Source organism: Amblyomma mixtum, chromosome 3, assembly GCF_055824585.1.
Source record: "Amblyomma mixtum isolate Tamu chromosome 3, ASM5582458v1, whole genome shotgun sequence".
NCBI classification, from domain to species: domain Eukaryota; kingdom Metazoa; phylum Arthropoda; class Arachnida; order Ixodida; family Ixodidae; genus Amblyomma; species Amblyomma mixtum.
In genome coordinates, this window is record NC_143014.1 from 416,711,064 (window position 1) to 416,999,421 (window position 288,358).

The window sequence follows — 288,358 nt, forward strand, 5'->3', positions numbered from 1 at the left end:
CAGCCTTAGGCGTGAAAGTTTTGCTTATCTATAAATGCATGCAATATCCCGTACATTATTATACCATAGACACCATATGGCGCGAAGTTTGTTCCAAAAAATAGCGAGGTGGCTCTTTAAGAAAGGTCACTGTCAAGATACAAGCCGAGGTACTAATTGCCGCAGATAAATACTGTAGTGGTTTACAACAACCAGTCTTACAATCTTCGCAATGCAAAATCAGTAGGAGAGTCAATTTTAACCTTCTTCAAACGATCATGAATGCAGGATCGTCCGCGGCTGCCGTGGATGGACGGCGGGGGGGGGGGGGGGGGGGTGATGTATGTGTCGGGAATCGGAGTGACGCGTCCCCAACTGCTGAAGGGAACGCTTTCGTGTGCAGGTTCGAAGAAGAAAACGAATCAAACAAAACAAAACGAAGCTGTGTTTATACTTTAAAGGAAAGGAACAAATAAAAGAAACGAAAACACCAAGGAAAACACACTCTAGACACGCGTACAACACTACGGATAAAAAGGAGAAAGTTCACCGGTGGAGCGTGGAGCGGGAATGCCTTGCAGGCAGCATGGACGCTGGTTGGCGACTTGCGATGCATCGCTAGCGTTGCGTCCAGGGAAGCGGTGGTAGAGAGCCAGGAGGTGAGGAACGGAGATGGACATGGGAGACGCTGACGAACTCCTGTCAGCCGCCCCCAAGAACTGGGCAGCGGCAGCAGAAAAACCGTAGCCAGGTCCTGTCGACGGCGTTCCAAAACACCGTAGGCTTGTGCAGCCTATCCAAGGAAGCCTTGGCAGCAAGAACCCTCAATCCATCTGCTGCCTCTTCCGACCTCGAAAGGGACGCAGTAGGCCTGCGTCCTTGAGTCAAGGGAAGTCCACGGCAGTACAGACCCGAAGTCTGCCGGCTTCCACCTCCACGCTTGAATGGGACTCAATGGTCTTGCGTCGATAATTCAAGGGAAGTCATCTGCAGCACGGACCCAAAGTCCGACAGCTGCCACTTTCACTCTTGAATGACCAGACTTGTGCTGCGGTGTCTACCTCTACACCTCGGTTTGCTGACACGTCAGACCTCCACTCCTCGTGCCTGCCTCGCGCACACCATTCGCACGCGCACACGCGCAACGCAGGGCTGGCGCGCACGGCGCTCCGCTGTCCGAAGAACCACTGCCGACACGCCACGTTGAAAAATCCCTCGACAGTGTCGTGTGCACATCACAGTACGTCTCTCGTGTCTGCTCACCTATGACCCCATCGAGCGCGGTTGTTGTTTTGCAGGTCCGGTCATGATTTGAAATTTTCTCTTTCATATCATGGCGACCGCCCTGAACCACTCCTTTAGTTTTTTGGCTTCTCGTCTTCTATGTTGCGTCGATAGTAGTCTGGCAGCTTCTCGCTCTGTTGCTTTCAGTGTTTCAGTGTCTCACGAGTGTCAGATGGATGACTGTTGTGAACGCTCTGCCTTCACTACGGCGAACGCCAAGCGCATGCTCCTCACGCTTTCCCTCGTCCCTTCCTCCCCTCACCCTCGCCCGGTCACCTATATAAGCTGGCTGCTGGGGTTGAATAAACGCTCTTTCTATCCCGAGCGTCCGTTTGTGTTCCATGGAAAGACGGCACGTGCAATGCGCGAACTAGCTTTGTAACAGTGGCGACGAGCTCAAAGCGAATCCACGACGAGAGCCAACCTGAAATGACCCTCAAGGCGGAGTCGTTGGACACAACCATTTCGGCCATGGAAGATTTACCAGCTTCCCGAGTATGACGAACGCTGTGACAAATCGAGAGCCAATCTGACGAAAGTTGAAGCCTACTTCGAAGCAAATGGCATCGAAGATTCAATGAAGAAGAGGGCGTTGCTCATTTCTGCACTGAGCACACAAACAGTACAAGTACTTTCAGGGAAAGTATCACCGAAGAAGGCTAATGTGCTGAAGTACGAAGAAGTAATTGGAGTCCTAACTGCGTATTCTGACTGAAAACGCCACGAAATAACGGAGAGCTTCCGCTTTTTCAACCGGCGTCAGCGCGGAAGTTGAGTGTGTTCATACATTCATTGTTGAAATTCGCCAAATAGCGGATGGCTGCAAGTTCGGAAGCATGCTCGATAGAATGCTGCGCGACAAGATAGTATACGGCGTCAGGTCTAGTGGCCTGCAAAAACAGTTGCTGGCGAAAATAGACCTCACCCTGAAGCAAGCCGAAGCGATAGCGCTTAGCTCTGAGGCAGCAGAAAAGGACGCTAACGCGTTTTCTTCGGACTTGACGGCCGTAATGAAGATAAACGCGCGGCGACGGACCTGCGAGGAGCCGGTATTAGAGTGTGGACGGTGCGGAAGCACAAAACACAATGGAAACGCGTGTAGCTGGTTGAAAGCTCGATGCTGCGTCATATTCAGCCACCTTGCGAAAAAGTACCTTTGCGACGTCAACAAGGAACGCCAGAAAAGCCATGCTCGAGGCAGGTCAAGCCAAACATTAACTGTAACAGAGGAAACATTGGATGATTCGGCCGACAGCATTCACATCTGGACTTTGGTTGCGTCTCGGAAATCTCAGTTGGAACCTCCGATTAGCCGAACGTTCACGTGGTGTGACAGCGATACACCGATGAATGTTGACACTGGTTAACCTGTGTTGTGCCTAGGCAACTTTTTGAGGATCACAAGAAACAGTGGCCACCATTGTCACCGTGCAACATAAAACTTTCCTGTTACCTAGGGATCTTGCCAGTTCCGGGGCTGTTGGATATGCCTGTCTCGTACAACGGGACTGTCGTCGATGGCTCATTAATTGTTATCGATTGCCCAGGACCGAGCCTCTGCGGACGGGACTTGATATCCAAACTCAGCAACGCACGGTCCTCAGTTCTCAACATCGGGGCAAAGCTGAGGGCGAAGCTCAGAGCGCTCCTCGGGAAGAACTGTGCATCAACCGTGGAAGACGTGATCTCGGACTTCCAAGACGTCTTCAGCACAGAATTCAGCACGGATTGGCAATGACGCTAACCAGGACCCTGTTCTGCGTTCTGCAGGGCATTATTCAGATCGGTGCACCTACGGCAAGGAGCGGCTACACATGCGGGTTAAGAAGCGATATCGTCGGCGTTGATCAACTTCATCCGGATTGCAATGTTGGACAGATGACAGCATATTTATTTCCTGGCGACCTGGTTCTGCTAGCGACACCACCTGGTAGTCGCAGTGTGACGTCACCCTGGAACACCACTACAAAAGCAGCACCTCACCAGTTCGTCTTTTGTGGGCACGGCGGACACGGATTGGCAATGACGCTAACCAGGACCCTGTTCTGCGTTCTGCAGGTTAGTCCCCACAGTAGTTGTTTACGGACTGATTGTCGTGGAATTATTGTCCTGCCGTGCCCACAGAAGTGTCTTGACCTTGCCTATGAATGTCTTCCTGTGTGCAAGTTGCTTCTCAGCGGGGACATTGAAACGAACCCAGGTCCCACGCAGAAGGAAATGTTTGAAGAGTTGCTTGAGGGTCAAGCTGTTATCCGTAACGATATTTCAGAAATGAAAGTCCAAATATCTAACATCGAAACATTAATAAACAGCCTTCAACAGACGTACACTCAACTTGACAAAAGGTTATCTGAATCTCGTGCGACCGAAGGGGATCAGGTTCAAACTACTCTAAAGTCTTTAGAAAACGTTATTGGCTTCCAGTCAAAGAAACTAACTGATCCCGAAGACAGAAATAGGCGGTCAAACGTAATTATTCATGACATTTCTGAATGCGACGATGAAACGGAAGCGGCCCTCAAGGAAAAAGTTATCGCCGAGGTAATGAGGGATAAGCTGCAGGTACAGTGCGAATAAATCGGCCGCATTCATAGGCTCGGCCGACAAGGAAACAAACGACCGGTAATCATCTATCTGCAAGCTTTTAACGAAAAGAAACTTATATTTTAAAACTGCAGCAAGCTTAAAGATTCGGGCATGTCTGTACAAAACGATTACTCGCAAGCAACGCTAAAGAAACGGAAGCTCCTATGGAAAAGTGCGAAAGATAAACTGCAGGGTAAAAAGTACACCTACTTCATGATAAACTTGAGGTCGATAAAGATTTGTTCTTTTGGGATGAGACAAAAAACATGCGCGTCAAGATTAACAATCAACGCTCTGAGCAGCCCGAGCCTTGACGCCTTTCCAAAGAATAAGACAAGCACTTGCGTATAATCAACTTAAATGCCCGTAGGGTAGTAAACAAAGCAGAATCTCTCGAGGTTTCTTTACTAGAAAATGACCCACACATTGCAGTCATAACGTTGACGTGGCTGCGGACTGAAACAGCCGACGAGGATGTCTTCCCTAATTGATACCAAGTTTTTCGTAGGGATCGGCTTTTCAGGGGAGGTGGCGTTGCAGTCCTAATTAAATGCCACATACAGGCTGTTCTCTTGGAGGAGATTCCCGGCCTTGAATGTTTGTGCTTAAATATCTCATGCTGGGGCTATAACTTCATTCTGATTGCCATTTATAGACCTCCTGATGCCTCAGCTGATTATCTGTTCAAACTGGAAGGGCACATGTCTCGGTTCCAAAGAAGCAAATTGCTACTTATTGGTGACCTAAACCTAGCACGCGTTATTTGGGAGCGTTTTGAATCTCTTCCTCAAAACAGCAATAACTTAAACAGTGTACTTAACATGATGTTAGCGCATGACCTAATTCAAATAGTCCAGGAACCGACACGTGTGCAAGGAACTAGCAAATCTGTATTAGATTTGGTATTTTTGCCTAGAGGGATACCTGAATACATTGTTGAAGTTGTGGAAGGCATCTTCGACCACCCGCTTGTCAGTGTTCGCTTGCTCATTGTCGCTTGTACTCAATCTAATAACCCTGTGAAACGGTCTGTCAAAGACTACTCACGTGCAGATGATGCTTTCATTATAGAACATTTGGAAACATGCCTCATGAATTTTAATGATACTGATTTGAATGCACTTTGGCGCCGCTTTTACTCAACAATTACACAACTAGTGACAGTTATACGAGGGGGTACCCAAAAGAAACCGGACTAAATTTTTTGGTCGGCAAAGCTTCTGTGGTACCGTATTTTGCCACTAGGAGCGCAGAGAACGAACATTCCAGAGTCAGTAAGCCGAGTGCCGTCGTTGAAGGAGGTCAGACTAGTTTAGGCAGAGTTTTAGATTGAGGACTGTTTTGTGTGAATGTCGTTTTTGCAATGGCTGATTTTCGTGAACAGCGTGCGCCGGTGAAATTCTGATTTTTCTCGAAAAAAGTTGAATGTAAACTCTTGAAATATTAAGAAAGACGTACAAGGGCGATGCTATGGGGACAACTCAAGTGTTCCTGAATCGAATCTTGAATCAAAGCAACAATCATGCCAATGGAAAACTTCAAATTCACCTCACCTCAAGAAATCTCGTCAGGTGAAACCAAACCTCAAAACAATGCTGATTTGTTTTTTCGACGTGAGAGGAGTCGCCCATTGAGAATTTGTTCCGCAGGGTCAGACAGTTAGCCAGGCTTTCTACTTGGATGTTTCGAAAAGATTGGGCAACAGTGTGCGGTGGAAGCGCCCAGATTTGTGGCGGTCGGGTGACTGGTTTTTCCATCATGGCAATGCCCCTGCTCACACAGCCCTGTCTCTACGACAATTTTGGACCAAAATAGGCATTACCCCTATTCCTCAACCCTCATACTCTCCAGACCTTGCCCCGTTCTACTTTCTTTGTTTCCTAGAATGAAAAAATAGGTGAATGGAAAGCGTTTCGCTGATGTTGCTGAGGTGAAGAAAAAAACGACGGAGGCACTGTCAAGCATCACAAAAGATGAATTTAAACAATTTTTTGAAAAATGGAATGAAAGATTCTACAAGCGTATCATTGCAAGTGGGGAATACTTTGAAGGAGATTGAAGGTCTGTGCTTAAAATGTGAACAAATAAGTTCAAACAAAAATAAGTCCGGTTTCTTTTGGGTACCCCCTCGTACATTCACTCGCTTCATGTCTTGATAAGAAAGCCCAGATTGATGCAATATTTCTTGACTTCAGCAAAGCTTTCGATAGAGTTCCCCATGACAAACTGATATTGAAACTCAGGCGCATTGGCCTCCTGGAAATTTCGATCATATGGATATCAAATTATTTAACCAATCGCTACCAATTTGTCGCAGTTAATGAGCAACAATCAGGTTGCCTTCCAGTCGGCTCTGGCGTGCCCCAAGAAAGTGTGCTGGGGTCATTATTATTTTTATTGCATATTAATGACATTACCAGTGAACTTGATCCGAATGTGCAAATCAGGTTGTTTGCGGATGATTGTGTGCTCTTTCATGAAATAACTTCAATTGACGACCAAATCTATCTTAACTCCTCTCTAGCTAAGATTTTTGAATGGTGTGAAACGTGGGACATGAAACTTAACACTGATAAGACCGTCTTTCTTCGCTTCTCTCGCAAAAAAGCTCCGCTTTCTTTTAACTACAGGCTAGGTTCGTCGCCTTTGCTGGAAGAGACTAAATATAAGTATTTGGGTGTCACACTTACTAATACTTTTCCATGGAATTTACATATAGATAACATCTGCTCTTCTGCACTCCGCAAACCATACTTCTTAAGACATGAGCTTAAAACTTCTCCCCCTAGCGTAAAATTACTTGCTTACAATTCACTAATTAGACCGAAACTCGAATACGCATGCGTTGTCTGGGACCCGTTTACTAAACACAATATCACCCGCCTTGAAAAGGTACAGAGAAAAGCTGTAAGGTATATTTACTCTAAATTTTCCCCGTATGACTCACTCTCTGAAATAATGCAGGTTAATGGTATTCAATGTCTTGCACAACGAAGAAAAAATTTACGTTTCGAATTTCTTTACTTGCTTTGGAAACAAGAATTATCTATTAACCCTGCCCCATATCTGTCGCTTTCAACGTGGAGGTATACACGCCACCATCATCCTAATTCTTTGACGCCGTATTTTGCGCGAACAGATTTATTCATGTTTTCATTTTTTTCCTCGCACAGTAACGGACTGGAATGATTATTTATTGCATTTCGCCACACTTTGATGTTTACTAACTTTGTTATTATTGTTTTGTTTGTCATTTTACCCACCCTGCTTGGACCTCTATAAGGTTTGCAGTATTGAATAAAGAAAGAAAGAAAGAAAGAAAGAGAGAAAGAAAGAAAGAAAGAAAGAAAGAAGGAAAGAAGGAAAGCAGGAAAGAAGGAAAGAAAGAAAGAAGGAAAAAAGGAAAGAAAGAAGAAATGGGCCTGATTGACGGACCGCCAGCGCATCTTCCACTGAAAGAAGGAGCCACACTAAAATTATTCAAGGCCCGTTCTCTTCCATTTGCTTGGCGCGACAAGGTATCCAAAGAGATTGAAAGGCTTGTAACCATCGGAGTGTTGTCCCCTGTAACACACGCAGAGTGGGCTACACCAATTTTTCCGGTACTAAAAAATGGATGGCCCCGTTCGAATCTGCGCAGATTTCAAAGTAACCCTAAACCCTGCATATGAGCTGGAGCAATAGCCGCTACCTGTCATTGATGACATTTTTGCGTCTTTGAATGGCGGCGAGCAATTCAGCACGCTCGACCTGCGTGACGCCTGTAATCAGATCTCTCTCGATGACCAGTCCAAGAAAATGTGCGTTATTAATACGCACCGGGGGGTTTTCTGCTACAACCGCATGCCTTTCGGTATAGCTTCCGCACCTGCAATTTTTCAACTGAAAATCGACACTCTTTTGCAAGGCATATCAGGTGTCCAGGCTTACCTCGACGATATACAGATATCGGAAAAACACGGTGGCACCGAAACATTAAGGTTGGTGCTCCAGCGTTTCCAGGAGCACGAGGTTAAGCTTAGACTGGACAAATGTAAATTTCGCGAGGCGTCTGTTTCCTACTTAGGTCACCGAATTGACCGCGAAGGTTTACATCCTACAGAGCAGCATATCGAAGCAATCATGCAAGCTCATTGTCCACAAAATGTGCAGGAGCGGCGTGCATTTTTGGGCATGATTACTTTTTACGCAAAGTTCATGCCGAATTTATCATCCGTCATTTCAACCTTGTACGAGCTGCTAGAGAAGAACACTCGATGAATTTGGGGAACCGAGCAAGAGGCAGCATTTATGCAAGCCAAGGCCTTCGTGAGGAAGAGGTACTTGCCATTTAAATCCGGCTGCAGACCGGAAGCTGGAGTGTGACATGTCGCAACATAGGGTTGGCGCCGTGCTATTCCACGCTTATGGCAAGTTGAACAAGCCTATAAATTTGCGTTCGCGAACTTAACAAAGGCTGAAAGGAATTACCCTCAACTCGAACACGAACCCCTTGCCCTTGTTTTTGGCGTAACAAGTTCCGAGATTTTCTCGTAGGTCGAGAGCTCACACTTTTTATCGACCACCAGCCTCTCCTGGGATTGCTGAGGGTAGATCGACCGACCTCATCGCTGGCAGTCGCTCGCATACAACGTTGGTCTCTGTTTCTTGCAGGTTTCCGTTACAAGCTCCAGTACTTGACAGGTAAGCAGCTTCTACAGGCCGACGCCCCGAGTCGACTGCCACTCCCTACGACAGAGTTGCAATCAGACCATCCCTCTGATTACATTCTTGCTCTGGAAGAATTCGAGGACGGAACAGTGTCAGTTGATGGACTGAAGCAATCAACTGCTATTGACCCGCAACTGAAAAGGGTTGCGCTGTTGACAAAGCATGGCTGGCCATCGACCGCAAGAGGTATATAAGATGGAAGTATTATTTCATTTTTCGATAAAAGGCTAGGTCTCCCTTTGGCCCAGGGGCTGGTTTATTGGGGTCACCGAGTAATAGTGACGAAAGAAGCACGACGTCGTGTTTGGCACCTACTGCATGAAACACAGCAGGTGTCGTCAGCTATGAAAGCAGTTGCCAGATCATGATTTTGGTGGCCAGGATTGGACCGCGACATAGAACGACTAGCAGCAACTTGTCAGAATTATATCCAAAACTTGCCCATGCCAGCCGCAGCACCGCCAAAGAGCCCACCGACTGCTCGAGAACCGTGGTCAAGGATGCATGTCGATTTCGCAGGGCCATTTGTGGGAAGCATGATTCTCGTTGTAGTGGATGCGCACAGCAAGTGGATTGAGGCAGTTCCTATAAGGGAAGCTACTACTACAGCTACAGTGAATTGCTTGCTCGATATATTCAGCAGGTTTGGCATTCCAAGGACTGTAGTCTCTGAGAACGGAACTCAATTCCCCAGTGATGAATTCGCTACCTTCATGAAAAAGAATAATATTCGAACGTCAGTGTATCACCCACAGTCGAATGGGTTGGCTGAAAGAGCAGTCAGAACGATAAAGGGTGGCCTCTAAAAAAAGATGAAGGGGGGGGGGGGAGTTTAGATAAACAAATTTCCAGATTGCTTTTTAATTACAGAAGGATACCTAACACCTCGCGCAAGTCTCCTTCAAATGCGCTTCTTGGCTATTGCCTCCGGTCTCGTCTGGACACATGCTTCCCTCCCATCGTTAAAGATTGTCTCGGAGCCAGATGAATGGACACCACTTCTACCTGGAGCTGCAGTGTATGCACGTAACTTTGGCGCAGGTGAAAAATGGCTCCCTGGAACAGTCACGTCTACAGGAGGGTCACGAATGGTCACCGTACAGACACCAGGCGGACCGGTCAGGTGTCATGCCGACCAGGTGCGTGTCCGACACAGAACTCCCCCACGTGCGCAAGATCATCACCCAGCGGAAGGCAATGCTTTGCGAGCGAAGACGCCATCGCCGGTCTCGCAAGACAAAGAAGTCGAGCGCGCGGTCCCTCTTGCAGATACCCCACGTCCAGTGGCTACATCACCGGCGGATTCGTCAGCAGCACAGAAGAAAAAGGCTCTCGCCAGCGGCAGGAAGAAACTGCATCGGCACAGCCACCATGCATGCCGCCGCCACAGCGACGTTCCACGCACGGAACACGTGGCGTCTCTTTTGCGCTCTCATCGATGCAATACAAACACGCACGGAAACCCAACGCCCATGCCCATGGTGGAGCTGGACAAGCCGTTCCAGCTCCACCACCTCCGGGCGGCTTTAAGCAAGATGAAGCGGGTCACTGCACCCGGACGCGACAAGGTTACGGTCAAGCTCTTTGCCAACCTTCCTGACGCAGCCTACGCCGCGCTCCTCAAATACACTAATAGCATTTGTGTCGGAGAGACTCCTCTCTCTCTCGGTTGGAAATCGGCTCTCGTGAGCTTCATTCCGAAGGTCGGAAAACCTGTTTATGTGGAGAACCTTCGCCCCATCTCCCTCGCGTCTTGTGTCGGCAAGGTCATGGAGACCATGGTGCGCGACAGACTCTCCGATTTTCTCGAAACACAGCACACTTTCGCGGACACAATGTTCGGTTTTCGCCCTCACAAGTCAGCCCAGGATATACTTCTGCAGCTCCACCACGACATCATAGATCCTGTCGAATGTCCTCACAACGACAAGGTGATCCTGGCCTTTGACTTTAAAGGCACATTCGACTACGTCAAACACGAAGTAATCCTGGACCACCTCAGTAACACCAACTGTGGCCACAAAATATTCCACTCCATAAGACAATTTCTTACAGACAATCAAGCCTACATACGCATACAAGATGCGGAACATGGGCCATACACTATCGGCTCGAGGTGCACACCTCAAGGCGCGGTCCTGTCTCCCATGCTCTTCAATTTGGCAATGCTTCATCTTCCCTCCAAATTCTCTTCTTTGCCCGGGATACATCACGGTCTTTATGCGGATTACATTACAATCTGGGCCACGCAAGGTAAACGGGGCCACATGGAATCCTGCCTGCAAGCAGCGGCGACCCTAGTCGACGACTACGTGACCTACTGCGGACTCCAGTGCGCCCCATCTAAGTCAGAATTTTGTGCACATACGTGCCTCCCCTCGGGACACAGCCCCGCTTCGAATCAGTCTCCCCTCGGGACCGATCCGGGAGTCCAAGGAAATCCGCGTCCTTGGCCTCTTCATACACCATCAACGCAGGGTGGACACTACCCTAGCCAAACTTCGCACGGTGAGAGACCAGGTGGGCCGCATGGTCCGCCGGGTCTCCAAAAAGCGGGGCAGATTACGAAGCAAGGATGCACTGCGGCTTGCCCATGTTTTCGTAATGAGTAGAATCCTCTACTCAACCCCCTACTTGCACCTGTGCAAACCCGCTGGTGAGCAACTGGAGGTCATCCACCGGAAAGTCATCAAGCCGGCTCTTGACCTCCCGGTCGCCACGTCCAACCAGCGACTTCTGGCCTTAGGCGTGGTAAACACATTCAGGGAGCTTCGAGAAGCCCACTTAGCCAACCAATACACGCGGCTTGCACAGATCACCTCCGGTCGCCGGCTCTTGGACCGGCTACACATCAAACATGACTACCATATTGAGGAAAGGGAGAGAGTGCCAGAACCCTGGAGACGCGCCCTCTGGGTCCGACCCTTTCCCCGCAACATGTCCAGAGAAGACCATAGCGGTAGTCGCCAGGCGCGCGCGGAAGCTTTGGCGCGATACTATGGTAACCAACAACAAGTGTATTACGTGGACGTTGCCGGCCCACACCACGGGGGTGGTACACGGCCGCTGTCGTACACAGCACAAACACAGTTAACGGGCTCACTATCAAAGCCTAGAGCGCAACACACGCGGAGGAGATTGCCATTGCTCTGGCTCTCACTAATCGCAAGTCGAAACACATCATCACCGACTCGCGAGGGGCCTATCGGAACTATGAGTTGGGCTGGGCTCCCACGCTTGTCTGGCGCATTCTGGAATATAGCTGCCGTTGCGAAGATCCCACTCCGCGTAACCTGATTTGGGCCCCCGGTCACCAGGGACTCCAAGGAAACCAGGCCGATCAGGCCGCCCGCGCACTCTCTCCCCGGGCTATCTCCTTGCCCTTGGAAGCCTACTCCCATTCAGACAATCTGGCCCTTATATTCAAACACATCACCGATTACTACAAGCAGGTGCACCGGCGCTACCCGGCCCCTTGTAAGGGGCTTGGTCGCGCTGACGAGCGCCTCCTCATCAAAATTCTCACTAACATTGTACTGTGCCCGGCGGTGCTGAAACACTTCAACATATCATTTGATGGCGCGTGCCAGTTCTGTGGGGACTGGGAGAGAGCACTGGGAGGCAGCCCTCCTCGGCTGTCAGGTGCTAAAGACCCAAAAGGCCTTGGTTCACCGGACGCGGGCGGCGTTGCTTGCCAATGGGGCCCCGGAATAGGGGCTCCACCTAGTATTGTAAACGGAAAGGGCCAATAGGGCCCACCGCAATCATCTCTCTGTAAAAATTTAATACCCGATAAATGTTTTTCACCATCACCACCAAAAGAAGCCAGTAGAGCGACTTTTTTTATTAAGGGAAGAGAAATATTGGGAACACTCTCCCTCCACTATGGCGAACGCTCTGCGTTCACTATGGCGAACGATATGCCTTCACTACGGCGAACGCCAAGCGCATGCTCCTCCCGCTTTCCCTCGTCCCGTCCTCCCCTTACCCTCGCCCGGTCACCTATATAAGCTGGCTGATCTATGTGAATAAACGCTCTTTCTATCCTAAGCGTCGCTTTGTGTTCCATGGAAGCACGGCACGCGCAATGCGCGTACTAGCTTTGTAACAATGACGCAATCCCCGTGCAACATGTACGCCGAAAGGAAGGCACGAACGTCGTTCTGGAATCCGGTGTGACTAATGACACAAAATTTGAGCTTCGCGAAGTGGTTACGAATTTGGCGAAAATAGTGCTTTCAAAACTTTTCGATCGTTAATCATCCTCGTACACTTTCGACCTTTCTAGGGCCTGCCGATCCTAAAGATCTGTGCACAACCCAGGTAGCATATGAACAAATAAGAACAGTGGTTGCTAACGATAGTTTCACCGTTGCAGTTGTTGGTCACCTGAAGGCCTCTTCTCGCTTCGGCGCCGTGGCATTTATCTGAAGTGCTTTCGTATATGCGTAGGTGGAAGAATCAACGGCAGGGATGAAATGCTGCTGGTGTCCAATTGGGGCGACCGAAAAAAATTCGCACTCTCCATTTAGAGGCACAGAGGCTCTCCCTTCCATGAAGCGAGGTGCCCGAACGCGGACGGGAAGCCATCTTTTTCGTCATCAGAAAGGAATGCGCAGACTCGCCGTTTCCTTGCGGCCTCGAACGGTAGCGCAAAACACACATTCAAGGAAAGATGTCCAACAACGAAACGACGCAGCGCGAATGACAAAAGGAAGGAAATCAAGAAAAAACAGCGCACCTAGGCAAAAAACACTGCCACAATTTTGAGCGCTTTTCTCTCCCTAATCGGCGACGGCAGAGACGTGAGGGAATGTCCAAAGTGCCTTTCTTCGATTGCACCGCACAGCCACGAGAGGTATGGGGTGATATATGCCATACGTGGGGCTTCGATATTCTATTCACTTGACACCAGTAACACCTATCCCGTCATTAAGCAATTCTCATGTGCCATGAAAACACCTTATCATTAGTTTGTAAACTATTTTAATGAAATCTCATAGCCCTAATAGTCATACAGCGCGGCGAGGACTTGTCTCGCTTAGTTCGCTTCACAGCTTTCCCTGCGGTGTCGTTTCTAGTTGCCTTAACTAGCAAGGGTGGCCGCCGCCGTCGCAGCGCCACGGGCGCCACGGACGGCGTTATTGCTGCGCGCGCGGAAACTCGATGCCCGCTGAGGTTCGGGAACGCGCGCCGCTCTCAGCTAGCGAGGCGAGGCCTAGTGCGGACACTTTCCCTCTACCTCGTCCCGTCCTGCCTTGTATGTTCTCCCCTGCCCTATCATGCGCGAATGATAGATCGCAACCGTGCTTTCGAGTCGGACGACCTCGATTCCTTAGCGTATTTTTTGTTAGCTGGCGTAATATGTTTTCCGCAATAAACGTCTTGTTTGTGTCATCAGGTGTCGTCGCTTCTTTGTTCCCCCTCAGAGCAAGACTCGCCGTGGTCGGCGGGTCTCGGAAGCCTGCGGCCAATCTACAAGCTAATCTAGCGCGTAGGCACTAACGCGTAGGCGTAGGGGAGAAAATAAAAGCTCAGTGTCTTGAGGAACGTTGACCGATTATGATTACTCACAGACACGATGCTTCGGGACGATCTAAGGACGATGTTTTCATTTTTGTAACACGAGTTATCGCAAAGCAATGAGACATCATCACCCATAGACCGATGGATTCATATAAGGCGAACACAACCAACACCGAGATTGATGCAGCATAAAAAGCTTACCAACCGCTTGTGTCGGATGCCAATTTACAAAGCACGAAGAGGAAGCACGCGAACTCGCTCATGTCAATATCGGGCGGTTACAGCTAAATATAATATGCGCTGCGACATGAACTTCTACGCTCGCCGGCCGGTACGGAACGCGGCTTCGATGTTTGAGTGCGGGCTCGTCTGCCGAAGAGACAAGTCGAAAACAATTTGGCGGCGCTGTTTAACAATATTTTATCCCGCACTCCGCAAAATGGCGTGATAAACGAGAGAAACCAAAAAAAGAACTTGTTGAAAAAGAAAGGTCAGAGCAGGTTCTGGCTGCGGTCTTAATCCAGTAAAGCTCAACTGAACTTTATGCGGCAGCTCCTCGCCAAAACAGAACGCTTATGCGGTGCGGTTTTCAAATACCACAAAAAACTGCCGAGTACCGCGTTTTTTCAGGATTTGACTAATAGTGTACTACATGCTGTAAAGTCAGGCACACGTTTTTTAGATGTGCAGTGATTTTTGTTTTCATTGGAAGGACTTCTTTGCGCGGTAACTTGTGGCCAGCATGTCCATTTGATTATTTTGCCCTATTTAGATCCGGTAGATTAAATGAATTCGTATTTCTGACAACAAAACCGTGCTGTTGTATTACCTGTACAGATAAAAATTACTGCAGCTTACTACGATCGCTGGCCCAATTTCTGTCAACTTTTTTCGGGAGATTCCTAAATCAATGTCACCCGGAGGAGCGATGAGATCCCCCTGAAACAAGTTCCTGGCTCTGGGAGCGCCAGAGGCAAAGCCGTCCGAAGCAGAGACAATCCGAAAGCACCACAGGACTGGACTCTAAAAAACGTGTGAACAGCAGCAAAGGTTGAAAAACTTAAGCATTGCGTGTGCTGTTAAAATCAACCCGGTAAGTTACCTGTAAAATTTGAAAGAAATTACCAATGAAGACTTCAAATACTCCCAGCTTAAACTGCATCGTCTTCTAGTGCAGTTTTTCCTGTTTGCCCGAAAAACTTCCTCTGCATGTTGTCGTAAATATACGGTAAAAAGAACGACTTCATACCAGGAAAGACGGTGTGTGTTAGGATGGTAATCACACGCATACGCTGAAAATGACGCTGCAGGACTTTTTTATCTGCAGGTGTAAAACTTCGCACATAGCGCCTGGCTGTGACGCTCCTGGCCGCTGTCGTCAGCGCGCAGTGGCCTGCCTACGAGGCGGCCGCGTACAAGAGCACTGCTTGCGAATGCACACCGGCGATCCACAATCCTGTTCCGCTTCGGTGCTTCAGTGCGCATATCTGTGAACAGGAAAAGAAACGGAGTGAAAGGGAATAAAAGAAGACATTTTAAAAGCGAGTATTTCGACAAATGAGGGAACAGTCATGAATCTGAGCCGGCAGAGCTTCCATATATTTTTTTTTTTGAATTTCTGATATCATTATTATTAGTTCTATTCAGACTCCAATACGGCACAACTGTTTGAGACCCTCATCAAAATTATAAAAGTACAGATAGCACACTACTAAATTCCAGTCTATATTCTGCATACTATAGCTTCTCTCCTTAAATATCGCGTCTTTCTCTTGTTCATAATATATTTCATCACTCAAATTCACGCTTTGAACTTATACACCTTTGAAAGCATGATTTTACGTGTATTTATCAGAGTTTGAAGGACGGTATACCATACCGCAGAACCAGAGCTTTTTTACCGTCGTTTCTGCCACCTATACCCTTTACCAGAGGAAAACGGGCACCAGGTTTTTCCTTCTCAACCGCATGAGGGGGCTGTAGAGAACCTCTCAAGACCGAAAGGAGTCAAAACGTGGGGGCAAGTGTTCAGTTTTCTTTACACAGATTCAGAGCTTAGGCGCAGCCGTAAGTGCTTCGCCATGCGGCTCAGAAACAAACCACCGTTGCCAGTTACTTTTAGAAAACACGGTATGTGAACAGAGTGGAATCGTCTTTCCGCACCTACGATAGCCATTCAAGGTAAGGACTTGTTCAAATATGCCTTAACTAATAGTGCACAATAAATCAACCTTTGTAACAATTGTGTTATTGTTTGTCCCATTATTTTCTTTTCTATTCCTTTTCTATTCCTTTTCTGTACCCGGTCAGAATTGAATTTACTATAAATAATTATATTTATCATGATAAATCAAAAATTAATCACAAAGGCAACTTCCGTTCTGGTGTTCCACGAGACAGATGTCATAGATATTTAAATAGGTTTTGCATTAACTTTTTGCATCAGACTTAAATTATAATATGCCTGATAAGTTTTGTTATTACCTTTTATGATGGAAAATGTTGCACCACAACTAATGATGTATGAAGAACACACAGCAGCATCTTTTTCAAGCACTTCCAGAGTCATTTCTTTTCTATTGCATATCCAGTAATCATCCACATAAACTGAGAGAAATTTAAACTTAAACGTCTTGGCTTTTACCTGCTATATATTGCATCCGCATCACCAAAATTATTAGCGAAAAACTGTGCCTATTATAGACAGCCGACAACACCTCTTAGGTGGTCTTTTATTGCCAGTATATGAGCTTGAGCCCGCCGTATAAAACGCTCTAGTTAGGTGAATGTAGGTTATCGACGGGGGCAGTTTGCTCTAATCATTGCCGTGACTTGCTCTGAACTGTTCCACTTTTAAGGCAACATCGCACATATATCTTTTTTTTCTAGATATTTACAGTCTGCTTAAGGGGCCGTTAACATAGAAATTTTATGTGATGTTGAAAAGACGTTAGAAAGAAAATGGCATTCTGGATGTTTCATTTTGAATGCATCACGAAACATACAGAAATGCACCTTAACCTTGTCAGCACAAATTAGTGAGAATCTCTTGAAGGACAAAAAAAAATATAATCCGCAACATGCTAACCAATTTATTCACCTGTGCATAGAAAACTCCACTCAGAAGTCATCAGAAATGCCTGTGAGTGTGATGCCTAAATCATTATAATTGAAATCAAAAGCTAACCAAACATTTCTATAAGAGATCTCTTAGGTGTCATAACCGTCGACCACACCAGTGACCATTGAGACACTTCGGCAAACGCACACGTCTCATATATGACAACACGCTAATCGAAAGGAACTAAAAACATAAGGTACATATGCATCTCAAGACGACATGTGAGTGTTAATACACTGCGCAGACTCTTACAGGCACAAGCAAGATTATAGACTTAAGTCTTGCTCTCTGTTTGTGCTGGTATTAACCGCCGACATTGCTAGTTTCTTGAACACCTAAAACACGCTCTATACGATGAACGCGGGAGCCGCGCATCGTATCATTAGAATCTGGCGAGGTGCTGTGGGCGCCTACTGCACATGTTAACAAAGAGCCAGCAAGGCCGCCGTAGCGACGACGGCGAATCAACTCGTTTACCGCGGCGAAGCGATGCTAACTAACGTCGATGCGGCATCGCTTGTCCACCGCTGCGTCGTCGTGCTCTATAAAAGACGCCAGGTGGGCATTGAAGACAAGTGCGCCCTCCCGCGGGATGTTTGACGGATAGCCAATCTCGCCCAGGCTTCCTCGGGCGACGCCACTCCGTGCCACAACTCGCCCCGGAGCCCGCTGTTGTTCGAATGGTGCAGGCCTTGCCGTGCCAGGTGGTGCTCCAGGCTGCGCGCACGCGGACGTGGTCAAAGCTACTGATTTATAATTGAAAAGGAACCCCTGATAAAAATTTGGGATTTGTATAGATTCTTTCTACAAAGGGCAATTACGAAAGATACAGTTTCCGAATTGGTTGGGCAACGAAGGAATACGTGGCGCAATCGGGGTTCTGTGTAACATGCATGGCAGCGGCCCTTGCATCTTCAAGCATCGACACCTGTGTAATGATCGTAAAATGAGCACTGGCACGAGTTGTGATATACTAACCTCGACACACGTCTTGCCTCACAACGTCGCTGGGATGTGACACTATAAACTCCGTCCATAGCGTCTTCACGGTGCAACTAATAGAAATTTGAAGCCATGGTATTTGCCTGTGTGTATTTTTGACACAATATGTACTCAAACACATCTGTTATGTTTGCTTGTACAAATTATGATAGAAGCGTAAGTTTCCTTTTACATATACATTCCACCATTCGTGTGTAGTCTCCGCTCATGAAAATTAAGCACTGAGTAGGTATTGATTGTTGTAGTTGTCTTTATCTTCACGCATATGTTGTATGTGAATACTGTATAAGCATTTGTTAAGGATTGGGTTTCATGCGAGTGCTGTAGGGTGCCGTATTCACGTCAGGGCTTTCTTGGGCTTTTGTTATACCTCCAGAAAGACTGCGCAAAAACGCCTGAAAAAATTTAGAAAGAAATATACCGAGCGTCAGTATAGACCTGTGCCATGGTTTTATAGTGGTCTTCAAGCGAATTCTGCGTGTCCTCCTAATGCGTGTTTTATAAAGCAGAACCTGTCTTGTCGTTGTTCACTTTACAAAACGAAAGATAGCTGACAAGCAATAGCATGGCGTTGAGAACGTTATTCTCGTCTTCGTCATCACCACTGGCGCCATTGTTGGACTGCGTGCAATGAAAAGAAATAAGTTTTTTTGTAAGGTCTGTAAACAACAGCCCTGAAGACGTGATCTGAGAAGCTTAGACTTTTTTAGTATTTCTAGCTCTCTGTTCTGGCTATTTTTTCAGTGCCGCCAACGCCGGTAGTGCTCTACGTACGCATGGTATGAAAACAGCTAGATGTTTTTCCTTTTAGCACTGGTCGTACCGCCGCTGTGAGTGCTCGTGAGAATTCATCGGATGCCGCCGAACGCGAAAAGGATAGCAATTGCCTGTCGTGTAGCTGCCGCTGTAAGAACAGGTTAAACAGCTTTCTACGACCGCATCACTGTGAAAGGCGTTTTGTGGTGTGTTTTCTGTGAGTCGTCATCTCTATCTTGTGCGCTGGGGATCGTTCGATATGCGTAACCAACTTGCCGGCCAGTTCTTCCTGAGCACATCCTTGTGACTAAACAGGACCGCTCGATAAGCAACTCGACGTCTGGTCGCGGGGAATGCTGCTGGAGTCGCACACGCGATGCTTGTGATAAGGAGGTCGCCTGGAAGGGGAAATCACTGCCATCTGCCGCGGCTTCGAACTTATAACTTCCCCAGCCTGCAGTAATGACGCATTTATTGCAGAGCTGCACGCGATGCATGAAAGTGATTGTGCCGGCGCCATCGGCACTGTCCCTCCGTTGCGCGTAATGAATCCCTCGGCGACAGATGTTTGTTGCGGATTCCCGTGTCTAAGCGCATATATTATCCGCGGGTACTGCAAACCGCTGGCCTATCAAATATACGTCAAATCAGAATATTATGATGGAAATCCTCATACAAGTGCACACTGTACTATCAGTGGCAAAAGCAAATAAACCACTCAATTTGATTACAAAATTTTATACCGTGTAACATGGCACGCCAAAAAGTTCATTCTGTCCCTGCATGGTTACTTTACGTGAGATGAATACTACAGAGAAAAACCTTTTGCACAAATTCGCAGTATTTGTTGTTAATTCAACATTAAATTTGTGTATGATATTTCGATATTGTATGCGAAAAAAGAAGTTATAAAAGTGAAACAACTGCGCTGGATCACTAAAATCAAGTAAGTATCAATAAATGATTCGCTACACTTGTTTCCCTCCCTTATTGATCACGTCTTTAGACTTGGTGGAATAGCAAACACTCCATATAAAGCCATGCAAGTATATGCAAGTTCACCAGAAAAAAAACCTGGTGAACTAGTTGACGAAGAATAAATCCTAATCTGTGTAACAGGATAGCTCAACATCATCACATGATAATAACGTGATAATTGTAGCGGAACGTAACAAAGAAATGAGTCAGTTTGTCAACTGTAATGAAAATTTTCTCGCCCGAAATCTTCCCATTGTTACTCAGTATGGTGGGCAGGATCGGTTATGGAAGCCTTGATTGATGCAAAGGCCCGCCTCAAAACACAGATGGAAAATGATCTTTTATTCGGTGAAGGTCTTATCGCGGGCATCCCGTCTTGCACCGATGCGTAGCCGCCACATAAAACTTTTTGGAATGGACTATTCAATGGGCCCATGCTCGCACCGCTGGATGTAAGCGCTGCTATTTCAGCTTGGCGGCGCTCTTCTTGTTCGCAGAATTACCGACCAGAAATTAGTCGAAAGACAGCAGCTTCCACCGCTACACGCTCGAAAAGATGGCCGCCGGAAGACTCGCCAGCACACCAGTCGAGCACCCGCGCTCCAATCAACCTCCATGCACCCTCTCTTCCGCAGAACCTTAGAGGTGTGCAGGTATTCGCAGCCTCAGCAGCGCACCGATGTACTCGCGGCTGTGATTTAGAAGAAGCCCGCAGTGAGCGCTGCCGGTAGACGCAGGAGCAGGAGCAGCAGGGGACACATCAAGAAGTGTGGTACGTTTTTCGTCGTGGCCGCCACCATGACCCTTCCCGCAGGAGAACCCGTCCCCGTACAAGGGACAACCCTCGTATATCGCGCACGAAGAAGCGATTGACCAACAACCTCGGCTTACCTCACTTGGCTGGGCCCTTGGGACTGCCTGGTGCAGCAGCAGCAGTCCCACTGTAGCCGAATAGTCCGACACGCGAATCGGGCTCGCAATGGGCTGTGCTTTGGGCGCACGAACTCTCGGGCGACTTTCACCCCGCCTTTCGCCCCGCTGCTCTGTTTCCCGTTGACAGCCGCCTTCGAAGCAGAGGGAAGTGGCCAGTCGTCTTCCCCGACAGCGTGGATGGTGCAGAAAGCTAGTCCCAGCACGGCGGCACCAACGTCCCTGAAGCAGGCCGCCTGAGTCTGGGTTCATTTGAACGCCGGAGACCTGACTAGCCGCCCCACCCAGGTCGCTGGTGTACCGCACTGGCGCCTTATGTATTCCAACGATAAATAGGCCCTGCGCAATAACGGCACGGCATTAATCAGGTCTTCGAAGGAGCGCTCAGGCGGCTGTCGTTATGTGAAGAAGGCTCACGCTTGAAACGGCGACCAATTAATTGCAGTGTCATTTTCGGACCGACCTCTTTGGAATGCTTGATGTCGAAACGTACGCTTTGAGCCAGGCAAGACAGATACGAAAAGCTTCCTGGTCATTCATGAAGTCTCCGGCGATACGGTCGGCTCGCTGGCACAAGACCGAGCTAATTCGAGAGGTATGAGGGATAAATTTCCAGTGCAGTGGGCCTGGTAAGGCTGATGATGATGATGATGATGATGATGATAGGCAGCCTTAAATTGTACAAAGGAATTTCAAGGAAAGTTCCGCGGAAGGAGGCGAAAGAAAAGAATGCAATTATTCATCGTCTCACGCCGCTGCCGGGCACCACGCATGTCAAAGCCGTTTCCTAAGCAGATGACGCCACCCTGCTGCAACGCGATACAGACAGCCTCGTGTGGTTCTCGCGCGAGTATGCTGAGTACACCCTCCTCTCTGGCGGTAAGTTGAACTGTAGTAAAAGCCAGGCGCTGTGTTTGGGACGCTCTGTTGACTCATTACCGGGGGGCCTTGCTCTCACCGCGCAAGTCACCATTCTTGGCGTGACATTCTGGGCTGGCGGCGTTTCTCCGCGCACGTGGCAGCGGATTGTGAGCACCGTGCATCACCAAGTGGCCGCGGTATCTGAGTCTTCCTTGCCGCTGGCGGCGAGGGCGTACTTTGTGTAGAATGTCCTGTGCTCTAAACTCTGGTTTGTGGCACTTGTGGCACTCCCTCCCATTCATGTCGTGCGAGAGGTTAATACCTTGCTTTTCAGCTGGTTTTAAGAAGGCGGCACAAAGCTCGTCGCGCGTACACACCTTCGTTTCGCCCACGAGAGCGGGGTGGAGTATGCTGTGTTTAGTTACCATTTGCCGGGTTCTGTGCGTCAAATGGACAGCACAACTTGTGGCGAGTAAGACTATGTGGGGCGGCTCTTACTGCTATACTGGCTCAGAAGTAAGCGGCGTGTCTTGGTACCGCGCGGTCTCGGGAACAACGCACCAACGGCGCTAACCCCTATTGCGTTCTACGCCGCCTCGGCCCGCATGTATACGCAGTTGAGAGAGATGTTTCCAGATGAGCCATGGCGCGACCTGACTGCATCCAGGCTTTGTGAGGCCCTTTGTTTCTCCGAGTTACCGCTGGACATTCGTCACTCGTGCGCGCCTCATCCGAAGTGGGTGGACGTTCATTCTAGCAATCTACCGCACGTGGTGAGGGATTTCCGGTGGCGCGTCGAGACAGGCTCCACTCCTGGGTACATGTGTGCTAGTCTCGACGGGCTAAAGAAGCAAACAATGCGGCGAGATAGCCGGATATGACCACATTTTATGGAGCTGCAAAAAGGCGCCGCCACCGGCGGACCTACTACCAGTCCCTTCTCTAGAGCGGTGGGAGGCTATACTGGCCAGCTCAGACCCGTTGACGCAAGTCCGGGCCACTGAGTGGGCTCACGAGGTCGCCAAGAGCCATGGGCTCGAAGCCACCTAGTATAATGCCCACTATGGCTCAGTGCTGACAATAAACGTTTTCCAATCCAATCCAAATCCACTCCTGGGGTGTGGTTCGTGACTGGCGCTACGTAAACTGTGGCCAGGTTGAGTCAAAAACGCATGTGTTTGATGAGTGTGTTGAGGTTAGGACATTCGGCCGTTTGGCTTCACGCGCTTTTTCCATCCCTCGGTCGCACGAAGGGAAACTACGCGGGGCGTTCGAGTGACTCTTGACGCAATCCATCGGCCTGATCCTTTGGCAGAATAGGAACGCAGCCGAACACTCGCGACAACCCCGTCGGTTATTGTTCCCGATGCTAGCACGTCTGTCGGTGCTTTTGTAGGGCTACCTAGATAGTCAACTCTTAACCCTTGGTGATAAAGGATCCTCCGCAGGTGGTCGACCCGCCACATCCAACTCAGAAAGGGTACCGTGGCACTTCTGACAGCATACTAACCTATTCCTTTGCAACACATCAAGAGACTTTTCAGCTGCCCACCCGCAGTGTGTGTTGGAAATTTGGGCCTGTATTGCTAATTTTGTTTTCCTTGTGAAGCCGCAGGCCCACGTCTCTCCTTGTACATGTGAGCCCAAAGGACCACTGACTGCAGAGTATTAAACATGCTGTGTGGCCGGAGCTCCCGCAGGAGTTTATTTCATTTCGTTTGCCTGCTTTTCTTTTTGTATCAATGAACTCCATAAAATGCTATCGCATATATTTGGAATTTTTAATTTCTAGACTTTTCCCATTGTATCACCCTCCCTCAGCACGGCCCGTGCCCTCAGTTGCCTCGACTCATATGTGAGCCTTTGTAAGCTACGTATTTCTTGTTTTTCAATAAATTTTGTTCTCAGCCTCGTGTGCATTACTGTTCCATGCTTTCTTTCTGATGGATGTATAAGGCGAGAGCGTATGCGCGCGCGCGCGCGCGCGCGCACACACACACACACACACACACACACACACACACACACACACACACACACACACACACACACACACACACACACACACACACACACACACACACACACACACACACACACACACACACACACACACACACACACACACACACACACACACACACACACACACACACACACACACACACACACACACACACACACACACACACACACACACACACACACACACACACACACACACACACACACACACACACACACACACACACACACACACACACACACACACACACACACACACACACACACACACACACACACACACACACACACACACACACACACACACACACACACACACACACACACACACACACACACACACACACACACACACACACACACACACACACACACACACACACACACACACACACACACACACACACACACACACACACACACACACACACACACACACACACACACACACACACACACACACACACACACACACACACACACACACACACACACACACACACACACACACACACACACACACACACACACACACACACACACACACACACACACACACACACACACACACACACACACACACACACACACACACACACACACACACACACACACACACACACACACACACACACACACACACACACACACACACACACACACACACACACACACACACACACACACACACACACACACACACACACACACACACACACACACACACACACACACACACACACACACACACACACACACACACACACACACACACACACACACACACACACACACACACACACACACACACACACACACACACACACACACACACACACACACACACACACACACACACACACACACACACACACACACACACACACACACACACACACACACACACACACACACACACACACACACACACACACACACACACACACACACACACACACACACACACACACACACACACACACACACACACACACACACACACACACACACACACACACACACACACACACACACACACACACACACACACACACACACACACACACACACACACACACACACACACACACACACACACACACACACACACACACACACACACACACACACACACACACACACACACACACACACACACACACACACACACACACACACACACACACACACACACACACACACACACACACACACACACACACACACACACACACACACACACACACACACACACACACACACACACACACACACACACACACACACACACACACACACACACACACACACACACACACACACACACACACACACACACACACACACACACACACACACACACACACACACACACACACACACACACACACACACACACACACACACACACACACACACACACACACACACACACACACACACACACACACACACACACACACACACACACACACACACACACACACACACACACACACACACACACACACACACACACACACACACACACACACACACACACACACACACACACACACACACACACACACACACACACACACGTGTTTGTATGCGTGGAGCACTACACGACTGCGGATGTCAGAATCACGTTAACCAGAAATTGCAGCAATACATGTGAATCTACCGCCAACAATTTCATCGGTAGTCGGTCCATCTGGCGCAATTCGAATGTATTCCAAGGTTTGTTTTTTACCACAGCCGAGATTCAACATGATGTGTTGATTCATCCCAGAAATTTCAACATCAATTCAACATGAAATCAATGCAGAAAGTTTATTGAGAATGCTCATCTCTAGCATGGTGGCCACTTTTCCAATCAGTTTCAACTGAGCCTCAATAATTCACAAACACTAGGCCATTCTGGCACCAACTCGAATTCAACATTGCATGTTGAGTGTGCTCATGAGAACTTCAACCCTCTCATGAAGCATTTTGCAAGGGTGCGCTGTCTCCGAAGACCAGCATGTAAAATTGAATAGCGTGACCTTTTTCAAGCTGAACGAATAAGTAAGTTCGTATTTTTGAGCATAAAACCGTGCTGTTTTATGCCCTTAACAGAGAAAAATTGTTCCTGCCTTCTACGTTCACTGCCCTAGGTTCTGTCAAAGTATGTGGGGAGATTCCTAAACAATGTCACCCAAAAGAGGCAGTGAGTCCCCATCGAAACATGTCCCAGGCAGTGGTAGCGCGGGATGCGAAACTGTCCGAAGCGGAGACAAAACACTATGGGACTGGCCTCTAGAAAATCCGTGAACATTAGCAAACATTGAAAAACCAAGGCATTGCATCAGCTGTTAAAATCAGCGAGGTAAGTTGCGTGTGAAACTAGAAAGAAAGTACCTATGAAGACTTCAGAATCTCTCAGTTTGAACTGCATCGTCTTCTAGCGGAGTTTATGCTGTTCGCCAGAAAAAAATTCCTGCGCATGTTGCCGTAAATATGCCGTAAAAAGCACGACTTGATACTGAGAACGACGGTGTATGTTAGGTACGAAATCACATCCAGACGCTGAAAATGACACTGCAGGACTTCTTTATCGGCAGGCTTTAAAATTCGCACATAGCGCTTGGTTATGACGCTCCTGGTCGCTGTCGTCAGCGCGCAGTGGGCTCGGTGCCTACGAGGCCTCCACGTACAAGCGCACTGCTGACGAATGCACACTGGCGACCACAAATCCAGTTCCCGCTTCGGTGCTTCATGCAGTGCGCACATCTGTGAACAGGAAAAGGAGCGGAGCGCACAGCGATAGCAGACTGTTAGCCTCGGAAACGCACAGACATTGGAAAAGCGAGAAATTCGAGAAATGTGGGAGCACTCATGATTTGGGCTCGGCACAGCTTCCTCAAAATTACGTGTGGAATTTCTGATATCATTATTGTTATTTCGTTTCAAACACTAATACGGCACATATCTTTGGGACCCTAATCAGTATTACCTCATCCAGTCATTAAAATAGGGCGAAAAAATTAAGTATGTTTCATTCTAATCATAACAGAAAAGGCAGCACACTCATAATGATGTCCAGTCTATATTCTGTCCATCTCGCTGCTTTGTGTTTTTCATACCATATTTTATCGTCCAAATTCACGCCTTCAACATATGCACCTTCAGAATCATAACTTTGCGTGTATTTATCATAGCCTGATGGACGGCACACCATACTGCAGACGAAATGTTTTTTTTTGTCATTTCGGCCACGCATACAATCTACCAAAGGAAACGAGCAGAAGGTTTTTGGATTAAGGGAGGCTTTACGGCACCTCTAAAGACCTAAAGGTATCACAACGCGAAGACAAGGATTCACCTTCCTTTACAAAGATTCAGAGCTTAAGCACTGCGGTAAGGGCTTCGCCATGGGGCTACGAAACAAACCACCGTTGCCCAGTTACATTAAGCAAACACGGTACGTGAAGGAATCGAATCGCCTTTCCGCATAGACTATAGCCTTAACTGTTACTACACAATCAATCAACCTTTGTAATTATTTTATTATTGTTTGGCCGAATATATTCTTTGAATCCGTTTTTTACCTTGTCACCCTTGAAGTTACTATAAATAAATTGATTTATCGTGAGTAATCGGAAATTAATCACAATGGCAACTTCTGTTGAGGTACAGCATGAGACAGGTGGCATGGAATTTGAAGGAGGTTTTGCATTAACTTTTTCCATCAGACTGTCATCCTAAAATTTTCAGTACTTGCGGCATTAATTTTCTCATTGAAAATTCTCACTGCAACTTATGATGCAGGAAGACAACAGAGCAGTATCTGTTGGAAGCGCTGCGAATTTTTTTTCATTTTTCATGCAGCAATGATCCACACAAACTAAAAGAACTTCGCAGTTAAACCTCCTGGCTTATACCTGCTATTTATTGCATACGTATGACCCAATGTATTTGAGAAAACTGTGCAAATTAGCAACTCACGACTAACACCTGTTGTTTTTCTTTTATTACCATTATATGAGCTACAGACGGCGGTTTAGGCACCGTGCTCCCGCGAGGCGCCTCCACCAGCGGAGCTGCGTGCCGCGCCACCAACGGCCAGTTTGGCGTCCCGAGTGAGATGGCTCAGCGCCGTAGCAGGCGATTTTCCGTGACTACATGACAACACTTGTGCGCTGCTTCGTCTGCCTTTGGGTTGAGAAGCTTGTTTTTTTTTTTTTCGAGGAAACAACTTGGCTAACGGCATCAAGCTTTTTGAATCCTTTCACGTACCTGACGTGAAAGAAATTTTGTCGAAAGACAGGCGTGAAGTGCTGGCCCAGTACATCGCGCATGTCTGCGCGATGCACCCTCAAGACAAAAGGAAAACACTGATGGTTCCGAGATACTTTTGTGTGGGCTATATATTTTATGTTTGTTCTTTTTGGGGACTGCAAAGCTGCTGAAGGTAGAATATATGCTCAACAACTTTGTAGGCATTAAATACGGGCTGAATCACCTCTTGCGAGCCGAGGGACTGGGAGAACGCGAAGACCTTCCTACTAGAGAAAACAATCAAGAAGGCACAATTGAAGTGCTCGAATGGGACAAGCGAGTGGCCCGAATTCCCCAGCTAAGGGACAGTTCCGAACGGCGCGACTTTGATACAGAAAAAACGGCATTTCCCCGCAAGATTTGGTGCTTTGAGTTTCTAGGAGGAATTTGTATTCAAACGCTGATATGCATGAAAATATATCTGGTGAATATGTCTAAGTCCCTGAGATGCAGGAGCAGAAATATATGAAAAACATGTCATAGTAGCCGAGCTCTCTATAAGCACCCAGAAGAACCAAGTTCATTCAAAAGAACAAAGGATTCGACGCATAACTGGAACTAAGGTAGGTAGTCGTAAAATTTGACAGTGGTTACTGCTGCATGACGTTTAATGATGACGAGCAGCATGTCGCCCGACACATAGAAAATGTTGCGCCCACCTTAAGCTTTTATCTCAAAGCTGATAATTTGGAGTGAATTTAAGAAGGTATACGCTGCTGGGAAGAAAAAACGCAAGAAGAGAAATTATTTCTTTTTCAGCAGCCGCACGGCAAGGGGCGCATATTGTGCTCTGAAGAAGCGATAGGATATAATTCATTACCGAGTGCAGTAAACAATGTCTGTCTTGTCTTTTTCATACACACAGCGTGCTTTCCTCCCGACCTCAAAATTGAGAAGACAGTACTAGACCTGTTATCTTCGCGAGATATTTCACACGGTCAGCTGTGCTATACGGAATCGCAATGAAAGTAAAAGGTCGACGAGTTCCAGAGTGAAAAGGACGTTACCGTGTCAATTTTCGGTCGGTAAGTTGCGCGTGAGACTTGGTCCTAGGCAAATTCCGGTAAATTCCCAGGCAGCATACAACAGAACAATTTGTTATTCTCCTTACGAAGTTCAATGGCGTCTGCAATAACATCACAAGCGTACCAAAAAATTCTGCTTAGCTCACTGCCGCTCCGGCGAGTGAGCGTCGCCATCTCACTGAACGCGCGCCGCCTTCTCACTATGTAAGCGCGTGCCACCGCTAGTGGCGCTCGTGACGCTCTGGAGTTAGATGAGCACGGTGCCTAAAAACAGCTCGAATTTGGCCAATGCGTCGTAGTGGCATATATCTTCATTTTATAACAGTGCCCAAAATTTTCTCGATCTTCTTGTTAAATGCTAGCTTGAGATTATAGAGGGGCGCAGTTTGCTCAAATAATTGATGCGACTTGCTCTGAACTCTTCCATGTTTCAACCAAATTATTACATATCTTTTTTTCCCCCGGGTACTTACAGCCTGTTTAAGAGACCATTAACGCAGAAATTTTATGTAGTGCTGAAAAGGCATTACAAAGAAAACGGCATTCCTGATGTTTCATTTTCTTTAGAGCGCTTCCCTTTGGCGCCCGTTCCAGCGTTTCGCGGCGTCACCGTTGCCCCCTGTAACCAGTTCCGGAGCCGGGGCAGCGTGCTGCTCTAGCTGCGCGGGCTCTTGGCGCCATCTCCCGCACGCTCAAGCCGAAACGCGGAGCCGCAGCCGTTCGCCATGGCGTGCTCTACACAGTTCCACGTTTCAACCAAAATATAACATTTATCTCTTTTTTTTTCTGAATAGTAACACCCTGTTGAAGGGTCCATTCTATGTGGTGTTGAAAAGACGTTGGAAAGAAGGTGGCTGTCTGGATGTTTAATTTTTCTTTTTCCCAAAACACTGCTTCGCAGTTTGAATGTATTATGAAACATATACAAAGGCACTTTAAGCTTGCAACCACAAATTAGTAAGTCTTTTCAAGCACAAAAAAACATATATTAGCGGAAACACAGCACAGCAGCCAATTTCTTCAGCTGTGCATCGCAAGCTCCAATCAGAAATGAGTGCGATGCCTGAAATCATTACACTTGAAATGAAAAAATCAACATGAATTTCTGTAAGAGTTCTGTGCGGTGTAGTAACCGTGGACCACGCCAGTGATCATTGAGACACTTTGCGGAACGCACACGTCTCATATATGACTGCGCGCTAAACGAAAGCAACGAAAAACAAAGTACATATGCACCTAAAGACAGCATGTGAGTGTGAATTCACTGGACAGACGCTCACCAGCACACGGAAGAATATAGGCTTAAGTCTCGCTTTCTGTTTGTACCGGTCTTAACCTCCGGCATTGAGTGTTTCTTGAGCAAATACATCGCGCTCTATGCGCTGAGGGCGCGAGCCGCGCTTCGCGTCAGCATTTGGCGAGGAGCCGTGTAGTGCACACACTAACAAAGCGAATGCAAGGCCAACTTAGCGAGGACGGCGACTCAGCTCGCTTACCGCGGCGGTGCGATGCTAACGAACGTCGGTGAAGTGTGGCTTGTCCACCGCTGCGTCGGTGTCCTCTCTCTCAACGACGCCAGGTGGCTATCGAAGAGTGGCCTCCGGCGGGATGCTTGTCGGGGAGCCAATCTCGCCCACGGCTTCATCGGGTGACGCCACTCCGTGCCACAACTGGCCCCGGAGCCCGCTGTTCCTCGAATGGTCCAGGCCTCGTAGCGCCAGGTGCTCAAGGCTGCATGCCCAGGGACATAGTCAAAGCTTCTGGTTTGTAAAGGAAAAGGAACCCCTACTGAAAATTTGGGGTTTGTATAGATACCTCCTTAAAAAATGTGAAACTACGGAAGTTCCACTTTCCAAATTGGGTAGGGGACCAAGCAATATAAGGCGCACTCACGCTTCTGCGTAACGTGAATGGCAGCGGCTCTTGCATGTTCAGCCATCGACAGCTATGAAATGGCCGTAAAATGAGCGTTGGCCGTGGTGGTGACACACCATTGTCGACACATTTCATGCCTCACATCTTCGTTGAGATATGATACTGAAACTCAGTCCAAAGCGTCTTCTCGGTGCCACTGATGGAAATTTGAAACAATGGTATTTGCCTTTGTGCGACTCAGCACAATTTGTACTCAAGCACAACTGTAATGTTTGACTATAGAAGCGTAACAGTTTTCTTTCATTTCTATAATCCACCGCTGATTTCTAGTATCCGCTCATGAAGATTAGACACTGTGAATACGTATTGATTGTTGTAGCTGCCTTGATCTCAATGCATGTATTGTGTGCGAATCCTGTAAAACCATTTGTTTGGCATGCGTTTCTTGCGAGCGCTGTAGGGTGGCATAGTCACGTCAGGGTCTTCTCGGGCGAAACTGCGCACAAACGTTTCAAATAAAGATAGAAACAAATACACCTAGCATCACCAAAAACGTGTGCCGTGATTTTATTGCGAATGCAATAATGCGCTCATGAACGGCGTTTCGCGTAGCGGCGGCCGGTAGCCACTTTTGATCTTTAGAATGACCTCTGACGTCATACCAGGGTGAGATATGGGCTACCAAGTGGAGTCGACGCGGAGCGGCGGCCGTTAGCCACGCGTGACAATTAGAATGACCTATGACGTCATGCCACGCCTACTGACGTCATAGCGTGACACCAAACAAGGGTGAGAGATGGGCTACCAAGTCGAGTCGTCGCGCAGCGGCGGCCGGTAGCCACGCGTGATCTGTAGACGCGGCGCACTGCCTTCCTTATTTAGACGCGGCGTGCCGCGTCCTTTCGTTAGAGGCGCTGCGCTCGCTTTCGCAACCTACCAGGCTTAAGCAAAGCTAAGCCCCCACCAATCTTTTTAGTTGACTACAAATTAATTGTGCGGGTCATCTTTGCGTGTTTTGTAAAGCAGAGCTGATGTTCGCGTTGTTCAGCAGAGAAAACGACAGCCACCTGAAAAACAACTAGTATGACTTCGAGAACGTTGTTCTCGTCTTCGTAATCACCACTCACGCCATGATAGGGCTGCGTGCAATACGAAGAAATCAAAGTTTTTGTTTTTTTGTACGATCTGTAAAGACCGCCCTGACGACGTAATCGGCGAAGATTAGGTATTTTTGATATTTCTCAGCGTTCACAGTAATTTGTCATGGAATTCAACGTCAGGAGTGCTCTGCATACGGATGACACACAAACACCTAGATGGTTGTTCTTTTCGCGCTGTTTGTAGCGCGGCTGTGAGTGGTCGGTAGAATTCATCGGATTGCGCCGAATCCCAAAAGTCTCGCAACTGTCTTTCGAGTAGCTGCTGCCGTAAGAAGAGGTTCAACAGCTTTCGACGTTCGCGTCACTGCGACTGGCGCTTTGTGGTGCGTTTTCAGTCAGTGTTCGCCTCTTTCTTGCGCGGCGACATTCATTCGGTATGTGTGACCAACTAGCCCACCAGTTCGTCCTGAGCACATCACTGCGACTAAACAGGACAGCTCGATAAGCAATTCAACGTCCGGTCACGGGGAATCCTGTAGGAGTCGCCCACGCCATGCTTGTGAAAAGGCGCCTGGAGGCGGAAATCTCTACTCTTTTACCGCGGCCTAGAAAGTACAACAGTCATATCCTGCAGTAAGAACGCATTTAAAATCCAAACCCAAAGCTGCACTCAGTGCATGAAAGCGATTGTGCCAGTGCTATCAGCACTGTCCCGTTATTGCGCTAATGGATCACTCGGCTACAGATCTTACTTGCGGGTTCCCGTATATAAGCACAAATAATATGCGCAGGTGCTTCAAACAATTTGCGTCGCTTGTTTGTCGAATGTAGGGGCGATAAGAATATTATGACGCAACGAATCCGTTACTTCCAAGGAGAAGACGCCTCCCCTGAGTAACACTAAGTCGACCTATATAAAATAAATGCCTCTACCCCCTTACAAGCCCACCGCGTACTAACAGTGACAAAATAAAATGAACCACTGAAACTGATTTAAAAATACTTATGCCGTGGATCATGGCACCCCCAAACGTTCATTCTGTCCGTAGATGATAATCATCACAGACCCCGCTTTGTGTGCTTAATGCTTTGAACTACGGTCTTCAGCTCTCCTGCAGTAGACCCTATGGGTGACCTGCGTGGTCACTGTACGTGAGGTGAATGTGAGAGCGACAAAGGTTTTGGACAAATTCGCAATATTTCTGGTAACTTTAACAACTGGGCTGGTCCACTTAATCAAGCAGATGTCTATGAATAAATCCCCAGACTTATTTTTCTCTCATATTGAGCAGGACTATACATTTGGTCATATTGTATACACTTCATATAAAGCTGCGCAGGTGAGTAGCTGCAGACGAGAGGTTAGAAAAGAACATGGTGGACTAGTTGACAAACTATAAATCCTAGACAGCGTATAACAGGATAGCGCAACATCATCACAACACGATACCGTGATCATTGTAGCGTAACATAAAAAAATCAGTTAGTACCCTACTCTAAAAAAAAAAAATTGGCGGTGGCTTAGCTCTGCTATGCCAGCATATACGTAGCTTGAACAGTGACATCACGTGGCTCTGCTCTGGCGAGAGCAGCGTCAGCGGCGAGCGCGCGCGGCGAGGCGCGCCAGCTGTGCGCAGTGACGTCAGTCGCTCCCCGCGCATGCGCAGTATGGTGGACGCAAGGACCAGGCGATGCGGCGAGACCGGTCACTGTAGGTCACGCCGCAAAATGTCCTGGATAGAAACCTCCAAATCATATCTCAATTTGCTGGGCAGTTTGGTACTCGAAGCCTTCATTGGCGCAAAGGCTTGCCAGGATAACGCAACATAAGTACAGCGCACCAACATCACAACATGATAATAACGTTATAAATGTAGCGTAAGATCATGAAAAAATCAGTTATGCCCCATCTATAAACGAAATTTTCTTGCTAACAAATCTCCCATCGTTGCTGAATTTGCTCTGTAGATCGCTTCTCGAAGACTTGATCGGTGAAAAGGCCCTCCTGAAAGCATTTCGATGGAAAATGACCTTTTATTCGGAAAAAGTGGCGTCGCGGGCATCCCGCTTTTGTAGCGACGCGTCACCGCCACCTGAAACGTTTTGGAATGGAGGGTGCAATGTGTCCAGGCTCGCACCGCTGGATGCAAGCTCCGCCATTTCAGCTTTGGGGTGTTCTTCTTGGTCGCAGAATTACCGACCGGAAGTGGGTGGAAAGAGGGCCGCTCCTACGCTACACTCTCGACAAGATGTCCGCCGGGAGACTTATTAGCACACCAGTCGAGCCACCTGCGCTGCAATTCCCCTCTGCCAAATGTCTCTTCCGCAGAACATTCGAGGTGTCCAGGTCTCCCCGCTCACAGTAGCGCCGCTATACAAGTACTCCCGGCTACGATTTAGAAGAAGCTCGCAGAGAGCGCTGCCGGTAGAAACAGGAGCAGCAGCAGAAAGCGGCAACAGCAAGAAGTGTGGTGCGTTTTCCCTCGCGGCCGCCCCCGCCATGAGCCCTCCCCCCGGAGAATTCCTCCATACCAGGGAGAACCCTCTTATATCGAGCAGTAAGAAGCGATCGACCAGCCACCTCCAATTACCCCTTGTGAATACCTGGTGCCGCAGCAGCAAATCCGCAGTCGCCGACTAGTGCAACACGCGGACGGGGTCCGCCTTGGGCTGCTGTCTTTGAGCGCAGGAACTCTCGGGCGGTTTTCGCCCCGCCTTTCACCCCGCTGCTCCGTTCCCCGTTGACAGCAGCCTTCGAAGCAGAGGGCAGTGACCAGTCGGTTTCCTCGCCAAGGTGGCTGAAGCAGCAAGCTAGGCCCAGCACGGCTGCACCAACGACGCTGAAGTAGGGTGCTTGAGTCTGGTCCGAGTTCAGTGCCGGAGGCCTGATCATGCGAATGACCCAGCTCGCTGGCGTACTCAAGTGGCACGCTTTGGAGTCCAACCCTAAGGAGGCCCTGCGCATTAGTGGCATGGCTTTAAACAGGTCATCGACGGAGAGCTCAGGTGGTTGTTGTTATTTAAACAGCGCTCGCAAGACTATAAAGCGACCCGTTCATTTCAGTGTCATTTCAGGTCTGAGCTCTTGCGAACGCGTGGCGGCCAGACGTACGCTGTAAGCCGAGCATGAGAGATACGAAGCGCTTTCTCTTTATCCATAGTGCCAGCGATTCTGTGGCCGTGCGGACTACTTTGTCGATAATTCAGGTCAAGGCCGACACCTTTAGTACAAACAGCACCGCAAAACACCACACTTGTGTGTACAGCATGAAAAGGTCCGTTACGATGGCGTCGTATTTAACATACCCTCGTCCTCTGAAGGACAATACAGCCGTCCAGCAGGACACCGCAGTGACCGGGGGCCACAAGAAGCTCATTCTGTTCGCTTCTGCCGAACATCCGCGGAAGGAGCTGCGTGACGCTTCACCATGCATCACTGGTTCCCTTCCTTACGTTAACAATCAGCCACCCAATCCTATTAACTAGTTTTCTGCACAGGATTACTTTCTGCTAGTTATAAAGTTTCATAAGACGGCAGTTAGCACAGCCTCGTGGTTGTGTTAAGATCCGTTTCGCAAGGGATGGTTTTAGAAGTCCACAAATGGGTCCAGAGATGGTGGCATTGCGTCCAGTGATTGCATATATTGCGGGGACGTTCAACGTGCGGAGCTTGTTAATAAGAAGGGCCTTTCAATTTGTCTGCAAGCGCACTCACCCTAAACGCTCGGGCTGGTGCCGTGGCGATGCCGTGCCCAACGGTTGGTTCCCGTCCTCGACCGCGAAGGCGTAGTGCTGGGAGATGACCATGGCGTGCTCCGATGCCAGTGCGTCGACCAGAATGACCTGAGCAAGAGGCAAGTATGGAACAGAGCATCCCTTTCTAGATATTGAAACGCCAGAGGAGGAAGAAGAAGCTGGTGCATGTTTTTTGTTTCTTTTGCGCGAAGTCGTATCCGAGACATAAAAGCACTGGGTGCATCGGCGCTTTTCTTTGCTACGAGAAATGAGAAAAGCATTAAAGAAAAGAGCAGAATTTCCTATCATCCACCTCCAAGGGGAAGTTAGTCGCAATTGTCACTGAATAGAGAAAGTGGGTTTGTAAACACAACAAGGCTGCCATTGAAGCAACTGGCGAACCTCGGTGTCATGGTCATATCGGCATTTTTGTGAACTGTCCTCGCGTTGGCAATTTCTGCCGAGAGGTTCTGTCGAGAATGACATGAGCACACAACACAGGATGGGCAGCAAGGAACGATTTCCTTCTCCAAATAAGCTAATAGTGCTGTGTGTGTAGCAAGAGGCTGTACCTGTACCTAGTGGTACGCTCTCGCGTTTCTGGTGTCACCACGATTATGCCCAGCATGAAAGCACCGTTAAGTAGATTCACACAACGAAGCATTTGCTCGTGGAGCAGGCATCACGTGACGTGTCCCTACGTCTTCTTGGGATTCACGTCTATGCTGCCACGTTGGTTAATGCAGCGCGGCGAAAGAACGCGCGCGTGGCTAAACCGCCTATCTCCACCTGCAAAGGTTAAGGTCTGAGACAAATAAGACAAATGAATGGGCCTGAACACAACCGTATCCCCAGACAGCCTTTCTTACCCCGAAGCTCGCGGGTCAAATCGTATTTAGCGCATCTATTTCTGCTCTGGCGGACAGCCCAACTTACGGAAAGCTGTCCGGGGCATTATCAAGCGCCAGTAAACGTTGCGATGATCGTAGTATTGCGCTAGTTGCAGAATGCAAAGAACGCCGGTGTAGTGAATGGGGCTCCGAGCGAGAAACCTTTCGAGAATGCCGGCGCATATTGCGAAGCGCGTGAGGTCCACTCAACCTCTAGCGGAATTCGGCGCTTCTGAAATTTAGGGGGCCCGTGGCTTACCGGACCAATTGCATGAACTGGGCGAGCGCGAAATTTGAGCTCCTGCTTCCCGGACTTTGGAGGGGTGCTGGCTTTCCAGACTTGAGGGCTCGCGGGCATGGCCGCAGCACATGTTCGGTGCTTCAGACTGCATAAGAGTGTCTGCCTGCGCCCGAAAAGGAAACAGAAGAAAAGCTTTGCGGCACTGCGTCTGGTGGCACCTTCAAAGGCCGTCACTGTGGACGCGATGACGGCTGCAAGGATACTTACGTGAACTCTGGGTGGAAATGCCTTGCTAGCTGAGGTTGCACAGTAGCCCTGAATAGAGACGAAGAGGCGACGATGGGCAGCACCTAGAGAAGACTCGGCTCTGAAATGGAACCGGGTCAGAACGATTGCACGCGCACGGGGAATGTGCCAGCCTCGCGAGGTCGCGATTTTAAGCCTCTTCATCGTTTCAGTGACATGATGATTGTAGTGGTTCGCAGAAATTCTGTTATGTCCAACGTTCGAGCAACACCGCAGGCTTTCGCCATCTGCGAATTATGTGCAGAAAACAGACACGAAACAAGCAGTAATAATATCTCTGCCTGCACATCTCAATTCCCTACTCGCGGTATTGCCTAATGAAATCCGACCCACATACTCCCTAATGCCGGCGTATTATGATTTAAACGGTGCTGCTTGCGCTGCTGGCTGACCTCGGATAAAAATATGACAGAAGCCAACAGCCACAGAAACCAAGGGGCACAGGGGATTTTTTTATTATTTTTTTTTAAATTAATTTATTTATTTTGTGGTGTTGATCAATTTAGAATATGTCATCGCTTCAAGCTAATTGACTAGAAAAGCAGAAGAAAAAACAACCACATGCCGCCGGTGGGATCCGAACCCACGACCTCCGGATTACGCGTCCGGTGCTCTACCTCTGAGCTACGGCGACGGCGGTCAAACCTTCTGCTTTCGGGGTTATTTCTGTTTACAAGTAACCTAACCTTGAGAGTGTTCATCAGCGCCACCCACGTTCATAAGCGGCGGACGTAGAACGTCCTGAGTTACCGCAGGTGTGACGTAGAACGTCATCGAACGGAGAGGGTGGAAGCTGTGTGAGAACCCTCTTATGCTTCCTATGGCATCAAGGCTGCCAGAATCGAGGCCCTCGCTAAGCAATTAAGCAAACAAGGAAGGGGTATGAGGGGCTCGTTGTAAATATGACAGAAGCCAACAGCCACAGAAACCAAGGGGCACAGGGGATTTTTTTATTATTTTTTTAATTAATTTATTTATTTTGTGGTGTTGATCAGTTTAGAATATGTCATCGCTTCAAGCTAATTGACTAGAAAAGCAGAAGAAAAAACAACCACATGCCGCCGGTGGGATTCGAGCCCACGACCTCCGAATTACGCGTCCGGTGCTCTACCTCTGAGCTACGGCGACGGCTGTCAAACCTTCTGCTTTCGGGGGTATTTCTGTTTACAAGTAACCTAACCTTGAGAGTGTTCATCAGCGCCACCCACGTTCATAAGCGGCGGACGTAGAACGTCCTGAGTTACCGCAGGTGTGACGTAGAACGTCATCGAACGGAGAGGGTGGAAGCTGTGTGAGAACCCTCTTATGCTTCCTATGGCATCAAGGCTGCCAGAATCGAGGCCCTCGCCAAGCAATTAAGCAAACAAGGAAGGGGAATGAGGGGCTCGTTGTAAATATGACAGAAGCCAACAGCCACAGAAACCAAAGGGCACAGGGGATTTTTTTATTATTTTTTTTTTAAATTTATTTATTTATTTTGTGGTGTTGATCAATTTAGAATATGTCATCGCTTCAAGCTAATTGACTAGAAAAGCAGAAGAAAAAACAACCACATGCCGCCGGTGGGATCCGAACCCATGACCTCCGAATTACGCGTCCGGTGCTCTACCTCTGAGCACGGCGACGGCTGTCAAACGTTCTGCTTGCGGGAGTATTTATGTTTACAAGTAACCTAACCTTGAGAGTGTTCATCAGCGCCACCCACGTTCATAAGCGGCGAACGTAGAACGTCCTGAGTTATCGCAGGTGTGACGTAAACGTCATCGAACGGAGAGGGTGGAAGATGTGAGAACCCTCTGATGCTTGCTATGGCATCAAGGCTGCCAGAATCGAGGCCCTCGCTAAGCAATTAAGCAAATAACAAATAACAAAGAAAACAGCATTCAAGAAAGCTAAATAAGATATCAAGTCAGTGACTTGGATGGCTGCGTAAAACTTCTGGAGGAACGATATATAGTGGATACTCAAAGCGTAATATTTTGTGGCAGGAGAGAAAACTTAAGTATTTATTTGTGCGTAAGTGCTCAGGAAGAGTGGTATAGGACCACTTAGCGCAATACCTGTCGTACAGTATAGCTGCTCCTGATGCTGCAAATTGTGAAGAAAAGACTGGCGTTGGAAGTAATTCATTCTATCTGGACTCAGGTAAATAAGCCCACCTACCCTGCCAGCCATCTCCTCGGGCCTATATCCCTCGCAGAATTGTTGGTGATGGTTAAGGCGATCAGAAAGTTATGTCCTGAGGAATGCGATGTCATTTCTCCAGCTGATGAAGATGAATTTTTAAAGGCCTAAAATAATCAAACCGGATATATGTGCGTCTTTTGTTGTTTCCCTGCCTTATTCTTATGAATGAGAGGGCTGATTTTTAGACCGAAATCTCTACTGCTTCTTTTCTTCAAGTTAATATCGGTATGCTAACCGACCTTTGGAGGCAGCCGACAGCAAAATAAAAATGACAAAATAGAAAATGAAAACAATGTAAGAGGGTGTTGTGGTTCAGCAGTACCTTGGTCGTCTTCCAACGTCCAGCAAAGCTCCAGGCGAAGGTTCTGGCTGCGAGCGAGCTTCACGCTCTGAATCGTCGTAATCTTTCACCCACACAGTTCCCCACAGTGAGAGAGCGCGGCTGCTACACTACGATTACCTCCAGGCGAAAAAGGAGGCATCCTGCCGACTTTGGGAGCACACACGGTAGGCGGATCGTAGTAAGGCTCGAGGCGGTCGACGTGCACTGTTTCACGGCCGCGACGGCGCGCACCTTGGGGCGGCGAAAGCGGTTCAGAGGTCTGGCAGACGACACGGTACGGGCCTTGGTACTTTGAAATCAGTTTCGTGGGGAGACCGGGACTCGTTGAAGGAACCCAAAGCCACAGGAGCGAGTCTAGGGTATAAGATGGAAGCGGACTGGTAGGGGCGCGAAGGTGTTTCTGGCGATTCTGATCCTGCGTTGTAAGAAAGCGTGCAAGCTGGCGGTATTCTTCATGATCTGCTTGAGAAAGGGTAAGAGACTCGGAGACATCGGGGCGATACGGAAGCACGGTATCCATGGTACAGGTAGGCTCGCCGCCGTAAAGAAGAACGAAGGGAGAGAAGCCAGTTGTGCTCTGTTTGGCAGTGTTGTAAGCATATATCACAAATGGGAGAATGCGGTTCCAATTTGAGTGGTCAGAGGCAACATATATGGCGATCATGTCGCTCAATGTGCGATTGAACCGTTCAGTAATGCCATTCGTTTGAGGGTGGTAGGCCGTTGCAGAGCGGTGAACAATGCGGCGTTGGCAAAGGAGGCCTTCGGCTGCTACACTACAGCAATAATAGAATGAAATAATAAATCGAACATAAAAAAATTATAAGCCATAAAATAATAACAACATATATATAAATATATAAACTAAAGAAAACGAAAAAATAAAAATAAAATTGAATTACACATAAGTGAGAATAAAAACACAAAAATAAAAACAAAATTTAAAAAGTGAGAAAGAATTCAAGGAAGAAATGTGTAAACAATTGAAGCAAGAAGTGCAGAAAGAAATGTGTCAAGAATTGCAGATGGAATTGCACAAAAGCACGTTTCGCTCTGGGTTAAGGTTCTGCAGAACTGCAACGAACTTTCGTCAGTTTTGTTTGGCATAGCTTGCCTTGAGGGCCCTCTTCTGCACTTCCTTGTTTTTCTTTGTGGGCGACTGCCCGTTTTAAGCAAGCTGTTTTTACTGTTGATGCAATCCTAGGCATCATGCGTGGAAGATACAAATCATATGTGTCATTTCCACTATGAACCTGAGACGCTGAATAATCTCCTCCTATTCTTTCTCCTCCTTCAGCATATCTTTCCTGGAAATTCCTTTGCAGAGCTTGATGCTGCCTATCATCATCATCAGCCTTACTTGGTCCACTGCAGCGCAAGTGCCTGACTCACAACTCTCGAGTTAGCCTGTTCTTGTGCCAGCGGGGCGACCGTATCGCCGAAAACTTCCTAATTTCCTAATTTCACCCACCCAGCTATATTTCTACCGCCCCTGCTGCGCTTGCCTTCTCGTGAAATTCCTTACCCTTTGCAACGATCGGTTATCTTGTCTTCGTATTACATGCCATACCACTGTTCATTCCATCTTCTTGATTTTCAACTGGGGTGTAATTACCTCTGGTTTTTTTTTTAAACACTGTGCTCTCTTCCTGTCTCTTACTGCTACTTGCCACATTTTCCTTCCAATGGATCGCAGCGTCGACCTCAGTTTAAGTTCAACCCTATTGGTTACCTTCCACGTTTTTGCTTCACAGGTGAGTACCAGTAAGCTACAGCTGTTTCGTACTTATAAGATACCGCCACATGTGTCAGTACCCTGTTTACGGCCATTTGAGGCTATACAGCTGGGATATAGCCACGGGGGCAGGTCTCTACGTCGTCTACAAGTTATTGTTTTCTTCAGCAAGGCTTCCCAGCTGGGCGGCCGGATCACGCCCTGTTCGTGTTTATTCTTATTTTACTCTTCTGCACCAGTCCTTTTCTACGCCATTCTAAGGTCGGGATAAGATCATTTTCTTTTTTTTTACGTCGAAAGCCGTTATTCGAATACGGGCATAACCTAAAATGGGTTTCCAACACAAGTCCGTAGTTTTGTAGATTTATAAATCCACAAGCCGTGGCAAGCCAAACCAGGAGCCAATACAAGCCGAGGTAGAACAGAAGATACAAAAAGAAGAAAGAAATAGAAGAGGGCAGAATTGAAGAGAGAGAATCGAAGAAATAAGAAAGAGGTCAACATGACGAAAGAAGAAGAGAAGAACACAAAGAAAAAATGAAGCCAAGAATTAGATGAGAAGGGTCAGTAAGAAGACAAGAAAGAAGGGAAGGAATAAGTAGAGGAAAGAAAACAGGCGACCAAAAAATGAATATGCAAATGAGCGAAAGAGAAGATAATGAAGAAGGTGAGAATAACGCTGAAAGAAAGGAATACAAGACCAAACAAGAGAAGAAGTATGAAGCCAAAGCGACATGAAGCACACCAATAAAGAAGAAGAAGAAAAGAAATAACAAAATACAGTAAAGAAGCGCAAGGCGAAGAGGACGAAGAAAGCGGGATAATGTAGGGACATCAGCGCGTTTGTATCAGTTATGCACCCAGGCCAATCCGCCGCCGTGGGTATATGCCATTAAGCCTGAGGACATCATCATCATCCCGACTGTCGCTGAAACTCGTTACTAAGCCGCTGCCTGAACTGGCCAGATTTTTAAATTATTTTTGGCAATCAAATCGCTGCTCATTTTGTGATTTTTATTTTTCGCTCTGCCTAAGTTTTGTGCTCTATTATCAGGCTTTGATTCTTTTCTTGCCTGCCCAAAAGTTGTCGTGGGTATGTACGATGCTCTGAGGGCGCAACAACAACAATAACAATAAAACCATTCGGCAATAAATAGCGTTGGTGAGTGACGCAGTCACATTTTTGAAGCTTAACGCGTTAAGGGCCCCTAAACACGTTAGGCCGGCAAAAAAAGTCTCTCCAGCAATAAATTCAACCGATTAAGTGCTTTTCAAGCTGGAATGGGCGCCCGAGACGAAAGTCTGCCCTGTCTCCATTTTCATCACGAAACGCCAACCGGCAAAGAAGCAATCGCCGAATAAGCGTCCAATACATAAATAGCTTTTTTTGCGGTTTGTTTTCACCCGAAATCCTGAAGCGGACATACGGGGAGTTGTTGGCTTACAGGCGCGAGTGAAGAGCTTCTGTATTTCTAGAAATTTCCAGATAATGAAGGGAAATGGTAATGACAATGTCTTACCGTACCTGTTAAACTAAGATCACAGAAAGAATTAGACCGAACATATCGTAATATGCTGTTTTGTGCGCGGATAGAAGTCTTACGAAATTCTTTGCCTATCTGACGAGATTACAGCGCCACCCCTAGCAGCCTAAATAATGAGCTATCCAGCAAGCCTAGGCGACGTGGGCGCATCAAGGAGGCTCGCGCGATGAACTCCGTCGTTTGTTTTGGTTATAGTTTTGGTAGCGTTAATCTCCAGTGGGGACAGCCCAGACAAATCAATGGAGTATTACGTCTACGTGAAATTCTTGGAAGACAGTGTAAAGAAAATCGCGAAATCTCGTCATGTAAAAGGGTTCCGCCCGGCCGATGTGCACGATTTTAGGAGCGGGGGAACTTACAGCGTATACTGAGGAGGCGACGAAAAAACCAGTGGAGGGATTTACGACGCCAAAACACTCCACATGTCAGGTAAGCAGAACTGTCCTGAAGACCCTGATGACAGTTTTTTAATATCCCTGTGCCGTGAACTATTGCTGCAAAACATGTCGGCAGGCATATGCCGCCTGTCTGCTCACATGGGTTTGCTCGGGGCACACGATTCAAAACAAAGGGCGCCCCTTCATGTCCTGAGTCAACGCTGTTTTCTCTTTCATGTTGTCGAATCTGCACCGACTAGCCCAACAACACGTTGTGGGCGTTCTTTCTCGAACGTTTTTCGCCATATTTCACTTTCTTTTACCCCTTTAGCGCTCCAAGTGTACTGCATGTTTGATGTTCGATGTACCGAAATCCCGTGCCCATTAATTTGCCGTGGTTTCGGGAAGACGGGAGAATGGTTAGACATGTTTTAATTTTAATTCTGTGTGTTTACATACACTGTAAAGCTTTGCAGTATTTGCCTATCTGGTGTTGTAGTATTATGAAATACACTGTACAGTAATGTCAGCTATTTATATGCTGCATCCATGCACTCATGTTGTCTTCTCATCTTTTCCGTGCTTTTAAAAATGTTACCTCATCAGCGCCAACAGGCTGTACATTAATTATGTGGACACTTGAGAAAAACACTGCAGCATGAGAGTGTAATTATGTGGACACTGGACACTTCGGGAAAACACAAGCATACGAGTGCGAGCACTGAGATGTAGATGCATCAGTGTTGTGTGCCCTGGTCGTTACTACGAGAAACAAGTGTTTCTTCAAATTTATTTCAACAAATTTATTTCAGAGTCCAAAGAAGAAATGATCATGTTCACAGCAGATAAGGCACAGCGTGCAAAGCTGAAGCGGCAGGGGCCACCAGAAAATGTGCGTGTTGGAAATTGCATGTTCCGTTCAGGAATTGTAATGTTGGTAGTATGTATACATGTGTTTTATGCGATGTCATGGGCGCCACAATATAGAGTCTAAGGGAGAGCTTCTGCAATGCAGATTGAGGCAGGTAATGAAAAATTGTTTAGAAAAATTTGCATGTTTCTGGCGTGCATCTAATCTTAAACATGGCGGCAGCCATGACTTCGGTGCAACCCAGGTATATGCAATTTCCACTGATGCCACTGCTGGGCCCTTTGCTATCTCCCTGGTCATTCTGAATATGTTTACTGTTTCTATATTTTTATGGAAATGTTGGCCAGTGTTCAATTATTGAAACATGTGCTAGTCTTAGAGCAAGCAGCATGTTGCCATGCGGGCGCATGTATATTCACAGCCATGGTAAACAGAGTGTGCAGTTGTAGGAAAAGCTTATATGAGTGATGTAGTGCATTTTTCTGGTATTTGTTTAGTTCATGCATCTAAACATGGAAATGCATATGCAAAGAATTGTATGATATAGCTGTTTGCTCTGATGGACCATTTAAGTTGCTGTTGTAAAGACTGACCAAGTAAGAAGCAGCTTTAGCTCAGAGTAGTGAAGGACTTGACAGTCACACAGTTACATCGAAGCACTGCTGAATCTTTTCAAGGAGACCTCCGTACAGGAACTTGCTGCCATTTGTAGACCTGCAGATTGTTAGCCTGAATGCAGTCATATATACAGTCATATGCACTTTTTCTGGCATTGCTATTATTCCTAGCATGTATCAGGAGCATGAACTGTCAAGCACAAAATTTTGCAGGATCTGCGAAACTGCATTGCTGTGCCATCTGCCACCACAGAGCGTGGTGTTGGGGTTCACATGAGCCTGGATACTATGTTCATATCTCTTATGGCAGATCGTGCAGCAATACAGTTTTGCTTCGCCCCGCCATGTATCGCAGATCCTGCAAACTTTTGCGGCCAACAGTACCGTGTTATGGATGAGCAAACGCCTAATGTACTTGTGGCAAGTGGGTGATACTCCTTGCAGTGTGCAAACAAATGCGAGTATGCTGATTATATACGAAGTGTAATTACTTGTACATGATACACATTTGCTGCATTTATATTGGTTATGCCTATGCTTCAATTCTAGTCAACAAGAAAGGTGAAAGATTTGAGGAAGGCTGCCAAAAGAAGTGCCAATAAGGACATTGTGGCACACAGAGAAAGCAATGCGCTCAAAGAGGAGCTGGAAGCCCTCAAGAAAGAAAATTCCAAGCTGCGGCAGTTAAACATGAAGCTGCCGGAGCAGCTTCTGAAATGCCTCTGAGCTCCAGGTTAGTTCTTTATGGAAGTATGCCTACTTCTTAATCTAGATACCACTTTCTACAGCCTGTAAGTTGTTACTTTTTTCTCGTAAGGTCCAGTGTCTTAAAAATACGTAGGTGCATTATAAAAGAGACTTCTTTTTGGGAAAGCAATTGTTAAAAATTTTGCATCTTTATTACATTCCTCATTGTTTGTATAAATGCAGTTTTACACTAACTCCATGTCTTTAATGGTCCTAACGTCTGCATCACAATGTAAATGTGAACTTTAGCTACATATGTTCATGTTCTTAGTGGAGCTTAGATAAATTACCTAAAAAGACCAAAAACAAAAAGATGAGAAAGTATGATGAAACAAGAAAAAATGAACTTGCTAAACGGGAAGTCTAAAACCGCAAATGTTTTTGTCAACAGCTGCTGAAGTGAGCAATGTGGCTAGCATTGCACTCGTTGAGAACGCCGCTGAAGACATCCCTCCAAGGGCGGTAACACCTGTACCAACAGTGCCATCTCACCCTGTCACTGGAAGGGTCCACGCTGCACTCATCTGAAGTACACAATGCGTGCTCATCAGCTGAGGAAGATATGGAAAGTCATCAGCAGCACTCCGGAATCATGCCTACTTCTGTACCCTGCCGCGGTGGCTCAGTGCTTACGGCGCTCGGCCGCTGACCCGAAAGATGCGGGTTCGATCCCGGCCGCAGCGGCCAAATTTCGATGGAGGCGAAATTCGAGAGGCCCGTGTTCTGTGCGATGTCAGTGCACTTTAAAGAGCTCCAGGTGGTCTAAATTTCCAGAGCCCTTCACTACAGCGTCCCTCATAGTCTGAGTTGCCTTGGGCCCCAGTAAACCCCAGTAAACCAATAAACCATGTCCACTATCTATAATTGTCAGTGACATTGTTGCGGAGTCCTTAACCTACCACCGTGCACATTTTCAGTTCGCAGGAAGTTTATAGCCCGTTTTTCAAGCTGCAAAGATAACCTAATGACGGAAAGAACAGGGAAGGGTATAGAAATGAGGAGCTCGTTACAACATAAATAGGAAGGTAGCCAACAGTCATTGAAACCAAACAAAGCATACGGGAATGTTGTTCTTAAATCATTATTTATGATGTTAATGGGAAATTTGCAGGCAGCAGCCATGTTGACAAGGCTTGAAATTTACCTAAGGACAGCGCAGTGCGTGTAACGTTACGAGACAGAGAGTAGTGCGAGTCAGGGGAAAAACACGACTGTGATGTTCTGGTTTAAATCATGAAGAAATGAGCAATACTTATGGTGCGGAGGACACGTGATGAATGGTCCATGACTACTTCTGAAATATATTCCAAAAAAAGGTAAACATTGCAGACGAGATTATGAAATCTGGGTTATAGGATGGCTGTAGCTGGCCCAGTACTAAACTGGGGGTCAGTGGGTAGTGCTTTTAACCTGGTTTGGGCATAGGCAGGATGAGGAACTTGACCGCCAGAAATAACTGCATTTTGTTTATCTTTGTTGCACATTAAACGCAAGCACTAAGTGGTAGCTAGCTATATTGCCATAAATATGGGCAAAATTGATTCCATATTTCATGTCTGCATAACAAAAGAATAATCTAATTATTTATTTGATATGCTTCGAGGCTGAGGGTATTAATTTCAGCATAAATTGTGTGAAATGTTGCTCCTACTGCACTAGTCTGAATTGTGTTTTAATCTCTACTAGGTTAATATCAAGCTTGTGTTTTGCCGTCATTGCGTGCATTTATGCCGGCTTTGCAAGGAGAGGAGACGTCTGTGATGTTATCTGCAGGCGGTACAGCAGTGCCTGCTGGACCGCCTGCAGCAGAACCCTGACCAGTCTAGGGTGTTTGTACGCTGACATACAGTGGAAAGATGAAAGCACCTAAATTTTCTGTCTTATGAAATCTGAAATGCGGGGTAGCATGCACATATATTGATTCACCAGTGTAGAATGTTTAGCAAGTTGATACTTCTGTATACTAACTACAGCAGCCCCAATAAGATGTGGCACCAGCATCTACTTGCATCTGTAAATTTTTATTCAAGAAAGGAAAACAAGAAACATTAAAAAAGGTCACCATCTAAATCGAGCAACATTTGTCCTGCTGCGGAAATTCACTGGACGCTCATGAAACGAATTTCATGTCTACATGTAATTGCTTAACTAGTGCTTTTAAAATTCAGTAAGCTATAGGCATTTTATGTTGGTGGTTTAATGACAGGCATATGGAACTAGTTGTGGTCAGGCTTGAACAGTCAGATGTTTATTTCTTGCGGCTCATGCAGTTACTTTACAGGTTCAGTTTGGTCCACAAAGGTAGCCCATATAGTATTAATGATCACTAAAATTATTTCATATGAAGTTGAATCATGCTTAGTGCTGCTTTTAAAAAGAGCAGTGGCAGCTAAGACATCAGTGAGATGTTAGGTGTCAGTGCAGGCTGAGAAGTAGAAGAGCCTGTATTGTAGCCATGTGCCCCACAATGACAGTAAAAGGGGAGGGATGAGCGTGAAGCATGAGAGGCCAGCTCAGTGTTAGAAGGGTAACTTGTCTTTGAGGGTGGTCTTTCGCATTGCTTAGTCATCATGACATATCTTGAGAAGGGCATCTGGTTGCTGTAGAAATTTTGTGACCATTCCACTCTTACAAGGTGCACCATATCATCCCACCGTAAAACAGCGCGCTTACACGGGACGAAGAAAGAAGACACGCGCACACACAGCGCTGAACTTACAACTGCATGGTTTATTGCATTGCTCGCAATAAATACCAGAAAGGAATACAAAAAAAAAACAAAAAACAAAAACCAAAGGAAGGCGAGGAAGATATCCTCCTGTCGTATCGTGTTGTCAATGGTTATTCAAGATATTGAATCTTTTTTTTTGTCAGTGCCATCGATGGAGTGCTAACGCATGACGCACCTTTCCTATCTATGATGAATGCTTCATATAATTCACGTTTGGGCTGATGATTATACCACCTCAAAATCTGGCTTCGTCCAAGGTTAGGTGTGCAATGACAGGCAGGTACGTGTTTTTCCAGCGTGCTGCCGTACCCCGTGCGGATGTTAATGGCGTGCTCTCGTAGACGGTCGTTTATGCAGCGTCCACTTTGGCCCACATAAGAAGCGCCGCATGACAGCGGTATCTCGTAGATTACCTCCGTGTCACAGGTGGTGAACATTTTTATTTTCAATGTTCTTACTGCACCGCGCTGGTTTAGGGGCATCTTCGTGCACCATTCTGCAAAGCGTAATGAGCTTTCTGGGTGCGGTTAGGATCAAATTCACTCCAGCACGCCCTACTATCTTCTTCAACGAGTGGCTGATCCCGTGCATATAAGGCATAACAGCCATCTTCTCTCTTTCTTTGGGTGGCCTCATCGGGAGGCTAGATAGGCGGAGATCTTTCAGGAGCTTGAAGCCGATCCCTAAAATGAAGGCATCCGGGAAACCCGCTTCGCGAAGACGTTTCAGCTGAGATTCCATTCTAGCTTGCTGTCGGTGATGGCGCGATCTTTTGAGGGCATTGTTCAAGGCGCCCAAAGCTATTGCTCGTTTGAGAAGCTTCGTATGCGCGGAAGAGTAAGGCAGAAGGCATTTCTTAGACCTCTTACTAACTTACTTAGTTAGACCTCTTAAAGACATTCAGCCAGTCTATCCACAAATGGAGGCCGCCGCGGTGGCTCAGTGGCTATGGTGCTCGGCTGCTGGCCCGAAAGACGCGGGTTAGATCCCGGCCGCGGCGGTTGAATTTCTTTGGAGGAGAAATTCGAGGCCCGTGTACTGTGCGATGTCAGTGCACGTTAAAGAACCCCAGGTGGTCGAAATTTCCGGAGCCCTTCACTACGACGTCTCTCATAGCCTCAGTCGCTTTGGGACGTTAAACCCCATAAACCAACCAACCAACTAATGAATGAAAACTTAATGACCGTGAGAGGATTTCGAGCCCGCGGCGGCGCGAGATGATTAGCTTCACTGGCCAGTGCATTAGACTTCTGCATCACCGCCGCAGCCGAACGTCCCGCGTGTTTAACTGCCAGTCTCTCGCGCTGTGCTTGGGGTGTCTTCATAAATTTGCATCCGTTGCATCTTAAGGTATGTAATTATGCGGCCCCATAGTTTGTTTTTTTTCCCCTGAAAGACTCTAAATTCTCCTGAAACAAATAAGTCACTGCTAGGTGCAACACTCTATCAGAAGAAAGCCGCAAGTTATCCCCTTAACGGGAATAAGGTGTCCGGCAACATTGGAGAGCATTTAACCCGCATTTAGTTTCGGTAGAGTATCGCAAGTTCAATAAATAGCTCATTATGACCTTTCTTAGCGCCAGCTATGGCATTATTAAAGTCGGCTGTCGTTTCAGGCTAAAGAAACAAAACCATTCGGGTAGAGCCAGTCGCTCTTTTTGTACCTTACCTCAGTTCTTGCCTTTCTTAGCTTAAATCCGAAGCTATGGCTGCGAAGAGCGCTCCATACGTTGGCTACTCAATGCAAGCAAATATGACGACGAATGCTTGCATAAGTGTTGATTTCCTGTCTCAGATACCCATTCCTGGATTGCAGTTCAGTGTGCTGGCTTATAGTGCCGATGCATATAACTCATGCGCATTCGTGGTCCCTCAGGTGACTGCCGCCGACGAATGCAATCCACAAATAAGCTACTGGTACAGTAACCGCGGTCCTGGTTGAAACCAACAACCACTTTCTCCTTCGTGAAAGCTGTTAAGATACGGCGGTGTCCGACGTTCTTCCTCACGCACTCAGTATGGAGCTCCTTACCAGAGCTGGTACAGTGCTGGTCTCGTATAGCATGCGTGGCCGACGATCCAGTCGGCGTCCCGGTAGAGCGAAACTGATGCTGGCAACAAAATACGGATGAGAGCCAGGTCTTGTAGGCTGCTGGTTTCGTATAGCATGCATGAACCAGGGACGGGTCAGCGTCCCCGTGAGGAGTCAGAGCACAAGCGGCTTAGTTGGCCAGCTAGGGAAGACTGTGCACATGAAATGTCTAAAAAGAATAAACTTCTAAACCTGGCTTAGGAAAAGTAATCGCGCTCTTATTTACCGACCATAGGGCTTTGGACGCGACTGCAGATTAAGTAATGTGGGCATCATTATGTCCGGGAAGAATGGCCACCACCCTGTCTTCTTCGAGATTTTTCAGCGCCTGCCAGCTGCCTAGACGCTATACCATTTAAGCGCGGTTCAGGTGTGGCGTTTTTGCTCACTTTATTTCTGTTGGCAGATGTGGCCGCGGAAGCATCGTAAAAGATCCGCTGCTTCAACGCCAGCGAGTGTTCGTGCGCTGCTATACGCCGCGGCCTCCCGAGCAACGCTTTGGACTACGAAAGCAGAGCAGCAGTGTTGGCTCAACCGGCGCTCCTCTTTGCCGTCAGGTTCTTAAGTGCAATACAATACTACTGAAGATGAGGTTCTGTTGCGAAGTCTGTTTCACTGTGTCGGTCTGGCTATTACACGCACGCGCGGTACGTTAGTACTGTCTTCAGTACAACCAATATTGTGGTTTGCTCTCCTTTATAATTTTTGTTAAAACTGCGCAGTGCGCTCACGGTATTAGACATATGTGGTCAGACACAGGCTGACGAACAATGCTTGGAGCAAGCAAGCATGTCATATGACACGAAGTATAGCCCTTTGTGTACAACTACTGCTCACGTCTAGCAATTCATTGTTCCTTTTCAGAAATTAGTAACGACGTAACGACTTCTTTAGGTTCTTCCGTGCAGTCAGTTATGCTTGACCTTGAGCAAGAGTAGAGACAAGAATAGCCGGATTGAGAAGATCACGTATGAAAACACGACACATGTGCAGAAACGAACCGCTTTAAGTTGCTTAAATCAGTACAAAATCCCATCATGCTCTATCGTGCAATAATGCTTACACGCTGATCTCTCAGCGGATGCAGCTGAAGGCAATGCATTCCGGACTCGTGAAGTTGAGGCCGGGCAAGACACTGACGATGGCTCGCTGAGCAGCAGGAGAGTACAACTTGATCTGTCTCAGACGGGTGTCGAAGCCATCCATGTGGTTCTCCAAGACCGCAATCTGCACATGGAAGGCGCGGACAGGGTGGCCAGCCAAGTCTTGCATAGCAATGTGCACCCATCCCGTTGGCTCATTCAGGTGAACAGTTTTGACCACCCGCAGGTCGTGGAAAGTGCTTCCCACTTTCACGGCAATCCTGGAAACATAGGACAGACCAAATGTTGACACTGTATAGCATGCGGGCAATTTCATTCAGCGGGCAACAGCAATCAGCAATGTGGGGCGCAAACTGAAATTCACCGGCGTTAGCTCATTAGGACCGCCTATTTAGCCTAGAAGATGCGTTCGTGGTACGAATGTGGAGCATTCCGCGCAGTTGCGGATGAATGTCGAGAGCAGAGGGGTAGGAAAGGAGTGGCCAGACTGTGGAGATCACGCAGAGGCCACCTGATCCACACTGCACTCTTGGGCATAACAGCGGCGCAGGAGTGCGACAGGGTGAACACAAGAATGACATAGTAAGAAATGTGTGTGAAATTGCAGGTATTTTTGCGGAAATTTTCTGTTGTCATAATTACGCCTTTAACAGAAACGCGTTAACGAAAAAAAAAGTAATTTTCTGTTTTTGGAGCCGCAACACCCCCATCTCACCGAACTTTGGTCACGTGAGCACCACCATTGCACAAAAAAGTGATCCGAAAAACCATTGCCACCTTTCTTCAGTTCCGTCACATATTTTGAGCGTCAAAAATTTCTAAGCGCAATATTAGCGCGCAGAATGAGAAGCAGTGCACATTCTGCAGTCCTATTTGCTGCGGTCCTGCATTCATCCATTGGCGGCATTGACGTGATGAGCGGAAAGCTAGAATAATACCGGCGTGCTGCGTCCGGGACATTCACCGTTCAGACCGTTCGCACACAAGGTAAGTGGCGCACATTTTGAAGCGAAAAGCTTCACTACGCTAGTCAGCACTGCGCTTCGCGTGAGCCGGCGTATGTCGGAGTATGACTGACGTCACTCACGGCGCAGGCTACTGCGCATGTGCGCCTCCGCTTCTCCTCCTCGCCATCGTTTGACCTTTAGCTCCTGCCGTGCGCAGTGCGCATTTGGAAGGAGGGGTATATAAGGTGCGCTTGCCCATCAGAACAGGCGCACGCTGCCGTGCGCTATGCGTCATCGTTTGACGTTCGCCTCAAGCGCGTGTTTATGGCGGAGGCCGGCTATATAACCGCTTGCCAGAGAATAGGCGTGCGCATTCAAGGTGCCCAACAATGATGGATAAAGAAGTTTAATAATCCTGCATAACTTATGGTATATATCATTCATAAGCAATTTTCATAACTACACAAGGCAGACGTATAGCATAACTATAAGCTAACCGAAGAATAACCATAAGTTAAGCCGTAAACATAACCATAGGCTAAATAATAAGCATAACCGGAAGTTAAACCATAAGCATATCCATAAGTTAACCGTAAGCATATCCATAGGCTAAATCAAAAAGCATAACCAGAAGCTAACCCCGCTGTGGTGGCTCAGTGGTCACGGCGCTTGGCTGCTGACCCGAAAGACGCGGATTCGACCCCGGCCGCAGCGGCTGAATTTCGATGGAGGCGAAATTTTAGAGGCCCGTGTTCTGTGCGATGTCAGTGCACGTTAAAGAACCCGAGGTGGTCGAAATTTCCGGAGCCCTACACTACGGCATCTCTCACAGCCTGACTTGCTTTGGGACGCTAAACTCCAATAACCAATAACCAACCGTAACCATAAGCTAAACTATAAGCATTACCGCAGCTTTTCGCTTCGAGATATCCAGGCTTAACCTTAGCTAAGCCCCTGCCAATTTTTTACCGGAATCAATGATACGCTTTTTATTGTCTTTTGGAAGTGTTGTTGCAGGCTTGTACCCCTGTTGAAAAGGGCAGTGAAGATAAATCGCCGGGGCACTTGGAAAATCTTAAGTGGACGGGCAGCTTTAGTTACCACTACAGATCTCAAGACTAGCAGTCTCCATAACTTGTTTTGAGCGTCCTAATTCACTTGCAAAGAATCAAGAGCACGCTTGCGTATGAGTGGAGAGCGAATTCTATTCTTTCGAAATAGCGTGCCCACCACAGCCGCTTTACCACCGATGCGTCACTGCGGCTTCACTATGTCTCACAAAAGGTGCACAGCGCGCGGAAGAGAGAGGAACACAAGCGAGAAACAGGGAAGAGTGCTATAGTTTGCGGGAAAGTGAAGTGGGCACAAATTTTGCTTTGTCTGCTGATATGCACACCTAAAAACCGAGTAAGCGCGGGAAATTTTAGGCCAGGGAAGTACGCGATTGGTTAGCGGAGGAGCACGACAAAGAGCACGGGCTTTTCAATTTCGTTTCTCGTCCAAGAAAGGATCACAAGTGTACGTTGTATCTTTTTATTTTTATCGTCGTTTATTCACGCAGGTGCAAGTAATGCAGTAATTGCGTTTATTTTGTAAGGTTTAACATTGTGATTTTAGTTTTCAGCCGAAAGTTTCTACACGGGCGTTCCAAATGCCGAACTTGCACTGCCACAGGGAAGTTTTCTAACAGCACTGATGTCATTCGAGTGGACATTCCAGATTTTTGAGCCCCTTCGACATGCGAGCTCACTCCGGATCCTCCAATGGCAATCGCCATCGCTTCGGCCAGCCCTTGGAAGAGGTCAAGGCAGGAGTAACTTTATGAAAGATGGCCAAATTACACAGATTAAATTACAAACAAATTGAAAAAGGGATGGTGGTGGAATCCTAGGCTAGGAGGCGCAAGCCACCGCCCGATACGAAGGGTTACGCCTCTACCATCCATCCATACACCCCGACCACAACCGTGCCGCGTGCGTCTGCTCGGGCTCTGTGGTTGTTGAATACGATATCTGCTGCATGCGTTTTTCTGGTGCTTCTTTAGCAAATAGTTCTTGTACTCGTTAAATGGGGGCCTCGAGATAACTGTACACCATTCAGCATGCACTACGCGAGCGCGAACTTTCCGCAGCAAAGCGCCGATCACGGCGACTGCGCACCTTAGTACCTCGCACTATGCTACTTAAAACATCCATTTACAAACATTTTGCTCGCTGGCTTAGATAAAACTCAAGCTGCGCTCTACTTATGTTAAATAATCCCCTGTGACCTAGTAGTGTGACATTTGAGGGGGTTGGCAGGTGCAAGGTTATTCACTACCGGTCAGCCGGATTAACTGCAGTGCTAGGACAGTCCCTTGACACCACTCGATGGAGCGCCTCTTTTTATGGGAAGCATATTACTAGAGCTACACTACAGCCCGTCGAGCGCGGCGGTGGAGCTACCATTGACCTTTAGCGTGACCACGTGACACCACGTGGCAATATGACGTCACAGCAGAGGAGAAATGGGCTGCCGGCTCGAGCGGTCGGCCGCGGCGGTGGAGGCTCCACATCAGAGGCGCGGCGGCTGACCACGTGACAACATGACGTCACAGCAGAGGAGAGATGGGCTGCCGGCTTGCGCGGTCGGCCGCGGCGGTGGAGGCTCCACATCAGAGGCGCTGCAGCTGACCACGTGACGCTACAGCAGCGGTATAAAGCTGAGCTTGCCTCGCTCTCCGGCCACTTACGAGGCGGCCAGGTGTTGGGATGCCGCCTAGAAGCAGGGCTGATTTGAACGAGAAGCGAAAGCTTCAGCGTGCCACAGAGACCGATGAAGAGCGGGATGAACGTCAACCAAGGAAAGCCATGCATTACCAAAACTAGCCATCAATATGCTTCGCATCTGACTAGGCTTAACCTTAGCTTAGCCTCAGCCATTTTTTGCTCTTATTTATACTTATGCTCTGCTATATGCTTATTTCTAACTGGTTTAAAGTTGCAGCTTTCACATGGTGCTACTTTAGTAGACAATTCTTATATGCATTTAACTCCCTCTTATGCCAGGAATCTGCCAGTGATGAGGACATCGGGGACATGCCATGTTCTCCTTTCATCATTGCAAAAGGAGCAGCCGCCGCGGTGGCTCAGTCGTTATGGCGCTCGGCTGCTGACCCAAAAGACGCGGGCTCGATCCCGGCCGCAGCGGTTGAATTTCTTTGGAGGAGCAATTCTAGAGGCCCGTGTACTGTGCGATGCCAGTGCACGTTAAAGAACCCCAGGTGGTCGAAATTTCCGGAGCCCTCCACTACGGCGTCTCTCATAGCCTTAGTCGCTTTGGGACGTTAAACCGCATAAATCAATCAATCAGTCATCATTGCAAAAGGTGTAATTCCGTGTGGTACCGCACTCGGGCGAGCATTCCTGATTTAAAACTTGTTTTGTGCAGGAGGCGGTTTCCTTACTGCAAAGAGCTTCCCCCTATGCCTTGACACCCTGGCAGTGATGCACGGAACCAACCCATGCCAAGCTTTGAAGCTCATGTTTTTCGTACACTTTGCTTCCAATGTTGTGCACTGCAAGTAAACAAGCCCCTGCTTGTTGTTACACAGCGGTAAGTAGTGACCTCACTTGTTAACTGAGTTGTGATAACCTTCCTTGTTTTGGTTTTGGCACTTCTCACATATCCAGTGATGATCGAAGTTATAGGTATATACCACTTTATCATAGGACCCTTTTATGAAAATGCTGGCAAAGTGCAAAAGCAATCTTTAAAAAGTAAGAAAATGTTTGATGAACCCAGACAAGTAATCAACTATGGAATGAAATTTTGCTTTTCTGCTGATTGGTTAATGCAGCTGGTAAAATAGCGCTCTAAAGAAATCTGTACAAAGGAAAGACAGATAAAACTATTTTTTTTTGGAGTTGATCTGAAACCACTTCTTTACAGATTACGGCTACCTGCCTGCATGGTGCCCAGTCACTAATATAAAAGAGTTGGAGAGGGTGGTACTATATTGCTTCTGCGATTGTGTAGCAGTGTATGGCTGTTCTGGTGGAAGTTATACACATTGCATGCTCATAGCGGTCATATATATTTGGCCACGGCATCACAGGACCTGGGGGCGAGGTTTTGCTGAAGAGTGCATATGTGCATGCAATGTAACCCTTTAGTGGCCATATAAGGATCCATTGTTTATATATAGATTTGAATGTGTCGCCATGCAGATTTGATGGATTTGACGTCATAGATGGTACTTCGCAGAAATTGTCAGCATTCTTTCACTATTATTAAGTATGAGGACTTGTGTTCATGTAACTGTGCGATGAACGTTGTGGTGGTTTGATCGCATTTCCACTACTGCTGCTGGGGCTTCTTTGATCTTGAGCTCTGGCAGCGTATGTGGTTCCGGCTTTATTTGGAGGGTATACTATAGCTACGATTCGGACTATCTGGCTTATATATATATATATATATATATATATATATATATATATATATATATATATATTTTTTTGTAGCAGGATTTCCGGGGAAAGGAACTTAGCGACAGATAGCCAAAATGCCGGTCCGAGAGCTTCGGTCATCCAGCCAGCGATCTCGCGCCACGCGCTAGCGGAGCGGCGGCCGCCGCTGCTCATCTTCCTCTTTACAATCACCCCCGGGCTGAAGGCGAAGCCATCCTGGCGAGTCAGGGAGATGACAACACACACGGGTCATAGTACGGCTTCAGGAGTGACACATGAACAGTCTCGCGGCTGCGTCGGCGTTGATCTGTGGAGGGTGTCACCGGGTCGACAATGTAGTTGACCGGGGAAGTGCGCTCTACGATGCGGTAAGGTCCGTGGTACTTGGGGAGAAGTTTGGACGAAAGGCCAGGTGAGGTAGACGGCACGTGAAGCCAGACGAGAGAGCCGGGTAGAAAACTGTCATCAGTGTGGCTTGTGTCGAAACGGAATTTTTGACGCCCCTGCTCGCCGGATGTTAACGACCGAGCGAGCTGACGGCACTCCTCGGCATGCTTGGACGCCTCCGAAAGAGGGGTGCACTCGGACACCCCTCCACCAAATTGTAGCAGGATTTCCGGGGAAAGGAACTTAGCGACAGATAGCCAAAATGCCGGTCCGAGAGCTTCGGTCATCCAGCCAGCGATCTCGCGCCACGCGCTAGCGGAGCGGCGGCCGCCGCTGCTGATCTAAGTGGCTAAATTTGAAACGATGCAGTTTCCGAGTTAATAGGTGTACTTTCCTATAATGAAAGATTTAAAGGCCCTACTTGCTTTGCATATTCTTTTAACACAATGACTTATATGGCTCGAGGCATATTATTGCACGTGCTTTTAGGACCAATTTGTTTCATGGTTTCATGGCTTTTAACATCCTAAAGCAACTCAGGCAATGGGAGATGTAGTGAAGGGCTTTGGAAATTTTGACCACGTGTGGTTCCTTAATGAGCACTGACATCGTACACTACACGGGCGCCTTGCATTTCCCTTCCATCGAAACACGGTCGCCGTGGCCGGGATCGAACCTGAGTCTTTCGGGTCAGCAGCCGAGTGCCGTAACAATTGGGCGACAACGGTGGGGTTAATTTGTGTTTATTTGGATTTTACTTAAGAATTCAATGTGCCGGTCGCTACTCTAAAGAAGCCTTTATTGAGCTACCTCCGCTGTAGAAAAGAGCCGCGCTAGGCAGCTGCTTCGAAGCTACATAATGCCTTGCGAGATCCCAAATTTTATAGCACCAGGCGTCCTTTCAAGAATGTTCCCGATTGCTGACAGTGCTGCCATGTATCCTCACTGTGCTAGATGTGCAGGTCATCATTCCTCAGGCAACGAGGTGTGCTATTCAAAAAGCGAAGCTGGTGTATGAAAAAGACGTATGGTCCACGGAGGAGAGATTCACAAGATGTAAGCAAAAGCATGGTGACATCAACGTGGTTTTAGAATATTACATTATGGATACACTCCATCGCTCCAGACAAATTCTTAAAATTAAATATGTCGTAAAAATGGAGAAGGAAGATGAAAAGGAATCGTTACCTAAACACTTCATGATCCGGTCTATGCGAGAAGCTTACCGCCTTTACAAGTTAGCTCACCCTGCCTGCCATGTTCGCCTTATAAAATTTGCTATCCTTGTGCCCTAAGTGGCTGAAACGCTAGCTGCAGTGGCATGTGCTGGGTTGTTGCGTTCATGTTGTAGCCCAGGCTGCTGCTCTTCCACGGCTTTGCACATAATCTTCTGTTTCTCAGCAATGCACTGCACTCTGCCTCTGTTAAGTTGGTCACATTTGTGAGGTTAACTGAGATATCCCCCCAGTGAGGAAATTTTTCATCTAGCTGGATTAGCCTCTAGCTAGAAATGTGCCTTTTCTGTGTCGGAACATGCATAAAATATTGTACAGCCTACCATACTTCATGGTAACATTTAGCAGTTCCCTTATGAAAGCGTTAAGTCAAACCATCATAACTTTTTTCCCTGAACAAATTTGTACCTCGGATGAATTGTGCCAATAATACATGATTTCTGGTCCCTATTTTGTGGTGCTTAATCGGTGCAAGAATAGGATAAATGATGAGGGTTTAAATATTTGTCCAATGTCTGGTTCTTTTCATTGCTCTATTTGGTGGAAACACAATTGTCTTGTAATTTAAGCCAGTTTTTGAAACTATGCGCTTTAAAACTAGAATTTCAAATATCAACACACTTAGTGGAAACAACGTTTGCTCAGAAGAATAAAGGCTGTTAACCAGCAGTGTTAGAGAAATGGAACATAAAAAGCAAAGATAGCTTCATAAGTCGCATTGAAGCTGGACTTTCTTCAAGAAGAAATCAGCTGCCTCAAATAAGAGCAAATTTGATTTGATTGCAGCGTTTGAAGTTTGGGTATGTAGTTTTTTGCTGTCAACAGATCAGGTATACTGTCCATTATCATTGGCCGCCGTGTTTTCCGGCCTCTTCAGTGGTCAGAGGATTTTGACTCAGATAGTGAGGGAATCCATAGAAAAATCAGGGAACTGGAAGAAAGTACCTTGCTTGACACTCTGGCTTAGTGGCGTATCAAGCATGGTGTTTGTTCTTATCGTGTCAGTCAGCATGACTGGAATCATGGTGTGAGTACACAAGCCTTTGCAACCAAAGTGCTTCACTTTTGCAGCCAAATTTTTTAGCACACTAAGTCAATGAGGCGTTCTTGTTCACGTTAGCACCCATTTTGTGAGTTCTGTCAAAAAACAATGTTCTTTAGCTCCAACATGTTTTGGCATTGCATGCATCTGCTAAGTATTTTGTCTATGCAACTCACAATGGTGTTATTAAATAGAGCAGTGAAATTTTTGTATGGTTTGCTTTCGCTACTGACTGCGAGAAAAGGCTGTTGCTAAAGGTACGTCGGATGGGCCCGGTGCATCCCCCCCCCCGTTCTCTCAGTACGTCGGATGGACCAGGAGCATTTTTTTTCCAAATACACCGGGCAAATCTGACAGTGTTTTTCAAAGTCCGGCAATTTGATTCTTGCCCGGTGGTCTGCTCGATTTACTCTCATCGTGCTCCTTTGAATTTGACCAGGAGTAGTCATACCTTTGGCACAAGAATGTCTACTCTCTGCCCGGAATGGGTCAACTGGTGTTTGGCACACGTACTCCGAGAGCGCCATGCAATGAACTGCTTGTTCACATGACAAACACCCTGTTCTCCGGTTGCACCGTTCGCTACACATCGTTTTGTTAGAGTGTGTGAACTGAAAAATTAATTCCGACTATTTCCATGCAACGTGGTGCACATGTGTGCTTTTCTGTCGTGCGCCGAACTCCGCTTCATGAACTTGAAGGCTTGTTTACTTGCGACAATCGGCTGCCCTTAGTTGAAGCTGAGTGTGCGTGCGGGATCGGTGCTCCAAATACACGTGTGGTGTGTGGCACTGGCTGAGAGGGACCCATTGGCTCACGCTAAGCTCGAATCACTCAATATGTGAAAACTTCTACCTGAAAGATCAAGCAGCGAGCTAGGCAATTTCCTCGTATTCCCCTCAGAAATGTCAATGTTAGCCCGGAAATGGTCTGCACAGTCTTTGTCAAAAGTTCAGAGCCCAGGGGGTTCACTTCCAAGCTTTATATTGGGACTCCAGGAGCATTCATGGAAGTCCTACCTATTGCAGGAGGCAGTTACAGGCATCTTCATATGTCCAGGAAATTTGTAGCGCGAGAGATCCATAAAGAACGACACAGTGTGGCTCAAAAGAAAACCCCTTGGACTCCAAACTTTAGACAAAGGCTATACATGCTTCCTGCTATGCGGTTGCTTGTCCACAATAATTTTCTGTATTGTGGTGGAGTATGTCCTTGCATCACCTAGGTCACCGCTGTATATAAATATAAATATATAAATATCTAAATATAAATATATAAATCTAAATATATTATAATATAAATATTTATAAATATCAAAATATAAATATAATATAATTTGCTGTATATAAATTCGCCATAGTATTGCTTTTGCCATGGCTGTGAGGCATAATATAAATATTTTAAAGATGATTATTATATCTGGTGGTAAAAAAGAGCTAGCATTGTATTTTTTATGTAGTACGGACAGATGCATCTAGGGATATGCGTGCTGTGCACAGCATAGGCGCTCGATCTAGCAAGCATTCTGCTGTGCTTCACTGCTGGTGATAACTTGCTTAAATTATGAGCAGAACGAGGCGACAGATTATAATACTGGAGCGAAAGCACCAAGATGCTGGTGTACGCCGCGTCGCTTGCTGCTAACATATGTGAGCTGGTGCGAGTGATTGTAGTGCTACATGCACACACAACCGGGTGTGAAGATATATATGTGAGATTTTTTGGGAGAGCTGGGCTTGTCTTACTTCATCTGAATGACAGGCGATGATATAAGAATGGGAAAACTTCCCCTTGCAGCTCCTCGAAAGTCGTGATATGTGGAATGGAAGTTGCAAATGCTTCGCAGAGAAGAGTGTTGCAAGTAGCAATAGTGCACTGGATGGCAGCATCCACGACCATGTTGGACGTCACTTTAGCCATGGGCCGGCAGCTACAGGCGTCGTACGCTCAGTGAGAATGAACACTCTGTAGGGCGTAGCTGTAGACACCTCAGCGAAAGAAAAGTGGAAATTTGAAAAGCGGAGAGTTTAGCTAGGCTTGTGTTGGATACATTGCACTGTGGGAAGAACGAAAGACGAAAAAGATGGAAAACTTTCTTTTTACACTATATGATATATGCACATACCTCCAGAGATGCAGGGAAGAGGGAAGTATGCTAGGTATGCGTCGAATATCTCATAAACAACGGCCGAGGGCAAATCTCTGAATTACATGCAACTTTTCATTTCCAGCAGTTTGTAGCTTTCATGTCAAGGTCCTTGCATGGAGTGAAGGACCCCATATTTAACTAAGTGCCCCGCCGCGGTGGCTCAGTGGTTACTGCACTCGGCTGCTGACCCGAAAAACGCGGGTTCGATCCCGGCCGCAGCGGCTGAATTTCTTGAAGGCGAAATTCTAAAGGTCCGTATGCTGTGTGATGTCAGTGCACGTTAAAGAACCACAGGTGGTCAAAATATCCGGAGCCCTTCACTACGGCGTCTCTCATAGCCTCAGTCGCTTTGGGACGTTAAACCCCAATAAACCAAACCAAACCATATTTAACTAAGTAATGAGTGATGACAGTTACCAAACAACGCTTTGCCGGTAGCTTCCCAGTCTGTGTGCAGAGGTGTATACGGTAGCAGAACAATCCTTGAAAACACAGTGATTCACCAGTACCACCTTCAGACTTGGCCCAGCATCCGTACTTTGTTAATTTTCTCCTTTCAGTAAGTGTAACCCCTGCAACATTTCAACATTGCCAGCTAATTTTGGCAGTATCGCGTTGCCTCAGGGACGACCTTACCGTACCTGGTGTTAGCCTTGGCTAAGGTCCATACTTGCAAAGCCTCACATCATTTCCTTTTGTTTAAATTACCTATTTTGCATTGCATTTTTTTTTCAGTATATTTCAGAGGGAAGCCCCATTGTAAAACAAAATTATGCTTGACAGTACATTACCGCATGCTGTGCCCTTAGATGGCTGTAGGCTGAAGGGACACTGCAAACCAATAGCGGCAACCGGAAGTCGCCACTACAATGCCACCGAAGGTCACGGACCACCAATTTTACAAGCAGATAGTACAGCCTAAAATATATAAAAGCAAACAGGCCTGCCACTGAAAGATGACTTTATTTACATGAATGAAAATGCTGATACCTTCAGGTATTCTTCTAAAAGTGCATGCATGAGCAAACATAGATATATGTCTGATTAAAATTTCTTTAAGAAACCAACCAGTGCTAGGGGCATAAGTAGAATGGGTATCAAAGCGACGCAAGTAGTACAGTTACTCAAAGAGAAGTGCAGCAACAAGATCCTAGTAATGAAGGGACCGATATAGTGCTTATTTGGTGAGAAACAGTCGCATAGAGTGAGCGCCGGAGTTTTCCAAGAGAGTCAGTTGTTGCTGTTGCAGTGCCCCAAAAGGTCTTGCACTTGCGTTACGGAAAAAAAAAAACATTAGATGGCGCAGCATGATGCACTTTTCACCCAGGTATCTTTTCCATCGTAGCACACATCTCTTTTCCAGTACTCATGAAATTGCTATCCAAGAAAGGAGGCATCAGAGGCACAAAAGCACTCACTGCAGTCATTTCATTTTCTGTGAAATGCTTGATCACATTCTTCACCATCACGTCAAAGATTTTATTCTAATTCGTTTTGCTGCAGTAGTGATCTGCCACATTTGGCACACACGTAAATCCTCTTTCATGACGCGGAAGCACCGCAGCACCAATGGCCTTACGCTGGTCTCAGTTATTTGTGCTGTTTCTCGGTGCCTTCTTGGGCCCCTGCCGGTATGGCCCTTCATCGGCTCCGGCCTGCGGGAGCCTCGTCGCAGACTTGTCCTTGGATCTGTTTCCCAACGGTCCTGACGCGCTAGCCTTCAACTCGTCGTTACCAAGTTGCGTCCTCTGCTTGAATGAAGTGGTGGCGCTGGGAGACTTCGCTGCAAACAAGGCATCCGGAGGAACATCGACAACAACGGGTGCGGCGCTGACGTCGGCAACAAAACCGAGCATCTCGAGCACCGTTGTCAGTGGGCGTGGAAGCACCGCAGCAGCAATGGCCTCACGCTGGTGACGCCATTGCTGTGCAGCTGTGTAGGTCAGTGAACTTCCTTATGAATGTTTTAAATTTGATGACCGGTGTTTAGTTTTGCATCCACGCCCAGAAGCAGTGCTGCAACCCTTCAGTGTTCTTCTTTTGTTGATATGGGGTGATATAGAGAGTAACCCTGGTCCAGGGAATGCGTCGCTCCCTGAAATTTCGAAAATCCTGGATGACATACGTCAAAGGTCCATTGGCATGGAAGCAGCCCAGGCTACGATGTGTGACGACTTATCCGAGTTGAAGCGAGACCAACAGGCGGCAACACGAGATATTGCCGATATTAGAAAGCGTCTCGAAGCTGTAGAAAACGTAGCGACTGGCTTGTGGTAGAGCATCCGCCTCGCATTCGGGAGGTGCTGGGTTCGATCCCCAGTGCCGCCGGGTACCCACCGGTTTCTTTAATGGGTGCAAGATTTACCCTGGCCTGGTGCTCGGCTCTTCTAGGGTGAAATGCTTGGGAAAAGGGTCTTAGACCAAACAGTTGCCTTGACGGATGAGTGATAAGTTCCCCCGACAAGCAACCATAAGTCCGCCTCGTGCGGCATAAGCCCAATTTGAGCTTCGGTATCAGAGATTACAGCAAGGCTGACTTCCAGGCTATTAATAACAATCTGTCTTTATTTTTAGATGAATTTTTGAGTGCTTATCTCGACCGTAGTGTTCATCGTAACTGGGAGATCTTCAAATCTAGAGTTTCTGACCTCGTAAATGAATACATACCCATCAAAAAAGCATATAGCAACAGTGCTGCCCCCTGGTACAACAGGTATCTTAATAAGCTTTCCAATTAGAAAAAAAATTGTTTTCAGGACAGCTCGCTTCACGCACTCTGCAGTCAGGTGGTCCGCGTATAAAGCCGCTGCAGTCGCTCATTCAAAGGCATTAAAGTCAACCAAATTTACCTTCTTTAGTCAGACTCTTCCAGCTATGCTAAGTAATGACCCGAAACAGCTTTGGAACACAGTGAAAAGAAAACAAAATACCACCATACAACTATTTACCCTGGAAGGGGTTCCAGTTCCTGACCAATTGCGCGCATCGCTTCTCAATAGCACTTTTATCAAAGCCTTCTCTAGCTCCACCGACACTTCCGTCTTACCTTCGCTCATAAAATATCACTTTTTACCAATGGATCCCATCGTCATCTCCTCAGAAGGAATTCGTGGCAATATTAACTAACTTAAAATGTCATCCTATTGTGGTATCGATGGCCTCAGTACTAAAATCTTGAAAAGTATCGTAGGATATTCTTCCATTATACTACAGTGTATCTTTTCGCAGTCTTTAAACCATCACACCCTTCCGAACGACTGGCTCACTGGCAAAATAATCCCACTGCACAAATCAGGGGATACGCGAGATCCACATAATTACCGTCCCATCTCACTTACTCCCGTCCCATGTAAAGTTCTAGAGCACATCCTATTTAGTCATCTTGTTAATTTCCTAAAATCAAAGCAGTTTTTTACTCCGAAACAGCATGGTTTTCGCAAATTCTTCTCATGTAAAACGCAGTTAATGATTTTCACTAACGACTTGCATGTTTGTTTAGACTCTGGACTCATTACTGATTGCTTATTCTTAGATTTTTCAAAAGCCTTCGATAAAATCAGTCATTCTCTTTTACTTTTAAAGCTGAGCTCACATAACATTGACCCTAATGTACTCAATTTGATTCGTGCCTTTCTTAGTAACCGTACTCAGTGTTCACCAATAACCACGACTCATCACCAGCGCCAGTACGTTCAGGTGTGCCCCAGGGGTCGGTCCTTGGCCCGTTATTATTTCTAATATACATGAATGACTTACGTTGAAAGATTTCATGTAACATGTGCTTGTTTGCTGACGACTGCGTAATTTACAGAGTTATTAATAACACTGATGATATTGTTCAGCTACACACAGACTTAAATTAAACTTATGACTGGTGCCAATTGTTGAAAATGGAAATAAACATAGCTAAATGCAAATGCACGCGCTTAACCCGTAAGCAGCAGACAAGCCCAGATTATTTTATTAACGACGCTCAGCTGAATCCAGTCTCGTCTTACAAGTATCTTGGCGTTAATGTTTGTTATTACCTTTCTTCGAATGCTCATATCAGGTTCATTACTTCAAAGGCTAACCGCATGCTAGGGTACGTCCGCAGAAATTTTTCATCCTCTCCACCTTCACTGAAAATGCTACTATATACTACTCTCATTCGTCTGCAACTAGAGTACGCATGTTCGATTTGGGATCCTGACGCCATCACATTAACAAAAAAACTAGAGGCCGTACAGAATCGAAGCGTCCGTTTCATCGTTGGAAACTACCATCCCACTGCCAGTGTAACCGAAATGAAATCTAATCTTAAACTCTCCTTACTCTCCACTTGCCGTAAGCTTTCACGCATTTGCCTCTTCTATAAAATTCACTGCCACAATCCTTGCCTGAAAGCCATCTGTGTAAACGCACCATCTTTCATCTCGCCTCGCATAGACCACAATCATAAAGTAGCTGTTCCACACTGCGGCACAGTGACCTGTTCTAATTCCTTCCTCCCTAAAACATGTCATGACTGGAATAATCTTTCACCCACTGCCACCTGTGTTAGCGACGCTGCGCGTTTTAAAAGCAAATTACTCACACTGTTAGAATCAGATCAATTGTGATATGTTGTCTACCCATATATAGACTATATAAGGTTTTCTTTTTAATCCTTGTATTTTTTAGCTTCTGTACTTTTGTTCTCAATGTTTTGTCCTCTGTTTTTAGCATCTTTCAACATTGTTCTATATATGGCGCTCTCTTTGATCTATGTATTGTTTTTTTCACTGTCCCACCCCCTCTGTAGTGCGAAAGCCCTGAGGGTAAAATAAATGAATGAATGAATGAATGAATGAATGAATGAATGAATGAATGAATGAATCAAGAAGCTCAGCTAATCTCAGAAAGTTTTCATTGTTTACAGTGAAAAGCTAGAGCAACACTTTCTGTCGGGCAAAGAACTACACAGAAGGCTGCAAAGTGGACAGAAGCGCTGCACTGGCAACTTTCATTTCAGAAGAAACGGGGACAGCTATTTGTACACCTTCCTAGCTGTCAGGATACAAGACGAAAAAAGCTAGGCAAGGTCCATTTCATATGAAAGCTTATATCACGGGATACCAATATAACACAAAAACAGTGTGACAAGTAGATTTTTTTTTAGGCGGAAAAGGTAGGGGATGGGCCAGCAAGAATTTGCGCAGCTGTATCTATGACGCATCAAAAAACCAAAGGTTGCGAAGAATGGCCAGAAAGAAACGCTTAAAAGCACGATGAAAACAAGTGAAAAAATAAGACATGCTCTTTAAGGTGACAAGTGATAGAAGAGATAAAGAGCTCAGAGGGCAGCAAGTAGTAGGCCAAAAAGCGTAAAAGTTAAAAGTGATAAAAGTTGACTGTGAGGTAAAAGAAGAAGTGTAAAACAAGGAGCAAGTGGTGAAGGTAGAAAATAAAAATACTGCTGAAAGCCCAGGATACACATGATAAGACAAGTGTTGTGTAACTAAAACCAGGCATTGCGTGCAGATAGGCTAGTTCTTTTTGTGATATTGTGTAATGCTGCCATCTTGCAATTCACTGTGAGAACTGTAAAATTTTGGAAACAGGATGTTAATCCGAATTTGAAAGAATGCAAGTAATAGCGAAGAACAAAAACACACTGGCTTGTGAAATCGTCGAAGCAGGCAAGATACTGGCAATGAAAGACCAGTGCATAAGCAAACCTTCAGTTTCATTATTTGAAAATGTACCAGCCTATTTGTCACGCAGTATCAGATCTTAGAAAAGCGACATTTGTCTCACCTTCAACACTGTTCCCACTTCGAGTTATTGATCAATGCGCTCTGGCCCTACCATAAGCTTGCCGTCCCGGTTAGCTCAATTGGTAGAGCGACTGCTCCGGTGTAGCGGTGGTCTCGGGTTTGAACCCCGGACCAGGACGAATTTTTCTCTAACTACGAAGTTTCTGTGAAAGCTGTATAGCTTTCCTTTGTGGCCGTATGGCTGCGCTCTGGTGGACGTTAATGAGTAATTACTCTCTTATTACAATGCTTCATATTGTGACTATAGCTGGATACAACTGAAGAATGCAGCGGCAAATGCCCCTATGGTGTCGAATGATTCTGATGACTTCATGGCTAATTCCTATGCATTTGCTAATCTATCAGACCAGCTGGCAAAGGGAAAGGATTAACCACAAATTAACCAAAATAACCACAACATCGTAACGGTTGGTTGGTGCCAATCGACAAAGAATTCCTTTTAGCGGTATTTTAGCCTACACTCTTGAGTTGTATACTATGCAAGATAACCCATGCATCCAGCATTGCATATTGTGGTGGCACACCCCTCGTTATGTGCTGCCTCAATAAACTGGCTCCTCAGTCAATTACGTGAGGATTGCTGATGAGATATGCAGCATTGTTATTGCTGCATTTGATATGAAGCTTTTTTGATGGGTGCGCTGTAAGCCGCACATAGTTCTTCCAAGGTGCATCTGTAGGGGGGAGTATATATGTCGAAGAAGCGAGGAGCCCAGGATGTTGTACAGACACGCTCAGCTGTGTTGACTAGCCTCGAGGACAGCTAAGCATGGTAGTGAAAGTACCTTTTCCTTGCAGCCCAGTTCAAACTGAGCATAAGCCAGGACACTGAAAAAGGCTGTTAATACTTGCATTATTGAGGCCTGCATGTGAGCCGCACTAGCGGTGTCTGGAGAAAATGCTGCAGCATTGAAAATGTGCGACTATAAATGCTCAACCAAAAGTTTTGTTAGAAGCTGTTGCTTAATTACGTTTTGAGTCTGCCTACACAGAACATTTTGTGTGCATTCTGCATGAACCTTTCGCTGGGTTATTGCTTGAGGTTGTGGTCAGAAAGGTTTTTCGCTCAGGGCAGCAGGCACTTTGTACTATTCTGGGACAAAATTAGGGTGAGCGAGTAAAAAAGGAATGAAAAATATTAGCGCCCGACCCGCGCCCCGTAGAGCACAACGGGCTTACTATTCTGGGACAGTGGAAGCTATGTGCAGATGTTAGAGGGTAACGTCACTTTCACGTAACAGCTTCCTCTGCAGCACTAGACATCATTTTAGACTCGCGTATCACTAGTGGGGTATTAGTAATACAAACAAGGGTCTGCTCAGTTCTCTTAATTTCATCTGCGCTAAAATGTGCATATCCCTGGTCATGCATCTAGATCTTTGTAAAGACAAGGCACGTAAATATGTGCTGCAAACTTATTACCTGTCAAAAAAGATTTTTGCTCACGGCTGTACTTTCGGGTAACACAAAATAGGCATGCTGCAGATTCGGCCTGTGTATTCACAGACATTACTACCCTGGTGTCAAATAGTACTTTGAAGGAGCATTGAATGCTAACTGAAGTTGGCCTTTGTCGACAGGTTACTGGGGTCTGATTGCAAAGAAACTGAAATGGTGCTTTTATAAGCTACATAAAAGGAAGAAACAAAGTACAGGCGGTGTCATGATTGCCTCATTTTCTAAGCAGACTGCAGTCTATTGACACGTCAGATTTCTGGGTGCGGATCACAAGACCATAAGCCGCCCCGCAACTAGCTTCAAAATGTCGTCGTGAGAGTCCTTTTCGGCGTATACGTCAGAATTTGAATTGAGTGACCGGCAAATTTTTCAATTTAGTTTTCTCAGCAATAAATGCATTTTTTGCTGCCACACAGACATCAACAAATTTCAAAAGTGCAGACAAAATGGATTTTTCTTAAGAACAACAGGTTGCATGGAGTCGTTTTGCATCCCTTTAAAACCTAGTGATGGAGTTCAGTGAGGAGCTTTCACGCAAGTAACAAAGTACTGTGGTCGTTAAAAACCTTACTAAAGTGAACAATTTGGAAAGGTACATTCTGGCTTGGAGAGTGGTTTTTGTACTGAATACTAAATATTACTGAAGATATTCACTAGTACACACAATGAAACTGAAATGTGGGCTTCAAAGGAATTAATTTTTTAAGGGGGGGGGCAGGAGGGCCGCAGTCATCATGCAATGTCTATTACTTGTTTGAAGACATTCTCACTGTCCGAGGAGTAGGAACGCTCTGTCCTTGCTTCAGGGCCATTGCAGCTGTGAATCCTGTCCGGGCAGGCAACGAACGCAGAGCGCTCAAAGAAGCAACTCTCCCTGTCTCCAAAAGTTGCTAGCATCATCACATCACTGCAAGACTTTGATTTTTTACTGTTCTGAAATGTGACTTTTTAAATCACTTTTTAATGCGTACGCTGTGACAAAGCAAACAGCCTGTGGCAAGCCTTATCATGCAGCAGTCACAAGAGCGGATGTGCTATGTATAGGGAATTAATGTTTTATGGTTACACTGATAATTCAAACAACTTGTGGCATACCTTACGTCCTGTTGCTTGTATCTCCCTGCTTCATGCCGTACAAGTGTCAGGTAAGACACAATTTGCATAAGATGCCTTATTTTGCGTATACTTGCTGTTACACTTTAGTGGCTGGGCCGCCGCGGTGGCTCAGTGGTTATGGTGCTCGGCTGCTGACCCGAAAGACGCGGGTTCGATCCCGGCCGCGGCGGCTAGAATTTCTTTGGAGGAGAAATTCTAGAGGCCCGTGTACTGTGCGATGTCAGTGCTTGTTAAAGAACCCCAGGTGGTCGAACTTTCCGGAGCCCTCCACTACGGCGTCTCTCATAGCCTTAGTCGCTTTGGGACGTTAAACCCTATAAAACAAAACCAAACTTTAGTGGCTGGTTTTATGAATTGTAGCACTGCTTTCTATTTTGTATGTGTTACTATTTTCATTTTAATGTTATTGTAGTCTCAAGATAAGACATACTAACTAGAGTGAAAAAATGTTTTGCAGTTACGCTGTGATAAGGCAAACCGCCCGTGGCATGCCTTATGTCCTGTTGATTGCATCTTGATGCTCAATGCAGCACTACCCTATTGAAAAAACTCTGCGTGAGTTTGCACGAGAACAGTGATTTTTGTACGATCACGTTCATTTTGCACACGATTGCGCAGAAATTGTGCGTTACCTGTACGCATTCTGTGCGTCCTGTGTGTACATGATCGCGTACTGTGAGCTGAAAGACGTACACGCACACTCTTTGTGTGTAAAAAATCGTGGACTCTCGTGGACAACTCTCTGTGCGTGGACATCTGCGTGCTGAGAGGGGGCTTGCCGAAGCTGTGCGTGCTTATGTGTGGCCATGTGTGCGTTTGCTTGCTTAGTAGCAACTTGTCGAGACTGTAAAGGCCCATTTAGGGTGAAAGCAAACAAAGTTCGAGCATTCAGTTAATGATTACTTCTCAATAATGAGCAATAAGCTCACGTTTTGCTGTTTTATAATTTTCGTCTTGGCGTAAGTACCCATTAATCATTTTCAACTTCAGCAAACAAATAACCAAAAAATTATCTTTTAGTGCAAAATGGTTCCCTTCGATACTGCAGGGACCTGTACATGACAACATGCACACTGAGCAAGAACTTGTCAACATTCCAAGTTCATTGTAAAATAATGTAAAAAACAAGCTTCTAATGACTCTTACAGCATCCTTCAGTTCTTCCTTTAACCAATTCTGAAAGTTACAGATATCTTATAGATGCATGATGAAAGCCATCCAGAGCATTTATGTTGTCGCCCGTCATGCAGACAGCCATATTTCGAAATCAGAAGCAACACAACCATTTGTTGCTTGCACTCGAAAGGAGTCAATCAATGGAATAACTCTGAAAGGGCAACAGTGTTTGTTAGGTGCAACAAACAAGCTTGGGGATATAATCAGGTTCAATCAAACATGACGTGCAGAAAGCGAATTGTGAGCTGTAACAGGAATGTTACGAGGCAATTTCTAAAACCATTGCCAAAGCAATTTCCAAAGTCATTAGCATAAATTTACATACACGTAATAAAGCCATGTAAGCCTACATGAAAAGACAGTTTTGAATTCACAGTTGGTGTCAAAAGTTCAGAAATTAGTGCCCTCTCTCAATTTCAGTGACAAATCACAGATCGATTAATTAATTCCCAGTATGGCTCCAGAACAAATCCAATGAATCTCAAATGTGCGAAGTATATATACCACACATGTTGCCTGATTAGCACCAGCATTGCATGATGCATGACGAAGTATCACACTCTTCATTCTTCTTCAATCTGTTTTGAAATTTGCACTACCACAAAGACCATCTGGATGGACTATGATTCCATCATATTGCTGAGAGTCACATTTGGAGACCAAGAGCAACACAACAGTGTGCTGCACATGAGTGGATATAATGCACTGGGACAACTGTGCACAGTAAGGAACGCTTGTAAGGCGTCAGGTATTTGCTTGGGGAATGTAATCAAGTTCAGTCATGTTTCATGTGTAGAAAGGAAGATAAAAGTTGTAGCAGAACTATGAAATCCAACATCCAATACTGAACTTCCCCAGGTGATCTACACACACATAAAAAGCACGAAAGGATAAGCTCAGCGGTACTGTTAAGTTTGATGCCCTTTGAGGTTTGACTTGCGCGTCTGTATGCAACCATCAGATACCATCTTGAAGTTACCAGAATGCCCAAAACAACTTTGTTGAACTGTTCAACTCTAAACTGAAATACTTTTCCTTAAAACAATTTTTTTTGCAACATGCTGTGTAGCTAATTATAAAATAAAGAAAAGAAGCTGATAAAATTTTCTCATCTCAAGCGTACTGATAAGTACACAAATCTGAGTGCTTTCAAGAGAGGTGACGCACCCGGTATTCAGTGTCCAGAAGCATACATAATGCTGCAGAATCCTATAGCAAGAAAATTTCTTTTAGTTGACAGATGGCTATGTCTGGTCCCAAAGTCAATACCAAGTAAGGCGCATATCCTAACCTGCAATTACATGAAGCTGCACGTGCTTCATAGGCTGTAACTCCGCCAATAACTGCTACATATTTCCCACCTCTAGCACGAGGGCGGAATCAATATACAGCATGGAAACAGCAGTTTTGTTGCTTTAGCTTCTTTACTATGCTGTTTAGGCAAGAGACGAGTTGAAATATTTGCATGGGCAGTTCTCGATTGAAGTAACGTAAAAAACATCCGCACTCCTTTCTGCTGAAGCGACTGGTGGACCACTTTTGCATGTCGCATATCGTATGACTTGCTAAGGGTCCAGACTGACACACGCACTTCGTCAAACCTTCACAGAAAACACTCTTCGCTTTTGCTATAAGCTCCGGCCACAGGCAGTAAGTGTCCCGTCACCGTTCACATCGCAAAAGAAGGCAGCGCTCGCAGGCGGTCAGTTTGAGCTGACAGCGACAGGCGTTGCAGGCACACCGCCGACTAAGTTTCCAAGGAAGCCACACTGTAGAAGGGCGCCGTCTTGTAATCGAAACACACCACAGAAACAATGGCCACTGTCGCTGCTTATGAGCCAGGCATTTTTGCAACGAAGTTAGCAGAGCAATAGGCCGAAAGGTTCGACTCATCAAACGACGGCACCGCACTGCTGACCTCATTATCGTTGTCGACCAGACATCCATAACACATATGCCCCGACGGATCGCTTAATTGGGAGCTGCTACTACTCTTGGATGAGAGCGCGCCCACCGGCAGCACACACCGGTAATCCTTCTTCTTTTGCGATTCCAGCACAGTAACAGCGGCGCACAAGACCGCCCAGCAGCAGCACGAGAAAACAAGCGAAGCTCACGGCGGTGATCTCAGAAACCATGCAGCATGTCGGATAGGCTTTGGATTTGACGCGCTAGACCATGCCCACTCACGCACGCACGCACGCACGCATGTACCGACACGCATATTCATGCGTCCACGCGTCACAAATATCTCAAGTTTTTAATGCTAATATGTGCACAAGAACTTAATTATTTTTGTAACGAAAGTTTCATTTGGTTTTAATCCTTTGCTATCGCACTGCCCAAAAGCATAGAGCCCGAAAGAGACGACCTGGAGGAATGCCTGGAGGCGATGCCTTTCTAAACGGGCCGAAGGAAGCCGGAACTGGCCGAAGCGCTAGCCAACGAACGCAGCGTCTGGGAAGGGACAGCATGGCGGACAGCGTTGCTACGTTTGTCGTGGTTAGAACACTATATCGTAGTCCTCCTTTGTGGTGCCGAGGGCGTGAACCATCGCTGGCATGAGCATTTGTCACTCTTCCGATATGTGATGTGCCGACAGCAGTGAAATTCGCTGGTGCGATGTACGAAAACGTGGTAAGGTGCTGAGTAAACCTGTGTTTATAGCGTGCGTCAGCGGGCTCGACGGATAGCGCGTCGTCCTTTGCGCGCCTTCACTGGAAACGCTATGCTGACGGCGGGGCTCATTTCCTCCATGGCGGAGCAGCTGGTGGGAGACCACTACCCGGGTGACATCTCGCATCTTGGGGGTAAGTTAATTTTCTTCGAACCTGTTCATTATTTCAAAGCCTTTGCGCACAACTGGCCACGTCAACACAGCTAGTACAGAGACGCGAAGACGCAGTGCCTATCGCGGCAGCACGCAGCGCTGAAAGGTTGTTTGCTGGCGGCACACGGGCATGAATGCGCGTGTAGTGTCAGTGGTCACACGGTCATGGTCAGTATGCCATGCAAATATGCACAGCTGATCCGATCGCGGGGTGCACGATATCGGCGCCGTACTGCCGCCGTACTGCCATTCATCTCTCGCCGAGAATGGAATATGTGCCCGCGAATAGATCTTCGGCCCGGGCTTTACATTCTCGCCGCATGTTACGCTGTAATTGAAGTAACAGCGCTCGAGCAGTATAACTACGTAGACTGCGATTCAGCTGTATGCGTTAGGATTGAGCTTCCTCCTCTTTCACTTGTATTTCACTTGTACTTTTATAAATTGTGTATTTAAGGTACGAAGCTCCGTATGATCCAGCTGCGTTCGTACTTATAGCCGAGCCAGTGTAGTCGAGCCTTGAATAGCAGAACGGTGAGATAAAAACAAATTGCTCTGAAGTTTTTCGCCTCTATTTTGGCATTCGCTTTTTCATACTTTGGCTCGGAGCTGAAATGGTACAAACAACTGCAAAATGCACACAGGTGCCCTAGCTCCATTTGGCCTAAATCCCGAAGTTGCAGTGAAATTTAAGGGTAATTGAGCCTTTAATATGTACGAAGAATAAACTTAATTGTTTCATGATTATAACCAATGGCGCAAATAAATCTGACTTTGACTTAAATATGCTGAGGTACCTCTCCAATACCTTATTTGATGTTAAAGGAAAAAGTGTGGTTTTTCTGCAATTGGCACTATTAATTCATCATACCTGTGAGAATGTGAAATCAGTGCTAATCATGCCAGATTTCAAATTGAGGGACGCATGCAGAATTTGAAGCAAACCAGCCTTCTACTGAAAATATCGTTCTGCTGTGGTCTGTTCTTTTGAATGGTGGCATGTATTGTAGAAACGATGCTGGATATCGATATGCAAGTGATGTCTCGTATGACTGCCTTGGTTATGAATTTCTTGTTGCCTGGCCCACTTCGAAATGTGGTTAAACAGTCGTGTTCCATTCTGCGACCGGCTCCTTTTTGTGCCTTGCATTTTGCCTTACATGCTTGATTCTAGTCCATTTTTTGCACTGTGCTGCTGTTAAATGTGTCTTTTTACCTTGCAGCAATCTCCACATAGCTTTACCAGCAATGCCTCTTCCAAGCTCTCCAGTATAGCTGTGCCAGCCTTTCACTTGGTGCTAGGATGCTCAGCAAGCAAGCAGGCTTTTGAGGTAAGCACTGAAGACATCTTCCGACACAAGTAGCTTTTATTTTCCTAGTCCACTGCTACTTGTGTGACCCCTCGTTATGTTGATTTTTGCAAGTTAGGTTGCCTATTAAGGGCTCTCTTTTGTTTTTCACCTGGTGCTGTGGCCTGCTGCATTGGTGTTCGGCTACTGAGCCCAAAGACGCGGGATTGAATTGTGGTGGCTTCGTTTCGACAAGGCGAAATGCATATTTGCTCGTGTGTTATGCAATGTCAGTGCATGTTAAGGAATCTTTGGTGGTCGAAATTTATGCACAGCCCTCCTCTATGAATGGAGCTATTGTTCAACTTTGAGGCGTTAAAGGGACACTGATGGCAAGCTGAAGTTGACCTGTGATGATGAAGTTCCGCATCCTAACCACAAAGACGACACTTTTTCTGAAAGTGGAGCTTTATAAGCCAGAGAAAGCAAAACATACAATTGTCATCAGCACCGGCTGATATCGGAAATAAATTGCGATGCACTGACTCCGTTTTTTTTTGGCACAGATTCCAGAGGCTAGGCTGAACTGCCATTCACCTCAGAACGGTTATCATGGAGTCCTTTGTGTAGACTTCATGAGTTCAAATCGAGTGTCGGGAAAATTTTTAAATGTAATTTTTGCGCCAATCATTGTGTTGATGGCCTTTGCGCTGCTGTTAAAACCCGGGATAGCAGTATGGTATCCCATAAAACTAGGTTCAGGACTTGCAGGAAGTGGTTTATCACATTCCGCTAGCTTGTGCAAGAAACTACTTCAGGGATATGTGCAGGTGTCTTTAATGTGTTCCTGAGTGAGCACTAACTCGTTAGGGGGAAGGCAGCTTCTAATCTGGCACTACAGTGCCAATGTCGTGAGTGTAAATCATAAGATGACCCATCAGTGTGTACGCCTGATTTCTGTGACACTTCAGTGGTGTATAGAAGTGGTAAACAAATCTGTAAGGTATTTGATGCATATCTCCAAGGCAACGGCTGTATGAGTAGCGAAGCCATTAGTCAATCTTCAACGGAAAGAATTTTCTCTTTTAGATGACGTGCTTGTATATCAGTGACAGTTATTTGTTGTCCTGCCTTTCGCTGGTGTGGGTCATGTGTGTGCGCATCTTCATGCGAGCCTTCTTTTCCTTCACAAAAAATTCAATTGATAGTCCAACCTGTTTTCTTCTCTTTTCCTGTGTTGCATCTTTTGGCTGGTTTTAAATCTGTAACTGAGCTCAGACCGTGATAATAACAGCCGGAAAACAGGGCTACTGAATGTGAGCTTGGCATACATGCGTACTGTATGTGTGAAAGTGCAGTTTACAATATTCAGAAATGCTTGATAGCCTTACAAGAATCTAAAATTTTGTTGGAATTCCTATTTGTTCTCTGTTCAAGTGTCGAGAGTTTTTCTGCTTCATCGTGTGATTAGAGCCACTTTGGTACTTAAGTTGAAATCTTTTCTTTAGCCTGCATGTTTCTCACTTTTGGGACACAAATGTGGAGGCTAATTAAAAGAGTTCAGCTTAAAAGAGTATAGACACCTAATCTTGGTGGCATGTTTTCTTCTCTATAATGCTGCGGAAGACACTACTATGCATGAATCACCATCTGGTATTCGCGTGAGACTGCTAAATAATTTATAATCAACTTTTTCTGCCATCCTGTTTCGGTGAACAATTTGACTATGGCTATGACATCAAAGAGAGGTTATAGGTCACGTGAGGCGTGGAAAAACTGCACTTATAATCGCTGCTTCATCATTTTAATTCGCTACAGCGCTGACACCAGCATTCCTTAAGAGCCAGAAGTACCAATTGTATTGCAGTTTTTCATGCCTCACATGACCAATAACCTCGCTTTGACGTCACAGCCATCATTCAGCTGTCGAAACCGAAACAAATACAGCAGGAGAAAGAAATTTGATTATAAATTATTTAGTGGTCATAGGAGGATGCCATGTGGTAATTCATGTATAATACTTTATGCCTTATTACAAAGAAAAAAACACGTGCCAAACGATAAGGACAGCAAAGTGAGCTATGGAAAGAAAAATGATAAGTCTAACATTAAGAGACCAAAAGGGGGCGGAGTGGGTGAGGGAGCAAACGCGGGTTAATGACATGCTACTTGAAATTAAGAGGAAGAAATGGGCCTGGGCGGGACTTGTAATGGGAAGACAACATAACCGCTGGTCCTTAAGGGTAATGGAGTGGATTCCAAAAGAATGCAAGCATAGCAGGGGGCGGCAGAAACTTAGATGGGCGGATGAGGTTAAGAAGTGTACGGGGATATGGTGGCCACACCTAGCAAAGGACAGGGTTAATGTGGAGACATGGGTGAGTCCTTTGCCCTGCAGTGGGCCTAGTCAGGCTGATGATGATGGTATGTGTCGCACCTGCTGCTTCGTGCTATCAGCTGGCCCATGCTTGGCCGACCAGACTAGCCAAATTTGTGATGTGGGTTCTCTATTGCACTTGCATTTGTGTACACAGAGGACTTGGATGGTAGCAGGCGATCCTGTGCATGTGTTCACGCCACAGCACACATGACCCACACTGAAAGCTTCTCTGCCTTTAGTAAGACAGCTGCATCAGTCTGGGGCATAACGTATCCCATTGCTAGAGTATGAGTAAATTGCTCTCGAATTTTAATCTGGTATCAGGTAGCATAGCGCAAAAGAAGGCTAGCACGGCTGCCTAATATTCTCTTGGGCAGCTGTGTTGGATTTTCAGTGCCTGTTAGTGTAATCTGTGAAAGTTCACTGTAAACCATTCGTTTCGATGTAAATTAGGAAGTCCTTAGAGCCCTGTACTTTTTAATGATAATAACAAGGTAATGCAGTAATTCAATTGTACCTGTTCTCTTTCAACACAGTAAAGTGCTGCTGGGTCGAGTTCACAGTTTTACTTTGTAGGTGTGCTCAGGCTGTCATCATCTGCAGCAGCAGCAGCCTGACTACACGCACTGCAGGGCAAAACCTCTCCCATGTCTCTCCAATTAACCCTGTCCTCTGCCAATTGTGGCCACCGTATCCCCGCAAACTTCTTAATCTCATCCGCCCACCTAATTTTCTGCCGCCCCCTGCTACATTTACCTTCTCATGGAATCCACTCTGTTACCCTCAAGGACCAGCGGTTGTCTTGCTTTTGCCTTACATTCCCTGCCCGAGCCCATTTCTTCCTTTTGATTTCAAATAGGATTTCATTAACCCGCATTTTTTCCCTCACCCACTCCGCCCGCTTCCGGTCTCTTAACGTTACACCTATCATTTTTCTTTCCATAGCTCGCTGCGTTGTCCTTGAATTAAGCCGAACCCTCATTGTTAGCCTCCACATTTCTGCCCCATAGGTGAGTACCAGTAAGATACAGCTGTGTTAGACTTTTCTCTTGGGGGATATTGGCAACTGGCTTTCACGATCTGAGAGAACCTGCCATATGCGCTCCACCCCGTTCTTATTCTTCTAGTTATTTCCCTCTCATGATCCGGATCAGCGGTCACTACCTGCACTAAGTATACATATCCTCTTACTACTTCTAGCACCTCGCTACCAATTGTGAACTGCTGTTCCCTTGCTAGACTGTTGAGCATTACTTTGGTTTTCTGCGTGTTCATTTCTAGCCCCACAATTCTGCTCTGCCTGTCTAACTCATTCATCATGCTTTGCAGTTCATATCCTGAGTGGCTTAGCCAGGCAATGCCATCAGGGAATCTCAAATTACTTAGGTATTCTCCAGTAACTCTTCTCCCCAACTGTTCCCATTTCAGGCCCCGGAATACCTCCTGTAAACAGGCAGTGAATAGCATTGGTGAAATCGTGTCTCCCTGCCTGACACCTTGCCTTATTGGAATTTTATTGCTGACCTTATGCAGAACTATGGTAGCTGTGCAGTCGTTATAAATATCTTCCAATATTTTCACATAACACTCTTCTACACCCTGATTCCACAATGCCTGCATGACAGCTGTGGTTACACCGAGTCAATTGCTGTCTGGTAGTCAATGAAGGCTATATATTGGGGTTGGTTGTATTCTGCCCATTTCTCTATCACCTGATTGATTGCATGAATGTGGTCTCTTGTTGAGTAACCTTGTAGACAATGGATAGTAAGCTGATCGGTCTGTAAATCTTCAAGTCCTTGACATCTTCTTTCTTATGAATTAAAATAATGTTCGCATTCTTTCAAGCTCCTGATACGCTCGTGGTCACGAGTCAAGCGTATGCAGGGTGGCTAGTTTCTCTAGCATAATCTCTCCTCCATCCTTCAACAAATCTGCTGTTACCTGATCCTCACCAGCTGCTTTCCCCCTTTGCATTGCTCCTGAGGCTTTCTTTACTTCCTCCCTCGTTACTGGCGGGTGTCCCATTGCTGTGCTCTACTGCCTCTCTCTGTAACGTTCTGATACTGTAGAGATTTGTGTAGAACTCTTCGGCTACTTTAACTATCTTATCCATATTGCTTATGACATTGCCCTCTTTGTCTTTTAGCGCATACATCTGGTTTTTACCAGTGATTAGTTTTCTCTTCACTGATTTTAGGCTACCTCCATGCTTTAGAGCATGCTAGGTTTTCTCCATGTTAAACTTTCTTATGTTGGCTACCTTGCACTTATAATTAACTTCGATAGCTCTCCTAGTCCTATTCTATCTCTGAAGTTAGACGTCCTCATGCTTTGGCGTTTCTTCATCAGATCTTTCGTCTCCTGAGATAGCTTGCAGGTATCCTCTCGAATGATCTGACCACATACTTCTGCAGCACGCTGCAATGAATTTAAATATGTATTTAAAGATAACAGTTAAGGTGGGAGATTGAGCTTTGAGATTTGCACTTCAACTCGGGAGTTATGCCGCTGCTACACAGAATACTTGATCGCCGTAGAGATATTTCATCATCTCGCACCAAACTGCCGTGGAGCCACTGTCACAGTTGATAATTTTGCTGGGAAGCTGTTGTAGCACTCACGCAGTTTTGAAAAGGTGGTATTCATTGTTTTTGTGCTATTGGCAACAGTGATAATACGCTTGCTGCAGTGTTTTGTGGCCAGCCTTATTAAATTGCTTTGATTTTATTCCTTAGTGTAAGTTGCGAGTGCTCCATGTCTGAGTGCAAATTTCAAAATCTTGATAGATGTCCACACTGTTCTAGGGACTCTGTGGCTATTGGAAATGCCCATTTAGCTGCATTCAAGTGTCACTGAGTTGATGGCCATTTGAAAGCCTTCAAAATGCCTGTGTGACACGGTTATTAGATTTTGTGCAGGTTTGATGCTGAGCAGCCTGCGTGCTTGAGTCGGGTTTTCCAATGTCTGTATTTCAAACCTGATACTTTTCGAAATCATCATTAGTTCAGTAATGGAACTACTTGTGCCCTTTTCTGGAATTTCCAGAAAACAAATTAGTAACTGAATTTTTTTGCATATACTGCTACCTTTTTGCAGGTGCTGCATAGTGAGAACCTGGATCAAGACGCCAACCTGCTGGACTTGGAGAAGCTGAAGAAATTGTTTAGCCACTGTGTGGCACCCGTCATGAGGGATGTGGCATTAATAAAGCCAGTTAAGGTGACCTTATCTATGTCCTTTTGCAAGCATGCTACACACATGAGAGCCATCCCACGAAGCACCATTGCTGCAAAGCTTGTTATCTCACAACATGCATGCTGAATGAGGCAGTGACAGACAGGTGAGGAGGCCTTTAGGTAGGGCATTGGCGTGACGTGTTGAGCAGTGATGTAGGAGCCTTGCAGCCATGCAAGGTATTATCGGTATCATGATGGTAACTCCATTTGACACTGTCTAGTGCTCTGTGAGCCAGACAAGGCTCTTGAACATTCTGGGACTCACCCTTGGCTCTCGGACATTCTGGAAGCCCCACCCGGCTTGCGCATATCACGCGAGGATGTCTCCTGCTGTACGAGCCTTACGCGGCTTGCGCACTTTATGTGACAGATGTCTCGCATTTGCGAGCTTACTCGGCTTGCGCAAATTGTGTGAAATATGTCTCGTGTTCTGCGACCTCGCTCAATCGTCACAATGTGCGTGGCAATAAACACGCAAAGATAGGCACGCAGAATCCACGTTCAGTATTTTCAATAGGGTAGTCATAAGCAAAGCATATTTTTCCAATACACTCTCCTTTTGCGCATGCTTGGCATTTGTGCTGTGTCTGGTTGTGTTCATTGTTCAGCTATTATTACTTTATGTCGTATTCATCGTATTCTATTGCCGCCGCGGTGGCTCAGTGGTTATGGTGCTCGGCTGCTGACCCGAAAGACGCGGGTTCGATCCCGGCCGCGGCGGTTGATTTTCTTTGGAGGGGAAATTCTAGAGGCCCGTGTACTGTGCGATGTCAGTGCACGTTAAAGAACCCCAGGTGGTCGAAATTTCCGGAGCCCTACACTACGGCGTCTTTCATAGCCTTAGTCGTTTTGGGACGTTAAACCACATAAACCAACGAACCATTGTATTGTATTACTATTTTAGAGCGAATCATGCCGTTCTGTATGACAGAAAGGCACAGGCTTCGTTTCTATTTTGCTTGTCATTACTGCATATTTCGCATGCTTTTACTGTAAGGCTGTAGTGCAGGCAGGACAATTTAATTTTCGTTTTTTCTTCGGCCACTCACCTACCGTTTATCTCAATTCAGCGATTCTGAAATACATTACTGTATAGTAAAATACCAGCCATGATGGCATTGTTTAACACTGCATATTTTCGAATATTCTTGAATGCTAACTTGTCATTGCTTGTGATTGTTTGAAAGCGGTGAAATATTTTATTCTGTGGAAATGTGGCAGCAGTCCTAATGTTCTGTATCGGCTTTTATGTCGATCAATAAAAGATGATGTGAAAAAAATAGTGTGTGAAATGACAGAATATGGAGTTTCACAGAAAATTTCTGTGAGTCATGAAAAAAAAGCTGTTAAATGACATAAAACATGGTAACAGAAAATAGAACATCACAGAATTTTCCTGTTAGCAGCAAACCGAAAAAACCCGGTGAAATGACAGAAAAAGTAAAAACAAAAACATACGGCAACAGAAAATTTCTGTCATCTTAACAGAAATTATTTTGTTAGTCGAAAACAGAAGATTTGTAAAATGACAGAAAAAGTAAAAAACCGATAACTTATCATAACAGGAAATTTCTAGCAGGTCAGCTGCCAGAAATGTTTTTTTTTTAAATAAATATTTGTTACAGCGCCGCACTAACATGAGCAGCTGAGACAACGCAGGCGTAAGCAGACCGGACCAGATTCCGCGGCGTTGGAGAAAACTTTTAGCGACGAGGTGCATTGTCTAGTGTTGTCTAGTGTGCATTGTCTAGTGCTCTGTGTCTAGTGTTCATGTTCAGAACCGAGAATAAAGTGCGTAGTGAGGTGCGGATGAAAAAAAACGAGCAGTTCCACCTTAGTGCGCCCTGTCTGAACAACATCAACGGCTGTACACTGTAAACAAGAATCAACCCAAATGGAAGTTTAAATGTTTGGCGTCACCGTTTAAACTCCATATGCGGAAGCATTTACTCGGTCAATATGAAGTAAAAATGTGCTAAATGACCTATTTTACTCCCTACACTTAATAATGAGGCATAAAGAACGATTCTCCTCCTCATAACTCTCATTTTGAAATGGAGTTTCTTAGTCTCAGTTTCTCAGTCCCTAAGTCCCCAATGGAGTAAAAAAACTATTTTACGCCATCCGCTCCGCCACCTAGCGCCTCGTCTGCTTCTGGTCAGTCGCCTCATAATGATGGTCAGTGATGACCCCTTGGCCACCGTCGTAGAAAGATCTCTGCTAACTTCTGCTCTCTCACGGGCGCTTTGCGCGGTGCAAGATATCGGCTTGTTGCCCTTTTCCGCTAAGCTACATAACTGAACTGCTTCAGTGAAGCCTGCAGTGCTCTAACTATACCTGGTATTCTTTTGTTAGTGTCGCCACCCATTTACAGACCCTGATTAGGCCTAATTCTCACAGCTTTTTTCAGTGTGGTACTCGTGGTGTGTTGCAGCAGATTATAGTGCGTTGCATGAAGAAGGAATGGTGGAAGAACACAGCTTCAACGTTGAGCTCTTGATTGAGCTGATGAGACTACACTTTTCTCAGTCATATTGAAAAACCAAGCCTTAAAGAAGTCAATATAAATGCAAGCACTGTCATACCAAACTACCTTCAAGGATGTATTCATTATAAACTTATTGGAAAATTTTAATATTGTTTTTTTAGGAAAGGAATTCACGCAGTAGCTGCAAAACCTACCTCGGTGGACACCCGAACCGCGCCCTAAGGGAACGGGTAAAGGAAGGAGTGAAAGAAGAAATGAAGAGATGCCGTAGTGGAGGCCTCCGGAATAATTTGGACTGGGGACCTTTAACGTGCACTGGCATCGCATAGCACACGGGCGCCTAATTAATGGCAAGCTTAAACAGCACGCAGTTATGTTTAACGCCATCGCCTAACCACTATGACCCTGCAGCATGCGAGGGCAACTGGGAGCTGCAGTGTGTTGACGATGGACGGTGTCCGAACAAGAGCGCCACCAAGTACGGGAAGCTGCAGAGGCTGCGCCCCGAAGCGATCCCGAAGGCGCGTCCGTGACGCAATGAGTGTAACAGTCAGGAGGCGGCTTATAAGCAAAGCTGGTAATGCCGACTATTTGTAACCGATGGGTTTAATCATGTGTGCGACGTGTGTGACAGACAATTCGGCTTCAGCGCGACATTGTGACAGTCACGTTGAACCGAGTATCGTGGCACCGTAGACCGTGTGGTATATCAACACCTTATGACGGCATGCGCAGCAGAAGCAACGAGAATAGGCGCGTGCGCCGCGAGCACACGGCAGCACTAACGTCGTCCGCTAATCTTTCCCGAAATGCACGCACAAAGCCTGTCGCTGTTGGCTCCCGTCTCTGCTAAGCAACGATACAGGCAACACGTGGCAGATACAATTTACTTTCAGTACGTGAAGAATATGTGAATATGCTTTTGTTCTTTATGTGAACCGTGAGATAATAGGGAACCTACGTAGGCACAGGTTGAGCAGAGGGTGCTCAAGTCAGACTAAGCGTTTTTTTTAAAGAAATACAAAGAGCACTGCAGAAAAGTTAATTTTGTACATTTGATACGCGGTCAGGCGGGCGCAAACTGTGGGAATAATTGTCATGGTTATATGAGTAATTAACTAAATGAAATAATAGAATTTTTATTCAGTGCAGTTAGCATGCATGCTTTTATTGAAAACTTCGAGATAGTAGCATGGAATTACTATTCCAAATAATAAAATTTTAGTAACGCGCCCCTGTTCTGAGATACGCGTGTCTGGAATTTCAGCCCAGTCCGTGTGATTACGCACCACTAGGCATGAAGCTTCTTCCTGGTGTAACGCAGCTGTGGAGCGACAGGCGACGGGGATTACTTGTCCAGCAGTGCGGCATCGCTGCGCTTGACTGCATGTGTAGTGTAAAGCAACACCACGTCTTATCCCCCACTTTAATAGCAATCGCTTATAGGGGCCCAGAAACACATTTTCAGTGCATTGGTTTGCCTGTTGGCTGCATAGAATGAGTTATAGTGATGCTATAAGCATCAACCTTACCACGTATATTCTGCGTTTTAGTCTTCGAAGTATCTCGCAAAAACAAATTGCTGGCGCGGTCTGTGTCACCACAGAGTGACAGTTTTTAGCAGTGGATATGACATCATTGTGCGGGAGCCTGATGATTTTACAAACAGTAAATATACTGTGAACTGTGTTAATAAATGAAGATAGGTATTGTCACGTTTTCGGGTTTGATATTAGATCAACAAGAACACGTTTGCCTTACGTAAAACCACTGTAAAGCAAACAAAACAACAAAGCACCACCAGGGGTTCTGGCTATTGTTTTGCATCGAAGGCCTTTGCACCTCTCTGTACACATGCATATTTGACCTAGCACACAGCACTAAAGGCTACTCTCTATGTATCTGAGAACCAGGGTATCGAACCGGAATTTTTGCGGGTTCGGTTCGGGTTCAGTTCCGGGTTCGGCTCCAGTGCCACATTCCGTTCCGGTACGAACCGGTTCAAACGGGTTCAGACCACAAAATATTCTGAACGTAGATGGTTTTTAATAAAATTATTGTGCTGTTTACACTTCTCTATGATAAACGTGTATAAATAAAAACTGCAAATATTGCTCAATGCGAAATGTTTTGTTTTAGTGTCCACTATAAAAAGATATAAATTTGCGGCAAAAGCCGCGAAATAAAATGCACTGAAAATTAATGCACATCAACTATGTATACGCTGTAGAATATATCTGCTGAGCAACATATGCAGAACAGCTGGTGGATTTCGCAGCTGCTAAACCCTTCAGCTTCAGGAGACTCAGCGTCCTCGTTGCGCGAGTAATAGTTCTCTCCTGAAGCTCGCGTCAGTCGGGAATTCCTCCTGCGCAGGTATAGTGCTCTACTATATAGCGCAGAGTACTTTAGTGGACGCCTTCAGGACCCCCGCATGCGCCCACCATGACAGGAAGATGTCCTGTATCGGCAGGCATCTACAGAGAAGACATCTTTCCGTCACCCCAAAATCGGCTTGCCAGTCCTCCCCCCCCCCCCCCCCCGGCGCACCTCTAACATGTATTTCAATAGCTTACCAAACATATTTTATTTACCTTACCTGTTCTACATTGCCTTCGCAACTCGCGTTTTATACCTGTATCTCGACTACCTATAGTTCAGTTTCTTCAAAAACACAGCTAATTGTACTTTTCGCTAGTACAGTGCAAGATTAAGATTTTGGCGTATTCTGTGTCGTTGCCATCTCTTGCTGTGATAAAACAAATATGATGAAAAAGCAGGTTTGGGTTGGTTGGGACCACTTCGTATTTCTATGGACACAAATTTGCGACACCTTCTTCGCGACGTTGCGTTGACACTGTTGCAAGTGCTGCACTGCCCGAGGAAGAACAAATGCGCTTCAAACAATGTTTGACTTGCCTGGGGCGCTGTCAAAGGCAGTCTATGCGTTGGCAAAATGTCTTGCTACTTTGATAGAGTCTGGTGAATCTGTCGTGCACTTTTTCTCCACGAACTTGTTTCAGAATTTTTATTTTTCTTGGCAGCTGTGCTTATTACGTTACTAAATACTCATCTCTCTTTTCTTGTACATAGTCGGGGGTTATTTTTGTTTTCATACATTCCATTCCCTCAATCTTCGCTTTTCCTTAGAACACCTGCACGGCCTCTCCAGAAGGCAGCTTAGAACGGTTCTAATGAGTCAGTAATTCCTCTATGCTTATACCTGCAGCCTTACCTAGTATTTGTTGCCACCGGTGTATTAAAGCGAATTGAGCGGATGTAGATTCAGTAGGCTACAGATAAAACGTGGATCGTAGGGGTTTGGACGTGCCTTCGACCTAAGGGGATGTTTGTGGCGTGATCAGTGAATTGCTGCATAAGCAAGCAACGAGAAACAATTGAACAACACAATTATGTATCGTGTTGTGATACGCTATGTTTGTTTGGGACGTAGCCTACTTCAGCAATTTCTTAGAACAGACATTGAGATCACGCCTTACACTATGAATTTCCACCTGTGATGAAAACCCCCGGTGTTCCGTGTGAAATTTTCCTGTTAATAGGCGTTTTTAGCGTACAGGAGACGTGCTGGCGGAGACGTTTACCGTTATACCGGACGCCTCCTGCGCACGACCAATGACATGGGTTGGGCCAGGCGGAGTCACAGCGCGGTCGCAGTCGGCCGCCGGTAAACCGGTATACGTCTCCACTAGCACTTGTTCGGTACACTAAAAACGTCTAATAAGACTGTTTAGCGTGTGGGAAAGCTGAGGGATGTTTGAGCACGCACAAACGCCGCGTTCACCGAGATCACTTTTCAGAGAATAGGGCATTTTAGCTCGGAATGTATATGCTGCGCAAGTTGAACCTCCTGAATTATTCCCTTATTTGAAGTATGAGCCTTCTGAATTTTTCATGCGTGCGTGGTGTAAGGGAGTGATGGGGGCGTGAGGGCGTATGCCGAGATCACTGAATTTGACGCGTTCAAGTCCGGCATAAGGAGCGTCAGGGAGGTTACTAAAGTTTCATACAGCCACAATAAAAAGAATCTTCGAAAATGGCCGAGTAGGCTAAGGCATCAGTAAACGAAGCTTCTCTGTTGCGCCGCACTGGCTCGAATCGTACTGGGAGTATGGCAGTTGTTTTCCTTACTGCGTGGGCCTGTACGTGTGCACACGCATGCACAATCTAGTGGGCGCACATACGGGCACGTACTGTTAAAAACTTTACAGACGGTTGCGATTTTCGTAATGCGAAGTTTGAGCGCAACTCTTCAGACGCCACCTGTGGTGGCGTGTGTATACATAACACGCCACCTGACAGGTGGCTTGTTACTCTGCTAGCTACCTACCGGGATCTTCCCGCGGCAGCCACCTTCCAGGTGGAGTTTAATTAGTTCTACTACTTACACAACTAGTTATGCTGACAACGCTGACTACGACAAGGCATGCAGGAAAAGGCGCATAAGTGCTGCGCTATATATTGCATCTTCAACCATCTTCACTTCCACCCCCCTCCCCCATCCGCCTGCAGCCGATGCAGCTGAGGTGCATTTTTGTGAACGCTTCACGTCTGCCGCCGCCAAAGTGTTTTACGAATGAACGCCAACAAGCGTAAGCCTCTCGTCTCGGACACAAACTAGCCGGAGTGGGGGTCCACGCATAGCTTCCGCCCTCGCCGTTCGTTCATGCTCCCATGCTGCCCTCGCGGCAAAAGACGTACTACGTCTGCCGCTAAGGACGAGGACTGCACTGGTGAACACTCTCAAGGTTTCGTTACACTACGCATAAGTGCCGCCGAAAGTAGAAGATTAGGCAGCCGTCGCCGCAGCTCAGTTGGTAGAGCACCGGACGCGAAATTCGGAGGTCGTGGGTTCGGATCCCACCAGCGGCTGTGCTATTAATTTACGTTTAAAAATAATTTCTATTAAGCTGCTACTATTAAAAAAAATACATCCCCCGGGCTGCTTAGTTTCGGTTACTGGTGGCTTCCATCATGTGCGGCAACAAGAGGCAGATAGATTTAGGCCGCCGGTCAGAGAATTTAAGATACAGCAGTCCGAGAACAGCGTGACGAACCTGCCCACTAGCGAGTGGCATTTTTAATGCGAAAACATTGTTTGGCTATGTTCGCGGTTTCGTGTCATATGAAAGTGGACGCGGAAGATGTTCGCAGGCCTTGCAACGTTCCGTAAAGAGTTAGATGTAAAATAATGACTTTATGAGATAGAGGATGACAAAATGTCGCTGCGTGCTGAATTTGGCTGATGCGAAGTAATCGGTTAAGTCTGACGAAGGCTTGAAATAGATTAGAAGGTAATTGATCAACGTAATTAATCAAACAAGAGCTATGGTTCATATGGAGTAATTAGAGACAACAAGTCAAATAGCCGTCAAAAAAGCCATGGACGTCACATCAAAAGAGGCTCGGACGTCGAAATATTATGAAGAAAAAAAGACTTAAAGAAAGTAAACCAGGTTAAAAAGAGCTAATTGATGTGAAAGTAAAAAAAGATGATAAGAGTCCCGAGTGAAGCAAAAGAGGCAAAGAGTGCTAAGTGAAGCAAACAGAGGCAAACAGTCGCATGTGAAGCAAAGAGAGGCGATAGACAAGTGTGGAACAGGCGTCAATGCTTTCGCATTCCCCCAATGCGGGTTGCCGCAGTGATCTCTTTTTTTATATACAAGCAGAACAATTTCAACGCATCGGCAAAACACAAAATCATGTCACCGCAGTTACATTTCGTTTAGGTAACATCTGTCTAGGCGTAATCATTATCGCATGGCAGCGAGCGTATGTATTTTCGCATTACATCTTTGTGCCATCACTATTTATTTTTTTCAAAGTATCTCTAGGCTTCTATAAGCCAGCATTTCCTTGCTTATTTCCGTCGCGTGCAACAATGTTCGGATTCTTGAAAAAAACAGCAATTCATACTTCCTTTATTTTGCAATAATAGTATTAATATCAGAGGTTTAACGTCTCAAACCGACGCGGAATCCATCAGGAACGCTGTAGCCGAGGACTCCAGATTAACGTAGACTAGCTGGGGTTCCTCAGAGTGCACTCACATTTTGCACTTCGCCGCCGCGTTTTTGCATTTCGCCGCCATCATTATGGGGCCTCGCCACCGGTATTGAACCGGCGTCCTTGGTATCAGTAGCTGAGCCCCACAGCCACTAAGCCATCGTGAGGGGTCTTACTCAATGTATGCTGTATAAGGCAAGGAATGCCTCCGAAAGTAATAGTTGCACAACGCGCGCTGTTGCACCTATGTTTCACATAATTATAGTACACAACACAAAGAAAGGGAAGCCATTCTTACGCAGTGCTTTATGAGTTACAGCCCAACCAACAATTCGATTAAATGTGTACAGGGGCGATGGAAAGAAATGAGAACAGAGCGGGGCCTAGGTGCTCGGCTGTTCGCATTTCTTTTCACCACACTTTTACTTCGGTGGTAGGAAAAAGACGCTACAGTCGTCTGTGATGCATTCTCGTACGACTCTAATGTCTTTTTCTTACCGCCCAGGCAGAAGCGCGATCAAAAGAAATTTGAACAGCGAAGTGCGTAGGCGCCGCGTTGTTTGCGTTTCTTTCCACCGGGATAGTATACGTAAGCATGTGGAAAAATAGACACTGTTAAAAGCAAGATTTCACATCAGTGTGACGCAGAATGCTTCCGAATTACCGAAAACACATTGCAGAAGCGCCAGTTAGCTTTCTTCCTAGACCCGAGACTTCTTTCAGTCAGTTTTGTTCTCGCATACACTGGATGCCATTTTCGCACTGCCTAGTGCAGACAGCTCTCGGTGGGTAAATTTACGCGCTGGCACGTCTCATTTTGTCTGAAAATAAAAAAAGTATGCCATGCTTAAAAAAAAAGTGCGGCCGTACCGAGTGCCAAAACTGTTCGGAACGGTTCCTTTCAATCGTTTCGGTTCGGTTCCGGCAAAAGTACGGGTTGGGTTCCGGTTTTGGGTTCAGGTTCGGTTCCGGTTCGATACCCTGCGAGAACGGCTTGGTGGAATCGATGTGATCGAGCCATTGCATTTTACAAGCGTTCGTTTCGGTCCCAGGGAAGGACACAAAGAAAAAATCCGTTCGTCTCACATTTACCAGTGCGCATCATAGGTGGAGGATTACCGGGAGGCGGCTCCAAATGGCGCAACGTTCCCGTCAACAGCGCGTAGTGGCAAACATGGTACGCGGCGGTGGCGGTAGCGGTACGCGCTGTGAACTCGCGCAGGTCGTCACTCCGTCGCAGTATCTCGCGCTCGAGTTCGGATAAGTCACGGTAGGCCGTTGATCAATGTTCTCTTCTCCGCCGTCGACCTGACGGTGAAGCATCGCTGGGCCAGCTGGGCGTCCGCAGGGTTGTTGTAACTATGGAAACGACGCTACTAGCCTTGGCAAGGAGTGAGAGGGAACAGGCAACTATGGTGTGCAAACTTCCGCGAAGGGCTCAGATAGGCTGTTTGGATTGGTCCCCTCCCAATGTCGTCATTGGGAAAGTGCAATGGGAATGGGAAACAACGCTAAAATCTAGTTGAGGCAACATTTTGTTTTCTTGTATTTTGAAATTTGTTTATCGAACAACTCCTGTTCCTATGGGCCGATTCCTGTCATTCTTCTTGAGTCAGCAGATACGTGAACAAAGAATCACCTGAAGCACAGTGGGCATTCCTTCAAGCAGTGTTTCAGAATCCTTTTAATCGCCCAGCCCCTCCTCTAATTTTACAATGCCTGCCGAGTACGGTCGATCCGGCTGTCAAAGACCCTCTCCTATCCTCCTTTCCTACTCTCCCCATCGGCTAGCCTTCGCGCCTGCTCTACTCCTATGGGAGAGTGTGCCATCTGAGTGGCGCCTGACGAGAGAAAGGCGACAAAGAGAATTTCGTAGCGATAGCTACGTTACGCCAGGTTTTCACCTCTTCGCCGTCGCCGCAGATCGAGCTGAGGCCTTACTGTGACGTCACACCACGGCCCTCGATTTTCCAGCTCTCGGCTCTTCGCAGTTGCCGCGCGGCCACCGCTCCTGCCATTGGGCGTTCGCTGCGCCCTCAGTCAAGTTTTATGCGTTGGTTGACCACAATGTCTCTCCTTTCTTAGTCTAGTGGAAAACCACTAAGCTTAGTAACATGTCTGACTACAAGCGAAACTTAAGCGCAGCCAGGGGTCTGTAGCTGTCACTACTCAACAAGGCTTAACCAGAGCTAAACCACAGCCAATTTTTTGAAACGTTCTGTTTTTCTTCGTGAGGCGGCGCTCTGCATCTCTCATGACTCATGATCATAAGGCTGCCGACCAGGTATGGACGCGTCATAGAGCGCGGCGTTCGTGGCACTGCTCACTATGGCGCTGTTCATCATGGAGCAACTGCAGGCGCATGGTTTTAAAAAAGCCACAGAGAGTGTGGTACATCGGCGTTGGCATTGCGACGAAAGGCTGTGGTGGCTTGTTCGAATCATTTTGGTCTTTTAACGACAACGCTGAAACATACCGAAAGAGGCACTGAAACTGCTTTGGGGAAATATGTAATCAGATGGTATATGTAGTTAGTAAGAAGTTATGCTATGTTGGTTTGCGGTTCAGTCATGTTCAGTAAAATGGGAGAATGAAATACAGAAGGCATGGTAAAACTTACCCAGAAGGCATTTTTTGAAACGGCCAGGTAGCAATAGCTTTCAAGTCGTAGCTCTACTTTCGCCAGGATAAGCTGTCAGCGTTACGACAACTAGATTAAACTTTTTCTCCGTCCGTAGCATCCTGAAGCTATGATTGTTTTAAGAAGCGAAAAGTGAACTTCAATCGCAAATGCACGGCGCAGTAGCTGATGCCAAAGCATTTCGGACGTTCTGCCTGGAATTTAAGGAAATTTTGAATGGCTTGAAAAAAAAACTTTTTTCAGGCCTTCTTTCATGAAAAATTGTAAATTTTGCTAAACACGGCAAAAACATAGAGTAAAAATGCTCCGAAGTTCAGGCTAGTATGCACATATAAATGTCATGTTTGTGAAACGAACTTTGTTTTTTCCACCGAGAAACAGAACATGAAAGCTGACCTATAAGCCAGTTGCTTTCGGACTCGGACTCACTGTCGCTGGATGCAGCACTACACGCAGCAGCATGGACTGAAGTTATGTCCACAGGTACGTTCGACTGTACAAGCACAAGCTTTCGAGCAAATTCTCCTGAAAGCCTGTAGCGAAGCTTTGTAGACAAGTTTACGAAACGTGACCAGTTTCGTTCGCAGCTGGCGGATGATGGTGGTCATCCGACTCCGAAGGGGGGGGGGGGGGGCTGGGGTTCTCTCGTTACCACTAGCCGGTAGGTGGCTCAAGTAGCACATGTTCTGTAAAGCTGGGCCTGTCGGAATAGCTGAGAACCGACAAGCGACTGCTGCTTATTCCGTGGATGAATGACGTCGCTTCTGCTTTGCTGACTGAAAGCTATGCCAACGCTAACATTGGGAGTGAACTCTTTGTTCAATGTCCGTACAGACAGCGGTACTTAGCAGAAATAAGCGATCGGTGTTTCTTTTTTTTTGTGTCGCTTTCGGCGCTCATTTCCTTCTGGGTACTGCATATTCAGGAAGTCGTGAAAAACAGTAAACAATGGACAGATATCTCGTCAGGAAGGACAAACCTCCCGAAGAGAGCGACGAAAGGACACCCAGTTCACCCTGCGCGGGACCTACAACGAGCTCGTCTCAACATACCGAGGTTTGCCTTAGCTGCCCAGGCTCGACATCTCTCACTGTAACCACTGCTAACGCACGCATGCAAACTGCTCGTGAGGATGCAGCCGCTTATTGCTAAAGCACAACAGGGCGACATTAACAACCAACCTGGAAAAAGGCGTGCGAATGGCTGTTTATGACGCGTCAGTGGAGAAGGTATTCTGTGGGACCTGTCGCGCTGCTTGTGCTATGAGCATATTTCGGCTAAATACTTCCAAGGATAAGGACTCTCAATTGATGTTTCTGAAGATTAGTTTTCGTAACTGCAAGAAAACTCTTATAAGATTTAAGAGTCATGATGGCTCCAATCTGCATAATGCAGCCATGAGCGGACCCGCAGCTATCAAAGCGGGGGTGAACGTAGCATCTGCTTGTGTAATTGGGAAGCAAAAGGATATGAAACACGCAAGGAAAGCACTGATAGCGACATCATCTTGATTGCAGTACTTTGCGTGCCATGGAATGGCAGTGCATGGTTAAGATGATGCAGAATGTAATCTAAGAGAGCCTCTAGAACTTCACGCCAATGATATTCCAGAACCGCAATGCTCTGGGGTGTCAGAAGATGCTGCGAAGGGAAAGGCTGAGGCTTTTTCGAGGTCTGGAAATGTGGCACATGCTATTCGTCACGCCTGAGAGGGGCGGGAGGCGGCAAGGAGCGAGACGAAGTCAATATACCTGTCATTCTTAGTGCTATCCTTGCGAGACTTGAGAAACTTGAACATCTTCCAGAAAAAGTTGACAGTATTGACAAGTCGATCAATATAATGTCAGGGAAATATGATGAAGTGTTAAAAACAATGGACAGACAAGAGGCAGAGATTAAGGAACTTCGAAAGCGAGTTGTTGTCCTTGAAAGTTGTAGCAACATTGAGGAAGTGAATCATGTGAAGGTCACTGTGAACGATTTGGAGTGGAGGAGTAGACGACAAAATTTGGTATTCCATGGCATTTCGGAGTAAGATGGCGAGAATTTGCTTGAAAAAGTTAAAGATGTGGCCCACTCAATTGAGCTTCCTGAGCTGTGTGAGGGCGATGTGGATGCCGTACACAGGCTTCCCGCGAAACAAGGCAAAGTTCCAGGTGTGCTAGTTCGTTTCCTTCCCAGAAGCTCAGAGATCAATGGTTTTTGAAAGGCAAATCACTCAGAACGTCTGACTCTGAGGTCTCTATCATAGAAAACCTGACTCGGTTGAACAGAACGCTTCTCGATTCTGCGAAGAAATGGGCTGATGCGAATGCCTACAAGTATACCTGGCACCGGAACAACAAAGTGCTTGTACGAAAGGCGAACGGGGAACTGGCACACGTGATTCGATGCGATGACGATTTGAGGAAGCTGTTGGAGTGAGTCACTGCTCTTGATTGTAATCAGTTCCTTCTATATGGGTGATACCTCTCTCCGAATGATAATAATAATGAGGTTCAGGGTCAGCCTAACCATTTTTCAGTGCTATGTTTGAATATTCAGCCTGTTCGCGATAAACATGACATGTTACGTGCATTCCTTTAACAGTTTAAATTCATGTTCTCTGTGGTAATGCTTACTGAGACATGGGTCAAAGACAAAGTTGATTGTCCTGAGCTACTCAACTACCAGTCTTACTTCCTAAACAGAACAAGCAGAAGAGGAGGAGGCGTTTCTTCGTTTGTGCTTGATAGTGTTAAGTGTGAAAGGGTTGATGAGATTACTTCGGTTGCACCTGATTATGAGGTGCTCTCAGTTTGTAGCAATAAGTCCCTCTTCACTGTTGTGTATCGCCCCCCAAATGGTTGTGTTGAGAACATTTTCAATATATGGAGCATGTTTTTCAATTTGCCACTGAATATAATTACACTGCATATATAGGTGGTGATTTCAATGCCGATATGCATGAAAATACACCCAGAAAGTCACGACTATTATTACTAATGGAATCATATTGTCTTGTAAACGTTGTGGCATTACCTACACGCATAACACCCACTACGGCAACACTTCTTGATTTGCTGATTACAAATAACGCAACTAATGTGCTCTCAACTGGGGTTATTAATTATGCTATTAGTGACCACCTGCCTGTTTACATCGTATGTAATAGTGTGCCTGTATTAAAATCAAACTGTAAACAAACAAATGTAAAAATACAGCAGATCACCTCAACGACGTTAGAAACATTTCGACGCAAAATAATGAACTTCAACTGGGAACCAGTTTTTGCTGCATTGACTGCTGACATAGCGTTTAGTTGTTTTCTGAAGATATTCGCTTGTATATATCGTAACAGTTTTCCGTACAAAGATGTAAAGAAACCAAAACGAGCTCGTAAAGCCTGGATTACCTCGAGTATTCTTCGAATGATTGCCAGGAAAAATTCCCTCGATCAGAAATTCTTACAAAGTCGCAGTCCAGAATCGTGGGCGACGTTCAAGAGGTACCGAAACAACCTGAACTTAATTTTAAGAAAAGCGAGGAATGCTTATCACCTTAACATGTTCGCTGGTTTGACCGATCAAAAAAAGTTTGGAATAGGTTGAATCGAGTCTTGAACCCTAACTCTACAAATGCAACTGACAGTGTTACAATGGAAGGCATTAGTTATAGCGGACTCGCACTCGCAAATAAGTTTAATAGCTATTTCAGTGGACTTGTTGATAGTGAACACAACAATATGTCATTGGATTACATTACTAATCATACAAGTAACAGTATTTTTATAACATTGTTTGATTGAAGCAGCGCAAGGCCAAAAGCCAAAGAGAGCAGAGAAAGACACGGACAACACAGCGCTGATCCTTCTCTACTCTCTTCTTTGGCTTTCGGCCTTGCGCTGCTTCAATCAAACAATGAATAACCAACTCGCCCATCAGCTCGTGCTTTTATAACATGTTGGGACGAAATTGAGGTGCTTAATATATATAAAGGCATGAACAATACAAACAGTGAAGATGCTTTTGGACTGAAAATGAAACCTACTATGTACGTCTTGGACATTATCTTCCCAATTTTAACTTATATTTATAACTTGTCTTTGACTACCGGCATTTTCCCTTCGGACATGAAAATAGCAAAAGTAGTTGTTCTCTATAAAGGTGGTTCGAAAAACGATCTTGGTAATTATAGACCAGTGTCAATATTGCCTATTTTTTTTCTAAGGGCTTGGAAAAAGCAATTCATTTACGACTTCCCAATTTTCTTGAAAAATACAACGTGATAACTCCAAGACAGTTTGGATTTAGACCTAAGTCCTCTACTGAAATGGCTCTCCTGAAGCAAAAAGAAATAATCCTAAATAACATTGAATGTAAACAAATAACCCTTGGAATATACATAGACTTCTCCAAAGCCTTCGATAGGATTCATCACGAAACTCTTCTGAAACTTTCTGCATACGGTGTCCGGAACAAGGCACTATCTCTTATCACCAGCTATTTAACTGACCGATATCAGTACGTTTCTATAGATAATCATCGCTCTACTTATAATAAAATAAAGCATGGGGTACCTCAAGAAAGTATCCTTGGTCCCTTATTATTTAATGTATATATTAATGATTTAGTATAGATTGACTCCGAAACAGAATACGTAATTTACGCTGAAGACACTAATTTATTTCTGTCCGGCACCAGCGCGAATGATATAGTAGAAAAGGCTAACAGCGTGTTGATTAAACTTAACTCATGGTCTGAAAAAAATTCCCTACTAATAAACACACGTAAAACAAAGGCGATATTTTTAGAGCTAAAAATGTCAAATGGGCTGTACATACAGATTTAGTATTGGGTGGTAATATGATAGAAATAACTAATGTCATAAAAACACTTGGCGTTCACTTCAATGAATTTATGTTATAGGACTACCACATCGAGCAAATGGAGAGTAAGCTAGCTCGCGTTGTCGGCATACTCAGAAGGTTAAAGTGCATGATACCTACTAGGACAAAACTTGTTATGTATCATGCCCGCTTTGACTCTCATGTTAAATATTGTCATTTGGTTTGGGGTACAACGACGCAAACTAATATTCAGAAGGTTTTAGCATTACAAAAATATTCAGTCAGAGTTATTGCGGGTGCTACATACTTAGCACATACCAGTGCTCTATTTGCAAAATACCGCATTATGGATGCAAGGGTTATTCATCAGTACCGTGTAATTCAGCAGTACAAATCTCAGGTACATAGTGACGCCACATTTTTTGCTCACCTTGCGAATCTACAGGGAAAATACCGCAGTTCACAACACACGACACTACGAATATTGGTATGTATCTTGTCCACGCACAAATTACGGTTTTCAAACTCTCAGGTATGTGTTACTGTCTTTCCTCAATAGAAACACTTTCACTAATCTATCCATTCTTTCCGTTTTATATAACGCTGTCGGAAATATGTTCTTACAAAAGAACGAATGATATTCAACTCTATAATAAACAAAGTATCCATGTGCTGTCATTAAACTATCATTTGCGTGGATGTAACAGTACAGAGACTATTCTGGTGATCTGTTATGAAGATATTGTACATATTTGTTATTTCATGCATTCTCTTGTTATTGTTTTACTGTTGTCTGTCATCGCTGTGCCAAGCCGCTACGGGAGATGGGAGCTTTGTCAGGCGTTTTTTCCTTTCTCCTCAGCCATTGTACATGACTGAAATAAATGCACTGAACTGAACTGAACTGAAATGTTTCCTCAAGCAGATTTCGACAAGCGAGAGGTGTGCTCCAAGGTGCGGTCCTGTCCCCTCTACTTTTAAACATCTTACTAAGGAGTATTCCCTGTAGTTATAAGGTTTCAACCTATGTATATGCAGTTGACATCGCGTTTTTTGCCTCCGAGCGTGACATATACTCTCTGTACTAGTCTTTACAGTCTTACCTCAATGTCCTAGACCAATGTTTAGGGAACATTAACCTGTCCCTTAATGTCACTAAATGTTCTTTATTGGTTATTCCGCTCCCTTATCTAGTTAATATCTCCTTTGTTTAGCGGCGCCATCTTATTCGTCAAGTGCAAAGTATAAAACACATCGGAGTAATTTATCATCGTTCACTTTCCTAGTGGGCGCATATAGATCACATTGCGAAAGGAGTCCGAGCAGTCGGTATGCTGCTCAGGCTGAGCAACGTTCGTTCCGGCATGAGAAGGCACTCGCTTCTGGTGGGTTATAGAATGTATTTCCGCCCAGTACTGGAGTTCGGCTGTGTCTTATTCTCTGTGCCGCCTGCGTATAAACTTCGCCGCCTTCTTATCTTGGAGCGGGAGGGGTTGCGCCTCTGTCCAGGTCTTCCAAAATTTGTCGCTAATTCCGTTTTGTACCTGGAAGCACGTATATTCCATCCTTGCATTCAAGATTTTGGCTCTGAACAGTCCAAACCTTTGTAAAAATGTGCGATTTGTCGCTTCATGCCCCAAATTTGATATTTCTTCGTAAGCCTAGGCCATTTTTCAACGATAGTTGGTCTCGTTTCGATACTCCACGGATTTGTGCAATCTCTCCTTAACGACTTAAATGTATGCACTTCGGACATACTTCCGGTGTGCACCAATTCTACGTCTATTCAGATTGTCTTTGATGACATGTTTCCAAAACATGCAAAATTAATTCCTTTCCATTTGCTCAGTGGTTTATTACAGGATTACTTGATGCGCTTTAACTCTCATGTACTCATTGTGGCAGACGCCTCACAGTAGGAACAAAAGGCGGGTTGTTGGCATTTTTTCTCTCTTCCTTGACCGATCGTCCTCAGTCCACCTTCTTGATTACATGCGCATTTATTTGGCCGAATTTTTGGCAGTACTTTTGGCCTTGCGCAAATTAAACAGCTCTCAGTCTTCTTTCATAATTACGACGCATTCATTATCCCTGTGTTCATCTATCACCGCGTCTACAGAATCTCAGGCACTCCGCTTACTCAAAACGCTTGGTAACACCCCAAGTGTGTTCATCACGTTTAGTTTGGGAGCCTGGACACAGAAGAATTTATTTAAATGAGGTTGCTGATGTCCCTGCGCAGGCATCTCTTCAAGGCCCAGTCGAATATCTCCTTCCACCGTGCGCAAATATTAGTGCGGCCACGATTCGCAGGTACCTTCTCTTGAAAAAATTTGCAGCATCAGCAGTGACCTCCTCTCCCAACTTCCAACATCTTCTCTACCCGTGGCGCTGTAAAAGATGACGATCGCGCAACCTTGAGGTCGCGTCTACGTTGACTCCTCGTGCCTCAATTAAACTTCTACCTTCATATATCTGGTCTGCGGTCTCCCCGTTGTGTCCGCTCTGCGCTGAACCCGAAATGATAGATCACTTCTTGTTGACCTTCCGCCGCTTCTCCTCTTTACCGAGGCGCCTGCTAGAGCACCCGTTACGACAGCTCGGTCTAAGTCTGTCTGCCAGGGTTGTTCTGTCTTCGTGCGTCCTTTTCTTGGCACAGTAACTGGAATCTGCTCTCCGCCAGTGAAATTTTTCTGACAGACATGAAACGGCTGCCATCCTATACTGTTTCTCACGTTAAAAATTTTCTGTAACCAAAGCTTTCTAAACATGGCACGCTTAGCTCCGTTCCCTCTTTCAGTCACTTATCTCATAATATTTGATTTGTTTTTCTAAATCACAAAATCTGAATTCGTTTTTAGTTATTTACTGATTGTTATTATTATTATTATTACTATTCTTTTTTATTATTGCCTATGTAATTCTTATTTAATTTTATTTCATTTTTTTACATTTCCAGCACCTGTCAGTTGCCGCCTGTGTCGTGGCCAATCCCCCGCCATAAGTACGCCCCATTGTCTTCTTGAGGACAACAACAACAGCAAAGGAGAGACTCCAAGACAATATGACAAGGGATCTCTACCTCACGTATTTCCTTGGTTTGCGGACATGTACCTTTAGCGGCTCTACGAGGTGGTGGACCTGGCAGCACATGGCAGAGATTCAGCAGTTTTCGCAGGAAATGGTGAAAGCACGCACGTGTTGAAATACTACGGGCAAGATCCTGAGCCTGAATGGCTCAACCTTCACCGTAGTATGCTCACAGATATTGCTTGTCAGCGCAATGCACCCTTGAAGACATTTCAGGACGTTGTTGAGATGCTTTCTGGCGATAACTGTGAGTGGCTGCGAGATCTTTTGCCGAGGTGGCTAAGCTTGTCAAAATTGCTTTGACTATCACGTCATGCACATCTGAGATCGTTTTCATGCCTCTGTCGCGTCAGAACATATCTCAGGTGAATAATAGGACAGGCTCGATTAAATCACCTAGCACTTCTCCATGGACACAAAGAGCTCGCCCACAAAACAACTTCCAGTGACACCACAGACGACCTTATTGAGAGGTCTACTGTGCGAAGAAACACATTCTGGATTGTGCGGTAGCCTATGTATAATGTGAAGAACAGTGAAAATCATCTTAGTAAAATACACCAGCTTTCTTCAAGCTGCCACTGCGAATGAGCTCAAATTGTCCCTCCCATAAAATCGTCCCTCAATTCCCTGTGTTCCTGATTTGTCATTACAACTTCTGCTCTTTGATTCCTGTTTGGTTCTTCGTTTATATGTTGAAAGATGCATGAACAGTTCATATTCCTTCTTTAAACTGTAAATTTTTAGCTTGTTTTGAGAATATTTGTATGGTCGATTGTTTCTTAGACACGAAAAGTTTAAAATATGTTTATATTTAAATTGTAATGCTGTCCAATGTTGTGTCCTTGCAAGGTGCTTTCCTCTATCCAGAATAAAACCGTGCTTTTAGAAGACTGGATTTGTCCCCAGTCGGGCGACCAAGGCTTGCGAAACCGTTCTTTAGAAGGCGGGGTCTCTAGTATATAGCTTCTAGAGGAGGGCTCCAGAGTAATGCGCGCGCGTAATTTCTACCGCCTGGCTTCTTCAACATAGACTCACATGAATAGCACACGGCCACTCTGCATTTCCACTCCGACTCGAGCGAAATGCGGCCGCGGGATTCCATAGCGCGATCTTGATATAAGCTACCGAATGTCAAAGTGTGTGAGCCGCTGCGGCGGGCAAAAAAAAGAGGGGCAGCAGTCATTAGGGCACGGTTCATGTTTAAATCTTACACCACCTTCAGCGCTAAACATTTTTTTGTTTCCCACACACAGTAACATTCATCCTCTCTTGTACAGTGGTAGGCATGCAGGTTCGCCTATCTAAACATCACGGTAAAAAACTCATTTTCACGCTAGTACAGAACCATGGGAGCACGTTGACGCAGCTCTGTTTCCGCACGTAGCGGCCGCGCATCTTCACGCGCGGTGAATGCGGGTGCAATGCCCTCAGCAGTCTCCTGGTAAAATCTATGCCGGAAGAAATTGAATGATGTGGCAGCATTAAAATAACAGGAACTTGGAACGTGTGACCGCGTGCACCCTGGATATGGTTCCAGAGGCATCGATATGACATGCAACGCGGAAGCGAAGTAATACGAGAAGAAAACGCCGTTTCGACGAGGCCATTTAATGCACTAAACCATTGTAAGTGAAGCCGCGCATCGTGATAATGAGTCAAAGCAGCATCGCGTTTGGACTACAAGTCGACGAGAAAGATAGCCGCACGAGCACTCCCGGACGAGAACCGTTTGAACACCAAATAGACGTCTTCCAACTTGTTCTTGACATTAAAAAGCCGCAAACCCACGTACCCTACGAAAAATTTTCTGCGTTCTCTGCAACAGCGCGAACTAGTTATGTCAATGAGAGTGACAATAGCCAAGTACCTTTTGGGTGTGTAGCTCTCGTCGCGATAGTAGTCGACGTAGATATAGATCGCCTGTATTGCCGTTTTGCGTTCAAACTGAATATTGACTTCGTGTGGTAGGACCCCGTCTGATTGCCAGTATGTATCACGGCAGTTGTCTCGCAGCTGATCGACGCCGAATCCTGCGAAAAAGTGCGTTGACAAGAGACATCAGAATCCCCGTTCTTGACGGTCGGGAGTTGCCTCATAGCTTACCAGGCTTGCAGGACGACAGCGACCACACAGCCACGGCTCCCACTTCACGGACATTGCCCGGCATCTCCAAATTTGAGAGGTCTAGAGCAGAGGAAGCGTTCATGGTACTAATAAGACGAGAGTGGAGGAAGGAAATGATTAACCAGGAGGAAGTTCCTACTATCCCCAGCGCCCTCCTTAAACGCCGGCACTATAGTCAGGATCACACGTATGAGTAGATTTACTTTACTTACGGTTCGTAAGCCCTTGCTTTCAGGGCGGCTACCGTTGCAGTGAACAGAAGCAAACGGGTTGCGCTCGGCCACAGTGCGAAAATACATGACACACAACTCAAACCAGGCGACAACGATAGCGCGCAAAAAGGGCAACGCGGCCTATTCACGGCCACACAATATTCAGCCTGGTAAGCAAATGGGACAAGAAGATGATGAGTGTGGATGAATCGTGTTCGCTTCTGCGGCTCTTCCCGGCACAGGACACTTTATTTTGGAACGGTACTTCTTAATCCTTGCGCAACACATGCCCTTCAACGCTAGCATTTTTTTCAACCGTTACCACAAACACCACTGAACGCACAATTTATTTAGAACATAAAAACGCCGTAAATTCAGCGAATAAATCCTAATTTTACAGGAAACAGTAGTTGGTAACAATGGGCCATGGTCGATAGAGTCGTGCATTACTCTGGTGGCCAATCACAATAGTAAACGAAAACAGTTCTTTTTATGTTTGCCTATATCAAACAAACAAGAGGCATCAATATTCTAGAGCTGATAATTTCATCTGGTGGTGCGCCTTTTGTTCAGCTTTAAAGAACCTTCAACAGTCCACTACCTTTACTCATGACGAATTTCCGTGTGGCGGTCAGTAGAGATCTTAATTTGTATCCAAATGCGGCCACATCGTGAGAACCGCTATTCACGTCGGAGTGCTTTATCCTGATATTTCGCCAAAGAGACTCAAAGCACAACAGAAAGCATGAATACACCTTCACGCTCTGAGGGGTGATGACTCATAATTGTGTGGTAATGAAAATGCAGCACTAACTGCCTATGCGTCAGAAGTTCATGCAGAAGTTCAGAGTGCGCGTGTGCAAATGACTACCATCGTGCCACACCCACAAGACGTTTTTTTTTTTGCCGCTAGCTAGCCTTTCAGCCTGACACCACAGCGAACTTCGGAAAGCACATTTTGGTGAAATTGTCATACTTGTTGAACATCAAGCCGTCAAAAAATTTTGTTCGGGTGTTAACAATAGTCTGAGAGCTAGAGTAATAATGTTTCTAGAAAGGACTCTTTAAATATTCCTGTTTCAAGCGCGAAGTACTTTGGCCAGAGCGCTAATTCAATAAGTTTGCACTGCTAGGGTTCAGACTGTTCTCAAATGAATTAAGCTGTCGTTCGGTATAAACGTGGTGGCGCAAACATTATGCGTTTTACAAAAGTTACAACTCCGTAGATTCCTTTCACTACCACCATCATCAGCTTAACTACGTGCGCTGAAGGGACTCTCCCATAGCCTTCCATTAACCACCTGCTATGCCAACTACGGCCATCTTACCGCGCGGACTTCCTAATCTCAACACCCAACCTCGCACTCCACAGCCCCTCGCCACGCCTGCCCTCTCTTGGATTCCACTCCGTCATTTAAGGACCATCGGTTACCTTGCCTTCGCAACGCATGGCCTGACTTGCCCATTTCTTCTTTTTTAGATATCGACTAGGATATCACTAACTAGCGTTAGTTCCCTAATCCACTTTGTACTTTTCCTTTTTAACCTTACAACTATTGTTGCGCTCCTCAACGCGACGTGCGTCAGTGGAACCTGCACGAGTTCCCCTTCGAATGCGCCGGCGGCGGTCAAGGGTAGACGCAAGCAACTGGGCCAGCCGCACATTCCGGCGAACGTCGCTGCGACTCGGGTTTACTCGAGAGCGGATGTTGCGGTGCGCGCCTTCCAGTTCGTCTGGGCCGGCAGCGCTTCCCGCGAACCTTGGAGCGTCGGCGGCGTCGGCACGCATGGCTCAAGTGGTTACTCAACTTGACTTCTATCATCTTTTCTGCCATAGTTCGCTGCGCTGTACTCAACTCATTGTTTTGGTTTATATGGGGTTTAACGTCCCAAAGCGGTTCAGTCTACGAGGGACGCCGTAGTGAAGGTTTCCGGAACTTTCGACCAACTGGGGATCTAACGTTCGCTGCCATCGCACAGTAAATGGGCCTCTAGAGTTTCGCCTTCATCGAAATTCGACCGCCAAAGCCGGGATCGAACGCCCGTCGTTCGGGTTAGCAGACGAGCGCAATAACCACTGAGCCATCGCGACAGCTCTCCTCAACTCAATTTGGTCTTTCCATTAGCTTCCAAGTTGTGAGAACAGGTATAACTGCTGCGTACTTTGTTATACAAAACTTTACTGTATGCAAGTGTAAAAAATAGGATGGTGATAGTGATACAGGATTCTACCCTTTTCAACGTGGAGACTCCGAATGAACTATGAAGTTTCCATGGGCTCGTCTAAACTCCACGCATACATGCAAAAAGTTCTGCTCGCCCCTCCACTCAGCTGCAAAGCGTAGTGCACCGCCGAGCCGGAATGAAAGGCGAACGTCCCAGCGCGTAGCTTTCGGCACGAGTATTCGCCATCCAGCCTCCGAGCATAGCCTCGTTGTCGCCCGCTGTATTAGCGCGTCGGCTGCGAGCCGCTTGTCGCCGTCTCAACCAGTTCGTCGGTTCAGCGCACGACGCGTTTTAGAGTGCACAAGGACCCTTGCGCTGTCGATGGGGCCGAGAAACCTTTCTGCTGGTTGCACAAAGCGTGGCTTAATTTACTTTTGCACTGAAATAACTAAAAAGCGGGAGAATTTTCGCTAGTCTAGTGGGGCTTCTACCTAGCTCCTTAGCGGTCCCCAGTCTGCCCCTCTGAAGGCGTGGAAACATGGCGGCGCTTAGCGAAGCGAGAGTCATCCGTTCCACAACCGATACGCCTTCGGTCGCTGCGTGTAACGCTAACAAAGAAAGAGCGATGCGTAAGGCTCTCTATGCATGTCACTTTGTTCGCGAGGTCAACTACGGCCGTCGTGGAAACGTAATCACTGATGAAGCGGAATATTCAAATATGGGCGCTCTTCAAACAGACGTTCAGGACTGACTGCCACTCCTGTCGTGAAATTTGATTTGCCTGGGTGGCTCCGTGCATGACTCTGACCGTAAACGAAACAGGAACTGCCAGGCATGAATATAGCAGTAATCGTACTCATGATCTCTGGAATGGGAACTGAGCGCGCATCTCACTGGTTGACCGCTGCGTACAATTCGGTGTAGAAAAGAAAATCCTATAGGATACGAAGCCGGTATGTTGTTTGGGTATAGTCCGCTCGAATTTTTATGATAATCTTTGCTGTGTAGAGCATAACATGGTAATTTTGCTGTCATCTCCTTTTCCGATGGGCTGATGTAAGCTTCGAAGCAGAAGTGCAACGGTTCAAATGGCGTTCTTTGCCACAAATTAAGCACTCACAGACCGCGACATAATACAAGCTTTAAAATACACGCAAAGAACATCGAGCAGAAAAACACAGGACAGACGCGCGACGCTCTTTCTGCTCGCTGTCTTTGTGTGTGTTTTAGCACTAGTAATATGTCGCAGTCTGTGAATCAAAAGCATCAACTAGCCAGACTTTATTCTTAAATAAACCATTTCGCAAACACGAATCGATGATTCTTTTTCTTTTTTTTTGCGCATAAGTTGATCTTATTTGCAGTAACTCGCTGCTGCACATTGCGACCTTTTCGAAACAGAGATCTCATTCCGCGTTTCCCTTTCCTTTTTTTGTTACTGGTGCACTAGCGACCGGAAAACTGTCTGTTTGCCACTGTCAGTATTTGCTAAGTTCTGCGATGTTGACAAAAGATGTAAGCTCGTTAACTTTTAGCAATGAAAGGAAATTACCTACTTCCTTAACGTTGACTCTTTCAACCCCACATGTCAACACAACTGAACAGCACTTCCCACGGTGGCTCAGTGGCTTTGTCGTTCGGCTGCTGATCCCAAGGTCACGGGCTCTATCCGTGCCGCGCCGATTGTATTTTGATGGACGCAAAATACAAACACGCCCGTGTACTGTGCGTTGTCAGTGCTGTCATGACTGAACTTGAGGCCCGCGTGACTGGCCGGGCGCCAGTCACGCCGGCCAGTGACGACTAGATTTAGGCGTAATCGCATTCTGAGAATCTATTTTCAGTGTTTTTGTTCAATTTTAAGGTTTTGCTTCAGTATCCCTTTAAAGAGAGCGCGGCCGAGAGCGACGGACATTCTGCTCGACGACCACCGAACACGCCAGTTGCTACGCAGGGTGCAGGGAGTGAAAGTCCTGGGAGTAGTATTCCTCGCCAGCGGAGAAGTAGCCCGCGAAACATGGACTAACCTCCGCACGAATGCTGAGAAACGCCTCTCGGTGGCGTCAACTTTCCGGCTTTCAATAGCAGAGCGCAGCTATATAGAGAAGTCCACAGTCCTAGCCGCATGTTTTTTTGTCGCCCGCGTCGCAAATCCGCCGCGTACGTTTGCTCGCAGGCTAACCACGGCCTGTGGCTCTTTCGTTTGGGCGGAGAAAACCGAACTTGTGTCACGGTTGTTTATGCGCCTTCCAACCTACATGGGTGGGTTCAGTATACCTTGCATCCGCACCATGTGTAATGTGCTCGCCTTGCGAGGAGTACGATATCTTGTACGCAATCGTGACTATCCAGGGAGAACACTCCTCGCATACTTTCTGGGTACAGCGCGTAACGTGCTTTTTACACAACACATGGTTGGGCCTGCAGCCGAGCAGCCGCCGGAATTTTTCGTTAACGTGCGTCGCACACTGGCGTCGTTGACTGCCAGCGTGCCCGATCTGGATGTTGATGAAACCACGCCCTCCAGGATGTGTGAAGCACTAACGGTCGCTGAGCTGACCCGCGAACAACTCCAGAAAACGAGACGGGCACGCTGGCGCCAACTGACCTCAGCTGAGCTTCCTGCAGATGTCAGGGACTTTGGCTGGCTGCTAGGCTGGCGGGTCCTGCCCACAAGAGGCCGCCTTGCGGCGTGGGGCGTGGCGGCCTCCGGCCGATGCCCGCAGTGCGATGTCCTTGAAACTTCGCAGCACGCAATGTTTGAGTGAGTAGCTGCGCGCACCTTTTGGATATTAGTGTCACGCATGTTTTTCATCCGCCTGGAAGCGCGCACTAGTTCACCCGAAGTGTTTAAAAATATGCTCTTGTGTGTCGGCATGTTCGTTTTGTTTCGTTTGTTTTATGGGGTTTAACGTCCCAAAGCGACTGAGGCTATGAGAGACGCCGTAGTGAAGGGCTCCGGAAATTTCGACCACCTGGGGTTCTTTAACGTGCACGGACATCGCACAGTACACGGGCCTCTAGAATTTCTCCCACTAAGAAATTCTAGCCGCCGCGGCCGGGATCGAACCCGCGTCTTTTGGGTCAGCAGCCGAGCACCATAACCACTGAGCCACCGCGGCGGCGCATGTTCGTTTGGTGGCGGCAGCGTGGAGTGGCTTCCTTAAATGGGCGTCCGCAAAGAACAATGTTTCCAATGTTGCAGCGCCTCCGCACGCGCCTCTTTGAACAAGAATGCGTGGACGCTCTGTCAATGAGCGAGGCTGAGTTTTTGCGCAAATGGTCGACATACTTCATCGTCCTGCGCGGTGGTCGAGTGTCGGCTTTCTTACTGCCTTACTGACGTGCGCAGTGCAGCGGCACTGCGCATGTGCTTGAAAGATCAGAACTTTGAGTTCAGCAGTTTTGCTTTGTATTTTTGTATTTTTTGTTGACATTAGAAAAAATAAATTTCTCTTTCCACGCCACCACCAAGTCATTCTGTTCATTGTAGGCGCAAGTCAGCCCAAACAAAAAGTTTCGTTTGGAAGCTATTCTCTCTGTTTCCCTCTCGCCGGACTGCAGTCAGCACTGCTTGAAAATATTGCACTTCATCATGCTGATAATATGTTACAGTTGTACTCAGCGAGGCTCTGGCTCCTACACTAGAGTCAGCAGGCAGTTTTTTGTATGTAAAGCGTAAGCCGCGAATGATTCAGTGTTAGTCGTTGACGGCAATGAAACGACACAGTCGGCAATGAACATCCGAATCGTGGGAAAAATACGAAATATTTTGCACTTTTCTCGTAACGACAAATTTTTCTGTTGTTTTGTAGTATTTTGTGTTAACTTTTCTGCAGTAACTACACAAAGCTGTTGTGTAAAAAGTTTTTGGTCCAAAACATTTCAAAAACCTTTCAATTGGGTTTGCAGACTGGTGACACTCAGAATCTGAGCAAGAAATACCGCAAACCGGTTAAAAGCCCTGTCACCGTGCCGTAAGAAACCACTGGTGTGGTTTTTACAGACTGGACATCGGTCCAGACCGCGCAAAAGCCGTTCTCATAATTTTTCTTTTCCCTCCTTGCACTGCGTCCTAAACAATAGCATCACTGGCCATTAGTACCTGGAGGATAGCGTTCTGAACACGCATGTTAAACGCTCGGCAAGAAATTACAGGATTGCACTTAAGTCTGCTTAAAAGCGGAAATGCGAAAGCCATTCCCTTTCCTCGCTTTCACCCTTTATTTTTCTCTTTATTTATATCTTTACTTTCCTTTCTAGTTTTTGTTATTTTTATTTTTATATTTCATTTTTGTTTATTATCACCATTTATTCATATTTATTTTTTTATTTTGGGGGTCTTCAATTTCATTACTTATATCTTGCTTATCAACTGCTGCTTACTCAACTTTCACAATCTATCTATCACACAACTTGCGATTGACAGTTCGGGCGGAAAACTTCCGTCCACAGGCTTCTGTCTGCAACTTCCGTCCACGTCAATCATGAGCCAAGAAACGCTTACGCCTTAATACACGTGTTGCTGTCCACCGCGAACCACGTGGAAAGGTGCCGGTTCATAAAACGCGCAAACTGCGGTTGTATTTCAATTTCTAAAACTTGCTCTTCCGTCGCGGGCGGACAGGCGACATTGCGGTCAAGCTGCCATCGCATTTACGAATGGGGTACCGGGTTAATAACACAAGCACACGCGCACACAGGCAAGCACACACTGGCGCACACGCACTCAGGCACACACACACATGCACATGCACACGCGCACAAACACACGCGCACGCACGCACACACACGAACGAACATACTCACGCACACGCGCACACACACACAGGCGTGCACACACACGCGCACAAAGAAGCGCGGACATGAGTGCACTTCGGACTTTTCTTTTCTTGCGCGTCGGTGAGTATGAGTTGGGGAAGAAAGAGGAGAAGCACCATTTTTCATCGCCAATATCTACGGACATAATACGTCCTGAGTTACCGCTGATGTGACGTAGAACGTCATCGAACGGCGAGGGTGGAAGCTGTCTGAGAACTCTCTTAAGCTTCTTATGACGTCAAGGCAGCCAGAACCGACGCCCTCGCTAAGAAATTAAGCAAACAAGCGAGGGGAATGAGGGGCTCGTTATAAATATGAGAGAAGCCAACAGCCACAGAAACTAAGGGACACAGGGGATCTTTTTAATTATTTATTTTATTTTGTGGTGTGCTTCAATTTAGAATATTACTGAATATGTTATCGCTTAAAGCTTATTGAATAAAAAAGCAGAAGAAAAAACAACCACATGCCGCCGGTGGGGACCGAACCCACGACCACCGAAATACGCGTCCGGTGCTCTACCTCTGAGCTACGGCAACGGCCGTCAAATCTTCTGCTTTCGGGGTTGGTTGAGGTCGTGGGTTCGGTTCCTACCGGCGGCATGTGGTTGTTTTTTCTTCTCCTTTTCTAATCAATTAGCTTTAAGCGATAACATATTCAGTAAAATTCGTAATTGATCAACACCACAAAATAAAATAAATAATTTGAAAAATCACCTGTGTCCCCTTGGTTTCTGTAGCTCTTGGCTTCTCTCAAATATAAGTGACCTTATTTGTTAGCAATTAAAATGGCGGGTCTGCAGGGTCAATTCGGCCTCTCCAGCTGGCCGGCAGTTGTAGTCTGTCGGCGACATCTACACTGTCGTCGTCGCCCTGGACTGCACGCCGGAGTCCCAACTGACGGGAACAGTTTCCCATTGTTCTGAGGAGATCTAACTAGATCTATAGCGGAGGCGGATCCTCCGAACAGTCCCAGATTATGTGGTCCAAAGTGGCAGGCTCGCCGCATAACTGACATAACGCGCTTTTCCTTACCTCAATAACTATCGGTTCATGGTCGCTATAACTGTCCAGATGGGAATAGTTTATTACCACGATGAAGAATAGCTGCTATTATTAGTTTCACGCGCTCGCACCTTGCAGGACCGTACGATGCACGGCCTGAACTTTGCGAAGTGGAAGCGGGCTACAGGGCGAGTTGCGGCGCGGATAGCCGTCGCCCAAGAGCGCCTGCGGAGAGATAGGCTTCCCGCTGTTGTGACCGTACTTCTAGCCACGTGGGCCAGACCAGTAGCAACCATGAATATTCATCGAGGCCGACAACCCCGCGACGACCATGGGAAGTGGGATGCTTGGAATGCCCCTCCGAGCCTCAGCGGATTAGTGTAGCAAGAATGCCAGGGGCCATTGTCAGAAATAACCCCAGCGAAATTCCTTGATCGGAGGTATTGTCCGGGCGACCACAGAGGAGGCTACGGGCCGGCGCCGGTCACGCTGGCGGATAATTGAAGAATTCTGTGGCCCCGACTCGCGTTCTGGGAAATCGGCGGGGAAGCAAGTTTATTCACCTGCTGGAGGACTTCGGGAGATTCCTTTCCCGCAGGGCTGGATGAGGCGGCAACTCCCCCTCTCATCGAACGAACTGCGAGAGAGAGTGGAAAAGCTCGCACCTGCCCAGCCGTGGGCGGTAACAAGAACGTCCCCTTCGGTCCATCGGATTGGACAGTGCTCGTCGACCATTATTCCCCAGCCAGGGATCTGGGGAAACCGGACGATATTTAACTCGGCCGTGAGTGTGGCCAAAAGAAGCCTGCTAGCTCCAGTCGACAACGGTTGACGAAGACGTTGCCCTTCCACTGAGAGCCATTCTCAGTCCTGCTTTGTAAATAATGTAAATAAGTGTATAAAGTTTTCGTTACCTTCCTCTAAACCCAGTCTCCCATACTCCTCGTCCAATCACCGGTCACCGGCCATGCTACCCGGGTCGCAACAACTGGTTGGCAGCGGTGGAATCGTCTGCGTGGTGTCCGTGCTCCGGTTTTGGTGAGTGTATTGCCTTCTCTCCTTGAGTGTTGCCAGGCTTAGCATTTGTGCTGTTCTTCCTGGTAGTGTAAATTGGTTGCAGTAGCCTGTTTGGATTTAAACCTTGCGCTGCACCAACACCATCCTTGAGACTTGCGATTACATTATTACCGAGCATTTAAGGGCGGTCATGGACTGGCGAAAGCTGCGGAAGATGGACCTGATCTCCTTATCTGGGGAATTAGGGATTCATTGTGGGATAACCATGAAAAAATTGCAGGTTGTCAAAGCGATAGAGGACCTTGGTTTTGATGATGAGGAGATAGTGGAGCACTGGGAGGAAATCAAAAGAAGAGAGGAATTGGAGGAACAAAAAAAGAAAGAGGAGTTAGAGGAACGAAAAAGAAAAAAGGAGTTAGAGGAACGGAAAAGAAAAAAGGAGTTAGAGGAACGGAAAAGAAAAGAGGAATTGGAGGAACAGAAAAGAAAAGAAGAATTGGAATTAGCGGAACAAAGGAGGAAAGAAGAGGTGGCGCGAGAAATGAAGCGACTGGAGGTGAAGCTAGCGGCAGTTCAGGCAGAAGCAGCAAAGGCGGAGCGAGAAACGCGAAAGCTTCTGAAATGGCGAAGGGCTCGAGATCGTTTGAGGACTTTTCGAAGAGGCGAAAGCTTCAGAACTTTCCTCGAGAATTTTGAGCGAGTCTGTACGGAAGAGGAGCTAGATCAGGGCGAATGGTCAAGGATGTTGCTGGCTATCCTCCCTTGTGAGGTCAGCGCCGTATTAGCGCGACTGTCCGATGAGGATGCCGACAACTATGACATAGCAAAAGGTGCCCTCTTCCGTTTCTTCGGCATACGTATGATGGTGGAGTGTAAACGCCAAAGTGAAGATGCAGCTAGGGACACAACAGTTGCGCAAGACAGCAACGACAAGGCAGGTATAAGCGTAGAGAGAAGTGCCGGTTCAGCAGAAACGGCGGCAGGACCTGTCGATTTAAAGGCAGTACAAAAGGATTGTTGCACTACCAATCATAACAAGGGCACAAGCGATGATTTGGTTGAACTCGCTGGAAACAAAGAAATGTGCCACAGTGCAATATCGATCCCTCAGAGCCATGCCGATTTAAAAGGGAAGGACGAGGCAAAGGACGAGGCTCAGGGTCAGATAGACTGCGAAAAATATCACCAAAATGCAGCTGGTTCGACTCTCGAGAAAAGTTCTTTAAAGATAGAAACCGACCGAGTCGCAGCGGCCCGCGACAGAACGCCAGACAGGAAAGCACCGAGCTCAGACCAAATCGCTGAGGCGTGCGAATTTTCAGAGAGGTCGTTACCTAGCACTGACAGTAGGGCTCAGGTAGTTTCCCTACGCGAGGAAAATTCCGCACGCGACGAGCCTCCGGGAATTGCTGTGTTGGCTTTTGACGCTGCGGCGAGGGCCGGCACCCTAACAAGTGACGGCACCGCAATACCAGAAAGCAGTCATGCGGTGAAGGCCACAGCTGAAAGAACGATTGTAAGCCAGGAATGCGCATCTGCGCTGCATCAAAACAGAGGTCATCTCAAGGATGAGGGAACAACGGCCGCTCGCGACCGAACACCCGAAAACAAGTTGTGGTCGAAGGAAATCGCAGGAGCGGTGGATTTTTCCGAGAGACCGTCGCCTAGCACTGCGAGGAAAGCTCAAGTGGCTTTGCTGCGCGAGAGAAATGGCGGAAACGATGAGCCTTTGAGAATTGATGACTCAACTAAGGCGAGAGCCGGCAGCTTAGCACTTGTTTGCAACACGAGAAATTTTGACCGAAAAAGAAAGTCGACCGGCGAAATTTCCGGAAAACGGCTACGCGTGAAGGCATGTAACGCGGGTGGCGTGCGGGGGAGAAGGGTGCAAGGTCGCCCAACAAAAGAGCGCCACAGAAGACCCGCGAGTCGGAGGGGGCCGCAGCATGCAGGGCGTAGGCCACCTGCTCCATTGTGGGACCGGAGCAGGGGTTGTCATGAGACATGTGACACCTGCTGCCTGCTGAAGAAAGAAGAGCGCGAACGCCAGACAAAAGGACGCCATAGAGCATGCGCAGGTCAGACCGAGACGAGACATGCAGGGAACCAAGAGGGGAAAGCCTCTCGTGTAAAGCTTTTTCAGCGCCGCCCGGGCTTTGCATACCAGTGGCAAAGAGACGGAACTAATCAGCCCCGCAGCTTTTTGGAAACCGTAGCTAGTAGAACGGCAGCCCGACCACGCCGGGCGCGGCTGAAGTAAGGGTATTTCAGGAATACATGCGTCTTGTATTTGCTGTTAGTTTTTTTTTATTCATGTACGGCAGAGAAACGGAAACGAAGTGTTGAGCTTTTATGCCTGTGCGGGATTTTGTACTTCGTGTTTTCTGGCCGTAATGATGTAGCTTAAAGACGCTTGCTAATTTTCAGCGTAAAAGAGTTTCTTTTTTTTGGTGTGACACCATTGGAGGTTTGGAATGGAGAGTTGCAGTGTGTGGATTTTGTTTGTTAGGCACAGATTAGCGCTTGAGAGTACGTGAATAGTAGTGGAGCTCTACTGTCTCCTCGTCTAATCTATCGAGGGCCGTTGGTAGGTGAATCGCAACGGCAGCTGTAATTTCTCCAGAACAAAACCTGTTTCAAAATTGAAAAAAATGCGGTGGCATTAAATCGCCCGCAGCTCACCCAACCAGACCGCCTGAGGGGGGGAGCCAAAAAGGGGAGTAAATTGAGCAGCACAGCTTGAGGCCTTGTTCTTGTTTTGCCTGGCACGACTCGGGAGAAGGGTGGTGCTCTTGCCTTGCCGGGGTGGGGGCATTGTGCAGATTTGTCCACTAATGCTCTACCTGAGACCCTTGGCCTGCAGACACCGACCCTTGGATCACCCAGGAAACAGAGGACCTGCCTGGCTGATGCGGCCTCTTCAGAGGACAGCGAGGAGCTGTAACCCCTTTCGAGGCCTCTACCTGGCGGCGGACGAGCTGTTGTGACCGTACTTCTAGCCACGTGGGCCAGACCAGTAGCAACCATGAATATTCATCGAGGCCGACAACCCCGCGACGACCATGGGAAGTGCGATGCTTGGAATGCCCCTCCGAGCCTCAGCGGATTAGTGTAGCAAGAATGCCAGGGGCCATTGTCAGAAATAACCCCAGCGAAATTCCTTGATCGGAGGTATTGTCCGGGCGACCACAGAGGAGGCTACGGGCCGGCGCCGGTCACGCTGGCGGATAATTGAAGAATTCTGTGGCCCCGACTCGCGTTCTGGGAAATCGGCGGGGAAGCAAGTTTATTCACCTGCTGGAGGACTTCGGGAGATTCCTTTCCCGCAGGGCTGGATGAGGCGGCAACTCCCCCTCTCATCGAACGAACTGCGAGAGAGAGTGGAAAAGCTCGCACCTGCCCAGCCGTGGGCGGTAACAAGAACGTCCCCTTCGGTCCATCGGATTGGACAGTGCTCGTCGACCATTATTCCCCAGCCAGGGATCTGGGGAAACCGGACGATATTTAACTCGGCCGTGAGTGTGGCCAAAAGAAGCCTGCTAGCTCCAGTCGACAACGGTTGACGAAGACGTTGCCCTTCCACTGAGAGCCATTCTCAGTCCTGCTTTGTAAATAATGTAAATAAGTGTATAAAGTTTTCGTTACCTTCCTCTAAACCCAGTCTCCCATACTCCTCGTCCAATCACCGGTCACCGGCCATGCTACCCGGGTCGCAACACCGCCAAACAACCCACCGAGGGCCGTGCACGCTGGTCTCCGATGTCCACCTGCGGCGGTTCACAGACAGCGAGTATAAGGAACTCCAGCTAGGGCAGCCTGGAGCGCACCGACAACCGTTAGTACCGCTTCGGCGCAGCATACGAGGTGGGTCACAGACTTCGTTGCACCGACCGCGGCACGGCGCTGCGTTGACGAGTCCAGTATTCTTCGACGCCATGACCGACGGTATATCGAAATAATTCTTAGCGATTCAAAGGTGGCCCTTTGCCATTTTGCGAGGGGACACATGTGCCACATCCAATAAAACTTCAAAAACGTTACCGAAAACAGGAGCGAAGAGGACCTAGTCTGGGCCCCGGCCAATGAGGGCGATCCAGGTAAAGAAGCCGCTCACCGCTGCGCTCGAGGTTTTGTCAGCCGAGTAGGTGAGGAGGCTTCTGACACGGGAGCGCACCGAAGTGAGGCCCTGGGCTCGTATCAGGCCATAACGCAATGCTACAGATAGCTATGAGTGCGCTGGCCTCCTCCGCACGATTCGCTCAGCAGAGAACAGGCTACCACGTGGCGATGGCTGGAGGCGCGGTCGCAGCCAGACCCGTGGACATACTACAACATATTCCCCGATCTGGTAAACCCGTTATGTCAGTTATGCGGCGAGCCTGCCACTTAATCTGGGACCACATCATCTGGGAATGTTCGGAGGATCCGCCTCCGCTATAGATCTAGTTAGATCTCCTGGGAACAATGGGAAGCTGTTCCTGTCAGTTCGGACTCCAGTGTGCAGTCCAGGGCGACGACGACAGTGTAGAGGTCGCCGACAGACTGCAAGTGGCGGCCAGCTGGAGAGGCCGAATTGGCCCAGCAGACCCACCATTTTATTTGCTAACAAATAAAGTTGTTGCTATATGTATATATATCAAGCCAAGCTGTCGCTACTACAGCTATCTCTCATTTTGCAGTAAACGAGTGCCAAGGCGTTTTATGAGTCGGGTGGCAAGTTGGTTTACTGGAGCGGCGTTCGTTTTGAAAGGGTAACATAGCGCGAGGTGGTACAGTGGACGGGGGACAGCGCTTGTATCTTCGTCCTTCGTCGACCCTCCCCGTTTGAGCTGTGTGGTTCCTTCAAAATGAGGTTTAATAAGTGATGCGCTGTTCTTGCTGTGTACGTTGTTGAGGGCTCTACCCCGTGCGGCTTATGTGTCGAGAACGATGCATGCTTAATCGCGTCGAAAGAGACAGGCTTGTAATGCCAACAAAATGTACCTCTTTGTTCAGCTGTTTTGCCGTTTCACTTTGTTATTTCGGCATCAATCTGTAAATCGCGCCCACAAATCACGGAGTTTTTGCACAGTTGCTGCCTTCCGATGCCGCATGCGCGATGAAACAGCGCACTGGTACACGTTGGTTCAGCACCGCTCACACGTAACATCACATTTGTTCCGCGGACTTTGTGAGTGCGAACCTTATATGCTCACAGAAATGGACTGCAGGCATAATAAGAACCAACATAAATGTGTGCAGTAGCACGCTCGGTTTCGCAAGCTGAAAGTATGCACTGCCTCATGAGTGGGTTTTCTCCCAGTGCACGGAGCACAGATGCCCTATACATTACCATGCTTATCAGTCGACTAGCAGTCTTTTATGCGAAGCATATTAACGTAGGTTTCGGGCCTTCGCGCGACGCCCGGCGGTGGCCACCATTGACCTTGAAGTGAGATCACATGATGTGGCGTCACGAGATGACGTCACACCGGCTGCAGATGGGGCCTCATATCGCGCCGTCGGACGTCGCCCGGCGGAGGCCTCCACGCTTCGGTTCGCGCCGTCGCGCGCGACGCGGCGGCGGCGCCACCATCGCTGCATCACGTGATATGTGACGTCACACCAGGGATGAATCGGCGCGCGCCCGCTGTCGCGTCAGTCTCTGCGCCCGCAACCGCGCCAGCGTCTCTGCGCCGGTCGTGTATGCGGTCAAGATGCCTCCAAACGCTAAGGACGTTAATAATAAGAATGCAAAACGAAGGCTGCTTCGCATCCACTGGGTTTAACATTGATAAGTCTCCAACTTTTTATTGGGATGGCGTTGCGCACACTAAAAACGTACACGGAAAGAGCAGAAGATGATAGAGCGCAAACTATCAACTGAATTTATTGCTTCCACAACAGCATATATATGCAGTATTCACAGGCGCAATAAAGCAGGGGGTGAGGGAAGAAGAAAGAAAAAAGAAGGGGAGGACGTGTCAAGCATGCATAGCTCAGAAAAAGCAACGAAAAAAATTCCTTTCCCTCTCAGATAAGGTGACAGAGGTATCGCTAACACAATTGTCGCCTTTTTCTTTGATGTGGAGTGCTTCTAAAAGTTCGCAGGCTATTTTGTTTTTACTCTTGCCCAGAATATTCATGTCTTTGAACATTGGCTCACTACCAGAGCATGAAATGCAATGGGCGGGCAAGTTCGCCCCTTATCTTTTTCGTATAGGAAGAGCATGCTCCCCTGATCGTTCATTGACGCAGGTACTGTGCACTGTCTGGGAACCGCACTGTCTGGGACCCGCACTGTTTGGGACGTGCACTGTCTGGGACCCGCCTACTGCTAGAGATAAAGATAAGTTGGAGAGGGTGCAGAACATTGCCTCTCGTTTCGTGTCTGGCACTCGCGGGGCTCGTTACAGTGCATCGCGTACGAAGGATGCACTCAACTGGGAATTGCTTGACACGCGCCGAAAGAAGTTGCGTCTGAAGCTATTTCATGCTGTTTATTATTCAACTGTTCGGGTTGAACGCGAAAGGTTTGTGCAGGAGCCTTTTTATAGATCCAACCGTGTTGACCATGTTTTTAAAGTCCGCGAATTCGCGGCAAAAACTGAATTTTTTAAAATGTCTTTTTTTTTCCGAAAACCATTAGAGAATGGAACAGACTACCGAGCGATGTTGTGAGTTTGACATCAAATGATGCGTTTTTTCGTTCTTTAATGATGTGATGCGATTGTGATGTGTTCTTTTGAAGTGAGATGTACATGGCGAACGCTTTATGCTTGTAACTCTGCCTGCGAGCGGAGGTGTCATGTGTGCTTTCTTTTTGTACATTGCCCCCCCCCCCCACACACACACACACTGTAATGCCACGGCGCTGTGGGTTCCTTACTAAATAAATAAATAAATACAGCTTTGCCGACACACACGCGTCCACACTTGAGCTGGATTTGATAGACCACGCCCGTGGTACATCACATTTCACATACTGTTCAGCATGTTTCATTTACATACATGCGCTTCGCTGGGCTCGTTCCTCGGTGATCCTGGGGCATAACCCAGCAAGCTTTTTTGGGGGCCGAAAAAACCACCGAAACACCATGCCTGTTTGCCAATTTTTTAAATTGTGGGCTATGTTGTGCAAGTATCGAACCACTGACGGCTTTGTACTCCGAAAGCGTTCAAGGTCACAGCTACGCTTGCCTTTCTTTATCTTCTGGAGAAGGTTCTTGGCTACCGCTGTGATGAGCGAGCAGGGGAAACCGGTTGAAAGCAGCCTGCTGATCTGATTATGAAAGCTGGTATGCATTTCATGCTCGCATGATTTGGTTCAGGCTGAATCTAGGCACGAGTTTGCAAGTGCTCTTTTCACAATCTTTGACTGTGCCGAATCAAATGGAAGTAGTGCTTTCTGTGCTCGAGGAGCATGTTTCTAACAGACATGATGCAAGCCACCCCAAGAAAGCTACGCGCCAACTCGCCCAGCGAGTTCTACATAGCATGCTTTACCGGCCTGAAACGTACTTTTTTTTTCTTTTCGGCTACGTGAACTTCACCGAACGTACATAAATCGTTTTGGTAAGGTCGCAATATAAAAAAGAAAAGCAAATACAGGGCGTTCCAGCTAATTTTAGCCAGGGTTTATAAATATGCCTAGGCACCCTAAGATGACGCGAACACAAGCATTTGGCTGGCTGAAGTAACTCTTCTTTTATTCTGCTTAATTGCATATATAGTTGAGTTTAATTCACCAACCTCGCAAGCGACGAAGTTGGGCTAAAAATTCCAATTGAGAAGTTCCAGACCGATCCCCAAAGTACCGATTCAACGGTTTCAACGGTGTATGCCCACGAAATACAAAAAAATACCACATGACATTTCGGCTGGGGCACCGCGATTGCAAAGCTACAAACGTCCTACATTTAGCCGGGTGTGCTTCCGCTTAAAGGAAGGCAGGGCAGCGACGCGGATACTGGTTCTGCCATTTACGCCAGCGACATGCTTCCCTCGCTGGGGTTCATTATAAGGATAAGCAGATGCTTATCGCTTAGGCTGGCGCAAATCGCACAGCCACGTCTCCGTCACTGCCCTGTCGTGTTTTAAGCGGCAGCGCCCCCAGTTGAACGATCAGTTCGTTTGTAGGCGAAACGTTTGAGAGTCGCGCAATCGCGGCGTGCAAGCAGGCTTGTCGGGTGGTATTTTTTTGTACTTCGGGGGATTTGCAGTGAGCGGCAAAACCTAATACCTAATAAATGGAAAGCTAGAAAGTTTTCAATCGTATGTTTTTCGGACCATCCCTGGACTTTCTGCATAAATTTATTTTGCCACACTTCGTTGCATGCGAAGCTGGTTAATTAACCTCGACTAATTATGCAATTAACCAGAATAAAAAAATAGCGCAACTTGCGCCATACAATAGCGAGTAACAAACATGCATTTAGTCCCACCGTCTTAGGGAGCTCGGCATATTTACAAACTCTGGCTAAGGTTAGCTGGGACACACTAGTCAGCCACCAGGGCAGAGTGCCACCACTTGCCCATTCAGCACTGCCTGTTATCACTTCGTGCTGATGACATTCAGTAGTAATGATCAGTTTTGGAGCAGGATGTCGACAGTCTTGTAGTCAGCGAGAAGTCGTGGGGGTGGGGGGGGGGGTACTTTCTGCGACATCACATGATGCGTATTTGCTGTTGTATGCCAACAGAAAAGATGACCACGTTTTGCGAGCATATAAATGCAGTTGGTCAGAGCCCACTTTAGAACTCCTCACGACAATTCTGCACATAATTGGATTGATCTCTGAACACAAGAGAATGTGAAACAACGCACCGCGATACAGAGCAGGGTAGAGAGCACCTGACTATGCCAGTAGGCCAACACCTTTTATATTCAAGTACGGTTACAAATTCAGAACGCCTGTGATTTCTGCTCGGGTACAGTCTTGAAGAAAACATGCAAGCGCAGCGCAAGATTTGGGGGCGGCCATTATTTGCCATGCCTTGAAGTGACACCTGCTCGACCACATCGGTGGCCGCTTACTCATCAGCTCCTGGTTACTGACAGTCTCCAAAATTTTGAGCATGATTCGTCGAATGCGAATGGAGTCGAGTAGCCCAAAGCATTTCTCGTGGAGGCAAGTAAAGATTCGAGTGGTGCCGTGTGCGGTAAGGCGCTAGAGCTAGAGATCTTGGTGCTCATAACGTGATAGTATAGGAGCCTTGCTGGAGCTAAAACTTAGCGCGCGCCGTCCCAGGTAGCACCGAAACATTGTGATAATGTTACATTTTTGTTACGTTCAAATGTTATTTCAATGTCCTTAATGTCCTTTCTTTCTAATGTTTTTGTAATGTTACATATAAATGTTCGAATAACCTTCCCCAAACATTCATGAAACTTGTAGACAACATAAATGGAAGTTTCTCGAAAATGGTGAAGCAGGCCTGCCAGTGGTGGCGGCACACAACTTACAACACTTAGCAAGAACCAACAACAAGAGCGACACCACTACACTACTCCACTACTACAGCACAGCAACTCGTATTCACTCACCTCCAAACGGATATCATGCCGCCGAGCTTATGTACTCGCTACTGCGGGATGTCCCATGAGTGACAGTGGGGAATGGGTAATAACTAAAGTTTTGTGACAAAATAATGGGGCTCTTCACGTAATCTATGGCGAGTACTATCTAAGAGATGTGGTTACAAGGTACTGTTAGCTGAAAAACATCTTTACTCTAAGAACAGTGAGAAAATGTCTGGAAATCCATGCTTGAAATATATTTGCAATGTTGTTTTGTAGTTGCCACTCTAACATTATAATAAAATTTAGAATATTATATTAAAACAACTTTTGTTTAGAATGTGAAAGTAACGTTCCCTATGTAACTTATAACGTTATATGTTAATTTTTAATGTTAATGTAAAGTTACTATGCAATGTGCAACATTACTCCGACTTACATAACATTTTTATAACACTATTCTAATGTTCGGTGCTACCTGGGGTCGTCACCGCTCCCAGCTTTCGTCCTCTCGCGTCTCACCCTCTCCACTTTTGTGGAGGAGGAAAGAGACGCTGGGCTAAGAATGACTCAGGTCATATAAAAATGGCTAAGGCGGAAAGAGCAAAAATAAGTAAAGAAGCGCTCTGTACCAGAATAGAATCAGCGAATAGAAGTAGAAATTGGTACACAACCTAGAGAGGAATAGAAGAGTGCATTGCTATCGCATTTGCTCCGCAACGCTACAGTTGACCTCGCCCTAATTTTTCTGCCACTGGAATACATTGTTTCCCCAGAAGGCAGAACGTGGCGCTGCTGGACCTTACGGCAAAGCTTAGACAGGCTAAGCACGGCTCTGCAAGCTCCTATACCTCCTCTTGGCCATGTATACTACAGATTCTAGCTCAATTTTGTTCCGTCAGGTGTGTTCATAGCTGGTGGTGGACGCAACAACGGTCAACATTAATCTCCATTGCAACAGACGACCGAAACTCGTAGGCGCAAGGGTTGTTCCCATGACATGTGCTTCGTGCGCGGATTGGCCCGAAGCCGGGTTCACTGTAGGGAAAGGGGGGGGGGGGGGGGTGCGGGGAGTGATTCGGTGTTCGACTTCTCGGGGCGCAGGCGCGCGCCGCGCTTTTCTTGGGCTTTCGCACACCCTTTCCTTGCTGTTGTAGCATTTTAAAATCGGTCGCGCTGCCGGCCAACTAAACGAACCGCTGGACCAATGTAGGGATAGCAGAGAACACACTTTGAATGTTTATACCGACACATCCTTGCCGCTACTTTCAGTCGAAAAGAGGTATTTCTTCTTGAGTAGTTTAGTTTAGTTTATGGGGTTTAACGTAGTATATTTCTTCTTGAAATGTACTACATGTTTGTAGAGGGCGAGGAGAGGAGGCGACGGGACGCGCCGGCGTGGGTCGGACACTCGAGATGCCTCGCGCATCCGCGCCGGTCGTCGATAACTTGAGATGCCTCACACCTGCACGGCACGGCATCATCAAAACGTATAGTCGCTCTGCTCCCTCTCTCGCTCGTTGCCTCCGCGCTCTCCTTTCGAATTCGTTTCTGTTTTGTGGAGAATATAATCAGTCTGCTCGGAATCTGCACGCTGTCAGCAAGTTTATTTTTATCCCTCAGCGAAGACGAGGCGCTACATTGCCAAGTTAGAATATTCCGTACAGTGCACATATTATGGTGCATCGTGAAGAGGTGTGAAGTAATTCTGAAATGGTGCAGCTGACATTTCCAGAGCATCATTTCGCGCCCACTGAGTTCCAGCAAATTAATGAACTATCATACCGTCCATACACTGAGCGTACGCAATTTAATGCCTGCTCTATGCTTTTTGAAATCCCAGATAATTGCAAAAATTGTTTTGTATTTACGAAAACAAATTACAACAAATCAATATCATGCAAGAGCTTCACTTTCCATAATAATAGTTGGCGAAATCAATCAAATTCAGCTAATATACAGCTGCATAATGAATTCGCACAATGTATCGACACGTCTTCGGCCGAAAGACGATGACTGTTTCATCAACAGCAGGGATTAAATGATAGTTAATCGCTGCAACTAGCGGAGGCGCGCGAGAAAACGTTCGCAGGTAGCAGGGCTCGCTGCATCCTTGAGGGTCTCATTGTGCTATTCGCAATTTAGAAGGTCGGGAGAACAGAACCAAACACCACCGTACCTGTCTGTCGCTGCACCGACATCAGTATAACAAGAAGGAACACGACGCCGAAGGGACCGGCATCGCATAGCAGGTGATAGCGCCCGAGATAACACGCCTGGCGTCGCTCACTAAACAAGGACGCGCTGCAATTGTAACGGCCGCGCAATACGAAAATTCAAAAGGGATAGAAGGGGAGAGACCTTTCCGCCTATAATAACCCTCTTGTTCTGTATTCATCCACCTAGTGTGAGGGGGTTCTTTGAATTAGCCGGAACAGTAGTGGCTCGCGTTTTCGTCCCCCTGGGATGCATGCACATGTATTCATCGATTCCACATAGCAGACGGACGCACAGCAATAGGTAAAGTGCAGGTTTTGAAAATTAAAAGCGCAGACAATTATGGGCTTAGCCAAGTCGTTAGATATTTACTGCAGTGAACCTGGGCGTGCAACTAACAACGACTGGTTGCTAGTGCTACACGCACAGCCTGCGACGACTTGCACACACAGCACCCAACCAGCACAAACATTCAATCCAAAATTTTTTCTTCCATCAACGGCTATATGCAGGAATTTTCAGTAGCTCTGGGCTCGCAGTGCTTCGAGAATTGGGCCCTGGACAGAGTTTGAGTGTTGCAGCTCATACTGAGACGGATAGTACAGGCTGTTTTAGTTTCGGGCCTATGATGATGTGAGTTGGGGATCACACCCGTGACAGTGAGCACAGTGGGCAGTGAGCCGCACTCGGAAGCCACAGATATTCCTAGGAATGCTACCAAAAAGATAGCCCGGGTTTTTTCTAGTACCGGCGAATAAACGCCGCAGTTGATTTCCGCCACTGGTGCCCGAAAAAAAAAACATATCTAAGCCCTCATTTGTGACATCGATGGCTTAAAATATTGACTGCCTACGTCAGCCTACGAACGAACACCTAGTGGACAGAGAACGCGACGACGACTTTATCCTTTTACCGGAAGGACCAGCACGTGCTATCGCGATCAAAAGATTACGGGACACGAGTTCTTCGAAAAAAAAAATCGTAGCTTCGCCTCCCAACCCAGCCGCGTGGTATTGTTATGCGCATTTAAGGCGACTAGAGTACGTGAGTGCTCTGAAAAATCATTTCTTTCCGCACACACGCGTCCCGTAAACTTTTGATCGCATAAATACGTTGGTCACTCTCAACTTTTATGTAAAGATAACGCCGCATGCACGTATACGGAGGAAGCCTTACTGTTTTCTTAGACGTCACGGCGCTCTTCTCGACGTGTCCAGCCGATTCCACGATCGAGGATGCTTTGAAGAGAGTCTGGCAGGTCGCACTTCCCTCGACGCTCCTTAGGTGAGCGCATTGGTGCGGTTCTGCCAGAGCCATACACCTGCAAAAGAAGAAGGAGAAAAAAGTCAGGTACAAACACATCGCTCGTCTGTCTTCTCCCCCCGCGTCACGGGATTGCAGCCTGGTGAGAACTGGTCTCTAACGTGAAGAGTATCCCCTTCCATGGAGGGAACAAAAGCGAGACTCCGCATGGACGCCACACGGCCACACATGGCACGTCCGCTGCGAATACGAGATGACTCCGGCGCTAGACGACCTGAGCGGAAAAGGCTGGCGCTGACGATGGCGACAGGAAATGGAGCAAGACAGCGTAGAAGCGCCGACTCCGACAACAATTGCTGACCATCCTGTAAGGACCTTTCATGTACTGAGTTCTGTAATGCAGTGCTTTTTTTGTTTTCCTCTATAAAGTGTGCATTCGCGGTTTCAGAACCAGTCTATAGTTGAGGTACCCCACCACACCCTTCCTGCCCTAGTCACGGTGCCGCTTCGGTGCCGTTCCTTTGACGCGAACCGACACCGTGCATCCTGTGCTTGGTGGAGAGACGAGACCCGACGTCTGGCCCCGGCAAGCGTGGAAAAATACTCCCCTTTATTGGGCTGCGTCAGAGATACACGACACTGACACAATACAAGACCATGTGTCACGTGCGGCCAACAATCGGATTCTGCCGCATCGCTCAGCGAGTACGCAGAGGTTCCAAGCCCATCCAACATTTGCCAGCACCAACGGAGACAACACTATATACCTTTCTAGCGATAATTGTTTTTCGACCAGAGGTGCAAAATACCCCCATTTTTATTTTCCTTCCTTACCGTCACTTTTGAATACATGGTCCTCGTTCACCTTCGCCCTAATTTTGAGAAATTATCCGGCCCTCCACCACTCTCTCTTCGCAAAATTGGCTGGCCATCCCTCGCCCTCACACACATATCGCCAACCCTTCTTCACCCTCAACCTCACTTATAGTTTCGTTCGTTTTTTCCACGTAGTTTTTTTCTAGTCCACAACTTCTGGCAATATTACTGAGTAATAAAATATAAGAGAAGCTCTCAAAGGCAGAGTTGGACGAGAGGCTAGATGCTTTTATTGTTGTGTGTTTGGGCGTGTGAGCTGTTCGAGCTAATACCCGAGACAAAATCGAGATAGTCACGAGTTGAGCCCCACGATATCACTCTGGCTTCACTTCTGGCACGCACTGCCTGCATACATGCGCCCTGCACTTGTAACATTTCATTGTTATCTATATGCACTGCTAAAATGAGTCAGTGCGTTGTTGTGTCGGTGTACGGAAAGTAATACGCTAAGAACATTCCGCAAGCAATGCAGTAGCATGTACCACAAGACTTACAATAACTGCTAAGCAAAGAATCTACTACGAAGGAGGAAAGTTTTTAGGTCGCTTAATCACCATTACCCGATAGCACTGCGATAGCATTGTCTTCTAACTGAATTTCACTGCTTCTAAGCTCCCGACATTTTGTGCGGATTGCTGCATGCTCGTCGGATGGCGCTTCCACCAGCACGGATGGAGGATGATGAAGACCACCTTATCAAACTACACCGAGAGAGACTGGCAGTTTAAGACGCGTGAACGCGGGTGGGTGACGGATTGCTTAGAAAAAGCAGCGCTAAGGTGAAGGACAAAGAAAAGAGGACCATAGGACCGGCGCTGAGTACCAACTGAAAGCTTTATTAGAAACAACACGCAATATATACTCCATCGACAACCAAGAGCGCATGGCAGCACCAAAAGCTACAATGATACATCAATCACCTGGGTCAAGATACTTTAGTTCACAGTCATGAACTGTTACAGAGGGGATGCTCACGCACGAGTCATGCACTGTTTTTTTTGGATATGAAAGGCTTCACTGATTTTCCGTGTTAGTTTATCTTTGTGCTTGTACAAGATCCTAGTTTCATTAAGAATGGGGGTACATATCATTGTAGCTTTTGGCGTTGGCATGCGCTCTTGGTTGTCGATGGAGTATATATTGCGTGTTGTTTCTATTAAAGCTTTCAGGTGATAGTCAGCGCCGGTCCTGTTGTACTCTTTTCTTTGGCCTTCCTCTTAGCGCTGTTTTTTCCAAGCAACATGTACCAACTAGCTCAACTCTCCGTTTTGTTGTAGATGACAGAGACCACGACATTGCGAGCAAACCTCCATAGCCTGGCAGTTCGAACAATCAGTACGTTAAGATTTCTGCCAAATGTTTGGTCGTCTGAGGGAAGCGTATGTACCGACTGAAATTAAACCGTAGTGGCACTCCCTTTTACTGACGTTCTCAGCCTTACCTCCCGTCTAGTGCTCTGTTGCTCCTTCTTTTGAGATGTCTTTCGTGGCGTTTCCTAAAAGCTTTGTAAATGGTTGATGTAAATAGAATTCATTTTTAGTGTAATAAATACCATGTAAACAAAGAGCTGCGGTGATGGCGTAATAGTCTCAAGTTTAGTTTAGTTTATTAGGGTTTAACGTCCCAAAGCAACTGAGGCTATGAGAGACGCCGTAGTGAAGGGCTCCGGAAATTTCGACCACCTGGGGTTCTTTTACGTGCACTGACGTCGCACAATACACGGGCCTCTAGAATTTCGCCTTCATCAAAATTCAGCCGCCGCGGCCGGGATCGAACCCGCGTCTTTCGGGGCAGCAGCCGACAGCCGTAACCACGGAGCCACCGCGGCGGGTTAATAGTCTCAAGTATGCTGTACTAAATTAGGTGTAGTGGGAACCGGGTTCGCTGTGAGGCTGTTTTCCCAGACGCGAATAGATGGCGCTGCAGTACTCTTCACGTCGGTCGTGTCCCGTGCTCTCCGCCGCCGTTATGTCATACTCGGAAGCCGCATTTCATAAGTTCTTTGTTATGCTTGTTTTATATATGTTTCAAGAGTATATGCGGTATTTATATAATGTGCACAAACATGCCCAGCACGCGGGGCTTCTGCATTTCGCCCAATTTCGATGAAAGCAAAATGCAAAAGGCGCGTGTACACTGCGCGATGTCGGCGCACGTCAAAGAACCCAAGATAGTCGAGAGTCTTATCTCCCTTATACATACTGAGTCGCTATAAGATGCGTAACCCCCCAAAAAGCCAAATAGTTTCCATTCATCAAGACTCTCCGCACCGGTGTCGGTGAAGTGTGCACCAACAGTGAAAGAGATGGTGCATTTCCTTTCCCGGCAATTCTTATCATTAGCAGTAGCATCATTTTTAGTACCGCCTGCAGGCTACCAATAACATATTTTCACTTGCATATATGAACTCACACTAAGACCTCGTAAAGACCGGGAAAAAAGTTAAAAGACCAACAGTTGCACTTATTAAAGGCAAAAGTAAGCATAAAAATGCAGAGAAGGGAATAAAATCTGACGACGGCCTCGCACTGAGTGAATGGTGTTTCCGAGCTGGTGCTAAGCTTTAGATGATGAATTTTTCATTCGCATGGCGATTTTTCTGACTAAGCATTCGCACGCTAGGCGGCAAATGTGCTGCGCAGCGTACTTCGCTCCACCTCACTCATCCTTAAAACATAGCGACTGGCTAGTAGGTTCTGCATACTGCACAGTTGTTAGTCAGCGCTTGTGTTTGCGTTCTTCTCATCTCATCCTTGTTACTGCTGCACTGCAATTTTCCAGTATTCACTCACCCTTGCTTGCCTTCCTTGGATATTTGCAAGATATGCATATATACTGTTCTAGTGAAAAAAGCAAGATTTTATAAACACTAAATAAACAGATATGCTAGACTTTGTAGCACATTCAGTCGACGCAGCATTGCAGTATGATGCAAGACACAGTAATGTAGTTCTATAGTTTTAATATTAAAGAATTACGACACGGTATTTAAAACCAGGACTCGCAGTCACGCTTCCTCTGCATTTCCAGTTAAGCCCGGTCCTCATGCTACTCTTGCTGCTCTATTGTGTTTGTGGGGGGCACACAAATGAAACCTGTAGGTTTGCTCAAACTTTTGCTTTGCTCACGCTTTGCTTCGCCCATATTACAGTAAACTTGATCTGAATCAGGCTCCTCCGCCAGTATGTTCCACAAATTACCTCATCACACACACACACACACACACACACGCGTGCGCGCGCGCACACGCACACGCACACACACACACGCACACACGCACGCACAAACACACACGCACAAACACACACGCACACACACACACACACACACACACACACACACACACACACACACACACACACACACACACACACACACACACAGAAGCGCGGACCTGGAGCGCACTTCGGTGAGTATGAGTTGGGGGAGAAAGAGGAGAAGCACCATTTTTAATCGTCGATATCTACGGTTTTAACGAAGTTAGCGTAAATTTTTTTCCTAATTTATTTATTTTGTGCTGTTATTCGATTTAGAATATTAGTGAATATGTTATCGCTTAAAGCTAATTGATTAGAAAAGCAGCACAAAAAACAACCACATGCCGCCGGTGGGATCCGAACCTATGACCTCCGAATTACGCGTCCGGTGCTCTACCTCTGAGCTCGGCAACGGCCGTCAAATCTTCTGCTTTTCTAATCAATTAGCTTTAAGCGATAACATATTCAGTAATATTCTTAATTGATGAACACCACAAAATAAAATAAATAATTTGAAAAATCGCCTGTGTCCCCTTGGTTTCTGTAGCTCTTGGCTTCTCTCATATATATATATATATATATATATATATATATATATATATATATATATATTATACAGGGTGTCCCAGCTAACTTGGACCAAGGTTTATAAAAAAACTAAGAGCTCTTCAGAATTAAAATCACGTGGATGTTGTTAAGGTTTATCTAAAGTTTGAGTACCATTTTTTCGCTCCTCCTATTTGAATAATCAGTCGAGGTAAAGAAATTAACTCTTTAAATATAGCTTGAGGCTTTCCGGCATCAATAGGAAAGTTGTGGAGCTCCACAAATATCGTCCAACCCAGGCATTTCCAAAGATATAGACTTAGCGTGCTCGTTTTTATTCGGGCAAAACGAAAGCCCACGGAGTTTAAAAAATACCACGTGACAGCGCGCTACGTGCGCCCGGATGCGCCGCGATTACAGGGCTCTCATCCGTGCTTTGTAAGAAACATCACCCGCTTCGGGCCTTTCGTGCTGCCCAAGACAGGGCTTCGCGATGTGCTTGGTTCCAAGATAAGCGCCAGTGGGTACGGGCGGGAGCTGAAAGCGCGGCTCACGTTTCTGCTGCAATAACTGCACACTCAGGTTAGCAGAATGCATGCGGAGGAACGATGACAATCTCATGAGTTTGAATTTGGGAACAAGATCTCAACAAGCAAAGACGCATATAACAAGCCTGATAACGTCGTGTGAATTACGCCGCAAGACAGCACCCGCGCTTTCTTTCAACTCCCGTCCGTACCCACTGCCGCTTATCTTGGAACGAAGCACATCGCGAAGCCCTGTCTTGGGCAGCACGAAGGGCCCGAAGCGGGTGATATTTCTTACAAAGCACGGATGAGAGCGCTGTAATCGCGGCGCATCCGGGCGCACGGAGCGCGCTGTCACGTGGTATTTTTTAAACTCCGCGGGCTTTCGTTTTTCCCAAATAAAAACGGTGACGCTAAGTCTATCTCGTTGGAAGTGCCTGGGTTGGACGATATTTGTGGAGCTACACAACTTTCCTATTGACGCCTGAACGTTTCAAGCTATATTTAAAAAGTTAATTTATTTATCCCCACTAATTATTCAAATAGGAGGAGCGAAAAAATGGTACTGTAACTTTAGATAAACCTTAACAACATCCATGCGATTTCAGTCCTGAAAAACGCTTAGTTATTTTATAAATCTTGGTCCAAGTTAGCTGGGACACCCTGTATATATATACATGGTCTGTTCTAAAAGTAGTAGGACTCATTTTTTTAAACTAAACATATTCAAGAGAATAGTACAAACGATTACAATTTTTCAAGGTAGCACACTTCCGCACCTACATGCTGCTGCCAATGAGTTTCACAGTTTTCGTACGCCTCCAGGAACGCCTGGAGAGGAATGCTGTTTAGCTCCCTCGTCACGGCCTGTTGAACCACCTGTACCGATCCGTGATGTTTCCCCTCGAGCGTCGATTTTATTCTCGGGAATAGAAAAAAGTCTGGCGGGGCCAAGTCGAGGCTGTAGGGGGGCTGAGGCAGCGTTGCCGCCTTGTGCTGGGCAAAAAATCGGGGTCCTCATTCACATCATGAAGAAGATCCTACCGGTTGGCCTTTTCCTCCTCTGACAACACTCCTGGCACCAACTTCCCGCACGCTTTCCTCATGGATAAGTTTTCTATCACGATCTCAAAAACTTGGGTTTGAGGAATGCTCAAGTCATCAGCCATCATTCTAATACTCATTCTACGATCACCCCAAGCAGCACACCAACAATGGACCGACGCTGGCATAATGCTGGTCAAAACCGGCTCGAAAGTCGTACCGACGTCGGCATTGGGGCAAAAAGTTACTTTTTCCAACCTTGGCCTGATGTTCGGACCAACACTGAACCGACATTCATGCCACTATCAGACCACTGTTCAGCCGCTCTACCAACACTGAACCGACATTCATGCCACTCTCAGACCACTGTTCAGCCGCTCTACCAACACTGAACCGACATTCATGCCACTCTCAGACCACTGTTCAGCCGCTCTACCAACACTGAACCGACATTCATGCCACTCTCAGACCACTGTTCAGCCGCTCTACCAACACTGAACCGACATTCACGCCGCTATTGTACCCACTTTCAACCACTCTACCAACACTGAACCGACATTCATGCCACTATCAGACCACTGTTCAGCCGCTCTACCAACACTGAACCGACATTCATGCCGCTATTGTACCCACTTTCAACCGCTCTACCAACACTGAACCGACATTCATGCCGCTATTGTACCCACTTTCAGCTGCTCTACCAACACCGGCTTGACATACCACAATTAGGCCACTGTTCAGCCTTTCTGCTAACGCTTGCCCGAAGTTTATGCCATTGCATTTCCAGTTCAGCGAATATTCACATTCCAGTTAATGTTCGCATTGGGAAAGCCATGGGTTTTGGCATTGCAAAGCTGCAATCATCTCTTCTATACACATGCACAACAAAATGAGGCAACGAAAGAATCCAACTGAGAAACTATTTATTAAATAATTAGGCACCGTGGCTGGGGACGCGCGGTTGCGCGAGTCCTGCGAGGCAGCGAGGGCCGCGCAGGAGGCGGGACCTTGGGAAGGAGCCAGGGCCGCGCGGGAGGAGGATTTCTGGGAGGTGGGGGCCGCTTGGGGAAGGGAGGGCACTGTGCTGGGGGCTGAAGCACAGGGGCTCGCAGTGGTTGCCAGGCCGGCAGCGGTACTTGGCAGAAACGCTTCGGCAAAACGCCTTTTGCGTCCGCCGCCACGGTCCACCGAACCTGGCAACCACTTCCTAATAAACCCCTGCGCTTCCACCACATCCGCCCCCGTCTTCTCACAGATGGCATCTGCATAAGATAAGCGTTCATTTTAGGCCAGCAGAAAAAGTTTGCTCGTTAACAGAAATCAAGATTATTTCAGCAACAGAGAAAACAGAAAAGGCCACAAGTACATGTTAACTCAAAGTGCGTGCCAAAATGAAAGGACTACAGTATCCAAATACAACATGAGGAGAAAATCCACCTGAAAGCTCTTCTAACCAACTGTATAAAGCTGCTGCGACATCACGGTCGACCACTTTGCACTACTAACATATGGGAGCACAAATGGCTGGCAGATACAAGGCACGACTACGATCCATGACAAGAGATGGATGTGACTGATGGGAGGGCTTTCTTTGAAAGGCATCTGCTGACTCATATATCTTCAGATGCACATGGAAGAAAACTGCAGATGACTACCCCCATAAAAACAGTAACAAAATATTCACCTGTAATGAAAAAGAAAACTGGTAAAGTATCAACTGAAAAGAAGAAAAGAAAACAAAGCGCAGCAGAACCTGGTGCATGTTCTTCCACTCTTCTAAAATTCAGTTACAAGCTACTGCAACAACATACCTGTTGCCACCTTGCATAACTTCAGGGCAATAAATGACCACTTGCCCTTGCGGCCATGGAGGCTGTACATCCTCTGTACAGCCACCCCCATGATGGCGGTCATTATGTTGGAGCCCACCTCCCTCAGGCCCTTGCCCCCCAGGCGGACCAGCTGCTTTCGCTGAAAAGAAACACCACAGGTGCACAAGCTATTAGGCACAAACATCAATTATAATTTCATTTAGTTTAGCAGAATCGAATAGCTAAGACAATTGTGTGACTACCTGTCAACAGCCCATGCGAGTACCTACAATCATAATGCATAATTTCTGTATGATACAATAGCTTGACTAGTTGCTACCAGCAGAAAGCACCACCACCAATATGGACATTCTTTTTTTTCCCAGTTTACTAAGAGCAGGGAAACTTTAGCGATTAAGCAAAGGTGGCCAACTCCTACCCATTATGCTTTGCATCTTGGACATTATTATATTATAACTATAATGCTTTTTGCAGATATCTATGTGCTGGATGTGTTTTCTCTGCACAGCCGTTACGCTAAAATTGATTTGGTTTGTAGAACTTAAAGTTCCAAAGTGACTCAGGCTATGATGAGGGACACCATAGTGGAGGGCTCCGGAAGTTTCGACCACGTGGGGTCTTTAACATGCGCCACTGACATCACACTGCACACGGGCGCCTTGCTTTTCGCCTCCATGGAAAACTGGCCATCACGGCTCGGTTTGAACCCGAGTCTTTGGGTTCAGCAGTCGAGTGCCCTAACCACTGAGCCACCATGGCGGGGCTCACTACCCTGAAATTGAGCAGTCTAATTAATGCTATACAAAGGGCGCTTATTTAAATCCCCAAGCACCTGAGTAAAGCTGCGTGCTTAGCAACCACATATAATTAAACGATGTTGCTTGTTTTTGGCAGCAGATTAAGTAATGAAATGTGCATAATGTGAGCAAAAGACAGGGAAGAGGTGGGTTAAAGCTGCCCCATTATTTGGGAAACCTAGCCGAAATTAAAGACGCACTGAGAGAGGACCAACTTCCAGCTGTGTTCACAGCAGTTCATGCAACAGTATATTAACCGAAAGCTCAGCTTCCTGTAAAACAGACCTTACAACATCCTTAATGTTAGCTACAAAGTCCACTGCTGAACTAAATTAAAACAGCACAACAATAAATGACAAATGTAAGGAAAATGAGGGGCTCGTTATGAGACACATACGAAGAAAGGCAGCCACAGGCAACAAAAGCATAGGGGATTTTTTTTTGCTGTTGATCGATGTAAAAGAATAATGTAATCACAGAAATATTTGACTGAGAAAAAAAATTTGTTGGAACCAAGTCTGTTATGCAACGACCGGCCACCGGCAGAGCTCTGGAAAACTACATCGAATGACATTGAGTGACACCATCTGAGAGCAACTGCCCCAAAAAAGCCTGTGACTGCACCGCCAAATACCAAGCTACTACAAGATGTGATAGGTGCAATGCTTCGCACAGAACCAGCATCAGTAGCTTGGTTTGCTGTTTAGCGCTCCTTCTCGCCTAAACGCTCTGGTGCGACAGCAGTCTCGCAGGTGGCATTTTCTTTGCATTGCGTGGCTGAAACATGATGTGACAACTGGCACTTGCCGTAAGCAATACAGTCGATCCCGGATATATCGAACTCGAAGGGGATCGCGAAAAAGTTCGATATATCAATAATTCGAAATATAAAATATGCCTATTAGACGCTTATTTTAAAATTGCGCAAATCTCGGACAATTTCCCGGGATCGTAGCAAGTGGGAACTTACCGATTTATTCCTCTTAAGTCCACAAAAACGAAAGCACAACTCCACGATTAGCGCGCTTTATTTCGCAAGAAAAGTCAGTGAGCTTTGCTTGCCTCTTCCTCTGCACCATGCAGTTCATTAAGCTGTCCTCAAGCTTGTTGAGAGTATCCAAATGAGAAAGTCCAGTGCCCTCCATTGCGCCACAACAGCGATGAATGACGCTGAATGCGGATGCAAGTTCAGCCGCAGTGCATGGCGGCTGGGCCTCTTCGCACAATCTTCGTCACTGCTCGGGTCCGCTTCCTCGGTATCGATGATGTCAGCCACGATGTGAGCATCAGAAATTAGGGAGCTCCTTATGGCCATTCCCATTTCCTTTCACACCCCCCACAAAGTTCCCATCACGTGACTAAGCGCAGCTGTCCAAGGCCAGCGCCGCGTGAACTCTTAGGAGAAGCCCATTTGCAGGAGCGCGCGCTAGTGGAAGAAGCCCACTTCCAGGGTGGTGCATACTGGGAGAAGCGCACTTGCGGGGGCTCGGCATGGCACGGAGTTCGATATATCAAATATAGGGTGCACAGGAGTTCGATAAACGTAAACAAATTTGCTATAATTTTGCATGAGATTCCCAAGGGGATTCTACATCTGTTCGATATAGGCAATAATTCGATATATCCGGGTTCTATATATCCGGGATCGACTGTATTGCGAGCGCCACATGTTCAGCACTGCTACTGAGCCCAACAAATTGATAGGAGCCAAAGAGCAGATAAAGAGAGTCCCCTAACAGCTGTCCCGACACGTGATGCAGTTTTTGCAAGCTCTGCTACCGGCTGGGCATTGCGTACCACTTTTGCTTCGAACAGTAAATCTCACCACACAAGGAATCGACAGGGCGTTCCAGTGAACACTCTCAAAAATTCCTAAAGAAGCGCAAGTTCGATATGGGAAAACAATTTTTTTTTTGGAGGAACGATCTCTCAGCAGTGGTGGACATAATTTACTGCATAACTGTGCGTGTGTACCTGCAAGTATTTTTTCTATTTTGAACTCCCTATTCTTCGGAATTCCTGAAAATGTTCACTGAAACAGCCAGTGTGTATATCAGCAAGCAACTTTCATGAACAAGACATTTACATTAACAAAACACACTGTGACAGCACACTCCAGCACAACAGTAGGAATTATATCTATGAAGAGCATGTTATTCACAGAGCACGGCATGCAAATACTCTTGGAGCTCAAGATTTCTTCACAAACCTCGGAATTACATTATGCATGCAATTCGTTAGTAGGCATTCATTTTTTCCAGACACGAATTATCAGAAACATTAAATCACCAGTCCAGCAGCCACGCTGTCGTCCTGGACGGCAGCTTCCACAGTGTCCAACTCCTCGGGGGAGAATGCGGGCAGTGCAAGGGTGGGAGGCGGTGGCGAGGGGGACACTGGCCGAGTCCTCTGCTCCAGCTGCCGGTCCGACCGCAGCAGCACGTGATCCTCCAGCCTTTGTAACCGCTGCATTAAGTCGCGCTGCTGCTGTCGGACCTCCAGCACCAGGCACATCAGCTTCAGCAGGGTAGCTGAAACTGAAGCAATCAACAATTTCAGTGAGAGCAGGGTTAACCTGGGCGCAATAATATCATTTGCGCACTGAGGTACAATAAAGAACAGTATGAGGCTAACAGTAGGCAGCAACACACTCTGTACTATGCTCCTAAACTTCCCCCAGTTTTTATCCTCCAGGACACTTCTAATTCATGTTCTATTCCTTGCTAGCCCAATTTAAATGCCATAAATGTCACCATGCACTGACAAACACCTAGGTGAAATGGAGCTGCTCTATGTGTGATAGCTAGCACAGAACCTGCAGCCTTGTTGTGTAAAGGACTTCTCAGTCTATGAGCTTCGCCAATTTTTACATTGCTTCATGGGCATTTCCACTGCTATTGCACCATGGCAGAGATGGCAGCAGTTAGTCGCAAATGGATTCTTCCAGTGTCATGAGAAGCATGTGCTAATAGAAGCGAGAAAGCAGAGCAGGCCTGTGCCCTTAATATAGCATTGCACCATTTGGAAAGTATTGCTCACGGCAAAACCCACATTGGCCAAAATGCTGGAGGTAGACATCTGTTCTAACTGCAAGTGCTGGCAGGGATCAATGCATTAAAACTGCAACAAAGATAGCCCTTATGGAATTATAGCCCTTAGCTGACAAGCGAAATGCAACAAAGAGGTGGACCAAATGTTTCTTGCTAGGCACAGGAGGTCCCAAACCGTTGAGAAATAAAACAAGGTCACATTTATCTCTTATCACGCATCCATTTTCTGCAGGCAAGACAAGACTAGGAGCCAGCTGATGTGCTCCACAAGGCAGTTAGGCTGTTCAGTTCTTTCCTAAGCAAGAGGTCCTCCTTCAGAGCATGCCACTATTATTGGCTGCTTATCTCCTTCAGCACCCTTTATGGGAGCTTTGTGATAGCGCAATTAATTTTTTTTCAGCACATTTCGCTGCATCCAAGGCACTGCATTGACTTCCAACCAGTAAACTTTTAAAATACTTTGAAAGACAATGAAAAATTACAATATGGGCCTTGCTGACCAACCGCGACCAAGCGACCAAATTATGCTGGTAAGGAAACAAATGCACAGAACATGGGACTACTGTGTAGAGTGCAATTCGTAGGAGTGGCTTCCTGGTGGTGATGTAGGCCGAGAGAGGCAACAGAAATGCCAGGATCCAAAAGAACCCAACAAAAGCACAACATACAGCTCTTGGGAAGGGCACACAACAACCACTCCACTATGAATCACAAGAGGAGAAAGCAATGGAAGTACTAGGTTGTAAATTCCAGTACCACTTCAGTTCATACAATGGTTTTTGAGAAATGCATGTGATGATTTTCAGAGTGACCCCTTTCAAAGCACATAGTTTGAAACTAGAAATGTGCTCCTAGCACCGTTTCAAGAGCCACTGAGGAGAACTCCGTGCAAATATCTTCCTGAATAAGTATATTCTCTAGGTCTTTCTGGGCCTGTTGACTGCTGCTCGGCAGCAGCAGGTACAATGAGAAATTTAAAATTTGCTCTGTTTTTCTTTAAGGCAAAGCAGATCTAGCTTCTATATTTTGTTGTGTCACTTGATACTAGACAAAATAGGAGTGTAATTAAAAGAAAGGAACACAGTGAAAAGACGGGACAAGCAGCATTTGTTCTGTCCTCTCACTGTGTCCCCATGTTTGGCTTGCATTTCTCTTTTTGCACAAAAGTAAACAAAGTGAAAATCTCACCATCAACAGTCCCAGCTGTCGACCCCTCCAGCTTGCTGGGTGGCGCACTGTTTTCGTTCACGCTCTCCCCAGCGTGATTCAGCGGGGCTGGAGATGAACATGCGTCATTGATGGCAATCCAGGAAGTACAGAACACACTACTGTGTACAACCACAATGTCACATTTCTATCCTAATTGAATGCAGAAATGCTACTTCAGGATATTTTTGGAGAAGGGACAGAACAGTTGCATGGCCAGGCTGTTTTTCATACAGGTGATCTTTTTAAAACACAATAGACACAAAATTACGAAGTTCAGAAACAAATTCCTGGTTATATAGAGATGCCCCCCAGGCAATAGTAACACTTCCTTTGGCCGAAAAGATATTTTAATTTGGTTTCAATCACAGGCTGTACAAAGACTTCATAATTCAAAACCCATCAAAACCGACACCTCCATGACAAGTAGTTGACGTGACAAACAACGTCACATCATGCAGATACCTATGACACATAAAAGAACGTTGTGATCCGACTGCGGCGGCGCGTTTCGATGGAGGCGAAACGCAAGAGGTGCCCGTGTGCTGTGCGATGTCAGTGCACGTTAAAGATCCCCAGTCGGCTGAAATTATCCCAGGGCGCTACGGCACCTCCTTCTTCCTTTCTTCTCACACTCCCTCCTTTATCCCTTCTCTTATGAATGTCCACCGAAATGCGAGAGAATTACTGCACCACTTTCTTTCCTGAAAAATCAGTTTTCAATTTTTTAAATATGTGTCTATAGTACTTCAATAATTACATTTCTCATGCACCAGCATGGTGCATTGGTACCGTATTTTCCGGTGTATAAGACGCGGCTTTTTTCAAAAATCTTGCTGGTGCGTCCTATACAAGGGTGCGTCTTATATGCGAATTTTTCGTTTTTTTTTTTTAGAGAGTTCAGAAATTACTCAGGTTCATGTTCAAGCCTTTTTTACCGAAAAAATATCACTAGCAATGAAGCGGTTGTAACACGGTTAATACTTCAATACGGGGACCACCGTGCGCAACTTTTTTTAGGTGAACTTTATCATGAAACGACGGGGATGACGACTTCCGGGATCACAAACACACCACCGTTTCGGAGGCCCCAAGCAAAAGTAATGTGAAATGCCAAAAGATGACGACAATCACGCTTCTCGCCATTGTCAAGACAAGCCAGGACAAGCCGGCGTTCTTTTTTCAGCCACCCTTTGCCACTTTGTTTGCTCCATGTACGTAGTGCGAAGAGAATATTTCAGTCGCGTTGCCACCAGAAATGGGTGAACTTTTTGATAGCGCATCCGAAGGTGAAGACTTCCAAGGTTTTAAGTAGAAATAAAATGTTCTTATGGACATGTGGGAGAGTTTTTTTTGTTTTTCTTTCTTTTTTTTCCAAAACGTGGGCAGGAATGGCGTGAGTGTTGCCTTTTTCGACCACTTAGCGTTGCTTAAGAATTTCTCACAAGTACGGTGAATTTCGTGATGGTCGTGCAAGCGTGTTTAATTGATCCTCACTAGCCCAACTGGGAAAACTGGGGTGCGTCTTATATAGCAACTTTTTCAATTACAGCCTGCATATATGGCGGGTGCGTCTTATACACTGGAAAATACGGTACATTTAAGGACACAAAAGAAACTGTCATGGCGAAACCAAACACAGAGAGCAGAATATATGTCATGTGAATAGAAACCTGTTCGCAGTACTGTTAACGTGGGTAAGAGAGTTTGCCACGAAATGGTTACTGGCAGAATCACTGCTGATCTGAGAGCATGGCAAATGTAAAAAGCTGATGCCAAGTCTGAGCACGTTCCATTTCTCTGCAAGTGCAATTAGCTACGGTGGAGTTTTTTTCCCAGATTTTGCAAGCATACTACCATAAATCCCCAATCAAAACTAACACAATGTCGACCTTACATTAAATAGAAATGAGAAATGGTGTTTTAGTTTTAAGGCGGTTAACATCCAAAGGCAACTCAGGCTATGACGGACGCCGTAGTGAAGGGCTCCGGAAATTTCGACCACCTGGGGTTCTTCAACGTGCACTGACATCGCACAGCACACGGGCCTCTAGAATTTCGCCTCCATCAAAATTCGACCGCCTTGGCCGGGATCGTACCCGCGTCTTTCGGGTCAGCAGCCGAGCGCCGTAACCACTGAGCCACCGCGGCGGCTTAACAAATGAGAATTCATGTCTTACGTGGTGACGGCAGCTGTACAACATCGTTGTGGCCCTCATTTCCTAAAAAAGAATTGCACATGAACGTCTTGTTGAGTATGCAAAATAATTTCTCATCAATAAAGAAATATGAGAATTTCAATTACCAGAAACTGCCGAGCTTTCTAGGGCTGAAGTGAACTCGTAGCGCCGCACCTTTTTTTCGGCGCTCTTGTAGGATCCTGCAAACATTCTCAATATCTCGACAAAAACCATGTCATCTCCAAGCAACAGTATGGATTTCAAAAAAACAAAACAACTGAGGCCGCCTTACTGGAAATCAAAGAAAAGCTAATTGAAAACATAGAAAATAAACTGCTAACAGTTGGCATATTCCTTGATATGAGGAAAGCGTTTGACTCGGTTAACCATAAGATATTGCTTGAAAAAATGCATTGTTATGGAATACGCGGTGTTCCTTTAACCTTTTTTGCTAGCTACCTTGACAACCGATCTCAAACAACTATCATTAACGGTATTTCATCTGGGATCGGTCAGATTGTGTCTGGTGCGCCACAGGGCTCCGTTCTAGGACCAACGTTGTTCTTATTATATATTAATGATATCGTCAACCTTCATCCAGCAGACAACATTATAATCTATGCAGACGATACTAACGTATTTTTTTCAGGACAAGATAGTAATATTTTGCAAGCAGCCTCCAATAGTTGGTTATCCCAATTGTCTGTTTGGTTAAAATCAAATAGGTTAGAACTTAATGTCAGGAAAACAAAGTACATACTGTTTAGAGCCAAAAATAAGGAAGTTCCGAACAACTTCCAAATTCACTTCGAGCAAGCTCCTATAACTCGTGTCAGCTCTACAATGTTCCTTGGAGTCATTTTTGAAGAACATTTACTCTGGACAGATCGTGTAAACTACGTTTGCACTAAAATGGCTCGCTCTGTTGGTATCCTAAATAAATTTCGCACAATACTGCCTCGAAAATTCAAACTACAAATTTATTTCTCTCTAGTCTTTTCGCATGTACAATATTGTTTGTTGATCTGGGGAACGACTACCTCAACCAATTTTGTGAAAGTACTTACTTTACAAAAAAGAGCTGTACGAGCGATTGATAACTTACATTACAGTGAGAGCACGGGTCCTTCCTTCCTCAACCATAGACTGCTAACCATCACGGCCGCTTACCACAAGAAGCTTGCTGTTTATATCAGAAACCTTATGAAAGGAAACTGGCAGACTTTCGAGAGCAGATATTTAATTGCCAAACAGCATACAGTCTTAGGCACCCTCAATACCATGCACCAAAATCTCGTACAAACTATGGGTTCCAAAAACTAACTCACATAATTCCTCATAATTAAACACGTATCCATACTTAACAGAATTGTCGCTACAAAATATGTCCGAGGGCTGCTTTGCTGACTTGATGCCCGTTCAGCTGCCTGTATAGCAACACTCAGGCCAACAGACTATCAGTTTGAAAGCCTGTGAAACACTCATGTGGCAGAGGCATTGTTTTATTTACAATTAAAAGTGTGATTCTGGTTTCTAGGATTTAACAGCTTTAAGCTATGAAGAATGACGTAGCGGAAGACTCCAGATTAATTTAGACCACATGGGGTTGTTTAACATGCACTGATATTACAGAGCACAAGCGCATTCTGCACTGCTCCATTTCACCACAGACAGGATGTAACCTGGGCCCTCGGCTCAGCAGCATGGACCACTCAGCTACTGCGACAGGCTAACAATTCAAACTGAACTAAATGTAAACAGCTGGTTGAGTTGGTTCTGAATTTGCATTATGAAACACTGTCTCAGTGCACAACAAAAATGGATGAGGAAAGAGCACACAACGCAAAGCATCAATTGATGTCTGGCATTTGTATTGTGTGCTCTTTCCTTGTCTGTGCTTTTTGTGTGCCAAAAAATGTTTCATAATGCAAAAAAAAAAATTACCATACTAAACCTTTCTGTACTAAATATTATTAAGCATACTGAGTGCAGCACTAATTCTGGGAACTACAGGTCTTCAAAAACAAGGCACCAATGAGTTTCAGATGTAGTTCATCAGCTTACAAGTGCAATAGCTAACAGTTCATTCTGCTCCTCTTTTTGACAGCTGGCTAAGCGGTGGTTATCAACATGACTTCTTAGTCGTAATTTAGCCATGCAGAGGTGCAGACTCACAGAATCTAGCAAAGAGGCCTTTACAATCGCTGATGAAGCTACCATCAATATGTCTACAATAAGACTACTTATGGCAAGTGGTAACGACGACCACTGGGCAACGCATCCACTCCCCTCCGAGAGCTGGCTCGGCCTCAGCTTTTGCGAGCCGCGTCACCTCCGAGCTCCTGGCCACAGGCCAGTAGCACTCTTCTTTTGTCTCTGTGAGCCATCCGACAGGAATGACTGCAAGGCAGTCGTCCTCAAGAGGAAACTTCACCACAGCGAATGGTTTTGACATGCTGCACAGAGGAAACACAACAAAAGATTAATGGGCAAACAAGGATTTTTACCAGACACTCTCTGTGCCATTCTCTACTGGCACTTGCCTGTTTGGGTGCCGAAAACTTCACACTACCATGACAACTGACAGGTACTCTTACAACCATCTCTTTCTACTTCGCAACGCACTTCTGAACTTTCATGAGTTGAGAGTTACAAGTGTCACGAGCGCCTGCAATTTGGGACTTATTTAAACAATATTTCTGTGCCTGCTGTCATGTGAAACAAATAACAGCCAGCAATAGTGGCGTGCAACTTCACTGCATTGAACATCAAACTGAGTGCAGTCTACCAGGAGCATAGTGATGAAAAAAGAAACCAGTAAAACGCAAGATTGACCAAATGAGGAAGAGAGAAAACAAGTGCGTTCAATTAGCGAGCTCGAAACTAGCACTCGCTATATGTAGAGTCACACTGATCTAGACTTTGTAATACAAGGCTCTGAGTAGCGGGAAGGGACACACATAAATAAAAAGTACTCTCAATTTTTTTTCTGTAACCGATCACTGGCAGGAGCAGCATTACTTCTGGCAGTACAGAAGAATTGTGTTCATTCATCCTGTTCTTGTCACATTTCTCTCATCGCACGGAGACTCGCAACGCAACAATGTCAACACTGCCATGGAAGCATTTGTCAATCAAGCACAAGGCATGCAGGCTGCGACTCTATGACGTCTGACATGCATGCCTGAACCAAGCGATTAGCCTCACAAAAGCAAAAATTGGCGATGAAAAACACTCAACTGCATCGCACGTGGCAACTGGTTGGTCATGGGGGGCGCCGCAGAGAACGGCTCCGGAAATTTCGACCACCTGGGGTTCTTTAGAGTGCACCGATATCGCGCACAGTACACGGGCCTCTAGAATTTCGCCTCCATCGAAATTCGACCGCCGCAGCCGGGATCGAACCCGCGTATTTCGAGTCAGCAGCCGAGCGCCGTAACCACGTGACGACTGTCATTGCGATCATGATCATATCATCTATACACGTACATAAATGTAGGATGTGCCGAGAAACAAACCCTCTCAGAAGCAATGCGCCAACAAGATTTGCCGGGATAGTGCGTTCACCCTGATGAAGGAACACACAAACACACACGACATTTAGAAGCGCTTCCCTTCCTGTACGTGTGTGTTACTTCATATTACCCCAACCCTTACAAGCAGTTACACCTTGCAATGCGCCGCTGAGTTAATCAAAAGACAACTGCTGACAGATGCCTACAGACAAGTTAGATAAAGGGGCGACACACGAGGCGGGCTCATTGTCCTCACTCTTGACAAGTTCACAAGTAAATATTAGCTGACAACTAACATGAAAGGGAAAAAAGGACAGAATGTATACTTACGCAAGCAGTGCCTCCTGGTTCCCCTCGGTGACTCACGCGTGCCGCCACCAAACTTCAAAAAGCTTGAAGAAATAAAAATTCACAAGAGCGCTTTGCTGCCAAACGTCCAAACGAAATGACCACAAGCTATGGATTGGGATTGGCTTGGAACGTACGTGGGAGCGAGAGCGGATGCCTACGTTTATGCGTAAAGCGGTGTTTAGTTTCGAAAAATTTCTTTGAAGCTTAGTGTTGACAACACCGCCAAGAATAATTTTTATCAATTTTTTTACACTTCAATTTATTAATGAGCAAAAGATCTTATTTTACGCGACAGCTAAGATGAAATGGCATGGCTACTTTTGACTACTTTCAGCTCAAGTTTTGGCTCCTTTTAAAATGTTCCCAACGGCAACCCTGCCCGCGAGTCATGCCGCGAGTGCTCGCGCTTGTTTTTCTTTTGTGGTGTGGAGGTGTTGGTCGTACTGCCTGTCTGCTGTCCCTTTGTGCGGCTGTTGCGGTCCTCGTCTTTCACCGCAAAGCTTCTGCATTTCGCCATGAATGCAAAGCAACGCAAGTACCGTATCGTTGAAAAAGAATACCGTGAGATCTTGCAAGATCTCGGTATTTCACAACGGCCGGTCGCATCTACGTCTTCAAGCTTGGATCAAGGCGGCAGGAAACGATCGCACTCCGAAACATCAGTCGACGTACGCACCCCCCAACTCTTGCTACCGTCCGAAGCAACCACGCGACGCAGAAGCGAAGTGCGCGCTGAAGACGCGTGATTGAAATCTATGACCGTAATCAATATGAAGACGATTAACCGATAGCGATTAATACGTCCCTATCGAAAAATCTCGTATATATGTGTCATATGTGTCTGGTTCATACGAGATTATGGAATATCTCGTATGATTATGGAATATCTCGTATGTGTCATATGACACATATGACACATGTGTCATATGTGTCTGGTTTGCAATTTTTGGGAAAGGAAAGGGAAGGGCTGGGGTGGAATTATAAGGCAATTAACAATAAAATAGCTTCCATTGAAGTTAGTAAACTAAAGAAAGTAAAAAAAAAATTCGGACGCGAAAAAAAAAACTACGCGCCGTTCCGGATTCGAACCACCGACCTAGAGATCTACAGCTCACTACACTACCCACTACACCATTGCTGGCATGGCAAAAACTGCTTTACATTTCGATGACAAGACTTATGCTATGCTTCCCACTATAGAATTCGACGGTTAGGTGCGAGGACAAATGTTTATTTTTAAGGTATAAGGAGCTGAACTACAGCCGATTGCACTTCCACTGATTTTGTGGATCTTGATGTGCTCTGTGATAAGCACTGGAAGATCTGATATTTGTATGTATTTTAATTTTCACAGCGCCTGCACCATTGATCGTAGTACTCTCATTGCGCACATATTGTTAACTACAGTCGGAGCTCTTGCATGAAAATACCTGGCGTTATTAGCTCAACTAAGCCCAGAAGGCAACATTTGCCTTCTGGCTGAACGTTTGTCCAAGCACATTGGAAACGCCTAACGTCATACTGTTTGGATAGGCGCGGTTTACAACAGGAGGGCACAAGCAGAGAATCAAGGAGAAAAATATTTGAAACAGGCCAAGAGTTTTTTTTTATGCGTTGGTTGGGCACTTGTTAATCGCTTGTTCATCCCTTCTTTTCCGCGTGTTTCAAACAGCAAGGCCCACTCTATGAGAGGCACTCATCAGCGGCTATGTGTTTCGCTCGAGATTGATGTAAGCTGATACGGTGCATATCGGAGCTCTTGTGTACGCACGAGTGTCGCGTGTCAGTTAAGGTATGCCACATATGTAATCCATACAAGTCACCTTTCCGTAGCGCGTGAACTACTATATATGCAGCAGATGTGTTCATCTGTGACATTTGTGACGCGTATGAGCTCGTAAGCAGCCTATACGCGTTCATACGAGACACATTAATTTGGGACACACATGAACTCGTATGAAGTATATGTGCTGATACGAGGCGCATTTGTCGACACATGGCTCATATGGTGCCCATACGAGTCAAACGAGGCACATATGAACTCGTATGAAGCCTATATGTGTTCATATGAGGCACATATACTGACACATATAACTCATATGGGCTGCATACGAGGCAAAGGGAGAGAACGAGTACCGTGGAGGCGCAATGCCTTCGCATTCTTCCAATTCGAGTTCCCGCAGACGATGTAACGTTTTTTTTCTTAAGCTATATGTATCTCTTATATAAGCGCATGGTCAGCGCTGTCCTATCATGGAGCAAACGCACGTTACTCTTTACCCATTCCTGCTTTAATGGAGTGCTCGACACGTTGCGCCATACATATATGTTTTGGTGCTGTTCTGCAGGTATACCGCATTAACTGCGACGCCCAAGCACATCAAGGTACAGCGTATTTAACGTTAGAGTCGAGAAGTTATTTTTATAAAATGCTATTTATAGTTTTTGAAATTCAGGCCTGAAAATCGGTGCTGCATATATGTTTCTCCGACTCGCATTCTTTCATTGCACGACTGGACTTTTTACATTTACACAGAACGAAGACCACAACCTTAAAGGGGGAAATAACGCACGCATGCATGCAACTTTGCATATTTTAGTTTAAAAAACTGAGATTTAAAAAATCTCACAGGAGGTTATGCGGGTTTTTACGAAGATATCATTATCTACGCCCCGGACTATATATGCTAATAAATAATTAACAATGTGCGAGCTATATATATATATATCGCGCCTATCGCCGCAATTGAGAAAACTAAGAAGTCACAATAGCAACTGCATGATGCTCCATAGCAGTCGGCACTTCAAAGTTGAGTTGCGTATTGCAGGAATTGGCCAGCTTCTAAATATGGCAAAGTCAATGCAGGGGAAACATTCGAGAAAGTGGTCCAATACTGCCAACTTCTAAAAATGGCTGAGCCAAGGCGGGTGAAACGTCCGAGAAATTGGTCCAATACTACCAACTTCTAAAAATGGCTTAGCCAAGGCGGGGAAAACGTCCGAGAAATTGGTCCAATACTACCAACTTCTAAAAATGGCTGAGCCAAGGCGGGGAAAACGTCCGAGAAATTGGTCCAATACTACCAACTTCTAAAAATGGCTGAGCCAAGGCTGGGAGAACGTCCGAGAAAGTGGTCCAATGCTGCCAACTTCTAAAAATGGCTGAGCCAAGGCTGGGAGAACAGAGGCAACGCGGGGCCTTCACAGGGCTGTCGTTTGCCAACTCAGATCCTACATTGGACCGATGTCATGTGCTGCTTGGGACTGTTAAGTAAACGTTTCACTCGCTACACAATTTCGTTGGTCTTGCTGATCGAACGGCGTCTGGAGCGGTCGTCATCCTCCACTCTTTCCTTACCTTCTCGGAACAGCTTGTGCCACTCAAAAAACACCTGATCTACCCATGGAAGCCTCACCGTAGGCCTCCTTGGTCATGTTGTGAGTCTCTTTGTCCGTTTTACCAAGATTTACTCAAGATTTAATCGCGTATCGCTGATCCAGTAAACGCTCGACGATTCTGCGTGACGAGACGTTTCGCCAGGGGTTCACAGTACAAGCGACCTCCTCCCTTCAACGGCCGTGAGCCATTTGCCGATTTTCCCCAGCATTCGCAATATCCCCCTTCAACGATCCTGCACGCGCAGGCCACCTCTCGTCCGCCCGTTCGACCAGGAAAAAACCAGTCCTACTACTTTCAGAACAGACCCTGTATATAGAAATGACTATTTTCCAGCAAATAAAATGGCGGGTCTACAGGGTCAATTCAGCCTCTCCAGCTGGCCGGCAGTAGTATTCTGTCGGCGACCTCTAGCACTGTCGTCGTCGCCCTGAACTGCACGCCGGAGTCCGAACTGACAGGGACAGCTTCCCATTGTTCAGGAGAACGAGATCTAACTAGATCTATAGCGGAGGCAGATCCTCCGAGCAGTCCCAGATTATGTGGTCCAAAGTGGCAGGCTCGCCGCATAACTGACATAACGCGCTTTTCCTTACCTCAATAACTATCGTTTCATAGTCGCTATAACTGTGCAGATGGGAATAGTTTATTGCCACCATGAAGAATAGCTGCTATTATTAGTTTCACGCGCTCGCAGCTTGCAGGACCGTACGATGCACGGCCTGGACTTTGCGAAGTGGAAGCGGGCTACAGGGCGAGTTGCGGCGCGGATAGCCGATGCCCAAGAGCGCCTGAGCAGAGATAGGCTTCCCGCCAAACAACCCACCGAGGGCCGTGCACGCTGGTCTCCGATGTCCATCTGCTGTGGTTCACAGACAGAGAGTATAAGGAACGCCAGCCAGGGCAGCCTGGAACGCACCGACAACCGTTAGTAGTACTTCGGCGCAGCATACGAGGTGGGTCACAGATTTCGTTGCGCCGACCGCGGCACGGCGCTGCTTTGACGAGTCCAGTATCCTTCGACGCCATGACCGACGGTTAATCGAAACAATTCCTAGTGATTCAAAGGTGGCCCTTTGTCATTTTGCGAGGCGACACATCTGTGCAACAGCCAATAAAACTCCAAAAACGTTACCGAAAGACAGGAGCGAAGAGGACCTAGTCTGGGCCCCGGCCCATGAGGGCGATCCAGGTAAAGAAGCCGCTCACCGCTGCGCTCGAGGTTTTGTCAGCCGAGTAGGTGAGGAGGCTTCTGACACGGGAGCGCATCGAAGTGGGGCCCTGGGCTCGTATCAGGCCATAACGCAATGCTAAAGATAGCTATGAGTGCGCTGGCCTCCTCCGCACGATTCGCTCAGCAGAGAACAGGCTACCACGTGGCGATGGCTGGAGGCGCGGTCGCAGCCGGACCCGTGGACATGCTACAACATATTCCCCGATCTGGTAAACCCGTTATGTCAGTTATGCGGCGAGCCTGTCACTTTGGACCACATAGTAGTCTGGAACTGTTCGGAGGATCCGCCTCCGCTATAGATCTAGTTACATCTCCTCAGAACAATGGGAAGCTGTTCCCGTCAGTTCGGACTCCGGCGTGCAGTCCAGGGCGATGACGACAGTGTAGAGGTCGCCGACAGACTACAACTGCCGGCCAGCTGGAGAGGCTGAATTGACCCTGCAGACCCTTCATTTTATTTGCTAACAAATAAAGTTGTTGTTATATGTATATATATCAAGCCAAGCTGTCGCTACTACAGCTATCTCTCATTTTTCAGTAAACGAGTGCCAAGGCGTTTTATGAGTCGGGTGGCAAGTTGGTTTACTGGAGTGGCGTTCGTTTTGAAGGGGTAACACAGCGCGAGGTGGGACAGTGGACGGGGACGGCGCTTGTATCTTCGTCCTTCGTCGACCCTCCCCGTTTGAGCTTTGTGGTTCCTTCAAAATGAGGTTTAATAAGTGATGCGCTGTTTTTGCTGTGTACGTTGTTGAGGGCTCGACCCCATGCGGCTCATGTGTCGAGAACGCTGCATGCTTAATCGCGTCGAAAGAGACAGGATTGCAATGCCAACAAAATGTACAGTGGTGAGCAGCCTTGTCTAGAGCGCTTGAGCAGTGCGCACTTGGTAACAAAAACCGAAATTAGAGTGCAGCCCCTCATTACAGGGCAAAGTTTTCGTGCCTGCTTTGTTTACGAGGCTATCTGGCGCTACTTCCGTGCAAGCGTTGCAGCTGGACCCTAGAGGCTGCCCCAAAATCTGGATTTGTTTGCAACGAAGTGCACCGCCCGTGCGCTCTAGACAAGGCTGCTCACCACTGTACCTCTTTGTTCAGCTGTTTTGTCGTTTCACTTTGTTATTTCGGCGTCAATCTGTAAATCGCGCCCACAAATCACGGAGTTCTTGCACAGTTGCTGCCTTCCGATGCCGCATGCGCGATGAAACAGCGCACTCGTACACGTTGCTTCAGCACCGCTCACATGTAACATCACATTTGTTCCGCAGATTTTGTGAGTGCGAAGCTTATATGCTCACAGAAATGGACTGCAGGCATAATAAGAACCAACATAAATGTGTGCAGTAGCGCGCCTGGTTTCGCAAGCTGAAAGTATGCAGTGCCTCACGAGTGGGTTTTGTCCCAGTCCACGGAGCACACATGCCCTATACATTACCAAGCTTATCAGTCGACTAGCAGTCTTTATTGGGATGGCGTTGCGCACACTAAAAACGTACATAGGAAGGAGCAGAAGATGACAGATAGAGCGGAAACTATCAACTGAATTTATTGCTTCCACAACAGCATATATATGCAGTATTCACACGCGCAATAAAGAAAGGGGTGAGGGAAGAAGAAAGGAAAAAGAAAGGGATGACGAGTCAAGCATGCATAGGTCAGAAAAAGCAACGAAAAAAATTCCTTTCCCTATCAGATAAGGTGACAGAGGTATCGCTAACACAATTGTCGCCTTTTCCTTTGATGTGGAATGCTTCTAAAAGTTCACGACTATTTTGTTTTTACTCTTGCCCAGAATCTTCATGTCTTTGAACATCGGCTCACTACCAGAACATGAAATGCAATGGGCGGGCAAGTTCGCCCCTTTTCTTTTTCGTATAGAAAGAGCATGCTCCCCTGCTCGTTCATTGACGCAGGTCCAGCTTTGCCGACACACACGCGTCCACACTTCAGCTGGATTTGATAGACCACGCCCGTTGTACATCACATTTCACATACTGTTCAGCATGTTTCATCGTACATACATGCGCTTCGTGGGCCTCGTTCCTCGGTGATCCTGGGGCATAACCCAGCAAGCTTTTTTGGGGGCCGAAAAAACCACCGAAACACAATGCCTGTTTGCCACTTTTTTTAAATTGTGGGCTATGTTGTGCAAGTATCGAACCACTGACGGCTTTGTACTCCGAAAGCGTTCAAGGTCACAGCTGCGCTTGCCTTTCTTTATCTTCTGGAGAAGGTTCTTGTGTACCGCTGTGATGTGCGAACAGGGGAAACCGGTTGAAAGAAGCCTGGGGATCTGATTATGAAAGCTGGAATGCATTTCATGCTCGCATGATTTGGTTAAGGCTGATTCTAGGCACGAGTTTGCAAGTGCTCTTTTCGCAATTTTTGAATGTGCCGAATCAAATGGAAGTAGTGCTTTCTGTGCTCGAGGAGCATATTTCTTATAGACATGATGGAAGCCACCCCAAGAAAGCTACGCGCCAACTCGCCCAGCGAGTTCTTCTACATACCATGCTTTACCGGCCCGAAACATACTTTTTTTTTCTTTTCGGCTACGTGAACTTCACCGAACGTACATAAATCGTTTTAGTAAGGTCGCAATATAAAAAAGAAAAGCAAATACAGGGCGTTCCAGCTAAGTTTAGCCAGGGTTTATGAATATGTCTAGGCACCCTAAGATGACGCTAACACATACATCTGGCTGGCTGAAATTACTGCTTTTTTATTCTGCTTAAATGCATATATAGTCGAGTTTAATTCAACTTCGCAAGCGACCAAGTTGGGCAAAAAATTCCAATTGAGAAGTTCTAGACCAATCCCCAAAGTACCGATTCAACGGTTTCAAACTTTCCATCCATTGCGTATTAGTTTTTTTTCCACTTTCTGTGTATGCCCACGAAATACAAAAAAAAATGCCACATGACATTTCGGCAGGGGCGCCGCGATTGCAAAGCTACAAACGTCCTGCTTACAAACCAACAGAATATTTAGCCGGGTGTGCTCCCGCTTAAAAGAAGGCAGGGCGTAGAAAGAGAAGTTTATTTTTTTTTCTGTGTTAACATAGAAAATACAAAATAAAACTGATGAACTTAATGCTCTGATCAATCAAGCATATGCGCAGTGACGCAGCACTGAGCACGTCAGTAATGCAGTAAGAAAGCCGATACTCAACCGCCGCGCAGGACGATAAAGTATGTCGACCATTTGCGCAAGAACTCAGCCTCGCTCATTGACAGAGCGTCCACGCATGCTTGTTCAAAGAGGCGCGTGCGGAGGTGCTGCAACATTGGGAACATTGTTCTTTGCGGACGCCCATTTAAGGATGCCACTCCGCGCTGCCGCCACAAAACGAACATGCCGACACACAAGAGCATATTTGTAAACACTTCGGGAGAACTAGTGCGCGCTTCCAGGCGGGTTAAAAACATGCGTGACACTAATGTCCAAAAGGTGCGCGCAACTACACACTCAAACATTGCGTGCTGCAAAGTTTCAAGGAGACCACACTGCGGGCATCGGGCGGAGGGCGCCACGCCCCACGCCGCAAGGCGGTCTCTTGTGGGCAGGACCCGCCAGCCTCGCAGCCAGCCGAAGTCCCTGACATCTGCAGGAAGCGCAGCTGAGGTCAGTTGGCGCCAGCGTGCCCGTCTCGTTTTCTGGAGTTGTTCGCGGGTCAGTGCAGCGACCGTGAGTGCTTCACACAGCCTGGAGGGCGGGGTTTCATCAACACCCAGATCGGGCACGCTGGCAGTCAACGACGCCAGTGTGCGACGCACGTTAACGAAAAATGCCGGCGGCTGCTCGGCTGTAGGGCCAACCACGTGTTGTGTAAAAAACACGTTACGTGCTGTACCCAGAAAGTATGTGAGCAGTGTTCTCCCGGGATAGTCTGGGTTGCGTACAAGATCTCGTACTCCTCGCAAGGTGAGCACATTTCACATGGTGCGGATGCAAGGTATACCAAACCCACCCATGTACGATGGAAGGCGCATAAACAGTCGTGACACAAGTTCGGTTTTGCCCGCCCAAACGAAAGAGCCACAGGCCGAGGTTGGCCTGCGAGCAAACGTGCGCGGTGGGTTTGCGACGCGGGCGACAAAAAAACATGCGGCTAGGATTGTGGACTTAACTACATAGCTGCGCTCTGCCATTGAAAGGCGGAAAGTTGACGCCACCGAGAGGCGTTTCTCAGCATTCGTGCGGAGGTTAGTCCAGGTTTCGCGGGCTACTTCCCCGCTGGCGAGGAATACTACTCCCAGGACTCTCACTCCCTGCACTCCCTGCACCCACTCCACCTCGCCCGCAAGGTTCGGTGTGAAGGTGCCAAACCTTAGTGCCTTGCTTTTTCCCTTGTTCAATAGGGCCCCCGATATCTCGCTGTACTCGAGAAACAGCCGCGAAAAAGCGGCGTAGCTATCCTCGTCCTTGAGGAAAAGCGACACGTCGTCGGCGTAGGCCGAAACCTTGATTTGGCCCTGGCCAGGCAGAGGGAAGCCGCGTATGGATGGGCTGTCGTTAATGCGCCGGATGAATGGACCCAGGCATAACACGAAGAATGTTGGGGAGAGAGGGCATCCTTGCCTTATGCCCCGGGTGACTGAGAAGGGAGCGCTCTGGTGGCCGTTTACCGAGAGACGAGCATTCAGGTCTGCGTAAAGTAAGCGCTGCCTGCTGACAATTTGCGGAGGGAATCCGAAGGCGAACAGATACGAGTGTTCCACCCGATCGAATGCTTTCGCCTGGTCAAGCGAAACAAAGCACCCGCTGAAGCCCGTCCTGCTGGCAAATGTGAACAGGTCTCTAGTGAGTGCCAATGCATCAAACACAGAGCGGTTAGGCACGCTGCTGGTTTGAGCCCGGTGGATTAGGTGAGGCAGGATTGTCCGCATTCTTGTGTTGAGTAAAGATGCGACTATTTTGTAGTCTGCGTTTAAGAGCCTTATGGGCCGCCATGCTTGCGTGTCGGAGGGGTCACCGCCCGCTTTCGGAATGAGTATGATGCGGCATTCGCGGAAAGAGTTTGGACGTAACCCATCCGTGAGGAAGCCGTTGACCATCTTCAGGAGCGCTCCTTGGATCTCGTAAAAAAACTTTGAATAAAAACTTGTTGGAATGCCGTCTGGACCGGGGGCAGAGGCTGCATTCATACTCTGCAGGATGGCGTGCAGCTCTTGGCTTGTGGCTGCTGCGCAAAGGTTTTCATGCAGCTCTTCAGCTACTCGTGTCAAGTTAGTTAGTTATATTGATTTTTATGGCGCAAAAGCAACTGAGGCTATGCTGCGCCAAACACAAGGTTAGAGTTTTTGTTAATGGTGAAGCTTTCTAAAAATACTTAAAGTTTGTTTAAAACGTTGGCTTCCTTGAGAAACCTAAAAATACATGAAATATCAACCAGTGCTCGATCACCTAAGAGTAGCATGGGGTGTAATGGGATGCTTTCCCTGTAAAATGTTGTGAAATATTTCTTTCTTAGTTCTTCTAGTTTTATACATGAAATTAAAATGTGATTCACTGTGAGTTCAGCACCACACATTTCACAGAGAGGTTTGTTTTGTTTGGCTAGCAGAAAGTTGTGCGTGAGGTGGGTGTGTCCAATGCGGAGCCGACATAAGATAACTTCGGTAAAACGTTCTTGATGCCTACATGATTGCCATTCCCCTAAAATTGGTTTCACAGAATGTAATTTGTTGTTTACGTGATCTTGCCATGCGGCCTGCCACTTATTTCTGAGTTTACTGTTGATAAACTTTAAGCAATCCCTGTGCGGTATGTTCACTTGCTTTATTTGGCCATTCCGGGCTTGTGCAGCGCATACATCTGCTTTCTCATTACCTACGATTCCAACATGGCTAGGAACCCAGCAGAATTGAATGTTATGTTTTTGTTTTGTGATTTTAACAATGTTATGTATGATGTTACCTATTATGGGTTCAGCAGCATTTCTGGAGTGCAGTGCTTTGAGCATACTCAGGGAATCGGTGTAAATGATGCTATTTTTGATATTCTCTTTTACTATTTTTTCCACAGCTACAAAGATGGCATAACACTCAGCAGTAAAAACCGATGCGCATTCTGGTAGTCGCATTATCTGTTTGTTTCTTCCTTGGATTACTGCACTTCCAACGTGACTTTCTGTTTTTGAGCCATCGGTATAAAATTCAATGTAAGTGTCATACTTTTCTTGTAGTGCAAAGAATTCCTGTAATATGTACTCATTTGGCGTTTGCTTTTTATCTAAATGTGTCATTGTGAGGTCACATACTGAAGGCAGGCTGTACCATGGTGGTAAATATTCATTCCTTTGTGCAATATTCGGTAGGGCATCTAGTACTGTTAGCTCTTCACATTTATCTTCAAAGCGCAGCAGTAATGGTCTGATAGAATGTGGTTTGTTGATGAATAATCTTTTAGATGGGCACTTGGTGACAACTGGATGGCAGAGATGTTTCGGAAGAGAACGGATTTTTAAGACATATGAGCATGTAAGGGCGATTCTACGATCCTCAAGAGCGGCTTCATTAGTTTCAACGTAAAGGCTAACTACTGGTGATGTTCTGTATGCTCCGGATGATAGGCGCAGACCAAGATTATGAATGGGGTCTAATCTTTTTAAGTAGGATGCTCTTGCCGAACCATATACTATGCACCCGTAGTCCAGCTTGGAGCGCACCAGAGAGCGATATATTTGTAAAAGGCTTGCTCTATCGGACCCCCACCGCTTCCGTGAGAGAACTTTTAATATATTGAGGGCTTGAAAAGCTTTCTTTTTAAGGTTGTTAATATGTGGTAGAAATGTGAGTTTCTTGTCGAAAGTTACGCCTAAAAATTTGTGTTCTAGTTTAATTGGTAGCGCAGTGTGATTCAAGTATAGATTTGGATCGACCTGTAGGCCTCGTCGCAATGAAAAAAGAACAGCTACTGTTTTTTGAGGAGAAAATTTAAACCCATTTATGTCTGCCCAAGCACCTAGTTTATTTAGTGTGATTTGTATTTGTCTCTCACAGGTTGATATGCTGGAGGACGTGCATGCTATTTGTAGGTCATCTACATAGACTGAATACATTATGGACTTGGGTATTACTTTAGCTAAGGAATTCATTTTTACTATGAAGAGTGTCGTGCTTAGAATGCACCCCTGGGGTACGCCGTTCTCTTGGGTGAAAGTCATGGAGAGACTTGCTCCTAGGCGGACTCGGAATGTGCGGTTAGCCAGGAAGTCGTTCAAGCAGTTCAACATCCTGCCGCGGATACCTAGCTCTGCTAGGTCACGGAGGATGCCGAACTTCCACGTAGTATCGTAGGCCTTCTCCAAGTCGAAGAAGACCCCAATACAGTGCTGCTTGTGGATGAACGCCTCCCGGATGGTGTTTTCTAGACGGACAAGGTGATCTGTGGTTGAGCATGCTTTCTTAAACCCACATTGGTGTGTATCTAACAGTTGCCGAGATTCAAGTATGAAGGTCAATCTAATGTTTATTACACTTTCGAAAGATTTAGCAATGCAGCTGGTGAGGGCTATTGGTCTGTAACTGCTAGGACTTGTTGGTGGTTTTCCGGGTTTGAGAAAAGGTATTATGACTGCTTTTTTCCACTCGTCAGGTATATTGCCAGTTATCCAGATTTTATTAAAGAATTTTAACAGTGCCTCTACAGCATTCTCGGAGAGATGTGCAAGCATAGCGTAATGCACGTTGTCTGGTCCCGGTGCTGTCTTTTTGCCAGAAGATAGTACCTTATTTAATTCTAGTGTGAGAGGCTGGTTATAATCCTCATGAACACCTGCTCCAGATGGGAATCTTTGTTTCTCAGCTATTGCTTTGTGTTTTTGAAATGTGTTTGTGTAGTTGGATGAGCTTGAGATCTCAGCAAAATGCTCGCCCAGTATGTTGGCCTGTTCTTCTAAAGATGTTTGTGTCCCGGGTGCTGTCAAGAGAGGAATTGTGAAAGGGGTATGGTCACCAGTAAATTTACGCACTTTTTCCCACATTTTCTTTGATGTTATTGAACTATTTATTGAGGAGACATATTTCTGCCAAGAGGTTTTCTCTGCATTTCTTCGCACATACCGCGCTCTGGCTTTTGCCTTCTTAAAGGTGAGTAGGTTCTCTGCAGTGGGATATCGACGCAGAGCGCTCCAGGCTTTCTTTTGTTGTTTTTTTGCTAATGTGCATTCTTTTGTCCACCACACTTTGTGTTTCTTTTGTGCAAGTCCTGTTGTTTGTGGTATAGCGAGTGTTGCGGCCGATATTATGCATTCGGTAAACTTCTCATTAATTTCATCTGTGCTAAGGTCGTCACAAAATTCCTTTTCCAGAGTGGCGCTTTTTGTAAAAAGTGACCAGTCGGCGAGCTGAATTTTCCAGCGCCGTGGCCTTGTGGGGATGATTGGAGTGGACGATGAGAGCCTGATGATGGTAGGTAAGTGATCGCTGCCCATGGGGTCATTTAAAACATCCCATTTAAAATCGTTAAAAAGTAATGGTGATGCGAAAGCTAAATCGAGAGAGCTCATTTTTGCTGAGCTTGGACAGCAATATGTGGCTTTTCCCGTATTTAAAAGACAGACATTATTAGAAAGTATAAAATCTTCGATTGTTTGTCCTCTAGAGTCACAGCGTTCGCTTCCCCAAAAAGGGGAGTGAGCGTTGAAGTCCCCAACTACTAGATACGGTTCTGGAAGTTCATTGATAAGTTCTTGTAAATCGTGGACTGTTAATGTAAAATGTGGAGGAATATATACAGAACAGACAGAAATTGTTTTATGGCTGACGACACTGACCGCGACGGCTTCAAGTTTAGTTTTGAGTATGACTTCTCGAGCAGGGACGCCGCTTTGCACGACGATCGCAACGCCTCCAGATAGTCTATTTGCCTGCTCACGATCGCGTCTAAAAGTTTTATAATGTTTCAGGATATTTGTATGTTGTGGACCTAGATTTGTTTCTTGAAGACATAAGACTACGGGCGAGATTGACCCTAGGATATCTTTTATGTCATTGTAGTTCCTCAACATTCCTCTACAGTTCCACTGAACTAGGAAAGCCATATTTATGTTTGGGATAGGAACGATTGAGAGTTTACTTATGTTCTGGGGCCATTATGGTGGCCCTGCCTTTTTTCCGCTCAAGAGAGCTGTTCCGCCGCTGTAAAGCAGGCGGGCTGGGAGTTTGGTCCATCACCTCGCAAGAGGTGCTGGACGACCGCGGAGATTCCGCATGTGTGTGGGTGTCGGGCCTCCCCCGACGGGGGGAAGTCCTGCGGGGTGTTGACCCGTGGGCCGGCACTCCCTGGCTTGTAGTTGGCAGAGCAGCTTTCGCTGTTTCTGCCTGGGGCGTGGATGGCACTGCCACAGGCGCGGTGTAAGTGGCCGCGGCAGGTGCCGGAGTGCTGTGTGGTGCTACGCCCCTGCGCACCACATCAGCGAAGTTTGGTTTTGCTGAGAAGGAGAATGTATTTGTAACTGCAAAACGCCTTCTGGCTTCTTTGCATGAAATGTTTTCTTTTGTCTTTATGGTAATGATTTCTTTCTCTTTTTTCCAGGACGGACACGCCCTGGAGTACGCAGCATGGTCTCCTTCGCAATTTGCGCAGCGTAGTGCTGCGTCACATTCCTCAGACTGGTGGTCCTTTGATGCGCATTTCGCGCAGGTTTTGCGGCCGCGGCAGCTCTGCGAGCCATGGCCAAACTTCTGGCAATTGAAACAGCGACGGGGGTTGGGTATGTAGTGTCTTACGTTGACTTTCAGGTACCCTACTTCAATTGTTTCGGGTAAGCTGCTGGTGTTAAATGTAAGGACCATGTGTTTAGTGTCTATTTCCTTGTTATCCTTGCGGATTTTGATCCTATGGACGTCAATTACATTCTGGTCGGAGAGTCCTTGAAGCATTTCGGTTTCTGTAAGGTGGATAAAGTCAGCTTCGGAGATAACGCCTTTGACTGAGTTGAGGGATCGGTGGGGAGTCACGGAGACAGAGATGTCCCCTATGGAATCGATGTTTGCAAGTTTCGAGCACTGGATGCTCTCGCGTAGTTCGAGGAGTAGGTCGCCGCTTGACATTTTGGATACCTTGTAGCCAGGCCCTAAGGTATCTGTTAGGCATTTGGTAACAAGAAATGGGGATATGATTCGGGCTTGCTTTTGTTCACAGTTACTGTGTATAACATGAAACTTAGTGAATGTCGGTTTCTTTTTCGAAAAAAAGTCTGCTGCTTCGTTCCGCACTCTTTTCAGAGAGCGATCAAGTTTGGAAAGGGGGGGAGCCATAAAAAAATTTGGTTTTTCGGTCATGGTGCCAGCCACCCACCATGGAGTCCAACAAGGGGACGCGACAGGAACTTGAAAGTAAGTCCTGCCCACGCCAGCTGTACACCTTAACTATAACCTAATATGACTCAACTCAGGGTAGTTGGTCACACACGGTTAACCCTCGCCGCCAGGAAAAAGAGGAAAAAACAAAGAAGGGAGGAGGATACAGGAAAGTTGTAAGAAAGGAGATAGGAAAGTGAAAGATGAGAGGAGAACAGGAAAAGGCGACTGCCGATTTCCCCCAGTCGGGTCAGGCCGGAGGTGCCGTCTACAGGAAGCTGGGGCCAAAGTGGTGTGTTGCCTCCGCCGAGGGGCCTTAAGGGTCCAAACGCTCGGCATCGGCTCAACCACCAGGATCCCCTTTTCCCCGGACACGGCGATGCCACGCACGGCTAAGCGCGGATGCTCGGGTCCGTGGTGATGCATTGTTCACCATCATCCCCTTGCGGGGATGTCCCTGCGGATGCTCGGGTTAACCCCGTGGTGTCGCCACTCACCAACGTCTGCATGCTGCAGACGCCTCCCTGCGGGGAACTCGTGTCAAGTTTCCAAAAAAGCTTTGTAGAAGCCCGTCATAACCATCTTGAAGATTTAGCCAACTGTCCGTAGAGAACAAGTTCGAGAAGTGACTTGCAAAGATCGTGCAGATATCGGACGCGGTTTTGCTTTGGGTGCCGTCTGGGAGTGTCACGAAAGGCACAGTAGCGGGAGCGAATTCCTCTGCCGTGCCTGCGCGTACGTGTCGTAGCAAAGCCGGGTCTGATATAGGCCGCCCGAGCTGGTGTGCGCGACTAGCTGCCCGTGATGACTGGCAGAGCAACACGTAGTAACGTGGTTTAAGTAGGCTCAGGTAATCGCTCATGGCAAAGGTTAAGGGTGCTCCCCTTTGCACCATACGGATGCGCTTGAGGGTGTCATTCAGTGCATGAGTTACCCGGCGTCTGCGGTCTTGACCGGCCGCCACCAGAGTTGCCTGCCAACGAGCCTTGAGTGTGTCCCATGAATCAGTCGCAACGAAGCTCTTGCACGATGCGGCCAACGCCGTACGCAGTGACGCCATGCTTTCCGGGTCCGCCAGTAGGCTCGTGTCCATGCGCCACGTAACAGTACGTGGGGTGTCGTCACCAAAGTCGAGCCTGACTGACAAGGGGTGGTGATCGGAAATCACCGGCGTGCCTGCAGGGAACGCGATAACTTCGCAGCTAACGACAAAAGAAGCGAGCTCTGGTGGAAAATAGAATTTGTCTATCCGACTCGCTGACTGTGCTCTCTCCCACGTCGCTCCAAAGGCTCCACGTCGCTCCATGAAGCTGCACCCACGCGTCAGACAAGCGGAACTGAGTCACGAGATCGCGGAGCGCGGGGGCACCGCAATAACGGCGACCGTGACACTGTCCGCGGACGTCACGGTCGATGTTAAGTACACAATTGAAGTCACCGACGATGAAAGTGGGGTAGGGATCAAAGAGGAATGAGTCGAGGCGCTCAAAAAAATCAGAACTACTAGTCTGCCGTGCTGGCGCGTATACAACCAACGCACGTACCCGCCGCTGGTTTAGTGTGAAGTCGACCGCAAGAGTGCGGCCGTCCAGCCCGAAAGTGCAATGAGCACCCGCGCGCAGGCAGTGGTTTACAAAAACGACACCAACACCGCACATATGAAAATCAGTCAACGAAAAATAAGCAAAAACAGAAAACCAGGTGGTGAAATTCAGCACATCAAGTGAAGTACGGAAGTTGCATTCCTGTAAAAACAGGATGTCGACGCCCCTAGCCCTGGCAAAGTGCATCACCTCTCTCTGTCTGTCTACGGATTGAAATCCCCGAACATTCAGGGAGAGGAGATGCACAACCGCCATGACTGCCAAGAGCACCGACGGCATAGCATACAACCTAAAGAGCGCTGCCATGGGCGGCGCTTGGCGCGCGCGGCACTTTTTTGCTAGAACGTTCGTTAACAGTCCCCTCGGATTCCGATGATTGGGGGTGGGCACGCTTGTAGTCGGGTCTTGAGAAGTCCATATTTTCGGGGTCGTCAGCGCTTGTGGCCGTGCTCACCGGTTGCTGCGTGGTCTTGGCGACGCTCGCAGCTGAAGCTGATGCCGACGCCAGGGTCGCCGATGGGAGGGTGTGGCTGGCTGGTGACGGGAAGCGCGCGTCGTCCGCACCTCGAGGAGTCGTCGGCCCTGACACCTGCCCGCACGTCAAGTCGCCTGTCAGGCGAAGCGGCGTGACTTTGTCTGGTACGTCCACCAGGTCGCCCGACGCCACGCTCGACTCGTCGCCGCTGCTCACGGTGTCGTAGGTGTCTGTGGCGGGAAACGGCGGCAAGGGCTCGGAGAAAACTGCAGCGAACGGCTCCACCTCGTTTGAAGGCGTCCCCTCGCGCTGCTCCTCCACGGGCACCTCCGTCGCGGGGGCGGGCTCGGGCTCGCTCGGGCGGCTGGTCTTTGGGTCTGCGTCGGCGACAGGCGTCCGGACGGTTGGTGGGCTCCGCGTTTCTGCGGGTACGTTGTCCTTACTCGGTTCCGTCCTCGAGGCGGCGGCCGCCGCATAGGACCGTGGCCGCAGGCAGTCCGCTGTGGCGTGGCTTCCACCGCAGCGCCTGCAGGCCGCTCCGCATCCGGCCGTGTCGTGGCCGAACACCTCGCAGTGAGCGCACCGCGGCGTTCGACACGCCGCGCCGATGTGGCCGTCCTGCCCGCAGCGGGAACAGACCTTCCGGACGCCTCGGTAGTTAAACATGACGCGGTGGCCCTGGACGGTCAAGAGGACGTTCAAGAATGCTTCTAAAAGTTCACGGGCTATTTTGTTTTTACTCTTGCCCAGAATCTTCATGTCTTTGAACATCGGCTCACTACCAGAACATGAAATGCAATGGGCGGGCAAGTTCGCCCCTTTTCTTTTTCGTATAGAAAGAGCATGCTCCCCTGCTCGTTCATTGACGCAGGTCCAGCTTTGGCGACACACACGCGTCCACACTTGAGCTGGATTTGATAGACCACGCTGTTGTACAGGTGCAGTAAAAAGTAAATGGAAGGCGCGACAGCGTGGCAAACCATGCCGCAGCGCTTTCTAACGCCGGATCTGGAAACTGCTTAGCTCGGTCGCCAGGAAGCCGCGCGCGCTATCAGCAGACCTTTGTATCGAGCGTACGGCCATCACTTTCAGCGGCTCGAACGGATGCTTGTTGCTTTTCAAATGTGACACCACGGATTTCACGGGCGCTGCCAGCGATTAGTTTGAAGAGCGATTTGCGCCGTTTGAAAATAATCAGCAGCTGGCCCGTGCTCCTTGTGGCGGCGAGCGGACGCTGCTATCATCGGCGTGTTTTGATTGCTCAGTGATGATGACGCATTTAGCGGCAGGCCGCGCCCGTGAAATCAGTGGTGTCACATTTGAAAAGCAACACGCATCCGTTCGAGCCGCCGAAAGCGATGGCCGTACGCTCGAGACAAGGGTCTGCTGATAGCGCGCGCGGCTTCCTGGCGACCGAGCTAATCAGTTCCCAGAGCCGGCGTTAGAAAGCGCTGTGACATGGTTTGCCACGCTGTCGCGCCTTCCATTTACTTTTGACTGCACCTGTACATGACATTTCACATACTGTTCAGCATGTTTCATCGTACATACATGCGCTTCGTGGGCCTCGTTCCTCTGTGATCCTGGGGCATAACCCAGCAAGCTTTTTTGGGGGCCGAAAAAACCACCGAAACACAATGCCTGTTTGCCACTTTTTTTAAATTGTGGGCTATGTTGTGCAAGTATCGAACCACTGACGGCTTTGTACTCCGAAAGCGTTCAAGGTCACAGCTGCGCTTGCCTTTCTTTATCTTCTGGAGAAGGTTCTTGGGTACCGCTGTGATGAGCGAGCAGGGGAAACCGGTTGAAAGAAGCCTGGTGATCTGATTATGAAAGCTGGAATGCATTTCATGCTCGCATGATTTGGTTAAGGCTGATTCTAGGCACGAGTTTTCAAGTGCTCTTTTCGCAATCTTTGAATGTGCCGAATCAAATGGAAGTAGTGCTTTCTGTGCTCGAAGAGCATATTTCTTATAGACATGATGGAAGCCACCCCAAGAAAGCTACGCGCCAACTCGCCCAGCGAGTTCTTCTACATACCATGCTTTACCGGCCCGAAACATACTTTTTTTTTTCTTTTCGGCTACGTGAACTTCACCGAACGTACATAAATCGTTTTAGTAAGGTCGCAATATAAAAAAAGAAAAGCAAATACAGGGCGTTCCAGCTAAGTTTAGCCAGGGTTTATAAATATGCCTAGGCACCCTAAGATGACGCTAACACATACATCTGGCTGGCTTAAATTACTGCTTTTTTATTCTGCTTAAATGCATATATAGTCGAGATTAATTCACCAACTTCGCAAGCGACCAAGTTGGGCAAAAAATTCCAATTGAGAAGTTCTAGACCAATCCCCAAAGTACCGATTCAATGGTTTCAAACTTTCCATCCATTGCGTATTAGTTTTTTTTTTCACTTTCTGTGTACGCCCACGAAATACAAAAAAAAAATACCACATGACATTTCGGCAGGGGCGCCGCGATTGCAAAGCCACAAACGTCCTGCTTACAAACCAACAGAATATTTAGCCAGGTGTGCTCCCGCTTAAAAGAAGGCAGGGCAGCGACGCAGGCACTGGCTCTGCCATTTACGCCAGCGACATGCTTCCCTCGCTGGGGTTCATTATAAGGATAAGGAGATGCTTATCGCTTAGGCTGGCGCAAATCGCACAGCCACGTCTCCGTCACTGCCCTGTCGTGCTTTAAGCGGCAGCGCACCCAGTTGAACAATCAGTTCGTTTGTAGGCGAAACTTTTGAGAGTCGCGCAATCGCGGCGTGGAAGCAGGCATGTCGGGTGGTATTTTTTTGTACTTCGGGGGATCTGCAGTGAGCGGCAAAACCTAATACGTAATAAATGGAAAGCTAGAAAGTTTTCAATCGGACGTTTTTCGGACCATCCTAGGACTTTCTGGACAAATTTATTTTGCCAAACTTCGTTGCATGCGAAACTGGTCAATTAACCTCGACTAATTATGCAATTAACGAGAATAAAAAATAGCGCAACTTGCGCCATACAATAGCGAGTAACAAGCATGCATTTAGTTCCACCGTCTTAGGGAGCTCGGCATATTTACAAACACTGGCTAAGGTTAGCTGGGACACACTAGTCAGCCACCAGGGCAGAGTTCCACCACTTGCCCATTCAGCACTGCCTGTTATCACTTCGTGCTTATGACATTCAGTAGTAATGATCAGCTTTGGAGCAGGATGTCGACAGTCTTGTAGTCAGCGAGAAGCCGGGAGGTGGGGGGGGGGGGTACTTTCTGCGACATCACATGATGCGTATTTGCTGTTGTATGCCAAGAGAAAGATGACCACGTTTTGCGAGCATATAAATACAGTTGGTCAGAGCCAACTTTAGAACACTTCACGAAAATTCTGCACATAATTGGATTGATCTCTGAACACAAGAGAATGTCAAACAACGCACCGCGATACAGAGCAGTGCAGAGAGCACCTCACTATGCCAGTAGGCCAACACCTTTGATATTCAAGTACGCTTACAAATTCAGAACGCCTGTGATTTCTGCTCGGGTACAGTCTTGAAGAAAACATGCAAACGCAGCGCAAGATTTGGGGGCGGCCATTATTTGCCATGCCTTGAAGTGACATCTGCTCGACCACATCGGTGGCCGGTTACTCATCAGCTCCTGGTTACTGACAGTCTCCAAAATGTTGAGCATGATTCGTAGAATGCGGATGAGTCGAGTAGCCCAAAGCATTTCTCGTGGAGGCAAGTAAAGATTCGAGTGGTGCCGTGTGCGGTAATGCGCTGGAGCTAGAGATCTTGGTGCTTATAACGTGATAGTATAGGAGCATTGCTGGAGCGAAAAATTAGCGCCCGCCGTCGTCACAGCTCACAACTTTCCTCCTCTCGCCTCTCACCCTCTCCACTTTTGTGGAAGAGGAAAGAGACGCTGGGCTAAGAATGGCTCAGGTTATATGAAAGTGGCTAAGGCGGAAAGAGAAAAAATAAGTAAAGAAGCGCTCTGTACCAGAATAGAATCAGCGAATAGAAGTAGAAATTGGTACACAATCAAGAGAGGAATAAAAGAGTGCATTGCTATCGCAGTTGCTCCGCAACGTTACAGTTGACCTCGCCCAAATTTTTGTTCCACTGGAATACATTGTTTCCCCAGAGGGCGGGACGTGGCGCTGCTGGACATTACGGCAAAGCTTAGACAGGCTAAGCACGGCTCTGCAAGCTCCTATACCTCCTGTTGACCACGTATACTACAGATTCTAGCTCCATTTCTTCCGTCAGGTACGTTCATAGCTGGTGGTGGACGCAACAACGGGCAACATTAATCTCCATTGCAACAGACGACCAAAACTCGTGGGCGCAAGGGTTGTTCCCATGGCATGTGCTTCGTGCGCGGATTGGACTGAAGTCGGGTTCACTGTAGAGAAAGGGGGGGGGGGGGGGGGGGGAGGATGGGGTGTTCGGTGTTCGACTTCTCGGGGCGCAGGCGCGCGCCGCGCTTTTCTTGGGCTTTCGCGCACCCTTTCCTTGCGGTTGTAGCATTTTAATTAAAATCGGTCGCGCTGCCGGCCAACTAACCAAACCGCTGGACCAATGTAGGGATAGCAGAGAACACACTTTGAATGTTTATACCGACACATCCTTGCCGCTGCTTTGAGTCGAAAAGAGGTATTTCTTCTTGAAATGTACTACATGTTTGTAGAGGGCGAGGAGAGGAGGCGACGGGACGCGCCGGCGCCGCCGTGGGTCGGACACGCGAGATGCCTCGCGCATCCGCGCCGCTCGTCGATAACTTGAGATGCCCCACACCTGCGCGGCGCGGCATCATCAAAACGTATAGTCGCTCTGCTCCCTCTCTCGCTCGTTGCCTCCGCGCTCTCCTTTCGAATTCGTTTCTGTTTTGTGGAGAATAAAATCAGTCTGCTCGGAATCTGCACGCTGTCAGCAAGTTTATTTTTATTAAGGCGGAAGCCTTTAATGTCTCATCGTTGTAAGCAGCAGTTGTCGACAGAAAATGTCACGCTTTTCAATTGGTGGAAACGGTCGTGACGTCACAGTGCGGGAATTTCAAACGGGGCCAATTGTACTTTGGCTAGTAACCATGCAACCAATTGAAGGGATCGTATAGTGATGCTCCAAGTAAGTGAGACTGAGCTTAGTTAATTGCTTATTTACCCAATTAGCTTAATTAGCTTTACTAGTCAGGCCATATAAATAAATAAAACCGATTAAGAAATTGGTCGAGCTCAGGAATCGAACCCCGGTCTTCGGCGTGAGAGACGAGCATGCTATCCACTCCGCCATACCAGCTCGATGGTTTGGAATGAACAAAGGCGCATCTAGTGAATACGGTGTCTTCACTCACTCTCATCCTCCTCCATTCCCTTCCGGCGAGGTTTAGGTGTCCACCGACAAATGAGAGACCGATACATTTCCTTTCCTCAAAAACCAATTTACCGACGAGCGAGGCGTAGAACCGAATGGGCGACGGCGTTCTATGGACTCCTTGGCAGCGTTGCAAGACGCTGTGGCCACACTTTAGGTCAAAAAAGTGCCCCCCTGAATTTTGTGAGACAGTTACTGCGTAATTTCATTTCCTTAAATACAATTTTCATTTTCTTCATTACGGCTCCTCTTTATCTATCTTCTTTCACTCCCACTTCCTCCCTTCCTCTACGGTGCGGCTCAGGTGTCCACCTAGATGACAGAGAATTACTGCGCCGTTTCCTTTCCTCAAAAACCGTTGCGTTGAAAGGGCAAGGCATCGCGCCGAACGGGTGGTAGCGTTCCGTGGACTCCCTGGCAGCGCTACAACACGCTGTCGCGTTCCACTCCTAAAGGCGAAGTTTAAGCGTCATTAATTAGCAGTTAATTAGTATTCAGCTATTATTCAGTAATTAACCATTAATTAGTGATTTTTCATCACTTAGTAATTAGTACTCAATTATATGTGACGCCATCAGTGCCACAGAAACAGGGAATGTGGTGCGGAAAACGCTTCCGCCTCTACCCACCTTAGACAGTCAAAGTGCCCCCTGAATTTTTTTTATCTCGCAGCGAGGACGAGGCGCTACATATCAATGTTAGAATATTCCGTACAGTGCACATATAATGGTGCATCGTGAAGAGGTGTGAAGTAATTCTGAAATGGTGCAGCTGACATTTCCAGAGCATAGTTTCGTGCCCACTGAATTACAGCAAATTAATGAACGATCATACCGTCCATACACTGAGCGTACGCAATTTAATGCCTGCTGTATGCTCTTTGAAATCCCAGATAATTGCAAAAATTGTTTTGTATTTACGAAAACAAATTACAACAAATAAATATCATGCTAGATCTTCACTTTACATAATAATAATTGGCGAAATCAATAAAATTCAGCTAATATACAGCTGCATAATCAATTCGCACAATGTATCGACACGTCTTCGGCCGAAAGACGATGACTGTTTCATCAACAGCAGTGATTAAATGATTGTTAATCGCTGCAACTAGCGGAGGCGCGCGATAAAACGTTCGCAGGTTGCAGGGCTCGCTGCATCCTTGAGGGTCTCATTTGTGCTATTCGCAATTTAGAAGGTCGGGAGAACAGAACCAAACACCACCGTATCTGTCTGTCGCTGCACCGACATCAGTATAACAAGAAGGAACACGACGCCAAAGTGACCGGCATCGCATAGCAGGTTATAGCGCCCAAAATAACACGCCTGGTGTCGCACACTAAACAAGAGCGCGCTGCAATTGTAACGGCCGCGCAATACGAAAATTCAAAAGGGATAGAGGGGGTGAGGGGGTTCTTCGAATTAGCCGGAACAGTAGTGGCTCGCGTTTTCGTCCCCCTGGGCTGCATGCACATGTATTCATCGATTCCACACAGCAGACGGACGCACATCAATAGGTAAAGTGCAGGCTTTGAAAATTAGAAGCGCAGACAATTATGGGCTTAGCCAAGTCGTTAGATATTTACTGCAATGAACCTGGGCGTGCAACTAACAACGACTGGTGGCTAGTGCTACACGCACAGCCTGCTACGACTTGCACACAGCCGCACCCAACCAGCACAAACATTCAATCCAAAATTTTTCTTCCATCAACGGCTATATGCAAGAATTTTTAGCAGCTCTGGGCTCGCAGTGCTTCGAGAATTGGGCCCTTGCCAGAGTTTGTGTGTTGCAGCTCATACTGAGAGGAATAGTACAGGCTGTTTTAGTTTCGGGAGTATGAGGATGTGAGTTGGGGATCACACCCGGGACAGTGAGCACAGTGGGCCGTGAGCTGCACTCGGAAGCCACAGATATTCCTAGGAATGATACCAAAAAGATAGCCCGGGTTTTTTCTAGTACCGGCAAATAAACGCCGCAGTTGAATTCCGCCACTGGTGCCCGAAAAAAAAAACATATCTAAGCCCTCATTTGTGACATCGATCGCTTAAAATATTGACTGCCTACGTCAGCCTACGAACGAACACCTAGTGGATAGAGAACGCGACGACGACTTTATCCTGTTACCGGAAGGACCAGCAGGTGCTATCGCGATCAAAAGATTACGGGACACTAGTTCTTCGAAAAAAAAAAATCCTAGCTTCGCCTCCCAACCCAGCCGCGTGGTATTGTTATGGGCATTTCAAGCGACTAGAGTACGTGAGTGCTCTGAAAAATCATTTCGTTCCGCACACACGCGTCCCGTAAACTTTTGATCGCATAAACACGATGGTAACTCTCAACTTTTTTGAAAAGATAACGCCGCATGGACGTATACGGAGGAAGCCTTACTGTTTTCTTAGACGTCACGGCACTCTTCTCGACGTGTCCAGCCGATTCCACGGTCGAGGATGCTTTGAAGAGAGTCTGGCAGGTCGCACTTCCCTCGACGCTCCTTAGGGGAGGGCACTGGTGCGGTTCTGCCAGAGCGATACACCTGCAAAGGAAGAGGGAGAAAAAAGTCAGGTACAAACAGATCGCTCGGCTGTCTTCTCCCCCCGCGTCACGGGATTGCAGCCTGGTGAGAACAGGCCTCTAACGTGAAGAGTATCCCCTTCCATGGAGGGAACAAAAGCGAGACTCCGCATGGATGCCACACGGCCACACATGGCACGTCCGCTGCGAATACGAGATGGCTCCGGCGCTAGACGACCTGAGCGGAAGAGGCTGGCGCCGACGATGGCGACAGGAAATGGAGCAAGACAGCGTAGAAGCGCCGACTCCGACAACAATTGCTGACCATCCTGTAAGGACCTTTCATGTACTGAGTTCTGTAATACAGTGCTTTTTTTGTTTTCCTCTATAAAGTGTGCATTCGCGATTTCAGAACCAGTCTATAGTTGAGGTACCCCACCACACCCTTCCTGCCCTAGTCACGGTGCCGCTTCGGTGCCGTTCCTTTGACGCGAACCGACACCGTGCATCCTGGCCTCGGTGGAGAGACGAGACGCGACGTCTGGCCCCGGCAAGCGTGGAAAAATACTCCCCTTTATTGGGCTGCGTCAGAGATACACGACACTGACACAATACAAGACCATGTGTCACGTGCGGCCAGCAATCGGATTCTGCCGCATCACTCAGCAAGTACGCAGAGGTTCCTAGCCCATCCAACATTTGCCAGCACCAACGGAGACAACACTATACCTTTCTAGCGATAATTTTTTTTCGACCAGAGGTGCAAAATGCCCCCATTTTTATTTTCCTTCTTTAACGTCACTTTTGAATACATGGCCCTAGTTTACCTTCGCCCTAATTTTGAGAAATTATCCGGGCATCCACCACTCTCTCTTCGCAAAATTGGCTGGTCATCCCTCGCCCTCACACACATATCGCCAACCCTTCTTCACCCTCAACCTCACTTATAGTTTCGTTCGTTTTTTCCAAGTAGTTTTTTTCTAGTCCGCAACTTCTGGCAATATTACTGAGTAATAAAATATAAGAGAAGCTCTCAAAGGCAGAGTTGGACGAGAGGCTAGATGCTTTAATTGTTGTGTGTTTGGGCGTGTGAGCTGTTCGAGCTAATACGCGAGACAAAATCGAGATAGTCACGAGTTGAGCCCCACGGTATCACTCTGGCTTCACTTCTGGCACGCACTGCCTGCATACATGCGCCCTGCACTTGTAACATTTCATTGTTATCTGTATGCACTGCTAAAATGAGTCAGTGCGTTGTTGTGTCGGTGTAGTAGCATGTACCATGTACATGCAGTAGCATGTACCACAAGACTTACAATAACTGCTAAGCAAAGAATCTACTACGAAGGAGGAAAGTTTTTAGGTCGCTTAATCACCATTACCCGATAGCACTGCGATAGCATTCTCTTCTAACTGAATTTCACTGCTTCTAAGCTCCCGACATTTTGTGCGGATTGCTGCATGCTCGTCGGATGGCGCTTCCACCAGCACGGATGGAAGATGATGAAAACCACCTTATCAAACTACACCGAGAGAGACTGGCAGTTTAAGACGCGTGAACGCGGGTGGGTGACGGGAATCTTGGAAAAAGCAGTGCTAAGGTGAAGCACAAAGAAAAGAGGACAACAGGACCGGCGCTGACTACCAACTGAAAGCTTTATTAGAAACAACACGCAATATATACTCCATCGACAACCAAGAGCGCATGGCAACACCAAAAGCTACAATGATCAATCAATCACCTGGGTCAAGATACTTTAGTTCACAGTCATGAACTCTTACAGAGGGGATGCTCACGCACGAGTCATGCACTGTTTTTTGGATATGAAAGGCTTCACTGATTTTCCGTGTTAGTTTATCTTTGTGCTTGTACAAGATCCTAGTTTCATTAAGAATGGGGGTACATATCATTGTAGCATTTGGCGTTGCCATGCGCTCTTGGTTGTCGATGGAGTCTATATTGCTTGTTGTTTCTATTAAAGCTTTCAGTTGATAGTCAGCGCCGGTCCTGTTGTACTCTTTTCTTTGTCCTTCCTCTTAGCGCTGTTTTTTCCAAGCAACATGTACCAACTAGCTCAACTCTCCGTTTTGTTGTAGATGACAGAGACGACGACATTGCGAGCAGACCTCCATAGCCTGGCAGTTCGAACAATCAGTACGTTAAGATTTCTGCCAAATGTTTGGTCGTCTGAGGGAAGCGTATGTACCGACTGAAATTAAACCGTAGTGGCACTCCCTTTTACTGACGTTCTCAGCCTTACCTCCCGTCTAGTGCTCTGTTGCTCCTTCTTTTGAGATGTCTTTCGTGGCGTTTCCTAAAAGCTTTGTAAATGGTTGATGTAAATAGAATTCATTTTTAGTGTAATAAATACGATGAAAAAGAAAGCTGCGGTGATGGCGTAATAGTCTAAAGTGTCCTGTACTAACCGGATTCGCTGTGAGGCTGTTTTCCCAGACGCGCATAGATGGCGCTGCAGTACCCTTCACGTCGGTCGTCTCCCGTGCTCTCCGGCCGCCGTTCTGCCATACTCGGAGGCCGCATTTCATAAGTTCTTTGTTATGCTTGTTTTATGTATTGATTCAAGAGTATATGCGGTATTTATATAATGTGCACAAACATGCACAGTACAAGGGGCTTCTGCATTTTCCCCATTTCGATGAAAGCAAAATGCAAGAGGCACGTGTAGACTGCGCGATGTCGGCGCACGTCAAAGAACCCAAGATAGTCGAGAGTCTTATCTCCCTTATGCATACTGAGTCGCTATAAGATGTGTAACCCCCCAAAAAGCCAAATAGTTTCCATTCACCATGACTCTCCGCACCGGTGTCGGTGAAGTGTGCACCAACAGTGAAAGAGATGGTGCATTTCCTTTCCCGGCAATTCTTATCATTAGCAGTAGCAGCATTTTTAGTACCGCCTGCAGGCTACCAATAACGCATTTTCACTTGCATATATGAACTCACACTAAGACCTCGTAAAGACCGGGAAAAAAGTTAAAAGACCAACAGTTGCACTTATTAAAGGCAAAAGTACGCATAAAAATGCAGAGAAGGGAATAAAATCTGACGACGGCCTCTGACTGAGTGAATGGTGTTTCCGAGCTGGTGCTAAGCTTTAGATGATGAATTTTTCATTCGCATGGCGATTTTTCTGACTAAGCAGTCGCACTGTAGGCGGCAGATGTGCTGCGCAGCGTACTTCGCTCCACCTCACTCATCCTTAAAACATAGCGACTGGCTAGTAGGTTCTGTATACTGGACAGTTGTTAGTCAGCGCTTGTGTTTGCGTTCTTCTCATCTCGTCCTTGTTACTGCTGCAATGCAATTTTCCAATATTCACTCATCCATGTTTGCCTTCCTTGGGTATTTGCAAGATAGGCATATATACTATTCCAGTAAAAAGAGCAAGATTTTATAAACACTAAATAAACAGATATGCTAGACTTTGTAGCCCATTCAGTCGCCGCAGCATTGCAGTATGATGCAAGACACAGTAATGTAGTTCTATAGTTTTACTATTAAAGAATTACGACACGGTATTTAAAACCAGGACTCGCCGTCACGCTTCTCCTGCATTTCGAGTTAAGCCCCGTCCTCATGCTACTCTTGCTGCTCTATTGCTTTTGTGAGGGGCACAGAAATGAAACATGTAGGTTTGCTCACACCTTTGCTTTGCTCACGCTTTGTTTCGTCCATAGTACGGTAAACTTGATCTGAAACAGGCTCCTCCGCCAGTATATTCCACAAATTACCTCATCGGGATTAATACCGCAGATAAAAAAAAAATGGCAGAGTGAGCTTCATTGTTGTGCGAAGCTTGGGTGTCAGCATTATCACAATTTCTAGATTTGTGCTTAGAGCATTGGTCAGTGCGCTTTGGCACATTTTTAATGTAGAATGGGACGGCTGGCTCTACGCATTCGTCCGATTCGCTAGGTGGCGAAGTTGTGCTGCAGTCACCTACATCGTGCAAACAATTCCTGTGCTTTGTGGCATTTCACTCTCTTCACATCTCTTCACTGACGGTCATTCACCATTCGGTTTCCTTTGGTAAGTTGGTACAGAATGGTAGGCGCGGCGTTCGATGAAAGCGATGGTTTTCCACGTTGAAGGCGGATTTGCGTGACATCGACAACGCGTATATAGTCTCTCAAAATGTGCTTATCTTCAAAATGAAGCTCGCAAACAGCGTCAGTCATTTCCAGTCTTGTCAGCACGATGGAGGATCCGCTCCCAAAATCCGGCGCTTGGTTTCGTCGTCGGGAACTCCAAAGAAAGTCTTGCCGAGACACATTGCGTGCGGACCACGAAGAGTGCACGCAACACAGCCGCAATGCACAACTGTCAGCACGCTACGCAGTGCAAGCACGACGGGATAGGCAAGCCGGCATGCAACCCCAACGCCACGACAGCAGGGGCCCAGGCGCCCAGGATGGATGGATGGAAGATAAGAGCGTCCCCTTTGAAATGGGGTGGTGGCAGCCGCCACCATGGTCGGCTTTTTTCCCTCTATTTTTTTTTGTTGTAAATTGTTATTAAACTTCGGCATTTCCTTTTAATACGGATTCAGACCAACACTTCTAACCTCATATCACCTCTCTGCTTTTGAGCCACCAATCTTCCAATCGCTTTTTGCTAACTTCTACCGCAGATTTATTTACATGACCATTGTAATCTCTAAACCCTAGAGCCTCTTTCTGCGTAAGCATTTAAATACCCCAGCTGCCAACTTGTTATCGTCAAATTCCCTCAGCCGTTCGTGATACGATATGTTAGCATGAGCTTCCCATTCTTTGAAGGATGCCCAGCCCATATCCCTTTGTACTGCATCTCTTCGTGCTTTTGCCGCGGGCAGATAGTGCTAATCTTCCAACAGCTCTCTGATTTACTTCTAATCTCGACTGAACTTCTGCTCGTAAGGACACAACCGCATTACCGAAAGTAAGCCCCGTAACCATTATTCCTTTCAAACACCTCTAGGTGCTTCATATTTGTTGTACCCCTGTAATGCGTTTCCGTGTATAAATGTCCTTTGTGTACCCTTCCGTGAGATATTTTTATTCCGACACTATCGGTATTTCATGACCATACATGGTAAGCACCTGATCAGTTGTATCGTTGAAAGTCATCACACCTGATTTAATTGCGCTAAAACTGAAATCTAGAACATCTCCTTCGTATCCACAACAATTAACCAGAGATTGCAAATCTCCCTGACTATCTCTAGCAGCACAATACCGTCAGCATACATTAAAAACGGGAGCCGATGCTCGACGAAATGTCCGCCTAATCTGTAGGACAGATTATAATCTAGATTACTTCCCTGCAGCCTACTTTCCATATTTATCAAATAAAGCACGAACAGCAGCGATGATAAAGGACAACCTTGCCATAATAATTTGTGTACATCCGCAGTTGTACTTTTTCTCCCTTCCCTTGTAATTTCAATTTTATTATCGCGGTAGATTTACTGTAGAAAATTAGTTACCTCATGACCGACACCTACCTCCATCTTTTCATATGTTTCACATGAGTTCCGTGCTCCCGTTGTATGCACCGCTTATGTCCAGAAAGGCTAATTACAGAGGTCTGCTTTCCGGCTTAGCTATTTCTATGCATTGGTTAAGCACGAACAGGCTGTCATCTAAGAGCCTACCCCTTCTGAACCCGTTCTAACGTTCTCCGAGAATCCTATTACTTTGCACCCATGACTGCATTTCTAATTTCACCGGCTGTATTGCCGGCCTGCATATAAAAGATGTTATCGTAATCCGTAGGAAGGATTTTATTTTTATATTAGCTCCTTTCTCTTTATAAATCAAATTCATTTTACTCTGTCTCCAGCTGTGCAGAATTTGCTCATTTGTTATGACTGTCTCCAATGCTTTTATAAGCACTTCCTTGCTTCTTGGGCAGCTTGATTGGAATTTCATCTATCACTGCGGATATGGATTTAGAAGTATTTTGTGCCGCCATTTTCTAGTTAGCACTGCTCATTTCTAAGCTGCTTTCTATTGTGCTGTCCTGTGTTGCTCCCTCCCTTGGGGAGATTACCCTATTGCCGTTGCTAAATGACGCCGTTATAACTGACGTAATAAAGTTCAACGTATCGTCTCCCTCTAAATATTTTCCCCCAGGAATTTGAATCTGTCCCTGCTTGCTTTGATTCGTTCTACCCAGCCAGCTTATATGGTTACAAAATTTTTTTGGCCCACCTTTAGTTTCATAGCGAGCTTGAGCCAACCAGCGATCAAAGGCTTTGCTTTAGCCTGGAGAAGGACCGGCAATAGCTGCTTCTTTTGTCGAGAATATTTTCATTTTTGGCCTATTTCCCCTTCATATAACTGCAACTTTTTTTTTCTCTGTGGTAAATTGAAGCCACCCGTCATTGTTTGATGCCCTTATTAGTTTTCGCTTTCCACTAGCTTCATGGCTTCCTCTTTCCTGTGCAGCGGTTTACCCGTTTTACTTGTTTCATTTTTTCACTGATGAGAAGTTCTATTTTTTTTTAATTACAATCCCACTTTTCTATTAAGCGCTTCTTTAGTGCTTCCTTTATGCCGGGTACTATGAGCGCTATTTGTTCGTCGTTTAATTCTGCGCTCTATTCTTGACTTCTCTGCATCTCTCTTTTGATCGGCACGACTAGGTTGTGCCGCTCACAGAAGCATTAACTTCTCGTTACAATCTGTGTATCCATCCAGATCCTCGATGTGGCCATTCATGTCACCCATCAGAATAATATCAACATCGTCTCCAAACTCCTTTATATCATCACTGAGACACTAAACAAGATCCTTGTTTTCTTGCCTGCATTTGTGCCGCGTCCGTAAATAATCTACCCTAGCCACGTCCTTTTACCGGCAATAGTTCCTGACGACAGAGTTGTTATTTGCAAGTTGATTTTATTCTTTGGCAATTTGTTCTTTGTTGTATCAGCCTACTATTCCTCCTACCTACTTCTCCGTGGTGTTCTGTGAAGGCCCAGGTGAAGCCAAAGCGGCGCCGCCTCTCGGCCGCTTCAGATTTCCGGAATTCCAGCTTCCCGCGCGCAGCCTGCCGGCGCCTTCCCTCGCCCCAGTGCAACTAATCTAGTACACTATAGTCTGAAGCACCGGTCAGCGGAACTGAACCTTTTGCGCCGCTGCGGCTTCGAATGCAGCTGCCCCGCCTGTGAAGTTTTTCATTGTTTTCGTGTCTTTCGAAGGTGCGATGCCGGCTTCCTGCAGCAGTGAGGCGCTTATGCTGTCGCTTAAAATAAAAGATTACTCAGGCCACTTGAAAATCCCACTGGTGGCCTAAAATACAATTTTTGGCTTTAATTATGGTAATCAAAAACCTCCCGAGTCTCGAGTGAAGGATTCCTGTGGTTGCCATTTTATTGCCCTTCCACTCCGACTAAAAGCGGTTGTCTGTCTGTCTAAAATCTGCTTCTGGCACGTGGGCCACCTAGGTCATGTGACGTCGTGACATCATGGAAACCTTCCCACCATGGCAGTTCAGTTAAGGACTAGTCGTGAGAGCTTCCTCAGGAGCAAGAACTTGGCTCTCACAAGCCCCACCGATGGCAGCACCTGCCATCGCAGGGCACTGGCGAGTCGCTTAACTGCTGCACGACTGCGCCAGGCGTGGAATCAGGACTCCCAGAGATCAGTGAATATAGAGAATGGACAATTCTACCGCAGTAGAAGTCTTCCCAGTAAGTCTGCGCAGTAGAAGTCTGTAATATCACGCAAATTAACATCATATGTTATATCAACCAAGGTAAGCAAGTTCAGTTCAAGCAACATCATACAAATTGAAGATAAACCATGCAAAACCAGGGCTAATGGTGCTAGCACACAATAATGTGTGGTCATCCGCAAGCTAAACCACTCATGATTTTTTTTCCTCCCACGTCTACGGATTGCTCAAATGCTGAGTATCAATTCCGGACCATGCCTGCAAGCAATTTCATTTATAAAATCAGGCGGGCGATTACGTAGTTGGCCGTCTCGCCAGGGATAGAAATATACCACTAGATTTTCCTGTTACGGGGAAAGCAGTGCAGCTTTTTGTTTTTTACCACCTCATACAATGAAAGGCCGACCGAGCGATTATTCGGACCATGGTGGTTAAGCTGCTGCTCTGTTTCCATGATAAGACTACAGTGTTTGGCTTTACCCACCATATTTGGCGGCTCTACTTTGCTAAGCCGCAGTTCCAGCGAAATTAGAAAATAGAAATAAGATTCGTCTGTACTGAATCACTCACAGTGAGAGTAAAAAAAAATCCACACCAATACATTGTTCCCTACTTTGATTTGTCGGTGGAATTTCGTAGAAGCACTTTTTTGCGCTTTAGCCAGTTCTTTGCAACCTCACTGAGCTGAAATCAGACTTCGTTTAGTGAAACAAGACTTCGATGATTGGAATTCAGCAACCTGCCCAGGTATAATTTCTACATGTTTTTTTACTCTGCGCTCTGAACATCTGACAGCTTCACGGCTGATAATGAAAATGTTCTCCCGATGGACCGGAGGCCGCACGCACGGCCCGGCCAGTGCCTCCTTGTTAGAGCACTATACTATATCCCTGTTGGGCGGTGCCGGCAGTTGGCGGCGTGTCACTTGATGTCGCTACCCCCTTGGCTTTCGTTACTAGAGCAGTGGTACTTTTCTTTTGTCACTATATCGTACCGTAATGAATGAATAACCGACACCGTAAAGAGAAAACGTTTTTAAACAAGTGACCACAATATTGAGGAAATGTACTGATTTCAGGTGATTTTTGGCGGCAATTTTCGTTACTCCTTTTCTGACCCCTGTGGCAGCACTTGGCCCTGCGGTGCACATATGAACAGAGATCTTTGATACTACCAGTTGGGAAACTTCCCATAGGGTCCACGTATCAAAAAACGGCAGTTTGACGTGGCCGATATTCCTATGAATACAGATATCCGCGCTGCTCGCGGTGAATTTAATAGATTTTAGGTGTGCGGCTGCAAACTTCGAGATTATTGATAAACGCACCAGCGCATCCCAACAAATTAAATGAAACAGACGCAATAAAACAAATGCACGTATTTAACTGTTCCACATACAAATTCAGAAATAAAAAAGCAAGAAAGAAAAGCTTTTCATACTACACTGGAGACCTACGGCAGTAGCTTTCGTTTACCACTTCCAGATGGCGTCACCATCCCTAAGCACACAGAAAATGGGCAAAGAAACTTGCTACTTTTTTAAGCTGAGCTTTGCAGCTGGTATAATTATAAGACCTCATTTGAAAACTTTTTTTTGTACACTTGCTATAAAGGCATAATTTGGGTTCGCTGTATATTACAGGAAATCATGTAAGGTATTTTCATACAGGAACCAGTGAAGGCTCCTTCTCTTATTTGTTGTCGGTCAGCCACTTGAAGAAATCCTCCTCTCCTGTCACCGTTAGTCGCACTTCGAGTAGAATCCGTGTGCTTGAGGCCCTTGGCCCTGAAGAAGTCCACTGCAGGTAGCGAACATCCACCCCTGCAGCCGGTGTGGAGCACCTCGGGCAGGTGGTGGGTCCTACGTCTTCTTCAGAGCCCCATCGGCACGTGGCCGACGGGTAAGGGCCGCCCCAGCCCTTATCCTTCTAAAAGATACCTCCTTCAATCGCATTAAGTTATGAGGGAGGGAGAGAGGGAGTGAGGGAAGGATGGTGGGAGGGAGGGAGGTAGTTATTGCCTCTCGCTGATCAGTTCTGTCAGTGTATTGAACTGCGCAAATTCCAGGAGAAACGGGATGATAGTATGTTTCGGAGAGGCCGTCATGGTGCTCATTACATTCCTGTTTTTTTTTTGTTTCCAGCTCGGCCCATTGTTGCCTCGTGAGTCGTTAGAACTGGGCCTAATATAGTATCCTCGGCTGAAGCACCGACTCTACAAGATGCCTTGCCTTCTCCATTTGGGCTTTTCCTCCCCTAGACGAAATGCATTTGATGAAGTTCAAGGAATTCCCCTCTGCTTTTTTCATTCTATGTAGCCGTTCAGTTCCTTTGCCAGATGGAAGGCTGTCTCGGCCAAGGACTCTCAACTCGTGTATCTCTCGTAATGCCTGATTTCTAAACTTCAGATTCACTGTTTAGTTGCGAATTGCTGTCATTCATTCTTGTTTGCAACATGTATGTAGCTCCGCTTTTGTGGTGACAGTTCCAGGCGTACATCTTGGACGCACTCATCTAGTGTATTTAAGGCTTGCTGCAGATAAAAATTCTGTGTCTCAGAGCTGTCTATGAGTAGTCCAAAACGTGACATCGTCAGCGTAAATAGTGAACTGCATATAAGGTATTTCAGCTAATTTCCAAGTCAATGGTATGATCGCGATGTCAAATAGCAAAGATACCAAAACTGAACTCTGTGGCACGCCTTTGTATAGGGTGCAATTGCCGATTTGTTGCCCGTTTATCCGGAAAGAAAACACGCGGTCCTCTCGCTGTTTATGCTTACGCTTAAGTAGAACATGTTGTCGGGCTAGTTGGTGAATTACTTCTGACACGGTAATTCTCCTGTCCTGCACCCTGTCTTGTGTGTGTGTTCTTTTAGCGCAACTTTACCATGTCAGAACTTAAGAAGATTGTGTACCGCTTTTCTGACATGTAGAGAAATGCCCATACGTTCCATGTTCTCAAAGATCTTGGTATTTAACACGTTTTCGCATCCCTTCGCCAAAACGGTAGCCTCATAAAGAACATCGTCATGCCCAGGCGCAGTTTTGCCACTAGCTTCTTCGATAGCAGCGAATAACTCTAATTTGTAAATGGTGGTGTTATCCCCGTTTTATCAACCACGTGCTTTGTCGGTGGACGGCCGGATACTGTGCATGATTGGGAAGAAAAAGACGGAAGCCCGATCTGCAAACTACTCTGGCATTAGCTGGAAGGCGAGTCTAATGCTTTCAGGATGATCTTTGATCTTTCGCTCTTTTTCCATGCCACAGCAGCGATGGCATCGTGGTCAGCGCACCGCTTGCAGGAGGTGCGGGCTTCGATCCCCAGTGCCGCCGGGTACCCACCGGTGATAGAATGGGTGCAAGCTTTCCCCTAGTTTGGTGGTCGGCTTAGTTACGGTAAAATGCTTTGGAACTGGGTCTTTGACCCCACCTTGAGTAGAAGGAAATACCTTGTGCGATGACGCTCTGGGCGTAGAAGTCAGATGCCCTTGTGCCATAAAAAGCCATCATCATCATCATCCTCTTATATGCCGCCGAAAGTCCTTCAGGGTCATGCACCACGCTACATTTGACTAAAAACCAGAGAAGATACCCGCCGCGTTGGCTCAGTGGTTAAGGCGCTCGTCTACCGAGCCGGAGTACCCGGCTTCGAACCCGACCGCGGCGCCCGGGTTTCGATGGAGGCGAAACGCAAGACACGCCCATGTGCTGTGCAATGTCAGTGTACGTTTAAGATTCACAAGTTCTCGGAATTATTTAGGAGACTTCCACTACGGCCCCTCTTTCTCTATTTCTTCTTTCACTCTCGCCTTCCGCCCTTCGCTTACGGTGCGGTTCGGGGGTCCACCGAGATATGTGAGAGTTACTGCGTAATTTACTTTTCTCAAAATCAATTTTCATTTTTTCGTTTTCCTGTTGGTTGTTCCTGAGCACAAACGACTGCACCTGTCTTTCCACTTCCTATATCTTCCAGCCTATATCTTCCCCTGATTTCGCCGTGCCCAAAGTTGTAGAAGGTGAAGGTCGGGAGTTGGCTGACCTGCGTTCCCTCGTTGTATAGGTGTGACCGTTGAGAACCGTTTGAAGGGTGGACACAAGAATATCCCGACTAACTGCATGAGTTCTAGTATTCTGCCATACAGCATCTGAATTTGTTACAGAAACTTTTCTTCGAATTTTCTTCATTTGTCAAAAAATTGTAACCTATGCTAATGGCACTTACGATGTATCATGCATACGGGGAGAGAAGGCGCCGAACGCTCCACCGAAAGTCGCGTGGTGCGATGAAGGGAAGTTCGATGCCTCTCCTAGCCCCGCCTGCCCCATCGGCTGAGGAGCCGCATCTAATAACCGATGAAATACCAATAAAGTATTGTCATCGCCTTGACTACATTTGAAGCCGAATATATTTGATGAATTCGTTATGGCATACTATTCTGGACTCAGACAGCCTGTAATATCTTCACTTTCAGATGAGATATTGAAAATACAGTTTTGAAAATGGCAAGAGCATGTCAATTTCAATGGGAACTATCGCGGTTTCAAATGGCCATATTTTATCACCTTTCGGGTCGCGCGATAACACTGTTCCAGAGGACGCCCTCATTGCGTTTGGAATCGAAGCCCTTGGAGATGGCTACTGAACACCGCATGCTGGCCACACGTGCTAGTCTTAGCGTCCGGTCGAAAAACAGGTTTTGCTGTTTGCACTGCTAGGCTTGAGCTAAGGTCTTGGGTGCTGGCGGACCCGAGGCGCCACGCACGTGCGGAAATTTATGTATCTGAACTACGGTTGGTGGAAGTGGAGAGTGAATAGTTGTCATTTTACCTTGTTTTTGTAAAGTTTGATTTCTTCGGGAGGGAGCGAGAAGACCAGTGATTGGTTAGATGTGAGAAACTAGCGTGAAACGGACGGGATGCGCGCGTCAGAGAGAGAGCTAGGGTAGTTGCGTGGCGGTCACCGAGCGAGACAGTCCGATCCGGTCGTGACTCAGGGGCTGATCGAGATCCGGCTTGTTGCGGATTGCGGCCTCTTTGAGAGCGGAAGGCATATACCTCGCTTGGCGGCGGGTTCTGGCTGGTTCCGAAATGTTTAACTTCTAGTTTGTGTGTTAGAATCTTGAAAAGTCGGAAGCTGATGGGGATCCCGCTTGGTGCGGCCTCCGGCCAGCTTCAGAGCTTGTAGGTTTTACAGGGCGCACCTGCCGAACCACTTTGTAACATAAATGCAAATAAATGGGTACAGTTGAAGGAAATGTGGTCCGTCACAACCTGTCGCTGGGCCAGCAAACAAACGGGAACATCATCAATGAATCACCACTTTTACCAACATTACCAAACTTCATAAGATTCAGAAGAAAGCAGTCCGTGCTATGACTAAATCTCCGCATGGCTGTCATACAGAACCCCTTTTAAAGACCTCAATTTACTCTCAATACGTGACATTCATAAAATGACCCTTCTTAAGCGCTATAAAATGGCCATAAAGTACAATAACAATTTCTTTAACACTGTTTCCCGTCTCACAAAAAGAAGAAAAGTGCGTGACACTCGCACGTCGCAAGAGTGGGAAGTTCCACGCACTCGCACTAACTACGGAAAGCAAATGCTTAATTTTCTGCTTCCCAGTTATTTAAATAGCATTGTGTAAGCTGATTTCTCTTTGTGAATTTGTATTTACTTCTTTTTTAGTTTCAATTTTATTTTCCTGCTTGCATGCGAGCAGTGTGTGTAAATTCCTGCACTGTATATGATTTCCTGCTCTGTCATCCTATGTCGAGTGTATGGGGCCGTGGGCCTTGTCAAGCCGTTTGTGTTGCTTTTAGTCTACGGCCCCCTAGTATCGATGTAAACGATGCTGAAATAAAGAAAATTTGAATTTGAATAACAACATTGTTGCATCATCTAACCTCACCACTTATTACGACGAATTTCTTAGAACAAGTGGTGCTTCCAATAACTCTGATACGACCTTTGTAGTTCCAGGACACACAGCTCCCATTCAATAGACCGAATGGCGAGGAGTACTGCATAGCCAGCGGCGGCGCCTCCGTGGCGCAAACATGCACACAACGAGAGACGCTCCATCCGCGCGACACAGCCAGCCAATCATCCCCTTTCTTCTTAAGCAGACATGACCAAGTTTATATCGCAACGTTACAATTATTGCCGCGTGTCGGCACTCGTTTCCTCATCAGCGCATACTTCTTCACTAAATGTAGCGCTGCCCGCTCGCTGGTTTATCCCCGACTGCGTAGGCCGTCATTCACTAAGTGTTCCGACTGTTTTATTACTTTTGTTCCCGCTTCATCGCCGCTTCCTGTGTTTTTTCTTTCCTTTCTAAGTCTATAGCTGTGGCTGTTCGTGCGGGCTTCCTTTGTTTATTTTATTTACAACACGGATGCGGCGACGGAGAAGGCGTGCAGCTACCCGCCTGTCCTGTTCGCCTCGGGTACCTCCTGGCTGCAGAAACTACGTCTTACACGGGAACCTTAGCCCTAAGAACTAGCGCTCTGAAAGGGGAACCCGTAACGGGCTGAACGTTAGCCCGGAGTAGGGTACGGGCGTCCACCCTTGCCCTCAGACCTTGCATCTTGCCCTCCCTCACCTCATCATGTCTTCCCTCCCTCACTCTCGTCCTCAAGAATTTTCATGCAACGATCTTCCGTCTCCCCACCAAGTGAAATCATTATGAGGTGAGGGTGAGGACGTCCTCAAGGAGGCTCGCCCTCGTGAGGACGCCCACCTCTGGCCAACGTACTGTCAACCTGCTGCAGGAATCATTATCGTGGCTGTCTAAATGAACAAGATAATTATCCACGTTCCTTAAGATTTTAAGAACCGGATAATTTTTCAGGTTTGTGCTGAGTGCTCCATCATGGTTGGCCAGGCACAAGTCGCTCAAGATGGGGCGATACTTGACCCGATACAGATACCTTGTTTCTAAATGAAAAGCGAGCCGTTCCACTCAGTGTGGGGGATGTGGGAGGAATAGATAATAACGCCAAACAACAGCTGCGTTGCTGCCGTCATTTTGGAAGGCAATGCTGCAATACTGATCAATGCACTCACTAACATATTGGAGCAATTCATGATGAGGGACTTATAACACAAGTCTTGAACGTTGACGAAAACAGCCAGAAAGCCTGTACTGTTTTTTCTTGTTTTTTTGCAAGAAGAGAATGGTGTCCTTTGAATTTTTAACAGAAAACGAATCGTCTATTACTAGCATACTGAGTTTGTATTGCAGAAACGTTGAAATGAAGTTTTACCAAGTCTCTTTTTCCGAGACGATGACACGGAAACGATACCATTCCGACAGCAGTATCTTGCACATTCGGTGTCCGCGGCCAGCCGAGGGAAGAAGCCCACCGAACAGGCCCCGAATTTCAGTTCGTACAATCCTGTGGCGGATGCAGGTGCCCAAAGACCTTGTTTTGCACGTTGCTCTTGCAATAAGGGAAACAATGAGGCAAATGTCCACAAAAAAGACTTGGAAGGAGCCCTCCTTACAAGAAACAAACTTATCCAGGGTTCGTTGCGCGGCTAGTTTGTTTTTGTCAGACATCACGGAATCACTGCGCTTGCAGACGAGGACACAAAGAGGACACGCACACAAGTGCGGCGAAGTGTGCTTTATTTTGGATGTGTTTTCATCCATGCCTTATATTTGACAGAAGGACATTGACATACAAGCGCGTCTACAACACAGATATGAAGAGGACGATCTGTAGCAGCCACTTGTGATCAGACATTCACGGAGTGCACAACCCCAACAAAAAGAAGTAAACCAGCACGAAAACAATGGCATGAAAATTTGGCCCAGACAGGGTGAACAAATGCCAACGACTAACACAGCAAACACGATAACAAGGCTAAAAACTCGGCATAAAAACACGTGAAAAGATGGAATAGATGAGGAAAAAAATAAGATGGAAAAAATTCATGCAGCAGTAAAAAGATATAAAAGGAATGTGGGCTAACAATCAGCACAGCTAAAATCTAAATGAGGCGATAAAAAGCAGCTTGTGTTGCATTCGGTTTCGTGGCACATAAGCATTGCAGGCTATCATGCGCCATGCTCGAGCAGGTAAAGGTAAATAAGGTAAAGAGATCGTATATGAGGCAGCAATTAACAGAAGTGCAAGATGCCGGGCTAGTTGGTAATCCATGATGAATTAAAACAGCGCAAGGAACGGGACGAAAACACGAAGGAAGAAGACACAGACACGGGCGCTGTGTCTGTGGTCCTTGCGCTGTTTTAATTCATCATGGATTACCAACTAGCCCGGCATCTTGCACTTCTGAACTTCATCTCTTGTTCTTCGGGCTCTGTTAATTGTTTCACCTGTGAACAGCGCCCGTGTCTGTGTCTTCTTCCTTCGTGTTTTCGTCCCGTTCCTTGCGCTGTTTTAATTCATCAGCAATTAACAGGCCGACAATTTTGGTTTATAGTTTATGGGGGCACGGCCGGTCTCGACGCGCGCGCTTTCTCGCTCTCTCCTTACGGCCTGAGCAGGCGCCGAGAGAACAAGGCGTTTTTTTCTGCGCTGCACCACCGCTGATGTCCGCGAGAGGGCGCTGCAAGCCGACCCTTCCTGCGGCTGCGCCAGAGCCAGTTTTGAGCAGTCGGCGCGCACGAGTCCATTTTTTTTCACCTGTTGGTTTCCTCGGTGTGTTTAGCTCGTGAACGAAAGGTTTTCCATGTGCCTCATGCTTCGCGCGTCCTGCTGGCAGGGTAACTTTTCTCAGCAAGTTTTCTGCATCGGACTTTACATGGATATTCGTTTCAGAAACTTGTGAAGTGAAGCTGCGCATATGGTGTACTGCTGTGTCGCTGTACTTAAGCGCGTGTACGAAAAGTTTGCCACGTGATGTCATTTTTCCGCCTGCATCATGCTTCGTGCGCCTTGCTAGCGTGCTTGTGACGACGAACAACACTAGCAGTCCTCTGTAGAGACTTCGGCGTACTCAAGAGAATCGTGAAGTTCACTATCCAAAGTCGAACTTTCTAGCACTCCTGGAAATGATTTCGGCGTTTTTTTTAAAGGCGGCCAAATATCTCCCACGATCAAAAATTTCTGGAAGCCTTGTAACTAATCGCTGAACCACATCTAAAAGATTCACCCTTCCTATGCTGCCCGGAAGGGGTTGACAGAAGCCACACCAAATGCTTAGTACGCGTCATTTCTGGGAAGATTCTCTGAATTCTTCTCGTCAACTACACAAAGAAATTGACAAATCAAAATGACAAGCCATCTCGTTTCATCCACAAGCCAACTCGAAAGCATTTAAGGCTGCAACTGACATCCCTTGAACTGTGAGCCGCACGACAATGTTGAATAGGTCATTACAAGAAATTATTCTTTTCAGTTCTTTTAAGTATGTGAAACGATATCCGAGTGCCAAAGAGCAAAGAATCTTTCTGATCTGGTGCGTTTCGCGCAGTGAGAACAAATGGCACAGATACTTCGAATGCTTCCAAACGGAAAGTGCTTTATATTTTCTTCACACATTTCCATGCATCGACAGAGCCTGTGCCAGCTCTGAAGATGAAAATAAATGTTTTCCTAAACATGGCTTCGCCCTCTAATATCTTGCCTCACTTTTATTCCGTTAGTCGCAAATGATACAGCCCTATCCGCTAATACTATGCGCAATCATTGCATGCCGACTTCAATGTTTTGAGATCCATCTATTAGTACCCTGCTTTGCGTGCCGATAGCAGTGGCTGCATAAGATATGGTTGTCAAGTTCTTGTTCAATGCTCGGAGCAGCCGTTCAGCAATATGTGCAAAGTAACCGAACCAGCGCCCGCCAAGGCTACGTCGAGAGTACATTTCAGCGCCTCCCCTCGAGCTGCGAGGGTTGGCTCGCAGCGCCCCCGGAGAGTTGCGGCGATAGGTAGCAACTGCCCCTCATGAACAGGCCGTAAGAAAGAGCGCGCGCGTCGAGACCGGACGTGATGGGGGTTACACGACCCAAAGCGACTCAGGCTATGAGGAACGCCGTAGGGAAGAGCTCCGGAAATTTCTACTACCTGGGGTTCTATCATGTGCACTGACATCGCACAGTACATATGCATGTAGAATTTCTGCTCCATTGAAATTTGATAGCCGCAGCCGTAATCGAACTTGCGTTTTTCGGGTTAGCAGCCGAGCGCCATAACCACTCAGCCACTTTAGGCGAAAAAGTGATGAGATGAAAGCTCAAAGGTGTATGGCAGGGGTTGAAGGTGGCTTAGAATGAAATATACGCGTATTGATATTGACCCAGGCAGCAGTGTGATCTCTTTATCCAGTAGGGCTACTGATGGCACGCTCACTCAGCCTGCTGTTATGTTTTCAATGATGGCTACTTCAATTATTTCCCGATTGAGCCGGCTCTTGTTTTTTGTCATGCTTCTGGTTTTCGCGAAGCTTTGAATGCCGCCTGTAGGGTGAGAAGTTACGAGGGTGGTCGGCCAAGTTGCTAGATTTTTTATCTCTCACGTTCAAATTATGCTCCGGAACACTGAGGCTCATCCCTCTGCATTGCGGCAGAGGGACGAGGGGAGAGTAAAATGATAAGAGGAAATAGGGAAATGCGGTCCGTAGGAAGCACGACAAGCAATGATAAAGGCACTGAAAGTGGAAGGCTGCCGCAGCTGTAGGCTCCCCAGCTTGAGGGCTGCCGAGTGCTGCTACCTGAGTAGAACAAATCGACAGTCCTCCATCACTAACACATGGCAGTCAGGCAGCCCAGATGTTCCACTGTGAAGAAAGGCTGCTTGCCATTGCGGCTGATTATGGGGATGACAACGTAGTACACTCCGACTTCATCTTGGGCGTTGTGCCAGCTATTGTAGGGCTGCAAGGAGTGAATTGAACAAATCTAGCACCTGCAGTACATTTTGTGCAGCTGGCGTGTGAAAGCTGGAAAGCAGCACACGCATGGTGTCCACGAACGTCTTCAACTTTGCAATTACTTGCTCGTCTGCTAGTTTGGTCGGTTCCTGACCTACTGCCCGACGAGAAGTACGCTCAACAAATTTCGTGCGCGGTGACTGCTCCATCATTGAGAGTGTGCATTGCTTCGGGAGCGATGACGAAGCCACATGCCGGTCCACGGTCTTACTGGAATTCGGCCTTCTGCTTGATTAGCAATAGCCTCGGTGCTTTGAGTGCGCAATACCTTCTTGGTCACTGCTGTTGTGTGTAGCTCACGCAGTGATGGCCAAGACCAGTCTGCCACAACCGTCCCTGCCTCGCCAGTCATATGGCTCCCGTTCCTTAGAGTGGTATGTGGGGGGAGCACATGTTACAGAAATCCCTGGACGATCTTTTGCAATGGTCATTAAACCCTTAGAAGGCCTGCAACGAGGGTGAGGACGTCGCGGCACCTAAGCGGTGGCTTCTCTGTGTGTGGAATTGTCTCTTGTCATTTAAGTATCTCCTGTTCCCTTTTCAGGCAAGAACAATCTTTTGAGGGACGTCATGAGGGCCGCGGAAATTGACACTCTTTAGGACTCGTGCCACGCATGCGTTTTCGCTGTGTGGCTGAGTACACCGTGGGCACACGATGGAGAAATTGCACGCATTACTCACGTGTCCTATCTTCATGCATTTTCGGCACTGGAGAGGCTTCGGGAAGAAAGGCCTAACCACGCGTCAAAAGTGGCCAACATTCACGAACGTTAGGATGCAGTCCTCTTGGAAGGTCAACGTGATGTACCACCTTGTCCTCCCAAGGCCTTGAGCTCGCAGCATTTCTACACCGTCGGTAGCTGGTTGATCAAAATGGGTAGGTCAGAGCCGCGGATGGCCACGTCGACGTCGTAGATGACGCCTGCCGTAGTGCCGCTGCCCAGAAGGACATGGGAACGAACGCAGATGCCACTGAGCGTTATGATATTGCTAAAACTTTCAAGCGTGCTCAGGTCAATGACATTAATTGCGACGGCATTCCTAAAGCGATTCACCTTCACATCTTTAATTGCTCCCGGCACGCGACCCTCTAGGAACACAGACGTGGCTTGCCTGTTGATGTGGTTGGGGGGGAAATCCGACTGCGCGGCCTGCCCGTGCCCTCCCCCCCCCCCCCCTCCCTGCCCTCGCGATCAGTTTCGGATCGGTCTCGCTTCGGCTGCTACTCGGTTCTGGTGCAACGCCAGCGGTGGGGATGGGTATGGCCGGGACCCATCCTCTGGGGATGCCAACTCCATGGGAGTGGCAGCGACTCCCACGCTGCCACCCTATTTTTCTGGCCGCCGCGGTGGCTCAGTGGCTATGGTGCTCGGCTGCTGACCCAAAAGACGCGGGTTCGATCCCGGTCGCGGCGGCTGGAATTTCTTTGGAGGAGAAATTCTAGAGGCCCGTGTACTGTGCGATGTCAGTGCACGTTAAAGAACCCCAGGTGGTCGAAATTTTCGGAGCCCTCCACTACGGCGTCTCTCATAGCCTTAGTCGCTTTGGGACGTTAAACCCCATAAACCAAACCAAACCTATTTTTTCTAGGACGCGGCAACTTCCTCACAATTGAGGAAATAAGCTTGAAATATTCTTTCTCTCCTGAGCTTTTAGCACGCAACACATATGCACCATTGATGAAATACCTTGATTCTTACGGCAGTGCAACGTTGCGAAATTGATCGGAGCGCGAAAACGTTGCCTCTGCCACGACGCCGTTGATAATTTTCTTCTGCTCAAATATCAACATTTTACAAAACTAAATTCAGTGTTTGCCTACTATGCGTGCAATTTATATAAAATAATTGAATAAATTAAAATTGCGAAATAATTAAGCATTTTGATCTCTCGTGGAATCACGCAGTTTGAGTAACGTATAGACAGAAAACGAGGGATGTTCATTCGCGGGGAAGCCCTATTTAATGCTCTCTTAACCTAAATAACGAGGACAAAGTCTATTGTTGTGGGGTTGTAATGCGGAGAAGAGATAACCGAGGGCAGAAGAAAGGAAGAGAAATGAGGCAAGGAAATCTGTTGGTGTAGCGTGCCACCGCTCACACAGGAGAGGGCTAAACGAGGGTTAGTGGAATTGACTTTGTCGAGCAGTGGATGCGATGAGGGCTGATAATGATGGTGAGAAATGGCAGCCTTTCAAGTGTATATGTTTTAAACGCCAAGAGAAAGGAAAGCGAACTAGGGCCGGCGGCAGCAGCCCTTCCAGATACAATGAACTACATGGTACTTGTCGTCAACGCCCCGCCCACTTCGTGACCGCTGCTGTCCGACTTGTCATGTTATCCATTTCCTCTTTATCGCACTGGTTGGTGCAATGACCACTGCCATCCGCGTCTTGCTCCGAAGACGACAAAAAGGCAGTCAATCTCGAAGCCGTGCTGTAAAAAAATGTACAGTGAAACCCACTATTAATGGGTTGCCAGAGGGTTTTTCGTAACATAAGGTGCGAACTAAATATCCGAAACAGAGATTTCGTATGACGATTATCGTATTCATGGTGATAAAAAGTTACGTCATGCTATGCACGGAAACGAATTTCTTTTTTGGCAACGGATGCTTCTGTTGTGTTCTTAAGGTTCCGTAATGCGTACGCATACGTCCTCATACCTACACATACGGAGTCATTCGAGCTAAAAGCGGAAATAATCTGTATTGTTTTTATGTACTATCGGGGACAAAAGCCTGAGGTACGCAAGTTCTCAGAAAAATGTTTATTGTTCCTCCACCTCGCTACCCAGTCTCCTGACATTGTTACCAGAAGAAGGAGCATTTAGGCTTTTAATACCTTTATACAGTATAGAGTAGAGCTACATTAAAGGTTTTTCCAAGAACTCGCGTCCTGCAAACTTTTGTCCCCGATAGTACGTCATGTAGCACATGCATGCTTAAGTATTTTCGTATAGCTGCTGCGCACAATGTTCACAGGAGGCCAGGTGCCGAAGAAATGAGTACTATGCACAAGACCTTCCTTTACGCATGTTACGTATTGCATAAATAAAAAGCATGTAGCTTAGAATAAAAAAGTGGTGTTTGGATGGGCACAGATACATACGTTTTATTTTCATGACAAACAGCACACACTGTACCTCTGCACATTGCTGTCGGAATCATCTGAAAAGCATAAAAAATAATCCCCATTTAGTAAGCACCCAATACCAATGATAAACTTCACAAATACGTTTGAACCACCCGCTTTTGAACAACTGGCTTTCGTAAAAGCTTTCAGAAGCGTTTTACTGAGAACCACTACGCCTTATTGCCCAAAATTCATTTTTCATAACAGGAATGAGTAAAAACTGCAGGACCAGGAAGAAGCAGACAAAATGCCCTTACCCTGACGAAACTGTGCATGAAGGTCCTTACTGTTGTGTGCCATTTCGTGCAAATAGACATTAGCTCAGGAAGGGTGCCAAATACAATTTTATGCAGATGCCTTTCTGTATACATAGTACTCAATGCACAACTCAGCGAGAAAGGAACGATGGTAACATCTGAAGAAAGCGGAACACTTGCCTACAACCAATTTGGAAGGGCACTTCCCCCAAAACTTGCGCTTTCACTCACAGTTCCCATTATTTCAGAGTGTGCAATAAAATGTACTGATCTTTGACGTCAAGTGAAAATCTAGTCGCAGCTACAGGTCAACGCTCACTAATGTATTCCAATACCTCTGCAGTGTGCCTCGCAAGGAACGGATTCTAAAGTTTTTCGAATGGGCTCTTTGCAGAAATTTAACTGACGGCCGTTTCAATGTGGGCCTTTCTGAAACGATGACCCAGAAAGACAGTGTCATTATGTGTATGGGGTGAAAAAAGGACGAAGACATGGGTCTCTCTCCTTCTTCATAAGCTGTGAAACGTTTGTTACCGGTGCTGTTTCACACAGCTTCAGTCTCTTTTTTAGCATTTTGTGAAATCATTCTATATCTTCGAAAAATCTCCCTCAAAAACATTTTGGCACTAATGGAGAAGGAAAAAGGCCGTTTCCTGGATCTTCTTCAACAACAAAGACACTAAAGGAAGGCTCGCTTTTTTGGGTCATCATTGTGAAGAAGTCCCTGCAGCAACAAACTTTGAGATAGTTTTTGCAAAGAGCGCTCTGTGTTCTGAAGCTTAAGAATTAGTTCCTCGTGAGGTCCCCTGTAGATGTATCAAATAACTCAGTGAGCTGTTACTGGGGGCCCTGTGAGTGCACTGCCACTTGACAGGAAGTGCATGTTCTTTTCCTTGACACATACAGCGATGATGTTTATGTCGGCAAAAGCATAAAAGATTTCGAAGAAGTGCACTTGCAGATTGCTTACGTAGGGAAGCGCAAGAGTGTAGCCGTGGTGAACTGTTACCTTCACTTCTTGCTCATGAAGTTCTGAAATCAGTACTACATGACGATAGAAGGCGTCTGCGTAGACTCGTATTTAACACCCATGCTGAGTGACCTTCTGCACAGAATATCATCAGGGCTACTGTGTTCTGTCAACTTCCTGGTCCTGTGGTTTGTGTTGTGTTTTCTGTTCTTAAAGTGATTACTACCTTATTCTCATCTTCATGAAGCCTGTAAGTGCTACGCTGGACTGCTCCACGCGTCGCGCAGTAACCTGGGAATTCAGCTCTCAAGCCATGCTTCTGTATATTCAACACATAAATGTACATGTGAGACACATATCATTATTTACCAATTCTCATAGTGGTATCTCGTAAAGAATATCTAAATTCTCCTCAATTTTTGCTCACATTTACAGAAATGCACGCTCTTATTAGATGAGAAACGTAACTTGGTCACATAACCAGCAGCCGAAGCTCAGCCTTAAGGTACTCTCCAATTGTCTGAACTGCTGTGGGCCAGTTCACGTGTGATCCTGAATAGAGGCACCTTTGAGTGCACACTGTTCATGTCTTCATCATGCCATGCCACTTCAGCACTTGTGCCAAAAAAAATTCCGCTAAAAAAAGAGTAGTTTTTGTTAGAATGGTCTTGTTTAATTTTTTTATCTACTAGTTACTCCGCATCTTACTGCCCCAGATTAAACAATACCAGTCATCAATCACCCTTTGAATTCGTTCATAAAATTTGGTGCAGTTAACATGTTTTTACAAATTTTTATCGAACTAAGGCTGACATTGTTACTTATCAGTTCCAAAAATATCGGCGCAAAGATGAAGGAACCTATTCAGGAAAGCAGTATGAATGTTTTCAGTTGCATGCAAGCGTAAGCACCCTTGCACACAAAATCTAAAATTTATTTGGTTTCATCGTTCCAGAAGGAATTTTATGCTCCAGACATTACCTAAAAATGCAAAAAATTTCAACTTTCCATTATGCATAAAGGAAAGTAAATTCATTTGGTCGTTCTTCACAAGCCTCTACAAGTACACATGAACAATGAACGATTTACATTTAGTTTCCATAGGCTTGGCTCTATATGATGTATTCTAGAAAAAATCAAGGAACTGAAATTATATTTATGTTCACTGTGCTACTGAGGAGGCACAGAATAAAACAGCAAAATGCTTTTCTCCGTGCATAAAATAGCTATTAGAGATGCTACTCTGCCTGACTGAAAGAACTATTGTGCAAATTTGGTTATTAACTTACAGAAGCCATAAAACGTGTGAAACACGGAAAGCCCTAGTTGCTTCTTGTTCTCGTCTTTGTTTTTTTGCTACTTACTTCAAGTGACAACCCAACGCTGAAAGAGCACTAAAAGAAGAACATTAACATAGTACGAGTGCAGCAATTGATAACCTTTAATATCTCCCTACTGCTGAACATTTTGACGTTATAGCTAACACAGCATATCTGTTTGCCATACCAGAGCATTAAAAAAGCTCAGTGTTGTCCTGCGATATAAACATTCGCAAAGGTTTCATGAGGTCCTCATGCGGGATAGAATAAAATAGTTCTACATCGCCACTAAACACTAGACATTCCCCTGGATTGTCATTCTGAAGGTACTCAAGAAGACACTGAGAATTCGATACAAGGAAAAAATCTTCAAGGGGCAAAGTAGACAGATGCTTTTGCAAATAACCTGAGGCAAAATTTTCCATGAGTTGTTCAAACGACGCGCGTCGTGCGGGCATTGGAGGACCAGGACCACAGGAGCGCAGGCGCCAGAGACAGTCCAAGCGGTCGCGGCCGGGCTCACGAGCGATTCCCCACCGAGCCTCTACCTCTTTGCCGGCGATCGGCTCCCCGCTGGTTGAAGATGACGTTAAGTGGAAAATCACAAATAACACACAGACAATATCGCCAGACTTGCCGGTGACCCAGCAAAATAAAACCATGAGCCAACCAGGCTAAACATGTTTTCACAAGTCTACTCAGTTTAAACACGTCAAAACTCAGCCATTTGTTTAATGGCTCACGTTACCTACATGTACCTTTGTCACAGAGCTCTTGAAACTGAAACCGAAACGCTATGACAGAACAATTCGACTTTAACTTAGCGGTAATAGGCAAATACCACAAGACTCTCCATTGTTTTGTAATGTCTTTTACACCATTTTAAAGAATTAAACACGCCATTGAAATTAGGTGCCCACACTCCTTCAATTCTCTACATCATCCGTCATTAACATATGTCAATCTCCTCTACTGTGAAACGACCTGTTTAACAAAGGAAATCACCTAGCCGCACCAGTTTCCTATTCTAATAATGTGTTATGAATACACCTGCACCAAATGCCGCAACGAATTTGCCTGCTCAACCAAAACTTTGTATTCGTGAACACATACAGCTGTCATTTTATAATGAACATGCTAGGCAGGGATAGATTTTTCATTGGCAATAATTTCACACTACCAACATGTGACTATCAAGTGCCGTGAAATGCCACAGCATCTTAAAATAAAAATGCCTCTGATGACAGTGTGCACAAAAATGTTGGTCTTTATTTTGTGCCCAGTGCAAGCCACATCCTCTAATCAGGGCTGTCCTCTATGAAATCACCTTGCGCCATGGTGAGCAGGCACAGGAAGAGGTCGGCATGCGCGTACATATGATTTTCGTCATAAGAAGGCCCCATAAAACGGACACGAGAAGGTGGGCAGGACGAAGCTCTACTTGAGACGGAGGGAATGTACCAACTAGCCAGAAACAAATTCTAAGTGTGCACATGCGCTCGACTAAACCATGAGCAACAACTGAGATTTTGCTTGCCCAGTGCCTTCCAATCTCAGTGCTCACCAGAACATGCGTCCATAACAATCGCGGCTTTATTCTCCGAATTCTTGGACCCAACAAAAGGAAATACTTCCTAAGCAATCAATATGTTTTCAGCTACATGCTGGAATGTGTTGCCCAGCCCTGTGCATAACAACTCACAAACAGCAATGTTTAACTTTGCTCACAGCACAACTACTAGCATAGCTAGCAACGTTGACTACTCCGACATTGTGAGGGCTGCCCCAAAGCTGGGTCATTCCATACCAAGAGTCCCAGAAATTGCGCTTCACCATCTCCGAATTGTTTAAAAAAACTTAAGCAAAGGTATTTTTGCCGTAATAAATTTATTCCCGGTGTGAGCTCAGTTTGAACATTACGAAAAGGAGTGAAACACGGCACCATTCGATGATCCATAAAAAATTACTAATTTTTAGAAAGCACTCAACATATTCTTTAATGACACCTGCAGAGGTTCTGGCTTTCAGACGCAACTTACGGCATGAGAGCTCAAAGTTAAAAATTTTTTCTTGCTTAAAAAAACATCTCCTCAATTAAACCTCAGAAATGAAAAGCAACAAACCGTTTTACCAAACCCGCCATCATTTGTATTTTTAGTTGGACCATCTCACGGTGAAATAAACAGGTGTTTATGGTTCAAAGACGCATTTTTCTTCAACTTCAGTGTTTTATTGGTCAAATATTTAGGGCAACCCCACAAGATGCAGAAGAGTTGTAACAAGGGAGTATAATTACTCATTGGCATCCACCCAACGGCAGCAAGCTTTTCTTTGTAGCCGTCGGCTGCGCTTGGGTGGATGCCAACAAGTAATTACTCCCTTATTCAGTATTTTATCTCACTTTGACGTATTCAGCTTGTTTAGCTGCACCCTTTTTTATAGTTAATAGACAACTCGGGAAGCAAGATGAGCATTTCCTAATTTCTGAGAGGAACTTGTTATAAAAATGACATAATAGTATAATCTATTATTCGTTTAAATTGTAAAAACCACATACCGTTCTAAAATACATGATCTGACTCATATCAAAAGCCACAATCTACAAATCTCACTAGAAAATTTGTGGAGTGCTTTCTAAAAATTTGGATTTTTGATCGATTTTTCAGCGGAGCCAGGTTTCATGCCTTTTAAAACTGTTCAATCTGAGCTCACTTCATGAATAAATTTATTTTGGCAGAAATATTTTAGGCTTAGATTACGGATGTTGCGATAAGTTTGCACAAATTTTTTCCAACAAATTGGAGATGGTCGAGCCCAACGTTTGGGACAAATGGAGTGGAATGACCCAACTCCAAGGACCGCTCGACCCAAACGCACGTGCTGACAAAGCATCGGGTGTGCAACAATTGACAAGAACATCTAAGTCAATGACGCATTTGTAATACACCTGTTAAGCGCGCAAGTTAATTGCACTTACAGAGGGTGCCCTTTGGCACTTCGAAGGATTCTTTAGGCTATGCAGTGCTGAATGGTGTTGTAACCAGACGCCGGTCAGGGTACGGGACGCTTTATTACGAGGTGCTCACTAGCAGCCTCGAACCAACGACTAGCGTGCATGGCATCCGCACGGGGTTAAATACATTTGGCGAGACGCCGGCGCATGCGCAGCAAGGCATGGCGAACACGACAAGCCACGAGCAGACGCCGCGATACGGTACAACACTTCCTCCCCTTTACAGTTCTAAAAACATGCATAAGTCAAACTATCAGGTAGACGCTGCTCTCTCGTGCTCTTTCGTAGTGGCACCGGTTGCTCGCCGCTTGCTCGCTGTGCTGGTCGGGTAGAATGGGATGGCTCAGCCGATTGTCTTGTACCGGGGGAATGAGGCACCACGTCCGGTGCATGCGGAAGTTCCACGTCGGGGTTAACGTTTGATCGTGCACGTGATCGGATGCCGGATCGTCGCAGATGGTCCGCGTGCACAAACCGCACTCTGTTTCTCGCACACACCAAGTACGTTGACGGTGACTTCACTCGGGTAAGTTTTCCAGGCCACCATTTCACCACATTATCACGCACAGAGCAAAGCCACATACGATCACCAACAGCAAACGCTCGCTGCGCACTGCTGCGTTTATCAGCAGATGTTTTAATTTTGTCAGCCTTCGCACTCAATGCCTCCGCCGTGTTTGGCCTCAGTAACGATCGGCATGTCCGCAGTTTCCTTCCCAGAAATAATTCAGCGGGCGTTCTTCCCGGGAAAGTATGAGGTGTAGTTCGGTAAGAGAAGACTAAGTTATCAATTCTGTGCTGCAGCGACCTAAAAGGGCATCTTTCTTCGTCTTCCAGCAGCTGCTTAAGCAATGCTTTCTTCACTATTTGCACCGCACGCTCTAAAACTCCATTCCATTGAGGATGGTAGAGTGGTGTGAGCGTTTGCTTAACGCTCACAGGTTAAGAAAATTGTGGAATTCAGCTGCTCGAGACTACAGACCGTTATCGGCTACTACTTCCACAGGCAGTCCATGTGACGCAAACCACGAACGAGCACAGTCTACCGTTTTAGCGGAAGTGGTCACTGTCATTACCTTGACCTCCAACCATTTGGAATAAGCATGAATCGCGACAAGGAACAATTTCCCTTTTTTTTCTGCGGGATCCGATCGTACTCGTTTCCATGGGTTTTCACACAGTTACCAGGGTGTCAAAGGTACATGCTGTGCGGTGAAGAGAACTGACTGGCATATTTGACAGTTCCGCACAATTCTCTCGAGAGCGTCATCAATGCCAGGACACCATACTATGGATCTCGCTACCGATTTCATTCTAGAAATGCCCAGATGCTGCTCATGCAACAAACCCAGCACCAGATTCTGCAACGACTCGAGAACGACCACTCTGTCCATGAGGCTAGCTTAAGAGTTCGCGACACATTTTTATTTCTGGTATTGCCACGTGCACAAGTGAACGACCAGCTTTGTCTCTGAAGCGTGTCAATGTACTGTTCTCGTGAAAAATGTTGCTTGGCGTCAAGAAGCAACCAAACCTATTTGTAGAAATTTTCATAATGCAAGACTCTTTCAGCAGCTGTCCTTAGCATGTTTTAAGCATTTTTGTCGTTTGAGCAAAATCTTATTGCAGGATGTTTTGCAGATTTCTGGAGCAAAAGTTCTTTACAAGGTTTAACGTAGTGTAACGAAGTCAAACCTCGTTATAACAGACTCACGTAGTCCAGAAAAACATGTCAGATGTATCCAGATTATGCTTAGTGCAAAATGTGAAGGGCATACAAATAAAATACCTTTCGGCGACGCACTTTAGGGACTTTATTTCCTTATTGCAAAAGGACTGCCTCAGTCTTTGAACGAAGTGAGAGCAACTTTTCATAGCATTTGCAGCGTGTGTGTAGAATCTCTGAATTGGCTTGTTACGCTCCATGTGTTTTTGCGAGATCTCTTTAACAAAAACGAATCATTTGTAATAAAGTTTTGTGAATAACGATTGATAATTTGCATTTTTTGTTACATCATGGGAGATGACAAGTGTTCATTTCCCCCTGACTTCCATCCACCAGTCATGCATATCTAATGTACAGGTGACAGGCGAGAGTGGGAGCGATAGGAAACGCTCCATCTTCCTACTATGGAAGGTGGTGGCCCCACGCACTTTGGTGGCGGAATTCAATACACTGAAAGTGTTGACTATTGGGGCTTGATGATTAACATGGAAGGGAGCATCAATGTGAAGTATTGCATGGTAGCGAGTTGGAACCCAACACAAATGTCTGTTGTAAAGTATGATCACAAAGTGAACAAGGAAGGGGAAGCCTCAGGGTGCTTGGCAACGTTTCTACAAGAGGACTCGTGTTCGCCCAGATGAAGATAAGTCCTCCTGTCGAAACATTGGGGAGCACCCTGAGGCTTTCCCCCTTCCTTGCTCACACGAACCATATGCCCAACCTGGCTCCATTATGTTGTGAAATATGTTGTTCACCAAATATGAACAAAAATTTAGCTTGCGGTACGCAGTGGTCTATTGTAACCATGTGCATTTAAACTGAAGCTTTTTGGATTTAAAAAGCGTGTGAAAATTACTCATAATGTCCATTATATCTGGATGTATGTTTTATCCAGATCAGTTGTAATGAGCACTCACTGTATTGTTCCCCATGCTCGCCTTCAATGCTGCCCCAAAAATGTGGTAGTGGTTTGTGGCTGTGCCACCTTTCTTCTTTCTGTGCAGACGTCGGTACAACCGGTCCCATCGAGAAAAGTGAACGAGCCAGGGACTCCACCAGGTCTGGCAGGGCAGCTGAAGGAATGCTGTGTTGAAGCTGTGCGTGCGTTCAGGCGATGTCAGGAACATGTGAGCAACAGGTATGGCGCTTCCAAATTCTTCAGCCCACTGTATGCCAGCCCTATGCTGACTTCAACTGATGGGGACAGCTCCACATTGAGCTCTTCACACGAAGATCAGGAAGGAGAATTTGTGCAAGCTTCTATACAGTGTGCAAGGCTGTCACCAAGGGTAGTTCTCTGGACACCTGGTCACTCCCCTGTCATCGCCACTCCTGGTCTGAATCCAGAGAAGAAAATTCAGCAGGCTTGCTTTCAGCCACTTTCAAAGCCTTTATTTATTTATTTATTTATTAATACTGCAATCCCAGGAAGAGATTTTCGCAGGGTGAGCATACAGAAAATAGGTAAGTAAAAATATTAAAAATATAAAAAAAAGTACAAAGGCCACAAATTAATAATAAGCAACAAACACACAACAGCAAAAATGAAAGGCTCAATGACGTAACACAACAAAAAAGTATACTAAGGTTTGGGGCATATAAATACACTACTATCAAGTCATCAGTGAACATGGGCAACAGGTAATTAATTAAATGAAGAGAGAGCTTTGTGTTAAAGGAGTCACGAAAACTGAGGATGTGCAGTTGAAAATAAAGGAGACTGTGGACTGTTCTGCACAGCTCGATTCACTAGTGCAAAACTGCAAAGCGATAGGGAGAGCCATTGGTGCTGTGGATTGCCGAGCGCAGACTGTTTTGTCCATGCAAGAGTGCACAGCGCTTGTTGCAGACAATGGAGTGCAGGCTGTGCCATCCATACTAGGTGCTGGAACAGAAGTTGAACAGGTTTCAAGTATTATGATGCTAGACGCTGGTGTGCAGACTGCGTCACCCTGCTCTCATTGCCCGTCCGTCTCGTCAGAGTGCTGTATTTACAGGAAAGAAGTTGCCGACTGTGAGCTTAAGGACTCGCCATTCACAATAGAGAGTGCATCAGAGCTGAATTCGTCCCCTGACTCACAAGAAACTGACACATTGGAGTCAACACAGAAGTTTCCCTCATCTTTCTTCAAGAGTTCCACATCAACTTTTAAGAGTGGAATCACTGCTCTGAAAATTCAAACCCGGTTCCATCATTACAAAAAGGTATTAAGTTTTCTTACTTCTTCAACTAGCTCTGAAGTGCGTCGCTGTAGCACTTTCAAGAATGCATGGCTCCTCTAAATTCTAGTACTGAAAAACTACGGGATGTTTTGAAACTATATGGCATGCATTGCTGGATAGGTGAAACCAAACTTGGTTTTTGTCTTTTTTCGGATTTTTGCTCACCTTAAACTAATGCGGCTGTTGGAAAAGACAGAATGATGCAGTACCACTGAAATAAATGATACAGGCGTGTTTGTCAGCGTGTCACGGCAATTTTTATGGATGCAAAGCTGTATGCTAGTAGTTCGTTTTGTTTTTTCTCCGATGTTTTTACTGGCTACGATGCATGGCTAGCATTTAAATATAAAGGAGTACTGGCATGAAGTTTTTGTCTTGTTTAGGGCGTGCACTTATGAATGAGCCATGGGTCAACCAATAACTATGCTATGCAATCTCAACGGCTCCAGTATGTGATCCTTCCAACATCCAAATAAGCCGCCAGGAATGGGGCCAGCCTTTCTTTGTGTTCGTTACTGAGCGCCACAAAATTTAATCATCAAGTAACCCTATTTCTTCACACAGCACGGCAGATCAGAACCAGATCGGAGTTTAAGATCCACCTCTTTTCTGTTATAGTTGTATTCTGCAGTACAAGCTGTGTGATACTGTTCGTAAGATCATGTTTGTAATGAACCAGAATGCAGCCAGACATGACCCTTGGCAGCATGGTTTGCACTTGAGAGTCAGTTCTGCCATGTTGCCTTCAGCGGTTTAGATTAAGCTGCGGTTAAACAAATACAACGAACACAAAACAAAACTGGCGCGCTCTTTCACAATAAATGTCATGCAAAACTTGCCCATCAGAATTACTACCATGTATTTGACATCACCATTGTCACTCAGAGTGTGTGCGTTAACCAGTGTTTTGAATTCAGTCATTCACTTTTTATTTCACGTGAACAAAAGGCACAGGACACACAGGAAAAATTAGCTGTGGTCCAACTACTGCTGAACCTGGTCAGAGAGCGAAAGCCATGGTGTATCGGGCAGTTATAAGCGCCTTGGCGTCTGCATTGTTCAGTGCGTCCGGACACTGGATAGGCAGCGCACCCACCCTGCCACCCTGGCAGGTGGCAGTTAATGGTTGGTCGCGACAGTTTGCTCACCCAGTGAACACTGCGGCCTGTTGCAGCAGTGCCACGTGTCTGCCCCAACGTTGTCAGCGCTAACGCATGCAGCCCATATCTTTCTCTCTCTCATCACCCCACGTACCTGTAAGTGCGATTGAGGCGTCCACTGACCAAGGGAGCCAGATATGCGCACTTTTTTTCCTTAAAGTAATCGGAGTGTAAGACGTTGTCAACGGCAGCGCCAATGAACACAGTGAACGTCGACGGCCTATGGCTTCAGTGCCGCGTTTCTAGTACAACGCTGTCAATACCAACGCATGCAGCGCACATCTGTCACTACCACCACGTAGCTTAAACCACGGCTGAGGCGTCCACGGTTCCAAGAGGGCAGCTGTGCGCCTTTTCTTTCCTTTCCAAGCCTCCGCTCCATTCCTTTCGTATCTTAAAGCGTGACTAAGTTGTCCGCTATCCCAGGGAACCAGTTATGCGCCTTTCCTTTGCTTTCGATCACTTCATGCAACAAGGCACTAAGAATATGATAAACAAAGAATAGTTAGCCTTTGAGGGAATTATGTGAATCTGGTTTGGAAAGGAGACAAACCAAAAATGCACCGAATATCTCTATGTGCGTTTGCCGTCTTTCATGTGCAGCTAATGTCTACAATAAAATAGGTGCCATATAAAATATTTAGTACTCGTTTAAATATCAATGCTGTAAAATGTTGTGCTTGTAGGCTGCTGCCTGCATGACATTCGCATCAAACATGCCTAAAGTTCTGGATACTTCGGATACTGTTCTCGATACTTCGTGATGTATGCAATGCACAGAGAGAAAACAATGCCGACAGGTGTCTTTACCTCTGAAACGTTGTAGATGTTCCTTTTAGCACCGAAATACTAACTTTGAGATTCCGTTATTTAGCGTTCCTGTTTAGCATGCCCTGAATGCCGTTTGCTTTTGGAACCTGTGGAAGGGCGGACTGCATTCATTGTTTGCTACGCACTGCATGTTTCGCCGGCAACTTCATCCTTCGTCTCCTTTTTCTGGCATCTGGATGTGCACACTACATTTTTCGCCTACCTTCACCCCTTCTCTCCACTCAGCTGCAGCTGGCGCAACGCTCCTCTGAACTTACCGAAGCTTACCCATGCTACTCCAAGCTTCACCAGGACAGATTACCACTTTCCCGCTAGTGACCCATCGAGTGCTAGCGCACTAAGTGTTGTTTTCTTAAGGTTACTCTGAAAAGCAAGGCTGATGCCGGTCAGGTACTACCCCTCAAGGCGTTTGCAAAGCATTGTAATGACTGAGGTAGGCCAGGCCTTATTAGCCTTGGTACTAAACAAAATTCTTCATATGAAATTTCAACCTGAGTATATTGTCAAGACCTACAAGGCATTTCTGGGTACAGCAGGGTATGTCATACCGGGAGGCGTGATTAGATTTCCTTCGGTAGGATAACCATGGCTAGCGTATGGGCAGGGATAATCGGAGATCATCGAGAGAGGTCTGCGTCCTCGAGTAGATATAATACTGTTGGTGATTGCAAAATTGGCTTGGTACTTTTGGGGGATTTTTTGGTTTGAGAATGTACTGCGCCTTATTTTCAGTTTTAGTGCGTTAGCATTTCAGCTTCTACTCAGCTGCTTAGCTGATGTCTGTGCGGTTTCTCTGTGTGCCCACCGAATGGTGGGCCACTTAGGTCATGTGACCATGTGACATCATCAGATATTCTCCACTGAATTGACAGCAAATTGCCTACAGTAGTAGGTGGCAGCTCAATGATTGATAGTGAAAGTTGCTCTGAAAGAGTAATCTAGGTCTCAAAATCCCTCCCGGTAGCAGCACATGCCAATGCAAGGCAGTGACGCATCGCTTAACCACTTCACCTCAGCGCCAGAAGTTTATGTGGGCTGTATGAGGACCAAGCTGCATGAGGACCGCCAGCGGTTATATGAATGTAAAGTAGAGAATGACCGATTCTGCATATGTGGGAGTTAACCTTCTAATGCAATCGCATCGTACCATTAAGGTGGAGCTTAAGCCTAATTTCAGTGGTCTTATCTAAAGTTTGCTTGACCTTGAAAACAGTGTCGAACCGAAACCGAAGTGCTAGCGTAACTAATTTGCATTTGGCATTACCACGGTAAACCGTCAGCCATTTTTGTCTGGATTTTGATTCCTGCATATCCTTTAACACGGGCTGGAATCTGTGTGACAAATGCGGATGTGCCTTTCAATTCCAGACAAAAAAATCTGTCTCAGTTCAGGCAGACACGTTAAGTACACGAGAACCGGGAGACCCTGGTCATCATATCAGCAGCATAAAACTAAGGTATGTTTGGCACCTTCCACACAGTGGTAATTTTCTGGGAAAAAAAATGCAGCATGCGTCGTTTCTTGGCGTGTGGTTAAATCTTCAAGGTTTAACTGCACCAGATTAATGGTGGCCACTGAGTGGGCTAACCTAGCCTTAGTGAGTCTTAATAGAGATTGTAGTATAGTGGCTCAAATACTTTTACCAAGCAATCTTAGCATCTAATAATCGATTGATTACCTGGTCACTACGTTATCTTACTGGGTAGTTAGCTCCTTTTGGACTTGAAAGATCCGCCCAGTTAGCAACATGTGAATATGCCAGGAAGTTCTGCGGTTGCTCTTTTCAGTGCTCACTGCAGTGGAAGCGTGCACTTTTGGTTATGTCTAGTAGCACTGCTTTTGCTGGTAGTAGCCTATTTTAATATTTCAGAATTCTGTTTCCGCTTAATGTGGTGCAGACAAGAACACGGGAGTAGCTTGTAACCTTTGGAATAAATGTCTTGTTTCCTGGGGCTACAGATGCCATCAGCAATAAATGTTTGATGTTTATTGTGTCTCCAGAGTTGCAGAAGTTTGTTTTTGACCAATGGAAATGAATGCAAGCCCCAAAACTGCTGAATGACATCCATTTCTTATAACTTCAATGGTAATGCCTGTCATTAGATTCTGGACGAAAGTGTCCATTTGCAAAACCTATTCATTAATGCAAGAAAGGAAATGGCGGAGGTGATTATTGTCTCGATGAAATGCCTATCATGTGTTCAATTTCACTGCTCAGAGAGGGAGATATTTATTATTCACGTTGTCCACTCTTGTCTTCGCTGTGATCCCCTTTTCGGCTTGTATGATTATTGAAGAGCCTTCAGGATTAGGGTTTGGAACAAGGAGTGGTAGTGGATGACTATCTTTGCTAGCATTGACAAGTTGTAAAATGCAGTGCTGTACCGCTGCTATCCTGAAGCAGGCAAAACTGCTCATTGATCACGTTCTCTGGCAGTCTCAAAAATCTCGGTGCACAAAGGCATGCTGTGTTAAAGCAAACCGATCCAAAGATTGCTAGGTAAACAAAAATTGCATCCCCGTAGAAATACATTGAAGTATACTTAAACAATTGTTTAACAGTGCTGCTACGCTGTGTATAAAGGTGCTTAGTGCACAAAACATTAGACACAAGCCTCAGGTAGGTTTATGAGCAGTACTTGCCTACTTTTAAACAAGCAGCCGCCGCACATTCGTTGCAATGCCGCAGCTCTTACCTCCTCTTTATACACACCCCATGGTACTCTGGAGGTGCACATTGAATAGAATCCGGAGAAAGGCTATGAGGGTTGTTAATCAGTGCTGTTTGTCTATGTGTGGTTTTAATGTGCGATGGGTTGGGTGGGGGAGCTGGTCCTAGAAAAAAATTCTTATTAATGAAGAGGCAGCTATGAAATTTCAGGGAACATACTTTTCTGTGTGATAATTCCAAACAGAAGATTTAATTTCCTGTAGAACTAGTGCCTGTAAAATTATCTAATATGTTATGCAAGGTTTTGTAAAGACATTGTACGAACTTTTGCTGCAAGGAACTTGCTGAAATGCATGCCATTAGTTTGTCTGACATCAAACAGTGCATTAAGCGTACAATCAAGACAATTTTTTATATTCTGTCAAATTGTAATGTGCTGAATATTTAATCCGATTCCAATGTTTAGTTTTCGAAATCTCGAAATATTCGTCTCGAGTGAATGACCTGTCTGCGGCTTTTGCTATATGTTGTTTCGGTTCAGGAAACACTCTTCAGACAAAAGCGAATGAAGGGGGTGAGAGGTTCGTCTTTTTGGGGAGTAACTTCGGGAGTCCTTTTCGGGACCAACTTCGAAGGGTCTAGCTGTTGTTCCTCTAGAAAAGAGGTTCAATAGTCAGTTTGGGCGCCAGTACTTATTACATATAACAACAAGAGGTTTATGGGGTTTAACGTCCCAAAGCGACTCAGGCTATGAGAGACGCCGTAGTGAAGGGCTCCGGAAATTTCGACCACCTGGGGCTCTTTAACGTGCACTGACATCGCACAGTACATGGGCCTCTAGAATTTCTCCTCCAAAGAAATTCTAGCCGCCGCGGCCGGGATCGAACCCGTGTCTTTTGGGTCAGCAGCCGAGCACCATAACCAATGAGCCACCGCGGCGGCGGCATATAACAACAAAAAAGCAAACAGAAATAAGCACACATTAAAATACCAGCATTCGAACCCACAACCTTTGGATTGAGAACCGAGCTCGCATATGACCAGACCACCAAAGCAGACGGTGTGGAGCAGAAAATAAAAGCATTATATACAAAGCACCCACATTGCTTGGGTTTTAAACTCATACGTTTATGAAACAGATTTCTGTTTAGAGTAAAGTATGGCGATTTTCTGCCGTATGATTCGCAACAAGCTACAGTAAGCCTTAAAGCATACGCACAGGAGTGTAAATTTCACTTTTGATCCCAAGAATGAAATGTTGAACCATGCATGCCTTACGGGTAGTCTTTAGTAACCACAAATTCTTGTCTTCGTTTCGTTTTTTTGCAGATAAGGTGGTCGTATTTGTAGCGACTGGTAACGGCATATAGACGCCTGTTTAAAACGAATATAAAAGGTCGCGGTTCACTTCATTTTTTGTTACTAAAGGGCAGCGGTTTCGAGGAATGGAATGTTTGCCTGTAACCATTTCACTAAGGGTCACCGGTACTTACAAAGCCCCACACAAACTCCTGAACAAACGACAACGAAAGGAAACTACTTATATTCGCTTAAAGCTAAGCCTTTCCACTCACATACAGCATGTAGTATTTCTTTATGCACTTGTTATGTATTTTTTATGCACTTGATCAGCTGCCGGTCACTTCGGTTCTACCAAGCCTTTTTCTCACACAAAACAATCTATCCGCTTCGGCACGGCCAGTGGCAGGGCTGTCAGTGATCTTATGTCTCGTTGACAATTGGGCACTCGGCAGCGAGAGCGAGCGAAATCCGCTGCTCTTGAAATGATGCCTCGTTCACACTTCCTTGTGACTACGACGCCGCTCGTGGCGTACATAGATCTGGTTAGAAAAGAATATAAATTGATGATGTAGGTTTACCATAAGCGTATTCACGCTTACGTACGCTGAACGCTGGTATTTTGCAGGACATAACACAATTTCTCACATTCCCTTTTTTAGTGCAGCATGTGAAAAGAGAGACAGAACAAAAACTTCAGCAAAGCTTCAGCCTAATGGCACCGTCCGGTTGTTAGGACAGGAACCATTTTTGACAAGAAACCGACCAACCTCTTAAGCCTAGAAGCGGCAGAATTGTCACTCTAAATTTAAACGAAAGTAAATTTACGAAATGAGACAAAGCCGAAGACCGGTACCCAATTTATCCCCAGTGCATACACTGAACAGGATAGTAACAACGACAAATGAGTCTGAATGGAGGGATCTTGCTTTGAAGGGTGCTGCCATGTTTGCTTGAGGAGTAACGGTGAATCAGAGAGCAAATTCTGCCATTCGTGCTTCTGTTCTTTTCAGGCCAAGTACTAAGCATTTGGTCCGTGAGGTTTTCACGTGGTCGCAGTTCCTCCTTTCGCGCTGCTATTTATTTATTTATTTCAAGTTACCCTCTTGGCCCAGAGGGCATTACAGAGGGGGAGTGATGCAGTGGAAAAACAAACAGTGCAACATACGTAACAAACAGTTCGAAAGAATGTAGCAGAGACAAAAAAATTAACAGAGGCTAATGTTATGGCACAGTATTTCGGGAAAGCGGGATAAATAATAAAAAACGACATACACAAAAAGACAGGCAAAACTGAATACAGGCGTGAACAGGGGATTATCCTCGGAGCTCGGGGGGTAACAATCTAAAAACTAAACAGAAAGCACTGACATTGTATGAGAAACATAGCTAATGAGTGGCAACACTCGTTAATGTTGGTCGCTAAAAATGGAGATGAAAGTAGATAACAATATGAAACTACATAAAACACACAACAATATAACTGAAAACTTTCAAACTAAAGGAGTTAGAACAAAAAAAAAACTTTGATGCTTTGTAATGTAAGCATAAGTTTTTCCCGAAAACTTCGACACTGTTTGTAAGCACTAATGCAGCAGGCAGACGATTCCACTCTGTTGCTGTTTTAGGAATGAATGTATACTGATTGGATGTAGTGCGGAAGTGGGGGATACCTACTTTGCACGGATTATCGATGCGCGACAATACATATGTGGGTGATGTGATCAGTGCATCTTTTAGAATTGGATTGGTGTGGTAAATTTTGAAGAAAATGCACAAACGGGAAATTTTCCTGCGCAGCGACAAGGGTGCTAATGATAGAGTTTCCTTCATGAGTGTTACACTTGATAAACGACCATAGTCACCGAGAATAAAACGTGCGGAGCGATTTTGGACTGCTTCAAGGGAATTGGTTAATCCTTCGGTATGTAGGTCCCATACTGATGAGGCATATTCGGGTTTAGAGCGAACAAGTGTTTTATAAAGAATTAGTTTCACAGATGACGGTGCCATAGAAAAATTGCGTTTAATATAGCCTAGCATGCGGTTAGTGTTTGCGATAATAGAGAGAGAGAGAGAGACTCTTTAATGAAGAGCAGAGAATTTAGCCGGCGTTTAAAAATCGCTGGCATGCTACTCTGCGTAGGGAGGGGAATTTGGGAGATAAAGACAGAAGGAGAGCAGAGTGGAAGAGGTAAAAAAAAAACGAAGATAAAATGCGGCCATGAAATGGGTACTAAGGATGCAATGGCGAGAATTGATGTAACCTATGGAGTGATGGAGTGCATAGTCCGTCAAATGGGCTGACGAAGTTCACTGCATGAAGAATGCATGAAGGTGACGTGCAAGTGAGTTTAAAGCTTATCAAGATGTCCAATGTCTTTTAAATATGTGAATAGAAAAGTCATTGCAAGTCTCTGTTGCCTAAGGCAGGCTAAGGGACCTAAAACTTTGTCCATTGTAAGGGGCACTGAGCAGAGCTTCTGCATGCAATGTTCATAGTACGCACGCTCGGTAGTATATGCAGGGCACTCAAGCAAGATATGCTCCACAGTTTCTATCGCGGCACAGTTGTCACAGTGCGGACTGTCCATTTGTCTAAAACGGTATCGTAAGCCGTTTGTATATGCAGCATTAAGACGAAGTCGATGATAAAGTGTTTCCAGATGTCGAGGAATTCTGGGTGAGAGTCTTGATCTAAGATGTGGGTCGATTGAGTGAAGAAATTGGTACTGATATGTCGGCAAACTCCAAAGCCGATACATTTCTTCGGAAGCAAAAATTTTGGCCACCTGGGACGCATCAGATTTCGTAAAAAAAGTTCTAATGTATCTCCGATGTTGATGGCCCTTACGGGCCGCTTCATCTGCTTTTTCATTAGCCTGAATGCCACAGTGAGCAGGTACCCACTGAAATGTTATGCAGTGGCCTGCGGCAATAGCTAAATGATGTAGATATCCGATGTCCAGGGAAACTGGCTGGTGATTCGTTTTCTTCAGCAGGTTGGCCAGGATCTGGAGAGATGCTTTCGAATCGTTGAAGATAACCCAACGGTCGGCAGTTCGGCGCAGGATGTAAGAAACAGCTTCCTTAATGCCGTGAAGCTCAGCTGTCGTAGAGGATGTCCTCCGCTGCAGCCGGTAAGAAAGGGCATGGCCTGTTGAGGGCACATAAAGGCCACATGAAGAGGTTTCTTTAGTAGTTGAACCATCGGTGAAGATATGGGTGTGCTGCCTATATTCCTCCGTTAAGTAGGCGAGAGTAGTGTGCAGAAGCGCTGCCTGTGGCATCCGGCTCCTTGCATTCACACCTGGAACAAACTTCTTCACCTTTAAAGCAGAGAGTGTCCATGGAGGAAAGGCCAGAGGTAGTAGTTTCTGTGGCTGATTAATAGTAGGGATGGGCAGGAGCTGCACTGCCTGGCCAAAGCTAGAGTTGCTGTGAGTTAGGTGGACACGGTGCAGGAAGTGCTTCTTCCCTTGAAGAACATGGCGGAGATGGGTACGCATAGTTTCCTGGGCGGCAATCACCTCTAGTGGGAGACATACTGCCTCCGCTACTGTTCCCGATGCAGAGGAACCCTTTGGGAGGCCAAGGCATATTCGCAGGCAGTTCATTCCAGGTCAGGTTTGATGTTAGAATAACGCCGAGGTACTTATAAGATCTTACTGATGTTAGTGAAGCATAATTAAGAAAGTAAGAGGGAGGGCGTACAATTCCGCGGCGTGAAAAACGCATTACTTTACATTTTGTCGTGTTAAGTGTCATATTCCATGTTCAGCACCAATCGGAAATAACAGTAAGATCACCTTGAAGTATAGCTATATCGTTAGTGGTCTTTATTGCCCGGTAGACGACACAATCATCAGGAAACAGTCTGACTGAAGAGTCAGACTGGACTGACTTGGGGACAGTCATTGGGGACTAATGACTGTTATTGCTCCTACAGGGTCAATTATCTCTGAGAGTCCACCTCCTATGGCACTGCCTCCTCTACTTTGAGACGCGTGGCACTCCGGCCGCTCTACTATTGTTCACCCAGGGCCGCTTTGTTTTCCTGGCTTCCCGCGAGGTGGCGTTAGCTTCGGACACTATGCTTTGCCAGTTCCTCCCCAGAAAGGCAGTGGGCCAAACCCTCTTGCGACGCTCACAGCATTTAATTCTCAAAAAATTATAGGCCTGCAAGGTTTGCACAGCTTCGCAGTGTGAAAATAGTCAAGTTCTGACGATGAGTTGAGAAAGTACGTGAAGTAAAGCAAAAATTAGCACAGTCTGATTTACTAAAACAGGAATACAGGCAAAACATCGACAGCTAACATTACACGTAGCACAAAACGTGTTTTATCACAGCTCCAGTAACAATGATATCGTAAATTAGTTCAGCATCAAAAAGACGAAAGCTTCACTCCAAAGCAACATCAAATGTGGTTCCATGCATATAATGCTGCAGAAGTTATCAAGCGCAAAAAGAACATTATACATTTTATGGCAGCAATTAGTACGACACTGTTTATTCATATTATCAGCAGACCCGGCTATAGCTAAAAATGAAAAACATTCACAGAAAATAAAACATCTACAATGGAAAAATGACTTCGTTATCACAAACAAAGCCACGAAATGAGCAGGCTGGTTATACCGTACATGAACGAAGAGACAAATCATTGACACCAATAGACACATAGGAGAAGATAAAGATTCCCCTATTCATAACTCTGCCATCACAGTTTAGTGTCTGGAGCAAAAACATCACTTGACTAAAAAAAAATTTCCGGGGGCTTAGCTTTGGTTAAGCCTGGTAGGTTGCGAAATCAGGTGTTTTATACTGCATATGCAGCGCTTCTAGTCGGAAAAGCGAGGGGCGCCGTGGCAAGCGGCTGCCGTTACCCGACGAGCCGAGTTGGTAGCCCGTCTCTCGCTCCTGGTATGACGTCACGCCATAACGTCACTAGCGCCTCTAGCGGGAGGAGCTGCGCAGTGCGCCGTGGGAGCTCCGCCGCGCCCATGCTAACCGCTCGAGCTGGGGCCCTGTCTCCCTCGGTATGGCGTGACGTCACCACAGGGGTGACGTCACGCCAGACCGGAATGGTGGAAGCGCCACTGCCACACTAATGGCTCGAAAGTGAGAGCAGTATTGCTTTCGCAATAAAAACAAATTTCTCAGTTTATAGCCATTAAATGCAGTGACACCACAAACACCTCGAAGCTTCAGTACTTTACGTGACAGCCGCTTGTTCTGCTACATTTTAGCTATTGCATTTCTGTCGCTTGTCCAGTGCATGGTTTGAAAACTGCGGCTTCATGCATTATCCGCCTATGAGCTCCACAAAAGGTTTCCTGTGGTTGTTTTTGCAGCTTCCACATTTCATGCAGGCGAACCTGTGATTTTACACTGATAGTATGTTGCAAAGAGTGCTTCATAGATTCCAGAACTTTTTGGTCTGATAGCATTATCTACACATATTTCTTCAGAGAATAAAGAGCTGTAATGAGTTCTTAGTAGAAGAGACCAGTAGAGACCAGAGTAGAGACCACCCCTGTCTTAATAGCAGAACAATCCATCCATAGCGAAGTTTTGCTTTGGCTTCCTAACCGCATGAAATTTTTTCGCTCATTACGCGAGATAAATGTAGCCTCCAATGAGTGCAACTACTGCCATATCTAGAGTTGGCAAAAAAGTATTCGACGAGAAGTGGTGCGTCTGCAGGGATCTGATGGAAAGAAACGCCTTGTTGCTTCTTGCGCTTGACGTTCAAAGGACACGCAGCCCTACCGCATATGATGGTTGTTGCAGGCTTCAGCTGCGGTATTAGACCAAGCGTTAAAGTGTTAAAAGATGCGCGATTAACACTAACACGTGGTGCTGCCAGAAAGAAAACAATTAGCATCTTTAATCCGCACTCTGAATGGGCACCTCAAGAACTCCGCGCCCGTGCGGGCGCTGGTGGGACGCACAGTATCAGAACATAGTGCCTCTGTGTGACGGCGGCAAGCTTAAACAAACGAGAGCTAGACTGGGGACTGGGTGCTAACACGCCCGGCATCCTTAAAGTAAAAGGAGGTCCTGCCTTTTGTACAGCATCGCGGCGCGCCCGCAACGAAAACCCCGACTCAGCGCGTATGCCGGAGCCGGGCTGCGTATGCACGCGGCTAAACGCGAGCAGGCGGAAGCGCGGCTCCCAGATCTGTACCTTCCAGGTGTCTGTGGCTGCAGTGGACACGCGCCATTACCGGCAGAGCGGTGACATCAATAGATCTCTACGCGTGGTTGAGCGGTAGCTGCTTACATTGAGCTCAGATTCGTTAATCAGAAGTGAACGGAGCCGCGCGCCCTCCGAATAGATTTTTAGCGCAGCCCGATCCGCGTCCGCGGGCCGTGCACGCGTTGATTGGTCCCGACGAAGCAGGCGGGCAAACAGCTTGCCGGCGCCTTGTGGCGTCCTCAGGGCAATGTGCACGCGCCCAGCGGCTCCTCGCGGAAGCGGATCGCGCTGTACTAAATCTCCTTGATCAGAGGACGCATAGCTCCCTTCACTTGTGCGGAACTAGTCTGAGCCTCTCTTCTACGCGTGAAATTCACTAAACAGGCGTGACGGCGCGAGCATGAAGATAGACATTGAGCCTACGTGTAAGATTGCGGAAGCATGTTTTGAGGAAAGAAAAGGGTGCAGTAGCTCTCACATCTCGACATCTTGGTGGACACCTCAACCGCACCTTAAAGCATGCAACTGAAAGTGCATATGTCATCGGCTCGAACCCGTCCCAAGCTAGCCTGCAACCTGACTAAAACATGTAAGGTATATCCAAAGAGGAACACTATGACACCACCCGGAATGCTGTACGACTAACAGTTGCTCACAATTTTGATGCGAGTCATCGTGCACGAGAGGTGCTCAGTTGGCCCACTAAGTCCTCTTCTATGAGTTCGCGTCCGTGTTGTAGGGGCCTAATGCCTGAAGCCGGATAGTGGAGGTGTCTGGAGGGCGGCTGCGGATGAGGATGTATGTATTGTCCAGTTTTCATTGTGAAGAGGGTGAAGTGTTGGAGGAAGTAAACGAGGAGACTTTGGATGAAGGCTTGTATGAGACTCTAATCTTCGTGCTTTCGAAGCCCTCCATTCTTCCAGGTGATGCAGTAGATGAGAGGGATGGTCGGGTCTACGTATTGGCATACTGCGGGATTGAATATCAGGGTTGAATGGAATCCGTCCGGGCCTTCCGGACGGAATGAGGGCCCTGCAAGATCGCTTGTGGGCGACGTTGTCAGAAGTCTTTCTGAGGTCCAGCCCGAGGATCGCGTGTGTATCGAGGGAGGTAGGGGGAGTTAGGATGCTCTGTGCGCAGATACCGGCTTGTAATCTGATCGTAGTGGGTGTAGGGAGCCCATCCTCCACAACGCAGGTTGTGAGCGTCGCGAAGGTGATGTGCTTTGTGAGCTTCCCCACACAGGAGGTGAGGGAGATAGGGCAGAAGAGTTCAAGGATAAGGAGCTTGTCGGCTTTAGGGCTGAGGATCTCCTTGGCATGCTTCTATGCCTCCGGGAGTATCCCAGAGCACCAGCACTCGTTCATAAGCATTAAGGGTAACTAGTACGAGACACGTAGAAATAGGCTTCCTTTTACGTTGTCTTGGGTGGGTGCAGCTATGCGCGCGGTGCGTACGCTTAAGGAGTCACTACTTAAAAGCAACAGCTGGGCAACGACGCAATTTCTGTTAGGAGCAGGAGTTGGAGACCCCACATATAGTTCTGACACCCCTCAGATACGTCGACACCGCATGTCGGTTGGCTCTGTCGATTTCCAATAGCCGTTTCTGCAGAAAGTCAACACAACTTCATTGAGTGTGACAAAGCATCAGAGCATTCTGTCTTCGTTTTTCATCTAATAGCCTTGTGTGTTCAACACAAACATGATTTTGAAAATGTCTATTGCGCCATTGAAGCTTTTTTGCGCCAAAAGTGATCAAATTATTTCTTCGAACCAAAGAAGCACTACTCGCACATACGCAATAAATTTATAATACCAGTCATAAAACTTGAGTAATGGCGATTTGATGTTGTCGTGTCTGGCGTGGCAACTTCAAAACCGTTTTTACTCAAGTTCAGTGATGGGCACAGTAGTAATTTTACCCTGATTGCATTCCTTGATGCCGAGGCAAACCAATGGCATGCGTACCAGCCATTTCCCTGAAGCAAAACTTCTTAGTTTCTCTCCAAAATTTTACAGAACATATGCCCGCGGAGGCGTCTGCAGCATGCAGATGTTGGTGAGTTGCGACACCACGGGTTCCTGAGCATCCGCAGGGACATCCCCGCAGGGGGATGATGCCCGATCGAAAAACACAGCAGTTTCTGTCGCACGACAGATTCTCCTGTCTTGCGACAGAGAGTCCTGTCGTGTAGTCTGTCGCACGACAGCGCCTTGTGTCGTGGTTCTGCCTTGCGACAGAGGTGCCTGTCGTTGGTTCTGCCTTGCGACAGAGCCACCTGTCGCGGGTTTTGTCTCACGTCAGAGCTGCCTGTCGTGGGTTCTGTCGCGCGACAGGCAGCTGTCGTGAGCTCTGTCGCACGACAGACGTACCTGTCGTGGCTTCTGTCGCGGGTTCTATCTTGCGACAGACTCCTTACACACCTGTCGCGCGAGAAAAGGACCTGTCGTGGGTCCTGTCCCGCGACAGACTGTACAGATGCCTGTGGCTCAGTGGCCACCGCTGTGACTCAGTGGTTATGGCACTCGGCTGCTGACCTGAAAGACGGGGGTTCGACCCGGCCGCGGCGGCCGAATTCCGATGCAGGCGAAATTCAAGAGGCTCGTGTACTGTGCAATGTCAGTGCAGGTTAAGAACCTCAGGTGGTCGAAATTTTCATTGCCCTCCACTACAGCGTCCCTCGTAGCCTGAGTCACTTTGGGACGTTAAACCCTCATAAGCTAAAAAACTGATGTCTGTTGTATGGGATTTGCCGTGACGTACTTTATTTTCTCACGACAGAAGTGTCTGCATGTCACTATAGCCATCACAAGATGTATCCTCGTGGTCATGAAATATCAGCATAACCTTTTTCGATCTGCATATTTTCTGGGCTAAAATTTTTTCTTACTTGTTTACTTATCTTGGCACATGTCTCTTTTATAACACCTTCTGCAGGGCTCTATAGGTGTGTATTCAGCAAAAATTAGACTTGGTAATTATTTGGTGACAGGTCTGGCAATCCGATTTATATATATGCATGCATGTAACTGTTTGAGCAGGCAGAATAATTCTGGTGGGAAAACGGAACGAAATGCAATTCAGGCAGCATGTACGTATACATGCAAGCAAACTAATTTTTGTCTGCAAATCAATCATTATTTTGAGAATGAGCATTATGCCATTGTATGACACAACTAGAATATTCTGATGTTCAAAGCACTCGAGCAGTCATGGCAAACGTCACGATTAAATGTTCTCTATGCTCGTGTAATTTTTTGCCAGAGGCTTGAGCTTACTGCTTAATAAACTGTCTACAATAAATGATCATCATAAGAAATATTGCACTTTATTAATGTATATACAATAGATTTTCAAGGACAATATGAAATATATATATGAATCACAATTAATACAAACATATGCAAGAGATGGGCTCCCAACAATTTTGAAACAATTTTTTTACAAAGGTAACAGACAAGCACATCTATACATGTCATAACTTATTTCACAAAACAACAATGAGCAATGAACATAATGTAGATGCCAGAGTAAAATATGCAGCAGACAATAAAAGCTGCCTGCTGCAAGCTTTCTCTAAAACTGCATAGCACTCACTTGTACATTTGGAGCTGATCTCCTGAGGAAGTGCTCCAACCAATCTCATACCAAAAGTGCACTGCAGCTTCCTTTAAATAGATGTGTCTGACATATGTTGCTGTATAGCAATGAGATACTGCACAGGCATATTCAAAATGACCCAAAAACAAAATTAAGACATCAACATTTGCAGACCTCTCTAAAAGAAGCAGTTTCAGCAGCACATATAACACAAGCAATACACTCGATCATGCCTCGTTACTGGGCAATAGTTCCAAGCAAAACTAAAAACTGCGAGTTGTCCATAAAAACAAATCATGATGAGAACAAAGAAAAGTACTTAAAAACACTTAGCCATAAACATCTGCTTCTGTACATAGTAGTGGGCAGTGAAGTGAAAACTAAACAAAATCCTGGGCATTTATAATGTACTAGTATCATATAATATAATGCAGTATGAAGCGCCTAGTGATCTATGAGCCATGTGGTGGTGTCTCATGGAATGACAACATATCTCCTACAACTGTTCACATACCTCTAACCACTCACACATATATGGGCTCATGTCACCGCTTTCAACATAGCACAAGACGCAAAGAAAATTTATTCACAATTGTATGTGTAATATAGCAAAAGGTAAGGCGTGTCAATTAGACACCTTTGCAGTGCGAAGCATAAAACTAGATAAAACAAGTCCATCACTCAGGCATCTGCACTTTCTCAATACGAGGAAGGAATTACCTGGTTAGAAAAGTTGAGACTCTGTTCTTATTGCTCTCTATATTAATGTGACAAAAATATATGGGCACCAATAGGTGCTGTGCATTTTCACCCTGTCCACTGTCCAGACAGAGAGTTTCCATATTAAGTAGGCATTAACAAATTCAAAAATTTGGTCCCCAAAAAAACTGCACGCCGCAATACGAGTTTAAAGGCAAACAAACCACAAGTAAAATTTCTGATTCATGCCCACAAGAGCTTCAAATTCAAGGCTATCTAGAAAGAACACTGGTACAGGAAGAAAAAGCTTCTGATTTTTTTTTCAAGATATATTGTCGCGGGAAAGAATATATTTACAGATATTTACAAATAGACAAGAACAGCTGCGAGCGGCACCGAGAACACAGTCCGAACTTCGTTGTCGTCTTCTACTCTTCCCACTCGTGGCATCGCTCTTTGTCGTCGTCGTCTACCCGCATCAGGACCTCCGGCTGCTGAAACGCCGTCTCGGCGTTAGGGCGGCGACGTATGGGCGTCGTGATAAGGTTTAAGGCGACAGACGTGGACGATGTCGGTGGTGGCGCCTGGGGACGATGGCGAGGTTTCAAGGGGAGCAATTTCATAGTTCACGTCGGTAACACGGCGCACGACACGGTAAGGGCCACGGTAGTGCGAAAGGAGCTTCTCGGAGAGACCGACGCTGCGAGAGGGCGTCCAGAGAAGTACGAGTGATCCCGGGGTAAATTCGACGGCCTGGTGACGGCGGTCGTAGGCTGACTTCTGGGAAACTTGAGAGGCTTGGAGCCTACTACGTACTATTTGGCGCGCCAGCGCGGCCTGGGAGATGGCGTCCCGAGCGTAAGCAGTGGTGGGGGCTGAAGAAGGCGGCAAGAGTGTGTCCAAAGGCAAGGTGGGATGCCTACCAAACAAAAGGTAGAAAGGAGAATAGCCTGTTCTGTCATGAAGGGATGTCACATAAGGCAAGGCTGCGTCCCAATCTCGGTGGTCTGGCGATACGTACATGGCTAACATGTCGGTGAGCGTGCGGTTGAACCTTTCCGTAAGCCCATTGGTTTGTGGGTGGTAAGCTGTCGCGAGCTGGTGCTGAGTGTCACACGAACGAAGAAGGTCGTGAACTACTCTGGATAGAAAATAACGACCGCGGTCGGTGAGCAGTTGACGAGGGGCGCCGTGGTGAAGGATGACGTCTTGCAGAAGAAAATCGGCAACATCGGTAGCGCAGCTGGACGGCAAAGCACGCGTGATGGCGTACCGAGTCGTATAATCAGTTGCGACAGCGATCCACTTGTTGCCGGAGAGAGACGTCGGAAAAGGGCCAAGAAGGTCGAGGCCAACACGGTGAAAAGGTTCCGGAGGTATGTCGATGGGTTGCAGAAGACCGGCAGGCAAAGTGGAGGGCCTATTCTGACGTTGACACAGGTCGCAAGCGGCCACGTGACGCTTGACGGAACGATAGAGACCAGGCCAAAAGAAGCGATGCCGCACCCGAGCGTACGTGCGGGACACGCCAAGGTGACCGGCTGTCGGCAGGTCGTGCAGTTCTTCAAGGACAGAAGAGCGTAGACGTTGGGGTATCACGAGCAGGAGCGGAGGGCCATCGGAGCGTAGGTTTCGGCGATACAAAATGCCGTTCTGGAGCACATAAAGGTTCAGAGACGGAGATCGGTTTGCAGAACGGATGCCATCAAAGATAGGACGTAACGATGAGTCGTGGCGCTGTTCGTTGGCAATATCGGCAAGATCGGAGATAGCTAAGAGGCACGGCAGGGTCTCAGCATCCTCTAGGTCAGGTGGTTCCACAGGGTATCGGGATAAACAGTCAGTGTCCTGGTGATGACGCCCTGACTTGTACATGACGGAGTATGAGTATTCTTGCCCATGCGCCCAAGCCAAGCGACCAAGGCGACCGGTGGGATCTTTTAGTGAAGACAGCCAACAGAGAGCGTGGTGATCAGTGACAACAGCGAATGTACGGCCGAACAGGTAGGGTCTGAATTTAGCCACTGCCCAGACAAGGGCAAGACAGTCGCGCTCAGTAATGGTGTAATTTTGCTCTGCGGCTGAAAGTAGGCGGCTGGCATAAGCGATGACTCGATCTTGACCCTGTTGACGTTGGGCAAGTACGGCGCCGATGCCATATCCGGAGGCGTCCGTGCGAACCTCTGTGGGAGACGACGGGTCAAAATGTGCTAAGATGGGCGGAGTGGTCAGCAGATGGACGAGGGATGAAAATGAGTTCTCTTGAGCAGGGCCCCAGGTAAAGGGGATGTCGTTCTTCAGAAGATCGGTGAGGGGACGAGCGATGCCGGCGAAATCTTTGATAAAACGGCGAAAATACGAGCACAAGCCGACAAAGCAGCGCACATCTTTCGACGACCTTGGAAGAGGAAAGTCCTTCACAGCTTGAATTTTGATGGGATCTGGGCGTACACCAGAAGCGTCAACGAGGTGTCCGAGAATAGTGAGTTGGCGACGACCGAACTTGCATTTCGATGAGTTCAGCTGAAGGCCGGCATTACGAAACACTGTCAGAATATTGGAGAGGCGCTCGAGGTGCGTGGCAAAAGTAGGCGAGAAAACCACAACATCGTCTAGGTAACAGAGGCAAGTGGACCATTTAAAGCCACGAAGAAGGGAGTCCATCATTCGTTCGAAGGTAGCCGGGGCGTTACAGAGGCCGAACGGCATGACTTTAAACTGGTATAAGCCATCAGGCCTCACGAAGGCGGTCTTCTCGCGGTCCTTTTCATCAACGGCAATTTGCCAGTACCCCGATCGAAGATCAATTGAAGAGAAATATTTGGCGCCGTGGAGGCAGTCTAATGCATCATCAATCCTTGGGAGTGGATATACGTCTTTTTTTGTGATGCGGTTGAGGTGCCGATAATCAACGCGGAAGCGCCAGCTGCCGTCCTTCTTTTTCACCAGGACGACTGGTGAAGCCCAAGGACTTGACGAGGGCTCGATGATGTCTTTTGCGAGCATCTTGTCCACCTCTTGATTTATGACGGTGCGTTCGGCGCTGGACACTCGGTACGGACGTCTGCGGAGAGGAGCGGAATCACCGGTGTTTATGTGATGCGTCACCACAGAGGTCCGAGCCAAAACATGGGTATCAAAGTCGAAGATGTCGCGGAAAGATGATAAGAGACACCTAAGATCGCGAGCTTGCATTGGCGGTAGGTCAGAAGCGATCATGTCGGTGTAGTCGTCCGTTGGGTTCTCAGTTGATGGGGCCGCAGGCAGCCGGCATTGCTGAGTGGAAGGTAAGCAGGTGTCCACCACTGATATCACACATTCGGCAGCAGGGCACAGCGTGGCGAGTGAGATGCCTTGCGGGAGCGGTTGGATGGATGAACCAAAGTTCAGGACCGGAAGGTACGCTCGGTTGGCCGACATTGTACATACAATGTGTGGAAGCGCAATGCTGCGCGTCAGGGCGACGTCAAGTTCCGCAGTGACTACGTAGTGACCATCAGGTACGGGGGGAACAGATGAGAAAGAAATGTAAGTTGCGGCTTGAGGCGGTAGACGGACAAAGTCGACAGCACAAAGACGGTGTATAACTGGGGACGGCGACTCAGCAGAAAGAGGAAGATCAAGCTGAACAACATTAGTGGCGCAGTCAATGAGGGCTGAATGCTCAGACAGGAAGTCGAGGCCAAGAATGACTTCATGAGGGCACTGGTCCAGAACAGAGAACAGAACGGATGTATGGCGGCCGGATATGGTCGCACGGGCTGTGCATAGTCCAACAACATGAGGCGTTCCGCCGTCGGCAACGCGGAGAACGGCTTTGGGTGCAGGGGTCAGTACTTTTCGGAGGCGGCGTCGTAGGGCTGAACTCATGACGGATACGTGCGCGCCTGTATCGATCAGGGCTCGCACAGGCACTCCATCGACATGAATGGCGAGCAAATTATGGTGTGCGCGAAGGGCTAATCGAGGATTTTGGGACTGGGGCTGTACTGCAGCATCACCTCCAGACACTGCAGCGTCTAGTTTTCCGCTTGCGAGCGTCCGTAGGGGCCAGGAGAGGAGCGACGGCGTTGGGGCGAACGAGACTGTCGACGCAGGGGGGACGGGGAGCGGCTCGAGCGGGGAATCTGGCCGTCGACTGAAGCACTGTGCTGGGCTGGAGGGGGCGTGTAGTGGCTGGGCTGTTCGTCGTCGCGGTGGGAGCTGAGAGGACGGTATGTGCTGCGACGGTACCAATAATTTCGACAGTGGCGGGAGATGTGGCCAATGCGGTGGCAATAGAAACAAATGGGCCTGTCGTCGGTTGTCCGCCAATCGTTAGGGTTTCGCCGACGTGGAGTGAAGTACGAAGGTCGTCCAGGAGCAATCGCAGTGATTTCGGGTGGTGGTGAAGTCCGTACAGGGCTGACGGGCTGGAAACCAAGGTTTGCAAGCTCTTGGCGGACGACAGCCTGTACCAGAGAGATGGTAGGCAAGCGGTTGTCGCCATCATGTAGATGCAGGGGGGCAGGGGCCATTGCTTCGAGCTCGCGTCGGATGATGTGGGTCACATTTTCTGGGGGCGCTGGAGTTTCCCGGTGTCGCAGGTCTTCACATGAAGAAGTCGCAGCCGTGTTGGGGAGGCGTATGTACGGCTGGCTTATGCGCCTGCTTTTGGCTTCCTCGAAGCGTGGACATTCCTTAATAATTCCGTCGACTGTAGTGCAGCTCTTGTATACGAGCAAGTTGAAGGCATCGTCGGCGATTCCCTTCAACACGTGACCGACTTTGTCAGACTCGGGCATGTTGGCGTCAACTTTGTGACAGAGGGCCAGCACATCTTAAATGTACGACACATAGGACTCCGTAGATGTTTGAGCTCGGGAGGCGAGGTCCTTCTTAGCGGCAAGCGTTCGGCCGAGCGGCCGTCCAAACAATTCGCGGAGTTTCTCTTTGCACACGTCCCAGCTGGTCAGATGGTCTTCGTGCGTCTCATACCAGACCCGGGCGGTGTCTTTTAGATAGAATATTACATTTGCGAGCATGAGGGTCGGATCCCAGCGGTTGTAGGTACTCACTCGCTCGTACATGTTGATCCAGTCGTCGACGTCAGTGTTGTCGGTACCAGAAAAGGTCCCAGGGTCACGAGGGGGAGAAAGAACGAGTGATGTCATGGCCGGGGCTGAGGTTTGCTGGGCGGCGTCTTGGGTCATGATGAGTGAAGGCAACTGGCGGCCGCTGCGAAGCTCCGTCGTCGGTAGACGTAGGGGAAAGCCCACACCTCCACCAAATATGTTGCGGGAAAGAATACATTTACAGATATTTACAAATAGACAAGAACAGTTGCGAGCGGCACCGAGAACATAGTCCGAACTTCGTTGTCGTCTTCTACTCTTCCCACTCGTGCCATCGCTCTTTGTCGTCGTCGTCTACCCGCATCAATATCATCAGTGGTTATAGTGCTCGGCTGCTCACCATAAATACGCAGGTTCGATCCTAGTCGCGGAGGTCACATTTGATGAGGGCGAAATACTAAAGGCCTGTGTACAAACTGTGTGATGTCAGTGCACGTTAAAGAACAAAGGAGGTCAAAATTACTCAGAGCTCTCCACTACGACATTCCTCACAGTTTGAGCCACTTTCGGAAGTCAAACCCCATCAACAAAGAATATACAGAAGACAATCAGATGTAAATAAGTTTCTGCAAACCTTCAATCCATCTTATAATTATTTGGTATGTCACAGACATAAGATGCCTCTCCCAGGTCAAGCAAAACACACTGTGAAGCAACATCTTCGAGAGAGTAGAGGAACATGTTACGGCCTGGAGGTGGAAGCTTGCTGCTATGTATATAAGTGACGTTCCTGATTGCAGGCTCAGAAATTACCAATTTCTGGCACACGAGATCAACCTTTTGGACATTCACAATGAATGCACAGATGTCAGTTATTATGCAGTAAGCTCCATCAATCATTTTCACACAGTATGAACACGTTTTGAATGCCCTACTGTACTGAGTGCTGCAAATATGGAAACCATTAGTTTCAGCACGGGCATAGTGATTAATGCTTGGCACCATTCCATACTCTCTGAAAAGCATTCCTGCTACAACTTCTTCTAAATGAACAGGTCTCAGAGGGGCTCCTAATACCTGTGCAGTAGTTCCCTGCCTGTCATGCATGTTGATTATTTGGTTCCGTCTTTGAGCTAAAGACGTCGAAAACTCAACAAACCTACTGGAAGTTTTGAGCCATGATTTCATTATGCAACGTTCTGCAATTTGTAGTGGCACACCCTGTGCAGCTGTCACAAGTTTCAGAAGCTGTCCATTTCCATTTTCAAACGGGAATGTGGATGTACCCCACAAAGGGCCCAACATTTCCACACTTTTTGCCAGGTGTAAAAGCTGGTGCACATTAAATGTGGCACTGGTGTCTCCATACAATGAACAAATTCTGCTTACAAAGCAAGACAGAAGCTGGTCTGCTTCCTGAAGGTCAGCCTCACTTACAGTAGTCTGAAGAAGAAGAAAAACACCTTGACATAGTAGAGAAAAATGGCTGACATATCTTAAAGGGATCAAACCGGATACACATGGTAGAGAGTAGTACAAAAGCCAGAATAGCCATTCAGTGGCTTTCCAGTTCTTCCGTTCTGAGATTGGCCGTGGTAAGCGACAAAATGATATCGGTGGCCTTAATACTTTAATGCGCCTTTCCAGCTCATGGAAATTCCAGCCAATATGGAAAGCTTTCCCAAAAGCACTCAGCCACAACTCAGTTATCTGCTGTGTAACGCCTTCCAATACACAGTGCATAAAGTCTGGTGGCAAGGACCACACAAGGTTGAATCCTTGGAGCTGATTTAGTTAAGAAGGCCCTTTGACACCATGAACTGGCCGGCCTTGCTCGTAGGCATCCCGCATATCTTCCAACATAATGCTGTGTGTGCGTGGAGCTGCTGGCATTTCTCCAGGAATGTAACGCAGGGTACCTGGGACGAAAATGAAAAAATACCAACATTCAGCACTTGAAGATGCTGAAGACACAGTAGATGGGAAAAATAATATATGGGAAAAATCTACAGTCCACTTCTAACTAGGACTGCATATACTATCTAGCCCAAGCCCTGTTCTATGTTGCAGAAGATTAGTGCACAACTAAGTTCTAAAAGAGCACTTATAGTAGTGGACCAGTAGTGTGGAAACATAGGGGGAGGAGGTATGAAGGGTCAGTTTGGTTGCTGTCAGTCTGCAATGCCATGTTTTATCTGCTTGGAGCAGCTCTGAACTGTACAAGTAGAATGAAAGAGTGAATCCTGAATATTGGTGCCATTCAGGTAAATTAAATTTAGCGATACAAATAAAATTCCATGTATCTAAGCATTTGAAAATATCTTCCCTATGCTCCTCTATTATTATTATTATTAATACTCAAGGCAAGCTTACTGCATCAAAATGCATTGCAATAAACAACAAAGAATACTTCATTCCAGACATATTTAACACAAAAGCATGAGGCAGCTTGTGCTTGTTTAAAACCATGTTGAGAAAGTATGAATAATTCCCATGTTTGCTTGCAATGAGGCACGTCGCTGCCACACAAAGCTGCGTTTTCATGAAATGATCACTAAGTAAGGAGATTGCACTGCTGTCTCAGCTGCGATATACGCTGCCTGCTCTGTACCGGTCTTACCAGATAGTGATCAATGTGGCATGGTTAGAAATTTACCAAGCTTCTGGGGGCTAAATCTGGCTTGCAATGAAGCTTTCTAAACCTTTTTTCCTCAGGACAGCAAATGCCAATCATCTCAATCTGTTTTTTCAACTTCTAATAAAGTTGACTTACGTTCAACAACTGTTCCTTCTTCGAAGCACCAGGAGCAACCAAAGTAGCCGTTAGATTGCTTCATGTTGAGCAACGCAGCTCTTGCTGGCGAGTCCACTGAGCAACACGTCACGAACACCTTAGACAGCACTGTTTCTCCAGCATGCCGCCACGCTATCGATCCAATATTGTTGAAGACCTCCACAAACGTTTTCATGAACAAGTGCTGTGGTGGATGCTTCTTCGCGAACCAGAGAGCTCCGACGATCACGTTTTGAAATCGGACGTTGAACGGCAATTCATTAATAATGAGCTGAATAGGCCATACACTCGATTTGCTAGATTTGAAGACAGGTGATCCGTCGGTGTTTAGCGTGACAGTGAAGTCGCACCACTTCGCATTCACGCCACGTCTAATGCTTCGGTAGAGGCGGCCGTCGGTGATATCAGCATTAGCACCATGAACAACGACTGTGGCTTCTTTCAGCCGTGAATACAATGCTTGAGAGTAGCCTGTAATAATACTGTGCAGTTGCTCCTTCAGATTGAAAATTAGAAAAAAGCAGCCTTTCGCCATTAGAGACCGCACGGTCGGTGTGGTTTGGCAGGTGTCGCAGGTGAAGATGTGTGACCCTTCCTTCCTGTCCTTGCAGCCGAAATATTCGTAGCAAGTTTCGCAGAAGTAGTGGACTTGAAGCGAATCCAACTTGCCTTTCCACAGCTTCCTAAACAGATATTTGGTGTCTGGCACAGCATCGGCTCCACAGAGAGTATTGATCAACTTAAGAAGACCCTCCACTTGCGACCACGAGAGTCCCGCGTAAACAACATACGTAAGAATCAGTAAAACGGCTTGGGCTTTGTTAATACTCTGATTTGGCAGGGTCTCTCTCGAACACCTCGTGAAATAGTCTCTCACGTCATCGTCGTGCGTTGTCGATTCGTCGATGTTCGCAGCCTCATCGTCTTCTCCTTCATCGTGCACATCGAAGGAGGAGGTGCTGCCAGTTTCATCGGGACCGTCAGCTTCGCTGTCCTCGCTTTCAAATGTGTCACGCGCTTCGTCTTCCAAGCAGAGATGGTCGGAGCCGCCAGCGCTCGCCGGCACGCAGTCGTCGGGGTCGCCCTCCTGAGCAGGCTGTTGAGATTGCCTGAGTTGCTCTTGGTACCGCTGAGTTTGCCTAGGTACTTGACGCGGTCGTCCAGGTTGCAAGTACTGACGGTACCGCTTGGGTTGAGGCGAACTCATAGCGAAATATAGCTAAACAAAGCACAAAACTGCGCACAACAAACGTATACACAGGATACACAAAGAAGGCAAGCTCTCTACCGAGATGGATGGATGGATGATAATGGCTTTACCCTTTGTATCGGGCGGTAGCTTTCGCCACCTAGCCTATACTTCCCTCATTGTTAATTTCTTTTTATTTTGCTTTTTTTTCCTACAGAGTCTATGCCAGAGTTACTACATAGCTTAGCTCCAACCACATATAGCCAAACTGACTTCCGTAGTAGCAACAATTAGAGTGTACACTCTAGCCACATTGTAAACAAAACCGCAACCGAAAAATTTTTAGCGCCCCAAAGTATACAGAAGCTTTGGTCATTGTGAATTGATTCTTTGGACAAAATAAATTATTTTCCGCAAGGATATCTAGATACTAGTTTTTTCCCCGTCATGACCTCTTGTAACACTGCACGTGGCTTGTTTTTTTTTTTGCGTCGTAAGTACCACCACTGAAGCCATGCGCCACACCAACGCACGCATATGGAAGCAAAATCACGATAAGGCAAAAGCGGGGCTCATCACAGATACAGTATTTTCATTTTCTAAAGCGAAAAAATTCGGCGAAAAACAACAAACAAACTGTATGGTTCCGTACATAGAAGAAAAAGGCTAGAGAAAGATTTTAGCCATTGAAGCTGAAACGGCTAAAAAATTTTCTCGGCCGGCTTTAAAAGTCTTGCAACAGCCTCCGTTTCTCGCCAGGCGAAACTTCACGGGGAGGAGTTAACACTCTCTCGTTAGCCAAGGTCATTTTTAGATAACAGACTTTGGTGAACACTCGTTCCACTGTGGTTTGATATGGGTAGCGATAACAAAATTAGAGAGCGCCAGCTCTGACATCAGTGGAAACGTCGGTTTGCCGGCAACATTTTTTTTTCCATTTTCGAGTTTACCCAGAATTCTTTATGGACCGGGTTTCCTTTGCCAGATCGCCGGCTTTTGTTCGGAGCAGGTGGCACTATAGAGCATGAACTGGTTAATTTGGTCACTATAAAAGCACTGAATTAGTCTAACGTTGGAATGATGTATGAACCAAATCGGAGGATTATTTCGATCATGTCTCTTATTTATTTATTTATTTATTTATTTATTTATACAATACTGCAGGCTTTGGAATGGCACAATGCAGCCTAACAATACGAGCAGAGGTAAAGAAAAGATTATTAAACAGTGCACAGAATACCAAACCATTCAACCAGCTGTAAGAACAAATCACGGAAAAGGATGCATGTTAGCTCATATAATAAAAAAATTCCGAGAATCTACAGGTCGCTCAGAAGCTACAGGTACGCGCATGGAAGGCGCTTCAGCACACATTCGCGCACTATACTTTCTTGGCTCCTTTCACTCAACTTTAACGGATCCGTTGAGAGAAGACCTTATGAAGCACATCGCGAAAAAGAAATCCCATGCCCCATATGTTCTGACAAGTTCTGCTCTCATTCCGCATGCATGGCACGTAGCTGCAGGCACTCTCTCTTGCCATTAGCGTTTCTGAAAGGTTCTGAAGCCTAGCTCGGGCTGAAAGAATATGATCAAGCTCGAATTCATCTCACTCCATGGGTTTCGAAATTGAACAAAAAGTAATTTTGCTTAGCTGCCTGCACATTTCGCCTTATGCCTCATAGCAGCATTCCCTACATTGCATTGCTTCTAAGTGGGCTTGTAGCGCAGTCTATTGATTCACGATTGATCCCAAGGCAGGCGCAATGCTGAGCCAGCTTATCCGGTACATCGCGTGAGCTAGTTATTGTCTGTAACGTTTCCCACTTCTTTTGCTGCCTTTTTTTGGGGAATATATAGGCGAACCAAGTGCGACCGAGTTTCGCGAACAAAGCTAGTGTGGGTTGGAAACAAATCTATCGCCTAATTACAAGCTATGAGACTACGCTTTAAATAAATTGTGTGCCTTCATTTTTGGGTAAATGTTCTGCTGTCCACACGACACATGCCCTGTCTGTCCCGGGGCCCACAGATATCGTATACTGCCAGCTAACAGCGCCTACGATTAATGCATACCCACGGCCGAGAAAGAACAAAATCACACAATATATATTCTCTAGAGGGCAGATTAAAATGACTGTTTCTATTTTATATACGTTTTAAATTTAAATTTAATAAATTTAAATTCGTTTGTTACAACTACAAGCGAAGCGTGCCTAGAATATACTGGCTAGCATACTAACATAGTAGTGGAGAGAAGTGCTGCCTAGGGAACAAACTACCCAGTACGGCATTTACCTTAGCCATCCGCAAACTAAAACGGCAGCGCTACAAACGCTCACTTCTAGACACAGTTTGCTAGCAAAGTAATAACAAAAAACAAAAATCTATTTGTTTTACCTTTTTAAATTAGGGCGCGGACATTAATTTGGGCGAGAAAATGCGTACTCAAGCAAAAAAAAAGTCGAAAAACTGAAGTGTTCTTTTCGAGACGTGGTGGTAAGCGTTGGCGATCGCAGCGCCGCCGCTGCTGGGTTCTCGCGGAGACGTGCGCCTGCTGCACTATTCATTTCAGCGAGGTGTTGTCGCGGCGACTTGCGTGAGGCTTCTCCGTTGCTCCACGTGTTTTTATTTGCCCAGAAGTACAGCGATATGTACGTGCTTGTACGCTACGTTGGAGAGGAGAAGTGTTATGTGCTTCAGCACACAGACGTGCGGAATTTTTTTCCGCACGACATTGAAGACTTCGACCGCAGTAAGGTCTACGAAGTGTACTGGGACGGCGACGCTTCTACCTGCGGAGGGTTCTACGAAGCAAAAATCGTCTTCATGACAGGTAAGCGCTGTTTCTAGGCGCCTTTTTAAGTTGTTTTCTAGCACCCATAAATTGATGATGTGCACTGCAAACCGCAGATACGGAAGAAGAAATGCGGCACTGGAGAGGGCGCCGCAAGGAGGCGCGAAAATGCGCCAATAAAGAAGACATTCCTCCGAGGAAAAAGGTGCGAATAGCAATCGCTTTCAAGCGAATTTTCTGTAGGGCGTGGTGCTTGGCCATCAGAAACCCTGCTACTAGCAACTTGCATCGTTCCTGGCCGCGGTGGCCGCGTTTGAATGGAGGTGAAAGGCACGATGTCAGTGCACGTTAAATAACTTCACTTGTTCGACATCAGTCCGAAGCCCTCCACCCTCGTTGCATAAGTGAACACGACGGTGGCAAATTTTATGCTAAAACAAACGATGTCCAGAAAGCGTGAGTCTTTATGTATCGCATGCAGAGTGCAGTGTGAACGTCTGCATGAGTTGCGAGACACGTTCACCCGTGGTAAAAAAATATAAATTGGCACTTCGTCCACGTATGTTTTAATTGCTGGTTTGGTTTGGTTTATGGGGTTTAACGTCCCAAAGCGACTAAGGCTAGGAGAGACGCCGTAGTGGAGGGCTCCGGAAATTTCGACCACCTGGGGTTCTTTAACGTGCACTGACATCGCACAGTACACGGGCCTCTAGAATTTCTCCTCCAAAGAAATTCTAGCCGCCGCGGCATGGCAGTAGTTCACAGTGCGAGTCAGTTGTTTAGCAAGAATTTTTAAAAAGAGTTGCTTTCAAGATAGCATGTGCTCCTAATTGCGGGATAATTTGTATCGTTTCCCGCCTTCGTCAACAGTTTCATACAAGGATTACATGCTTTCAGTAAGGCTTGGTTGTGGGCTTGTTGGTACTGCATGACGAATGTGACGCACTGTCCAACTGCTCTTAGGGCATGCAAAAAGATCATTTGCAAAGGAAATGCAGGACTGACAATGAATAGTGGCTTTGTTCTTGTAGTGATTTGTCAGCGGGTTATACCACGATATACCGCTTGTCTTGAATATCTACAGTGACTAGCACTGTCTTCGGTGCAATCACGTTGAGCACATAAGGCGATTTGAATGTTTGGTCTCCTCGATTTGGCTGCACTTTCTGCACTAGTTCACAAAAGTTCCGTGTAAACAGTTCCTTTCATTTCGTTCAAGTGACAGTCGGGGAAGTGGTATCTTGCTGTAACTGGTTCATTGTTTCCTGCTGAAATGCTGTACGTAAATTTTCCAATGAAATTAGGCCTTGGTGAGCTCGCATTTGTTATTGTGTTACTTGATTTGCATTCTGATTATCTTGTTGTAGGCAAGACTAGAGAGTCAAGCTAAAGGAGTTGCAAAAAAAAAGCCGAAAAGCAATTGCTGGGGCTGGGGATTCAAGAACCAGGAGCAGGCAACTCAAATGTGGCTCAATTAGAGGCGTTGGTGGACGACCTCAGGGCTGAGGTGGAGGTGTCAAAGAAAGCCATGGCTGAAAAGGCAGAAGAAGTCCAAAAGCTGAGGAGGCTCAATGAAAGCCTCCAGAAAGCACTCTGTGCGAAAATTCTTCGGAATGGTATGTAAACCACTATATAGTATGCTGCTGCTTCCATGCACCGGCTGTTGTCAAAGCTAATCTACTTTTGTGAAGTCGAGTTATACTTGCTTATTCTTGTTGGTGCGTTTTTAGGATAATGTTAACACCGCTTTAGAAGGGCACTAGAACGAAGTGCTGGACATGGTTTCACTAACAGCTGATTTGGGGGCAAACAAATTGTGGCAGCAGTATGAAGTCTTGTAGACGCATCAAGTGGGAAGAGGAAAAGAAGCATTTGGGAACATTCCATTTGCTTCAGTAGAAGTCACGTGAAATACTGAGCAGATTTCTGTACAAGACTGATGCAGCAATGACTTGCCGAAAGTGCTTTTTTTGTCACGAAGTGCATCTCATTTAGTTTTAGGGTTCCATGGTTACATCTCTTTCGGCCATTTGTCCAGATTTTACCTTGATGTGGCAGTCATGACCCAGTACCATTCATGATAATTCGTGCCCATGTAACCATTCATTTCGGTACAGCCGTGGATGACCAGCATAATAATATCATTGTGTACCGCTGGCTAGTTGCTGTCATGAGTGCTTAATAATGGAAATATTTTGTGAATGAAGGCAAGACCAAAGAAAGGGAAATTCTGCTGCCTTTGCTTGATGCACATATTCTTGAGCCAGTGCGCAAGTTTTGGCCTTTTCCTTTAGATCATTCACAGATGAAGAATCGGGGGTATGTGCCCTGTGCTGTGGAAGAGGACGAGCTGGGCTGCGAAGGGGATGATACTGCTGCAACTGTCAACTCTGCATGTAAGCATACATGCTTGGTACCTAGACAACCTTTAACCTTCAATTCCTCTTCTAGTTTTGTGTAGATTGAAAATTACGCTTCCTTGGAATTTCTATCCCATGTTTCTGATTTAGATCACAGTTTAATTTTGTGACCACGTTTTATTTTTTTGAAACAGAGTTTTGTATTTGCTGGTTATGTCTGTTGTATACTTTTCTTTTGGCAGTTTACCAATATCCCTCAAGTGAAAATTATAGAACAGCTGTATCTTACCGGTTCTCACCTGCGGGGCAGAAACGTGGAGGCTAACAAAGAGGGTTCAGCTTAAGTTAAGGACAACGCGGCGAGCTATGGAAGAAGGTGGCTTGGGCAGAGCATGTAATGCGCAGGCAAGATAACCGCTGGTCCTTAAGGGTAGCAGAGTGGATTCCACGAGGAGGCAAGCGTAGCAGGGGGCGGCAGAAAGTTAGGTGGGCGGATGTGATTAAGAAATCTGGGGAATAAGGGAATAAGGCGAAGGACAGGGTTAATTGGAGAGACATGGGAGAGGCCTTTGCCTTGCAGTGGGTGTAGTCAGGCTGGTGATAATGATGACCCAATGTAGGGTTTCACTCTTGAGCATTGAAGCACTGCTTGTAATGGCTTGTTCTTTGCCATTCTGGCACTGTGCGTGCATAACTGTATGAGATATTTTCAGTGTGCATTTAAATGCCACTCACTAATGATCTAGTGCTGTCTTCGCTTTCGCAGGAAACAATGTCTTCATACCTGTACCCTCATTTTTTTAGTGCACAGTCATTCCCTCGACACCGTGGCTCCTGTGGTGCCTCTTCGTGCCACCTCGCCACTTCATGTGAGGCCGCCAGCTGATGTCACCACTCCGCAAGCTGACGCTACCCCTCCACCCGCTGTTGCCCCCCCTGCACCCGCTGTTGCCCCCCCTGCACCCGCTGTTGCCCCCCCCTGCACCTGCTGTTGCCCCCCCTGCACCCGCTGTTGCCCCCCCTGCACCCGCTGTTGCCCTGCCTCCACCGGCTGTTGCCCCGCCTCCACCCACTCCTGTCCCGACTCTTACCCACCAAGGGCCCTCCACAACATTGCAGACCCTTGCTGTGCCACCAGCTCGGCCAGTGTCAAAAGGTATTTATTTTGGCTGCTCTAGGATACAGCTGGCTTGTGTGTCTGTTCACTTTGGCACAATGTAGCTCGAGTGTCTTATTTAGCAGCATCGTGTACCTGGTAGTATCAAACTATGCATCAGCACCTTGCTTTGCATTGTACTGCCAGCACTGGCTTCTAAAGGGGCCCTGCAACATAGATAAAGCATGAGGTCTTTATTCTTTGTATGTAGAGTAAGAGACGTGACTCCTGTACACCCAGAGAGATCGCCAAAATCGTAATATTCAATATTTTAATCTCCGGAAATGCTCATTTAGAGCTGATGGTGTCGCAACGCAGTGGCCCAAAAATGTGAGGAGAAAGGCCGGAGAGGAGATGGGAGGGGGGGGGAGAGGGGGGCCAGCCGACAGCCGTTCAGTTCTACCAACACATAGACGTTCGGGAGTTTTTTTTTGTCGTTAGTCACCCCTGCCCTGTCTACAGCCCTGTCGCTGGTAAACGCGTGCATGCAAAGTAGGCTTTGTGAAATTGGTCTCTTTAGTGACCTATGGTGACCAAACATAGATAGGTGTTGGGAGTGTAGTGGGATTTCTGGCTGATTCTACTGAAAAAAAAAACGGCAAGAAATTGCCTATTTCTGTTTCATATTAGAGAAAACATATTGCAGTGGGGTACAGGGGAAATACATTCCAGCAATGCTTTGATTTGAGCTAGTTGGTTGTAGCATGACATGTTTACATAAAAAGCGTTCTGGCGCTAAAAGACGAAGACAATACACACAACAAGACAGGACTGGCGCCAACTTCCAACTGAGTTTATTCGCGGAAAAAACCACTTAATAACCACACGGCATGCAAAAAGATAAAGGCAAACCAGATACAAGGGGTGATAACAAAGACACACCGGCCAAAAGCACCAAAGGAATGATTATAACAGTGACAAAGACCCACTAAGGAAACTAATCTCTTCATCTGACATCGACACAGGTGGCTTGCTTATGCAGATATGGCCCCTCTGTTTGATGTTATATGCTTCGATTAGTTCACGCTCTAATCTATTTTTAGACCTTGCAATGAATCTAGTGTTTACAAAACCGGGACGGCATTTGCAGCTTTTACAGTGAGTGGCCATGTGGCTGCCATAGCCATTTTTTACACCAATCTTGTGCTGGCCGATATATTTCTTACCGCAGCTTAGAGGCACAACGTACACAACATCAGCCAAGCATTCAGTGGCGCGGATTTGGTGTTCTTTTTGCACTGCCTAACCATTGTTACTTTGTTCAAGATGCAAACGCGCGACAGCTTGCAGGGAGCAGAAGGCACCACATTGATCCTATACCTGCTGGCCACTTTCTTCAAGTTGTGCGAAAGCCGATGAATATAGGGAACCACCACTGTCGATTGTTTTTCGCTATCCTTGTTTTTTTGACACTGTTCACCCTTCAACGTCCGCTTGCACTTCTTGATTAGGTCCACACTAATACTAGTGATGAGGTGTTCTGGATACCCGGCTTGATGAATGCGTTCAGTTTGCACATCAAAGCTCTGTGCCATCTCATGCTCACAAGATTTTTCCAATGCTGCATTCAGGCATGTCGCAACGACTCCCCGCTTGATTAGCTTGGAATGTGCACTACTAAAAGGCAGTAGCTCTTTGCACGATCTCGGGTTGTAGGACCAACAAACATGGCTGTCCTGCTTAAATTCAAGTCTCAATCAAGAAACTGTAGGCTATTGTCGTGGGGAACTTCATGTGTGAAAAGGAGCCCTTTTGATTCATTGATGAAAATGGTGACTATGTCTTGAAGGATGGCGCTTGGTTTTGAACCTACATGATCGTTTAGCACAATTAGGTAGTCATCCACATATCTGAATACCCTAAGAACGTTAGAGGTCAATAAAAGCCGGTCACTAACTCGTTTGTCAACACACGATAAATAAATGTCACTCAATATAGGCGCAAGGGACGACCCAATACAAACGCCATCACACTGAATATAAAACTGATGGTTGAAAAAAATGCAGTTGATGAACGGTAAAATTCTTAAAGTGTTAAGAAATCATCACAGCTAATACCTGTCTCGTCCTGAAATGACAGTTCGCCTATGCATGCGATCTTCTCTTGGATAGAAATTAACATTTCGGTATGCGGTATGGAATAACACAGGTCAGTAACATCAATCAAAAAAGCAGACTGTGCTCCAGGCAACCCATTCCTAAGTTCTTGAACAACCTCATTGGAGCTGCCGATAAGAAACGGGTCGTCTAGCGGAAGGGACTTCTAGTGTCGCTGAAGAAAACGGCTGCCAGGACCCTTTCTCTGAAACAATCGTGCGTAGGGGGCACTCAGGCTTGTGAGATTTGCCCGTGAAGAAAACATCCAGGAACTCTCCTGTCAGCATCCTTCACCAGTTTCTTGAGAGGATCCAATTTCATGTCAGTTAACAGCTTTACTGCAGTGTTCTTAGCCTTGGCGGGATTGAACTTCACTGCGACGAAGTGCTTCTGTAGAGCTTCAGCTGCTTTCTGTTTCAAAAGCTTCTCGGGAAGGACAATAAAGCCACCTTCCCTGTCGCTTTGAAGTATCTCAAGGTTGTTTTCCCTCAGGTGCTCCTTGATCTTCTTAAAGGGAGGATAGAAAGTCCGACTGCGACTCACATGGTGCATCAGGCAATCCAAGGCATCCGAAGTCGCTCGTTCTTCATCCTTGTCTCCAGCTCTTTTTGCGACCTTCCTGGTCATGGCAAGGAGCTGTATTGGGTCGTCCCTTGCGCCTATATTGAGTGACATTTATTTATCGTGTGTTGACAAACGTGTTAGTGACCGGCTTTTATTGACCTCTCACGTTCGTAGGGTATTCAGATATGTGGATGACTACCTAATTGTGCTAAACGATCATGTAGATTCAAAACCAAGCGCCATCCTTCAAGACATAGTCACCATTTTCATCAATGAATCAAAAGGGCTCCTTTTCACACATGAAGTTCCCCACGACAATAGCCTACAGTTTCTTGATTTGAGACTTGAATTTAAGCAGGACAGCCATGTTTGTTGGTCCTACAACCCGAGATCGTGCAAAGAGCTACTGCCTTTTAGTAGTGCACATTCCAAGCTAATCAAGAGGGGAGTCGTTGCGACATGCCTGAATGCAGCATTGGAAAAATCTTGTGAGCATGAGATGGCACAGAGCTTTGATGTGCAAACTGAACGCATTCATCAAGTCGGGTATCCAGAACACCTCATCACTAGTATTAGTGTGGACCTAATCAAGAAGTGCAAGCGGACGTTGAAGGGTGAACAGTGTCAAAAAAACAAGGATAGCGAAAAACAATCGACAATGGTGGTTCCCTATATTCATCGGCTTTCGCACAACTTGAAGAAAGTGGCCAGCAGGTATAGGATCAATGTGGTGCTTTCTGCTCCCTGCAAGCTGTCGGGCGTTTGCATCTTGAACAAAGTAACAATGGTTAGGCAGTGCAAAAAGAAACACCAAATCCGCGCCACTGAATGCTTGGCTGATGTTGTGTACGTTGTGCCTCTAAGCTGCGGTAAGGAATATATCGGCCAGCACAAGATTGGTGTAAAAAATGGCTATGGCAGCCACATGGCCACTCACTGTAAAAGCTGCAAATGCCGTCCCGGTTTTGTAAACACTAGATTCATTGCAAGGTCTAAAAATAGATTAGAGCGTGAACTAATCGAAGCATATAACATCAAACAGAGGGGCCATATCTGCATAAGCAAGCCACCTGTGTCGCTGTCAGATGAAGTGATTAGTTTTCTTAGTGGGTCTTTGTCACTGTTATAATCATTCCTTTGGTGCTTTTGGCCGGTGTGTCTTTGTTATCACCCCTTGTATCTGGTTTGCCTTTATCTTTTTGCATGCCGTGTGGTTATTAAGTGGTTTTTTCCGTGAATAAACTCAGTTGGAAGTTCGCGCCAGTCCTGTCTTGTTGTGTGTATTGTCTTCGTCTTTTAGCGCCAGAATGCTTTTTGCGTAAACATGTCATACAGGGGAAGCTTGCTAATTCAAACTTCGTTATTTCATATTTCTGGATAATTCAAGCTGCATGAATTGGTACATCCGTGCTTCATTCGACTATATGTCAAACATTGGCCATTAATTCGAACACAAATAGGTGCCGCCACCAATAATTCAAACTTGTGCCAGCACACCTGGGCACACAGCCAGCTGTGAAATGCACCCGTGAGGCTTGCACCTCATCTTCACAGAAGCTGTGGAGAAGGTAAAAATGGCATGTGAGGCTGGGGAAGACAGGTGAACTAGTGTTGTCGTGAACAAGTTTAAGTGTGAAGGCGGGCTTTGTGGTAACATGGCAAGAGCAACTACCACTTCAGAGGTTTGTACTCGAGCACTGTCAAATCGGCTGCAGCTTGCAATGTCTACTTTGATTGGGCGTCATCAAACATGTGGCTTGTGGGGACGATCAATACAATCTAACCTACATGTAGCACGTACGGTGTTGCAGTATTGCAGTGACGCTCAAGAACAATTAGCAATGCTGCAAATTGACCTGGCAAACGCATTTGATCGAGTGTGCCATTCATTTCTTTTTGCACTTTTAAATCACGTCAATCTCGGTTCAATACTTTCTACTGGCATACGCCTTTGTTACAAATCCTGTACCACGCGCTTGATTGTTAATGGCTGTCTCTCGCAACCAGTCCCAATTCAGTCTTCGGTGAAACAAGGGTGCCCACTGTCTCCGCTCCTGTTCGCAATATACTTGGAGCCACTTTGCATAAGTGTTATAAACAGTAGAGCTGTCAATGGTTTCCGAATAATGGGCCACGAACTGAAGGTATTGGCTTATGCAGATGACCTTGCGTTTTTTTTTGTACTGATAAGCCAAGCATCGATGAGGTTATTCGTTTAACGGAGGACTTTGGTTCGGTGTCAGGAAGTCGGATTAATCGCTCTAAGAGTTGCGGTCTTTGATTTGGTAGCTGGGGTTCGACACCTGCTGAATATGCTGGTATAACATGGACATGCAGGCCACCAAAGTACCTTGGCGTCCCTCTGAGTGCCTATAAGCATAGCGCACAGTATTGGAAAGACCGCGTGTCAACTCTTGAGCGCTATGCTCAAACGTTTGTCCCCCATGGCCTCTCAATTTTTGGCAGGGTGACCGCCTGTAATCTGTTTCTCGCCACTAAAATATATTATGTACTGCAAATTATTCATTGCACAAGACTTCCTATCCAGCGTTTTCACAGGGTTTTCGGTACTTTTGTGTGGGATTCGTCTTTTGAATCCATGAGGCGTGATAACCTTTTTCGGCCTGTAAGCGCTGGCGGCCTTGGTCTAGTTCACCTGTATGTCCGACAGATAGTGTCACGTTTCATGTTTTTCCATGACACTACACACCCAATAGTGCGTTCATTCCTGCAAACAAATTTAGTTCATGTTTTACCCAACCTCATTGTGTCTTCCAATGTTTGTGACCGTCCGTGTTTGTGGGGCATAATGCAAGAGGTGTATTTGGCTGTGCGTTTCCTACTTGTTCGTTTTTCTCCTGAGTTCCTTTTTTTTAGTGTCGAGGAAAAAGTTGTATAAGGATTTGATTAGTATGCTCTACCCTGCGCCCATGTACTGCTCTCTGTACACGGCGAGACTGGCATCTTACGTACTCTTTTGAGTACGTCATGCCCCGGTAAACAAAAATACAAAGACCTTTTTCTTTAGGTTACACACCGGTACGTTGCCCGTTGGAACATGGTTAGAGAAAAAGGGCATTTTTGTGTCTACCGTTAATTGCCGCCTTTGTGATGAACCAGAAAAAATTGAGCATTGTTTCATCAGTTGCAAAGATGCAGTACTCTTCTGGGATATCCTGCAACGCACATTTAAAAAAAGAGTTCATCTGACTCCACATTCTGTTCGCTATCTCACTGCGCTGCCATTTGTTGGTGAACCCCTGGACATGTTTTTTCTGATTGGACTGCACAGCCTCTGGAAAACCCGCATGATGGACAGACTCTGTGAGCCTGTTGTGTCTACAAAGGATCACTTCAGCCGAATGGTTGTTAATTTAAGAGACGTGTATGCCCAGACTGAGTACGAACCGGAGTGGCACTCACTATTAGTGATGTGCTCTGCATTGCCCCTTTTCTAGTGCATGGTCTTTTCAATATGTATTGTTTAACACTGTTTTCATAATGGCTTGTATATAGTTCATGTACATAGAACATTACATCACTGTAATGAATACCATGTTGAAGAAAAAATTGCTTGGGAGCCGCAGCAGCGGCTTAATGGTTATGGTTTTCAGCTGCTGACCCTAAAGACGGGGGTTCAATCCCAACCTATTCGATAGTCCTATGTGCTGTGGGATATCAGTGCACGATTGGTTAATTTTTTTTTACAGCAGTAAAATAGGATATTCTCACTACCGAACTGCTTCAAGATTGCAGTGTACCTCATTTCCTGTTCACTTTCGTTAGCTTGAGCTTCGGTTTATCCAGTGTGCATTTGTATCCCTGTACACATTGAAGTAGTAAACTTTTACTGTAATGCAAACTGCAGCTTTCATTGACCATATTTAGCTTGCATGTTATTTGTGATGTTGCTGGTGGTTCCTCATTATTTGCATTCTAGGTTGCTTTTCAGTGTTCTGCCAACAAACAGCTGCTCCATGTCCCTTCATCGGAGGCAGGCGTTGAGAGGACGCAGTGCATTTGCATTGCATGAGGCCGACTTCCTTTGTGTTTTTTGTGCAGCTCCTCGCAAGGCAGCCCAGGAGCTTGACCTGACGGTTGGAACTGCAAATGAGACTGGGGAGGTGAGCAGTACCTTGCAACTTGCTCACTAAATATGGGCATATGCTACTGATGATTGCATATCTTCTGCAGAGATTAAAAATCTCTGCAGTCAGTACATGACCAGTATTATGACATAACTAATGACATGGGAGTTTTTGCTCTTTTTTTCTTTACTTTGTAAGTTGGTTTTTGTTTCTTAAAATTTCATTTTTAGCACAGTGTCATATGCCAAGGCGAATTGTGGTACTCTTTTAAGGGCCCATGCACCGCTTACATGGGCCCGTAGCATAGTGTTTTTTGTGTGAATTTGTGATTAAACTCTTGTTGCTGCAGATTTTTTCATTGGTAGTGCTTCTATTTACTTTTATACTTGATCACAAACCTGTTTGTTTGCCATCATTCGGCAGCTATGTGTATGTTTGGTGCCATGCATCATGTAGTGCACCAGCTCATTGATCGGGATCGAGTTCGAATGCATAGGAGTGTTGTGTGTCCAGTGCACTGGCAACTTCTCTTGGGATCAGACTTCATCGGTACTAGAAGTGCCCCTGTCACAGTAGTATTATTCACCTTCCAGTTCACATCGGGTTAATGATGACGGTTCATTAAAGCACTCTAGACACCAAATTTTTGCTTGCATGTTTTCTTCTTTAAAACTATATGTTAGACATTCGTATTCATGGAGCACCCTGTGGTAACAGAGCGCAACCTCTAAATAATTTATAATTGAATTTCTTCTTGACACTTTCGGTTTCATTGGTCGAACAGTAACTGTGACCCGTAGTTGGTGTTTAGGTCACATGAGGCATTTAAAATCAGCCATATAATTGCTGACAGGTCATTTTTTGTCATTCCAGGTCTTGGAAGAGGCTGGAATAAATGTCGTAGTGAATTAAAACTACATGTCAGCTATTAGTTTACAGTTTTTCTAGTGGATCATGTGACCAAAACATCAACTTGACATCACAGTCGTTTGGTTATTGAAATCAAAACTGAAAAAGCATGAGAGAAGAAATTTAATTATAAATTATTTAGCGGTTGTAGGCAAATACCCCCCAGTAATCCATGTATTCTAATGCCTAACGCATCGTTGACAGTAGAAAACCTGGAATAAAATGAGGTGTCTATAGGCGTTTAAATTTGTCGAGAATGCAAGCAAAAAGCACTTTGTACTTAGGACACAACCAAAAATTGGTGCCACTTCTCCAGTGTATGTAAATGTTCTCCAATCAGCAGGATATTTCTGACATGTAGTGACTTGGATTGTGCAGGAGGCTGCTGAAGACACCCATTAGAAGGTGCAATGCTGCGTAGAACATGAGACGCTGGGAAAGAGCTACCGAGGTACACTGATAAATCATTCCTGTTTTTTTTCTTTTCAGATACACATTGGGCATGGCAGTTACATCGACCCAGGGACTTGGGAACGGCTACTTACAGCAAGCAATGATTCGTCGTTCTGCAAACAGCTGGCAGTGCGAGTGTGGGGCAACGAACTGCTGTCGGAGAGGAGTGTGACGGGAACACTTTCAAACAATGCCATCTCCAAAGGTGCGACGAAAGTGTTCCCGCCGCTCTCCCCTGCCAAGGTAGCTTCAATGGCTGGTGAGTGGAAAACACTTGGTTCTTGCTTAGTTAATAACATTTTCTAAAAGCTCCAATGTTTCCTTCTCATGCTTTTTCTCTGTGACATCTTAATATCATACAGTAAAACCTAGTTAACTTGATGTCACCGGAATTGCAGAAAAGATTGAAATTATCCGAATTCAAATTAACAAGTTTGAATTATTCAGATCTTACTGTTATCAACACTAGAATCACTACCCATGACTAGAGGTTGTAATTTTAAGTTTATATTTTGTGAAACTTTGGCGTACTTTTTTATGTTTATTTCAGAATGCAACTTTCGGCTTTTTTGGTGAATGTTTGTTTCTTCATGGAAGTTTTTTTTTGTGATATGTCTTATGTCCCTGTGCAGTCGAGTGAAATATAGTGTACCTTCTTTTTTTTAGAACCAGCAGCTCGTGTTGCAGAGAAAGAGAGAGGATAAACCCAGATTGTTGTTTTAAGAGCTATCCTCTGCAAAGGGAAGTTGCTCTCGTAACAAAGCAGTTCTAAAGGAAATGCTCGCACCATGAAAGAGAAACAACCGAAGTTTAGTTCTAAAAACTTGGTTGACATCTTCTGGGTTCTGGCTGTACTCTGTGCTATACAGAAGGACTGAAACCAGAACAGGACGCTTGCTGTTTATGCATGGTTTTGCATCGACTGTAGCTTTTTAAAGCAGTTCTGAAACGTTTCAAGAAATTTATAACAATGTGTATATTTAGAATCCTGAGCCTTCATTCAGTGTTACACCGTGATTTGATTTCTGGTTTCCTGGCGTATCTCTTTTTCAACTAAGTGAAGCGCCGTCTTAGCCAGTGGAACTTCTGTTGCTGCCACAGCATGGGAACGCAGCAAGGCATCTTGAGCCATAGTTGATTGAGGTTGGAGCACCATATCACTTTGACTGCGGTGGCTTTATGACATGCACACATGCGAAGGCTCCGGGTGAAGACAGCTTGTTCAGGCGGAAAAGTAGTGCGCCTTTTATGTTAGTGTTCTGCTGGATATTGCCTCAGTGTTTTGTGCTTTTGGTTTGAAGTCGTAGCTGTAGTGCACTAAAATTATAAGCTAGAGATATCTCAGTGTATTTAATAGTGCGGAATTAGGAAGAGGCCCCATCTGTCTTCATTTTCTGGCTTGGGGGCTACCAAGCCTTGATGATCACATTATAGGACATGTTGGCAGTTATGCACATAGGTAGTTTATTGCCTGGGGAGACAGGCACATGGAGTCATGTTATGCTGCATTGTTGAAGAGCGCAAAATTTGCGCAAGCTCAGTCAACTATTAGGGAACACAGAAGATCAAGATGCACCTCTCGCGGGCTATATATTCCGAATAAACCCATTTAAGGGCCGCACCCTGTTTTCCCAAAGGAAATGTTTTTTTTCTAGATCTGTGTAAGGGCTGCACCCAAACTTTTCATTACCCACCTGGGAATAGCCTTGAAAACTCATGCGCTGTCGCTTCCGCAATCAGCTCTGGCTGCGAGCAGCGGTGCACTTAATTGCGGATGCCACACGCGCACAGGTCCCTCAATGTGCTGCCCACGGATGATGCCCGAGGCCGCGGCTCATCAAATTTGTTCTCTGCCATGAGCTCCCACTATTCATATCGGCATCAGTATCACCAGCTTTTGTTTTTTGTGGCTGTCAAATGTACAGGAGGTGTGGTAGCGTGTTAGTGGCTAGTGGCTTTCATGTGTTTCGTGTTGTGTTAGGCTTTTGTGTTCAAAGTTAGTGGCCTTTTTATGCTGCTGCCAAGCGTTGCAGTTTTAGCACGATAGGCAAGCACCGTAATAGCGGCACGGCTGGGAGTTCGCTCTCGCACATGGCAAGCATGCGGTAGGCAGGAAATTCGACATGGCCGAGAAGTGTGTCCGACGATGGTGCAACCAAAAGGATGCATTGAGGAACACAAGCTGCAAAAAAACTCAGTTTCTGAAGGAAGCCGTGCAAGTTTCCCGAACTGGAATAAGAGCTGCTCTGTTATGTGATGAAAGTGCGGAGCAATGGCTGTGCACTGACAGCGGACATGCTGCATGACTTGTGGGATGAGCGTGCTCCGGTGCACAGCACCAGCTCGTAGTTTTAAGACTCCGCGAGTGACGATTGAATGTAGAATAAATGCCGCTCATTCCCAGATTAGTGTTTTTACTTTAAAAAAAATTTTTGCACATCGTGTGTATGGGTTGTACTGCAAAAATTGGGCCGCACATCTGGGAGAAAAAGTGCAGCCCTTACATGCATTCATACGGTATATATTTTTTGGGGGGATGTACCTATGTCTGTTTTCAACTGCACCAAAAAAGGCCAAATGGTAAAAGTTCAACAGATAACATGAAAGGGGCCTTTTCATAGCAATTTCAGATTAGTTGCCTGTTACGTTCTTGAATATAGTTCTGAAAAAATTCATTTGAGGACACCTGGGCATCAATTAAACACCTTTCTCTCTGATCTGCCACATAACTTTTTTGTGCCTGTCTTTGCAGACTCCTTCTGGCACTACCTGAAGGTTAAAGGCTGTCCAGATCAAGACATGCAGAAACGCCACAAGCGTCTAACCCGCTACTTGGCACAGAAGTGCTCCGACTTGCGCCGCTGATCAAGTAAGTGAGCTGCTAATTTTTTTTCATCATCATTATCATACTACATCTACTGCAGGGCAAAAGGCTCACCCATATCTCCATTAAACCTGTCGTGTGCCAGCTGCGGCCGCCCTATCCCCTCAATTCATAAGCTCATCCGCCCACCTCACTTTCTGCTGCACCCTGCTATGCTTGCCTTCTCTGGGAATCCATTCTGTTACTCTTAAGAGCTATCAGTTATCTTGCCTTCACCCATTTCGTCCTCTCTATTTCGACTAGGATGTTATTAACCCGCGTTGGTTCCCTGACCCACTCTGCCCTCTTCCCCTTTTCATAGCTCACTGCGTGGTCCTCAATTTAAGTTGAACTCTTCTTTATCATAATGAGTATTTCTGCCCCATAGGTGAGTACCAGTAACATCCCAGTTGAGCCCGCTTATTACGGCTGCAGATATAAAAAACGCATGCATATTACGAACGGATGTGCTCTCAAAATATGCATAAGGGCAATGGCAGTAATTCGCATATACAGCGAACAATTTGGCCACACCACTCAATTACAGCGAACGAAGAGGCCCCGAAGCTCCCCCCGAAATTGAAGAGGTCATGCACAGAGATCAAAGAGCGCTTCTCAAGCTTCCCGACACTGCCCGGTAAAGAACATGTAAAGCCCGGTAAAGAGCATAGAAAGGCGGCATTTAAACACTAAGTAACCGCCTGTCAAGCCCGTGGTGATGGCCCGTGAGGGCAATCATTGCTTGCACGTTCACTGGTTGGGCAAAGTAGCCTAAGTGGTAAGAGGTGCGGTGCACGCAAAACAGGGGAACCGTTCAAAACAAAGCTACTGGATCAATCAACAGCAGTGATTTGAGAATTTTGAAAGCCTTGCTGGCCATGCTTGTTACATAGCATGCATCTCCTGCCCAGTTGGCAGTATCTTTTGCGCTGAGTTGAGCGTCTTGGCTGCGGAACCTTCAAAAAGGTGACAGTGAATAGGGAATGCTCTCCTCCACGTACGTTAGCGTACTTGGTCTAATTTAGCAAAGGTAAACTGAAGGCCGCTCCCTGCTGCTGCATGCTGGTTCGTATTTCAGTCACCCTTGATGAAGGGGCCTAATTGGTCCACATTATTGGTGGTTAGTTTCAGTATTGAACTTCTGTTTCAAAAACCCTACCAGGGAGATTTCCATCGAAGATGTCTCATTCAGTTCTTTTGGTCCCTTTCAATAAGTCTCCATTTTCTTAACCATCATTAAGACAAAAATTGCGGCAGCCTGAAAAATGTAGTAGCTGGGCTTGATCACTCGTTTCCTGTGGTTGTGAAGTTTTTCTCCTGCATGCTGGCTATTGTGGAGGCTGCCACCATTCTTGCATCCTGCTTGCTTAGTGCCTATGTTCAACTCTGTTAATGTTAAACCTCTCAATGTTCCACTGCAGGAAGCCAGACAGCATAAACACAGTGGGGCAGTGTAATTTATGATCTTGCTTCGAAAAGTGCGGTTTTCTCCTGCCTGTAGTTTTGGGATGGTCTCCTTTTCGCACCTTTTCTTGCATCAGTTTTCTTCCCAATTCATTTTTAGAATGTTTGTGCAACATATGGGCTTGGGCTTGCAATACAAGCTTTCTTGCTTATTTTTTTCTCAGGTGACCACAACGTGGATCTGAGGTGGATCGCATCGCGGGAACAGGGGTGGAAGTGCTGCGCCAATTGCGCCATGCTGCCCCAATTTAATCTCCTGCGCCAAGATACGCCTACACGGCAATTTACGGCCGTTGCAAGTATACAGAGCCAAATTTAGCCGAGTGTTATTGTCAGCTGGGCAACACTGGGCGCTTGCTACGAAACGGACGCAACTGCATTGGCATCGACAGTTGGGTTCGCTCTTGGAGGAAGGAAAAAAATTACCCAATACACTGGGCTTCTTCGATTATCCGCCTCTGGCAGCCCACGGGTTGCTTGCGGGCTGCCCGAGCGCCCTCGATTTTCTCGGGTTGCCCCGCCCACTTCCGGTGGCTGCCCGGAACGCGTTCGTTTGTCTCTGGCTGGGCGGTTTCGGGCAGCCACCGGAAGTGGGCGGGGCAACCCGAGAAAATCGAGCGCGCTCAGGCAGCTAGCAGACGACAGAGAGGTGTATGGTAGCGGGAAGCTCGCGCGGCCATTTTTATAAGGACTAGAAGGACCGCGGTTCTTCATGCGATGTTTTGCTCGATGCAGGCGCTTGTTTCGACTAGGACACGGTGCATATCGACTGTGTCGCCTGCAATGGCAGCTTTTGCGGTAGTTCTCGCTGTTTATTGATATGTTTTGCGTGCGTATGCGCGATCATATTTCGATCGTCTCACCACCTCGCAAGCACAATTGCTCACTTCATATACGATCGCATACTTCTGATTCACAAAATATTTCGGCTGTTAATTTCGTGCGCCCGGCGGATATTGCGATGGTGTTCGAGGCCTTTCACGAGAGCAGCCTGATTCCAGTTCCGAGCACGCGTTCAGACGCGCGCATATATGCATGTGCTGAACGTGTTTTACGAAGTGTTGGTTGAGTGCGATATGGGAGCGTATGGTCTTCATTACGTTTGGCGCAGTGCAAAAGTGGATATGCTTTGAAAAACGCTTGACTGAAACATGTCCTTTATTAAAAGCCCTCACGAGCACATTGCTCGAGACATCTCTGCGGGCATATGTGGCAGTTGTCGCGCCGACCAAAAAAAGTGCTGATTTTGTCGTCGCCAACTGTTGTACAGCGTCGTGCTCAGGCCTTCTGCCACATATGCTCAAAATATCTGAGAAGTACCGCAGGCATGCACCTCCTCGCGTTTGGCTCATTAAAAAGAAGATAAAAATGAGCTCTAGCGCTGATCGTCATGCAAACACACGCGGGACGTGAGGTGCCGACACGCAGGGCTTTATTTTAGCGCCTTTCATTCCAGTGCCAGTTCTCTGCTATAAAGCTGTATTATTGCAGAAACGATACGCAGCTAAATTTATACAGTGGACCCGCTTGTTCTAGGTGGACGTTCAACAAGCTGATATGCGCTTTTGCCGAGATTGTGCGTTCCTTGCCCGCAGCAAAAGCCGGCGGCCTACAGACTACAGTTGAACGAACGTATCCCGATTCTTTCTGCTTACAGCTTACAGAAAGCAGGTTATGAGCGTAGAAATCGCAACGACCATGGCAGAGTCCACCAGGGTCGATCGTCGGCGGTCATACCAGTACTTACTGCGTAGTAAGCAAACACGCAATAATCCGAGAGTACGGCTTGTCGTTTGATAAACAACGCACGGGCAGTTTTTCCGTCCTATGTGGTGTCGACTGAAACACGTTAGATTGCGATTGCTCATCGCATGCTTTTGAGGATTTCTTGAAGCTTACAAGGTGCACCGAAGGCACACGCTCGCGTTGTCGTTGCCGATGTATACGAGTGCGAGCTTGATCAGCTGCATATGTTCTGCAGTCTGCGGCACGCAGACCCCCTCAATAACTGCAAGTCGTTGTTTTCGATACCAAGCAGCCTATTTCTACCGTACGCGTGCGTAGCAATGAGACGCAGAACGCTAAGCTGGAGAGAGCATCTGCCCTCCGTGATCCGCGACTTGCTTGCCGCCATGATTGCTGACCGGCTGGTTCCGGTGGCCACCAGCCCACGTGACCATGATGCGTTTTCCTGTCAGAGACGAACTTGCGGGCCGCCAGCGGGCTGCCCGAGCGCGGTTAATCGAAGAGGCCCACTGGAAATTCTAGTGTGCTTGGCGAGAGCCTTGTGGTCAACCCACAGCTGCTTTCCCGAACCACTTGGCGCGTGGCGGGCTTCCCGCGTGTGCAGTTTTTGTCTTTGGTGACTGCGGTATCTATTTTGATTGCAATGTTTTAGAGCGAGCTCTTTGGAGCCTGTTTTCACCGTCGCTGGTGTTCATTGTGTTCATTGGCATTGACATTTTACACTCTGATCGTTTTAAGGAAAGGAAGCGTTGCAGTGTTTTAGAGCCAGTGTTTTAGAGCGTTGTAGTGTTTTAGAGGGAGCCCTTTGGCGCGCATTGACATTTTACTCAGATCATTTTAAGGAAAGGAAGCGTTGCAGTGTTTTAGAGGGAGCTCTTTGGCAGAAAGGTTGCCCTTGCCATTGTCTGTTTGTGTTCAGATTTTACACTCTGATCATTTTAAGGAAAGGAAGCGTTGCAGTGTTTTAGAGCCAGTGTTTTAGAGGGAGCCCTTTTCACTTTGTTCATTGCCATTGTCTGTTTGTGTTCACTTTGTTTGTTGGCGTTGATGTTTTACACTCTGTTGATGTTTTACACTCCGATCATTTTAAGGAAAGGAAGCGCTCATAACTGGCTCCCTGGGTCAGTGCACGCCTGAATCCCACAGGAAATTACTGAGGAGGTTGTGCCAAAATGAATTTGAGGAAAGGAAATTGTTGGAGGAGGTGGTTGTGCTGTGGCGCTAGCCTGGAGGAGAAGCCACAGTGGGCACGATTCCAGCGCAAGCACAGACACTGTGAGCATGAGCCATTAAAGGCTTTCACTCTGGAGATAAACAGCGTTTAAAACGGCGTCGTTGCCATAGGCCTGGCTTACTAGCCCCAACCCGAATCGGTTGTTTAGGATTCCGGACACCTTGACCTGCAAAGCAACCGCCAGCACGGGCAGGGTAAACGGCGCGCGAATATAATTTTATTTACCTGAGCTAATTTCACAAACGAATTACGGACTTCTTGCACGGGGTGCTGCCAGGGAATGGACACCTGACTTACTACCCAATGTGCGAGGTACTGTCGTGCTCTTACCTCGCACGCAGTTGGTGTTGCTTTGGTTTTGCCTGGCCAGTTATGGGGTTACATCTTCACAGCGGCGCGGCCGGCGTCCCCTCGCTACTCACACCTTTCACAGCTGTACAGAGCAACGCGTTCTTCCACAGCCTGCCTTAGGTGCACCCGCGTGTACGCTGGTGCATTTTTTTTCATATATGCTTTGTGTTAAATTCTTGGTGCGCATTTACGTGAGTACCTTCTTGTTGGTTTGGCTGCAACAATTTTCCGAATTTTAAAATCCACTGGTTGGCGGGTATTGATTCTTTTTTTTTCGGTCCTGACATAGTATATTCGAGATTCTGCAGCACTCTTTTGACGGTTTTGACGAACTGTCGCCAATATGATGTTTTCTTTTTTTTTGGAACTGAAATTGATGACAGCTAATTTACTGCAACTACTGTTTGTAGCAGCTGCCACATGTCTATTTTTTTATGAACTCTAGCAAATATCTTTAGCACGATTGCAGTCCTTTTAAAGAATTCTGGCCTGTAGGATTGATGATAAATATTTCTGCAGTTTTTGGGCGAGTTGCAAACAAAATTGCTCTCAGTCGCATTTAAATGTTGCCAGTGTGCTCCCAAATAGCCTACAAATTGCTCCATATCTGCTCCAAAATGGGACTTTTGCTGCTCCAAAATTAGACTTTTGCTGCTCCCGTGCCTGCTCTAAAAAGCTGGAGCCTGCTTCCACCCCTGCGGGAAGCATTTTTCAGGAAGTAAACATGATTGTGCTCAAGTAAGGTGTTTTTGATGTGCTCTGGAATGAATACGCATACAGAGCCAAACAGTCAGCTGCTCAATAACTAGGCAATGACTGCAGTGCAGTAAAATCTCATTAATTTGAAGTCTTTGGGACCACAAGGCGCGCCTTGTGGTGCCGTCGGTTTGTGGATAAATCGGGATCGGACATCCTCGCATGGCATTAAAGATATTCGAATTAACTGGCTGCTGCATCGAACTGTGTGTTCAAATTTATATTAGGAATTGCAGTACCGCAGAAATCCGTTGAATTATCCGGGATTTTCAATTAATAGGTCTAATTATTGGGTTTTACTGTATATTCATTCATTATGCCACGACAAGAATGCCGCACAACAGAAGACAGGACAACACAATTACGACAGCACAGACAACATGAATACGACACAACAGAAAACAGGACAACACAATTACAACACAAGACAGACAACATGTTTACGACACAACAGAAGACAGGACAACACAAATAAGACAAGACAGACAACATGTTTACGACACAAGACAGACAATAGAAATACGACATGCCAAAAATACGACAAGACAAGTTTTTTGTTGTGCTTTTGTTGTCTTTTTCGACTGGGTGGTGAGCAGTGCGCCACCACGGACCCGAGCAACCACGCTTAGCCGTGCGTGGCATCACCGTGTCTGGGGAAAAGGGGATCCTGGTGGTTGAGCCGATACCGAGCGCTTGGACCTTTGCCTCGGTTGAGGCAACACACCACTTTGGCGCCAGCTTCCTGTAGACGGCACCTCCGGCCTGACCCGAGCGGGGGGAATCGGCAGTTGCCTTTTCCTGTCCTCCACTCCATCTTTAACTTTCCTATCTCTTTCTTACAACTCTCCTGTCTCCTCCTATTTTCTCGGTTTTTCACTTTTAAAAGGCAGCTAGGGTTAACCTTTTGTGGTCAACCAACCACCCTGAGTCGCGTCATAGTTGGTTATAGTTGAGGTGTACAGCTGGCGTGGGTAGGACTTGCGCGCAAGTTTCTGTCCCGTCCCCTTGTTTTTTAGGGCTCCTCCTCTTTCCAGACATGATCGCTCTCTGAAGAGAGGACGGAACGATGCAGATGATTTCTTTTTTTTCAAAAAAGAAAAGTCGGTTTTCCTAAATACCATGTCATCCATAGTGAAGTGCAAGATAAACAAGCAAGAATCCTATCTCCCTTCCTGGCATGAAAGTGTTTGACAGAAGCCTTGGGCATTAGCTGCAAGGTATCAAAAATCGCCAGTGGGAACTTACTGCTCGAACTGCGTGACAACATCGAGTATTCGAAACTCGTAAACATTGTATCTGTACAGAGCATTCCTGTCTCCGTGAGTTCACACCCATCTCTGAAGACTGTCCGGGGCATAATATCCGAAAATGGTTTTGTCCACATAACTGAAAAAGAGATGCTCGATGGGCTGAGTGACCAAGACGTCATAGACGTACACCGAATCAAGATCCAGAAGGACAACAAGGAAATAGACACAAAACATCCAATCCTAACGTTCAACACCGGCACACTGCACGACACAATCGAAGTGAGATATCTGAAAGATCAGACCATACATACCCAACCCCCCCCCCCCCCCCAATGTTTCAATGGTCAAAGGTTCGGGCACGGTTCACAAAGTTGCTGCTGTCGCAAAACTTGCGCGAAATGCGCCTCGAAGGATCACCATTCGGATGAATGTGACGCAGCCCCGCGCTGCTAAAACTGTGAAGGAGAACATGCAGCATACGCCTGCGCGTATCCGTCCTGGAAGAAAGCAAAAGAGATAATCACCATAAAGACTAAAGAAAACATTTCATTTAAAGAAGCGAGAGTTCGTTTTGCGCTCACCAAATCATTCTCTTTCACACCAAGATCCAACTTCGCTGATGTGGTGCGTGGGCGCAGTGCACCCCACCAGGCTTCGCCACCTGTCCAGGCCACACGCAGTGAGCCTGTGGCGGGGCCATCCGCGTCCCAAGGTGGAGTAGCTAACACTACTCCGCCATCTCCAAATCAGGCTGCGCAGACCCCCGTGTCGACGGACCTCAAGACCTTTTCCCACAAGTCGAGGTAGAACTCGAACGTGAACGTGCCTTCTGGACGGTCGTTCAGCGCATCCGCAGAGGCAGGGCAGCGCCGTGCCGTTCACCTCGGACGGTCGGCAGAGCTCCCTGCATCGGTCACTAAAAGACAGGCCCCGAGTTACGGGGCCATAAACAGCTTGATCTAGATTTCACTCGATACAAACAAAAAATTTATGATGGCTTTCTTAATACAATGGAACTGTAAAGGATTTCTAAACAACTGCAGTGGTATAAAATGCATACTCGGAGCACACGCTCCTGTCGACTCATGTCTACGAGAGACAAATTTAGGTCCCCCAAAAAATAACTTCCCTAAGAATGATACTATTTTCCGCCGTGATCGAGAGCAGGCGAGCAGGCTGTCGGGATGCGTAGCCATCATAGTGAGGCGTACCCATCAAAAACAAGACTCAGCTATCGCAGCCACTCTGCTTGCAGATAAAACCATTACAGTGTGCTCTCTATATATCGATCCGCACCTTAAGGTAACACTTCACGACTTAGAGGTTCTTCTAGAGCAGCTACCAGAGCAGTACCTGGTAGCTGGAGACTTCAATGCAAATTCATGTTTTTGGGGAAGGGAGAAAACGGACGTTAGAAGACATCTTATAGAGGATTTTGTCCTAAGCCATAACGTCTGTTTACCGAACTCGGGTAAACCTATGTAGTGTTCTCCAACCTCGGAGAAATGAGTGTTTTAGATTTATCTTTTAGGTCACCGTCTGTTTTTAACGATTTTAACTGCAGTGTTTTAGCCAATCTATATAGAAGCGATCATGTTCCTGTCATAATAAGCGTCTCATCCTCGCCAACAGTCGTTCCCACGAAACCACGACGTTCGAAGCTACATTCAGCTTACTGGAAAATGTTTAGAAAAAAGGCCACATTGGAGGATATAGCTTTAGAGAGTTATACCATAGATGAGAAATATGGAATGTTCACAACATGCATCCTTTCTGCCGCACATGTATCAATTCCAAAATCCACAGGAGTAGTGCGCCAGAACCACACATTCTGACACACACAAGAATGTAAAGAGGCGAAAAAACAACAGAATAATCTCTGGGGAGTCTTTCGCAGATATTCAACACATGAGAACATTATTATTTTAAACAAAGGCAAGACCACGACCGCGGTCTCTTCGGCGGAAGCCCGAGAAAACATCATTGCAAGCTTATGTCTCTTCTATTTGGGAGCAAGTGCGAAAACTAAACGGCAGGTACTCACCCTTCACAATCCCCCTTTTAACAACACCTGGTACACAAACAAATATAGGGGAACAGGCAGATATTTTAGGGGAGCACTTCGCTGCAGTTTCAAGTTCTTCACACTATAGCCAGTCATCTTTAAAATACAAAAATATAGCTGAAAAACAGAGGCTCCCAACGAGTGAAGGTGCAAATGAAAAATACAATAGTCTAATTACCCTCCAAGATATCAATAGAGCACTATCTGCCGGCAAAAAAACCGCTCCAGGACCCGATCATATACACTATTCAATGCTTGCAAATCTTTCTCAGCTTGCCATAGCGGCAGTTTCAAGATTCTTTAAGAAAGTTTGGGTATCCGTGAAAATAGCCGAGGTCTGGAGAAAAGCCAATATTGTACCATTTCTTAAACGTGAGAAGCCTCCGATCTCTCCTAGCAGTTATAGACCCATAGGCTTGCCTGGTGCCTTAATATCAGATGAACTTTTGTTCTTAAATCCTCTGAACTTCTTGACAGCCATCAGTGTGGTTTTAAAAAGGGATGCACCACTACAGATCACCTAGTTCGTCTTGAAAATACTATTCTAGAGGCTTTTGTTCATAAACACTGTCTTGCTGTGTTTTTTTATTTAGAGAAGCCATATGAAACAGCGTGGAGGTTCGGGACTCTTCACAACCTTGCAGAGCTTGGTATCCGAGGCAGAATGTTGAACTGCTTAAAAGACTTCTTATCTAACCGTTCATTCCATGTATGCCTAGGTTCAACCCTATTGAAGAAGTTCAACCAGGAGGATGGGCTACCTCAGGGGTGTATTTTAAGCAGAACGCTATTTATTGTAAAAATGAACTCTAAAAGTAAAATAATTCCAAGGCCAGTTATGTACTCCGTCTATGTACACGACCTCCAGATAGCTTGCACATCCACCAACATATCAACATGTGAAAACCCATAACATGGGCGGACAGAAATGGTTTTCGCTTTTCTCCACAGAAAACAGTGGCCATTTTGTTCCCATTCAAACAAGGTTTACAGGAAGATCCCACCCTACATTTGAACGAAATTGAGTTACCCTTAAAAATGAACATAAATTTCTAGGCATAACATCTGACAGAAAACTTACTTTCCTGCCTCACATAAATGCATTGAAAAGGAAAGCCTCCCGATCCGGTAATATACTTAAAGTACTCTCCTGAAAGCACTAGGGTTCCGATAGGGCATGTCTTTTACAAATTTATCGCTCTGTAGTACGCTCTACCCTGGATTATGGTTGTATAGTATATGGGTCCGCGATACCATAGTACCTGAAACGACTGGACCCGGAACATCATTTATGTTTGTGTCTTTCCACTGGTGCATACAGGACGTCGGCTATAAACAGCCTTTCTGTACAAACAAATGAACCATCACTTACAGAAAGAACAATGCTCACGTGTTCATACATTTTAAAAATTCGTTCACTACCTAACACATCTGTCACCAAATGGTCACCATGTGCCCATCAAGAACACTATTTAACAACAAACCGCAGACTACTAGGACACTGCTCTTGCGTTTCGAAGAGATGTGGGAATACCGCGCCATACAAGACACATTACCTGGCATAGCTCCAAGGCGAGGTCCAATACCTCCATGGTACCTTTTCCTGCAACTTGCGATGTCACTCTTGCACAGTTCGCTAAAAATCAAACTCCACAGCAGCATATAACACAAAAATTTCTTGCACTCGAGGAAAAATACAATACTTTCACACCATTCTATACCGATGGCTCAAAAACAGATGTTTACGTTGGAAGCGCAGTGGTACAAGGGAATTGGAATGAAATAGTAAGGCTTCCGGAATGTGCATCTATTTTCAGTGCCGAATGTTACGGCGTCTGTGTAGCCACTGAGCAAACAGTAAACGAGAAGCTCACAAGCAGTATTATTTACACATACTAACCCAGTTTACTTACTGGTCTCCACTCTAGAAATGCAATCGCTCCGCAACTTGGCGACAATACATAACATAGTAATAGCCACAGGTCAAGGACAGAACATTAAACACTTCTGGGTCCCGAGTCATGTCGAAATAAAAGGAAACGAAAGAGCAGACTTCTGCGCTGCTCAAGCTTGTGACAAGCAAATCAGAAAAGCAAATATACCGTTTAAATATTCCATTAACTTAGACCATCATAACATAAGACAAAAATGGCAGTCCATATGGAGCAATGAAGCAAATAACAAACTACACTTAGTAAAGCCAGTTTTAGGTCAGTGGAAGTCCTGCACATGTCAGGAACATTTCAAAGAAGTGATTATCTCCCGACTTTGTATGGGACACACACACCTGACACATAATTTTCTGCCAACAAAACAAAACAAGCCCAAATGTGAATGATGTGAAGAAGAGCTAACCGTTAACCATATTTTATTTTCGCGCAGAAAACTCGACACTCTGAGGAAAAACCATTTTGCAGTTTTCTGCAATAAACGTATGCCTTTTTTGATCTAGTGTTGCTCCTAGGTGAAGGTGCACTTATTGAAATTTCACAGGTTGTTAAGTTTTTAAATATATCAGGTGTTTAAAACGAATTGCAGATGTAATAAATAATGGTAAGCATTTTACAACAAGCACATTTTTTTTCACCACACATCAGCCACTCTTTCGTCCTGAGAAGGCTAAGGTTTTCATTCTACTTATTGGGAGCCTCGACATCGTTGCGCATCCAAGGATGGTTGCAGAGGTTAACTGACGTTCTGTAAAGCTTTTACCATAAGTCACGTCTAAAAGTTTGTTTCACATTTTTGTTAGATGGCACGAAATATCTTTTTAGGCCCATTACGCCACCGTTGATTTAAACTTTTGTATAACATCCTATATAAAACAGTTTTCTATACCCTGAGCTTGGCGCATGATAGCCTTAGCCGCTTATGCTCCATTACACCCAACACAACACACACACGCACAAACACACAACTTGCATAACATATTACTTTAGAGCACAAGCTGTAGGTCTACATCAAGTTAAATGGCATATTTGATTTGGTTTTGTTTATTGGGGTTTAACGTCCCAAAGCAACTCAGGCTATGAGGGACGCCGTAGTGAAGGGCTTCGAAAATTTCGACCGCCTGGGGTTCTTTAACGTGCACTGACATCGCACAGCACACGGGTCTCTAGAATTTCGCCTTCATCGAAATTAAGCCGCCGCGGCCGGGATTGAACCCGCTTTTTTCGGGTCAGGAGCCGAGCGCCGTATCCACTGAGCCACCACGGCGGGGAAATGGCATATTTGGAATAAGCACGCAAGTGCTTATGTTCCCTGAAAAATTTATAAAAAATTTTTACTCCAAGACCAGCTTCTCCCCTTGAGTTTTAAGCGCCTATTATGTTTGCACTCAGCCGTGCTGCAAGTGGCGCTCACAGGCACTGTTTAAAGAATGCGCAGTTGAGGCCAAATACAAGGATTTGTAGGAGCAGTAGCTGCCCATTGACATGAACAATGCATGAAAAAATTAAACGAGGCATAGCTTTTTGGGCGCTAGCAGCACTGAAACTAGATTACCTTCCTGACCCGGAAATATACCCCCCTCTCCCATTTAACATGAACTTGAACATCTGGTTCCCCTCCTCACCAAAAATAAAAATTCAGGCTATGCCCATGGTGTCACCGATTGTTGGTTTCGTGGTGGCGAGGACAGAGGCTTTCTCGCTGCCTCTGCATGGCAAATAACAGCTGCAACTTTCCAGTTTCCTTTTCCATTTCAGCGACTCACAGGTGATGCAATCAGTTGTCAGTCATGTTTTTCTTTCTCTTAATGCATCTTATTCGTGAAAAAATACTTCCTCTAACTTCCTGGAGCTAATTTTGTGGCCCTTAAGTTTGCAGTGTTTGAGGGGCTTGCCAGTGACGTTAGAGCTAGCTGCTTGAACGTCATGTAACGCAGTGGCTACTGCTACCTTGCAGTTTGGATGCCCTTGAGAATGCACTGCGGGATCAACAGTCCCAGCTGAAGCTTCAAAAGGAGGCTTCCAAGAAGAAAGAGCTGCAGCTGAAAGCTGTGATTCAACAGCTGCAAGACAAGGAAGTGGCCAACATGGGTATGGCATTTCTAAATAATAGCCTTTTAGCCATTTTGGCACTGTCCGTACAGGTTAACCGAAAAATGTTATGACACGAAAAAACAACCTGAACTTTTATATGCAAATATAGAATGAAGCATGCTTCTTTATCGGAAAGTACATTCAATTCCGTGCAAATGCTCTTATTTCAAGTTCAGTGTGTTCATGTTATGCTTCAAAACACGCTCGTAGGCGCATCTCAAAACTAAAATAGCCGTTGTGTCTTCTGGGGTCACTTTTCTTTAGGCCTTCTGAAGAGCACGGTTCAGCGATTCGTTCGGTTTGTGCTTGAAAGAGCATGCTTGTTTTCTACACCATCATCTAAAGAGTGAAGTCCTACGGACTGCGATGCGGGGAATTTCACGGCCAAACTTTCTTTGGCCAGAAGTTGAGGAGGTTTTTCTCACACCACTCGACTGCCACTGTGCTGAGAGCGGTGCTGCACCTGCAGCACTGCAACATGCAAAAAATAATTGCAGGTATATGTTGTAGACGTAGACAGTTTTAGTTTAGGGACAGTCTTAAGCTCACCCCAATGCTTTATAGTTTTCAGAATACCAAAGCATCTCAGTTAATGCCGTGCAGATTACTACATAGGTAGGGGGGTGGCCACTGGCATGTCTGTAAGGGCTTGGTTTGCAGATGCCAATGATCGGGGAGGGAAAGCATGACTTCCATATTGAAAAATAGCGTTTTAAATTGGTCTATATAGTTTATCAGCTGCACAACTAGGTATGCTCATTTGGGCATAAAGCCTTCGATTGCTCCAAAGAAAATATTGAGAAGAAAGTCTTTAGGCTGTTTCATTATTGCAGCGTAAATAGAATGTTATTGAGGTGGTCACGGAAGTTCTATGGATAAAAAAAGTCTCAATAGAATGCATGGTCTTCTCTGGCAACTTCCTTCTATAATTCACACAATCCTTCCCTATGGTCAGACTAGTCCTTTTGTTTGTTAATGCTCATATTAAGGGTTCTCTTGGTTGCACTGCTCCCAGATGTTTTGAATGCCAAGCATTTAGAATTCCTTTCGGACATGACAAAGAGAGCCAGTTCCTTTAGTACGTAATTCGAAATTTAAAATTTTCGTATGGCTTCCAAGCCCCTGCATATATTCATGGATAGAGAAAAGAAACACCTTTATGAATACCAGTGAAACTATTATTGAGAAAGGGCAGTGTTTGAGGAGGTGACATGTACCACACTCTTGGCAACAGTGTAAGTTGAGGATATTGCGGCATTTTCACATGGTCGGCAGCCCTTCTTTCTCCATTCAGGAGCGAATGTACAACCTTGTTTTTATTTTGCGCACTTCTACTTGTGTATAGTATTGTAACGGAAAATAGGGCGACAGGTCGCTAACCGGCAGAATACAGCAAGCAGCCAGACAGCCAGCGCGAGACACTTCAACGTCTTCGAAGACACTTCAGCGCCACCTGAGAACACCAGGTGGCATTACTCCCCCTCCCAAAAAAAGAAAAACATAAAAGCGGGGTTGCAGTACGGGCAGTGGAAAGAGAAAAAAAAACAACACAAGCGCATAAAAATGCACAAGGGAGGTGGGCGAAGGTGTCCCACGCGAAAACTAGCGGAACACTGAGCGCACTATCCATTACCGCGTGAAGTAGGGTTTCATGCGGACAACGTGCACAACCTCAGAGCGGGGTGGACGACGCTGAGGCTGCACAGTCCCGTCAGGAAGAACTTCGTAGGTCACTTCGGTGACGCGGCGCAAAACTCGGTACGGTCCAAAGTAACGGCACATCAGTTTTTCAGACAAGCCTGGGCGGCGTACCGGGGTCCACACCCAGACTTGGTCACCCGGATGGTATTTGACGTGCCGATGACGGAGGTTATAGCGGCGCGCATCTGTGATCTGCTGCCGCTGAATGTGAATACGGGCAAGTTGACGTGCTTCCTCGGCGCGCTGAGCGAACTGCTCGGCGTCTGGCGTGAGTGGGTGGTCATCAGTGCAGCATGGAAGCATTGCATCCAGCATCGTCTGAACGTCACGTCCGTAGACCAGACGAAATGGTGTAAATCGGGTAGTCTCCTGGGTGGCCGTGTTGTAAGCGTATGTGACGTACGGGAGAATCTCGTCCCAGGTTTTGTGCTGCGAGTCTATGTACATTGCGATCATGTCGGCGATCGTTCTGTTGAGTCTCTCTGTGAGCCCGTTCGTCTGTGGGTGATAGGCAGTGGTTTTGCGATGGTTCGTGTGACTGAGCTCGAACACGTCGCGCATGAGCTGTGCCGTAAACGCCGTACCTCGATCAGTGATTACTTGGGATGGTGCGCCATGACGCAGCACAATTTGTTGCATAAAAAACTGGGTGACCTCAGATGACGAACCGCACTGCACCGCCTTAGTTTCCGCATACCTTGTTAAATAGTCGGTCGCGACTATGATCCATTTATGACCGGGCGATGACACAGGGAATGGGCCCAGAAGATTGATGCCGACTTGATCAAAAGGCGTCCGAGGCGGTTCAATAGGTTGGAGCAAGCCCCCTGGCTTGAGAGGAGGCGCCTTACGACGTTGGCAATCGCGGCAGCCTCTGACGTAACGCTGGACGGCGTGAGAAAGTTTGGGCCAATAATACGCCTGGCGCACGCGTGCAAGTGTGCAGGCAAAACCCAAGTGGCCGGAGGTCTGCTCATCGTGACAAGCAAGAAGGATATCGGCGCGGAGATCTGCCGGAACGACGAGGAGGTGCGCTCGGTCAACAGTGCTGGAGTTTTTCTTAAACAAAATGCCGTTCCGGAGACAGAAGGCCAGCAGGTTTCTAGAAAATTGTCGGGGTACGACAGAAGCTCGGCCCTCCAGATAATCATGATAGGTCGCAGGTCTGGGTCAGCTCGCTGTCGGGTCATTAGGTCTAAGTCGCTGACAACTCCAATAAAACCACTCTCGTCCTCTATGCTATCATCCGCTAACCCGACGGATGCGCGAGAGAGTGCGTCAGCGTCTACGTGCCTCTGGCCAGATTTGTGCACAATGGTGTAGTCGAATTCTTGGAGGCGGAGGCTCCATCGGGCTAGGCGCCCCGATGGGTCGCGAAGATTGGCAAGCCAGCACAACGAATGGTGGTCGGTAACTACTTTGAACGGGCGGCCGTAGAGGTACGGACGAAATTTCATGGTTGCCCACACAACCGCAAGGCATTCTTTTTCTGTGGTCGAATAGTTTGTTTCAGCGCGAGAAAGCGTGCGGCTTGCATACGCGATGACCCTTTTCACGCCATCTTGGTGTTGGACGAGTACGGCGCCGAGGCCGACGTTGCTCGCGTCGGTGTGGACTTCGGTCTCAGCCTCTTCATCAAAGTGCGCAAGAACAGGGGTTGTTAGCAGTCGTCTGCGCACCTCGGCAAAAGCGTCCTGCTGCTCGGCAGCCCACACGAACTGTGGGCTGCCGATTCAATAAAACTAAAGTAAAACTCTACTGTGAATTGAAGCTTGTATGTGCCCAGGCCCTCCATAGTTCGGAAACAATATCCAGAGTGGAGGCGTTGATGCAGTGGCCTTTGGATTTTAAAATCAGTGTCATACATCTGAGCCCAAAGCAGCAGAGCTGCCAAAGGCCCGATAATAGTGTTGTGGCAGCACAAAGACAATGCAGCTAACTTTGTTTGCACATGCTTTTCAGCCCACCGCAAACGTTTCATGCTTACCTCTACTTTTGTGTTGATGACACAGACTGTCATCAACCCATGCCACTTTTGTAGTAAATATCCGTTAGAGCCTCAATATATAGAGGTGTTGACATTTGTCACGGAACATGCTAATGTGCATGTGTGTCTGCTCTTCCCATTATAATTTTATTCCATGGTTAATATTTTTCTGGCGTATGCATAATGCAGTACAATCTTGATGGTAAGCATCTCACGGAGTCATGACAAATATTTAACTATTTTTCGAAATTCATGTAATCAAAACCGACGAAAATCAGTATGCAGAACCATTGGAAACGCATTCACTCAGGTCTGTTTTCGTCTTGCCCGGATTTAGTATTTATGGCTGTGAGCCACCGCCCACTCGCGGCATCGGCGAAGTGCAGGCTCTGTGCCACCACTCACATCTTGCTGTGCGTGCCGCGTCGCTGGCACTCTGTGGGCAGCACGTAGTGCTCGAGAGCACTGTCACATCTCTTGGTTCGTATCATTTGCAGCAGGATGGGAAAGGGTTAGGAACTGATGGAATTCTGCCCATTGTGCACAATGCACTACAGCCAGGCATTTACAAACTCTTATCAACTGTGATCGTATCAGTGAGATTCTACTGTATAAAACTCTTATGTCCACGATTTATGTCATAGTGACTGTTGCATAATTTTCTGCAAGATCAACTCAAGAAACTATCTTGTTCCAAAATGGCAGTTACCCTGATTCACTTGATCTCAAAGGACCTTTAAGGTATCAAGGCCTGCGATTCGTCAGCGGCATGAGCTTACCATCTGTTTGGCTCATGAGAGATAGTGCTTGGCTATATCTAAGGAAGGACTAGGTTACGTGAGCCTGCTGTTTTTTTGGAGTATGAGCGAGGACGCATTACATTTAAATCTTTTTAGGAAATCTCACCATAGTTTCTGTTACTTTCATTCGGCAGGGAGATATGTTAAATACTATGGAGGGGCAATCCGAAAAGAATTCCACTTCAATAGCTGATTTAGCGGTTTCAGGGTTCATTACCTTCCTCAGCAGTAGTCAGGCAAGCTATAGCCGCCCACCTAGTCTACAGCGCTGAGTAAACTGTCTCCAGGGTCTTTTAATTAACTGACAACAAAGATACAACAGTCCACATTTTCTTGATGTGCGTTTATTTCTTGCTACAGCCAATGTGCCATTAAGAGAGCCTTTGAGAGGCAGTACAGATATTGCCTTCTACTTTTTCATTTTATTGTTTATCTGAGATAACAATGCATAGTTGCAGTGCTGGCTCTGCTCTTTGTTTCCTGCAGCAAGGGCCGCTATTGCAAGTCTACCAGTAGTAGCCTTTCCTAAAGGCGAGGCGCGCCGGCCGCTACCGCCATCCAGGGCACTGGTCGAGTCCCGGGCATCCGTCGCGCAGCTGCTGAAGACAACAACTCCCCGTGCACAAGAAGGAGCACGGCTTATCCACTTTGGCCAGAGCCTGGAGGAACAGCCCGTTGCCGAGCAGGCGCAGATATGCCAGTTTGAATATGCACGCAAGAGACAACAGGCCTTGGCCCGTCTCAAGTTAGTGCACCATTTATCACTGAAACCGTGCACAATTTTGAAGGCTTGAGCTGGAATTAGCCAATTGACCGACGTCCCCTCCAGATATTGAATACCAAAGCACAGCGCTGTTTCATAACTTAAATATTTGAGCCTACAGCCACACTGAGTGCAACCTGAGAACCATCAACGATGACTGTCGCATGCAGTTGCGATAAAGCTCAAATCAAACTATGCATTGCAGACAACCTTCTTTCCATTTCCATCTACATGCTTAACTTTCCACCACCACCACCATCTAGCTCGCACTGTTTCATGCAGGTAATGCATCTGGCATGTTACATGTTAACTCTACTTTAACTGCTGTCAAGAGTAGAAGCAGAAAGCATGGCACATACTCTGCTTCTTGAGCTATGTATACGCCGTAAACGAGCATTTCCTTCAGCCATGGCGCTCAGATAATTGTACATGAGCTCGTATCTCAGTAGCAGTAGTTTCAGTCGGTGAAGAGTACCAGCTGCGTACTGCTTGTCTGTTTCGATCCAAGCAATGCGCTGAAAGGTTAATGGAGGGCATAAAAAGTGCAATAAGCATGTCTAGTATGCAAATAAATTTTTGTGCTGCACTGGCATATCCCTAAAATTAGTTTTAATTCCGGGCAGTTCTGCTTAACAGTTCTGCTTAATTGTACCTTTTAACTGCTGTGTATCACTTTAAATGGCAATGCCAGGAAGGTAGGTGTGGAGGGTGTAGGGTTTTTGGGTGAGAGAAGAAAGACGAGAGGCAGTAACGGTCAACCTCCACATGCTGCTAAGCAGTTATTACACGTTTGCCCCCATCTGCTTGTCCTTCATGCCAAATTCTTCTTTTGCAGACTTGTGACATTTTGTTTTGTTATAAATTATTGCTATATATTCCCATTGCGTGGCCTCAGCTTTGGCGGTTACTGAACAAAACCCCGTTTTGTGATTTGTTGAAAACCGGCAATCATGGCTCTAAGACCAGCGCCCCTTTTCAACTTGAATGAATAAAGTAGCTCAGTTGTAACCATATTCTTCATTACAGTTACCAGTATATTCCAATGCTGCAGGCTAAAATTTATAATTATTTCATATGCAAAGCACTAAAAATACTTAGCCACTATAGGGATGTGCTGTTATGGCACATCTGATTTTGGGCAAGGAAGTTTTCATAATTACTTGAGCTGTTTCGCTGCAGCCAAGCCTTTATCCTCTTGTAATCTTTGCTAATCCTGCTGCCAAGGTTTCCCAAAAGCAGTATCTGCTTTCGCAGAGCTCTCCAGGCTAGTTGTTTATATGTAACCTGATTCTTCTGTTCTCGCTTTGTTCAACACGCCACATTTTTCTACAAATCAGCGTGTCCCTACAAGTTAATTCACGAGATACGCGGCAGGTAATCATCTGCAGTAGGTTAGAGGGATGAGGTTCCCCAAATTCAGAATCTGGCACATTTGGTTTGAGGTTGTTTAGGTGATCACATCTATATATTGCGGGATTTTAATTTCAACAAACGTTTTTTTAATTTTTTTTTTCATGCATTTATATGAAATTTTCTAGCATGTTAGATATAAGTTTGAGTACTCTCACAAAATTTTACAGTTATATCTCCAGAAAATTATTTCCTAATATGTATTTTTCCTCTGAATCTTGTGAGGAACCTGCAGTGTAAAATACAGCCGAAAGCTAGTCTTATATTTCGTTTCTGTTGGCATGCTGCACGCCAGGACATTCTTAGAATTCTTTTCACCAAGCACAAATTTTGGTTTTGAATTTTTTGCAATGCAGTATCTGTTGACTTATCTAGTGTGAGCAGGAAATTCCTTACAAAAAAGTTAAAATTCATAAATTTGAGAAAAAAAAATGTATTGACCTGGTGTTAGGGGTGCAGCATAATAAACCTGGTCAATCTACGTACAATAGTTATGAAGAAATCTGCTCTACAAGGTGAGCATCTTGCAAAATTTTGGCGCGAAAAACACGGACAGAAAGAGTAGACGACACGAGTGCTGACTAACAACTGGAAGTTTATTCGAGAACACGTAGAAAACACAAGAACTCACTGGACTGTATGAAACCGGTTTCTTCGAACCTTTATTGCACTGCCGTGGGTGCAAGGAACTCGAGACCTGCATGTGCTCGCCGGACCTTGACAACACTACGATTGTGCACAAGCATGACAACGTGTTGTGCAGGGAAATTTATGAGGCATACTGTATCTCCAAGGCTCAAAACACGTGCGTGGACAAACGGTCTATTACTATACGGGAGAAAGAGGTAGCATATCTGAACAAGTGCTTTTCGCTTTGATAGCAGGGGCTGGCGGTGATTGTTGTGTTTAGTTTTCTTCTTTTGGTTTTTGACCAACGATTTTATCGCACCTTCATCCTTTATATTCCTACTTGTTTTCGAACAAACTTCCAGTTGTTAGTCAGCGCTCGTGTCGTCTACTCTTTCTGTCCGTGTTTTTCGCGTTAAAAGTTTGCAAGATGTATGTCAACCAACTCGACCAATATGTAATACTGTTGGAGGTGAGCATTTAGGCAGAAAGCCGTAACAAAAAAAAACTCCCAGTGTTTGAGCGTTTCCTCACAATAGACAACCGCGGTGGTTCATAAAAGGTCTTTTAGAGTAATTGCTGGTCGATTTAAGCGATGAAACTGTGATACAGCACAAAAAATGAAGCATACAAGCTGACATAACAGTAAAGAAAAACGCCCATTATTTGAGCGTTTCCCTCTTATAAACAGCAGCCGCAGTTGATGAAATAATCTGTTAGATTCCAGTCTACTTCCCAGAGGAAACTTCGGGGCAGCACAAAAAACGAGGCATACAAGCGGAGACACTTTTAAAAAAATCAGTGCTTTTTTAATTTCAAGGCAGTGTCAGAGTAACAGTGATATTTCATTTAGGTTTCTTTCTGCACTGGATTTTTGCTTGTTTTTGTTCATATGGAAGTGGACTTAGAGTAAAGGTCAAGTCTTTTAAGGTCAGAATCTAAAAATACTGCGCAACGTAGTCCATTAAAGGAACTGAATAAGGAACCTGGCCATGAAATCAATGAGCCTGCTGGAAGTTTGACAGATGGTAGGTATGTGACAACACATGTATGTCGCAAGTCATCAGTACAGTACTAGCCTCAGTTTGGTGCAAATTCAGCCGTAAAATAAAAATTGCTTTATTGGTAGCTGCACAGAGAAAACACATACATATTTTTTCTTAATAATCAACTGGGAATAACTCGCAACATGATACGAGGTGCATCAAAAGATTCGGTTAAAAAGTTTCAGAGAATCGAAACAATGCTTTCTTCCATGCTGTAAAAGCGTTCGAAGCCCCAGAGGAGGACCGGATTTTTGCCACTTGCATGCACGGTCGGCAAAACTGTAGCTCTTCGAACTGGGGCACACCATTCAACAGCCAGTACTAATGGAGCACCAACAGCCATTGTTCGTGCATGATTTTGCCAAAAGTTTCTCAACATTTTTTTCCACACTTCAAAACATGAAAACCCTTGCTGTAAATATTACACCAGGTTCGGTTTGCCTCGACAGGCCATTGCTTCTTAATTAAGATCTTTTGCATGTATCTGGTGGTGCACAACACGACAAATTTTAGCTAAATAATCATTTTAGTATCAGTATTCCTGCTTGTTCAAGACAGCTGCTAACTGCAGTCGAATCCCACTTTTATAAAATTCACGGCACCATGACTTGCATTCTAACGTTAAGTTGCGATATCTCCTATTCAGAAGGTATATACAAGCACAATTTTTTGCATCTTTCTCTTTTTTGCAGCGCGTTAGCAAACGTTCTCTTGTACTCATGTAGCGCCTTCCTTTTCCTCTCTCTCCCTCTTCATTTACCTCACTATCCTCCCCCTCCATCTTTTCCAAATGACACGATGCTCTGGCCTCCAGTGAAGTTTTTTATGAATATGGACAAGGAGAACATGGTCCATCCGCAGCGTGGATATTTTAAGTGACTTATTAAATGTGCTGGCACATACTGCCCTTCGCACAAAGTCTTTTGTGTAAACGTCTTTTTATGATTTCTCTACAAAGAATAGTGCCTTCCAGGGCCTCTGATAGAACTTACCTAATAACATGTCTGCTTTTAGCTTTCGTGAGCGCTGCTGACCCAAAAGACGCGGGTTAGATCCCAGCTGCGGCGGTCGAATTTCGATGGAGGCGAAATTCTAGAGGCCCGTGTACTGTGATGTCAGTGAGCATTGAATAATCCCGTGTGGTCGAAATTTTCGGACCCCTTCACTACGGCGTTCCTCATAGCCAGGGTCGCTTTGGGACGTCAAACCCCCGTAAACGTAATCCTTTCATGAGCGCTCTTGTCACTAGAAGAAACTGCACTGGGGTACTTCACGAGGGGAAGTGGGGAATGCTGTCCATTTGCTTGCATAATGAGCCCACCCCCCTCATTGTCATTGAAAATTTGCTTTTATTTAATATTGTATGAAAAACGCACACCTGTCCTCCAAAGCCGGCGTTTAGTATAGCCGCCTTAACAGCGATTGGCTGGCGCCGTTGACTAGTCGTTCGATTATACGAATGACTACTCCAACCTTTTCAAGTAAACGGTGCTATAATAGGCGGCGATATGAAAAGCAGGGGCGCAACTTGTTCAGTGCGTGCGTTTGTTGTTGATGGGCAAACAGACTGGCAGATGGTGGGTAGGTGGACGAGCGAGTCGATGTCTGATATAAAATTTTGACGCAGCAGAAAAATCTGCTTTGTTTCCCCGCGTAATAAGCCCTCCCCACAAATTGACTGAAACTTTTCTGTAAAAAAAAAGCAGGGTCATTGCTAGAGTGAATGAAATACATGTGGCATGGCTAGCTTTGTCCTCCTTCTGCCCATTTAGAAGTTAAGCGCCACTAAATGTAACCTGTATACCAGGATCTTGTTAAAATAGCGTTGCAGTGTAGTGCTAGTCAGTGCCAACCAAAGTACTTTTGCCATAGCCTCAAGAATGCATGATTTTCATAGCTTCAAATAACAGGCAACTCATGTGACTCATGGAAATTGTGGTCACTGGCACTTTGCTGCGAAATGATATGGTCTTCCTAGCCTTTAGTACTGTCTGAAAGTTTTAAGGAACAGAATACATTGAACAATTTTTCCAACAGTAAATTTTTTTTTGTGTCATGACGCATAATATGCACGTATCACTTTGCCTTCTTACTCGAATCGCGCCTGGTAAGTGTAGATGCATGCAAAAATATCCAGTTTAAATGTTTTGGCCTGGGAAACATTTTTAAAGGTCGGAATTCTTGGTATTCTGGCAATGGCCATTTTTTAGAAAAGTGCATTGTAGCAAACAGACATTGTTATCTGACCTATTTTCAGTATCAATTGATAGAAATATAGTGTTGTGCTTTTTTGACGACTAGACACCTGTTCAGTATGCTTTTTTTTCTCTCGGGAACAGACGGTCTCTCACAGCTGTCCAAATGTTACAAATCGTTTAGCACAAGAGTAGCTAGCACTGAAGAAGCAAAAGCCTTTGCTTCAAAACACAGGCTCTATGGGCGTGGTTCGCATGTGCTGAATTACGCGCTCGCGTGTCAGCAACTCAGTGAGTAGAGAAGTATTCAGCGGCAAGTTACCTAGCATCTATCCACTTTTGAGACTAATGTAGTGCTTGCTCTAGGAATGTTTGGTGCGTTTACTTCATGAGACAGTAGATATAAGCCAAAGTAAATCTCCAATATGTGGTTCAGCCTTGCTGGCTCTAATATTCAGGCCCGAATCACATCACCATATAGAGAACTTGCACTGTAGCAGCTTGGCGATTGACCATTGAAAAACTCCAAGCCTTTCAGCAACTACTGTCTTAGTACAGATTCCCAACCTCTTGCATGGTAGTTGTGAGCACGATCAAGTGAGACAGGATTTGTTTTCATAAAGCGACTGCGGCAACTGCTGGATCTAGTTTTTCTTACTGAAATTTGGTTCTGTGTTTGGCATGTTTTCATTTTTTCAGCAGTAAAAGACTGATTTATTTCTAAGAACAATTGAGTTCCAAATGAAACCTTTTCTTTTCCCACCACGTCATTTAAACTCGTGATATCTAGGCCAAAAAAAACTACAATCACCACTCGAACATGAATGGCTTGTAGCATAGCCTTAAAGGCCCCCGTAAAAAAAACTGCACTGCAGTATGTTTCAGAAAATTGTCAGCAGAGGCAGAGACCTGTATTTCATTTTGACCTTTTGTGATTTATAGAGGGCCTGTTTTCAGTGAAGGTAGTGCGTTCAGGTGTCAGTTGATGAAATATTTGACCCCTTAAGGCTTCATTAACGAAGAACATTATACTCCAGAATTGCCATTTTTTTAAACATATTTTAAACAAAAATTTTCCTTAAACCTTTCACGGCAGATAATGTTTTATTGGTCATTCTTCGTTTCCTAATCTAATAACCCATATCTGGGACCTTTGAGGTGTAGGGTGAAAGAAATTCATAAAACTCCAAAATCTAAGGGTTGGCTTCGAATTGCCATGCACAAGATGCATTGTTTCTTCACAGTTTCCATAAAAATAGATGAAACTGCTCTCTTTGTAGTAGCGGTCAAAGCACGCACTGGGCAGAGGGGCTTCTGGCACCACTTGCACCACGTCCTGGTTGCCTTGCTGATATTTTTGTCATTTGCATCTCGTTTCAGGTAGCAGATTATGGGGTGCGGCGTGTAGGTTACAAAAGTCTACGTGAAATACGTAGTTCTAGAGTACGTGGAACCCATTTTCGGAAGCAAGAATATTTGCACATCTTACTCAAAACTAATAGCTGAGAGGTGTGCCAGTTTATCTTTACTACGGTAACACCAAGCCGTTCATCATAAAAGTAAGTCTCAGAAAGCTCTAGTGGTGGGGGAGAGAGATTACTACTAAGCGTCAGTCGCAGAGAACGCTTGAATTCAAACCATGGAGGTCTTACGAGGATATTATTGACGTCAGTGTGACATCATTCGCGGGAGGTGGATATCGTCTCATCGCTGCTTTCTTCCGCTTCATTCTCGCTATCAATAAAAACGTCATAATATCTTCTTCACTTGGAGAATAAAGCAGACGCCGACATCCTCGTCACTTGCACTACAATGTGGCAGAGGCTGATCTCCGGCACCCAAATGCCGCACGGATGCGCCATGCTTCCCTTGAAGGCGCGGGAAACACAAGGCACGCCTTCTGCTATCTAGTCTGCAAACTTTCATTCAATACAAGTGTACATAATGGAACCTGTGCCGCCAGCTGTGTTTTATATAGCTGTTTTCGACAGTTTGGCGAGGTGGGCTCGGAACATTGTGGAACACCCATGACATCTTCTAATCACAAGCAAAGTGGTGATCACTCATGACAAGCTGAGGTCGTCATAAACCTTTAAGGGATTAAGAAAGAAAACTGTCTGCACTATAGGACTGGACAGAGGAAAGAAGCAGTTTTCATTCTTAAAAAGTAATCTGTCAATAGAGGCCAGCTCAAATTTGTCTTCTGCGTTCCTTTGAACACTTCGCAGAAATTCAGTAATTAAGATTCGGAGCTCTTCCTTAACTATATAATCTCAACTGTACAGCAACTGTTCAGGATTATAGCCTCCATTTAATGCTCCATAGGTGTTCTCTGAAAAGAGCCCAATGCAAAACAGGAATGTTGTTGTAAGGCAAGCTTGAAAATTATGGAAAGTTGTACCAGGCTCTCAGAAGTCATCTCAGACCACACAGTTCCAACTCCTACCTTTGATGTACAAAGTTTTGTCATATGTCAAGAACCTCAGCAAATTTAGTAACGGGGTGCAGTTCAACTGTGGGGTGATGCATTCAACTGCTAACAAGAAAAGCACAACATGCCAGTGTGCAAAGTAACATGCAGAAAGCAATGACACAGCTACAGAAACGTACAAAATGAGAAGTGCAAAGCCGCAGCACCATGTTTGCATTGTTGCATGTCTGAGAGATAACATACTTTGCTCCGATTGCATTAATTCTGAAAAAGTGTCCTTTATTGCTCTTGAAAAATTGAGAATAGGTTGTATGCTTCCCTTGCCTAAACGACACAACGTCCTCATTGCATCAAGCCACATAGGTTTTCAGCCAGCACCAAGCACATGCAGACTGCATAAATTTCCTCTATTACATACTAGGGAAAATTTTGTTACAATAATAGCAACGTGTACGGTATGCCGAAATAAGAGATTAGTTGCTTAACACTAACTGTGACATACCAAGGCTGTACACTCAAGCATGTGTAACGTAGCCAGACTGCATGAAAGAATATTGTCAGCTAAAGGCTGCAGCACTAGATGCTACCTCACACCTTTTCCTTTCCTTTTATTGCGAAAGCAATACTACGCTCACTAACGGCCTTTCGCGTAGCGGCGGCCGGTAGCCACGTTTGATCTTTAGAATGACCTTTGACGTAGCAACCGTCGCGGTGGACACCTGAACCACACCGTACAAGAAGGGAGGCAGTGGGAGTGAAAGAAGAAAGACGAAGAGGAGCCGTGGTGATGAAAATTAAAATTATATTTGAGGAAAGGAAATTACGCCGCAACTGTCTCGCATCTCTCGGTGGACACCCGTCATCCGTTTGCAGAGGAAGGGAGTGAAGACTGAAGAAAATGATTTAGAGGAAAGGAAATTACGCAGGAGGTTGCGCCGCTGCGCGGAGGAGAGGCCACAGTTGGCACGATTCTAGCGCAAGGACGGACACCGCAAGCATGGAAGGACACCGCGAGCATGAGCCATTAAAGGCTTTCGCCTTAAAATGAATTAGAGGAAAGAAAATTACGTGCCGGCACTAGTGACGTTGTAGCGTGACGCCATACCAGGAGCGAGAGACGGGCTACCAACTCGGCTCGCCGGGTAACGGCGGCCGCTTGCCACGGCGCGCCGCGCTCTTCTCACTATAAGCGCTCCATATGCAGTATAAAACACCTGCTTTCGCAACCTACGAGGCGGAACCAAAGCTAAGCCCCCGCCAGTTTTTTGTGCCTACGGTGACCTTGCAATAAATGATCTAAATTCATAATTTTCCTTCAGCTAGAGCTTGAAGTTTGCCGGTGGATCTGCCCTAGCCTTGAACTCAATTTCATCCACATTCCTTTCAGAACACCCTTCACCATATGCTTCATGTGCCGAATGAGATCATTCTTATGTTGCACTACTACACTCCTACTTTGACAGCAACTCCTTGCACGTTAGAAATTATTGTATCATCCCCGTCACACAGCTCCCCGCCACCAATGTAAGCCTTAAAGGAGTATAGACACTTAACTTTTCGTTGCGTGTGGTCTTGTTTGTAATGATTCTTAAGACATTGTTTCCGTGGATTAACACGCGCAATTCTCCTCGACCGCTAAATAATTTTTAATAAAATTTTTCTCGTGCTGTTTCGGTTTCAATAGCCGAATGATGACTGTGACATCAGAGTGATTATTTGTCACGTGAGGCATAAAAACTGCAATATAATCTGTTTCTGCATTCATTGTCATTCCGACTGTTGAGGAAGGCTCATTTCAGTACTGCAGTGAATTAAAACGATCAAACAACTAATATATCGACGTTTTCTCATTCCTCAAGTGACGTATAACCGCACTTTGACGTCAAGCCATCGTCCGGCAGATGAAATCGAAACCGCATGGGAGGAAAATTCCATTATCAATTATTAACGGTCGTAGACGAATACCACCTGATGATTCACGTATAGTAATTTCTTCCGCATCATTCCAGAGCACGAAACATGCCAGTAAAATTAGGTGTCCATACTCCGTTAATGCTCGCGTCCATGCAGTGTGTCGTAGCTCCTCAGCAGCTCCGCAAGCATCGTGGCTTTACATGACAATTTCTGCACCACACCGAATAAAAAAAACCCTACTGTTATGCTTTCCCATGGAAATTCATCTGACCAGTGCGGCTAGGCTTGATTTTCTTATTTGCGATGAAAATAGCAAACTCCACCAGCAGCTGCCCAGAGCGCACTCGGACAGCTTCTCTTTCTTGTTAGCATCCCCACTCATATGAATTGCGGTGAAAAAATTGGTTTTGAGCAGAGTAAACGCACAGTAATTGTCTCAGTTCTCCGTGGACTCCTCAGTCATGCTTGAGATGAGCAGGCAGGAAGAAGGGAGTGACGGAAGAAGCGGTAAATAGGCATTGTAATTAAGGGCTTGAGTGGGGAGAATTATGAGCGAAAGCACGAAAGGCTGCACGGAAACCAAGTGAACAGGGTAAGCAGGTGTGGTAGTGTGGTGAGTGCTTCTAGGGTTGGCACAAACGCCATCGGAAGAGATGGCTGGCCACGCAGACGCAGACTTACTGAAATATGTCGTTTACGGTCAAGACTTTGCAGTCCGCTTTTAACGATGATGATGACGAAGGGTTGTGGCTGTTCTCTTTGTAGCCACTGACCTCCAGTAAGGGACTGGATGGTGCATTGGGCGCCCAAAAATAAAGCTACCGGAAGTAAGTGGCCTCATCCCAGAAGTCAGCCTTTGGCTGTGCACGAAATGAGACATCAGCATGGTTTTCGGTTTCCGTTTTCTTCATGGAATTTCGTAATTATCGTCTTTGTCCCCGATTCTGCCTACTTGTTGGGCCGTCAACTGCATGACTGCACCAGGAAGGTCTTGAAGAAAGGTTTCAAAACCTAGGTTTGTGGTTTGGGGACGGGGATTAGCGTCGCAATGCGACTCAAGCTATGAGGAACGCCGTAGGAAGGGCTCCGAAAATTTCGACCACCAGGTGTTCTTTAACGTGCACTGACATCACACACTACACGGGCCTTTATAATTTCGCCTCCATGGAAATGCGACCTCCGCGGCCGGAATCGAACCCGCGTCAAAAAAGAAGCGTCCTTTGCATTGCAATGGGACGGCACTAGCAGACACCTGAGACTGCGCTACGCGCATCTACGGAGCAACCTTAATGCTACGCGTTTAATATGATGCATGCTCCCGCGCTCTAAGCCGAAATTTTAGCATCAGTGGGTGATATATTTAATAAAGAATAGGTGGAAAACTTCACCAGGCATCTGACTTTGTAGTGACGCAGTGACCATTTTACGAATTATGTTTCGATCTAACCAGAACGAGGGCGCGGCAACTATCTGATGAGGTGCCGACGGTGTTCTGATTCACATTAGCGCCTCCGAAATGTATAGTACGGCTTTTCCAGCGTAGTGCGTCACTATCAAGTATTGTCTCCTATTGCACCACATTATGCGTGAGTGGGCTTTTATTCGTGATGCTCAGGGCTGAATTGACTTGTTCAAGCGCTTGTCCTTCATTCCTCTTTCTCCTCCACAATTTCTCTCACGCCATGCGCATCGATAAAGGCAAGCGCTATAGCATAGGCTTTTCCCGGCCCCACGGGCGCTTCGCATCATGCGTATGTACAGTCTTTGCCAAAAGTAACCGAGCAACACAACGGCAGCTGGAGCTAGCTCTCCGCCGAGTGGCGGCGCAATGGTCTCCGGTGCATCCGCCGTTTATTGATGGCTACGGCTGGGAAGGGTGCAACAGAAAAACAACTCACAAGAAGTTAGGAGAGGTAGGTATGCTCGTGCATTACGGATCAAACTGGCAAAGAATAAAATCCACTTACAAAAAAAATGTCCGGGTATCAGGAGCAATTCCTGGTAAACCTACATGGCTAGGGGCAGTTTATTTAGGGACAAGGCACAAATCCAGGCAAGAAAACAAGAATCTAGTTAAATATCTCAATAACGATATAAAGTATTTTGGAGACGGTGCCGATATTATTCTCCTGGGGCACATGAACGGCCATATCGAGGATCTGGATGAATACGCAGAGTGTAAAGGGAAGTTCATGCTAGATTTCATCGAACGGCACAACCTAGTTATTGCTATTATAGAAATAAATATCAGGGACAAAGCTTGTGGGAATTCCGTAACGGGCAGACACCCATTGATTACTGACTAATGTGGCAGAGGATCTACAGCAAGCTCGCAGTGATGGAAATAGACGAAAGGGGGGGGGGGGGGGTCAGTAGTCTGAGAAGCGATAAAAAGGAAGCAATAGAGAAACACCCTATGGAAAAGTGGGATTATAATCGGAACTACTTATCAGTACAAAAATGAAACAAATAAAAGGGGTGAACCGCTGGAAAGGAAAGTGGAAGCCATGAAGCTGTTGGAATACGGAAATTAAGGAGGCCATCGAACAACTGTGGGTGGCTTCAGGGTGAGCACAAAGAAGGAAAGACGACTCAGTTATCTAAAAACAATCGACCAAAAATAGGCATCTTATCGAAAAAAAAACAGAAAATGCACGGCCTCGTCTAGGCAAAAAAAAAAAAACTATCCTCCGATAGCTGGCCGGAAGAAGTTCACAATAGAACTAAAGGGGAGCCACGGAAATTCTCGAGCTATATAACCTGGCTCAGTAAAACGACTCAAACAAAGCAGGAACAGATTCAAGATTCTGAGGGAAAATGTTTAAAAGCGAGACGACGCTCTGAACTGCATTACAGCAGTTACAGGTGAGTCATTTAGGAGCGACGATAGGGTAATCTCCCCAACTGAGGCAGCATCACAGGACGGCACAATGGGAAGCAGCTTAGAACTAACAAGTCTTAAGTAGAAAAAGCGGAAGCAAGTTACCCTGAATGCATATCCGTGGGGATAGACAAAATTCCAATCAAGCTGATCAATGAACTTGCGCCAAGAGGCAAGGAAACGCTAAAAGGATTGGGAACAGTCGTAACAAATAAGCAAAATCCGTACAGCTGCAGACAGAGGAAAATAATACTAATTTATAAAAGGATAGGAGCACATAAAATCCTTCCGACCAATTACGACACATTACAATGCAGGCGGTGAAATAAAAAAAAAAAGCAGTCATATGTATAAAGTAATAAGGTGCTTGAATAACGTCAGAATAGGTTCAGAAGGAGTGGGCACTTAGATGACAATCTGTTCTTGCTTACGTAATGCGTGTAAATTGCTAATGCGGAAAACAGACCTTTCTATTTAGCCTTTCTGGGCATAAGTGGTGCATACGAAAACGTAAATAGGGAACTAATGAGGAACATATTAAAAGATAAAGGTATCGGTCATGACGTCATTTTCTACCGGAAATATATCGAGATAATCAACCTCAAATTACATGAGAAGGGTTAAAAAGTACATCTGTCGAGGTTGTCCTCTGTACCCGCTGCTATATATACTGATAAATATGGAAAGAACGCTACACGAAAGTAATTTATTTTATCATCTTCCATATACATTAGGCAGAAAGGTCGTTGGCCAAAGCCTGCCAGGTTTAGTGGACTCGAACAATTATGTAGTGTTAGCAGATAGCCAGAAAGAACTGCTGACCCTGGTTAATTGTAGTGCAGAAGAATGAGGCGCTCTAGGTCTCAATTTCAGCGCAGCTAAGTCAGGTGTGATGATTTTCATTAATACAACTGTTGAGGTGCTTACAGTACAAGGCCATGAAATACCCAGAGTAGCCCAATACAAATATCTTGGGGTATGGGTAAACGAAGGAAAGATATAGGCCGAAAAGCACAAACAGTGTGTTTGCGCGAAAGGGCAAAGAGATGCCGTGGTAATAAAACCTAGGGCATTAAGGGAGGTACAACAAATATGAATTACTGAGAGGTATTTGGAAAGGAATAATGGTGAAGGGGCTAACTATTGGGAATGCGGTTCTGCGCGTAAGGGCAAGAGCTTAGTTGAGATTACATGTAAATGAGAGAGCTGTTGGAAGATTAGCACTGAGTGCCCACTGCAAAACCATAAACGCAACAGTAGAGGAGGATATGGGTTGGGCATCCTTCGAAGCACCGGAAGCTCGCAGTAAAATATTATATGAAGAACGCCTGAGGAACTTGGATGAAAACAGGTGGGAAGTCAAGGTATTTATATACTAATACACAAAGAGCATTTACTCACAATGGCCAAAAAGAAGTAGAAAACTAACCATTTACTAGGCGGGACACAAGGGACGGAGTAAGAAAGACCTTTAAACCGCAGGTAAAAAAATGCGGAAGGTAAACACTTGATTAATTCAGTGGAAATAATCATAGTGTAAAAATATAGAGATAGTGGAAAAGGTAGACAGAAAGGAATCGTTATATGATAACTCAGGAAGGAGTACCCTACTCTTTAAAGCTAGGTCAGGTTGTGTCTGAACGCGCAGTTACAAAAAGAGATTTATCGAAGATGATAGATGTGCTGTGTGCGGTAAATCGTAGTACCAGTTGAACACCTCATCCTCAAATGTGACAGTATCCATCCGGATGTCGATGCAGGCACAGTCAGTCTTCCTGAGGCCTATTGTTTAGGGATAACAATGGTCATGCATATAATTTAGCGGTGGAAGTTAGCAGAAAGCGATTGAAAAAATTTGTGCCTCAAAAGCAGAGGGGTGACTTAAGTTTAGAAGTTTATGACTGGAAAACATATTTTATAAATGGCGAATTTCAAGACTAATTTACAATAGTGTTAAATAAAATCATATAAATAAAAAAATCCGAGCATAGTGGCCACCACCCCATTTCAAAGGGGACACTCCCGTCCGTCCGTCCGTCCATCCGTCCATCGATCGGCCACAACTCCCAGGCTGCGAGCAAAGTTAGTGGGCCTCTTCAGAGTTCGCCCTTTACATAAAAGCACATGGTCACATAGGCTGCGGCCACCGAAACCAGCCCAGCGGCAGTCACGGCGGCAAGCAAGTCACTGATCACGGAGGGCAGATGCTTTTTGCAGCTTCGCGTTCTGCTGCGTTTCGTTGCTATGCACACGTACGGGAGAAATAGGCTGCTTGGTGTCGAAAACAACGACTTGAAGTGACTGAGGGGTGCCGCCGACTGCAGAACGAACAGATGATGCACTCGCACGCGAACTTAGCAATGTACGTAGGAGAAACCTAGCAGCGACACGCGCCTAGAAGCTGCCACATCCAGCGGTGACGACGCCAGGCGTGAGCCAGCTAAATCAGCTGCCAATGGACGTCGCGGTGGCGCAGAGAAAACCACGAAGGCGTCACTAACCTCCCGTAGCATGGCCACCGCGCTCCGCGGAGCGCCCCCTTCGAGAATCGGTGACACCGGGCGCATGCACAGTGACGTCAGCGAAGCAGAAGTCTTCTGACGCCGCTTGACTGATTCCTTGGGCTGTCGCAACCCAGGCTGCGTATTGTATAGGCGTCCGTGCTATTTCGGAGACTCAATAAGCATATTAATATTTTTTTTATTACTCTAAGGTCAGAACACCTCTCAAACAAAAGTTACTAATTCATACACCCCACAAGACGTTCACTGGGTGCCTCTAAAACATGCCTGAACCAATGACCCTTCATGGCCTACGGACAATAAAGAACAAAAAAAAAACTTCGTGGTATATGTGCTGCTTGCCCACCTGACGCGTAGGGGCTGGGTTCGCACCCAAATGACCGCTATTTTATTTTTCTATTTTCTGATTACAGGAATCGTAGGATTTATTGCGACGGACGAAGCCGGGATGTCGACAAAACGAGCTCCTTGCGCTGCCGCTTAATACCTGCGACTGTGCAAAAGACCTCTGCCGGCCCGCATCAGAGCTCATGTTTCTGGTCCGATGGGCAAAAGATCACCGAGGTGTCTCTAATCGGGAGAAGAACGACTTCTACGCGTAGCAATCGGCGTCTCTAATCGGGAGAAGAAATAGGGTGGTTGAGCAAAACCGGTTGGGAAGCGAAAGTGGACGGTTTCGCCTGCCGGCCTGGCATGGGTTCGCCTATGTGGTCCTCCGCTGCACTGCCACCTTAGCCGCCCTGCAGGTTCCCCCTGAGAAGACCATTACTGTCGATCTGGGTCCCACAAGGTACCGTGAAAAGCCCGCTTTATCGTTTTTATGCATGCAGACTATAGAGGTCCCCTGCCGGTGCTATGTAGCAAGCCCACTGAGCTGCCCTCTGGGTCCCGCGCGAGTTGCAAATCCCGCACATAATCCACATCGGGCTCCAATGGGCAGTCCGTGCTGGACCCACAAGGGCCCGAAATTCAGAGCCCCGTTTGTGCTTTTGGGGTAAAGAAAATGGTGACTTTGAAGACAAATCTACAACACAGTTAAACAAACAATGGCCGTGGCTTAGCTAACTCTGGTTATGCAAGCGAAAGTCAGGCTTGCATAACCAGCGTGATATCAGGCTGCGGCCTATTGCTGTAGTGCCGCGAGTCGGCCACAACGTTGTAAGCGCTAACACATGCCACTCACATCTCTCTCACCACCGCCCCGTACCTTAAAGCGCGATTACGGCGTCCACTGACTCAGGGAGCCAGTTATGCGCCCTTCCTTTCCTCAAAATAATCGGAGGCTAGAACGTTGTCAATGCCAGCTCCAAGTAACGCCGACGGCCGGTAGCTTCAGTACTGCGTTTCAGCCACGGTGTTGTCAATGCCAACGCTTTCAGCGCATGTCTGTCACTACCGCCACTCAGCTTAAAGCACGACTGAGGTGTCCACTGTCCTAGGGGGCCAGAAGTGCGCCTTTACTTTGTTTTCGAAGCTCCCGTTCTTCATCCGTTTCGGCTGACCGTTTAGCGCGTTTACGCTCCCTATCGATTGCTAAATCCCTCGTACGGTTGGAAGATTTGGGCCGACGTCTACGAGTACCCACTCTTGAGGACGTCCGCTCCAGCTGACTTGATTCCTTCCATCCATCCATCCTGGGCGCATGGGCCCCTGCCGTCGCAGCGTTGTGGCTGTTGCCCATGCACACTCCCAAGCGCGGAAAATGAGTGTCATGAAAAGATGCTTCCGCTTTACCATGCTCTCTTGCCGCGCCGTTACAGCAGGGCTAGGGCAGCGGAGGGTTGAGATAGGAAGCTTTTCAGTGGCGAGGTCTTGCTTCTCTGTTCAAATTTCGCTTCTCATTTATAGTTGTGGCTAAAACGTGGATTAAAATTTTTGTGTGAAACCACTCGCACACTTACCTTCACCGACCAAGAATCTTGCGAGTCGGACCGTTCTTCCGCCGTTGCCTAGCAACAGGAACACCAAGTTAGGTAAAAGGTACAGAAAAACGTAAGACACAATAACCTCCACATTTGGCCGAGCTGCCTCCAAGTTCGGCCGCTGCCAACAGGACACTGAGCTACAAATTTGGCCAGACAAGCCCAAATATTTGGCCCGAGCCAAATGTTTTCGGTGGCCCAGCCAAATATGCAGTTTGCCATCATGTTGGGCGCGGTCAGTTATGACCAGACGATTCTGGTCGAAATTTATGCAGGTCAAATTTTAGAGGAGGAGTGGGCAAAATTTTCGGTTGCTCCGGGCTGAATTTGCAGGTCGTCACTGTGTTTGGAATGGTCAACTGTAGCTAGATGTCGGTTTGGATCCAAATGTGCCAAGGTCAAATTTCTGAGGTGACCCTGGCCAAATTTTTCGGGTAGCCAGGCAAAATTTGTAGGTCAGCTTCGTGTTGGGCGCGGCCGAATTAAGAGGCGGCCGGGCCAAATGTGGTGGTAACTGTGTGTTATGCTTTTCGGTAGCTTTAAGCCAACCTGGCTTTCCGGTTGCTAGGCAACGACAGAAGAACGGTCCTAGTCACGAGATTCTTGGTCAGGGTTGGTGACCGTGCGAGCGCTTTCGCAGAGGAGTTTGGAACCACACTTTCGTTACAAATATACGTGTGAAACAAAATTTGAACAGATAAAGAAGACCTTGCCACTGCAAAGCGTCATATTGGACCTCTCCGCGGCCCTAGTCTTGCTGTAACGACGCGGCAAGAGAGCACTGCAAAGCGGAAGCATCATTTCATGGCGCTCGTTTTCCGCGCTTCGAAGTGGGCATGAACAGCGACGCACAAGGCGGGCGCTAAGACCTGCGCACATGCAGGCGCCCTCTTCCGTAGCCAACGCCAGCGGCGAAACAGACGAACGCCGCACATATAGCTCATAGGCGTATTACGTGAAACCGCGAGAGTGAGGATTAAGGCCGTCGTAACACGGTACACTCTGGCATCGAGCGCTCGACGTAGCGTACTTTCATGTCCGCGCGCCTCCGCTTTCAGGGTGGGGACACCCTTTGTAGCACCCCGCGCCGCCGTTTCCCCGTCGCAGCAGCAAGTTGGGTCCCACGTGCTAGCCGCGTACAGTGCGCTATGCGTGGGGCGTGGTTTGTATGCGGTTGCGTGGCGACTGGAATAATGCGATTGAACTGGAAATATGCATTACATTGTTGTTTCGCTGGTAGAAATAATATTCTGGGACATTTGAGTGTGCATTATGCATAGTGCAGTCGCTCTAACCCCATGGCAACCGAAATTAATGGTGGACTGCTATGTTCCCCAATCACTGGCTGCACTGAAACAGTACAGCGGTTATTCGGTGTTCCTTTGTAGTTATAATTTAACATCAAGGTCGCCGATTTCAATAAAATTATGCTGCATTTTTTGTTCTTAGGTAAGGGCTGTTCACAGGGCCCTAATTTTCTCGGGTGTGGCCGCAGCACGGAGGATTACCTGATAAATAGAGCGATATCTGCGTAGTTAACACCCGCTTTTTCAACATTCCTTGGGATCCCTTCGTCTTAGCACTACGCCATATGTGGAGAATTTTATGGAGTAATGGGAAATTTATCTTCCAAACGGTCCGTCGGCGCACTGCTCAGAGGTGTACAGCTGTGACACTCCTGAAACATATTGGCCATACTTTCTTAAGTGCTTGTTCCGCAAAAGAATCATGCAGACGGTCGAGTTTGTCTCTGAATGGTGTTCACTACACGAAGATTGATGATACTATGAGCCGACATTTTGCACATTGGTAGTTGCTAAGTTACCCTATTTGAGGACAAATTTAACTGACACATCTATATTTTTCTTTTCAAAACTCCGAGAAAGAAATCCTCACAAGCGACCGATTCACAAAGTCATCTCACAAAATCAGCCTCTAAAAAGCATTTCGTTTGAATCCCATTATCCTTGTCGAGCTAAACTAAGAAACGGGAGTCAGAGCAATGTGGGCCGCCTTCTTCGCTTCCGGGGAACCGCCTGCTCTATTTTCCAAAAGGCGCTGGCTTGCGGCCTCACTCTTGTAGTAGTCGGCCAAGGCAATAGATCTCTCATTATGGTATGGGTCTGGGCTACCTGGAAAACCGCGTTTGACGTTAAGCGCGCAGGAAGACACCGGCGAGAAAACAGGGCGGACATGCTCTCCTCCCCGCAGCTGTCATCAGGACAGGCAAAAAAACGTAAACTCTAGGAAATACCTGCCCAGAAGCAGAAGCACGTGTGACGAATTTTACTAATGTGGCTGCGCGACGCCAACAAAAGCAGCCTTTTGTCTTCGTAGTGGAGAAAAGAAAAGACCCCTTTCCTTGGCGTCACGCAATCGCGACTTCTTTTCTTATTGACGCAGAGAATGTAGGTTCGCGGCCAGGATATTCTTAGTGAGCTGGCGCAAAGAAGTAGAGGGGGGGGGGGGGGCTTAGAATGCCTTCTTGACATAATGATGAATAAATTGTACAAAACGTATGATGAAAGCTCGCATACTTTCTTACCAGTGAGGACGCGCCTAAATAATATGGGTGCCTTACTGGAAAATGTCTTTCTTCTGGTTCTATGGCAAGCGCTCGGCAAGTTTGGATATGGCCTGACAAGTTTAATCCTCGACTCCCCTTGCCGCAATAAACTGCGGTACGATTGCAGCTTTTCCGGCCTGCGTCATCGGCGCACGGGCTTGTGGTCGATCTGGTCAAAACGACTTCTTACAGCGTGGTGCGCAGAAGGTTCGATGTGTATTGAGGCTGCTGCACAATGATGCGTCTCCAATCGGGAGAAAGAAAGCAGCGGGCAACATGCAAAACCGAGGCGAAAGTATACGCAAGTTCGCCCATTCGGTCACGCTTCTTTGCTTGCAGTGTGCTCGTGTTGTGAGCGTGATGCAGCAGTCGGAGATCAAGCTATGAGGGGCTCCTGTGTTCCCGGCTGTTCTGCTCACCCTAGAAAAGGATAGCGGCTTTGCTCGAAAAAGCGAGCGGAGAAAACAGTTGGGATCACAGGTCAGGTGAGACGGCTGTCCACCAAGAGAACTCCAAAGTATGCGAGGCAAGGAATGCGAAATGCTTGCATTCCGGAACAATGTTTGCTTGCGGCGAAGTTATAATGCGCAACTTCAACGTTTCATCCTCGTAAATTCTCGCACTTGACTTCGCGGCGAACGAGAAGCGGTGTGAATGGCCTACCTTTGGAGATAACGTAATCCCGTTTGCTTCCAAAGTAATGAAATGCAAAGCATCCGGGCCAGCAGATTCCCTTGGAGTATGCAACGCCCGTTGTGAAAATGTAGCTATTGTTCACAAGGCGCCGAGTTTCTTGGCAGAATAGCTGTGAATAAAGATACATTTGTGTCTAACGAACTTTTTTGCACTTTTAAAACAATTTATGGTACCACCCTGCCTTGGGAGGACACCAAATTTGCGGGAATTTCACGCGTTTAGAGACAGTTTTCTGTTCCAAACAGCTCGCCGACGCATTGTTCCCAATGTAACCCAACGGGAGAGTGGGGGCCAACATACCTCCATCGAGAGCGGTGTCCTCATCCTGAAAGCGGCGCTGGCCATCGAGGAACCCTAGCCCGACGAAGATAGCAGCGCCGTGGTGCGGCACCGCAGCCGCTCCGCCGACTGAAGCCATGGGCATGTACTTTTGAAAACTAAACGAGTGCATATTTTGATAGACTATCTACACGTCCTCGATATCAAGCAAATCCGCCTTCCACACGGAGCATCATCGCTGTCGTCAGACGCCGTGCCTACGATCCTATACAAAACATCCCAAAGTAAACCGAAACGTGAACGACTCCCCAGTGAAGAGATGTGAAGAGAGCGAAATGAAACAAAGCGCAGTAATTGTTTACAGGATTTAGGTGACTCCAACACAACGTCCCAGCCTAGCGAACCGGTGAAATTGTGGAGCCAGCCGTCCCAGTCTACATTCAAAATGCTCCAAAGCGGACCGATCAGTGAGCCACGCACAAATCTTCAGATTATGATGATGCTGCTTACATGCAGGCTTTGTACAACATTGAGCCTCACTCTGTGGTCTTTTGGAAATTGTTTTTTTTTAACTGCGGTAGCAATACAGATGAGATAATTTGTGGAACAATCTGGCGGAGGACCCCGATTCAGATCAAGTTTCTTGTACTATGGCCGCAAACCTACAGATTTAATTTGTGCGCCCCTCGCAAAAGGAATGGAACAGCAAGTGTTGCACGCGGACGGCCGTTAGTACGAAATGCAGAGGAAGCGTGACTGCGAGTCCTGGTTTTAATATTGCGTCTTAAATTCCTAAAAGTAAACCTAGAAACTACATTACTGTGTCTTACATCGTACTGAAAAGCTGCGTCGACTGAATGTGCTACAAAGTCTAGCATATCTGTTTATTTAGTGCTTGTGAAATCTTGCTCTTTTTACTTGAACAATACACATATGTTCCCAATACCTGAGGAAGGCTGTGAGGGGGAGCGAAATATGCTGTGCAGCACATCTGTCACCCGTAGTGCGACTGCTGAGTCAGAAAAGTCCCCGAGGGGATGAAAATTTCTTCTAAAGCTTAGCACCAGCATGTAAATAACAATCACTCAGTCAGAGGCCGTGATCAGTTTTTATTCCCTTGTGTGTTTTTTCTAGTGTTCTTTCGGCTTAATTAAATGATACTGTTGGTGTTTTAACTGTTCATTTTTTCGCGGTATTTGCGAGGTCTTTGTGTGAGTTCATATATACAAATGAAACCGCGTTACTGGTAACCTGCAGGCGGTCCTAAAAATTCTACTACTGCTAATGATAAGAATTCCCGGAAAAGGAAATGCGTTATCTGTTTCACTATCGGTGCACACCTCCCCCACGCCGGTGTGGAAAGTCATGATGAAGGGAAATTGTTTGGCTTTTTTTTGTGGGGTTAAACGTCCTATAGCGACACAGTATATATAAGGAAGATATGAATCTCGACCATCTGGGGTTTTTCTTAACGGCCGCCGACATCGTACAGTGTATGTACACGTGCCTCTTGCATTTCGCCTCCATTGAAATGCGGCGAAATGCAGAAGCCCCGTGTAGTGTGTATGTCTGTCCGCATTATTTATTTATTTATTTACTCTAAAGACCCAGAGGAGGGCATTACATAAGGGGGGGAATGATTAAAAGAAAGCACACATAACAAATCAACTCATAACAAATGATGGTCAATATACAGAAGGCAGAGTTTAGGTAACATTTGGTTAAATGCAGTTTAACACATTGAAACAGCAAAATTCAACACGTTCAAACAAGTGAGTAATAATTAGGGCAAAATAAGTAACTACAAATACAATGGCACACAAAAGAGGCCCCGGAGCTGTTTAGCACACAAGAAATGGCAAAGCAAAAAAGGACCGCCAAAAAGTTACGGTCATCATAACACGGTAAATCATCTAGCACTCTGTGACGCATTTTCCGTGTTCAGAAATGTTAGTAAAGCTGTTTGAAAAGATGATAATTCAGTATGGCCGACAATGCTGGATGGCAAAATAGTTCGATTCATTTATTGACAAAACCAGCGGTGACTTCTGCTATTTTAGTGTGCGAGCGAAAATCGGACGTACCTTATGCGCATGATCCAGGCGAGCTGAACAATGAGGTGCAGGAAAGATATGATTTCGGGAGAATGGCGTTTCGCTATAGTATAAGGTGTGAAATAATGACAACCGGGCGAACTTTCTACGTGTCGCTAGAGGTTGAAGATTCATTGCTTGCTTCAATGCTGATAGTCTTTGATGACGTGATTAGGATGACAGTATGAATCTGACGGCTTTATTTTGCACTGCTTCTAGAGCATTTGTATGAATCGCGTGGGATGGGATCCATATCAAATCAAATCAAATCAAATTTATTCATTTTCATTTAGTACATGAGTTTTCCCGTCCAACCTAAGCACAGCGTGCTTGTTGGTTGTTCAGGCAGTACAGTGAATCACCGAATGTGTACAAAAAATTATGCACAAAACAATAAATTTGAGAACACTAATGCATGCATATTATACAAATATTATGTATGCATATTGAGCAAATAGGAATGCAACTCGAGAAAAACGAAAACAAACATGAACAGACGTCATCACAACTTGAAATGAGCCATCTAAACAACTGAACAAATCTAAAAATATCTAAACAACTCTAAAATCTGAAGCAAAAGGGAAAGTAGATTATAGCAAAAACAGAGAAAGTAGATTATAACATGTAAGAGGCCATCAGTGATTTATCTGCAAGGATATGCACCATTTTCTTATTGCTTTAGTCATTTTACGTCATATAACAGTCATATAACAGAAGCGTATTCAACAGATGACCTGATGAGCGTTGTATAAGCGCTCTGCCGTGTTTCAGCGTTCGCAAGGGGTAAACGGCGTTTGAAGAGACCAGTTTTTTTAAAGGCTTTATTAGTTATGTATTCAATGTGAGCATCCCAGGTTAAGTTCTGACTGAAAAACACTCCCAGATATCTTATACACGACACGGAGTCAAATCCACTATTATTTAACCGGTAATTATTCTGTGATGTTCCTGCTACGCTAGAGAATCTTACATGCTTAGTTTTACTGACATTAATATCTATCTGCCACGTTGAACACCATTGCGCTAGTTCTGTTAGATCTGATTGGAGAGCTAGTGCATCAGTCGGGGTGGATACCTGCCGCAGACCTTGTATATTACGCAGTCATCTGCGAAAAGCCGTATTGGTGAAGTAATATTAGAGGCTATGTCGTTTATATAAATGAGATAAAGCAATGGCCCTAATACTGAGCCCTGCGGGACACCGGATAATGCGCGAGTGGGTTTAGAAATGAGGTTCTCAATTTTGACCGACTGGTAACGATCGGTTAGGAATTGCTCGATCCATGTAGTTGTTTGGTCGTCTAGCTGTAAATTGCGGGTCTTTAGCAGTAAGCGTTTGTGGGCAACACGGTCAAAAGCTTTTGTAAAATCAATGAAAATGGCGTCTGTGAAATGAGACATGAGTAGGGATTGATGAAGGTCAGTCACAAGCTCAAAGAGTTGCGACTGGCTTGATCGGTTTTGCCGGAATCCGTGCTGGTTCTCGAGAAGTAAGTTATTTAGGTTCAGATGGTTCATGATGTTGGAAAAAAAGATATGCTCTAGTAGTTTGCAGCAGATACAAGTAAGTGAGATAGGCCTGAAGTTCTTTGGATCGGTGTTACTTCCTGATTTGTGTACGGGAATTATGTGTGCTTGCTTCCAGTCGTCCGGGAGCTGTCCTGTATCCAGAGATTGTTGAAATATCAGCGCGAGCAAACCAGATGATTCGTGACATGTTAGTTTCAGAATCTTTGTACTGATCCCATTGGGTCCTGGGGCCTTTTAAGTTCTAGCTTGTCGATTGCGCGGGCGACGCCATTTAGTAATAGGTGCAAATTGAAACCATATGTACGTTGGAGAAATGGGCGGTAAATTATCAGTGGGGAGTTCATTTGTGAACATGTCACTAAAAGATTTGTTGAAAATTTCGGCGCACTCGTCTAACGGTAAGGGCGAGCCCTCTCCTGTAGTTAGTGCTGGTGAAATGTTGCTGCTTTTAGGATTTACAGTGCGCCAAAACTTTTTGGGATCACTTTTGAATAGTTTCGGAAGTGTGTCGTTATAGTATTTTTGTTTCTCTTTTTCGAGTTTTCTTTCAGTAAGCGCCGCAATTTCCTTATATTTCATCCAGTCCAGTGGTGTATTAGTTCTTGAAGCTCTTCTGTATACCCTCTTTGTTCTGTTTAAGTACCTTTTGCATTCGTTAGTGAACAAGGGATCATTTATTCGGTTTGAGATTGTGAATTTGGGAACGTATATCTTCTCAAGTTCTTTTAATATATCACGAAATAAGCACCAGTTTTCATTCGTAGTACGTTTAGTGAAGTCGTGGCGGAAATCAGCTGCAAAGCGTGTGTTAGAATGCTATACATTTTAGGTATATCTGCACGTGCGTAATCCAGTATCTCTTTGCTGATCCTTGCGTTATCAGGGCGAGGCAAGCTGAAGCGGCAATGAATATTAACACTGCATATTCTCCTGAAGCAATATACCTCTAAAAAAGCACCAGACAAAAGTTCCGAAATGTGGCTACCGAGTCCGGCAGAACGACGGCCGAAGAGCACGGGAGACGACCGATGTTAAAGGTCTGCAGCGTCATCTATACGCGTCTGGGAAAATAGCCTCAAAGCGAATCCGGTTGCCACTACAACTAATCTGGAGCAGTATACTTGAGACCATTACGCCATCGCCGCAGCTTTTTTTAACATGCTATTTATTACACTGAAAATGAATTCTATTTATATAACTATTTACAGAGCTTTTAGGGAACGCCACGAAAGACATCTCATAAAGACAGTGCAGCAGAGCACTATAGACGACGGGAGGTAAGGCTTAGAACATCAGCAAAAGGGAGTGCCACTCAGGTTCAGATTCGGGCGGTACATATACTTCCCTCAGATGAACAATCACTTTGCAGAAATCTTAACATCCTGCCTGATCGAATTGCCAGGCTATCGAGCTCTGCTTGCAATGACATACTCTTCGTCATCTACCCGCGTTCGCGCGTCTTAAGCTCCCAGCATTCCGAGCAGGGCAATCAAATGCTCCGGAGCTCCGCCTACAGGCTTGCGAGGGTGGATACGCAGAGACCTTGCACTTGCATAGGGGAGCTAGAATTAGATATCCACCACCACACAAAGCCCTAACAAAGGAGGAAGCGACCGGCTGGCGCGGATTACAGACCAACTCCTTTCCTAACCTACACATACTTAATAAGATGTTCCCGACACAATACAGAGCCACCTGCCCTTGGTGCGATGTCACACCTACACTTTATCTTATCACGTGGGAATGCGAACGCAACAAAGCATTCCACCAACACGAACACCCGAGTGCGGAGCAATGGGAGAGTCGGCTCACCAGCGGCGAGCTCGCGACCCAAAGGGCCTTAGTGCAGCACGCGACTGATGCAGCACGACTCAGTGGAGCCTTGGAATAGGGGCCCACCCTTGCTGACGAGAAGCCTCAAGTCACCAGCGCCAGAGAAGACGACGGAGACTTCACAAGTGCGAAACCCTTGAAAGATGCAATAAAGTTTTCACTCACTCATCCCCAGTCTGTCGTGCTGTAGTTTGAAAACGTGGTCTTCATTATCTTACATCCGTGCGGGTGGAAGCGCCATCAGACGAGCATGCAGCAATCCGCACGAAATGGCGGGAGCTTAGAAGCAGTGAAATTCAGTTAGAAGACAATGCTATCGGAACGTCACCGGGTAATTGTAATTAAGCGACGTACAAACTTTCCTTGTTCTGAGTCGAGTTAGTGCTTTGCACTTATTGTAATTGCCGTGGTAAATGTCACTGCATTATTTTCTGAATGTTCGCGGCGTATATTAGCTTCCCTACAACGACAAAACAACGCAGTGACTAATTTTAGCAGTGCATATCGATAACAATCAAATGTTATCAGTGCAGGGTACATGTATGAATGCAGTGCGTGCCAGAAGTGAAGGAAGAGTGATATTATGATGCTCAACTCATAACTGTCTTGGTTTTGTCTCGTGCATTAGCTCAAACTAACGCGCAAATACAAAAATAAAAACATCTAGCCTCTCGTCCAACTGTGCCTTCAGAGCTTCTCTTATATTGCTATTACTCAGTAATATCGCCAGAATCTGCCGGCTAGAAAAACTTATAGAAAATTAAAAAAAAAACTACTGGGGAGGCTGAGGGTGGGTTGACGATTTGTGGGAGAGTGGAGTGATGGCCAGCAAATTTTGCGAAGTGAGGGTAAAGGAGGGCCGGTTAATTTCTCAAAATGAGGGCGAGCGTGAACGAGGTATTCAAAAGTGACGGTGAAGGAGGAAGATAAAAATTAGGGCATTTTCCCACCATTGGTCACAAAAACAATTATCGCTAGAAAAGGAAATTGTGGTTTCTGTGGAAGCTGCAAAAGAGTGGTTGGGTGGGAGCCCCTTCAGACGCGCTGCGTGCCGAGACAGGCAGAACCCGATTGGCGCCCGCACGTGGGTCTTGTATTGTGTGAGTTTCATGTACCTGCGACGCAGCCCATTAAAGGGGAATATTCTTTCCATGCTTGCCGGTACAGCGGTACAGTGAAGCTGCACTTAATTCATAGAGGAAAACAAAAAATACACTCTATTAGAGAACTCAGTGCATGCATAATCCTCATACGAAGGTCAACTCTTCAGCTCGCGAATGCAGTGGCATGCGTGCTGTGAGCAGTTTTCAACGAAGTCATCGAATGCTTCTCTATGGCTAACATTTCGGACTACAGAACATGGTTCCCGTCGTCCTGACGCAGCGGACATAGCATGCTTCGCTGCTAACTTAGCTCCGGATGATTGCGCAGAGAAGCAGCGCGGAAGTTTTTTCCCAAGTATGATGTGTTGCCCCCAAGGATCACAGGAGCCTACTTGGCGGGCATTCCATTATATGTCCATAGACAACCATCTACAGCCGACGCCTAGAGGACCGCAAGCCCATTTTCCATGCCTCAGTTGCTTGGAGCAACAGATGAGGCCCGTCGGAAGACTGCACCCGGTCTAGACTCCATTCCGTACGAGGTGTACAAGAACTTGAGTTCCGCTGTACTCCCTCAAC

General features: G+C 46.4%; 3 protein-coding genes and 1 pseudogene across 9 annotated transcripts; 1 reads left to right on the top strand and 3 right to left on the bottom strand.

The window, feature by feature from the left end:
- Positions 1-15,525: 15,525 nt before the first annotated feature.
- Positions 15,526-125,058, bottom strand: LOC149357767 (anaphase-promoting complex subunit 10-like). Of its 5 annotated transcripts, XM_089584909.1 has the most exons (6): positions 37,194-37,781; positions 36,945-37,089; positions 35,776-35,903; positions 34,665-35,017; positions 30,582-30,816; positions 15,526-15,572 (listed from the first exon to the last, which is right to left on the bottom strand). In XM_089584909.1, the coding sequence occupies exons 2-6, from the start codon at positions 37,041-37,043 to the stop codon at positions 15,560-15,562; spliced, it is 828 nt and encodes a 275-aa protein (XP_089441035.1). In that variant the 5' UTR covers positions 37,044-37,089; positions 37,194-37,781; the 3' UTR covers positions 15,526-15,559. The 5 variants fall into 5 exon arrangements, with proteins under 5 accessions (XP_089441035.1, XP_089441034.1, XP_089441033.1 ...); XM_089584908.1 differs by lacking the exons at positions 36,945-37,089; positions 37,194-37,781 and adding an exon at positions 124,387-125,058; XM_089584907.1 differs by having other exon boundaries at positions 36,945-37,781.
- Positions 125,059-131,350: 6,292 nt separating this feature from the next.
- LOC149357768 (uncharacterized) lies at positions 131,351-147,369 on the bottom strand. 2 transcript variants are annotated; one of them, XM_089584906.1, is made up of 7 exons: positions 143,634-147,369; positions 139,914-142,244; positions 139,789-139,830; positions 137,591-137,677; positions 135,642-135,889; positions 132,580-132,694; positions 131,351-131,985 (listed from the first exon to the last, which is right to left on the bottom strand). In XM_089584906.1, the coding sequence occupies exons 2-7, from the start codon at positions 140,020-140,022 to the stop codon at positions 131,534-131,536; spliced, it is 1,053 nt and encodes a 350-aa protein (XP_089441032.1). In that variant the 5' UTR covers positions 140,023-142,244; positions 143,634-147,369; the 3' UTR covers positions 131,351-131,533. The 2 variants fall into 2 exon arrangements, with proteins under 2 accessions (XP_089441032.1, XP_089441031.1); XM_089584905.1 differs by having other exon boundaries at positions 132,535-132,694.
- A 6,340-nt stretch (positions 147,370-153,709) lies between these two features.
- LOC149357769 (uncharacterized) lies at positions 153,710-169,090 on the bottom strand. Of its 2 annotated transcripts, XM_089584913.1 has the most exons (3): positions 168,427-169,090; positions 161,111-161,345; positions 153,710-161,044 (listed from the first exon to the last, which is right to left on the bottom strand). In XM_089584913.1, exons 2-3 carry the CDS (start codon positions 161,331-161,333, stop codon positions 160,482-160,484), a joined length of 786 nt encoding a protein of 261 aa, XP_089441039.1. In that variant the 5' UTR covers positions 161,334-161,345; positions 168,427-169,090; the 3' UTR covers positions 153,710-160,481. The 2 variants fall into 2 exon arrangements, with proteins under 2 accessions (XP_089441039.1, XP_089441038.1); XM_089584912.1 differs by having other exon boundaries at positions 153,710-161,345.
- A 58,847-nt stretch (positions 169,091-227,937) lies between these two features.
- On the top strand, positions 227,938-244,318 carry LOC149357770 (uncharacterized; annotated as a pseudogene).
- The last annotated feature ends 44,040 nt before the right edge of the window (positions 244,319-288,358 follow it).

Bases quoted from the DNA above. Each gene is read 5' to 3' on its own strand.
- LOC149357767 (XM_089584907.1), bottom strand. From the start codon at position 37,376: ATGAAGAGGCTTAAAATCGCGACCTCGCGAGGCTGGCACATTCCCCGT. The intron at 35,904-36,944 runs GTAAGCCACGGG...CCTCTTGCTCAG, and splicing joins CAGTTCATGCAATTGGTCCG to GTCATTCTGGTCGACGCACT. The intron at 30,817-34,664 runs GTATTCACAAGG...CTGGGCATGCAG, and splicing joins ATTTGCTGCTGCGGCACCAG to CCTTGAGCACCTGGCGCTAC.
- LOC149357768 (XM_089584905.1), bottom strand. From the start codon at position 140,022: ATGGTTTTTGTCGAGATATTGAGAATGTTTGCAGGATCCTACAAGAGC. The intron at 132,695-135,641 runs GTGATTTAATGT...GTTTCTTTTCAG, and splicing joins ACAGCGTGGCTGCTGGACTG to CGAAAGCAGCTGGTCCGCCT. The intron at 131,986-132,534 runs GTATGTTGTTGC...TATCTTATGCAG, and splicing joins GTTATGCAAGGTGGCAACAG to ATGCCATCTGTGAGAAGACG.
- LOC149357769 (XM_089584912.1), bottom strand. From the start codon at position 161,333: ATGTTTAACTACCGAGGCGTCCGGAAGGTCTGTTCCCGCTGCGGGCAG.